Source organism: Rhinolophus ferrumequinum, chromosome 14 (genome assembly GCF_004115265.2).
Source record: "Rhinolophus ferrumequinum isolate MPI-CBG mRhiFer1 chromosome 14, mRhiFer1_v1.p, whole genome shotgun sequence".
In the NCBI taxonomy this organism is placed as follows: Eukaryota; Metazoa; Chordata; class Mammalia; order Chiroptera; family Rhinolophidae; genus Rhinolophus; species Rhinolophus ferrumequinum.
Window position 1 is genome coordinate 43,005,857 of NC_046297.1, and position 243,793 is coordinate 43,249,649.

The 243,793-nt window shown below is 40.9% G+C and overlaps 1 protein-coding gene across 3 annotated transcripts; it reads left to right on the forward strand.

Annotated features, from left to right (window-relative positions):
- Window positions 1–88,788: 88,788 nt before the first annotated feature.
- On the forward strand, window positions 88,789–243,354 carry GRHL2 (grainyhead like transcription factor 2). Of its 3 annotated transcripts, none has more exons than XM_033126706.1 (16): window positions 88,789–88,921; window positions 132,701–132,896; window positions 139,549–139,616; window positions 143,985–144,378; window positions 150,015–150,070; window positions 152,648–152,804; window positions 156,690–156,801; window positions 177,664–177,758; window positions 195,284–195,442; window positions 202,887–202,974; window positions 203,453–203,592; window positions 208,030–208,061; window positions 218,367–218,461; window positions 222,526–222,611; window positions 237,439–237,503; window positions 239,597–240,915. In XM_033126706.1, the coding sequence occupies exons 2-16, from the start codon at window positions 132,729–132,731 to the stop codon at window positions 239,709–239,711; spliced, it is 1,830 nt and encodes a 609-aa protein (XP_032982597.1). In that variant the 5' UTR covers window positions 88,789–88,921; window positions 132,701–132,728; the 3' UTR covers window positions 239,712–240,915. The 3 variants fall into 3 exon arrangements, with proteins under 3 accessions (XP_032982597.1, XP_032982595.1, XP_032982596.1); XM_033126704.1 differs by lacking the exon at window positions 88,789–88,921 and adding an exon at window positions 89,010–89,124 and having other exon boundaries at window positions 239,597–243,354; XM_033126705.1 differs by lacking the exon at window positions 88,789–88,921 and adding an exon at window positions 89,010–89,124 and having other exon boundaries at window positions 218,370–218,461; window positions 239,597–243,354.
- The last annotated feature ends 439 nt before the right edge of the window (window positions 243,355–243,793 follow it).

The following is a 243,793-nucleotide window of genomic DNA, read 5'->3' on the forward strand; positions in this document are numbered from 1 at the left end:
AATGTTTTGCAATCTGCTTCATTCTGTTACCAATATAGCATGCATAACTTTTCTTTTTGTTAAATTGTTTCCTATGTTATCATTTTTCATGGTTGAATTTTATTACTCCACTCAGTGTGGGTACTACGTTTTTTAAGGTAATTTTCTAATTTTCGGTGTTTACAACTTTCTTTTGCTATTATAGAATAGCGCTATAATAAACAAACATGTAAATAAAATTTTGCACACATACATGATTATTTCTCAAAGCCAATTCTAAGAAATTGATTTCCTGAGTTAAGTGGTATGCATTTACGTCTTTTGATACCTATTAATTTCCCTCCAGAAAAATATTGTACTTCTTTTTATTCCCCACGTTTAGTCCATCATCACTAATTATTGTTATTGTTTTTATCTTTGTAAGCATGAAAACGAAAATTCATATTTTAAAATTCTCTATTAGTGAGATCAGGCATTTCTCTAATTATTAACAAGATTAGGTACACTAATGTTTAAGGACCATTTATGTATCTTCTTTTGTCAAGTGCCAGTACATGTCCTATGGCTATTTTTTCTATTATAATATATTCCTTTTATGTATTACATAAAAATGATATTGACTCTTTGTCATATAATTTGTAAATAGTTTGCCTATGTCGTCACTTTTCTTTTAATGTAATTTGTAGTGATTTTGACATAGATTTTTTTAAAAAAATAAATGGTTAACTTGATCTATCTTTTCTTCTCATAGTTGGTACTATACTTAGAAAGGTCATTTGCACTCCTACACTTAAAAAAATACTCATTTATATTTTCTTTTTAGTACTTTGTGGTTTCTTCATTTTTTATTTTACATTTAACTTTTCTTTTCTTTTTTTTTTTTTTTTTTTTTTTTTTTTTACATTTAACTGTTCTGCTAACATGTCTTTCTTTGTGCTTTCTTTGGGTTTAATTGACCATACCTAGCCACTTTCTTGAAATGGATACTGAGAGTATTGATATTTAACCTTTCTTTTTTTCTAGTATGTATATGTAAGGCTATCTATTGTTCTTTAAGCATGGTTTTAGTTGTATCACAGAAGTTTTGGTATATGCTACTTTAATATTCAAAATATTTCCTGATTTTCATTGAAATTTCTTCTCTAATTGATGAATTATGTAGATTTATATTTTAACACTTCCAAACATGTAGAGAATTTCAAGTTAACTGAAAAAAAAAAGAAAAAAGATTTCTAGCCTAATTCCACTTCAAAGGCCAGATTTGATGTGACTTCCATCCTATAACATATGCATGCGGACAATTTTTGTTTCTATTCCACATGTGTTTAAAAATAGTACCTATCTGCAGTTAATTGGGTGCAATGTTCTATATGTGCTTACACAGTGGAAAGTTTGCATTATTAATTGTCCGACCTTGTATGTCAATTAGATTAAATGTATTAATCACCTTGTTCAAGTTTTTATTCCCCCGCCCCCCTGCTTCTATTAGATATCTAGGGAAATGTGTTAATATCTCCTAAAATGATTGTGGCTTTTTCTGTTTCAGTGCTCCTCAAAATGTGGTCTACTGGCCAGTGCTGCTCTGCAAACTATTTGTTAGCTACCCATTAGCACATACTTAGGAAACTGAAATAAGCATTTAGCAACTTTTATAGCAAATTGGCATTGCTGCAACATCCGTACATGTGATCAGTGGACTTGTATTTTGTGTGTTTTTTTAATTTATTGTTTTATTAACCTTTTTTATTGTAGCTTTACGGAAGTATTAATCTGCAACAGATTAGAAATTTTTAAAATGTTCTTTCAATTTTTGCTTTGTATGTTTTGCATCTATGTTATTAAAGACATACAATCTTAGAAATGCGAAATCTTCCCAGTAAATCAAACATTTTATTATTGTGAATTATCCCTCTTTATCTCTAGTAATACCTTTTGCCTGAAAAATCTACTTTGTGTGATAGTAGTATACTCACTTCAACTTTCTTTTTCCATCCATTTCCATATTTTTATACTTTAGATGAGTCTTTTATAAGCACCATATAGTTATATTTTTTAATCCTGCCTGATAAACTTTGTTTTTAATTGGAGCCTTTAGTTCACTTATATTAAATGTAATTACTGATTTAATTTGACATTTTATTATTTGCTTCCTCTTTACCTTCCTGGTCTATATTCCTTTCTTCTCCTTTCTTGCCCATTTTGGACTTAGTATATTTTGTTATTTCATTTCCTTTTCCATTAGGTTGGTAGTTTTATATAATTTTACTCTTCTGTTTGTGCTTACCCTATGGTTACAATACGCATCCTTCACTTATCGAAGTTCAATATTGCTTGGTATTGTTATTCTATTCCCAGAACTCTAATGCAAGAAACTTAGAACATTTTAACTCTATTTACCCGCTCATAACTTATGTGTCATGCTTGTTGTTTGGTTCTCTCTATATATTACACCCTGATACAGTAATATTATTGTTTTATACAGTCAATAGTCATTAAAATTAGACTCATATTTACCTTTTTTGTACTCTTTACTCCTTTGTGTCTCTATGACCATCATTATGAATAATTTTCGTACTGTGTGGAGAACACCCTACAGAATCCCTTTAGTGTTGGTCTGATAGTAACACAACATATCTCTTACTTCTGCTTGTCTACATTTAGAATTCTAGGCTGACAATTACTTTCTTTCAGCATTTTCTAGCCATTATTTTCTAGCCATTGTTTTGGTTAAGAAGTTGGCTGACAGTTTGTTGTGCCTTAAAAGATAATCTGTCATGGCTACTTTTAATTTTTTCTTTTAGTTTTTAGCTTTGAAAAGTTTTATTATGATAATTTTCATCTTCTTTATCTTGCTTTGGATTTATAGTGCTTCTCAATTTTGTGGCTTGATGTCTTTCATCAGTTTTGGAAAATTCTCAGCTAGTGTCTCTTCAAATATAGCTTCTGCCCCATTTAAACTTCCCTTCTCCTTTTGAAACTCCAATTATACATATTTTTAGAACTTTTCACAATATACTCTGTTTTTAATGGTCGTTTCTGTGTTTGTTTGTTTGTTTTATCTTTTTTCGTTCTTTGTGCTTTATTTTTCCCCTTGTGCTTTATTCTGAGCTAGCTTCCAGTTCACTCTCTTCAACTGTATCTAAATGATGGTTAAACTAATCCATTAAGTTCTTAATTTTTATCATTTTAGTTTTCAGTTTTAGAATTCCTCTTTGGTAAGTGTTTTTTATAATTTCTATTTCTCTACAAAATTTTCACTCTTGTATTTTATCTCCTTAGATAAAGCACACATATTTTGAAATCTGTCATAACTCTACTTTCTGTAACTCTTCTGCATCTGCTTCTATTATCTCATGTTTTTCATGGAATTTAGCAATATTATCTGGACTCACTGTGTTCTTGGTTATTTTTTGTTGCACTTCATACATAGTATATGCAAAATTATAGATTGATTTAAGGCCTACAAATATGCTATTTTCCCTCAGAGAGGATGTATATTTGCTTGTAGGGGATAGCACAGAATTCTAACAATCCAGGATCAACCTAACCCAATTTCAGGGTTAGAGACGATTGGAAGCTGTGTTCAATATGAAGGCTCATTTACTTCCACACTCACTGTCCGGGTGCATACCTTCAGTATCCGAAACTAATGTATTAAGAGTTTACTAGGGGCTTCTCTTTTCAATTATCTTAGTTCTCCAAATTTTCTTTCCTTAGCTCCTCAAGGTTCTCAAAAAAAGTGCTGTTTTCTAAAGCTTCTCAGCCACCTATTTTGGAATATGCTAACACCTCTAGGAGTAAAGCATTTCCAAATGTTGGGCTTATGCTCCTGAGTTTTCTTCTTTTAGATCTTGGCCATGCCATTCTTCACTGACTTTTTATCTCCCAGATGCCTTCAAGCAGAAGCATTTTAAACTTTGTTCAGATTTTCTAATTGTTTTCAGTAGGAGGGGTGATCTGAATTGCCTAGTACATTACTGCTGGAAAACTGAAGTTCTTTTTAAAAACATTTGTTAAAACGGAATCTGTTTAACTTTGGGGTGAGTTATTCTTTCATTCCCAGTATCATTCATTGAGTAATATTTTCATAATAAACTGAACAATCACCATTATCATCACTCTGAATGATTATGTAAGTACTTGGGTCTGCTTCCTAACTTTCCATTCTGCTCTATCCTGCTGTATATTCTGGACCAGACTATGTAATTCACTGGGTAGAGTCAATTATTATAATTTTATAATATATTTTAGTATCTGGTGAGAAAAGTTCTCATTAGTTTGTTGTTGTTTTTTTTTCCCCAAAAAAAAGTTTTTGGTTTTTCTCATGTCTTTGTTCTTTTGGGTGAATTTTAGAATTTTTAAATTACATCTCCCCTAAAACAATCCCACTGAAATTTTGGTAGGAATTTCATTAAATGTATATATTAATTTGAGAATTTATAACTTCTAATACTAAGTTTTAATGCAGAAACATGTCATAAATCTCTGTTTACACAAGTCTTTGAAAATTTATCCAAGTCTATGAGTAACTTATTTTATATTTCTGAGTTCTCAATACTTTTCCATTAATTTCCTGGGGTTTTTCAAATAACCAACATGTGCTAGTAGTTATTAATTTATCTCATCTTGCTCAATATTTACACCTCATTTCTTTTTCTTGTCTTATTGCATTAGGTAGACTATCCACCATACAGAACAATGTTAAAAGTAATATTGGACATTTTTGTATTCTTCCTGAGTTTTAATTAGATTGTTTCTAAGTTTGTTTCATTAAGTATGTTAACTATTGATTTGAGAGTGCTATTCCACTAAATGAATTTTTGAAAATATATGTTAAGGCTGCATGATCCCATGTAAAATATAAGATACAATATAGATTATAAGTTACATACTTCCTGTATCTTTTATTTGTGTCTTTGGTTGGTATATTAGCTTTCTAGGGATGCTGTAACAAAATGCCACAAACCAGGTGGCTTAAAAAAACCCAGAAATTTATTCTCTCCCAGTCCCAGAGTTAGAAGTCCAAAATCAAGGTGCTAGTAGGATCAATTCCTTTTGAAGATTCTGAGGGAGAATCTGCTCCATGCCTCTCTCCTTGCTTCTGGTGCTTTCCAGCAATCCATTAGCTTGTAGGCATTCCTTAGCTTGTAGATGCACCTCTTCAGTCTCTGCCTTGATCTTCACATGATCTTTTTCCCTATTTGTCCGTGTCTCTATGTCCATTTTTTTTCTCTGTTTACAAGGACATCAGTTATTTTGGATTTAAGGCTCACTCCAATCTAGTATACCTCATCTTAACTTGATTATATCTGCATATAAGGTCCCAGGTATACACGAATTTTTTCAGGATGTTATTCAACCCAGTACAACTGGGTTCTCCAAAAGCAGAGTCTGAGATGAGGACTCATGTGTAAGTCATTTATTTAAGAAATGTTCCCAGAAGAGGCCAGTAAGAGAGTGAGGAAGTGGAAGAAGCCAAATAGGGGTGTGATGACAGCAAAGTTTCTTGGAGGGGTGATGTTTCAATATGATCAGGGAAGTTCTAGATTAAAAATTGTGCCTCACATTTGTCTTCACCTGAGGCACAGGAGCTGGGCTTTATTCTCCCAAACCAGTTAATCATGGTATAAACGTTGCCTGGGGAGATATAATATCCAAGTTACTTCTCTCTCTGCATATGCAAGCAAAATGTTCCAGTAACTTGAGTATATTATTCCAAAGAAAAACCATAATTGCAAACTGCTAGAGGTAAAAGCTTACCAAAGCCAAGTAAAGGGCAGGCAGAAACAGTAAAGTGGTCCAGCAGGGTCTGGTGAAGAATTGACCGTGTCTGCTATAATGTATATGTCTATTTTTGGTGTGTGTTCATTTATCAGTCAAAAAATTTCATAAGTGTGTCCATTATTTTACCTGGAAATCTACTAAGCCTCCTCAGATTAGCTTCTATCATTCTTCCCTGGGTAAAACCTAGATGAATTCAGTTTCCTTCTTTCCTAATTTGGGTATCATCTACAAAGTATTATAAACCTGTTTTTACTGTACTCATCTGTAACTCTTTACATTTTACTACAACCCTGACTCTAGAAGTATCCAAAATAAAATTGAAATATGCAGTGACAAAAAATAGTCAAGTGGACATATTGGTAATAATAGGGGAGCACAAGGAGATAAGGGCAGACAGCTGAAGCAGCAGGGAAGGTAATGGAATCAGTGAGAGACAGACACTTTGTCATCAAAGTGACAGATAAGGGGATGTCTTTAGACAGAAGATATACAAGCAAGTTTTACACAAGTTCTGCAACACACCACACAAACATACACACATACACACACAGAGACATACCAAACATACAAAGAAATGAATTCACAAAACCCCAACTAGAGCAACCCAAAATATGATGCACCCAGTTTGGGCCTTTGTTATAATCACTATGGAATTTAGATATGTTTGAGGGATTCACAAGAAGATTCTTTTAATAAAGTACTAAGGAGTAAGAAGTCTTGTAGGAAAGCATTCATCTGAAGAGATAAGAAAGTCAGGTTCTTCCAGTGTCAGAAAGGAAGCACATTTTTATACATAGCACATCTATCATCAAGCTGGTCCTTTAGCTGAGGATTGAGTTAAAAGGGAAGAATACTGTGGGTAAAATGGAATACCAATACCTCTTCTCACAGAAGGTGAAATGTGACAATGGGAGCACCAGGCAGCTCTGCACAGGAACCTTTGTAATGAGCAAAGGTAAGGGACGCATCAGAGCAGATAGGCCTGGATGTATGTCTGCAGTAGGCATGACCTCAGGTCACCACAGGGTTCTGGTGTGTCATGGCTTCCATGGCATGAGCAGGAAGTAGGTGTCAGGGACCCCACCTACAGAAGAGGTGGCAGTAGCAATGGGGGAATTCATTAGGCTTTGGGAACATCAAAGACTGGGGTACAGGCATATCTCTGGGAAGCCTGGGCTAGAGTAGGAAAGGAGGAAGAGAGTGGGGGTTGTGTAGCCCATGTTCATGAACACATGTGAGACACTTCCTCGAAACAGCAGACTCTAAAGGACAGCATGCTACAGGGTCCTGTGTTAGTTCATGTCCTCCAAGAAGCAGACATCACATCAGGATTAAATGTGCAAAGAATTGATTGAGGGCCATGCCTGCGAAGGAAAAAAAGGGAATCAGGGAAGACAGAGATGTCTGACCCCTCTGAAAGAGGAGTAAGTAGGAAGAGTCTCAGATTTCAGGCCCATTCTCAGAGAGTTTCAGATGGGGAGTCCTTGAGCCAACATCTCCTGTCTGGGGAGTCCCATGCCCTGCCAGGCTCAGGAACTACATCATGCTCAGTCATTGGCGGGGAGCAAACCAAGGGAAATACGGTCATGGTACATATGTGACAGTAGATACAGAGGGGCAGCAGTTGGAGCCGTCAGAGTCATGCTCCCATGGCAAGAGATCTAAGCAGCTCATCTTTGTGGTCACCACAGTCCATACTAGTAGATGAGGCCAGCACAAAGAAATATCCTTTGGGCAGACCCAGTGGCTCAGGTGGTTAGAGCACTGTGCTCCTCCTAATGCCAAGGTTGCCGGTTCGATTCCCACATGGGCCAGTGAGCTGCACTCTATACCGCTAAGATTGTGAACAACAGCTCTCCCTGGGGAGAGCGCAAAGCTCATAATACCAGCATGGGCCGGGGAGCTGTGTCCACAAAACTAGACTGAGAAACAACAGATTGAACTGGAGGGGGGAAGAGGGATCAGGTGGGGGAGGAAGAAGAAAGGGAAAAAAACAAAAGATATATCATTTGTTATAGTCTGTGAAGCCACATTTTAAACCTCATGCCTGTGTTATCTACATGGGGAAACTTGGCTTGCAAATGGTTACAAATTTTAAAACTCTTGGAGGTTAAAGAGTTATATTCTTAGTTATCTGAGCTCTTTTATCCAGAACTATACCCTATTCCCTTGTAATACCCATTAACTGAGGTGCATCTATAGTATATAATTTTAGAAGGCATGAAAGAGGTTCTAGAATTACCAACAACTTGTGCAGAGATGGTCAGAATGAGATTTTCTAGCGTCAGAATATCGAAAGATAATCAATTGTTTGCCTTTCTCTAAATGTATGTCGGATTGGCTAGGATGACAAAGGTGAAGGTACGTGAAGGAACCGGGTAAAAGAGGGAAAATAATCAGCGGCCTTACTCCAGCTGCTCAGCTGTTTAAGGAATAGAAAAACAACTTTGCCTGCCCGAGACTTCAGAACATTAATGAGAGGAAGTGTTTTTAAGAGACTGAAAACCTGAGCCCATGTGCACTTGTAATGACACAATTTGTCAGGCCTGTCAGTTCAAGAATGATTTGTTCAACTGGTACTTCAGCCACATCAGGTTGAGCTTGTCTACCAACACACAGCACCTAGGGGTTACCCTCAGAAAGTGCGAGAGGTAAATATAGGACAGGGAAAAGGAAATGTATAGGTGGTGGCAACTTACTGAACTTGTTATGTCAAGAGGTGATGACAGCCAAGAACATAAATAGAATCGCTATTTGTTTTTGATTTTTATAAGAGTTCATTTGAGCCAAACTGACAATGTTGCCGGGAAGAAAGATCCCTAAGTAGCATCACTATTAAAAAAGTTTAGAAAAGTGGGTGCCTCTCAGATCACTAGCTGTGATTTAGGGGTGCCATTCTTTGGTCTTTTGAGAGTAACGTCGGAGAGACTTCCCTGTTTGTCCCACAACAGTATCTACTGGGGTCTCTGTGAAAGCCAGATTGCTGAACTAGATATATGGTAGTTCTAATTTAAATATTTTCAAGTGAACAAATTAATGTGAGGAAATTCTAAGGCAACTGTTAATCTCTATGGTTGTGTTAGCTTCAGATCATCAGAATTTTGTTGGTGTTTCAGAGGTCTTCCAACCAGAAGACAATTTCATGGGTACCACCCAGACATCTTCGTCTGCTAGCTCTAGTGGATTCTGGAGCCCACGTATCTTGTGAGTTCCCTTTCATGCAAGATGTTGAACCAGAATTGGGATCATCTAGAAGTAGAGAAATTGTTGAAACCTTTTTCAAACTCATGATCTCAACCCATAGAAATGGAGCAGCTCTGACTGAAGGGATGATGGGGAAAGGATTGGTAGTTGAGTACAGACAGCAGGTGACCTGTGCCATCCTCCTCTGTCCCCACCGAAGTCCCTGAGTCCCCTCTTCAACACATGATTTAAGTAACATTGTGACAAAGGAAATCAATGTATTTAGAGTTGGACCTGATGTTCAGTGACACCTGTCCAGTCCTAGGATTGCATGTTTAACTGCATGATTACAGAATGTCACACCACACATGGCAAATGTAGATGGACTTTTCTAAAAGGCAGCATGCTGACCTCGACAGAACATGTGCTTGGAGTCAAAAGACTTGGGATCTAATCTTGACTCTAACACTTACTAGCTTTGTGACTTTGGCAAGGAACTCTCCAAGTCTCCGCTTTCTGTCCTTCACAATGGGGAGAATAACATCTACCTCAAACAACTGTATGCAAAGTAAAATGAGCTACCCATGTTGTCTTGGCCAAGACAAGACAGTTCTGCTCACTCAAACATTCCCCAGGAGCTCTTGTCTCATTTTCTGACACCCTTTTTAATCCTGGCTCCTGTCTTTGGCCGTCCATTTTATACAAATCATTGCAGCCCAATATTAGTGTTTCCCGTGACACAATCCTGATATTCATCCCTTGACTCAACCTACCACAACCATGAGTAAAAGACATCTGGGAACTCTTCAGACTGGCCTTATAGGACTCTGGCAGCTGGAGAGAGAGGTAGGAAGTGGGCCTCAGGCCCTAAGACCTGCTTGGTTTCTGACCTCACTCACAGTCAGCCTTCCTATTGGGACTTGGGTTCTGGGTCCTATCTAAGCTGAAAGAATATGCAATGACTTCACCCTTCACGGCATAAAACCTACCAGTCAGATTCAGGCAGCCCAGTTCCTCACCCCAAATAAGCATCTGGCCTGACCACAAACTATTGGGGCAAATCTTCAGGTCTGCAGAGGATGGCATGCACACAGAAAAGACCAAACATTAACCAGGTCCCAAGGGAAAGAAGACAAGTTGGGCTCACCCCAAATGAGTCCTGGCTGTGTAGAATATGCAAAAAAGGTACCAAGGAGAATCCAGTCCAGTCACAATCATGGAAGGCAACAGGGTCTTGAGGAGGAAAGATTAGTAGTCTGAGAGTCAGGAGACCTGGGATCATATGTTGGCTTGGCTAGAATCCAGCTATCACTATACTTCTTGATTTCTTCATCAGTAAAATGAAAAGATTGGATGAAGTGATCCTATTGACCCCGTAGATTCACAGGCAAGAACCCATGGATACAGGGCTTGAGTTACATGTGTTATTTATTCCCTAGTGGCCCACCCATATGGGCAGATGGGAAAGCGGAAGGAAAGCCAACCTTCCAACCTGGTTTATTTGGGAGAAGAGACCCTCAGTTCTTTAGAAATGGAGCGGAAGCAACACTTCAGCCTTATCACAATTTATGCTCAATGATAAACCACTGATATCTATAACACATGTTCTTGTAATTTCTGATCTCAGCAGATAGGCTGCCTTCTGTTCATTGTGGAGGAGTTAGCAGAAGTGAAAGGGTATGGGTAGCAAGTAATAGGGAAAGCAGGTTTGTCAAGCCCCATCACTGTGAACACCCGGTAATTTAATCTGGGGAATATCAGATAAGCAAACAAATCTGTTAATGGTAGGAAATAGAGTCCAGCTCCACCAACTAAGAAGAGAGATTGGGCTAGATATCAAATAGCCCTTTCCTCTCCAGAGGCCATCGTCTTTCTCTTCTTGCTGATAAAGAAGAGGAGACAGGCATTTAAATTTTACCTGGAACATGAGGCGGTATTGTAGCTGCATGTTCCAAATGTTGAGAAGCCTGAGAGGAAACAAGAATAACAGAATTTGACCAAAAAGAGGTAGGAAAACAACCAGCAAGAATCCCAGTGATTCTGAAGGAGAGAATCAAAGAAGCCAGAACACATGTTACCACCTGGGTTCAGCACAGAGGGCTTTGGGGCAGGAGGAGGTCCCTGGCCCTATGGGAATGCCGACTGGGACCATTGTCCACCATCTTTCTTGAGCCTGCACCTTGTTTCTCTCACTTAGGAGAGGAATTTCATGACAACCCAAACTCATTTTACCACCATTTGATCAAAGCATGTATGTGAAATTTTTTTTTAAGTTTTTTTTATTGGGGAACAGTGTGTTTTTTCTTCCATGACCCATCAGCCCCAAGTCAAGTCGTCCTTCAATCCAGTTGTGGAGGGCGCAGTTCAGTTCCAAGCCCAGCTGCTGTTTTCAATCTAGTTGCGGCGGGGTGCAGGCCACCATCCCATGGGGGAATTGAACCAGCAATCTTGTTGTTAAGAGCTCCCACTCTAACCAACTGAGCCATCCATCCGCCCCTGAAAATTCTTTATATGCCAAGTATGTGTCTTATAAGAGGCTTATTGTATTTCAGCCTGTCTTCAGAATATTTTTGGCAATTGGCAAACCAATGAATAATAATAATAATAATAATAATAATAATAATAATAATAATAGCTAAGTGCTAGAAACTCTCCAAAGCACCTTAAGTATATTTTCTCACTAAGTCCTCACAATAGCTTGAGATAAGTACTATGATTATGACTATTTCACAGGTAAGAAAACTGAAATTCAAAGAACTGACAAAATTGACAAGGCTACTCAGTGGTGAAGTTGGAACTCCAACCCAGAACTAATTGCAGCCAAATCCATTTCTTGGTTCATACACTATGAAATGCCACTACGAACAAGTAGAGGCATTTAACAAGCATTCATTCATGCTCGGATCTCCCAAGATCTTTCCATCGATAATCTCATTTAAATACTCACACTAGCCCACACATAGGTACTATTACTACCATCCTTTTTAAAGTTATTGTTGTTATTACAGAAGAAGACAGTGAGGCTTGAGAGGGTCAGTAACTTGCCCAAGGAACGCATGCAATAGATTTGGGATGCAACCCTGGGTGGTCTGATGGGCAAGCTCACGCCACTAACCACTGAGTTAAACTTGGAGTTAAACCCACATACTCTGAATTTCAATAATCTGTACTTCCAGGGAAAATCGTATTTGTCAAGTTCAATTTTTTATTTTAACTGCTTGGAGCCCTTCCCACAGGAGTAATGTTTGGCACCTGGTTGATTGCCAACAGTTTGGATCTTCGGGTAGTTTCATCTCTCCCTCATTCATGCTTGGGCTTGAAATATTTATTGCACAGCACCAGTACTTTCCCAGGCAAAGGCAGCCCTCGCTGTGTACATCAAAGAATAATGAGCTTTCTCCTTTTCCCCCATGGAACTTGCTCTAACCCCCAAAATGGATATGTGGCCAATTCCGCACTTACTTTCCTCCTATTTATCATCCTGCCAGGTCGTGAGTCCTGTCACTAGGAAGCGCCAAGCTCTCAGAACAATACGGGCTATTCTAAGTCGGAGCCTCTGTATCATAAAGAGCTTTAGGATTTTCTAACACTAGATCTGCAATTGACTGAAAGTTCTAATCTGTTCCAGGCTTCCTTCCCCCAGTCACAGCATTGCCTTGCCCCTTCCAGACCTCCTACACGTTTGAAAAGGCCCACTAAAGCGTTTCTAATGTCCACCTCCATTTCCTGCAGTGAGTTGGGATGTAAGTTTCCTGGAGTCTTATCAGCATGAAGAATCTCAAGCCATTTCTGATGTAATCCGCCCACTTTCCAAATCATCCTCATCAATCCATCGTAATACGATTCCAGATTAAGAAAATATCACTTCCATACAAATTAATGCAGGGCGCTCCAAGCCTTTCATAATTTCTTCATCCTTATCTCTTGTATAACACATCATCCTTTGCCATTTGAGGAAGAAATTTCTTTTGTATCCTTAGTTTTTTATTTATTGTGAATTGTTTTTGTCTCTTTGAGTGCTTGAAAATGCCACTTGCATCTTCCTTTCTATATGTTTTGTCTTTTTAAAGCAGGACTTGGCCAAGCTTTAATTTGCTCATCTGTCAAGCAGTTGGACTAGATGAGAGCCAATAACCTTTTTCTGTAAAAGGCCAGATAGTAAGTATTTTAGATTTCTGGGCCATATGGTCTGTATTGCAGCTGCTCAACTCTTGAATTGTGATTCAAAAGCAGCATGTTCCAATAAAACTATATTTATGGACACTAAAATTTAAATTTCACATAATTTTCACCTTTCATGAAATACTATTTTTTTTACAAACCACATAAAAATGTAAATGCCATTCCTCGCTTGTGGGATGTACAAAGTGAAGCAGTGGGCCACATTTGGTCCCTGGATTAGATGATTCTAAATTTCCTCCTTATTCTAAGTATCATGACATCTCAGAACTAGGGAGGCTCTTAGTAGCCATCAAGTCCAGACGCCCTGTGTGCCAGTGAAGAAAAAAGTGACCGACCAAGGCAATGTGACTGAGCCCCGCTGACACAGTTGACATGTGAGTGGCAGTTCAGGACCATAGCACGAGTGTGTGGGCTCTCAGTCCGGGTCACCCCAATGCTGAGCCCCACCTCCAGCTCATAAACATATCCTGGGTTCCATTTATTAGCAGAATGAGATCATTTTAAAAAGTTACAAGTTTAGGGACCACTTTTTACTCTTGCCTGGAAATAACATTTTATATCCTTGTATTTAACTAAAACCATGACTGTGAATACTTTATTTGAAAGCATATAAACAACTCACTTCTATAAAAACTAAAGAATTTGTGTAGTATATATGCTTTTTGTTGTTGTTATGATTAAGGCCAAGTTAGACAATGGCTTGAAACAACTCAGAGCAATGTATATATACCCAATGTTTGTGATACTTGAACTAAAATAAAAAATAAATTTATTTAAAAATTTTTCTTGGGTGAGTTGGACCAAAGTACTTAGTAGCAGAATAAACACAAACACACAGACACACACACACACACACACACACACACACGGATAAATTTTGGTTTGTCCCCCCAAAGACTGGGAAAATTAGCACAAATAAATTTAAAACTACCTTTGACGAGCTGAGTACAGGACAGGCCCCCTCTACTGTCCAAGGAGCCCTACAAAGTATTAATGATGAAAGACTTGTTTTCGTAGCAAGACTGAATTAATCACAGTGCAGCCAACTTAAAAGATAAGGCACTATTTTAAAATCTATCAGTCACCCACCAAAGAGATTCGCTGGCAATAAGATAGATAATTACAAAGCCTGCATCTTCCCCCTTTTATCTGCTAAAAATGGATAGTTTTTTGGAGGGGTGTGTGTGTGTGTGTGTGTGTATTGGAGTGGAGGCTGGGCAACTGCTTTAAAAATTCAGTGCTTTCTCCCTTCCCTTTGACCAGGAAAGTGGGAAGCAGAAGTTGGGATAAGAAGGAATTTCATTAAAATATTTTAGGAGCGTAGTAGAGGGAGGAAGAGGAGGCCCAGAAAGAGAAGGCTGTTCCAGCAATTCCCATTTGGAACTTGGTTTATACTTCCTGAATCTTTGGACTATTTCTGCAGTTTCTTAACTTTCAGGAAAGTCTCTGCCTTAGCAGCCAACTCTGGCAAGTATTGTCTAGTGATTCAGGGAGAGACATTATTGCAAAGAGATATCGAGAAACCTCAACTAGTTTTGCAGATGGCCCACATCTTTTCATAGTCGCCTTGTTGTGACTAGCACGCTCAGTCACCTTTCTGAGCCCTTTCCTGAGCCCGTTTGCCCTCACACCTAGGAAGAACAATCGAAAGTTCTAGCAGAAACAGCCCCAAGTGAGGCACACCCAGAAACCTACCTACCAGACATGAAGCTGACATCGTAACTAGTCAGGCTATGGTGATTCAAGGATTCAGCAATCTGCACTGAAGCTCCCAGCCAAGAGGTTGGGGTCCACCATCATATGTGGAACGTGAACTTGCAGGTGCTAAACCCATTTCCCCCTTGTCGTGCGGGAGACCCTGCTCGCTGCGCCATTTGTCGTGCAGGGCGGCCTGCGGGGTCTCTAGTCCTGCTCCCCACATAAGAACGCAGGATACGGCAAGGCCAAAAAGGAACACCCACGGAGCCATAGGTAGGGGAGTCACACCACTATAGTCTCACTGGCGGCCGGGTTGGAGACACACGCAGTAGTAGCCACACCATCCGCAGTCCGCCATTCACTTCCCTGCCTGCCAACCAACCAACCAATCAACGCAGCCCCGCAGCTACATCAGTAGCCAATTGGCCAATCGGTTACAGCTGATGGTCATTCATTATCTGAGCCAGCACCTCCCCATGGGAGGCCAAGAGCCTGGAAACTGCTCTCTGGGACTCTGTCCCTACACCCCTCTTCCCCAGACCTTTGAGAAGCTCAAGTCTTCATCTCACAAAATGAAAGGATGCCAGCTTTATACTTTTCAGAGTAAGAAATAAATGACTCAGCTTTTCCTCTAGGGTAAAGAGGCCCTTGGCCTTGGTGTGTCATTTCAAATGTGGTGGCCCACCTTCCCTGTCCCCTTAAGTACATCACCCAGTCAGCACCTGGAAAAGAGAAACTGGGCATCCCACGTTCACTCAGTCAGAAGTCCTGTCCTGTCTCAGGTGCTGCTCACCTGGCTCCATCCTTGGGCATGTTTGACTCCTAACCTCTCAATGTGGTCTTCCTTTTCCTACCCATTCCTAGATCTTTATTCATGTTTGTTTATTCATTTATTGTTCATTCCTACATGTGGGGTGCCACCACGTGCAGGCATTGTGCTAATGCTGGTGGAGAACGAGATAAAAGAGGTTCCTGTGCACTTGGGGCTTAAAGTTTAGCAAAATGCACAAGACAGCTGAGAGACAATGAATCGCTCAAGTACTCACATCCTTCGACGTGTAGAGTGCTATGAAGGCTATCAGCTCACTAAACGTTAACAGAGAACCTTCTTCTGCTAGGCTGAGTTCAGAAGGGTGGTCATAAAGAGACCCCTCCCATCCCTATTTTCATGTAAACAGACCATTCATCAAACAATCATACTCACGAATGCTACAATTACAATCTGAGTAGGTAACTGGGGAACTTAGAGTCCTGGGAGTCAGGGGTGGTTTCCCAGAGGAAGTGGCACTGAAGCAGAGACCTGACTGGTGACTTTGGCTTCTCTGCATATACCTAGCAGTGTGCGTGATCCTGGGAAACACCTCCATGGTGCGATTTCTGCACTTGCCTTCTGCCTGTATCTAGACTTGCTAGGGAACTGCTCAGCCTAATTGAAACCCTCCACTAATATACCAAGGCATCAGCCCACGTGGCCAGCATCCCTGGTCCCTAACAATGGGTACCTGACACATGGTACATCCCACCACTTCAGCTTTGCCGTACCACCTAGCACAGGGCCCCATGTAGTAACTATTCACTAATATTAATATTTAATATCAAATAAATCATTTTCTTTGCTAACTAGCTCTGGTTTCCTGTGGTTGTGGGTCTCCCCTGACATTATTCTCATAGTCCTTTGCTCGCTAGGGAGAACTTATTGATTGCTAACATGCTTCCGTCTGCTTTAGCTAATTACTATTCAGACACAAGGTCAATCGCAAATTTATATTTTAGCCTCTGGGATGGGTGTCTCATTTCTTTGATGAACTTAAACCCATCGCAGCCATCCTTCCTTGGCCCCTGTTTGTACAGGCTGGAAGATTTAGCTGGAGGAGCACATATGGCTTGATGGGTTTGTAACCACAGGAAGCTCAGGAGTGAGGGGGTGCAGGGAAGGGTGGCTGTTAACTTAGGGCCAAGCTTGAGTCACAGTTCTCATTCCCCCGTCACTTTTTGTTTTCAGTTCTCACTCTCCTGAAGCTTTGGCTGGCTCAGGGAGCTACGAAACGTTCCGAGCCTAGGAACATAAAGTCCTTGTTCTAGGTCTTCTCCCAGGGGTCTCTGAGCAAGCCAGTTAAGAAAAGAAGAGTCACAGGACAGCCCTGAGCTGACCTCCCGAGGGGTGGAGGGGAGTCCTCACTAAGATAATTTGGAGGCACTTAGCAAAGATGACGTTCAGCGTCAGCGGGCCATGTGGTTCCTAATAAAACCTTTGGAGCTTTAAGGGGGAGAGTTGTTGAAGAAGGGCAAGATGCGAGGGAGGAGGCAAGGGAGGGCAGTGACCTGTGCTTATTGGGAGGACGTGGCCCAGCCTTTTCAGCCATTCCACAGCTATTTCTTGGCAGTATTTCTGCAATGGGAACAAGCTGCAAGATCTGATCGTGCTTGAGTGGTCACCCAGTTCTCTTGGGCTTTATTGAGGGACTGTAATTCATGTCCCCAGCCAGCAGGTGGGCGTCCCCTTTGATGCAAAACCACCATTTCCTCCAACAACCTTCTCAGGTCCCAATTCTCAAATTGACTCCTTCCTTTTAGGCATATGATCTGTGATGACTCCAGGGAGTCCCAGAAACTACCCGAACTGCTCAATTTGAGCTTTAGGAAGAAGAATTGTTTTAAATTGTCTCATAACATAGCCACATTTTCGGAATAAAGTAGAGAAAATTAGGGAGAAAACACACATAATCCCATTAACCTGACACATTACTACTGTTACCATTTTGGTGTACTTTCCCCCAGCTCTTTCAAATACATTTTTTTTTAAAGATTTTATTAGGGAAGGGGAACAGGACTTTATTAGGGAACAGTATGCACTTCCAGGACTTTTTTCCAAGTCAAGTTGTTGTCCTTTCAGTCTTAGTTGTGGAGGGTACAGGTCAGCTCCAGGTCTAGTTGCCATTGCTAGTTGCAGGGGGCACAGCCCACCATCCCTTGCAGGAGTCGAACCGGCAACCTTGTGGTTGAGAGGACGCGCTCCAACCAACTGAGCCATCCGGGAGGCAGCTCAGCTCAAGGTGCCGTGTTCAATCTTAGTTGCAGGGGGCAGAGCCCACCATCCCTTGCAGGACTCGAGGAATTGAACTGGCAACCTTGTGGTTGAGAGCCCACTGGCCCATGTGGGAATCGAACCGGCAGCCTTCGGAGTTAGGAGCATGGAGCTCCAACCACCTGAGCCACCGGGCCGGCCCCTCAAATACATTTTTTTATAACGTATAATAACATGCATTAAAATCAGTGTTCTATTTTGCTTTTTGTTTCTATCTAGTTTTCATAATCAATTTGAATGGCTAGATACTATTCACTCAAAGAATAAATAATATTTATCTTAACTGTTCCTATGGCTTTACATTTTCTTGCATCCAGTTTTTCCATTAGTAGAATGGTACTGAAAGGAACATTTTTGTACAAGATGCATTTTCTACTAGAAAAAGGCCTGAGTCACACTGCAGAGTAGCTTTCCGCTACATTAAATCAAGGCTGGATTAAATCAAGGATGCCTTCTGGGGTGTCTAGACTGAGGGTAACTGCATATCAATGAGGCAGTGATGCAATCGTAGATAAGACTCTGTCTTGGATGCTGGATTTGCAAAGTCACCTGTCTCATTTCTCACCTCTACAAGCCTCTGCTTCCTGCTGTCTCCACTTCTCTGAAGACATGGTAGATGGAAGGTGGCTACTCCTTAGCTCCTGGGTTCAAACCACTATTCAAAAGACATTCCCATTCCTCTGTCTCTTACTCCCTATTCCAAATTTCCAGAGAGAGGGAATCTGATGGGCCCATCTAGTCTGGCTATCTCTTTCCTCTCTTTTGTGCAGGCAGAGAGGTAAAATCACCTAGAACCCCCTGGAGGCCTGCTCTATTGCTGTTATGGATGATGTATTCCAGCCCCTATTCACGGCCACCTCCTCCAGTTGTGCCCTGTATCCTATTCCTCTCTCTTCTCAAGGACCAGACTCCTGCAACTATCCCCTCCCTCTAATTTCCCTCATCATTTTGTTTGTCAGCAAACAAATATGTTTTAATATCTTTCAACTTAAAACAAATAACAAACCTCTCTTTGGCCCCAATCTTTCTCCATGTAATTCCCAATCTCTCTGCTGTTATTGACTGATAAAATTATCAAAGGAATAATCTATGTTGTTGTCTGCATTTCCTCCTCTTTCATTCTCTTTTCAGTCCCTTCAATTGGATTTGCATTTCTCCAGTTCCACAAAAATTGCTCTGGTTAGAGTCACCAAGACTTCCATCTTGACACATCTCCATCCTCATCTAAGTCAAACTTTCAGGAATATTCCATACAGTTGACCACTCCTTTCTTGAAACATCCTCTTCTGGATGTGAGGATACCATATATAACGGATGCTCTGGTGTGCTACCCAGATTCCCCTGCCAGGGCCAAGGAACTCATTCCTTCCGTTGTCAGGTGCTTTGGTGGCTGAGAGCTCAGGGCTCAGTCCACTTCCAAGAATTGCCCTCAGATGGACAAACTGCCTAGCCCAAACTTACGCCCCTTGCCAGGGATAGCCCATATCCAAGGACTGGTTGAGGTGAGGGTGCAAAGCCCAACCCCCTTGCCTCAATTTGGGACAACTCAAAAGGACTATCTCCGCTCCGGAACTCTAAGTTGGACTGGACAGACTGAGGCTTCTGTTGCAACAGTATCACATTTGAATTTCTCCCTCTGTCTAATCCAGCTTCCTTCACTTCCTGAAAGGTGCTGTTTCCGAGATCTCCCAAATCTCCATTTGAGAATTTGTTTCCAGGGGACCTGACCTAGAATAACAAAATCTCCTGGTTTTTCTCTTATCTCGTTTTCTGCCACCTAGATTTCTTACAAGTTCATTCCTGTATATCTTCATTCCTGATTTCTTTTCTGCCTCAACAACTTTAAAATACCTTTTTAAAAATCTCTTCCCCTCACTTTTTCTGTTCTTTCTTTAGCCTTCTTCTTCTTCTTTTTTGTTTGTATTATCTGGTTGGTACACTGGTTCTAAATAGAGAACTGGTAAGATAGTGGTTGGTCCCACATAACAGTTTTCCTTAGAAATAATCACACTACACAATGGCTGTATTCAAGTTTTCTGAAATCTAAGGAAGAGATAAATTGCAAGATGGGTTTTGTCCACTGGCTCAATTGAAATAAATGTAGCATTATTTATTGTTCCATAATTGGTTTAGTAGATACTATTCACCCATGGGTGCAAACCTGAGGACCTGATACACAAATCAAACCAGTGATGGTGAAATTATGTGCTTAGCTGTTATTTTGTAAGTACATTTTATTCTTTCTCTTAACCCATCTCTGAAAATAAAGAAAAAGACCAAAAGATTGGATTTGCAACAGCTGCAAACTTTCCCGTGGAGAAATAGAACAGCTTTTTCACAAACAGCTTCACAAACTGAGGCATCAAGAGGAAATTGACTTCCTAGACTATTATGTACAAATGAGATCATCTAGAAAATCAGGAAATATTGGCTACATAATATAGTATTCACATCCTATAGCACATTAAAAGTACATAATCTCTTAGTGTTGACAAGTGTACCATGGTTATGTAAGATGTTAACATTAAGAGAAGCTGGGTGAAGAACATAGGGGAACTGTGCACTAGCTTTGCAACTTTTCTCTAAATCTAAAATTAAAAGTTTAAATAAAACACAGTTTAATATGTAAGCCCAATCTGATTAGTTGAGAGGAAGTAACTCAGTGAAGCTGAAATTAGGTGTTTGGTGACTCCAGCCATTCAGGGTATAGTTATAAATACTGACATCAGAGAAAAGGTCTTTGAGTAGTTAAAAGTTCTTGTGAACTCCTAGGAAAGGCGGAGTTATGGTCAGGCCTGCTCACAGCAGCCGTGCATGAAGATACTAAAAAGACTAGAAGCTGCTGAGAAACACAGGCTGCAATGAGCTGTACTAGGAGGAAAACTACCGATAAATGCACAATGGTTTGGGGACAATTGGTGTAGGGGCAGCCAGAACCACATACTTCATGGAGCGTGACTGAATTATAATGCATGTCAATGGAGGGCATTTGTAATGAAGTCCTTGGATGACAAAGAAAGGTGGAAGTTATTTTGGGCTTAGGCAGGACTGCTTCACAGAAGTTCCTGCTCATCAACCCTGGCGCACCCGCCCCCCTTCCCAGGGAAACATGGTGGGAAGGAAGCGCATGGGCTTTGGAACAAACATCCTATGTCGTCTGACCTCGGACAAATGCCTTCATTTTTTCAAGTCTTAGTTTCTCCCTATATAACAAGAGAATAATGATAGGTATCCTGCAAAAGTTGCAGTGAGGATTCTATTTTAGAATATTTATAAAACATTTAGCAAATGCCTGGTGCTCAGTGGGTACAAAGGCTTCAAGGAGGTAACAAATGTGCATCTGATTGTCTGAGATTTAGAAGCTTGCTGTTCAGATCACCTTTCCAGCTGTGGCACTTCAGGACTCCCTCTCTGTTCTGCCTCTGAGCACAAGATGGACTGATATGGGTCAGGCCAAAAACTTTCTTAAGTCCCAGGGATTAGGGTGAAACTTATGAGGTGAAGAGCAAAGAGGTTAGACGCTTTGGAATCTCTGTGGTCTTGGCTTGACTTTGTGTAGTCTTCTTTCCGTATTTTTTTCTTCCCCTTGAAGTTTCCATGCGGTTGGCAGAGCAGATGGCTCTGGGCGGCCATTACCCTGCAGTTCCACGATGGCGGTGGGCTGCTGAGGCCCGCGCTGCTCTGAATCTTAAGGAGAAGCACTCTTTCTGTAAATAGGCTTTCTTTTGGATTAATCATTCCTGAACTAATCGTTCACCATCAGAGTAATAAGATCCAAAGGGCCAAGGTCAGGGGCCAAGGAGGCCATTAGCCTAGTTTTAACCAAGGCCAATCGAACCTACCCACTCTGGGAAAAAGAGTCCTCCCAGCTTCATGAGGTCCATCCTTATTCATCAGGGCCAAAGGCTCCAGGCAAACACTTGGGACCAATGCCCGGAACAGGATCTCCTCTGCAGAGTTCCCACAGAATCCTCAGTGTAGGCAGCTAGTGGAGTGTTCTCTCATGATTAACATGGTCCCTTGAACCCCTCCAATCCACAAGCATGACTTGACTCCCAAGACGGGTGATCTTTTGCTTGCTCTGGCTTTTAAGACTAGTTCATATCCCTCGTCCAGATGGAGCCCTGACTTTTCAGCGCTCCCATAACACCCTCTGTGCCTTGCCACAAAGGACCTGATGCCAGCCTCTTGCTTTATGTCTATGGTCCAATGCCCTGGCAAGACATGCCTACCCTATGCCTTGGAAAGATACTAGTTCAAAATGGCTCAATACACAAGGATTGATAGTCAAAGAAGAAAGTGTCAGATATCCTGAAAATTCATACATGTGGATGTCTTATGGATACAAAATAAATGAACACACAGTTGCCAGGCATAATTTCTGACTGTCCTTGAACAAGATGACAATTTAGGAAGTGGAGCTGCTTGAGTTCAGCCTATTTCTTTGAAAGCACCAATTCTTCGCCCCTTCTCACTTTGCTGTCAGTTTCCTAAGTCCTTGCTCTTATATCCCTACCTCCCCTATCTCCTTCTGGAATATAGAACTGGGATACAGAACATACTTAAAACCAATTCTCAGCTGTCAGGCTCTCATTTCTGATCACAAATATACACCATCTTATCAGGTCTAAACACCTGATAATAATAACTCATAAGATTTTGTTGACAGCCAGTGTCCTGGTTTGAACTGCTTATAAAAAAGAGGGCAACATCTGAACAAACTGAGCCATGAAATTGTGTTTTGTCTCCTCTGGAACAGCTGACATTCAGCTCATCCCTTGTTTTTTAGGAGGGGGGACAGGTTCCCATTATTTTACCTCCTTCCCTCCCCCAGTCAGATCTATCCATTTCGGTTCCTACAGGTATTACCTTGTTAGGATAGCGGCTTCTTCACTCCCATCAGCTCCTTTCCCATCAGGCTCACCTCCATCGTGTGACCCTCACCTCCTCTCCGAGTGCAGTTGCTGAGACCTTTGGCCCCCAAAGATCCTTTTGCCAACACCCATCTCCCCTTGGTCAGTGGGTGCCATGATAATTAGTCTGGAAGAAGTGAGTGAATAGACTTGTTTTTCACTCTCTTATAGATAAGTGTGAATAGTGCTGCAGGGAGATGGGAATTCTACTTCAGCCAAGCACTGGGCAATTGTCAGTGCACAAAAATGAGAAGGTGAACCCAACAAAAGGTTTTAGAACATCAAGCCCCGCATGTGTAAAATGAATCTATGGGAGCTCATAACCAGAAACATGAAGAAATTGTTTGTTTGCTATTGCTAAGATGATAGAAATAGGGCAAAATGAGAGGAGAACACATTTGTCTTAAGCATTTCTTTCATCTTCCTGCATCCCTTCTTCCCCAGGTTCAGAGATCTAGCTCATCTCCATTCCACCCTCCTAAAAACTGGCCCCATAAGCTCTTTTTCACCATCAGGACAGAGAACCCCAAACACATGGTAGTGCTTTAAACAGAGAAATGGATTACTAAGTGAGAATTTGAAAGATCCTAAGTGTTTATTTGTTTGAATTAAATGTGGACAAAGGAAATGAGGACCAGGCTTTCCCAGCTACTTACTTGCTGCATGCTGACTGCTGCCAGTGTCTTCCATACATGGAGCTGGCCCAGAGAAAGGGAACAGCTTAGACACATGCAGAGACAGGCTGGGATACCAAATCACCAAGGTGGGACTTTCTGAATTCTTCCTCATTTTCATGGTACTTCCCCAAACTTCATATGCGTGGATGGCCAAATAAAGGCAAGGTTCTAGGTGCTGTGATAAATAGAACTAAGACACATCGCTGCAGGAAGTAACATATGAGTACGTGTTTATTTTTCTGTGAACAGTTTCAGCAGGAAGAGCTCAAGACAGGACAACCTCAGGAAGAGTAGGAAGGGGGACAACCGAAGAAATAGGTATGTATATAGGAGGATCCAAGCCATTTTGAGCCTGGCTCAGGGAGTCCTGTGTTCCACCCACCTAAGCCTCCAGGAGTCCACTGGGGTGAGAAAGTGGGTTTGGGTAGAGACCCAGCTGGTTTCTTCCACTTTTCTAGGGGGAGCATTCTCTCAGGAAGGTCACTTTCCCACAAGTCTAGCGCATTTTATATAGTGAATTCTTAGGCCTCTGGACCCTAAGATCTTCTGTAATTCCACTGGGGAACAACTGACCCTCTCAACACCTAAATTGGAGTTCTCTAGGAAAACACTAGGATATTTTTTTAATGTTCTATATGAAAGTCTAGCATCTCAGGAAAATGGCAACTCCATCTTTCCAGTTGCTTAAGCTAAAAAAACTTCGGGGTCATCTTTGACTCCTCTCCCTCTTTCACATCCCACTTTCAATCCATCACCAGATAATTTGGGTTCTACTTCCAAAATATGAGGTCTGACAATTATGTTCGCGAACTCATCCTAGAAAAAGTGCTACATAGCTCATTGCTGAATATCACTACGGTCACCTTCGAAGTACTCCCCTTGGGAAGCTATGCACTGAGGCCAGCACCTAGTCCACCCTTCAAAGCAATTTTGGAACTCTTTTTCTGGAATGGCCATCAGAGCTGTCACCATATTACCCTTGATGTCCTGAATGTCATCAAAATATCTTCCTTTCAATATTTCCTTTATCTTTGGGTAAAGAAAGAAGTCATTGGGGGCCAGATCAGGTGAGTAGGGAGGGTGTTTCAATACAGTTATTTGTTTACCGACTAAAAACTCCCTCACAGACAGTGCCGTGTGAGCTGGTGCATTGTTGTGATGCAAGAGCTCCTTTGGGACCATTTTTGCACACACAGTTCTCATGCGAAGATTTTCAGTTAAGATTTTCCTGTTTCTCTATTGATGTTTACTTGGTCTGCTATGCTTCTCACAGTCAGCCGACGATTTTGACACATAATTAGACAAATTTTTGTCATGTTTTCATCAGTTCCGCTTGTTACTGGCCACCCTGACCTCTATTCATCAGTGATGCATTCTCTCCCCTTAGAAAAACATTTAATCCATTTGCACACTGCCGTTTTCTTCATGGCATTAACCCCATAAACTTGGACTAACATGTCCCTGGTTTCACTTTCACTCTTGTCAAGTTTAACAAGAAATTTATTGTTTGTTCTTTGCTCCAATTCCAGTTCAGACATTCTAGTGACAGCACACAAAAACATGCAACAACAACGAACGCCACTCAGCAAGACACCGCCACATGTCGACAAGAACACAGCTGTGAGACACTGATATACCAAGGTTATGAAACCTTGCCGAGCTGTTTGTACAGTGCTGCCAATGTAAGCGCACGGTGGCAGGTTCGCAAACTTGACTGTCAGACCAATTAAGTTCGTATATACTGAATCTGACCACTTCTTTTCATAGATTTATTGTTACCACCTTGTCCAAGCCACCATTATCTCTCACTTGAATTTTTGCAGAAGCCTCCTAACTGGTCTCTTGACTTCCATTCTTGCCCTTCTACAATCTATTCTCAACACAGCTGTCAGAGGGATTCTGTCGCTCCTTTGCTACAAATGTCACGATGCCTTCCTGTTTCACTCAGAGTAGAAGTTAAAGTGCCACAAAGTCGTGACCAGCCCAACGCCATCTTGCTGACTACTCTCCTAGCATCCCTGCTTCATGGTCTCACCACCCTCCTTCCCGTATCTTGAAGACACCAGGCACACTTCTGCCTCATAGCTTCGTCCTCACTCTGCCCTCAGGGTAAGACACTGTTCCCTCAGGAACTGCCCCAGCTCCTCCCTCCCTTCCATCATCATGCCTCTACTCCAGGGTTACCTAATCAGCAAACCTGTCCTTATCATCCCCCTTCCCAGCCCTGAACCTGCTGTCCTTCTCCTTACCACTTACCATTATCTGACATACGTATTGATTGGTTTGGTTGTGGTGGTCTAACCCACAAGAATGCCAGTTTCATGAAGTCAGAGACGTTGTCTACGTGATTTACTGCTGTACCTCCAGGCTGTGGACAAGGAGCGCTCAGGAAATTTTTTTAAAACTTTTTTTATTTTTCAATTACAGTTGACATTCAATATTATTTTATGTTAGTTTCAGATGTAAAGCACAGTGGTTAGGCATTTATACAATTTATGCAGTGATTTCCCCTCTCGTCTAGTACCCACCTGGCACTATACATATTAAAATACTATTTTAATTATTAAATTAAACAGTTATTAAAATATTATTGACTATGTTCTCTATGCTGTACTGCACATCTCTGTGACTCTCCTGTAACTACCAATGTGTCCTTCTTAATCCCTTCGCCTTTGTCACCCAGCCCCACAACCGTCCCTCCCATCTAGCAACCATCAGTTTGTTCTCAGTTTGTAACTATGAATTTGTTTCTGTTTTGTTTGTTCACTTATTTTGTTATTTAGATTCCACATATAAGTGAGAGCATGCGCTATTTGTCTTTCTCTGTGTTATTTCATTTAGCCCTCTAGGTCTATCCATGTGGTCACAAATGGTAAGATTTCGTTCTTCATGTATGGCCAAGTAATACTCCATTGTATATATGTACCACTTTCTCTATATCCAATTGTCTATTGATGAGCACTTAGGTTGCTTCCATATCTTGGCTATTATAAATAACATTGCAATGAACATAGGGGTGCATATATTTTTTCAAATTAGTGTTTTGGTTTCTTCAGATAAATGCCAATAAGTGGAATTGCTGGGTCATAAGGTAGTTCTATTTTTAATTTTTTGAGGAAACTCCATATTATTAGGAAATCTCTTTGAATGGCTAAGTGAATGGAAATTTAATTGGGGCACTGTAAGGTGCAGTAAGGTGTGGTTGCAATTTAGATCTAGAACTCTGGTTTTCAAGCCTTCCTTATCCACGGAATCCTCCCTTTAAGTAAAACAAAAGCGTTGAAGGAGGGGGGAGAGTTGAGGGATTAGCGGTCTCTTCTCCTGCTCCCCAAAAGGAAGTCCCCAACATACCTTGACTGATCCTGCAGGGGTCTGAGGGGCCAAGTTTGAAGAACAGTGATCTAAGAGATAATTTTAATATTGTGACTGTTTTTAGTGGTTTAGAAGTTGTTCTGCCCTTTGACTACAATTTGGGCACATATATGGATTCTTTTAAGATTTTCTCTAATTAAATACCTTTACTTCAAAGAAGGTACCCTCCTTTTGTGAAAATAGAATTTTCTTTGTAGTGATCAACTTTATGATGCAGTTTTCTGGAACACGATGTGGTGAAAAGCAGGGACTCTTTGTGATGGCATTTTGGCAATCATTGAATTAGAACCCAGGAGAAATGTTTACATTTGACTTGTTAGGGAGAGGTGATGAATAAGAAACCAAAGTAGTCATTTTCCAACACATTTTTATGAAGTGACTATCTTGTGCCAGGCATCTCTTGGTGCTGGAGATTCAGTCAAGAACTAGACAGAGTCACTGCCCCATGGGGCTCGTGGAGAATATCAAGTGCTTGGTCAGAGTAGAGGCACTCTGGAATGTTCCTGGGTGTGGTGGCACCAGTCTGGGCAGATATAAAATCAGAACAGTGTAACTAGTAAGATTTGGAGTTTTAAAATGTGGTTTCAGTGGAGATGTCTGAGCCATGATGGGGAGTTGTTTCATCCTCTCCTCCACCATTGGACACCCACATCATAATCACTAACTTTTGAGTGCACACTAGGTGCCATTTGTTATATTCATTCACTCATGCAACTATTCTGCTAGGTGTGTACCATTACTATACCCATTTTGCAGATGCAGAAATTGAGGCTGAGTTGAATAACTTGGGCAATTTCACATATTAATAAGTGAAGGAGTTAGGATTCCAATGGAGGCAAGTAGCTCTAGAAGCTGCATTCATAAACACTGCATTACGAAGAACTCACTTTGATCTCATTGTATGTTGGCATTTATTATAAGATTTTGTTAAAAGGGAAAAAAAGAATTACGTTGTAAAACAAACCACACCATTCCCAAACCAGGTTTGAAGACCACTCACAGCAATCAGAACATCGCTACCTAGTGATCTGTACCTTGCAAAGAGAGGTAAATGGTAACTTCCACAAAGAGACTACATCTTTATCCTAAGAAAGGGGCTTAGAGCCTTCTCACTGAGGCCATACACCAGGGATAATAACAAGGAGGAGACGACGGCAACAATTAATAATAACAGCCATCAGTTATTGAGTGCTTGCTATGTGCTAGGCATTAAGGCATTATGCTAAGTAGTTACATGGATTATCTCACTTGATTCTTCCCAAACCTTCTGAGGTCAGCACCGGGTTGTTATTCTGAATTTTAAGAGGAGGAATTTTCAGACTCAAGCCACGTACCCTGCCGAAGGCTATGCAGGACTTCTAAGTGTCAGATATTTGAACCTTTATCTATCTGATTTGCAGAGTCTGAGTCCTTAACCATTACACTCTATACAGCCCAAGGTCAAACAAAACTGAATGTCACGAGGAGTTGGGGTCAGGTTAACTGGTTGAGCAGAAACAGAAAGATACGATCCTGCTAAGAAGAAAGTGGAGTAAGGGTACAGCTGTTTAGAATGTGTTCATCGGTTGATTCATTCTATTATTCACAAAATATCTCTTGCATGCTCACTATTGTTAAGCTAAGCTAGTTCCACTCATGAGCTCTTAAATTCATTCAGCAAACATTTACTGAGTACTTCATCCTGGGCAGATAAAGATAAGTAAGTCCCTGTCCCCAGAAGCTCCAGCCTAGCAGAAAAGTTCTGTTGATAAATCTCTAAGAAAAGAATCACTAACCCAAACAAACAAACCAAACCCTATCTACCCCGGGGCTTCCTCTCTCCCCCTATAGAGCCTGGTGGGAGAGGGAGCACAGGAAAGTGGTTTCAGAGCTCCTGCTGTTGATGAATGCTGCCAAGGGGTGCAGATATGTGGGAGACAGAGTTCCTGAGTGTTGGGTATCCAAAGGTAGACTAGACCTTAGTGAAGGGAGGGAATGAAATTGAAGCTGCTGTGCACACAAAATTGACAGCAATTAGAGCTGGTGGGTGGAAAGAAGACTGTGTGCCAAAGAGCTTCAGGGAGGGACAAACCCCATGACAGGGCAAGCATCTAAGAGGGCTCTCCCAGGGTGAGACCTGATGGCAGGGAATAGTTGGGACAATTTTAGGACATTGCTATTTAACACACACTTATAAATTGATGCCTGTATTTAAATTGCTGCCATCTAATCCAAAATTCTGATATGCTTGTGCTACCTGTGGGAAGGAGAGGGAAGAGCTGCCATAAAGACCCAGGAGATAGCAGAGAACCTGGGTGCAGACCAACTGTGGTACCTGCAGCTGCCAAGTAGACTCAGAAAATTTGAGGAGGGAGATCAACATACCAGGCTACAACAGACAAATGGGATGTAGTAGTGATGAAATAAGGCCCAAGCTGGAAAGGTGGACTCAGCTGCTGAAGCAGAAGCACTTCCAAAGTCTAGTTGACTGGGATAACTCTATAGACTCTACACTTGGGAGCAGAGGACACAAGGTGAGCTGTAAATTAAGGAGTTTGGGCACTATGATACAGTAAGAGCTAAAAAAGAGATTTGCTATGGAGCTATGGAGCACAGAGTATGTGGGGGCAGGAGAGGAGGAAGGGAGCTTCAACAACCAAGGGCTTCCTGGATGAGATCCTGCCTAGACTGGGCCTCGAAGGGTAAAAGCAGCTCAACAAAGAAAGGTGGCATGAGCATTCTGGGCAGAATGGAAGACCGAGAACAAAGCTCAGCAGCCAGGTCTGTGGGAGGAGCCAGAGCAGCTCTGCATTGTTGATTCCAGCCAGGCAGAGGTGGGTGAGAGGTGGGAGGAGGAGGTAGAAGAGGCCAGGGTGGGAAGGTCGGGTGCATCCTGGGAACGTTGGTTAGTTATCCATTCACAGGCTCATGGTTTCTAAATCATCCACCATGATGGAGTTTTCACAGACCCTGCTGACATGAGAAAAATATGGCCATCTGTCTAGTTTAAAGGACTTTTTTTCCTGAAATTATCTTTTTTTATTGTTTGGTTACAATGACCTTTCTTTTATGAACTCTTTTTTTCCCTTTCTTCCGCCTCTCCCCCTCTCCACTTCGGTTTAAGCCGTTGTTTCTCAGTCTAGTTGTGTAAGACCCAGCTCCCTGGCCCATGCTGGTATTATGAGCCTTGCGCTCCCCCGGCTGAGGCAGTCAGTCATCGGTCATTGGTCGGCTGCTCACAGCAGCTCTCGCTAGCTGCTGGCCACTCATGCTGGCCGCTGGTCACTCATGCTGGTCGCCGGCCACTCACACTGGCCACTGGCTGCTCATGGCAGCACACGGTAGCCCACAGCAGCACACAGCAGCCCGTGGCAGCTCATGGCAGCCCAGCTCCAGGGAGACCCGTTGTCACAATCTTAGCTGTAGAGGGTGCAGCTCACTGGCTCATGTGGGAATCGAACCAGCGACCTCAGCGTTAGGAGCACAGCGCTCCAACTGCCTGAGCCACCAGGCTGGCCCTGAAATCTTAAATAAAGATGAAAGCTTTCCAAAAGATGATAAGATATTTTAAATAATTAAATTTATACATCACGGGCTTTATCAGACACATAGTTTGAGCAGGTTAGAAAAATATATTCTGGGACTATCCTTTCCTCCCAAACTCAGACGCTGCAGGTTAAACCTGGTGTCTTCTTCTAGGTTGATGTGCTATTTATTCTAACCTCTGTTTTATTGCAAAAATTAGAGGGGAAAAATGCATGAATGAGTTAGCAAGTGGGATGGGGATGAGAAAGGACCGTACCCGATATTTGGCAGGCACTGTGCCGGGCACTTGAAATAGAATCTCATTTAATCTCCGCAGGGGCACTGCTGGGCAGCATGTTTAGCCCTTACACACAAGGGATCTGAGAAGCACAGAGGTTACAAAACGTGTCCTCAGTCATATGGTCAGTACAGTGGTACAGATGGGATTTGAACTGAACCCAAATCTGTGTTGCTCTAAAGCCCTTGGAAAGGCTCAGCATGTATCCTGATTTCTCATCTGCCATTTGCCCCAGGTCCTGTTAGGCAAGTTCCAAATCTAGAGAGAATTCTGCTCTTGGCTATTAGGGCTTGATTGGAGAGGTCACCTGGAAGGAATCCTCTCACCAAAATCCTCCACCATCAGATTATTCTACTGCAGTTGAGGAAAGAAGAGAGGGAGAAAGAGAGAGAGAGGAAAATCAATGAAACCCAACACATTTACTGCCTGATAGCTCTGAGGAAAGAAGACAACGCTCAGCCTATCAGGACACCGTGATTGTCTTCAGGCCAGAAGACAGAGTAGAGGTGACCTGTCCAGGCAGGTAACCTGCTAACAGAGGTCACTCTAGGAACTGGGAGGGACCAACGGTGGCTCTGCCACCACTCAACCTTGCAATCCAGCTGTCTGCACTCACTAGGCAGAGTGGGGGAGAGAAGGGGTTTTCAGAGGTGTTAAAATGAGGCATGTGGCCAGTATTTAGAGAAATACTGAAAACCTGGGGTCCAATACAATAGAACCTATTGCTGTGGGGCCTAGTCACTCATTTCTTTAACAAATATTTTTCGAGTGCTTATTTTATGACTGGTGCTGGGACCACTAGTGGCAAACAAAACAGACAGAGGCTTTTGCCTTTGTAAAGCTTATAATCTGGGGGAGGGGTCATAGATAAACAAATCCAAATTATGAAAGTAAGAATTATAATCATTGCTCTGTGGGGAGAGTGGCGTTGGACCTCTGGGAGTCGTCCATTGAAATCACAATCTTTGGGAAGCCGTGGGGTGGGGGGTGAGGTACCCTGCATGGCTTGCTTGGAAAGCACTCCCTCAGAACCAGCTTGCACTGCCTGAGCAATAACACGTGACAGTCTGTGCTAAGAGATACTGCCTTGGAGGAAACGGATCCTGGCCTGAGAAGACAGTATTTGGACCTCTTGGGAAGCAGCTCGGGATAGATGAAGTTGGTAAAGGTAACTTCTGTCTTCCTCTCATGCTGCTCTTGGGCAGGTGTATGGGAAGGAGGAATGTTCATGACTTTTAGGGTGGTAGAGGCCTGGTGGTTCAAGAAAATTCACTCCTTCCCTTCTACCTCCATGGTGAGAATGTATTTCCCTGCTCCGTGACTTTGGGCTCAGCTGTGTGACTTGCTTTGTCTATGGGTTGATAACAGATGTAACACAAACCCAGACAGTGGGGATTGCCAGCCAACTCCTCTGCCAGGGCCATGCAAAGAGCTTCCGTGAATAGCTGTGGCCCCTTTGGCCTGGGCCCCAGAGAGAACACACGGACTAAACCCAAGCCCCAGGTGCAGATGGGGCCAGCTGGAGCCGGGGCCCAACGCAATCACCGCTGACCCGCAGTAGACGCACAGACTCGTGAGCGTGAGAATAAATGCTCGCTGTGGTAAGCCATGAGTTTTGGGGTGGTTTGTTACACAACATTATGTGGCAATTGCTCCTTGATACAACCAATAACAATGCCAAGAGGTGCTTAGGACAATTAGCACCCTCTTGCTCAAGCTACCCCAAAATAAACAATCTGTGTGAAAACAACGGGTATGCTGTGTAAATGCAGCATCAAAACAATCTGTTAGCATTGCCTTCCTACCATATTCCAACCCTCAGCTTCCATGGGAATTCTGGAGCCACCACTGTGGAGAACATCTTCTGCCTTCGAAAGTGGGCCTTGCTGTGTGGCATGGCGATCTCCAGTGGCACAGGCGACTCTCTTCATGCCAGTCCTTGGCTTCACAGTGGATCTGACCTTCAGGGTTAAAGGCAGAAGCTTTCATTTCCACTGTGCCTTGATGTGTTTGAATCCCTGTGCAGGTGAAACCCAAGGCAAATCCAGTCCTTCCCCGGTCTCACCTGAAATCTGTCAACTAAGAGCTCCATGAGAAGAGCAGGGCAGAGCACATGGCTTATGGACACACAGCAGCGCCAGGCATTCAGCGTGGAGGGAGAAAGAATGGGAATCCTGCAGAAGGCTTTCAGTCCAAAGAGGCTGTCCCCTCCTGCCAGAGTAGACCGGCTGCTGACTTCCATCTCTCAAGCCCTGTTCTGAAACAGGACTGGGAATCTGCTGTCAGGAATGTTGGGGATTATTCCTGTTTCTCTGTGAGTGCCCATTACATCCTTCTCTCCCAGCCTATCTGCCTTCTCTCATATCCACTGCATGTAGGTAACAAAAGATTGTCATGTATATCTTTGTTCTTTTATCTGGTTTCTCTATCTGGCTCCTCCTCTTCCTCCTGTTCTTCCTCCTTGTTTTTCTTCCCCTCTCTCTCTCTCTCTCTCTCTCTCTCTCTCTCTCTCTCTCTCTCTCTCTCTCTCTCTTCCTTCTCTCCACCCCACTCCCACATCTACTGTGAATAGGCTCTGATTGGTTCTATGTGGGTCAAATGGACACCTGTGGTCCAATCAACTGGGCTCAGGGTATAAGATCATATTGAATAAGCATGACTCTGGGGAGCCAGCTTCCTGTGAATGAGAAGTTAAAGGGCAATCTAAGTTGGGCGAAAATCCCCAGAGCAGTCTATTCCAGGCAGGGCCATCTCTGTTATCCCTTTATATCTGCACAACATTTCATGCAATGCTGAGCATGCGTATGTGATTCACAGAAGCTGCAGGCTGTGACTGGTTGGTTGATTACAGTAGTGTTTTTACACGGGAAAGAAAACCTACCACAGCAACGATAATAAAGCCAGTTACAAAACAGTATTAGGGGACTGAGATTTCTCAGCATCCTCAGGGGACAGTGAATACATAGCCAGTTAATTGATGAACAGTCTCAACATTGCAGCCGCTGTGTTTTCTCTTCTCTCTTCTTTACTCCTCCTGTTCTCCTCCCCTTTTACTTACTGCACATTTCAGAGTCCAAACTTCCATTCTTCATTAGCACTTCTGCTTTCTCTCTCCCAATCTCCTCAAATCAGCTTGTAAAGGGAAAAAACAAAAGCAAAACGGTGCGCAGAGCACTGAAACCTAAATCATGCTTTGTCTCTTGCACAATCTAGTTGCGTGACCTTGGACAAATTACTTCATTTCTCAGGGCTTTTTTTTCCTCAACTATAATACAAAGAGGACATGGTAGTTTTCAGACTGTCTTCCCTGGAGTCTTAGAGATCTGCAGAAATGCATCATGGGTAGTCATAGGGTAGGAAGGCTGGTCCAACCCCAACTCCAACGAACAGAGCACCTAAGGTTTAATAGCAGGTGTAAGATTTAGAGTGCTGCTAAACAGGACTAGCAGCTGATCTCTAAGATTCTTTTCCATATCACTTAAGAATTTTGTTAGGTAGCAAGGAAAGTGTTTACAGGGACTTAAAAAGAGAGTGAGTGCTCTGCTTTTCTTTCATGTAAAGGAAGTCTGGAGTTCAGGGTCAGGCTGGTTGCTGCACAGATCAGCAATAACCCTGGCTTCCTTTCTTTTTGTTCCACCATTCTTAGCACTGGCTGTTGACTCCCACCCACACAGTTGCTAAATATTTACTGAGCATCTATCTATATGTGCTTTCATACCCAAATACATAAAAATCCAGAGATCTCCAGGAATTTGTCCAGGCACCTTGTCTGTGAAGTCTTCCATAGGCAGAGTTAGTAATTCCCACCACTGTTGCCCAAGTGTTCCGTTTACCACATTGTATCATGTACCGTCTTTCTATATGTCACATGATCTGGGCTCTTGACAATGGGCACCAGGACTTACTCCTCTTTTGGTTCCTGGTGCCTAATCCAGTACTTAGCATCCAGCAGGAGCACGGTACTTGTGGAAAGGATGGGTAGGTACATGAGTCAGTGCGTCATTCTGTCCTCACAGCTCATAGCTCGTCTCTAACAAATGAGAATTAGATTGTTTGCTCATGTTTGTTTCCCCAGGGGAAAGGACAGGAGAAAGAGGACACTACTGATTACCTACAGGTCTGGAACTCCAGGAGAGGGCAGAGCTGCAGGGAAATTTGGGGATCCTCGACATACATGTGGGAGTTAAATTTACAGGGTAGACTGAGATCACAGAGTAGACCAATGGATGAAAGATGAAGGGGACGCTAGAGAACACCCACATTTAAGAAGTGGGTAGAAAAAGGATGCAGCCAAGGAAACTGAGGAGTGAAGAGATGGGAAGAGAACTAAGTCAGGAAAGAGCTTCAGAAGGAAACCAGGGATAACAGTGTAAAAAGCTCGGTGAGGTCAATAGGTGTACATGCTTGGCCCTGCCTCTCTTGACCAGTCTCTAGAGTTACAGGTCTCTAGACTTATAGGTCACCAGCTGAACTTGAACTCTAATCTTCACTCTCAATATCCTCTGGAAGAAGCACATTTTCAAGAAGGTCAGAGGAATCTATTCCCCATACCCAGCCCCATCTAACCATCACAACTATACCTCCTTCACTATAAGGTTATTTTATCTATAGCAAAAGCCACTTACAACTCAAATGTGTATTTAAGGAAGGACAGCAGTTTTTGCTGCAGAGGTTTTATGGATGGATAGTCATAGCTTAGGCTCACCTGGGGTTAATAAGGCCAAAATCATACCATGAGTCAAGGGGGTAAGCAGAATCTGAGACTGATTCCCAGACTGAGATTGTAAGTAGAGCAGAATTTCCCAAAGCACGTGCCAAGAAGCACTGGATACAGGGAGATGATGAGAAAAACAACAACTACAAAAGAATCTATGGTTAAATAAGAACCAGGAAATCAGAACCATTCTGCTGAGCCAGAGACTGGACGATAGAATCAAGAGTAAGAGAAGAAGCTCCAGAATTCGGCCTCAGAGCGTGGAGCAGAATGACAGCCCAGAAGTGTGAAAACTATAAGAGACATAGAGACAAAGTGTGAAGAGGGCCCTGGGGAAAGATTGCTGACTCATACCAGGAAGACCTAGGACAATCTCCCAGATTGGGATGTGTCCCTAGCATGCAGTAACCATTCGTGTAGATTTAGATTTAGATAAGATTTAGACAGGATTTGAGCTGTTCTTGGAAGAATGGCAGATAGTGAGGTGGGAAGGTAATCATTTGGGGCAGAGGAAAACATTTGAACAAAGCCTGGAGTGTAGGGTGAGTTCTGCCAGCAGGTGGTTGGAAAGTGGGAGTTGTGAGGCGTTAGCTTTGTGCCTTCTCAGCATCTCCCCAGGGAAGGAAGAGCTACTTTCACCCTCGTGTTGTTTCAGGGCACAGCCCTGGAATGAAACAGGACCCACCACCATCATCAATGCCAGCTTTTGACTGAGAGTGGGCTGAGACTGGGCCAGGCAGTCTAAATTGCCACCTGGACAAAGCAGACACCCAAACTCGCCCGGCCTAGGCACCCGAATGGGGCCTGCTCAGCGGAGCTCAGTCCCCATGACTCTGAGCTACAGGCTCCCAGGCAGGGCCCCAGCTGCTTTGTTCATGGCTGCTCCTTTGAGCAAGGAGGATAGTGGTGCTGGTATCTCCTCCCAGCGGAGACACTCGCTTTGTTCTGCAGGACCGCCCCACTGCTGTGTACTGTCACCCGTCCCAAGGTCTTCCTCTCGGTCCACATCCCGGGTCGAGGGAATAGGAGATGCCATGTCCTCAGTTTAAAAGGCTTGAGAGCTCTTGGGTGGGAAAGGAATGGGGGAAAAGAGCTCCAGGCTGAGAATGTCTATGGAGAGTACTAACACCCAGCACTGAGCCTTCTGGAAAGACTTCAAATGAGTCTTCACATTCAAAATATGAAACAAAAGTTATAAGTCAGGGAGACTTTCTGGGCTGCAGTGTCAGCTCTACCATCTATCTGTGGTCATGCATCAAAGTACTTAACTTAGTCTCCTCTTCTGTCAAATGGAGGTAATCACATTGACTTTAAGAGTAGTTGTGAAACTTCATTGAAATAATGGGTATAAAACATTTGGCATAATGCCTGTCACCTGGTAAGTGCTTAATTAATGTTAGCCCCTCAGTGTGAAAACCACTGCCCTATTTGTCAAGTCTGTCCCTCTTATCCCAAATTGGTGGGTACGCACATTCATAACCTTTGATCCAGTAATTCTCCTCCCAGGCATTCACCTTAAGAAATTATACAACCAAGAGAAACAAGAAATAATAGGCATAAGGATATTCTTTGCAACGTTAATAGCAATAGAAAATAAAAAAAAACTGGAATAATGAAATGATAAAATACATTTATTATAAAACAATCCATTTTATAGACAAATTCTGCAACTATTAAAAATTGTTACAAAGAATTTTGAGAAAGAAGAACAAACAAAGTTGGAAGATTTACATAACCTGATTTCAAGACTTACTGTAAGGCTTCAGAAATCAAAACATAAGTAGACATGAATGAATAAAAATTGAAAGCCCCAAAATAAACTATTACATTTATGGTCAATTGATTTTTGACAAAGGTGTCAAGGCAATTTAATGGGGAAAGGATAGTAGGATATTGTTTTCAACAAAGAGTGGTTGGACAATTGGATATCCAAGTGCAAAAAACAAACAAAAAAACCTTAGACCCTGTATCACACCAGACACAAAAATTACCTCAAAATGGATCACAGGCCTAAACATAAGAACTAAAGCTATAAAACTGTAGGATTAAATCTTTGTGACCGTGGATTAGGCAAAGATTTCTTAGGTATGTTACCAAAAGCATGCTCTGCAAAAGAAAAACATTGACAAATTAGACTTCATCAAAATGAAAAACTTTTCCTCTTCAAAATATACCAGTAAGAAAATGAAAGGAAAAGCCATAGACTGGGAGAAAATGTTTCCAAATCATGTATCTACAAAGGACGTAAGTCCCGAATACATAAAAAACTCTTACAACTCAGTACCAAGAAGACAAACAACCAATTTAAAAACAGGCAAAAGAAATGAATAGTCATTTCACCAAAAAATATATATATAAAAGACTAATAATACACACGAAAAGATGTTCCACATAATTAGTTATTATGGAAATGCACATTGAAACTAACAAACGACCCTTTCCCACCCACTTTAAACACCACAATCAAAAAGAAAGACAATAACAAGTGCTGGCAAAAATGTGGAGCTACTGGAACCTTCATACACTGCTGTATATACAAGTTGAATGTAAAATGTTGTAACTTTGAAACAGTTTGGTAGTTTCTTTAAAAAGGTGAAACACAGAGTTGCCATATGACTCAGCAATTCCATTCTTAGTTAGCTGGCCAAGAAAAATGAAAACATATGTCCTTATAAAGGCATATATGTCCACAGCAGCAGTCTTCCTAACAACCAAAAACTGGAAGCAATCCAAGTGTCCATCACCCAGTGAGTGGATAAACAAAATGTGGTATATCTATGCAGTAGGATATTGGTCAGCAATATAAAGAAGCAGGCTACTGATACGTACTACAGTGTGGATGGGTCTCAAAAACTTTTTGGTAAGTGTAATAAGCCCTACACAAATTTACATAAAATTTTTAGGAAATACAAATCTAAGCCAGAAAGCAGATCAGTGGTTTTAGGGGGCAGGGGATGGAACCAGGACCTACAAATTGGCACGAGAACTGGTGAGCTATGGAGATGTTCTAGAAATGGATTTTAGCGATGGCTGCACAACTCTATAAATTTACTAAAAGCCCTTATATTATGCACTAAGGTGGGTGAATTTTATGGCATATAAATTATACATCAGCATAATACTTTAAAAAATGTTATGAAGATTATGTAGCAACATGAGCAAATTGCATGACATGTTAAGTAAAACCAAAAAAGCTAATGCAAAATACATAAGTATTTAAAATGCACACCTTAAAGAACTAGAAAAAAGAAGAACAAGTGAAACCCAAGGTCAACAGAAGAAAGGAAATAACAAAAATCAGAGCAGAACTAAATGAAATAGAGAACAAAAAGACAATAAAATACAAAGCACATAAATGATTACAAACATGGATGAATCAGAATAAAGATAAAGGAACTATGGAGCAATAAAAGTTGCCATATTAGTAAAATGAGGAATTCCTTTTTGTCTTTTAACAAAATGTTCTTTAATCATGTTTTGTTATATTAAAAAAGACAAAAGGCTGAGACAGACTGGTTCGTGTTTGCTATTTTAGCTTTGCAGGGGGTGGGGGAAGAGATAACATGTCCTAGTTTTGCAGTTCTTTTCTTCTACATTGCTAGAGAGCTTTACAGATATTAGCTCATTAATCCTCAACAATCCAAGAAGCGGGCAGAGAATATTACCTTCCCCACCTTGCTTATTCAAGTTCATTTAAAGGCATAATATTTTCCTGAATTTATGATGAAGTCTTTATGTGGAGCCCATTATAATCATATTTTTATATATCCTAAATCCCCACATCCCAACACACCAGAATAAATGGATTGCATTTTAACCACCTCCTCCGAATTAGGTTATTTGTCCCCCATTCTCATTGTCCTCTGATCCATTCTGAGTTAAAGCTGAGGTGTCATGTTACCTTAGCTCCTAAACAAAAAACACTAGGCCTGCTAAATAAATGCTCCTGGTGGGCCCAAACAGGAATTTCTCTTTTTGTGCTATCCTTAAGTGATCTGGACAGTAGACATGAATGTCCAGGCACCAGCTTATCCAGCTGATTTATATTGTCTCACTTTGTTTTGGTTAGGACTCACTTTCTCTCCATTACAAACAGGTGAGATCCCATGTTACAGAGCAAATGATTCCTAGATAACAAATCCTGAAGAACGTCCTTGTTACACAAATTCCACTGTATGAGTATGTGCTGTGCCCTTGCCTAAAATGCACTGTGCCACCTTATCTACCATGTGACCTTCCTTGATCTTTTCAGGGCTAGCATCCTTTATAATCTTTTCCCCTTTTCTCCTTTACTTCTCTCTAAATACCTCTCCGCTCCATATTGTAAACCATTTCTCTCCTGTGCTCTAATGGGCACAGGCCTCTATTTTTGTCTTTATCAGCCATATCATCCAGTATATTTGCCTATGTGCTTGTCTCCCTCTATGACACTGTGAATTCGTTGAAAAAGAGGTAAGGGTATGATCATCTTTGAATCCCTCACGTGGTGATGGTGAGGACGATTATATTAGTTTGCTAGGGCTGCTGTACCAAATACCACAGACTGTAGCTTAAACAACAGAAATTTGTTCGCTCACAGTTCTGGACGCTAAAAATCAAGGTGACGGCAGGGTTAGTTTCACTCTGAGGCCTCTCTCTTTGGTTTGTACACGGCTGTCTTCTCCCTATGTCTTCCACGGATCTTCCCTATGTGTGTCTGTGTCTTAATCTCCTCTTCTCATAAGGACGCTAGTCATAGTAGATCAGGGTTCACCCATCTGACCTCATTTTATCTCAGTTACCTCTTTAAAAGCTCTGTTTCCAAGTACAGTCACATTCTGAAGTACTGGGGGTTAGGACTTCAACATACGAATTTGGAAGGGGGACACAATTCAGCCCAGAACAATGGTGATGAACAGGATAATAACAGCACTCGATAATAATTTATCGAGTGTTTAATAACAGCACTCGATAATAATTTATCGAGTGCTTACTATATTCAGCGAACTTGACTTTCTATAAACTGTCTCTTTTAATCTTCAATATCCCTATAACTATGATCAATATAATGTCATTTCTGGCTTATAGATAAAAGAACCAAGGCTTTGAGCTAATGTGTAGTGGAAAGGGGATTCAATCCCAATTTATTTTGCCTCCAGAATTACACTCTTAATCACCACACTGCACTACCTGGTACATAACACTGTAGGTGTGTACGCACTGCATGTTTGAGGAAAGTGTGTCCAAGTAAATGACTGAAATAATGACCAACATGGACATGTGACATTTAGATTTAGTTGTACAACAGACCACATCATAGTTCCAAAACTTAACAAAAATTACACATATAAAAGTTTAATAGAGGATTATCCTAAAAAGTAACTTTATTCTTGTCTTCTAATGCTGGATATTTAAAGGATTCTATAAAATTTAAAATCTAGCACTTTCTTGGTGAAAAAAATAAAAGTTAAAGTTCTACAATCAAAGAACTTTAGAGCTTGGAGAAGTTTCATAAATCATCCAGTTCAAATTCCCTCTTTTACAAATGAGGAAATAAAGGCTCAGTGAGGTTAGCCGACTTACCATTATTTGTTAGACTGATAACATGTTATTAATTATGCATTATTGTTCCAATTATTCATCAGCACTGAGCTCTTAGGTGTGTAGTAATCAAATTAGGTTTTCCTTTTCCCCAAGATCATTTCAGAGTAGTTGGGGTGTTAGACATGTAAAGAGACAGTAGAAAGGGTTTAATCAGCAATCCTTCAAAAACACCTTCTAACTTCCTTTTTCCCTACTTGCCTGTTTTCCACTGTAACTCATTCCAACTAGAGAAAGGGGGCTGTTTCTTTCACACACTGCCTGGAACCATTGCTGATGAAAGGAAAAGCAAAATTCTGCAAAATTCTCAGGAAGATGAAGCACGTGTATGGAGTGGTGCCAAGGAATCGACTCATTGCTCTTGACAGTGTCTCCTGCTGGGGTGCTGGGTGCTTCAACAGAATCTTGGGAAACTGCAGAACCTTAGAGACAGAAAAGAACTCAGAGGCTATTTAGTCCAACTTCCTCAGATGAGGAAATGAAGTTGTAGGGAGTGAAGTGACTAACCAGGATGGATCATCCAATTAACGCGTGTTAAAACCAATCACTCTCTTCCATGGATGAATTGGGCAGATTTAATAGTTTTTCACTCACTTAGCATTCTCCTGTGGCTGGGCAGTATTTTCCAAAATGTGGTCTGCAACTCATGGTTACATAGATGTTTTTAGCTATTTTTTTAGCCAACATTTATTTCTTTCAATAGCTTAACATATTTATTTAAATTGATATTAGAAAAAAATAATTAGCCCATAAAAGCTATGAATTCATAGGTAAAACTGATTTGGAAGAGACTTAAGTTTTATTCAGAAATATTCTATTTAGGTTAAAAAAAGGGTGAGGTGGATCTAATTATTTAAATATCACGAAATAATATTAGAGGCCTTATGAAGGGATAGCAAAATCGTAACGTGGTATGCAAGTCATTGAGGTGTGGGACTTGCTGAACTAGGATAATTCTCTCCTTTTTATGGGTGTGTTAACTAGTGTGTGGGGAAAAGATGAAATCTGCACGTGAATAGGACAAAAGTATTTTTTTTATAGTTCAGGGATCTGGCCTTGCCCTGTCCTTACAATCAAGCACTAGGACAAGTCATGGGATTTCATTTATATTTAACAGGTCATGGGATTTCAATGGGTTGAAGGTTGTCATTAAACAGGGATTTTTTCCCCCTTTAGATGAATATTGTAAATACATTGTGAGAACAGCAGTTGTCTTGAATTTTTATTGATACACTTACATGTTTGGAGCTGAAATGATGAACCAGAAAAGATCCCGCTGCAAATGTTCTCATGGTAATCTGTCACTTATCAGGTCCTGGTCTTTTATCTGAAAATTGGCAGATTGGACAGCAACCAGTCTACACTTGTCCTATACAGCTGCTGTTCTGACATGTTTACTGCGAACAAATACACTTTGTTTTTATAGAGTGAATAATATCCTGAAAGGGTAACTTGAGTTTCTCATTGCCCAATTTAAGCTGGTCCCAGATATCCTTAGCCTTTAAGTAACTCCTTTCTTTCTTTAAAATGCCTCATTAAGTCCTCCAAGTTAGCAAAGCTGAGTAATGAGTTGAAGTAAGGCTTTCTGTAGAGTTTTCCTGTGGTTGTTTTTGCTGTTCGCAAAGTTCCCACCTTGAAGATTTGTATCTGGAACATTTATAATCAACCAGCAGAGGCTTAACCTTCCCCACACCACACACACACACACACACACACACAGAGACACACACCCTTAGAGGAGAATCAAGCTTTAATCCTCAGATTTGAAATGTGTGGGCTCCAAAGTCTGGGCCCAGAATCTTCTTCTTAGCCCAGTCCCTGGAGACACATGGGTAATCCATTAAACCTCTCACTCCTACGGAGAGACTGTGGTAATGTTTTGTTGGAGAGGCTTTGTTAAAGCAGTATCCCAAAGCAAATTGGAAAGATGCATTATGAGATCCAGCACTGGGGTTGGATCTCACAGGCATATGAATGGTATACAAGCCTACAACAAATGATAGGGCAATCCCTGCATTGGCTTTCAAATTTTCCCAGGGAATATTATGCCCACAGACCCTTCTAGAATGTTCCACTCTCCTTTGTGTTAAATATGGTTCAGGATATTTACGTGGTGTTAGGAATATATCCTCCTTCTTACTCCCTGAACTGCCCTTCAGTCAGAGGCCATGAGACCACTGTAGTGGGTGACAAAGACCACTGAACACAGGTTGGCAATTAAAGTCTCACAAAGTAAATACAGCTCCAAGTCTAGGAGAGATCTTATGTGCCTAGTACATAGCTGGCACTCAACACGATCACTGGCACTGAGCCCTCACCCAGCCCCGTTCTCTCATCAAACCTGACTCTACTCTTTTTCTACTTTCACTCTAGACATTCTGGGCTCCAAAGTGGAAGCAGCAGTTCATGTCCAGTTTCTCCGCTTTGCTGGCTTTTCTCTCACTCTGCAGCTCCCATGCAACCCCTCATTCCTACCCAGCTCTCTCATTCGACTCCCTTCACTTCTAACTGTCATTTTCTTTCCATTCCCATGGCCTCAGGTTGGATCTCACACCTTCCATCCTTCATTCAACTGGAAACCAGAGCCTTTCAGTTGAAACACTTTAGTGCTAGCTCAAGAATTCTACAAAACCCATCTGAAGATTCAGTTGCTTCAAGTCAAGATTCTTTATTCACCATGGAATGGAAATTTTCATGTTCTCATAGATCTCCAAGGGCAATCCTAAGAAATTTGAGTTGGAGATATAATCCTTGGAGATTCTCTTTAAAGACTAGAAGAAAATGGTGGGAAAATATACCTTGAAGGAGATGTTTAATATGTAAAAATATATCTTATATTTTGTACCATCACAGTTAAGACACTTTTTGCTAGGTATCGCTAATGTTTTCTGAGCAGTCCACATCTCCCACCAAGTGAACACAGACCAGGTGAGCCTACCTGATTGTACCTGGTGAGAACATGGGTCACAGGGATGGTTCATCCATACACAGCCTGTGATATAACCTGGCCATTTTGGGCCAAGTGTAGATAAATAAGCAGAACTGTCCAGTTGACAAGCAAGAGGATAAAAGAGGTAACATACAGAGACAGATTCTGCTGTGAGGGGAAGAGTTGAAAATGTGAAAAATGTATCACAGAGATGCTTTGATTCCTGCCTTTCCAGAGGCTGGGTTCCTTTGCTCTTTAGGGCTTCCATGCGTATGTGTCCTTTTAATAAACTACATTTTTTCTGGAAGAACTTGAGTGAATTTCTGCTCCCGATTAAGACAAAACCATGGTGGAAACTCTGGATGAGTTGGTCTTTATGGACACTCACCTGGGCGACAGTCAGAGCTCTCCCTGAGGTCAGGTTGGTTATTGATGCCTCGGTAGCTTGGACATCAGCCCAGGAATGCACCCAACCATGTTTAGTCCTCATTCCAAGGCCTCTTCCAGTTTGCTTTAAAGTAGCTATACAGCCTTCTAGACAATGCTAAATCTCCCTAATACAGAATCACAGACTCTCAGTGTAAGAAAGACATGAGGCCATTATGTACAGCCAACCATCCCCACGGTTGAATCACCACTTATTAAGCACCTACTATGTGCTAGGCACTATGCTAGCTACTTCACATATATTATCTTTATGCTTTAGAGGAGAAAGGGAAGAGGAGTATTTATTGAACACCTACTATATGTCTTTCTTTTCATAGACACTTTCTTATACTCTAAAACTACTGGGATTGTTTTCAAATGAAGAAACCAGGGCTCAGAGAGGTCAAATTGTTTCCCACGATCATAGTCATGTATCTAGTCAAGGGTTGTGTCAGTTATAACTTTTTGCTCACGTTAGAAAAACATTCTTATTAACTTAAGCAAAACTAGAATATATTGGGAAGATATAAGATATGAGAGAATTTTGAAGAACAGGATGAAAGATAGTAACAATTCAATTCTTCAATTGCAAACCACAGTATAAGGAAATTAGGTTGGTGATAAATTCCTTGACGATTCTCTTTAAAGCCTGGAATAAAATGGTGAGAAATTATAGCTTAAAGGACATCTTTAATATAGAAGTACATATCTTGTATTTTGGCATCCTTATGGGGAAGAAACCTCTTACTCGATATCGCTAATGTTTTCTAACCAGTGCACAGCTCCTACTGTGGGAAGTTCAGGGTCCAGGAATAGGAGCCAAAACTCAGGTAGGTCAGGGCACTGCTCAGGGACAAATCTGCTCCAGCCAGTGTTCGCTCTCATGTTACTCAGCTCAAGCTAGAGTGTCCTGGGAACATGAATCTTACTGGGCCAACTTGGGTCACATACTCAGCTCTTCGCCAGGGGTGATTAGTACAACCTGATTGATTGGCCCACTAAGACTGCTCTCAGTGAGGAACTGTTATTTCCCCCAAAGGAATTCAGGCCATTGCTTTTAGAATAGAGGGGAATGAATGGACGCTGGAAAGCAAAGACAACTAACGCTTACCATAGTGATGAAACTGGCTTTCTGCCACTTTCCAGTCTGAGGGATAACAAACTTGTTTTTATATACGATCAAAATCTGTTTCCCCCCAACTTCCTCTTATTGGTCCTCGTTTTCCAACTTGGTGCCACACAACTCGAGCCTGTTCTTTCTTGAATAGGACTATAAATATTCCTGGCCCCTTTAAGTCTTCCTCACGTGGCATGGTTTGAGTATCTTCTCCACTCTGGTTGTCTTCCTGAAAGCCTGCTTCAGACTGTTGATTTTTCCACTTTCAGCACGGTGATCAGAAGAACCCCAGAGTAGAGCAGAACATCTCAGAATCACGAAACCTTAAAACGCGAACAGTCATTTGTTTCTACATCCTGCCTGATGTAGGCTCTAATGTCTGATGGGCCTAGTTCTGCATCTTAGCATCTCCACTTCTGTGCTGTGTGACTTCAGAGAAGTTTATTCCCTGTGAGTGGGCTTCCTTCCTTGCTACTTGTAGTCACAATAACACATCTACAGTCACTGTAATTAGTAAACGAGACAACGCATGCAGTATGTTTGGCACAGTGCCTAGACCATACATAACAGGCCTCAGTATACTTATCACTATTGCCATTTATTACTATTACTCTACCACAAGTAAGTGGCCATTCAGCCTTTCCCCAGCTACTAACTGTGGATCATTGCCGGAAACGCCATGTCTTTCTTCCAAGTTTGCTCAAAAGCATATGAGGGATGGATTGGTCAAAGAGCACAAAGTTCAGGGTTTATATACACTAATAGAAGGAAATATCAGTTGTGAAATAAAAACGACCTTGTGGGTAAGGAAACCACTTTAAGGTGCTTCCCTTTGGGTAGGTAAAGCACAAGCTACTTTTGCTTTGTTTTTTTAAGAGTCCCAAGAAGCAGTCATTACGTCAGAATCTGTGAAGATCAAGTTCTAACTATGAAGGGGAGAAAAGCAACACGCAAATATTTGTTATTGATAAGATAACCTAGTAATCAAAGTGGCTTCTCACACCCATAGTGAGCTCTGCCTGCAGGACTTACAAAGTTGAATTTCCTGCTCCCACACTAATTAGGCACATAAAACAAAGCAGACCTGGAGTAGACATGTAGCGTATGCCAGAGAAAACGGCCATTGTCCTGCCGTGCTCAGACACCGCTACTGAGAGTGTATGAGCATGATTAGGAAATGGCAGAGGTAAAGGTCGTGGTCTCTGGGGATCGGTGGTTTCATAGACAACCACAGACTTTAAAGTGTGTGCACCACTGAGAAGCCACCTAGAGGATTGTTGAGAGAACGAGTACAGGAGTCAAAGAGAATAATTAGACTAATTTGTCCCTGAAGGACCAACTCTGAGTTCATCAGAGGCTTGTGAACCCCTGGTACTGTGCCTGTCTCAGAACAGGAGTTCAAAACTGTGAAAGGATGAATGAATTGCCTGGGTCAGAGCCTAGCTCTGCCACTTACCAACGGTACGACCTTAGGAGGCTCTGGGGCTTCTCTGTGCCTCCATAGCTTGTCTGTAAAATGGAGATCATGATAATACTTGTCTCAGGATTATTGTGGGGATTAAATGAGAACATGTAGACAGTTTAGCATAACACATAGCACACAGTAAGAGCTCAGTAACCGTAAGCTGTTAATATTCTGACTTTTCCTTATTATTATTATTACTGACTTTTGATCAATTCTGAGAACTGATCTGTAGACAATAATCTTCACATGACACAGATGCCGAAAGAGTTAAAATGCCACATTAGCATCTGTTTTACCATCAGCAATAGTCAACAATGAGACAGCTGAGTTTTTGTTTGCTTGTTTGTTTTTGCCAATTGAATTTTAAGATCCTCTGCTTCACTATAATTAACTCTTTGAACCGGCAAGGCGCTGTCAGTATAATCACCAGCTGCCAGTTCTTCCTTGCCTCCCAACTTCACCACCAGGACCTCAGTGATGTGCAACCTGGGACTATATCTTAGGACTTCAGAGCTCTGAGAGCACGCAGAAGAATGGGAAGCACCTATCATTTGTTTTGGAAGTGACTTAAATAATTTCTGCAAAGGAGAGAGACACTGTGAAAGAAAGGGAGAGTTTATTTTTTAGAAAACTGACTTGGTGAACTTTAAAAAAATTAATCACTTGAAATTTTTCAAAGAGTTTTGCGTTTGTTTTAGCAACGTTCCCTATAACATTGCAATTTTCAGGTCCCAATTTCCCTTGGCTTGATTTTCCCCCTTCTCATCAATGATGGATATGATACAGGGAAATTGCAGTGTTACTACCAAAAACCCTTTTGCATCAAAAGGAAGCCATGCTATGTATGCAGGTCTGTGTCTATGCAAACTCTACATTATACTGTATATTACACAAAATATTATCCTAATTTCCTATGATTTTAAATAGCAAATTACACACTCTAATTATTTTATTGAAACAGCATTTTGTAACTTTCAAAATATACAGATTATACGCAATTTATTAAGAGAAAACCCCCAGGTACTTTGCTTTTCTGGGTGTCACTACAGCTATGCTAAGAAAAATAGCAAACATTTCTAGACTGTCTTCAAGCCAAACACCATCCTTTAAGGAACCTATCTTTTGCTCTCAATAATATAACCTCTTTAAAAAGAAGAAGAAAAAAAAAAAGTCAGGGGACGCAGGAGTGACTTTTCAATTCTATTACCTTTGGCATTTTGTACCAGTCTGGGGTTTCTCAAGTCTTGAGACATGAAGCACATGTTCATTTTAGACATTAAAAAAGAACAAAAAAGTTCTGAATACCTTTGCAGTTTCTTCCTTGAGCAGTCTAGAGGGAACTATTTATTTTGCTTCTTTACCTTGCAAATAGCTAACGGCTTCCAGCCAGGGCTCAACCCAACCCTTTTGTGCCCTGCAGTCATCGCTGTGTCTTTAAAAGAAAACCGATTCTCTGGAATGCTGTGCGTGCAGATGCCTGTCGAACTCTGTAGGCCCCACCTGCCGAGCAGGTAAACCAGATCCTCCGTGCCGGCCTCTGCAGCCACATTCCAGCCAGGCAAGCTCCTACTTTCTAATTGTTACCTGTCAAACAGGTCAACCAGGCACTTGGGTCTGGTCCAAACACGCGCATGTTCCCACGAAACCCTAAACCTACAAACCTTTGACCTTTCCATAGTTCCTTAGTTCCCTTGATTATTTTAACCAAGGCTGATTTAAATCCAAATGATGACTTTTTTACAGGCATACGGGTTCTTTTTCTCCCTCACCATGGATGGTAAAGCTGATCGTGCACTGTTTGGGGTTTCTGGACTAGCACACTGTAGTCATTCAAGATGACCAGAGACACAGGTCAGGGTAGCAGGAGCTCCTGAAATGAAATCCACTAGCACTAAATCACTCATGGAAATCGCAGGCTGTCCATCCTGACCAACTGGAGAGTGAATCCCTCAGAGGGGATAAAAACAGGGGTGACTTACAGGTGAAAATTCCCTCCTCTCCGCGCAGGCACTGGGCTGGCAGTGGAGACTGGGGCCTAAACCTATTACAGGTAAGACTTTGAGCAAGTCATGTAAACGGTCTGGGCCTCAGCTTCCCCTCTCTAGTGAAAAGAAGAAAGGGGGCCACACAGGTCTAGGGGTCTCTTCCAGCACCGCTCTGTGTTCTTTCATTTCACTGATCACTCAAAATAAGGGGATCATGTCACAGGAATGCTATTCCCTCTTCAGCCTTGTTATCTGGGGCTGGGTGGGAGGCTTGGGCGCTGCTGTGGGGACTCTGGATCCACTGAGGGCCTGTTTTACCCCTCAGTTGTGGGGACTCCACTCAAGCCCTGGGCTTCTGGATAGAATACAGGATATCTACCTTGACCTCAGTTTTCCCTCAGTATCTCATCCAGTGAGTTCATTCTTTTTAATTGGGAGAGATGATTATTTCAATTGTTTTGGTAGCACTGACTATTCTTTTTATAATGAATTCAGAATCAAAACTATAGGCTCCCTGAATCCAAATACATTTTACAGTGAAAGCACCTGAGGCCTACCGGAGTATGAGCTGCTGGATGCCCCTCCACTACCTGGGCTCCTCAGGGACTGTGGCAGTTGGTGAACATCATGGGCTGGCAAAATCATTGCCAGAGAAGTGACACTGGAAGATGCTCCCAAGACTGCTTCAATGACGGAATCTCAAAACTCCAGGCAGAGAACAGGCGCTCTCCAGCAGGTTTCTGAGTTGGGCGGTGCTGTCAGGCCAGTTTGCTTGGGGCAAGGGGGTGGTTTCTCCTCTTGGGCTGGACAGGTTATTCCACAAAGAGCTCAGGATCACTGTGTGCAGAGCAGGAACTGGCACTTCCTGCTTGTTCATCCAGCTCAGACTTGTCTGCCAGAGCCAAACAGGTGGGGCTGGCTCTTGAGAGAAACTTCCTCAGAGCTCTGGGATGGTGGAGTCGGGCAGTCAGCAGGCCTGCTTAGCATCCTTCTCACTTTAGGGGAGAAATGTGTAGAGCTGGAGTGTCGAGTGCATGGGCTCAAGTTGGGGACTGCACCCAGAAGCCAGCCTGGTTTGTTCTCTGGGGAGCCTAACTCAGGAGGGCTAACTCTGTGCTATGGGTGCCATGATTCCCCCACAAAAGGATTAATATATACTGACAGGGCCTTCAGCAGTCAAATTGGAGGAAGGGGTACTTCATCTCCTTGTGAAGACCTCTGGGAACATGTAGACCACTGTGTGGTTGTTTTTAAATAAATATTAAACTGTATTTATACAACATGTCTGGTTAGCATTATTTTCTCATTACCAAACACAAAACTTTCCACAAATAATAAATTGTTAGCCATTGCTTCTATCAAACCCCAAATGTTCTACTTCTCGTGTTTTCCCCCTGGTTGACTCTACCATGTATTGGCAGTGGACCACGGAGCAAGTTACATCAGCTTTCTGAGCCCCAGCTTCCTTATCTGCACAATGGGAACAATTGTCCTACTCATCTAATAGCCTCATTGTGTGGAATAAAAGATAAAGTTCCCTGGCTGGTATGGAGCCTTGCACATAATATGCATTTAATGTCAGCTATTGCTGGTGCTGTTGTTGATATAAAACTTAGTAAAGCAGTGACCTACGTGACCTAGGTGCAGAATGGTATGTCTGATGATCAAAAAGTAACTTCAGAATAACCCAGAGTTCTCTACTTGTTGTTCCCCAGCGCTGTGGAGGGGGGCTCCGGTTTCCTAACACAGTTCTCTGTGCATTACCACCTTAAATTCTAATCTGTTCCCCCACCATCCCTCATACTTATCACTGCCTTTACTTGTCATTTGTTGGTAAGGGATTCAGGGTTTTAAACAGATTTTAGTATCAAAGAATCCAAAGCAGGGTTAGAAAAGGCACTCTGAAAGAGAGGGTATTTTGGGATCATGGCTTGGGGTCTTTCCCACCATGGCCCCCCTCCACCGGCTCAGCTCACTCAAAAGACTGCATGGCAGTAACTGTGTTGGGTGATTGTCCCTCTCCGACCCTTTCTTTAGGCCACCACCCTGATTACAAAGCAGGCTTTCAGAGAAAGGAGAGGAGTCTAAAGACTGAGAGAGTCCACTCACCAGGTAATCACCTCCCAAATCCTTAAGTGCTGACAGCTCTGTTAAAATCCTAGCTTTTCTTCAACAAGAAAGGCCCAGGGATACCCCAAGCACACTCTCATTCTGCCCCAGGCAAAAGCAATTTGGCCTCTGGGATGCATGAGGCTGGACGGTAGAGTGAGGTTTGCTAGATATTTGGCCTAGAGGTTGAAAGGCAGTAAATCAGTTAAAGTCCCACAAGGAAATAGTTGTTGAATACATGCTGATTGAACCCATTACAGTTATGGAATCACCAAATCCCATCAATCCTACTCAAATCCACTGACTGCTCATTGCTTTGTCTCCTGTTTAGAGTACCAAGATTTCACATTTGAGTTAATGTAATAGCCTCCTAACTAATCTTTTAAGAATGGCTTCTGTGGCTTTTGATGGTCTCACTGACATTTCTCTCTCCAGCCCCACTCCTAGCCTCTCCCTCTCTCTGCTCCAGGGCACACTGCCATATCGTTCCTTCTGTCTGGAACACCCTCCCTGCCTCACCCTACTCCGCCTTCAGGTGTCTGCTTAGACAATGCTTTCTAAGGAGGGAATGTTTACACCCTCTACGAAAACTGGCTGAAATCCCCTCCCGGACTCGAAGCCGCAGGATGGCAGGCACCGCTTCTCTCCTGGTCACCAGGGCAGACTCTGCCTCGTGCATTGCTTGACCTATCATAGCTGTTCAGTGTGTGTTTTCTCATTTAATCTGGATCACTGCCTGAGAACAAAGGTGTGACCATGTCCATAAGACAGATGAAGAAACTGAAGTTTAGAGACATGCAATAACTCGCCAAGGTCACCCAGCTAGGACAGGGACACAGTCTATATTTTAGTCCAGTCCTGTGCTTGTCATTTCTACAAGATGCCGCCCCAAGAATACTCAATTCACTCCATAATTAAACTAGGCAGGGATCAAATAGTTAATGAGGATCTAAGACAGTTGTAAAGGGGATCAAAAGATTTTGGCTCCCTCAAATTCAAATTCAAGCAAACATGTTTCCTTTCAGATAAAGGTGTGCAGGCCTTTTGGGAGCAGTTTCTGTTTGAGCCACATTAGATTAGCCATTTTTACTCCCATAGTATTTAAAAGATGATTTTAAGGCTACATTCTGAAAAAACTTTTTATAATGATTAAAAAAGAAGTTTGGACACAGGTGCACATTTTGCTTTTAGTTTAGACGCTAACAATCAAAAGTTTTGTAAGAGAATGAGGTCCAAGGGGACGGCCCTCAAATGCAGAAATGTATGGAGTGGCCAGAGTGGCCTTAGAGAAGAGGTTACCTGGAGACAGGGAGGTAGAGCCCAAGGGAGGTGTGACAAATGGAAGCGCTCTGGGCGGTGTGTAGGGACTGTGAGAATGCCAATACCCTACCCTTCCAGGGACCCCTGGAGCTCCTCAGCTCAGAGGAGAGAAACTACATTTGATACAAAAGAAGCAAGGCTATTCTGGGACTGGTGGTGGGTTAGAGATAGAGCAGAGGGAGCTGGAATCAGGGGGGTGGGGGGTGTATTTTAACCAGCTTGGAAAGGACATGGGAAAGAGTATGGACCAAAGGCTTTCTAAGGTCTCACCCAGGAAGCTGAGAAGGCTTCAGGATTAAATGTCTGTTAGAGCCAACAAGGACATGAGGACAACAATTGCGCTGACCTCCTGCCTTTGAAGAGAAAAAGTCAACCGTATTTAGCCAAGTGCTTTGGTTAGAAATAAGTACAAAAAGCAGCAGACAATTAAGACCTTAAGTGTAAAGGGAGTCACATCTGGGGTTTCACTCCTCGCCATCCTGTGTTCTCTTTGCCCTGTAGCCATTGCCCGGTGGACCTCTGGTTTCCGTTCAGGAGAGGATGGTATTCAAGATCCTAAGAGAATGAATAAGATCACTGATTAGAAACTTACAGAATGCAGCAGGATTTATTAAACAAATGATATGAGACAGGAACATTTTTCTTAAGTTACCCATCATGTCCTTTCCGAGACAAGTTAAAGTACAAAATAATGGAAAAAAATTAAATATAGAAATATGGAACCAAAATTCACCAAGTCCTCAGTAGCACCCTTTGGGTCAGCGAAAGAAAAAATCATGTTAGACAGGGAACTATTCGGTACAGAAAGAACAGTGAGGAACTACAGAAATCAGTTTGTGCTGTAAGAGCGAGTACCACGTTAGACTGTGCAGGCCACCGCCCTAAGTGGAAAGTATTTCTCCTGTTTATGGAAGCAATACGTTTAAACTTGAATGTCAGAGAACTACATGAATCAATTAGCGGCTGAGTGAAGCAATTGAAATGCATCCAACTTGCCACCTATAAAAGGTAATAATGTATCATCATAACGTATGATGATAACCTGTGATGATATATGAACACAGGGAGGCTGGAAAATTAGTGTAAAAGGAAAGCGTTTTTTTTTAATGCAAACACACATGTACACATACAGACACACACACACACAGGTTTGTGCTGCCGAATTATTAACACTTCAACAGGAAGCCCCTCCATGGAAAAAGTAATAGGACCAAAGATCCATCTCTGTTCAAAGCAAATCAACACCGAACCTAATGGGCACTTTGGAGAGAAAAGGACTACACCATAGAGTAATTGGAAAAGTTATACTGTTCAGGTTTTATTAATACATTTATAGACTATATTAAAAAGGAACAAATCTTACGCTAGCGAAACTTTGAAGGGACTTTGTAAATTCATACAAAAAGAAACATTCTACCAGTCTATTGTGTGACCTTGAACATGCCAAGGGTTTTCTGAGATGCCAAGGAAATAGAAGACACTGTCACTTCCCTCCAATTTAAATCTAATTGACAAAACAAACACACATTAAAGTACAGGAAGTGGGTAAGCAATGTGTGAGGGAAGGAAGTTCGCGTGGGTTAGTTCCCCAGCGACACAGGGAGTCACAGAGCAGAAGAGCATGGGCTTTGGGACTAACCAGAGGATAATCCCATAAAATAAATGAATCTAAAGAAATTACTTGGACTTGAAACGTCCCAGTTCTTATCAGGATACCCAAATAAGTCTTCACAAGGACATTTGCTGAGTATCTCCAGGGCGTATTACACCGTAGGGCTTCCTGTACGCACAGTACCTTACATGTGCCATCCCGTTTAATTTTCACACTTCCACGTAAAGGCAGGCCCTAACACATCCCTGTTTTACATATGAGGAAATTGAGGCACAGAGAGTATAATCATCTTGCCCTAAGTGACAGAACTAGTAAGTGGCCTACAGTATTAACCACTGCCCTCTACCAGCAAGAGAGCAAATGCTCCATGACTGTGGAGGCTCCTGGTCAAGCAGAAAAACCATCACAAGTCTCAGCATTAACCTACATATTTCTGCTCAAATAACAACTGCTTGAAAACAGAAATTTGGTTTGGAAATCTCATAGATATCAGTGTGTTAGGTAACATAGCTATTGTACTAAGGATTTTCAATGAATTTTTACCACTCGGAATATTTGCCAATTAAATGTTGAAGTCTTCTGTAAACATTCCATTCAGCCGATAATGCTGAATATAACAAGCAGAGTTTGGGGAAAGTTTCATTCTTTCCCAAATTAGAATGTCTGACTCTGCCTAGTTTTGACAGTAGAGGTTAGTTTTAATGCATATAACCTGAAATCTTGAACCGGATTTAGTCTTTGCCCCTTTTATACCAGAAAGAAGTCATCTAAGATGCATAAGAGTTAGACGTATTGCCCCATGGCATTTTGGGACAAGCCAAGAAATGGTTAAATGTCACTGAGATTTTGTTTGAGATGATCCAGTGGTCTGTGCTGGAGACCACCTCTTGTACTAAAATCCAGCCTGATAAACTATCAGGATTAAATGACACTAAGATCACAAGATTCCCAGCTTGTTCTGGGGCATTAAGAGTGTGTCAGGTCGTTTTCCTATAGCTACTCACAAATGGTGTTTGGGCACCAATATATGATACAAATCACTTGGATTTTTCTTTTTTGGTATGTATTGGTGTAAAAATATCTATTATGCAAAAGCACATAAGTAACGAGACCTAAAATATATATCTAACAGACCAGAGAGTACTTACCCCAGATAAGTTCTCAGACAGAGCATAAGGAGACACAGGCAAGGATGGCTTTTGCCGTGCTGTGGAATTGGGGAGCTGGAAACAACGTGGGTGAACATCGCTGGGGGTGTGGAACGGGAAAACGTGATGGAAGCACAGACTGGAATACTCGTAGCAATTAGGAACAACAGGCTGAATAGACCCAGAGCAACACAGATGGAGTGGAAAATTAACAATCACAATGAGTCTAGAGCACAACACATTCACATAAAATGAAAGTGAAGGCATAAAAAAAACAGCAAACCACTTTTGACAAGAATGCATATCAACACAAGTATATATTGTATTATATATACATCTAGTATATTCGGGTGGTTGCCTGTGATGGGGGAAGAAACTTGGAGGGAGAATGGGATAAAGGAGGATAAATAAAATAAGAAAGGGCCTTGCATGGACCGAAGAAGACAATACACTGTGAACTGATGAATGTGATGACAATCTGATGACAACCTGAACTCTCTGTATCTGAGGTCCAAAAACCAGAGAAGAAAGGCATTTAATCCAAAAGAGTTTTCATCTTGGCTGCTCAGCCCCATGGCTCCTGAACGAAGTGTTTAAGGGTGAGGTTAATGATTGCTGGGTGGGTTTCTTAAACTCCTTGGATGTGCTCGGGTGCTCTTTACGCCAGCGGCCCTCGTACTTGGCTGCACATTAGAGACACCTGGGGAGATGTGAAAACTCCTACTGCTGGGCCCCACCCCCAGAGATTCTGTTTAAGCACCTGTGATAAGGCCTGGGCATCAGTATTTTTCCAGAACTCCCAAGTGACGATAATGTGCTTTAGGTGTCTGCATTTTGTTTTTTTTCTAGTTGCAGTCTTTGGCATTTAAAAAGAGACTACTGAAATCAGATTATTTTCCTCTTGCCAAACATTAATTTCATTATTAACAGAGAGCACCAGTGATAACGTAATTCATTTATCCATTTGATCACACAATCAAAACTTCTGGCTGGGCCACCGTGTGAGTTGAGGGCAGGCACTGCACAATTCTGGGGGAGCGCTCCACAATACAGTCTATGCCAATGGGGCCCCTTGTAACTGATCAGTGCACGCCCTGCCTGTTGTACATAGCAGTGTGTTCACGTGCCCACTGTGTGCCAACAACTGGGCTAAGGGCTTGGGCTACATTGGTGAAGAAGATGACATGGTCACTGCCCCAGTGGAACTTCCAGCCTCCAGGAAGGCTGTCACATTTGTGATTTCCATGAAGTGTGGCTGTGCTATGGTGGGAGGGGCACATGCAGGAGCTCAGGTCAAGGCCCCTCACCCAGTCTAGGGTTCAGGAAGAGGCTTGCTGGAAGCATTGAAATTGGAACCGAAACAGAAGGCTAAGTAGTTCTTCTGTGGGAGAAGGACAGTGCTGTCCTAGAGGGAACGTCCTTGAAAGGGCAAAAAGATTTTACTGTGCTCAAAACAACGGAGCTGAAAGAAACTCAGAGTGAGTGATTGTGACAGACAGGGGACAGGTATGGGGACTTCAACGAAGGCAAGGTCTGGTTACAAAGGGTCTGAGGGCCACGTTAAGAAGTCTGGACTTTGTCACATGGGCAGTGGGGAAGGAAATAATCCAATATGAAACTTCAAAAGATTATTCTTGTAATAAGTGGGGTTGGAGCTACAGGGAGCCAGGAGTGGGCATGGAGGACTGATTATGGGGGTGTTGAGCAGATCTGGGTGATAGACGGTGGCAGCTTGGATGAGGTAGTGGCCTGGGGAAGAATAGAAATAGACACAGGTGAAAGATGTCTGGGAGAGACAGGATGTGGGGAGTGCCTGAGGGAGAGGGTTGATGCTAAACAGAGGTGGTGCCACTCCATGAGATAAGGCACAAAGAAGAGAAGAAGATGGGGAGGCAGGGCCGGGGGCAGGAGGACAGATGATGACTGTCTTTGAACATGTTGGTTTTGGGAGGCTAGTCTTACAGGTTGAGTTCCTGGGAGGTAGGCTCGGAGACACAGTGTGGTGAGCAGAGTATTCCTTAGTGTGTGCTCTAGAGGGTGACACCCATAGAAAGAAGAGGGTAAGAAATAGAAGCAGGAAAAGGGAAAGATCGAGCTGCAGGGCAGGTCCAGTGACAGCCTTGGCTGTGGCAGATTATATTTTCCAAAAATGGCCACACCAACTTGTGTCTCTCATCCTACATGTTCTTACAGTGTGATGGTGATGCTCTTCCATGGAGAGCTAGGGTCTGTGCTCCATATTCTTGAACTCAGGTGGACTTTTGTAACTGCTTGACCAGAGTGATGTTGCATGACTTCTGAGGCTAGGTCATAAAAGGCAGTATGGCTTCCGCCTGGCTTCTTCTCTTGGGTTATGCATTTTAGGAGTCCCGAGTTAACAAGTAAGAAGCCTGGTTACTCTGAAGCTTCCATGCTGGAGAGAGCACGTGGAGAGACCACACAGAGGTACAGAGAGATGCCTAAGGAACCCAGCAGTTCCAGCCCCCAGCAGTTTGAGTGTGCCCAATCCAGGTGCCAGACACGTGCGTGAGTGAGTGAACAAGCTTTTAAATGCATCCAGCTCCAACTCCCAAGAAACACCAGCAGACACTGAGTGGGACAGAGATAAACTATCTTCTTGCTCCTTCCCACACCTGGAGCCCAGCCCAGGCTGCAGATTCACAAGAAAAATAAATGCTGTCATTGTTTTAAGCCATTACATTTTGGGGTGGTTTGTTAGGCAGCCTTACATAAGCAGCATACCCCTTGGAGAGCTCTAGATGTAGCTAGCATGGTCTTTTAGAGCTTTTCCAAATTTAACTGAGATAGCTGAGCCTTTATATTCCTACCCTGACCAGTGATTGGACATGGGCTGCCCTGAGGAGACGCATGACCTTGGAGGAGGAGCTTCTCCACAACCCGGCAATCCAGGCAAGGGGCTGACAGCTGAAGGCTGGATACAGACAGCACTCCCTGCAGCTGGGGCAGAAAGGCCTTCCCTGAAGGGAGATCTGGTGGCACATTGCTGGACTGCTACAGCCAGGGAGACATCAAGCTAACCACACAGTCTAAAGCTTGGAAGGGCAAGGTGTTGGGAAATATTAGCCTGTGGCTCAGAGTGTTTTATCCTGTGGTCTGAGAACAAAGAGCAACCTGCCCTGAACCATGTGAATGCAGCACCCTTCCCTAACCTGACAAATCAACATTCAGGATTATTCCCAGGCTCCCTCAGATCTACCTTCTGCCCACTAATGTTGAGAATCTCTGCATAAAGATGATATTGAAGCCATGGGAGAGTAGATGTGGTACCCCAGGGAGACTACCGAGGATGACATGAGAACCCTGGAAGACTACCAACTGGGAAGAGGAGGCTGCAAAGGAGAAGAGGTAGGACAGGGGAACACAAGTACTTTCCAGTGGGAGTTGTCACTAGTAGCGAATGTAGATTGAGTGTAAGTAGGGTGAGAATGCTGAAGTACCCACTGGACTTGGCAACAAGGCAGTTATTGTTGGCTCTAGCCAGGGCAGTCAGGATGGCTGTTAATTACATGGCACAGCCCTGGTAATATTTATCCTGGCTTCTTGACTGGGATTCCTGGGGCAGAGGAATGGACTAGAGCTAAGAAAGAGGACTGTGTGGGGGTTGTCTTGGGAAGGGCTCTTTGCTTAGAGCAAAAAGAAAGGGACTGACTAAACAAAGGCAACACAAAGTAAGAGAGGAGAAAGGAAAGGAGTGAGAAACTAACAGGAAAGGAAACAATGTATCAGGGAGACTGAGAACTAGCTAAAGGAGTGAAACCCAGAAAAAATGTTTATTGAGCAAGTACCCTCAGGGTTTACATAACCCAAGAGAGGCAGCCCAGTGGAGGCTCTCACTCGCACAGTCCCTTTGGTAGCTGAGAGAGCAAATGTTAAAATCAACAGACTTGGCTTTGGTTCCCAGCACCACAAAGGTGCATCTCCTTGGCAAGCCATGTAACTTTTCCAAGCATCTAATCCCTTACCTGAAAAAGGGAGATAGTATTGCCTGACTTGCTACTTCACTGCAAGGACTGTGGCTCATTCATTCATTCAGTGAGCATTGCCATATGCTAGACACTGTGCTTAGGAGCAGGCGAAACGACAGCGAACAGCACAGACCTGGCCCTAATGAGACCTTGGTTTCTAGTGAGAGAGACACACACATAACAACGACAGCAGTACTATTGTGACACGTGCCACCAGGGAGAAGAAAGGCAAAGTTCGTTAGATGCCAAGTGGTGGCTGGAACATAGTAGGTGTTCAAGAAATGGGATTTACAACCATCTCCACCGTTGGGAAGATATTTAATGGGACCATGTTCAGCAAAAGTGTGAAAATATATATTTTATATTCAGTATCCACTGAATTCCTCTCTCTGCTGTTTTCCTCTCCTGGGGAACTGTGGTATTCATGCTTTTCTTATCAAAATTAGTACTTAATCAGCACCATTAAATACAGAGGGTGACAAAAAGAAAAAGGTATATATATATATATATATATATATATATATTTTTTTTTTTAAGAAAGGAAAAAACTGTATTAATTGTAATATTCATATATATATGTATATATATATACACAAAAATAACAAAAGATGAATACAAGTCACGTTTGACTTCTGCAATTACAAGAGGTGCTCAAAGTGGTTACCATCAGTGTCCAGACACTTCTGATTATGGCAAACTACTGCTTGAGCATAGATAACATCACTTAAAATGTGTATACGTTTTTTTGGCACCCCTGGTACTTTCAGGAAGAAGTGAGCAAACACACGGGGAGAGAGTGAACGGTTTCTGGGCCTTCAAAATCACACATGGAGACAGTTTTGTTTTTAATTAAAGTTTATTGGGGTGACAATTGTTAGTAAAGTTACATAGATTTCAGGTGTACAATTCTGTATTACATCATCTATAAATCCCATTGTGTGTTCACCACCCAGAGTCAGTTCTCCTTCCATCACCATATATTTGATCCCCTTTACCCTCATCTACCATCCTCCTCCCCCCTTACCCTCTGGTAACCACTAAACTATTGTCTGTGTCTATGAGTTTTTGTTTCTCATTTGTTTGTCTTGTTCTTTTGTTGTTTTCAGTTTTATATACCACATATCAGTGAAATCATATGGTTCTCGACTTTTTCTGTCTGACTTATTTCGCTCAACATAATAATCTCAAGATTTATCCATATTGTCGCAAATGGTACTATTTCATCTTTTCTTATGGCAGAATAGTATTCCATTGTGTACATATACCACAACTTCTTTATCCAATCATCTATCGAAGGACACTGGTTGTTTCCATGTCTTGGCCACCGTAAACAAAGCTGCAATGAACATTGGAGCACATACGCAACTCAACAACAACAACAAAACAAACAATCAATTAAAAAATGGGCACAGGACCTGAATAGACATTTCTCCAAAGACATACAAATGGCCAATAAACATGTGAAAAAATGCTCAACATCACTAATCATCAGAGAAATGAAAGTAAAAACCACAATCAGATATCACCTCACCCCAGTTAGAATGGCTATCATCAACAAGACAAATACTGTGTTACCCGAAAATAAGACCGGTCTTATATTAATTTTTGCTCCAAAAGACACATTAGGGCATATTTTCAGGGGCTGTCTTATTTTTTCATGTACAACAATCTACATTTATTCAAATATAGTCATGTCATCTTCTTCTGGAACATCATCGTAACATACCTAATGCGTCCATCTGACTGACGATCTTAACTGGGGCTTATTTTTGGGGCAGGTCTTATTTTCGGGGAAACATGGTAGTAACAAGTGTTGGAGAGGCTGTGGAGAAAAAGGAACCCTCACACGCTGTTGGTGGGAATGCAGACTGGTGCAGCCGCTATGGAAGGCAGTGTGGAGGTTTCTCGAAAAATTAAGAATAGAATTACCACATGACCCAGCAATCCCTCTCCTGGGTATCTACCCAAAAAAATCTGAAAACTTTTATCCATAAAAACAAAGGTTTTCAAAGCATTTTCTCCTCATGTATTATTTTATTAGGAAGAGCACAAAGGTACTTTCTTGTGATGATAATCCATGCAGTATATTGGCACCTTTTTCTTTTCTTTTTCTTTTTTTTTTTTTTTGATTTTTTTGGAGCAACATTCACACAAAGCTGAGTCATTTGGCAGGAAAGTTTGCCAGAACAAATCGGGAGTGAGTAGGAGAGGCATTTTACAACTTATCAGTCAGAAGACTCACTGATACGAACCCCCTGGGATGGCACGTTGCTATGAAGCATGGGGCGGGACACTCTCCACGAGGCCGTGACATGCCATCTCAGAGCAGAGGAAAGGAAGACTCAGAGGAGCTGACACAGCTCCCCCAAGGTCCCAGGACGGTGACTTGATCCAGGCCTTATGTTTCTCAAAGCCATGTCCACTGTACCAAGCTGTCTCCAGAAGAGGAAGAAGCCGGAAAGAGGCAAAGATGCCGGCGGTACCTGTGAGGGGTCAGCCAGGGGCTCCTGCGTTTTACCCCAACTATCACTCACTCCGACCTGCAGCAACCTCTCGTCTGTCTCACACACACATGAGTTAGAGTCAGGGGCTGTGAGAGCCAGGCTGTGAGGGAAAGGTGAAGACAGCAGGGCTGCAAAAATGAGCTTGGGCCTGGGACAATGCTGATTGGGGCTGGGCCCAGAAAGAAACTAGGGCAGGTTAGTACAGCTACAGCAGTTTTGCCAGAAGTATATTGTGCAGGTGAGAGAGACGCAGATTCTGAGAATGTCTCTCCCTGTGTGTGTGTGTGTGTGTGTGTGTGTGTGTGTGTAGGAATGTGTATGTATGTGAGAGAGAAAGTATGTGTGCATGGGAACATGTTGAGTGTTATGTGAGCTGGTGTGTGGATTTGTTGGAAAGCAGGCATGTATAAGACAGTGTGTGTTTGTGTGTGTGTCAGAGTATGCGACAGTGTGTGACTGTGGGTGTGAAACGGGGGTTGTGTGTGATATGTCTGAGAGTGTGTGTGTGTGTGACATGTTCGTGTGTGTGCATGTGTGTGAGAGAGACTGTGTGTATGAAGAGTCCACCTGATGATGTTCAGAGATAAAGCTGCTTTAGCGGCCCTGGGTTACTCTGAGGCCTACCCACTCCTGATTGACTAGGACGCTATTGTCCCTTTCAATTTTCTTTAAGGGAGAATCTGAAGGAACACAGTCCCGGAGTTACCTGAGCCACTAATCCCCCAGAGTGAAATTCCTACACACCAGCGGGTATCATTTAGAGACTTTCTCAATTAGCAATCATAACACCTGAAGCTTTGAACAGTTGTTACGTGTTTATCTTTCACTTTAAGTTCACTCTGTTGGATTTCTAACCAGCCAAGTTCAAACAACCTTCTGTCTGGCAGCCATGAAGACAACTACCCAACCTCCACCCCAAAGGCATTTAGTTATAACCAGACAGAGGAGGGAGCCGAGTTCCATGATCTCTGTGTGTGTTCTGTTGCTTTTTTATTTAATTGTGCTTTATGATGTACCTACTTCCATCAAGGATTTGTGGCGACCTACACTATTAAAAACACACACCCAACAGAAATGCTTCAGAAACTCAAAAACTCAGACCAAAACTCTAGCCAGAGGAAGAGAAAGATGCTGCAGGTGTGTGTGTTATGTTGCTGAATTTTCACTTATGGTAAAACAGAGCCTTTAGAAGTGCAATACTGGGTAATGGTTAAGAATTTATCTCTAGGAATTACTCTGTCTGGATTTAAATTCTTGTGCTATTTGCTTACATTCTCCACACCTTGCTTTCCACATCACTAAAAATGGGAACAACAACAGTACCTTCCTCATATGATTGAGAATAAAGTAAGATAATGTACACAAAGTGCTTAATACAGTGCCTGGCACACAAGAAGTGATCAATTTTGTTGTGTTATTGTTGTCATTTTCACACCCACTGTGGGATTTCAATTATCCCCACATTGCATCTCTTTTTGGTTATGTGCACAGATTTAGATGGGACTTCCCTCTCTGGACAGATGTGAAGAGAGGTGAAGGAACATATTACTGGAGTCCCATCATCCAATAGCCCAAGAGAAGATGCTGTGGCCTGCTCTTGTACATGGCAGTAAGACTGTGCAGGCTGCACAAGAGACTGCATGAATTGGGCATTCTTTAATTTTCTTTTTCAGTTTTGGTTTTCTTTGCAAGCTCTGTGGGACATTTGCTTGCATTGGTTTGGCTTGCGGGTTCTGTGATCACCAGGCGTGGAGCTGAGCTAAGTCAAGGTGATGCCATGTGCTCAGCTGCATGTCAGGCTGCAGTGAGACTATTTCAGGGGCATGATCCTGGAAGATCTATGAGCCTCCTTCCAAGGCCAAATTAAGTTCTGTTGATCTCTGAGAAACAACTGCTCTTTGGTGCAACAAATCTCAGAGAACACTCGTAGTTTATTTGATATATACACAGCCTATAACACAAACGCCTCCATGTGCGTTCTTTACTCAACCCAAAATACCTAGACACACAATTACCACATCCATTCTTTGCTTATGTTGGTATTGGGCAAGTGAGAAATGATCTATGATATCCTCAAATATAATGGAATACTCAGGATATAATACTCAGGATATAATAATAATGGAATACTCAGGATATAAATATATAAATAATGATAATGGAATACTCAGGATATAAATATAATGGAATTCCCACTGAGCCCCCCACGGCCCAGCTTCCCCTTGGCATTGCCTCAGTTTCCCAGGTTCCTGAGGCAAGCACCTCCTAGACAGGATGGGTATGGGAGTTACTCCAAGAGCTGGCAATCTAATCCTGCCCCATGTTTGCTCCATGTGGATGACTTCCCTTCTCTGCCTCCACCCAGCAAGATGGATTGAAGGGCTGCCATGTTTCAGTGTTTATCTCTGCATCACCATCCTCATCTCTCCCCCAGGTCTACTTGGTGCCTGGCCCTTACTAGGAGCTCTATAAATGTTTGTTGAATCAAAGAATGTGTGTATAAAAAGCAAGTAAGCAAAGAATGAAGTATTTCACAGAGAAGAATGTTAAGGCAGAAATAAACCCTCCATGCTGTTGGATCAAGCATCCACACATGACAGTTAAGGAGACAGAAGCCTCAGTGGTGGGAAGCCTCAGTGGCAGGACTAGAGTTCGGGTATCCTAGTCTTGCGGTGACTCTGTGCTGCTTTTTCTCTCTGTGTGTCTTCATCTATCAGTCTTCTCAGAGAGAGACTACAGGAGTCTGCCTGGGTATCTGTCAGTCCCACCCCTCACTGAAGTCACTAGTTCATTCACCAGGGTAACAACTTAACCTGGCCTCATAACAAAACCAAATCAATTAATATTGATTAAGTGCCTGCTTTGTCGACAGCCAGGTAAGAATGAGGGAAGGCAGCAAGCACAGGAGAGAGAAGCTCTGTGGAGCTTATTTGCCTTATTAATGGTCAGTCTGACACCCCCGTTCACATTCATAACACAGTCCCAAGAAAGTGGCAGGCATGCCTGAGGGCTTTCAGCTAGGAAAGATAAGGAAGGTAGGCCTCTACTGGCTCCAGAAAAAGCCCCTTTCTCCCTTAGGCAAGGAGAATGTTGAGTAAATAATGAGTCCAAAACTACACCCTGTTCATGTACGAGAATTCCAAGAATGATTAAACCTAACCATGGCTCCAGGATACATAGAAATTTAATGTCTCAATTCCCCAGTGCACTTTCTCTCTGTCTTTGTCTGTTGGTCTCTCAGATCTCTCTCTCTCTCTCTCTCACACACACACACACACACACAATGTGCGCATCTGCTACCTTGTATCTGGGCTACAAGGAAGGCAGTTTAGTCTGATGGAAAGGTAACAATTGGAGCATTTGGAGCATTAAGAAGACTTAACCATTGGCCCTGCTCAGACACTCATTCACTGTGGTCCTGGTTGTATCAGTTAATTGCTCCAGGCCTCTACTTGTCCATTTTTTAAAAGGATAGCACTAATATTGTTACTCCTGTACTTCACAGGTATGTTGCTGTTACACCTGTGCTTCGTAGATACAAACAATCCTTAGAAGTTAAACTCCTGTATGCTTCACACAGTCAAAGGATTCAAAAGTTGGCTACAGACTTTAATACCCCACAGAAGATCATAAGGAAGTAGAAGAGCTGAACAATGCTATAAACCAACTAGACCTAACAGAGCACTTCATCTAACAATAAGAGAAATACGTTAACTCCAGTGCACCGGGAACATTCTCCAAGATAAACTATGTGCTAAGCCACCGCTATGGACTGAATTGTGCAAACCACCCTCAATTTATATGCTGCAGCCCTAACCACCCAGTGTGACTGGATAACTATATTTGGAATAAGAAAGTAATTAAAGTTAAATGAGGTCCCAAGGGTGGGGCCTTGATCTGATAGGATTAGTACCCTTATAAGAGGAAGCATCAGAGAGCCTGCTCTCTCTCTCTCTCCCTCTTTTCTTCCCTCCCTCCCTCCCTCTCTCCTTCTCTCTCTCTCTCTTTCTCTCTCTCTCTGCCGTGTAAGGACAAAGTGAGAAGGCAGCCATCTGCAAGTGAGAAAGAGAGGTCTCACCAAAACTGAATGGGCTGGTCCCTGTGAGAAAAAAATTCCTGTTGTTTCAGCCACTCAAGCTATGATATTTTGTTATGACAGCCCCCCAAAAAATCATATAAAGTATGTTGTTTAACCACAATGGAATGAAATAGAAATCAATAGCAGGAAGAATTTTGGAAAACTCAGAAATATGTGGAATTAAACAACACAGTCCTAAATAACAAGTGGATCAATGAAGTCAAAAGGCAAATAAAAAACTACTTTGAGATGAATGAAAATGAACACACAATATATTAAAACCTGTGGCATTCAGCTAAAGCAATGTTTCCAGGGAAATTTATAGCTGTGAATGCTTATATTAAGAAGGAAAAAGACCTCAAATCAATAACCGGACCTTTCACCTTAAGACACTGGAAAAAGAACAAACTAAACCTAAAGCAAGCAGAAGGAAGGAACAGATAAAGATTAGAGAAGAAATTTAATGAAATAGAGACTAGAAGAACCATAGAGAATATCAATGAAACCAAAAGCTGGTTCTTTGAAAGGATCAACACAATGGACATTTAACTAGATTGACTAAAAGTCACCTATAAACAGACTTCACTGTGGATAGGGCCCTCAGACCACGACTCATCCTTTGCAACGGCCAAAGACGCTGAGGCTTTAAGAGCTGGTGGTGTGGCCAAGGCAGGGCAAGACTAGAAGCAAAGTATCCTAACCCCCATCTGGAGCTTCTGACACTCTACCCCCTCATTCATCTTATAACACCAAATCAGACGCTTGTATGTCAACTTGCACTTGAAAAACAATAGGAAAGCCAATGATGAGAATTCTGCTATGTTGTAAACTGAGAAATCCTGAGTGAGTCAAATCTTTGCCTCCTACTTTTTCTTCTGCATGAATCAAATCTCACTTGAAGTAGAGATTACTCCCTCAAGCATTTCTCTGGTTGCTTAAGAGCAACAAAAGCTATAATAGCTGTGGCAGGAGAGAATTTAAATCATGCTTCTGTAACTAGGTGTTGTCTTTCAGGGCCATGGTGACTCTTTCAAGATTATAATCCTGGGCAGGAAAGAGTCGGGCAGTAGAAGATCCAGGGGATGCACTGCACTAGGGAATATGGCCTGCTCTGGCCAATCAGAATCCTCAGAACTCCCCTGCGGCTTTCATAGTATTACAGAAGCCCTGGGTGTGTGGCTAAGCTGGGATGACCCCACTCCGTGTGATTTCAGTGAGAATGTCTGATTCTCTTCTGAGGAAAGGTGAGCTTGGTCTTACTTCTCAGAACAAAATCAAAATCTCAGAACAGTGTTCTGATGGGTGACCCTAAGTTGTTCTCCATCTTCAGCAGGCAGTTTAAGGCAGCTCTTCTTGTTCCATGGGGGGGCATGACCACTCTCAAATATCTAGATTTTGTCCCCTTGTAAGTAATATTTTATCGCAGGATTCCAGCAACAGATACACCTTCACAATACCAGTTGAGCTTGCTCTTCTCTTTGATATGGATTTTATTCAGCTAATGAGACAGTAGAACCTGAAGGCAGGGAGGGGTTTTCAGTTGTAGTTCAAGGAGCTTGAGTCAGGGAAAGGAGTCTCGGAGTCATAATAATAATAACAGATAATATTTATTGGGCACTTGCTATAGCCAAGTAGTGTTCAAAGTACTTTACATGGATTAACTCATTTAAATTGCTCAATAATTCTACGATGCAGGTGCTATTATTGACTCCATTTTAGAGACAAGAAAACTGAGGCAGAGAAGTTAATTAATCTGCCCAAGGTCACAAGAGGCTGCGCTCCAGTATGTTTGTGTTCTTAATCATGCCACATAGCCAGGCTTTGAGGGAGTGTAGTGCAATGGATCCTGCCGACTTCGCCAGGTGTCACGCGGGGCCTCCGGCGGGGTCTGTGGGGTCTCTGCTCCCGCTCCCCACATAAGAACGCAGGACATGGTGGGGCCAAAAAAGAACACCCACGGAGCCATAGGTAGGGGAGTCACACCACTATACTCTCACTGGCGGCTGGGTTGGAGACACAGGAACCAGGAGCAACACAATTCTCAACCCTCACTGTGCCGCCTGCAGACTCAGCCACCATCTTCTTGCTAGCTCCCCCTTTTTTTGCTACTAGCCTAGCCACGGCAGTTATATTCATGGCTAATGGCTCACTGGTTACAGCTGACGGCCAACTAGCCACAGCTGCTGGCCATTTGATCACAGTCGATGGCCATTTACTACCTGAGCCAGCACCTTTCTATGTGAGGCCGAGAGCCTGGAAACTGCTTTTTGGGGCTCTGTCCCCACAGGGAGTCAGCTTTAAGATTTGGCTCCACCAAGTACTGTCTATCTATCTATCTATCTATCTATCTATCTATCTATCTATCTATCTAACTGTCTATCTTCAAATTCCTACTTACTTCCCCCAGTTGTAATCCTCTTTAGGAATTTGAGTAATGACCAAATTAAGAATTACAATAGGCTAGAAAGTCAAAACTGGGAGGGACCTTCTAAACCATGTAAACTAAGCCTCTAATTTATGGTCGAGGAGTCTGAGGTCTAGAATGTTCACATAGACAGAAGAATTCTTTACATAAGGCACCATCACACAGCTCCAGTTTCAGAAGTTAGAGACCACCAAACAACAAAACTATTTTATGGATCCTTCTAAAATAATTCTGGATCTTTCTGAGAAAGAAGAGCGCCTTGTGCAAGAGTTTTAGACCCTGACTGCTCATTCAATTCACCTGAAGAACTTTTTAAAAATACTTAGGCCTAAGCCCGTTGAGTCAGAATCTCTGGGGCATAACTTGGACAACAGCATGTTTTTTTAACCACCTCTCGGTGAATCCCATGTATAGTTGTCGTGCAGGGGATCCTGCCGACTCCGCCAAGTGTCGTGAGGGGCGGCCTGCGGGGTCTCTGGTCCCGCCCCCCACACAAAAACGCAGGATATGGTGAGGCCAAAAAGGAACACCCACGGAGCCATAGGTAGGGGAGTCACACCACTATACTCTCGCTGGCATCTGGGTCGGAGACACAGGAAACAGGAGCCACACAATTCTCAACCCTCACTGCACCGCTTGCAGGCTCAGCCACCATCTTCTTGCTAGCTCCCCCCTTTCTCCTTTTCTTCTCTGCTAGCCTCTTCTCCTAGCCTAGCCACGGCAGTTATATTCATGGCTAATGGCTCACTGGTTACAGCTGACGGCCAACTAGCCACAGCTGCTGGCCATTTGATCACAGTCGATGGCCATTTACTACCTGAGCCAGCACCCTTCTATGTGAGGCCGAGAGCCTGGAAACTGCTTTTTGGGGCTCTGTCCCCACAATAGTGAAGGTTGAAACAATTTGCTTGGCCAATATTTGATATATTCTTGCTGCCTGGCCACAGCAACATTTTATTTTGTCAAGTACTCAACTGGTGATGGTAGAGTAGTTTTTCACTCCATAGGCAGTCCTTCCCAAACAGGGTCTGGGCATCTTAGAAAAGCAAAGTCACTATGGCTGTTGGTGTCTTGAATTCTTTCTGTGCATTGAAAAGCACTTTCATGGCATGCCACCACTTCCATGCACCCCATAAGCCTGACCCTAAGTTTAAGAAGATGAGTGGACTGGAGAGAACCAAGCTTTTGGAAGTAAATTGGCTTGTGTTGGTCTAATCCAGAAAGGTGACAGGAGACCTACCTGATATCCACACATATCTCAGCCTTGGCTGCACCCTCCCTCGGCATGCAAAGGCCTGGGGGTCCCAGACTGGCCAGCTGGCTTCAGAGCTGAAGTCAGGCTAAAAACCTAAAAGATACTTAGCTATTAAAATAAAGTACAGTGTTCACCAAATGAATGCAGGTATTTTCCCAACAGAAATAATCAGGCCACTTGCCCAGAGGGCAAGTGCTCATGCATAGGCGCAGAGGAATGAAGTGGGGCGGAAATAGAATGCCATCTTCCAGGCCCCTCCCCCCCCACATGCCCTCAAGCAATAAATAAACAAACAGCCATTTGAATCACTTTCCTTCTCTGTTTTTATCCTGCACAATGATAAAGACCATTCCCATAGTGTTTTCAGGGCTAGAGTTGTACAAAACTGCATTTTGAATAAGTCAATTTCAATAAGTCAAAAAACATTTTTCAAAGCCTGAGATCAGAGGTGAAGGAAAGTGAGGGGTGGGGTGCAATGGTCCATTTGAGATGTTTGCCTTGGGTACTATGAGAGGGAAGGCGGGCGTGCACCACTGCCAAGGCTGAGCTCTCCCAGCTTCCCGCGGCACCTTGCAGTAAGGAGTAGCACAGGGTTTAACAACAATGCCTGAAGGACTCAAGGAAGCATGGCGGAATCCAACCGGTCTGCTGAGGCAGAATTAGCCCGAAGATGTGGGTTACAAACTCTCCGATGAGCAAGGACGAATAGTGACTAAAGCATTATGGTCCAAAGAAAACAATCACAAATGGAAAAAACAGCTGAAATTGTTTCTTATACTTGTAAATGAAAAGCAAAGTGTATACTAAGAATGTTACACGTCTTGGTGAGTTGTTCCTGTGATCAGCTTGATACTGGTGAAAGAGGATGTCAGTAAAATGAATTACAGCAACATACTATCTTGCTCTTGCCTTGGATTCTGAAGAGCGCACCTTTGGATTCTGACACCTGTGGATTTTTATGAACTGTCCCCTTTTGCACAGTTCATAGCATGCAGGAAGACAGCTGCATCACCGCCATTCCCCTCATCCCCACCTCCCTTGACTTTCCTTTTAAGTTTTGGCCCAAGTACTAATGACAAAAGAAGCACCGGGAGGGAGGGCTTTGCACTCTAAGATCCTTTGGTGCCCAGCATGGGCTGGAGTCAGGGAAGGGGGGAGTTCACCCCTATTCGAGACAGAGCGTCTCGAACAGGAGCCTCCGCCTTTTTCTAAGGTGGAAAGCCCTTGTGATGAGGCTGATCCTAAGGAGAGATAGAAACACCGCTAGCCAAGGTTTCTTAACCTCTCTTTATTTTTGCTTTGCATATTCACCGACAAAGATCCTCATTGTTAAGAAGCTCTCGGAAACCTTTTTATATGCATGTAAGCAAAGTGAATTTGCTTTTTCTAATCCCTAGGAGGAGGGAAGAGATCAATATTTATTAAATTCTTAATGCGTGCCAGGTCCCTTACAAACACCCTCATTTTAAATCCTGTAACTACCCAATGTGGTCAACATTATTAGTTCCCTTTTATACAGAGAAGGAAACTAAGGTTCAGAGACAAGAGGTAAGTTTTCCAAGGTCACACCAGTGGTTGGAGCCAGGTTTCAAGCCTGAATGCGCTGGGCTCCAAGATCCTCACTCTTATTCTCTACACTAGGCAGCCGCTCCATCTCTGCCATATTTTCCTCCTGGCCCCTTATTATCTTCTGCCAATTTTCTTGCCTCCTGTCTTGAAGAATGGTTTAAACAAGGACAGCATCTTATGCCCCACACTCTCCTAATTCCTAGTGACAGGGCAGGTGCTCTGACTGAACCCCCCCACCCCCCGAGGGTTTTTACTAAGAACATGGGAATTTCTGGACAATTGCAACCTGATGACAGAAGGCTAAACGACAGCCTACTTTCCTATATTTCAATCATGCATTTCTTTAGCTATTCTTATGTTTTGTCTTGATAATATGATGACATTTCTGGTCCATCTTAGGTCATAAGGGTTAAAAGCTTGGGCTCTGGACTAAGAAAGAACTAAGTTAAAATAACGTGGCCTTGTGTAAGTGACTTCAGTTTGTAAAATGAGTATAATCATGGATTGTTGTGAGCAGTGCATGGAATAATACAAGCAAAGAGCTTAGGGAGGTGACTGGTACATAGAAGATGCCTCGGGAAATATTTCTTCTCCTCATCTTTATTGTCCTTCTCCTCTTTATTTTTATTTCTTCTGGAAATGGAGGCAGAGCAGGGGTACAGAATTGTATGTCTGCCAAGATGGCACAGTCTGGCCTGCCAGTTCTCAGCCATCAGCAGTTTCTCAGGGGCTCGTGGGTAAGCAGAGCAGGGGACAATGGTGCCACACCTTTGGCAAGTCTTCTTGTCTTTGCCCTTTTCTCTGGCTCAAGGAGCCTCACTGGTTACGTGACTAAGAATTGGAGGTAGAGGTTGGAGGATTGAGGGGAGCCAAGCAGAGGGGGCTGCCAAGATTGGACCATGTATAAAATACAACTGTATGAGCACAAAGAAAATAATGTGGGCTTTGAATTTAACCAAAAGTGCTCGAGTTTGCCTCCACTGTTTATCTTTGGGCACACTATTTCACTTCTCTCAGTCTCTCCATCCTAACGTTTACTGAGCTGCTACCATATGCCAGGCACCTGTTGGTCACTTTTCATATATATTTCATATATATGAGAGGGCATTCCTTCACAAGCATTCTGCGAGCTGTTATTAATATTTTAGTCTATTTATGCCACTGCTTTACATCTGCTGCTTTAGCAAATAACTACTGAGCCATCTACTGTGCTGAGAGGAGGGATACGATTGTCAGCAAGGCAAGCGTACGTTTTGCCCTCTGTGGCTTGTATTCTGGGGGGGTTTGAGGTGGGAATGGGTTATCATGGCTAGCCCATAGTGTGTCTTCAGTAAATATCACCTCCCTCCTCCTTGGCGCAAATTCACTCCATTGTGCTCCACACAGTTCAACTATTCAGTTGAATCTCATAAAATTGATACTTTGTTCGTCAAACATGGTCAGAGTAGCAATTGCATATGTCCAATACGACATGGAAGGGAGAAGGCTTACCTTGATTTAAAGCAATACTAGTAGCAACAACTTCCCAGGGGACCTTGAGTCAGGCGGTTTTTCTTGACTTCCTAGGAAGGCACTTCCATCCCTTGCTCTGTTAAACAGAGCTCTAAGAGCAAGGCATCCAAACAGGCTGTTGAATGCTCACCGAGGTAGAAAACCAGGGCCCGATAGCAACGTCCTGCATTGGGAGCCAACAGGTGGAAACGAGGGAATGTCAGTGAGAAGGCAAACAGAGGAAAGCTGGCTGGCATGCTGCCTACCTGGACAGACTGACCGCAGCCACCAGCCTCAGTCCGGGGCAGGGGAATGCTGTCAGCCTCTCCCTTTCCCTGAAACCAATCCATTAACCAAGAGATAAGCATCCAAGAGAAAATAGTGCCACTTTGAACCCAGGCAAAGCGCTGTCAAGGGGAACGCCCAGAAATGGGGCCCAAATGTACTGCTCCTTCCACAAAAATTGGGCAGCTCAAAAATTCAACTCTATAACCTCTAAATGCCTCCAAACAACCATTGGATTACCGTATCTCATCAATAGTTGCTCTCAAGGACAATTTTCTATCATTATCGAGGTATTGCCTTGCCCTTTTAGTTAGGATGATAATGGCCAGTGTAAATAAAGCCTTCTTTGCTAATTTCAGTTGTGTACAATGAAAAGCCTTTTTTCCTTTTCCCTTTTTTTTTTCCTTCCTTCAGCTTCTTTGGGCTGAATTTACCCAGGTTCCTGAAGTGTGGAAAAAGTAAACATGGTTTTGTTTGGATTCTACCCTTCAGTTTCCCTGGACTAAAAGTGCCAGAAAGTTAGAAGTTAGCCCAATGAAAATAATTGTCCTGGGGTATGAGAATAGTTTCAGAAAATGTTGTAGAACAAAAAAATCCAGAGGGTTTTATAATTTAAGAGATGGAAGGGGGGGTAGGTGTTTGACCTATTTCCAATTTCTTTGTGTTTCCACAGGAAAGTAAACAATTTAAAAATTCATGTTAAATTGTAGCTAAGTGGGTATTCAGTCCATTAAAAACAGGATGCCGGATGGTAGTTATATGATCACATCAAATTCTGACACAAAAACTTAAAGTAATTATTATAAAATTTCTGAAAGATAAGATGCAACAAATATCAGGGACTTAAAAACATACATGCAGAAAGAAACAAAAATCATCTAAATAAGTGACTTTGGGCTTTCTTTGAGGCCCTTAGTAATCTTCATAGAGGAGTCTAGTTAGTGAGAGTTGATTTATTGGTAAGGTTTCCAGTCAACAGGACTGGAACACTATTAGTAGTTCGGTTTTGGGGGAGTAAAAAGTTATATGTGGATTTTTGACTGTATGGGGGTTGGCACCCCTAACCCCCACGTTGTTCAAGGATCAACTGTATTTACAAATGTAGGGACCTGTTTTTATATGGAAGCTCATTACTCTCGAGAGACTTATAGAATTAGGTATTCCAATATTGCCATATTATGCTTCGGTTGCCACAAAGAACCTATTACCTCCACAGGGTAAGATTTGAAGCAAGTGTGACATTATACTGTTCGTCACAAGTGCACCGTCCGAATCACACTTAATGCATTCTACTAGCATAGGCTAACACTGCACAGGACATAAAACCAAATCTTTTCCTGACACAGTTTCCATGTCTAAGAATTCTTTGGTCCCAGCTAAATTCTCATTAACATTATTCATTAACACTCATTAATAGAGCTAACTAGAGAGTATTGTTCATACCAGTGCTGTTGCCAATGGAACACACCACTGATGATTTTAGAGTGACTTCCCTGATTTGAAAATGTGGGAAGATTAAACTGAATATGTTGTTTGGCTTTTTGCTGTCTTTCAGGCTCTTGACCAGAACGTGCCTGCAGAAAGCATGAGTTTTCCTTTGCTCTTTCATAACGTCAGTTTGCAGGCCTGGGACTGGGTGGGGACTGGAATTCTGGAGTTCAGGCTGCAGGTCCAATTTGGTTTTCCCATTAAGTCACGACCTCAAATGTGCCTCTCTGAATTGGAAAGATCCTTTTGGCCTCCATCTCATCTTATTTAGAACACAGGTGGGAAAAGGGAGTGCAATTATTGGAGGCCTCTTTGGAGACTCCAAACTGTTTCTCTAACTTTTCCAGTCCTACCGTGCACATGCTGGATTCCAGGGTTTCCCAGTTACTGGTTAGAAAAGATATATTTTGCGATGTTCCATAGGTACTTTTATAAACCCACCATCTGTAAGAGGTTTAAATGCCCTGGCATCAAATTCATAACTACATTTTGCAGCAACTTCATTGATTTTATTCACATGTATAAACAAACCCTTGAAATGTCTATATTCTTTTTCAGTTTGGTGATGTTTTCATTCTATATCGTCTCAATTATCTTAGTTCTTAGTATGGTTTCTTAGGACAATTATTAATTTCAGTTCTTTAGACGCAGTCATTCTTTACGTAATAAACATAACAATATTCTTTGTTTCCATAGAGAAGTACTCTCTTACAATTTTCTTAAAACAGGTGATCCTCTCAGTCTAAACATTTTTTCCCACTTATGGTAAAGGCATAAGAGCAGAAAAATGTCAGAGAAATAGAAGAGTGATTAAAATGGCAGCTGACAGCAGCCCGAGCACTGCAGGGTGTTAACAACAGGGTGTGGTAGAGGCTGAGCACAGGTGGCATCTATCTTCACTGAGGGCCGTGTGAACGCAGGGTTGTCAGATCATCTGATTATTTTTTTTAATAATTAAAGTTTATTGAGGTGACAATTGTTAGTGAAATTACATAGATTTCAGGTGCACAATTCTGTATTACATCATCTATAAATCCCATTGTGTGTTCACCACCCGGAGTCAGTTCTCCTTCCATCACCATATATTTGATCCCCCTTACCCTCATCTACCAACCCCGTGCCCCTTACTCTCTGGTATCATATGGTTTTTTAAAAAGAAGCTGAAACCATATTTTTGTGTGAAATTTCACTTAGAAGTTTTTTTAATTAAAAAAATACTGCCTCAATGAAAAAAATAGTCACTGAGCATATCAACAAAATATGTTCTTTGGCAGAATCCTTCCCAAGGATTGCCAGTTTACCTGTTATCACACAACAGGGAAGCTTCTGAGGTGGTTGGGCATAGATGTCTACCTATATCATGAAATCTGTTTGGGGGAGGGTTAGGGCCCCTCTTAGGGACAGGCTGTCTTCCTTTCAAAGAACTGAGGTGCCTGGAGCAGGGAACAGACCTGGGTGGGACAGTGGGCTGATCCTGGCTAAGGATCCATTTTGCATTTCGCCTGGGGCAACCCAGCCAGCTTGTGACTCATTAGAGCTTTCTCCCAGATTCCAAGCAGGCAAATTCCACTCTCAGACTTTTTCTTTCTTTCCCTTTGACTTTTCTTTCCCTCCTAAGCTGCCCATTCCTGCTACTTGTATTTTTAAGCCAGAGGAGTTCAGCTTCATTTCAGGTTCCATAGATTTGTAAATTCCGGGTAAATTCCTACCAACTGAGGGACACAGCTGAACGGCTAAAACAAAAACACAATTATTTAAACTAGAAAGGCAAACAGTCTATGATAAAATATAGCAGCCAGGAAAAACTATTATTGTGGAGAAAATATAATCATTAAAGAACCCCAAATGAAAACTACTTTTTATAAGAGACACGTAGAACACTTCAAGCTCCCCTGTAAATTGATTTGACATTCTGAGAGAATGCATATACACCTACATGTTACACCATATCCTCACATGTCTGTGTTACTTTTATAAACCTTTTGTCTTAAAGTGCATTAAAAACATGTTTTTGTTCTCGAGTACATTTTTATCTTCATTGATTACTTGGATATTCACATTTTGGAATGCTTGTTCAAGTTTATAGGCCCATTTTCCTTTGGATTGTCTTTTTCTTATGGATTTGTAGAATTTCTCTTTCTTTCTCCCTTTTCTCCCTTTCTTCCCTCCTTCCCTCTTTCTTTTCTTCTTTCTCGTTCTCTCCTTCCTTGTTTCTGCTTTGTTTAAAAATATACTCTAGGTATAAACTCTACCATTTGTATGTGTTGAAAATGTTTTCTCTGGTGTATCAATTTCTTTTTATTCTTTTAATGATATAGAAGTTTTAAATTTTAATGTAGTCCAACTTATGGATTAGTGCCTTTTTGTTCTGTTTAAGAAATTTTTGCCTAGTCCAAGGTCATGAAGTTATTTTTTTACAAGTTTTTTCTGCAAGTTTTATTGTTTTACTTTTAACATTTAATATTATAATCCACCTGGAATTAACTTGTTTTCTGTGAGGTAGAAGATCAAGTAACTTATTTCCTTCCTTCCTTCCTTCCTTCCTTCCTTCCTTCCTTCCTTCCTTCCTTCCCTCAATTTGGATATCCTATTGGCCCAAAGTCATTTATTAAAAATACTGTCATGTTCCTATTACCCTGCACATAGCTTTGTCATAAATGAAGATACGCGGGTCTACTTTGTCCATTAGTTTATTTATTTATTTTAATTTTATTTTTTAAGCTTTGAAAACTACCCTCATATGGTAGGTAACCCCCAAGATGCCTCCAATGATCTCACCTCCCGATATTCATACCCTGGTGTAGTTCCTTCCCACACTGCACCAAGATTGGTTTGTGTGACCAACAGAATACAGCAGAAGGAATGGAGTGTCACTTCCAAACTGAAAAGATGTTGAACTTCTGTTTTGCGCACTCTCTCTTTCTCTCGTTCTGGGGATGCCAGCTGTCATTTCTCGAGGATAGTCAGACATTCCTGTGGAGAGATTCACATGGCAAGTAATTGATCCCTCTGTCCAGCAGTCCATGGAACAACCATGTGAGTGAACTTGGAAAGAGATCCTCTCGCCTTCAGATGACTGACCCAGCTGATGGCTTGACCGCAGCCTCATGAGAGACCCTGAGCCAGAACGCTGCTCCCAGATTCCTGCCTTTCAGAAACCATGTGAGATAATAAATATTTGTTGTTTTAAGCTGCTAAATTTGGGGGTCATTTTTTTATGTAGCAAAAAAATAACTAAATAGACCATTGTTTCATTTTATAACTGCTTAAATATTCAAAAATACAAACAGAACTCCTAAAATTCTTACTTTTTATAAGTTGCTTTTGTTGAAATGTCAAAGGCACTTTTAAAGCAGAGGGTTACCTAATAATCAATGCTTTACATGTCATAAAATTATAGGCAGCTCTGACATTTAGCATACTATTGCTACAGAAAATATGTGGCAGCAACTGACAGAATGAGGAAAACAGCAAGATTAAATCTGGGATTCCAGGATTATTTCTGTGGGTCCTTCCTTCTGGGCAAGTCATGATTCTGGTAGAAGTCTAAGAAGTCTAGTTCTTTAAAATCCTTAGACTAAAGAGCAATCACCTTTCTTTTTCCTTCTTCCTGTCTCTCCATTCCTGCATCAGTCTGAAGATATTTAAGTTAAATGGTTTTAAATACCAGCCAGAAAATGCAGATACCACGTCCAGAGTGGTTTGCCTGGTGCAGAGTTGGGAGTGTTAGGAGGCACGACTGAGAAAAGCAAGCTGTTGTCCTTTCACTCATGGCCCATGGAGCTGGGAGGAGCAATGCATGATTCTCCATGTGCTGGCCTCAGTCTCCCCAAGAACTGTGTGCTCATTTTCTCCATCTCTGTCTCCAGGGCCTGACCATGAACATGCCCCTGATAATTCCTGAGGCTCCATTGTTTCTGGGGACCCCCCTGGCACTGGCACAACTGTTTTCTCATCTAGTTTCTGTTCCCTTTGTTTTCTTGGTTTGGGCATCATATATTTGGGGAAAGGAATTCCCTGTCGCAAACCTGGTCTTTAGGGACTTCATCCTGAGCTTAGTCCTCACTAGCTCCCAGGGCAGAGTTGCATCATTTGGCTTAAATATCATATTTTCACCTGAGTATCCCACAACACACACACACACACACACACACACACACATTTCCCAAGCTGTCATCTACCCACGGGCCAATGAAGGTTGGTCTCGAGACCCCACACTCCACATTCTTAAAGGCTGGTCTAAAGCCCTCCCACACCACCTCCACTGTCCACTCCCTTGCCCGCAGCCTAATGGCTAGATAAATATAAACAGTGAGCTCTCGATTTTGTTGCTTTTCAAAACAAAAATTTTGCTTATGAAAATAATAAACTCACACAGCAAGTAGGGAGAACAGCATAACGAATCCTCATACACCCATTCACCCAAATTCAATAATTATGAGAGATTTTACCACATTTGCTTTATCTATACCTTTTCCCTCTTTTGTTGAATTATTTTAAAGCAAATTTCAGATGTCATGTCATTGCACCTCTACATAATTCCATGTACATTCCTTAAAAATGTGGACATTTTCATATATAACCACCGTTCTATTACCACATCCAACAAAATCAAGAATAGACCTTTGGCACTACCTAATACCCAGTCCATAATTAAATTTCCCCAATTGTCTCAAAAATGTCTTTTAATAGTTATCTAAATCAAGATCTAAGCCAGGTCCACAAATTACATTTAGTTGTATGTCTTTTAAGTCTATTTTAATGTAGATTTCTTCCCTCCCCACAGCAGGGTTTTTTTTGTTTTGTTTTGTTTTTATTGTCATTGATTTGTTGCAGTAACTAAACCTGTTTCCTATAAGCTTCCCAATATTCTAGATTTGTCTGTTTGGCTTCTCGGAGCATATTCAACTTGTTTACCTGTCTTTCTTATTTACAGAGGCTTGATCAGATTTAGCTTCACTTGTAGGCAATAACACCTCAAGGGTGATGCCACAGGCTTTGTCGTGCCATTCCTCAGACAGCGTACAGCGTCTGGCTGGTCTACTTTTAGTGATGCTAAGATTCATCAGTGGGTTTAGGTGGTGATCACCTGACAGTCATCCTAAAGTTTCCCATTAACTGGTCATCATGTCAGTTTCATCCACTGATAATCCCAAGTGAGTTTTGAAGAGGAATCTCTGATACAACAACAGACCTGGTCCACGGCTCACAATATACCCACAGCAATCCATTATACTGCTTTACCTTGAATCCCTAGGAGATATGGCTTCCACTCACAGCTCTACCTTCAAGCCTTAGACAAGTGCTTCTCAAACCTTAATGAGCTTATACATCTTGTTAATATGTAGATTCAATTCAGGAGGCCTGAGATTCTGTATTCCTAACAAGCGCCCAGGTTATTCCAATATTACTGGTCTGTGGCTACACTTTATGGAGCAAGGCCCTAGTGCATTTCTAACATCTAACATCTCACAGAAGCCAGAAGGAGCTATAAGCCATTCAGAGATTTTCAAGAAACTTTCTGATGACTTATGCCACCCAGCCCTAAAAATCAGGGGGGCACATGTGAATTGGGCAACAGTATAGGGCCCTCTTCCCTATAAATTTGCCTCCCTCCAACATGGAAAACTACTATTTGGGGACCAGTCATGGGCTCGGAAGCCCTCCTTCATATGCCTTCTGCCTCCACTGCCTGAGCTCGCGACAATCTCCTTCCTGCTGGGCGACCACCTAGCCTTAGCCACGTCCTTCTCCTCCCCTCCTGCGCATTACTGCCTGAAGCTCTACAACTGGAGATCGGGAATGTACAGTAATAAATGTGCTATGCTCTAGTTGTGTCCAAAACCTACTAGACCGAGAAGGCCATGGACCACTATGTGCCACACACACCTGCCTACTATCTCCAGAGTACCCTGGAAAAGGTCAGGACTTTCTGCCAGGACCACCCAGGAAGAACTGAGATCACATGATGCAGGGGAGGGAAGGGGCTGTACCACGACCAGGGTAGATAATACAAGCAAATCATCCCCATCAGTGAATGCCACAGACAATTGCTCTAGATTTTTTGCTGTTTGAATCTCAGTGCTCCCAACTGGCTTATATTCACTCACATCTCTTGGCTTGATATCCTAGATCCATGGCCCAGTTTTAATATCTGCTTTTGGCCCACTTAAGCTTTAAGGTCCCTCCAAATATCCTTTCTGGGATTTTTTATCTACCTCCCAATTTTCATTTATGGTTTATGGCTCTGCTTATACTTGAGATGGGACGGGAGTGGTGGTGGTGGTGGTGTCTCTCGCCTTGGACAAGGACAGTTCACTCCAGTCGATAGCCCTGCAGGCTCCACATCAAACACAAACAACTCAGGTGTCCTTATGCAGAAGACCAGTCGGGATGGATTCAGGCAGTTGGACTTAGATTGAAGAACATCTCGATCGGTAGATTAGGTTACCCAATGTGTACTTAGGAATTGCTGAAGGTTTTCAAACAAGGAAGAGGCAGTTACACGATATTAGTTTATTTGAATATGTTTCTCCAGGCTGAGACATTTTCAAAAGTATATTGAGGCATCAACAATGAGTATGCCTCATTAAAAATCTTAGAGAGAACATTCTGTTCTGCTGTATCCCCAGCTATGGTCTCTGGGTTCTCATTGTGCCATTTTCCCTTGGGTAAATGTCATTTCTTCTCAGTCTATTTATAGTCATTTAGATCATCAAAGCAACAATAAATCCCCAAAATAGGGAGAGATGCTCTGATGATCAATGGGATACATGACAAGGATTTTTATACAAGAATAAAAATGAAGAGGGTGCTATTAATATAATGTCCCACAATCACCCTCATTCTCTCCATCAACCCAATTTGTGTTTTTTCCCTCAAGACCTTGCCTGAAGTATTTTTCTTTTGTGAATTCCTGACTAAACCTACTACATCTGGATAAAGGAAGATCTTCTAATTCAAGGCTAGGAGGTAGCATTGTACAGGCTATGGAATAAAACAGATCAAGATTTGAATCCCAGGTCAGCTATTTACATGATCTAAAATGAAGATCAAATTTACATGTATTATAAAGCATTCAACACTTTGGTGTCATTGTTGACTTTTTTGGTTTTATCCAAATGCCAATCTCCCACTACTTTCTTCTTAAAATTTCCTTGATTTGTTCAAATTTTGAGTGGATATTCCTTAATCTCATGGAAGGTGGATCCAGCTCCTGATCCATACTAGTCATGTGACCAATTCCGGCCAATAAAAGAAAGTCTGATGAGGGCTTCTGGGAAAGATTTTTAATCCCTGAGATGAGTATCCTGTCTACCTTCTTCCTGCTTTTGAACTTGATTGTGTAAGGACATGATACTTTTTACGGTGAGAGGCCAACAAGTACAAAGGCAATGATCCAGAGCTCCCAGTTACGGAGCTGCCAACCTAATGCCAGCAATTGCCTCCCTCTGTTCCAGTCCCCAGACTTCTTATCTTACAAAAGAAATTAACCAGCCTTGGGTATAGTCTCTACTAGCTGGCTGCTCTTCAGCTTGCTGCTGAAAGCATTCTTAACTACTATTACCTTTCTCATAGAGTATTATTAAAGCTTAAATGAGGAATCCAGTTGAGCACCTTGAACATAGAAGGTGCCCCATTAATACTTATGGAATTCATTTATTTACTCAACATTGTTGATGAAGGTGCTCGATTTCATGTCTCAATCAAAGTTCCTGAAGTTGTAGAATGGGGGGGATGCTCATGATTCAGAGTAGTCAGACCGTTTTTTTTTAAAGTGAGAAAAACTGAATCCTATTTTTCTAAATGGCTGTTAATCAGCCTTGATGTTACAGCAGCCCAAAGCATTCCCAGCTGATGTTTATGTTGCTAATTCTTGATTTATAGGTTTTAGGCAACAACTATTGACTTTTCTTTCTGTTACAGGTGAGGATTTAACACTTTCAAAACCTTTTACTTCTTTTCCTCTTCACTCACAAAACACCATTATCTTCCTCCTTCCACCTTCCCAATTGAGTTTTATCACTAGTTTTAGTAAATTATTATTCAGTAATTCCATTATTATGATCATATGACTATTATTTACTGTTGAGCCAAGTATGTACTAAGATTAATATATTTCCATTGTCGTACAATCCCCCTACCCCTAGAATTACTGACCACTAAATATTTGCTTAGTTTTCTCTGTACCTGCTGTTAATACTTCGTACACCCTCAAAAAATTTCTCAATATAATTTTTCACAATGTTAAATTTAACAGTTGGATTCTACCTCCCCACTCCCACCCAGAGACCTCCATTGAGTTTAGTTGTTCTCTAAGCCTGCTATGAAGCAGGCATTCTGACTTCCCTCGAACATTCTCCTCTGTTGAGTCCTGTTTTGTTAGCCTTAGGACCATCTCTTTCTTGATTCTTTCTTGTTCTTCCATGTCTTAATGGAGTGCATCATCCAATATCTTTCAGAGAAAGGGTGAACGAAGGCAATTTTTGAGATCCTGCATATCTGAAATTGAACTTTATTCTACTGTTATGCTTCATTGATAAGCTATCTAGGCATAGGATTCAGTATTCAAAAGCACTGCTTTCTAACCTCTTCAAGCTGGCTGGCAGTGTTGTTGAGAAAGCGAATACATTCTGATTCTTGGTCCTTTGTGTCTGAACTGCTTCTCTTTGCTCATTTTATTTTATTCTTACTCTCAGGGAAGGTCAGACCAAAAATGTGATGATAATGGCTTTGGCCTATGTCATTTAGAATTCACTGTGCTGAGCACTAGGTGGGTCTGTCAATCAGAAGACTTGTAACACTTCAGTTTTTAAAAATTGTATTTTATCTTTTCTTTAATAATTCTCTCCCCATCATTTTTTTTTCATTCTCTCTTTCTGAAACATCTGCTAGTTACATATTAGACTTTCTTGACCGATCCTGCAATTTTGCCATCTTTTCTCTTTTATTGTCTATTTTGCTGTCCTTTTGTTCAATTTTTTGGGAGATTTCTTTGATTCTATCTTCAAATATACCATGAAAAGCTCTTTCTCGGCTTTTATATTTTAATGTCCACAAGCACTTTTTGATTCTCTGGTGGTTATTTAATTGCTTTTAAATAGTATGCTGTTCTTGTTTCATGGATGCAGTATCTTCTCACATCTTAATTATGTAGTCTTTATCCCATCTCTGTACTATATGTTTTCCTCAAAAATCACTCTTAGTGACACTTTTGTTCTGGTCTTTGTACTTTATTTGGGAGGTTTTCTCAAATATCTGGTGATTCTTAACCTCATGTTTATATTTAAGAGTGTGGCATAAAAAGCTTATTAGAAGCTCTCTGTGTAAGGGTGGAACTTGTCCACTGATGGACTTTATTGAAAGGAGATCTGGTAGAGAGTAAGTCCTCCCTCTCTTCTCTCTCTCCTCTCTCTCTCCCTCTCTCTCTCTCTCTCTCTCTCTCTCTCTCTCTGATTGGGGAACACCCACATGTTAGTATCTGTAGATCTCTTTTCTAGGACCTTATGATTTATTTAAAGAAAGATTCTCTAATCTCCTATTATGGGGGAGGTGGTAAAAGCTTAGCTCCTCGCTCACCAAGCTGGGTGGAGGAAGATAGGAGATGGTATCTCACAGATTAGCATATGGCTTTTTACTTTTTTCCTTGCGATGGTCCATTGCCTCACTCCTGATGGTTTTCTTGGTGTATTTCAGCCTGAATTCTTCTTCATTCAGTTTGACTAGAAAACACTTCTGTTTCCTGCCAGCATGGAGGGATAGTATTATGGGCTGAACTGTGTCCCCTAAATTCACATGTTGAAGTCTTAACACCCAGTACCTCAGAATGTGACTAGATTTGGAGATAGGGCTTTTAAAGATGCAATTAATGTAAAATGAGGTCATATGGGTCGGCCCTAAGCCAACAGGACTAGCGTCCTTATCAGAAGAGGGCATTGGCACAGAGGCACACAGATAACCATGCAGCACAGTAAAAACACCTCACAGTGAAAACAGTGAGAAGACAGCTACCTGCAAGCGAAAAAGAGAGAGGCTTAAAAGAAAGAAACCTTGATCTTGGACTTCTATCTTTCAGAATTGTGAGAAAATAAATTTCTGTTGTTTGAACCACTCAGTCTAGGGTGGTTTGTTATGGCAGCCCTAGCAAACTAATACAGATGGGAACTTGATTATGCTGGCTGGAGGTGGGGACCTTTGAATCAAGATTTTGGATCCATCTCTCTGGTTTCAGCCCTACTACTCACTCCCACCTCCAATGACAACTGGAAACTTGATTTTTTATGTCTTTATGAGGTTCTACAGGCTAAATACAAGGTAGGCTTGATCCTCAGAGTCTACAGACGCTCATGTTCATCTTTCTTAGCTTAGCTAAATCAGTTCCTACTCCTTTAGTTACTTTCCACTTTTCAAATTTTGTTATCGTCGTTAAACTTCTCATTTCTCTTATTCTTTGATCTGTGGGACTTCAGAAAGAAGTAGAGATAAAGACATATATTCAATGCATCTGTCTATGCATTGATATGTGAAATATATGACATATATTTTAACAGGACCATGCTTCCTATCGAAGAGTTACTAATGGCTAGCCCAAGCAACAGAACCGTGTGCTATCCTGAAGGAAATATGCAAGCTTCAGCTGGATGCTGGCTGAATTTCACACTGCTATGTCAAGAGCCATCATGAAATCTGTAAGTGTCCATGGAAATACGCATGTCCATGCAACCACAAAAAAAGAAGTGGCCCCAAACTGCAAGGGAACTACCATTGAATGCTCAGTTGGTTAAGTTATGTCTCTATTTTGATTTCAAATTCAGGCATCCAGGTAATTTTCATTCTTCCCAAAGCGTCTTCTTGTGGGTAATAGCCAACTGAACAACTCAGTGCTTCTACAGTGCAAAACAACCTAGGATATATCACATCATTGGCTCCACAGTAAATTCAATGACAGACCCATTGGAATGGCCTGTGTATGACAACATGTAGTGGGTGTACAAGCAGCAGGCAGCTTCATTTGACTAGATCTGTAGCCTTTAAAACTCGATGATTCTGCCCAGATGCTGCAGAAGTGTCTGTCATTCTTCTCCCCAAGTCTCACTCTAAGAGACTTGCCATGATACAATGACAATTTAGCATCAAATACTAAACTTCTTATTTTAGGAAAACGGATTAGCCATCATAATAGATACAATGAAAAACAGAATTAAATAATACTATTTTTCTTCCCTGGGAATTTATCTAAAACTTTAACCTCATAAATGAAATAATTTAGTCTAAAAACAGTACTCTCTTGTTACTAGCTTTTTATGTGAAAATTTACTTTGTTGCTGCCACCTAAAATGACCGTCAAACTAAACTATGCTAAAACTCTTAAGTCTATGATGAGTACGGTGGCAGATTCCAGGCTTATTTTTATTTTATTTTTTTGATGTGCTAACTGTTCCAATTAAGAACAATGGTCAGCCATTATACAATCACTGGGTTGGAAATGCTAATTTTACCAGATAGGTAGAATATACTTCTTCACACTTGGTTATTGAAAGCTGTTGGAAAATTCTGCATCCCGCATAATTTAGAATGATGCCCTTCAGAGGTTAAGGATGTGCTACTTCCTCCTGTCAAGATAAAGTAGTGGTGCGTTTCAAACTCTAACATTTATCAGAACCACCTGGAGGACTCGTTAGACATACAGACTGCTACCCACCTTCTTGAGTTTCTGCTTCAGTAGGTGTGGGGGGAGTTGGTGAATCTGCATTTCTAACAAGTTCCCAGGTGATCTGGGATGTTGATGGTCCATCCAGAGATCAAACTTTGGGAACCACTGCTGTACTAAATATTTATGGATAATGATGTTTGGAGAGAGAGAAGTACTTTCTCATGATGGGTGTGGCAGGAACTTTCATAGTCATTTACAATTCTTCTGCCAAAAGAATAAAAAAAAATTGGGTAAGGAAGGTAATTTCAAGGTTGACAATTTAATATGGTCCACAAGGACCTTCTCCTTCACTAATCTAACCAATCAATATAGCAGTAGATAGTCAATCGGGGGTACTAAGCTATATAAACAAAGTTGAGTTGTCAGATGATGGAGAGGAAGAAAGGAATCTTGGCTATCATTGACACTAAGAGGAAAGGGTTGGCCATAAATGTTGGTTTTGTTTGCACAAACAAGGTTGGGACAGTTTGATAAAGGCTTCTGGATAATTTTGGAAATTGCCTCATATTGAAGATGACAGATTGACCCACACTTGTTTGTCTTCATTGTCTCCTGAAAAGAATAATAAAGGAAGATAAACGGATAAATCCATGGGGACAAAGAGGATGGAGGAGAGGTCAAAAGATAAATTTCAGCACAATTCTGGAAGATGGGGTGAATTGAAGAGTGGAAACTGATTTAACAGAGCAGCAGAAGCTACACTGTAATGTAGAGGTCAGTACAGAAACAGCTCAATTCGCGCAGAACTCTGCAGATAATGTGATATATGATATATAATATATACAAATGTCAGACAGTTAAGTTCACAAACTTTCCACTATGCACCTACACTCTGGAAAGTTCGTGAACTTAATTGTCCGACCTTTTTGTATTATATTATTATAGACAAGGATAAGTGACTTGCCCGAGGTCATGTAGTAGAGGTATGATTTGGACTTAGGCAAATCTTTGCCATCGAGTGCACAATACATAATTATAAAATTTCAGAATGTTAGAGATAAAGGGATTATACTACAAGTTTCCAGAAAGAAAAATTCTGGGTCACAAAAAGATGGAATCAAGGTGACACTGGAATTCTCAATAACACTGGATGCTAGAAGACAAAAGAACAATTTCTATAACTCATGAATGAAAAATTTCAACTTAGAATTCTCATCTCCGTTGGAATAGGGGGATAGAAGACTTTTGGAGGGCTGTTTCCACTGGGGAAAAATGGAATTGTTTGATCATTTGAAAAATAAATTTGATCTCTGACAGATCAGGATGAGTGCATAACAAAGTAAACAGATAAATGATTTTATATGAAAGAAAACAACCGTAGTATACAGTTATCTCTGTTGACTGGTATCTGCATAGTCACCAACTACTTACTGCCCCTAAACTGTGAAAGAGCTATGTTGGGAGAATGGTAGAAGGGGAAACTGGGTGGGGTATGAAAGAGCTAGATCCTTATCTGATGCAACAGGCAGTCAAAGCACATCTAAACTGATAACTCAAGAGATAGCAGTATAAATTATTTAGAAATCGGGAGACAGAAGAGACCGCTAAAAGTGGAATGTGGTTGCCTCTAAAAAGGAGGTTAAGAAGGTAGAGGAGAGGCGGGTATTGTATTATCTTAAAATATTATATTATCTTTAAAAAAGTGTGTATACTTATGCTGTCTTTAAAAAGCAAGAATAAAATTTTGAAATTCATTTGCTGAGAGTGAAAACATGGAACAACCAAAACTTGCTTCATAATGTAATTTTCAGGAAATATCTGATCCATAAAGATTAAAATAGAAGTTGTATCAACTCGGGCAATGTAGTATTAACATGAAATAAAATACGGCAAACTTTTCATGCCCTCCTTCAGTCCCACAATTCTTATGTGTGGGGCTAGATCCCTGTCAGAACTTCCACAAATACTCTTTGGGAGCAGCGGTTATAAACTACACCTTTGCTAATTCGCGTCATTTCCAACCAGGTGAAACAGAACTACAAAAAAGTCCGTTTCATCCTGAATTGTTTCCGTAGCAACCACATTAAGCTGGAAGGATAAAGCACCTTTTTAGTCACTGCTTTTATTGAATTACAATGTAAATGTTGATATCTGCCTGGAAACGTCAAATGACAGGTTTATGGAACAAATTCAGTGGTTGTTTGCTGCTCTGGAATCCCAGGCTGCAGAGTTGAGATGGAAGAGGTGAGATCTTAGTATCTATTCAACCAGGTCTCCTCACTTCACCAAAACCACTCTACTACCCATCTGCCCAGTTCAGGAAAGGATGCTCACCTTTTTGAAAATCTAACCTACCTGATATCTTTTACACATCGGGGCACGAAAAGTGTTTGTTGTGGGTAAGAATGTTAAAAATGCAATTACGCAACAGACTCAGCAATCATTGGTTCCCCACCCCCCCTCTGAGCACAAAATAAACTTCAGTCCCGTACTCTTCGGACACTGTCAAATAGTCCTCTTAATGTGGGTATTAAAAGCCTGTGGTTGTGCTGCGCATTTGATTCCGGTTGGCTTGGGATACCTGAGTTCAGCTCTCCTTAGTCCTTCCGTTCGACCCACAATCCCTAGTGGCTGCAGGTGTTGCTTTTTTCCTGGTTCCTTCTCTCCTCGAAGCCCCCTCCCCCACCCCCACCCCGGGGCCGGCTAACGGGAAGAACGAAAGCGTAGCGTGAAGTCTCCTCGAAGCACTGACCCTCAGCTCCCACGGGCTGCCCCAGAGCTGCAAGCGTGCCGCCGCTCCGCTCAGGTAAACTTCGGAGTGAGTTACCTGCACTTGGAGAAGGGCCTTACCTGAGCGCGCCTCTGCCAATGGCAGCTCACCTGAGGGAGCCTCGCAGCCAATCACTGCGCAGCTCGTCCCTCGGGTTGTACCCTTTAGTGAAAGAATTCAGCTCCTTGCGAGAAAGTTACCTGTGGCCGACCAAGTCCGCCACTTTCTGCTCTGTGGCTGCCCACTGCTACGATCCAGGAGGACTCCGCGCTGCCCGGCCGCCTCCGAGCTCGGGCCCCATGTGAGGGGCCCCTCCTTATCCCACCTTTCCGGCTAGGTGAGGGCGCGAGCGGGCGAGCGAGCGAGAGTGGTGAGGGGGGACGGAAAAGCAGAATTACCTGTAGCTCTTGTTCTGCCATCTCGGGCGCTCTCACACACCTTCACCTGCACAGACTTGAAAGTCCAGTTTCACCAGAGGCTGAGGCTCCAGGAAAAGGGGAGCGAGTTCATTGGATCAAACATGTCACAAGAGTCGGACAAGTAAGTGGATCACACGCGCCGGCTGCTGCTACTACCACTTTGGGCTGATGGCAACTGGTTTGTTATGTTTTTTTTTTTTTTTTTTTAAGTTGCTATTGTTGGTATTTTTTTTTCTTTCTTTTTGGTGTATCCAAACTTTTTACAGATTATGTTTCTACCCTGGTTAAGGGGAGAAACCCTACAAGAATGTGAATGTTTAATACCCCCTTTGGGCCTTGATAGTAAAAGTAGGTTTTCCTCTTTCCTTCCTCCCTTACGAAGTATCTCAGGTCCAGCCTCCCAGGACCAATACTTGCCTATTGACAGAGGTTTTGGTAGATGAGGGCGGGAAGGCCTGTTAGTCCCCTCTGTTTTAGTTGTTCCCACCGCTTCAGGCTTCTAGGGCCATTTGGAAATTCAGCTGAGTTCCTTCGATTTGTCCAAAGGGCTGCTGGAAAAGCGGGTCTTGGCGGCTTTTGTGTGAGCGCAACAAAGAGCCTTTATACTGAAGTCGAAACGGCCATCTTCCCGCACTTGAGCAAGAGAGTGAGCGTGTGCGCGCCCCGGACGGGAGGCGAGGCGAGGGGGCGCCCGGGGCCTCCCGGGTCGTCCCGCGCCGCCCCGCGGCACCCCCACTTCCTCCTACCCCAGCCTGCCTGTCCGCCCCCGCGTTGTTGGGCCACCTTAGGCAGGTGCGCGAGTGCAGGACCTTTGGGAAACGAGGGGAACTGATTTGAGGCACCGAGTTTGCACTTCGGTGGGGCGCAAAGAGGCGCCTGTAGCTTCTCGACTCATCCACGTCCGAACGGTTTCTGCGCGCCCTGCGAGCCCATAACCAATGCCGCGGCCCGGCCGGCCCAGGCGCTACACGCGGGAGGCGGCCACCTCGGGCGTGGCTAGCCGGCCTGCGTGGGTCGCGCCAGGCCTTCTCCGGGAACTCTTGGATGGAAAGGCTGGGGGCCCCGGGCGGCCGAGCCGGCTTCCCGCGCCTTGAAGGACGAGCGAGGAAGCGCGTCCTTCCCGTCCGGGACGGGAACTGAGACTCGCCGGCGATCGGTGGCTTGCGCGGCCTGAGCCGCGCGGGTCGCCAGGCCCAGGTCCACTCACGTCCAGGCGGCCTCCCTGCAGGCCTGGCTCCCGGCTTCGGGACGGCTTTGTGCTGGCAGGGGGAGGTGGGGCCGAGGGCGGGAGCTGGAGGGAGCCGGAGGTGGGTCCCGCGGCCTTTCTTGGGATTCGATGGCGACACTCCCATCCCCCCACCGTCAGGCGCGTCTCTGGCTGGGAATTGGCAGCGTCCTAGTCGTAGAGCTTAGTGGCCACCTTTTTGCTTTCCTTGGTAACTTTACCCTGGTGGTGTGGCTACCCCAAGGAGACCTTCCTGAGGGTGTCTCCGCCAGGGCAGGGAGCGGGCGCCCGGAGGCCGCGGGCCGCCGGCGCCTCTCCTTGGAGAAGTGGCCCGGGACATTCCCAAGCTGAGGGACCCTGAGGGGGCAATGGGAATGCCCTGCGGACCTGTCCTGGGGTGGAAGGGAGGGACTGCCCTTCAAGTAAAGCCGTCGGTAGGGTAGGCATATTTAACAACACATGCTGTCATACTTAAAAAGACAAAATTCTACCAGGTACATATCAGTACCACTTTACACGACAACGAAAAATTAACTGCGTATTACACAGCGGAGGGGAAGAACTGGTGTTACCATACAGGAAGAGGGCAGGAGTAGGCGTAGGGATAGGAAAGTGTATGATTGTCTGAATACCCCATGCTCATCCCAAATTCTCTCTGTAGCTTTTAAGAAATCACAACTTGATTTTGAAAAGTTCGGTAGCCAAAGCCGAAATGACAGGGTTTTTGGGTTTGTTTTGATCTTAGTGTCAAAAATGGTTGCAACACTAGTGAATATCTGATAAGATATATTGTAATTCCTTAATTAAATCACTATTAACATTCGGTTGCACTGCTTAGTTTTGTGATACAACACGATTCAAACGAATTCAGAATGAAACGATGGGTTTTTATTTTAACCTGTTATACTTAGCACCACGAGGGCAATTTCTTTAATATTGAAAGTAAGTTCTGAACACTAGCAATCTGGTTTCAGTACGATGCATTATTTAATTTTTATAGGTAATAACTATCTAGGATTACATACACTTACACTTAATGAAAGTAACTTTTATCTAGTCATGGTTTCCAAGACTTAATTTGGTATCCTGGGAAAAAGCAATACTGACACTATGCCGCAAAGAGAAACTCTTGGCCCCTACTTGCATCTCTGCTTGAACTATTGAGAAATGCTGGAAATTAATAAATGAGTTTTAGATCATGTTTTCAAATATCCTAGTTTTCTTCGTATTTCTTCAAATAGCCTAGTTTTCTTCATGTTCTAATGGAGGAGGGGCAGGACTGGGTCCAGGTGTTATGTCCCTGAAGCTTATGCAATTCTGTATGTTCCGTGGGGTGGGGGTGTGGGCTGTAAGAAAATACTTGAGCCGGGTTCCCGGGGCTTCCTGCCAGGGCCAGCCAGGGGTCCTGAAGGTTGAGCTTTGTCAGCTTCATGGTAAATCTACTTCGGAGGCCTGTCTGTGTTTTCTGGAAGTGACCTAAAAATACACAGGGGATATTTTCCCATTAACCTATCAAAGTGTAGCTTATCTTTTGAATAGCATACGAAAAAAATTCCAGTTAGGGAGCCTAGACCGAAGCGGTAGCATCACCTTTTTTACAGTTGTGGACTTTTCATATTGAAATGTCCTGCTTTTTACGTTCTGCAATGTTGATACTATTGCTAATTAAAGCAAAGTAATTTTAGGACAGTTCGTACACATTTTAAAATTCTCTGTTCCTCCTTTTTTCAATTTTATGAAGATTTATCTTTGTCAATAAGCACGTGTATTCTAGCAAGGCAATGATAGATTTAAAAACACTTACTGCCATCTATATTCAGAGAGTGTATATATAATTTTACTAGAAGCACATATGTAGTTTTCATTACGTAAGTATTTTTTGAATACCTACTATTTGGAACAATTTAAATAGGCATTATAGGAGAATAAAAAGATGTATAAGATGGGTCATGTCCTCAAGAAGTTCACTCTCTAGTGGGAAGTAAGACATGAACAGACATAATTTAAAAAAAATTTCAATTACAGTTGACATACGATATTACATGTGTTTTAGGTGTACAAAATAGTGATTAGCTATCTACATAACTGACAAAGTGGTCACCCTGATAAGTCTAGTACCCATTTGATACCTATTTGATACATATTTACTATAGTATTATTGACTATATTCCCTATTCTGTACTTTACATCTCCATGACTGTTTTTATAACTGGCAATTTATACATCTTAATCCCTTCTCTTTTTTCACCCATCCCCCTAACCCCTGCCATCTGGCAACCAACTATCAATTTGTTTCTGTTTTGTTTATTTTGTTTTTTTGGATTCCACATATAAGTGAAATCATATGGCATCTTGTCTTTCTCTGTTTGACTTATTTATCATAATACCCTCTAGGTCCATCCATATTATCGTAAACGGCAAGGTTTCATTCTTACAGCTGAGTACTATTCCACTGTATATATGTACCACTTCTGCTTTATCCATTTGTCTATCAATGGGCACTTAGGTTATTTCCATAGCTTGACTATTGTGAATAACGCTGTGTTGAACATAGGGGTACATATGTCTTTTCAAAATAGGGTTTTAGATCTCTTTGGATAAATGCCCAGAAGTGGAATTCCTGGGTCATATGGTAGTTCTATTTTTAATTTTTTGAGGAACCTCCATATAATTTTACATAGTGGCTGCGCTAATTTATAGTCCCATCGACAGTGCATGAGGGTTCCCTTTTCTCCACGTCCTCGCCAACACTTGTTTGTTGATTTACTGATGAGAGCCATTCTGACAGGTGTGAGGTGATACCTTATCGTGGTTTCAATTTGCATTTCCCTGATGATTAGTGACGTTGCATTGAACTGACATAATTTTAATCAAGACAATATCTGGTAAGTGACTAAAAGTTACAAAGAAAACAATAGTGTATTTATCAGGTCAAGGTATATCAATCCCCCTTCTCCCTATCTGCCCCTCTTTTATCTAGGACAATTACTTTTAGTCATTCTGCATGCTTTACCTTGAGTAAATTATTCTAGAAAGGAAACAGAAAATGCCTGAAGTTGTAGGTATTTTATGTGGATAACCTTTGAAAGAAGGGATGAAACCTTTTAAATTTTCACTCCTTAGCTTTACAAATTTGAAGTTTGCAAATGTTTCCACTTGGCTATAAAATATCTTTTAAGATCACAAATATTAAGAGTTAATTATATCTTTCTCAAGCCACAAAAATATCCACTCATTTATTCAACAAGTATGTCCTGAGTGGCACTATATACCTAGCATTGATCCTGGCATTGATCCTGGCATTGAGGTTCACTAGTGACTAGAACAAAGTCCCTGCCCTTGTGCTGCTTATATTCTAGTTGGGGAAAACAAATAGTAAATCAGTCAAGAAGTAAATGCATAATAAATTAGATGGGGATATGTAGTATAAAGGAAAGTAAAGCAGGTTAATGGGATTGAGAATAACAGGGAGATATTTATATAAGGTGGTCAGGGTTGTCCTCTCTGATGAGAAGACTTTTGAGCAGAGACCTGGAGGAAGTGAGGGATCAAGCAGTGCAGATACCTGGGATAAGAGTGTTTCTTAAAGGCAGATGGGAGGGCAAGTGCAAAGGCCCTGAGCTGGGAGAGTGCTTGGCATGCTGTAGGATCAGAAAGGACCCCAGTGTGGGTGAAGCAGAGAGGTACAGAGATAATGGTCCCAGGAAGTAAATTAACATAATCAGTTCTCTACTTAACTAGTACACTCGAAAACAGACAAAGTTATACTTATAAATGGTCAAGGCAGGCAAGAGGTGAATGATAAAGAATCAACTAATAGCCTCAGTCTTGTCTTTCTCCAAATTTCACCAGTTTAATGTTTAGGGTCTAGTGTTCTCTTTCCTACCATAGATTAACTCCTGCACTCTCCTTAATTTAGAGATGAATACATGCACACATTCTAGAAGACCCCTGGGAATCAGAACTGAGGAAGTATGGGACCAAGTACAGATGGTGTTTGCTCTGACACTCTGGCCTCCCCAAGACTCTTAATTTAACCTGCCACTCTTCAGAGACTATCTCAATCCTTTTAACATTAGCCTCCAGCAAAATAAGGCTTGCATTTCTTGCCTTCCTCTTGCCCTCATTCAATTTCTGCAAACTTCTGTCCATCCCAGAAAACACAGGCTTGTCCACTGTGCTTGGAAATGAGACACTGCAAACAGTGTGCTCTGGTTAGTTTCACATCTTCAGTGAAGTAAACTAATATACAGGCAAAGTTAACCTACCAGAAAAATAAGAAAATGCTAGCCAACAACATGAAAATCTGGATTAATTTTTTTCAAAAGGTTGAAGATAATTATGTATGTGCTTAATAATAGAAAGCTCCATAGGACTCCTTTAAATGACTGCTTCTTAACCTCATCTGATTACAAAAATATCACCGGAGGCACTTGGTAAAACTACATATCCCTAGGCCCCACTCCAGAACTGTAGAATCAGATTCTCCCATCAGAGAGGGGCCAGGGCATCTGCATTTAAACCATGTCCTGGTACCTTTTATGATTGGGTTAGTCAGTGAAATACTTTAAGTGATACTTAACATTTACATAATAAATTCAATTTATGTGCAACTCCTCAAGTGTGTATCAGTGTATAAGTGAATTTAAACCTGTGGCTTTATTTTATGTTTGTTAGGCTATTTCTGGAGGAGCAGCTTCTGATCTAATTTTTAACTTGGATTTAAGAATTCTTAGGCCTTTTCTTAAACTCATTTGCTTTCATTGTTTTGCTGAACTGCCCCTTCTGGAAGAATGGGGTCATTTTGACAGATCATATGTTTCCAGAGCTGCAAAAGACTTGATTTGGAGTGATGTCACTCGTGTGAGCCTCTGCCAGGCACGTAGCAAAGTGTTATGCTCAGATTTTAGACTGTATCCCACTCATTAGAGAGCTGGGTTGGAGTTAGAAGGCCAACCTTGTCTTTCTACAGTTTCTCACTAGAATCTAAAACTAGTGTTCATTTTTCTGAGAACACTCATTTTATTGAAGCTAGATTCTACTTTTTAGCACAAAGTCAAAGATAACGAATGAGTTCTGATCTGATGTTGGTCACTGTGAAATAATTTCACAGTGCAGTTTAATTTCTAGGGCTAATAGTAGCTTGAAGTATTACCCTGATAAGATGGTACTAGACCTTCTGTTGGCCTGTAATTGGTCCTCTTTTAAACTGACGGCAGATTTCAGGCCACCCAAATGGGCCCAGTGCCAGGAGGATTAAAAGTAAGTTCTGGAGCAGCTGATGAAGAGCTTTATCTAGCAAAGCTTTATCTAGCAATTTCTACTAGACTCTGCAAAATCAAAAGGAGAATTTAGACAAGCATCCAGGTAAATCAAACATACATAGAAATAATCAAACAACAACAACACCCAATAACGCCAAGAAGTATTTGAAATATATAGATAATTTAAACAAAATTATTATTTTGATTTTAGGGTATTAAATCTACTTTTCAAAAGTCTTAGATAATTCAAGCAAATCCTTCGGTTCATTTTTGTGACTTTTTATATAACTAGGCATACATTTGTGGTTAAAAAATGAACCATTTGGTTAAACAATATTTTCAATTCCTGATTTTCCCCCCTCCTATGTTACTTCGTAGGAATTGACACATGCACAGCTTCTATGCAAAGAGATAAATGGGAATCTGATTTTAGTCGTTATTTTAGTCAATGAACTTTGCTGCTTTCTCTTAGTATTTACAGCATCAGCAACCCTTACTTATTACCTGAGCCAAGAGTGAATATGATGAATATGATGGCAGCAGATGATGTCGCTCTAATTATTCAAGTCAACTAAGTTTAACCTTGTAAAATGTTTAATTTTAAGTTCTTTTTAGCGCAAGGAAAGCCTTATCCTAAATTAATTACAGTCTTCATTCATGATTCCTGGCATTCACATTGGGGTGCAGACACTCTCTTCCTTTTCAAAAGGTATTCAAGGATTCCTGCTCAATTATTAACAACTAGGTCTAAGCTGAAATAGAGGAGTGATTAGTTTGGCAAACGTGTCCATGAAAAATTCCTTAACGAGCAGCAACAGGCTGAATAGGAATTTTTGCTTTGGTGCAGGAGGACTAGTGGGTTGCTTAGTAACAACAGCCCATACCAGGGAGTCCCTCAGACAGTTTCATGGGTCTTCAAATTTAGGCTCCCCAAATTCAGATTCACCCTACCCTCCACCTGCCCTGTGTATTTCTATCCTTTAGAGTACCCCAGCTCCTTGGTTTAGATCCATCCATCCATCCATCCAACTATCCATAACCAGGAAACTACATTTCATGCTGTAAGTCTTTTAATGGTAAATGGTTAAAATGGGATAGAAGCAAGAAAATACCTCTTTGGGCATCTACCTCCATCCTTCCCTCCAGTTTTTTTGATGAGAAGGTTAAGAAGTATTTTAGTTTTAGTTTGATGTGTTTTGGTGACTAACAGGATTAAAGTAATATTATTTCTAAAAACAGCATAATTTGATGTGCCACATACAATACCAACCAAGTACACATTTTTAGAGTTCTATGGAAAATACTGGAAAAGCTGTTACATTTCAGTGTACATTTTGGCGGTACGTTGGGGTTATGGAGATTGTGTGTATGTGTATCCAGTAGAAAGCAATCGCTGCCTATGGTCACTGAAGAATCTTGTTTTTACTTAGTAATGAACATGGCAATGAGCTTTGTGGGGAGCACTTTTAAAGTGACTTGGCTTCACTTTCACTTCTAAGGTAATGCTTCTTTTACAAGTGTGACTCATGGTGCTGCCCAGAGCAGAACAGGAAAGCAAGAGTCTCTCGTTGCTTCTTTTTATTTCGGTGCCCGCCTTCCATCCAAACCCTGAACCTACAAGAACAACTGACCCCTCAGGGCCAGAGTCGCTTGTTTTTTAAGGCCCTTGAATTTAGATTGGGGTTTTAGAGAAGGGGGGAAGGTTGAAGTGAAGGGGTGAAGGGAGAAAGGAGAGGAAGAGGAGGAGCAGGAAGAAACTGCTTTAGCCTTTTTCTCGTAGTAGAGTCATTGTGCAAGGCCTGCAGGGCTGGGGTCTAGGGTGCGGTGACATGTGGCTATTTGTCGTCCTGGGGAATTGATTCTAATTTGAAGCCCAGAACCCTAGATCTAGGACACAAGCCTTAGAAATTACATAGGGCATGTGAGTAACCAAGTGAAGGATTTGGAGCTAAAAGTTTGGTTTAAGGACACCAGTGCCTTACATTCTTATTTCTGTGTTGCATGTTGGGGTTGTAAGAATGAGTTGAAAATTTGAAGTTTTGATTAATTTGGAAAAAATGCTGTCTTTTTATTTTGTAGGGAGATTGAAAACAGAGGAGGCATTGCCTATTTCCTTGTTAAAATATAAGCATGAGTATATGAAATACCTGGTTAAGATTCTGATTGCATTACTGTGAGTTAGAGTGGACTTTTCTTTCTAGACTCACTCTAAATCATTGTTTTTAGTTCTCAGTTCAGTGAGTCCCATAAAATAACTGCTTTCTGTACTTTTTGGATCTTACTTTTCAAAGAAGCTAGGAACAAAGGTAGCTTTTGCCTCTTTCCTGTATTGCCAATAAAATAATTAACATAAGATCAGAGGATTCTTCTTCCATTATTTTTCATCTGTAAAATGAAGTTGAACTAAATGATCTCTGAGGAGAATCACAGGCACCAGCATTCTGTGGGTCTCATGTTCTCCCTCCAGAGGGACCCTGGGGAGGAGTGGGGTTCACAGAGAGTGATGGATGTTAGCAAGATAGGAGAGTACAAGGCACAGGGGGACCTGCTTCTGCTTCCATGCCCCCCTTTTCCTCCCACACACACACCTCTTTACCAAAATGAAAGGTGTCTGACTAAGATGACAAAGAAAGAGACTTTGGCAGGTGGGAAGATTTCAGAGTGCCACATGGAATTCAGAAAGGCAACAAGGCTGTAAAACCAAGGGTTTACCTAGAGGACCACTCACTGTGCAGCCTCACTGGGCAGGCAGATAAAGGGTACAAGAAAATCAGATAGAAAGGCTAGGCAGGTAGTCTCTTGCCAGAGACAGCTCAGCAAGTGGTCTACTCTATCTAGGCAGACTCATGGCGTGAGAGTGAGGCAATATCAGAATGGATGGAACATTTAATGAAATTCACTAAGCCAAAAACCTTGGGCAAATGGGACAACTTCCTCTTCCTCTCCCCTCCTCTTCCTCTCCCCTCTTCCTTCTCCTCCTCCCATCTTCATCTTCCCTCTGTCTCCTCCTTCTTCCCACCCCTCTTCTCTTCCCTTTTCTCCTTCTCTTTCCTTTTTTTTTCCTCTTCTCTCTTCTCCTCCTCCTCTTAATAAAACATAATTCAGGGACACCGACTGTCAGACAACATCGCCAAGCCAGTGGTTTAATAAGTGATCAGAAAAGGTATTAAACAATATAAGGATAAGAATAGCACCTGCAGTTTCACATCAGAGCACACAATTACCATTCATTTAGGTCAGGAATAAAATCTTCTCTGGTATCCTATTGTGTCGTAGGATTCAAGTCTCTGCAGTTGATTTTCTCTGCAATCAATACTGTATCAGGACAAAACAGACTGTAGCCCCTGGAAGGTTCTCATGTTGGAGGACTTTTGATGGGTTACAGGACCCCTTAAGTCCATTTGTGCTTACTCTGCAGACCACGACTTTTTAGCTACTTTGGTGTCTATTTGAAAAAATAAGTATACCTTACATATTTTTGAAAACTTTAAAAATGACAAATGTTTCAATAGAAATATGGTTCAAGGTCAAAAGTAGACAATTCATGAAAGCTATACAAGGGGTTAATAAACATATGAAATAATATTTAGCTTTATGAGTAATCCAAGAAATACAGATTATAGAACAGGGAAGTTCCAAGTTTCCCTGTCAAATTGGCCAAGGTTAACAAAACTGGATTTGGAGAAAACACATTTCTTGGAGGACTGTAAATTATTACAAACTTTCTGGAAAGCAGTTTGGCAAAACTGGTTGAAATGGGCCCACCTATTGACGCCTGATTTTCAGTTTTAGGGGTTTATTTTAAGGAAATAATCAGGATGTTAATGGTAGCATTATTTTTGAAAGTGAAATATCCGAAAGACAAGGGCCCAGCTACACAGGATTGGTTTAGTAAATCAGTTTAGTGAGATGATGGGATACTACACAAGTATTATCAATCATATTATGGAAAAATACTGACAGGAGAAAATGTTCATGGTGTATTAGAATGTGTATAGGCATAAAAAAATAAAGACTAAAAATAGTAAAACCACCATAGGTTAAAAGTAGTTTTCACTCTACATAGAGAAATTATAGGTGCTTTTGTCTCTTATTTGTACCTCTGTGTTTTTCTAGTTTGTTGAAGTGAACACTGCTTTTGTATTTAGGGAGGAAAATTTAAAGGTTATTTTTTAAAGTAGTCATTCTGCGCTGGAGACATTTAGAAATCACACACACATACCCTAAATAAAATGGAAAAGCCTGCCTGCTTTCTGGCTTCAGGTGGAAGTTATCTGATGCCCGCAGAAGTCCCTGCCCCCCTCCTTCTGGTCCAGGCACGCCACCCTGCCTGCCCTTCACTGCCGCTGTGCCACGTGTGCCCTCTGCACTGTGTCTCACACACCTGCAGATTGGTTGGGTTTTTGTGTCTCAACAACCCTGTCTTTTTGGATTTGCCCAGTGATCCCATCCAACTAGTTTTCAATACAGCACGAATAGGTGTAGGACTTTCCAACATTTGTATACCCTGAAGCTGGGGAACAGCTGAGGAGAGAAACTCTTTCTTTTACTCAGCAAGCTGCATGGGCCTATGTAGTTTCCCTTTGAGAAGCTTCTCTGTGGGCGAGGCTGCCTTCCATGTCATCTCAGACACCACCTGAATGTTCTTGGGACAGACGAGGTGGTGGGTCCAGCTGCATTTAATCTTTTGGAGGAATAGGGAGAACCTGGAATATGACTTCTGTAAAAACGAAAAGTAGTTGTAGGCAAAGTTGAGATTTTATTATTATTTTTTTTGAACAGCAATTTATGTTTTCCGTAACATAGACTTGCTTTTCCCCTGAGGGCTGTGTGTGTGACTCATCTACCTGCTTCTACAAGCTGCTACATAGATCATGCCAGACTCGAGTTGGAGTCTGTTGGTTAGGCTGTGTGAGATTGCATCACTGCATTTCCTGCAGGCAGTCTTTAATGGAGGCTTTGTCGCAAATGTGAAATTATTTGCTTATCAACATATCCAAGGAGCATCCACAGCAGGGAACAGAAAGTACACAATGTGAATTTGAGGGAGAAAATGGCCTCACAGGATCACTGAAGTTGCCAAAATTATACCAAGAAGAAAATAAAGGTTTCAAAAGAAAAACAGAAATGAACTTTGTAAATGTGAGCAAAACCAAAGCAACGTTTCGTTGTGGGAATCAACAGGAACTCCTGTTTGTGAAACAGGAACTCATAGATATACTGTTTGGTTGTGGACTCAGCAGTGAAATTCGCAATTGCCCCTTTTTCTGATTACGAAGGTAATATCTCCTCCCTTCACCATACTTTTCTTCTCATTGTGCAGGCATTCACCAGATCTCAAATACTGTATCTTACATTTTCAATAATTGTTATCTTCTTTGGGTGTTTAAAGTCTAAATAAAGATACACATCCTTATAGGGCTTTTGGTAGGGAGATGAGCGAAAGACTACAGTGTATCTTTTTATCCCATATGTATCTTCAATTTGAGTAAACAACCCAAAAGGTGTGGTTTGTATTCTATTCAGCCACACAAAATCACAAATTTGCTTTTTGAATTTGCCCTCAAATCTTGGGACACAATTCATCGATGTCATCTAGTATCCTGAAGTTGAAATGAACTGGGGTAGCAGTTACTTCCTTAAAAGACTCACATGCTTTTTTTTGTCTTCCTGATCCTTCCTAAACAATGAAATACCTATAAGGTCTCTACCTGGGGAAACATTTAATTATAAGTTGCAAGTTTTTGTCCAGGTGAACTGAATTGAACATGCTATTCAGAGTTTTCAAGACTAACTAGATTTTGTTGTACCAAATTTTTCTGGAATATAGAAGAAATTGAAAATGTTTTTACAATTCTGAGATTCCTATTGTACTGAGTATTTGATGTATTATTTAATAAATCATTCTTTTGAAGCATTTCTAAATCCTCATTGCTTTCAATGCTATAGCGCAAGCTGACTTTTATTGTAACTATTTTGTCATACAGTTTTACCTTTGTATGTGTTTTCTTTTTTAAGTACCATTTCTTGAGGAGGCTTTTTTTTTCTTTTCTGATTATAAAGGTAATATCCGCTCATGAGGAAAAAAAAGGAAACTAGAAAAAAACCCATAGAAGAAAAATCACTCATAATTCCAGGGCCCTAACATTTATATATTTTTCTTACAGTTTCTAATATGTGCATGCATATGAATGTGGTTACAAAAGAGTATACAGATTATGGTCCCCCCATTTTTACATCATTCATACCATTCTGCATTTTCCACTTAATGTTATATTAGCATTTTCTAGTCTCTACTTAAGTATTCTTCTACTTAACACTTAACGAGGAACTCTTCCATCTCCTATTTTATATATTTATGTTGTTTTGCTTTTTCTTTAGTATGAATCATGCTTATATATAAATCTTTGTATTTACTTTAGAATAGGTTTCTGGAAAAACAAGAACAAAAGACATACATATCTTTAGGTTCTTGATTCATAATTTGAAAATGACTTCTAAAAGGACTGTAAAAATTTGTTTTCTGCCAACAGTATTTGAGTGTCTTTCTCATGTTGTGTCACCAGTAAATGAGAGTTAAAATTCTTTGTCAATTTGAAAGGCAAAAAATATGTATTTTTGTTTTATTTTGCAGTTTGATAATTATGAGGGTAAACATTTTCTCAGAAGTTTATTGGTCATTTTTGTTTCCTTTTCACTGAAGATCTTGCTCTTGCCATAGCTACGACATACGGTTGTGTTGTTGTGTCCTGGATGAAGGGACCTTGAGGCTGAGATCCAGCTATGCTTCCCTTTGGCCTCTGCCCAGGGAAAAGGGCACCTTCCAACACCTGCACCACATGGGTTGCAGTGGCCTGCTCTTATTTTTCACTCCAATTTAAAAAATTGGGGTGCTGCTATTTTAATTATTGATTTGTAAGAGCTTTTTAATTATTAACATGTTTGTCAAAATTCTGGCTATCATTTCCCCAACTTCTTGTTTATCATTTGATTTCAAGATTAAAAGATATTCAGAGCTTTAAATTTTTTGATGTCAAACATATTGCTTTTGTGTGTGTAAGGACTTTCATTGTTTTCAAATGTGAAAAGTTGGAGATCAACCTTTATGGATTTAACTCATGAAAATTTTTTCCTTTACTTTAGCCTTATTTTTAAGGTTATTTAAAAGGGCCTTTAAAAGGTAATTAATTCATACTTAATTGTAAAAACATTAGGAAATACAATTACTCTCAAAACCACCACTCAGAGATGTTAACACTGCTAACAATGCTCACACTTTGACATCTATATTTTTACTCTTTTCTAAAGTTACATGCAAATATTCTAGGTATAGAGATGAGATAGTAATTTACATACTCTTTAGTAACTTATTATTTTAATTAATATTGATTACAGATAACTTTCTATGGCGATAAGTATTTTTAATGTCCCTATCATTTGATATTGAATGGAAATGTTGGATTAACCAGTTCCCTGTTGTGGTACTGGTAGCTTTTCCTCAGTTTTTACTATTAAAGTAATTATTTGAATGATTATTCTTACAGCTATAAAGTAACTATTTGAATGATTATTCTTACAGCTATATCTTCACATATTTCTTAGTTATTTCCTTGTAATATGTTCCAATGAATAGACATTTTTGATCATAAGGTTGCTCTCTTTAAAAACATTTGGTTCATATTTCCAAATTGTCATCCAGGTATTTTCTCCTTCTTAACACTCCTACTGATAGTGTAGCCGAAGGAGAAGATTCCACTTCCTTCTCCAACAATGCCAATTTGATGGGGTTAAAATGGTAACTTGTTTTGAATTGAATTTTTTTCCATTTACTCAAATTATATTTTCTATCTCGAAAGAGCTTTATGTTTTGGTTTTAATACATATAGTATTTTGATACCTTTCAAGCTCTTTGGGGTGTTTTGTAGAGAGTTCAGCATCAGCAATAAGAGTTTATTAGCAGAAGGTCCAGCAGCCATGGTCTCTTCCCTCACTATAAGTCGTTGGGTCTGGGAACTGTCCCTAATTCACAGCCCCCATCCTTCGTCAATGAAAGCAATGACCCAGGTCTGCACTCAAGTTCCCTAATCAAAGACCACAAGTTCAGGGAACTTAGTCAAGAGATAGGGAGCCCATATCTCTAAGCCAACTAACCTGATGATGACCGAGTTCAGGATGAATATGTCCAAACAGCAGCTAATGAGTGGGCACCACACACATCTATTCCACTTTGTAATTTATCGAGTACCTATAAGCCAGGCATAGAGCTGGGCAACATGCCAGGCTCTGAGACCACAAAGATGAAACAGACTATACTAGTGTAAGGTCTGACAACCTGAACCAATATAATTAGAAAAAACATAATTTAGAAAAAAATGCACATTTGCCTTTAATTCTTGAGGTAATTGGTTGTGGGGAAAGTGGAGGCAGGCAGGTCCAAAACAGAAAAAAAGGGTGAGTCTTCAAATTGTCTTCTTTATTGTGTTTGAAAATACCTGCCACTATTTTTCATTTCTCAGTTTGGTCAAGCTTTCATCCACTCACTTTATCTACTACTTATTAATTTTGGTCTATTAGCAGCTAAGAAACACTTAGGTTTTTTATCTCAATAGTAGGGATATTTAAAATGGAGTCACTTTTCAGAGGTAAATCTCTAGGACTCTGTAATTAAACTTTATATTAAAAATATTTTCTAGAGTTATGGGGTTGAAACATCTCTTTGTGTTTCTTGTCATATGCATGTTGCTTGTAGCGTTAAAGGTAACATCTGGCAATTTATGGAAGTAATTTGGTACTTTTCTAAACTGAGATACAACATGAAAACATGTAGGACAATTAGGAGTTAATTTTTAAAGTGTTGGTGGCATTAGAGCCAGCTGCATTAATCAAGGACTCATTATCTGGTCTGTGAATTATCGAGGCTGTTTTCTTCAGTCTCCCTCTTATGGTTAACCTTTTGGATATATAATTTTTTTCTCCCTACAGATCTAACAGAGAGGGCACAAAAAGGAAAATTCAGCTTAATTAGTGTGGCTACTGCTTAAGGGAAAAAATATTTAATTCCATTAAAAGGTTGTATTTTAAATACATTCTTTGAATATCTAGGATTTCATATGATGCATGTTACACTTTCTCCTGTTGTTTTTTTTTTTTTAATATTCTTGAAGCTGTAAATTTAAGGATTGTTTGATTAGGAAGTCTACCACTTGCAAGATACAAATAATGGCCTTCCCCCATAAAACTTATAAAGCACTATGTCGAAGAAAGCCAGTTTTAAGTAATTAGTCATATTGCATATTTTTCTATTTTTTTCCCACCTAACTCTATAAGTATTTGTCCATGATTTTGTTTTTTTTCCTAAATATTTTAATGGCTGAAGAGCATTATGTGCTGTGGATTTACTATCATTGACTTACATTTAGTGTACGTGGAGATTGTTGCCATAGTTTTCACTATTATGAAATAAGACTTTTATAAAAATCCTCAGATATAAAACCTTTCAAGATTTTTGGATCATTTCCTAGAATGAATTTCTACGAGTGGAATTTACTAAATTAAAATTCACAAATATTTAAAAAATATGTCATTACACAGTAACTGTAAATTTAGGGAGAAAGAAGATAATATAATTCTTTTATAATTCTCCCCTACCATTTTCAATAGAATTTTTTTTAAATTAAAATTTATTGGGGTGACAATTGTTAATACAGTTACATAGATTTCAGGTGTACAATTCTGTAATACATCATCAATAAATCCCATTGTGTGTTCACCACCCAGAGTCATTTCTCCTTCCATCACCGCATATTTGATTCAATAGAATTTTGACAGTTTCTTGGACAACCTTTTAAATGTGTTAATTATATTACATATAAATATGTATGTTTGAGAGTTTTAAAATTTTTCACTTTTTTTACATAAGTGATTTTATACATACTGTTTTATGATTTTGATTGTTCCATGTCAATAATACAGAATCACCTCCTTTTTTCTATGGGTGCCCAATATTCCACAGTATGACTATATGAGTGACTAAAAGAAAAATTCATAGAAGTGGAACTTCTGGAACAAGGGCTACATATATTGAAATCTTAGATTGTTCTCTAAAAATTCTACTTTAATTTATGCTTCAATCAATAATGTTTGAATATGCCCATTTCTGCCTACCCTCGAGCAATGGATCTTATCAGTCTTTAAAATTTTTGCTAACATAAAAAAATCATATCTTTTAGTCTCTTAAGTTACATTTCTTTAATTCTTTTTATTAATTTGGAAGCCATTTGTATTTTTATTCCTGCGAACTGTCTGTTGATGTTCTTTGCCAATTTTTCGTTTTTATTGTTGGTCTTCTAAAAAATAGCTTTGAGATATAATTGATATACAGAGAATTGCACATATTTAATGTGTACAATTTGATGGTTTTGGACATATGCATACATCTGTCGTATCATCACCACAATCAAGATAGTAGACATACCCAACACCTCCCGAGTTTCCTTGTCCCTGTGTGTGTGTGTAACAACACTTAACATGAGATTTACCTTCTTAAATTTTGACGTACCTAATACCTTATTAACTGTGCTGTACAGGCACTATGCTGTACAGCAGATCTCTAGAACTTATGCATCTAGCATAACTGAAACTAAACCCATTGTATAACAACTCCCATTACCGCTGCCGCCAACTGCCAGCAGTCACTACTGTACTCTCTCCTCTGAGTTTGACTGTTTTAGATGACTCATGTAAGTGGAGCCATGTAGCATTTGTCTTTCTGTATCTGGATTATTTCACTTGGCACAGTTCATCCATATTGTCAAAATGGCAGGATTTCCTTCTTTTCTAAGGCAGAATAATATTCCATTGCATGCATATATCACACTTTTTTCTATCCATTCATCTGTCTCTGGACACTTGAGCTGTTTTCATATCTTGGTTATTATGAATAGCGCTGCAATGAAGATGGCAGTGCAGATATCTCTTCAAGATCTTGATTTCAATTCTTTTGGATATAAGTATATCTTGGTCTTTTACTGATGACTCTTAAGAGCTATGTTTGTACTGAGAGCCCATTGTCTACCAGTTTGTTTTTTGTCTTTTGACTATGTTACATTTTGCTCTGTGGAGATTTTTAATTTTTAGGTAGCCAGGTTCATCTGTTTTCTTAAATACCTTCCAGGTTGTATGCATTGCTTAGGAAGGGCTTCTCTGTTTTGAAGTTACAAGCAAACAAACAAACAATTTCTTAACTCTTTATTCTGTTCTATTGATCTACCTATTTATGTTTCAAAAGCAACTATCTTTCTATCTATTTATTTATTTTCATAAAATGTTTTAATATCTGAAAGTGCTATGCCATCTCAATACTCTTCTTTTTAAAAATCTACCTGGTTATATTTGTGTTTTTTAATAGGAACTTTAGAATCAGCTTCTGCAGTTCTCAAGAAATCTTGATTTGAGGGTGGGGAAGGAGGGAGGAAACACATTAAATTTCATGGTACCTTTGATATAGAGTTGATGTCTTACTAACATCGTATCTTCCTACTTAAGAACAGAATATTTTTGTTCCATTTATTTAATCTTCTTTGATGTTTCTCAGTATTATTTAAACATTTTCTTTATATAGATCTTGCACTTTTACTGTCGAGTTTATTCAAAAAGTTTAAGTTTACCCAAAAGTATGTTATCATGTTGCTAATATTTTAAGTGGGGCCTCTTATATGTTTTAGCTGGTTGTTTTTATATAGGAAAGGTATTGATTTTTAAATGTTATTTTTGTATGCAGCCACCTTACATTATTGTCTTTTGTTTGTAATAGTTGTTCAGCTGATTCTTTTGGGTATCAGTCATGCTGTCGTGTTGTGTACAGATGATTTTTATTCATCTCTTCCAATTTGTATACCTTTTATTTCATTCTCATCTCTAAGTGTATCAACCTGTCAGTATAGCACAAAGTTAGCTAATCCTAACTAATAGGTGTGAGAGTGGACATCCTTATTTAATGTCTTTAGGGTTTTAAATATGATCTGGACTTTGAAAGTTTTTGGTTTTCTATGATCTTATACCTGACCACCCAACTGGAGTCCTCTCTGTTCTAACATCTATCTATCTATCTATCCATCCATCTCCCTTCCCCCTCTCTTTTACTAAATCTCAAAAATTGTCCATTAAGTAATTATGTTATCTATGAATAATGATTATTTTTTTTCTCCTTTCCAGTAATTAGATTTCTTAAAACTTTCTCTTTTATTACATTGCTCAGGATGTCAAGTACAATGTTGAACAGTAGGATGGCAGAGGAGGTTCTGTAAAGGAAGTGGTTTTAATGTCTGACTTTTAAGCATGATGGTACTGTAGGTGTCTTGGCTATCAAGAATGATTGTCATATTGTTTTTTTTGTTATTCTCTTAAGATAGTGATATCCATAAATAAATTTCTTTCTTTTTTTTTTTTTTGAGCAGTCTTTTATTCCTGGGATAAGCCTTGTGTGGTCATGAGAGATTTAGTTCACCAATATTATTCTGAGGATTTTATATTTATATTCATCTCAGCCCCACTGCTCCCTGGCTTTGTGGCTTTGGGTAAGTTACTTAATCTCTCCATGCCTCAGTTTCTCCTCTATAAAACAGTGTTAGTAGTAAGAGGTCTCGACTTTCAGCATTGGGGTGAGGTATGTAACCTTTAGAATAGTCCGTGGTACATAGTAAATACTCAATAAATGTTAGCTATTGTTATTATTATTGCTTTAGCTATATTATGATTGTAAATATTATCATTATTATTACTGGTCTCTTGTTTCCTCTCTCTCTCTTTCTCTCTCTGTGTGTGTGTGTGTGTGTGTGTGTGTGTATGTGTGTGTGCGCGTGCTTCTTTGTGTTTTGATACCCATGTTATGCTATCTGATTAGAATGAGTTGGGAAACTTTCCATGTCTTATTATTTTCTGCAATAATTCAAACAATGTTGGCATAATCAATTCCTTGAAAGTTGCCTGAGCCTGGTGAAGCTCCTTGACTAACCTTTTAATTTCTCTATCTTCCTTTGTCTAGTCAGGCTTCCTACTTGAGGCCGAATTTTATCATTTATATTTTCCAGGAAATCATCACTTTTGGATCTCCTTTGTATCAGTGGTTATGTCTTCTCATCACATTTTACCTCCTCTACCATCACCTTCACTCCAGCCCCACCCTTACACACACAGACACACACACATACCTATTCACACACATACGCACACACACAGAGGACAGCTCATCACTGCCTTTATGGATATTTGACCAGAAAAATTGGTGTCGCAGTAGAATAGACTTGGGCAGTGATTCCTGTGACTAAAACTGGGACCAATAGGTAAAAATAAGGTTCTGTCTCTGTTGGAGTAAAATATACATACGATTATCTATTAGTTCAAATCCTCCAAGGAGCAGTCACCAAGATGAGATTAAACAAGTGAGGATTTTGTTAAGGGAATTCCTGTGTGGGGAGGTATAAGGAGGGTTCTGCGTAAGTTGAACCCCAGGCCCAGAGGCCAGTCTGAGCCTGAGGGCAGGAGAGAGGAAGGGACGGTTGGGTGGAAGCATCTTGCTTGCCCAGCAGTCTAAGGAAGCTTCCTCAGAGTCTTGGAAGTCCACTCCTCTGTGCCATCAGAGGAGTTCTGGGCCTGCCCCCTGCGCTGAGTTCAGTCAGTGGCTGGGGCCAGTCTGGGGGCGGACTTACCTGAACGGCAGCTGGGCCTTTGTCAGTTCTCTCCTTGCTGCTGGAGATCCATAAGGTGCACTCCAGTGACTGCCACAAAGTAAAGTCTTCCTACAGTAAGAACCTTCTATCAGGGGAAAGAATAACTTGGTAAGATGTTTAGGCAGAAGGATGTTGGGTGCAGGGGTGGAGCTATGGGTCACATTTGAGGGAGTCTCAACCTTCTTTCCCCCTAATCCCCAATTCTTTCTTTTTTCTCTTGTCCTGCTCCTTTCCTTCCTCTTCTCCTCCCCCTCTCATCCTCATCCTCCTTTCCTCTTTCCCTTCTCTCTTCTCCGTGTTTCTCTATCTTTTTGTCTCTCTCTATACACACCCATATACACTTTCATATATGGTTGGTGTGTGTGTAATCACTCTTCCTACTTCATGAGACTTGTTTACAAATAAAAATCTCCTTTAATATTGAAATTAAACAATTCAGCACCCTCTACGCTCCTTGTCCCCTCAGACGCTTTCCTCCCTGTTCCCTCTCCCAGGGTCCTGTCTCTTCATAAAGTTCAAGAATCTAACAGCTTACGTAGGTCAAGGTTTTAGTCCTGGTTCCAATAGTCAGGAAAATAATATTGTGAAATGGGGCCAGGGAGCCTGGATCTCTCCTGCCCTTTCCGCTTTTGCGGTCCTTTGGAGTCACTGTTGAAAACCGAGGCAATTTTGTTTGTTGGTCACTAAATTTTCAGATTTCATGAGAGACAGTTTAAGTGTTCTCACACACTATCCTCTCCCTGACCCCCAGGCATGCCCATAGTGCTGGAGGCTGGAGCAGGAGAGATTTCCAGCTTCAAGCAGATAGGGTGCCCAGGAAAACCTGGGGATTGCACCTAAGGCATTAGTCCTCTCTCCTATAGGTGAGGCTCCAATGAGACACTCCGGGTATCTCTTGCCAGCTGACTGGTATTGGGACACTTTTGTCTACTAGAGATGGCTTAATAATATGGAATTTTAAAATGATGGTAACAGCTAATATATAGTGCTTATTGTGCCACAGGTACTAGTCTAAGTACTTTATATGTATTAATGCAATTATTTCTCATATCAAGGCTCTGAGGGTTGATGAGAAAATGGGGACACAGAGAAGTTAATTAATTTGCCCAGGGTCCCAGAGCTAACAGGCAGCAGAGCTGGGAATGGAACCCTTGTGGTCTGACCCTACCATCTGAATTCATGGTTCCTGGCCTGTTGACGGGGAACAGGTAGAGTCCTGATCTCCTCAGGAGATTCCTGCGCCCATTCGCCTTTCTCTTGCCAGAAACATGGTAAGTTCAGTGGTGAAAACTGGCAATCACAGGCTGCTGCCTCTGGGCTGCAGACGTATTTCATATGATCCACAGAGTATTTTAACATATATTTTTTATTTTTATCACAGAAATGTATTTAGTTAAAATGTCAAATAATGTTAAAAAGATTCATGAAAAATAGCAGTTTCCTGAGACCAGCTCTGCTTCCTGGATTCTGGTCTCCAGAGGCAGCTAGCTATGCCTGACTTTTTGTGCTCTTCCCCTTCTAGCTTACTTCCATACATCTCAATAAAAAATACTACTACTTCTTGATCTATCTGTTTTAGGTATTATCTATTGACTTCCAACCATGAAGTTCTTATTATTGATTGACTTCTTTTTTTGGCCAACCAAAATAAAAAACATAGTGTTATTATTTCTGGTGTCTCTGAAGCACAGGACAAAAAAAAAGAAAGAAGAAAAGAAACCATCGTTCCCACATTTCAGCCCCAGATGCAGGTCAAGGGTTTGCGCTTGCAGGCAGTGCAGGCCCAGAGACCAAGTCAGTGCTGGCCAGTGGCTTAAAGTAGGACCAACCCATGGGTTTAGCGCTTAGGGCGTGGAGGAGGCTTCCTGCCTCAGTTTGATGATGGGAAGAGAGATCAGGGGTGGAAGTCAGAGGTCTGGATCACTCAGTTCTGGTTCAGCTTTGGCTAAGGGAGCCAGAGGTCAGGGTTCCGATGTAGGAGCCAAAGCCACTCAGTTTTGTGGTCCAGCAGAAAGGGCTAGAGGCTGGGTTCCAGGTGATAAAAGTTAACTGGCACTTTAAGAAAACTGCCCCAAGAGCTGGGAGGTGTGTGGACAGAGCTGGGCTTCCTGTTACTCTGTAGTCCTCACTTCCTGCTAAAACTTTAGGTTCTAACATCCTGGGGGAGATATATATATATATGAGCCATCTTGGGAGGGGAGAGAACATTGTACGTGGGTGCCCACGGGAGGTGTGTATTTTCACACTGCTGCGGTGGTTTTGCCGCCCGCCCCCTCCGCCACTCCCCCCCATTAAGCCCTCCTTTTGGTGGACTACCTGGAAAATTATTTTGTCCAGTTCGCACGAGTTAACCCTGGGCTGGGATCCTGCGGCCTCCATGACCATCAGTACCGGCTGCTCCAGCAGGGGCTGGGCGGGCTGCGCAGCCTGCTTGCGCGCTCCGCAGCAGGGGCAGGCCACTCTCCCGGGGCCCCGGTGGGCATCCCATTCTCAGGAGCACTGCTGTCCAAGGAAGGAATGTACTGGATGGCTCTGGGAGGGGCCGTGTGAGGACTTGGTGCTGGTATCTGGGCTGAGCATGAAGCCTAGAGGCGCCTGCGATTTGGGGTTGCCTCCTTGGGGGCTCCATGAAGCTGGCTCCCTGTAGGATCCCCCCGAGCCCTTATTATCCCCAGACTCCACTTTCCACTGGTACCCTCAGAACTGAGGAGACCAGAGCCAACTGGCCGTGAGGGCTGGAAACCCTCAGTGAGGGTGGGCGAAGTGGGGGGCGGTCCAGGGAGCTAAAGGGGTGGCCACTGCAGCAGACGGGGTGCCCATCACCAGAGCCGCTGTAGGAAGCCAGTGGAGCCCCAGCCTTGCCTGGTGGGAGGGGTTGGTCTCCGCAGGCTGAGTTCTCAGTCATGGGTGTGCCAAGGTGGGATTAAAGCTGAGGGAGGTCTAGCCACCACAGCCCGTGAGAAGCCCCTCCTGCTGTGCAGATGCCAGCGGTGATGGCCTCAGGCTTCCGGGCCACTGCGCCGGGAGTGGCTGCCCACAGGCCGCGCACACGGTTCTTCGGGATGACCGGGACCTGAGGTGGCGCCTTTGATTGAGCATTACCGTCTTCGACTCCTCCGAGGCCGTGTCCAGCATGGCCTCCAGTAGCTGCCCGAGAAAGCGCAAAGGCATGGGAGGTAGAGTTTTGGGTTCTTGCATATCCTAAGATGTACTTTTTCTTTGGTTAGATATGGAATTCTAAGTTGAAAATAACTTTTCCTCAGAATTTCAGAGGCCCTGCTTGCTGTTTCTAAATTCCAAAGGGGCTGAACCTTGGTGTGTGACTTTTTCTCCCTGGGAGCTTTAAAAATTATATCCATAACCTTGGTTTTCTGAAATTTCATGATAATATGCCTTAGTCTCTCCCCCACCCATTTTTTGTACTGGGTACTCCATGGGTTGTTTGATCTAGACATTCAGGTCCTTTTTTTCCTGGGGCATTTTCTAATATTATTTCTGTAATAATTCCCATTAAAGTCTTTCTTCTCATTACAGAATTCATATTCTCATGTTGGGCTTCTTTGACTGATTCTCTGATTTGCTCATATTTCCCCCCTATTGGCTACCTCTTTGTTTTTTATTGTATTTTCTGGAGCTGTCCTTGCCTTTATCATCCAAACTTTCCATAGAATTTTTGTCATTGCAGTCATACTTTTTATAAGTTACAATATTCTACCTCTCACTTTCTTTTTACAGCCTATTTTTACTACATAGGTGCAATAACTTCTTTTTCTTTCTCTGAGGATATTACATTTTTTCTCCTGTTCTCTGCATTGTCTATATTACCTTGTTTGTGTTTTTGTTAATAGTTTGTTTTTGTTTATCTTTGTGATTCTTTCCTCTACATTGGACTATTCCATAACTCAATGTATTTAATCACTGAATGTAACAGCTACTCAGTAACTGACTGGAAGCTTTGTGTGGGGGGTGGCAGAGAGAAGAGCAATGGGTGTGTTGATCAGCTCATCTCTCTGAATGATGATTAGGCAGTGAGTCTTTTCTCTGTGGCCAGTGATTGTTTCCAAAGAAGGACCCTCTGGTCATAAGTACAGGGATGGCATTTTGAAACTGGTGAGGAAAGGGGAGCCTCATGGTTTATTACATTGTTCTTTCACTCAGTTCCTCATTTTCAGTCAAGGGCTCTACCTTTTTCTACTGTGCTTGATGCTCCCAAACCCCTCGGCCTTTTGGATTCAATATTCAGAGAATTAAGCTTCCATTCATGCTAGAATGTGGGAGAGGTAGATGCCTGGCTATTTGTGGTGGGAAATAAGATCTGGAGGTGGGGGTATTTATTCTTTTATGTTCTCTTAACCGGTCCTGTTTTCAGCCACTCCTACATGCCAAGATTCCTAATGGTTCCAATTCCTCAGACTTTCATATTTGGTGGTACTGTTGACTTTCTTTTTGCATATGCTTCTGCATGCCAGTAAGCTTTATCTTACTCCACTATGCTGGGGCAGTTGCCACCCTTCTAATATACATCTCCCCTATTTAATTGATATGTCTGATAGGCTTTTGTCTCCTCTCTCAATCCTTTGACCTCTTTATCATTTTAATGGAGTTTCAGGTAATGTGTTCAACCTGACATATTTAACTAGCAGTCTCTTGGTACTATAACTTTGAATAATTGTTTCTGTTTTCTTCGTTTAGTGTTCTACTTCTGGGAACATTTATTATTTCCACAGCTGTTTGTCCCTGATTATCTATTATCTAATGAGTCTAATTTCTCTGTTTCTCTTCTTCATTCACTGTGATTATCTCAAGCCTTTCCTCCGTCATTAATTCCATTTTCAGTTTCCTTGGTATTATTTGCTCTAAAAGCTGTTGTTTTAGTCTTCTCTTTTCTTAGCTCTGCAGTTTTCCTTTTTACTTACTTCGATTGTGCTATCAACTTTGCATTTTTGTTTATTGAATTCATGTTCTTGTTATGTTTTATAGTATGAAGCAATTTCTGGGAATTCTTTTTTTTTTTTCAGGGGGAGTTTAATTCCATTTTCTTATGCATGCTATGTTCTTTCATTATTTGTCTGATTTCCTGTAGTGTTTTTTGCCCTGTTGCTATGCCATTTCTTTTTGACTTGTTCATGTTTAATATGTTCTATTCAAACCTTCTTTTGTTATGATATAGTCAAAATGAATTATTTCTTTACTGTCTTTCCTCTATCTGAGACATGTTTGCATGCCGTTTCCAGGCCAGCTTACAGCCTGGGCATTTGAAGATGTGGCAGGGTGGGAAAGCTCAGCTTGGCCTTGTGTAGCCTGTGAGTGACTTGGCTGAACACGCTGTATGAGTTCACTCCACATCTGCAGGAAGTGTGTGTGTGGGGGGTTCCTTTGGGTTTTAGGTCTGTCCCTTACTTGACCGCTGAGTACTGGGGCTTCTGCTTTTGCTGGAGATAGTTACATTGGTTGTTCGTATCTGTCATTTCCATTCTTGCTCCCATCAGTCACCAAGGTTAAAAGAAAGGGGTACCTGAGAGTGTTGGTGCCATTGTTAATAGTTCGCAGTGGAAAGTTGTCATGAAACTTCACCTGAAGCTTTCAAATGTCTTCTCTCTACCCCTTCCCCAGTTTTCCCTCCTTCAAAGGGTCTTATTGCATTTATCTACCATTTTGTTTTCAGTTCTGCTAAGTTCCTCTTCACCACTGGGGTTATTTAGTGCTAGCTTCTTCTTCCACTCAATCTAAACCCACTAGCTGGACCAGAGCCCCTGGACAACAAAGAGGGCAGGGAAAGTGTGCAGACAGCTGCCACAATAACCCCAAGTCACAAAAGCCACTGGTACAAAGGACTATGCTGACTGTCACTCCAGTGGGCTCTTTGTTTAAAAAAACAAAAAAAATACGGCTGCTCACAATTTGACTGAGCTTTGCAGGTCACTATTATTGGGACATATTCTAACATTTGTTGGGGAGTCTGTGTAATTTTAAAAAATGCTCACTTTTTTTAAAGACAAGACGAGGTTCACATAGAGGGTCAAATAATACAAAAAGTACAACACTGACATTTGTCTTTTCTTTAGACTTCCAAGTATGTTTAAAGTAGTCAGATACAAGCATCACAAGCATTGCTACAATTCCTGGAAAGCTTTATGTCTCTTGCAACCCCACCTCTCTTTCTAACAGGCTTAGCACAAATTTGGTGAGCATCCGCTTGATATGACTGAGGTTGGGAAATAGAGCTGCACGTTTTCATGCAGCGATGATACCAGGTAGAAGATGCAAGACAACCCGGATTCATCAACACCTTGCTTATTCACACTGACCCCGTCAAAGGGCTAGCAGGAGAGTCGATGTGTCTGCAGAGTCTTAGACGTTCTAGAGCTTCCAGGCTAAAGATGGTTGCCTTTATTCATAACGCAGACTCGTCTACTGTGGTTTTGTGCTTTGTCGAGAGTATAGCACAGCCTTTCTGAACTTTCCTGCACATCTTCCCCCAAGGTTGAGACACCCACATCACATACTACCCTGCTTCTAATTTCAGTTATTTTACCTATATGTGACCTTTCTCGTTATAAAACCATTAATATGGGGAAAGGGACCAATTGCTAGTGTGCCCAGAGGTGGTGCCCACGCAGAATCTCTTTTTCACTTGGTGCAGTTCCACCTGAGTTCTGGTCTTTCCTGTGTGTTTGGTCACAAGAACATTCTGCAGGCTCTTAATCCTTGTCTTAGACATTTCTACTAGCGCCTCCCTGCTAGTCACTGATACAATATATCCTGCTACACGCTCACTAATCAATGTCCCTTCAATACAGAGCGATTCACTCTTATCTAACAACAGTTACCTCTGTGTGGCTGAGATCATTCTGCATTTCTTCTCTTTCCTCTCAGACTACACAGATCTCAAGTTCTTCTCATCTCTACTAAAGTCTGATGGTGGAGGTAATGATTTATCTCAAAGGGTTTTCCCAACCTGTTATTCATCTGTCTTTGGGTTTCTCTTCATAATTTGTTGATTTAACTGTCTCCTGTGCTGCTCTGGATGAGGCACCCTGGTACGAGAACCTTCTGTTTCTCCCCCTTTGCACCATCTGTTGTACTGTATGGTAGGGTTCTGCACCTTCACTGTGCAGTTGGTCAATTTTTGAGACACACACACACACACACACACACACAATTTTTCATTAATTTTTGTTAGGTCTTATGGGAGAAAGAGTTTGTAATGCAGCCTCACTCTAATGTCTTTAACCTGAAATCCCTGGACATTTTTAATGTTTAAAATGCTCAAAGTTATCTATTTTTTTGGTCGATTCCTCCATTGTTATTATGCTTAACAAAATCTTCCCAAATCCAAGAGCAGATTAAGATTCTACATATTCTTCTACTAAACAATTGTCTGGAATTTATTGTAATGGTTTCAAGTAAGGGTTTAATTTAAATAAGTAAACACACAAATAAAATAAAACCCCTCGACTGCTTGCCCCAGCATTGCTTATTGGAAGAGAAGGTCTTTCATTTCTCTTCCTTCCTTCTTCTCTCCATTCCTCTCTCCCTTCCTTATATCCTTTCTTCCATGTTTACTTTTAAAAAAATTCTTTATATATATTTATATAATTTTACACACACATAATTTATATATATGATCATATTACACACAGTCTGTTTTTTGTGCCTTCTTCCCTTTTGTTGCTTCTTTCTACCCTATTCCCCTTCACCTGCATCACACACATCCCACCCCAACCCTAAGTAAGTATACATAAAGATATAAGAGGTGTGATAGAAAAATATGCTGAATGTTTACATTAAAAAATTTATTACAGTAAAAGACACATTGCCACTAATCCCCCTCAAAATACACCCCCTTGCTTCGAACATACTTATCCCATCCTTTTTGCCACTTTCTGAAGCAGTTCCGGAAGTCCTTTCATGAGTGTCTTTAGTTTAGTTGTCATGGTTGCCTCTATGTCCTGAATCATTTTGACTTTGGGGAAGAGCCAGAAGTGACATGGTGCCAGATGAGGTGAACAAGGTGGATGAGGACACACCGTAATGTTTTTATTGAACAGAAATTGCTGTACCAGAAGTGATGTGTAACATGGAACATTGTCATGATGTAGGATGATTTATAGCACACTTTAAAACACACCTTCTCTCAACCGTAGCTCACATCCGACTGACTGCACCGAACAAGTTGAAACTTGTCACACACAGTTACTAAGGTACAACGCACCGCTTCCCGTATTGAAGATCCCTGCTTTTCCATTGGATGGCACTCGGCAGCAGCATTCACCGTATTTTTTTTATCACAATGGAAAGGCTCCGTATCACACATTGCTTCTGGCATATGCCAGTTTCTGTCAATAAAAACATTACGGTGTGTCCTCATCCACCTTATTCACCAGATCTGGCACTGTGCGACTTCTGGCTGTTCCCGAAAGTCAAAATGATTCAGGACGTTGAGGCAGCCACAACAGTGCAACTAAAGACACTCAGGAAAGAGGACTTCCAGAACTGCTTCAGAAAGTGGCAAGAACTATGGGATAAGTGTGTTCAAAGAGAGGGGGAGTATTTTGATGGAGATTAATGGCAATCTGTCTTTTATTGTAAAAAACTTTTTTTATTGTAAACATTCACCGTAGTTTGTGACCCCACCTCATATGTGTACATATGCATATTCACATGCATTTACATAATATATACAATTTTTAATTTTTAACTTCAAGCGCAGATCAAAGGCAAGAGGAAAAATGGAGCGCTTTTGATTGTTCAGAAAAAGAAAAACAAATAATTGGTTCTTATTTTTCTCATAGTGTTCTCAGAAATCCATCATAATTCTAATAAGGCAAACCAGCGTTAATGGTTTTTATTGGTTCCAGCATTATTTGTTATAAGTTAAGTTTATTATATAGTAAAGCCCATTTATTTGCCCTATTTTGTTTTATAGAAGGAATATTTTGTATAATCAGTGTATTTAATATGGCTTTTTTATGGAGTTTCCCATTATTTCCTTATGTAACCTTTGTGGGTCTCTAGTCTATTTCTTTACGAAAGATGGAGATGGATTCTAATGTTTTTACCATTGAATATTTCTGTTAATTTTGGAGAATATAGACTAATTGACTTGCTATGTAGGATTACAAATTAAGTAAGACATAATACCCGCTTGCACAAAGATAGTGAAAGTTAAGACTTGTACCTAAATAAAGAATAAAGCATAAAATATTGAATGTCTTGAGATAAAGAAAAAGGCTATATACTCCTAAGGTAGATCTTATGAAACTTATTAGTTTTTTCATTAGGTAGAAAATAATCCTTAATTTATCTGTTTCTGGACCATTTCAGTAGCCTCTCTTTTCTTTTCAACCCATTCACTGCAGCCGGAGTGATCTTTTTGATCAAGTTGTTCTGTTGCTAAAGACTGTGCATATCTACCTCATGCACTTACAATAAATTTTAAAATCCTTAAAGTGAATTACAAATCCTTGCATAATCTGGTCTCTGCCTATCTCTTAAGCTTCATCAGACCCTATTCTCTTCTTTCTTAGCATTATGGTCCAGCTACACTGCCCTTCATTTAGTTCCTTGATTGGAATAAGATCCATTCATCCTCAGGTATCTCACACAGGCTGTTCCTGTCATGCCCTCCTTTACCTCTCCTTTTCTTTTTCTTCCATCTAGTCCTTCCTCTTTCAAGTCTCAGCTTAAGTGTCACTTCCCCAGGAATCGATTTTCTCAGTCTAAATTAGATCTGTGTTAGTCTGGGTTCTCAGAGATGAAGACTCCAAGATGGGATTAAACATGTAGGATTTTATTAGGGGAACCACCCATGAGAAAAAGTGGAGAAAAATCTGGCAAAGGTGAGAATGGCTATTAGACCACCACCATGCAAATCTGACCTGGAGTGAAGGAGTGAGGGAAGAAATGTTGAGTGGAGGCCTCCAAGACTGCCCTGCAGTTTAAGGAAGGTTTGCAAGGCCATTGGGAGTCTTCAGGCTAGAGTCAGCCATCATAGGAGTCCCCTTCCTTGCAAGATTGGGCTTGTACTAGTAGTCCTACTATGCACAATCCTTGCTTGGAGCAATGAGTGTGGTCTCCACACAAATGTCATCGATTTCAGAGCTAGGCAGCAGGATCCTTCATCAGTTATGCTTTCCGTAGTTAGAGGATTGTTGGTGAATATATACCACCACATATTCAGTGTTCATGGTCACCACAGATACCCAGGGCATATTCTCTCATAGCACCCTGTTCTTTTTCTTCATTAACACTTTTATGTATTCATGTGTAAAAGCTTCACCAAGGTAGAGATTGTTTTTTTCTTTTTCATCACTGTATCCCAGGACTCAGAACAGTACCAGCCCATAGTAGGCATTCAATTAAGACCTGTTGAATCAATGTGATCTTAATTTCCAAGGTTTATAACTACAAATGCCTCTAGTATTTGAACATACATGCCTTCTATGATACAATTTTCTATTACATCTTTATACCTGGACTCATATATCTAAGGATCAGAGCCTCTTATGAAAAGAAGACCTCAACGTGTGCACACAGCATATGGATGAGATTTTTGTTAGCTTCTAGAGGAAGCTCTGGTGATAAGATTACCTGAATGAACGAACAAATAGCATTTGTCTCACTTGGTCAACACTGTGTCCTCTGCACCTGGATTAATACCTGTTACACAGTAGGAGATCAATAAAGGGTTTGTTCAATGAATTGAGGGGGAAATTAAAGACGGGATGTGGGTGGAGGAGGGAACTTTTTGCTCGAAGATGCATGTAATTTTCGCTTTAGTCTCAAATAGAAGAGTACTTATGGGTCTGCAAAGCACTACAAATTAGCCAGTAGTGTATGTGTCTTCCAGCAACTTGTGCTCTAATCATTTGGTGTTAACAGAGATACTGTGTAGTCCTAGGGAAATGGTATGGTTTCTCTGGACCTCAATTTCCACATTTGTAAAATGAGAAGTTTGCAATGGGTATCATGCAAATTTTTTTTAGCACTTGCATGCTACAGTTCAATTCATAAACACAAGAACAAGTTGTACCTCAGGCCACTGACAAGTCTCATAAGTACATAGATATATAGATTATGTTTAGCTCTGAATAGTTATAGAATTTCAGTTGCATAAAATATGAGATGCTTTTTTTTTGAGTTTCATTTCTTTTCTAAGTAGTCCTTTTGGTCATAAACTGGTAGGTTCATAAAGTAGAAATCTGTTCTTACAAGGAATCAAAAGGAGCTTTTCCATATAGGTGAAGAGAGAGGTACACAGTAGAAACCTCATGCTTTGGAGTGGGGAATTGCATAAAGGTTGCTGTGACCAGCTTTTATGTATGGAGCAGAGAAAGGGAAATCAAGAATTCTAGATGCCACAGAGAGGAAAATGCTCAAACCTATTAGTTCTGCCAAGCTTATTCCTTTAGTCCAATACTTCTCTATCAGCTGGATGGTTCTTGCTTCCATTTATATTCAGTTACATAAGCAATATTAAAGAAAAATTACTAAATAAAGACAATTCAGTCATGGTTCTAACTCCAAAAGTTGTTTTTAATTTTTCTTTGTTTTTCTGGTTCATAACTTTATTTGCTTATTTATTTACTCACGCACTTATTTGTTTCAACACAATTGCTGTGATAGTCATCAGCAGTCAGATATTTAGTAAAATGTCCCTCCATTTGGGTTTATGTGATGTATACACACGCACACACGCACACACGTATTTACCACATTTGAAATTAAAGATGAGAAATTAAAAATATATGAGTCAATTAAAGTAGTAATTATAAACCCATTGCATAGTAACAACATTTTAAAAATGAAAAATAACTAATTTTTCCCAAACAAAAGAATTTAGTGAGAAGAGTAGTATTGCTTTATATTTGTGCAATGCTCTTTAATGTCTGACTTAATAGTTGACTGATGGATTCTCATGTGAGCTTTATTCAATCTGTTACAAATGTTATTTTGGTTGAAGTATGTGGAAAAACTTCTGCTTCTGTTGATAGTTGGAAAAGAAAGACGTATTTTCATAACCTTTTCAAGTAATTGTAGATATTCTTTGAAACTGCACCAAAATTCAACAAGTGATAGTTTCGTAAACGTTAGTTTTAATGTGGCAACTGAAATCATACAGTGAACTTTCTGTGCTATGTTACATTAAATACCTAGGTCTGTCTTGTACTTTGAATGGACCTTTTACCTGTGTGTGATTTTGTAATGTTATGCATTGGCAGTTGGAAATATTGATTGACTGAGTTATTCAGATCGTCCAAATATTAACATGTTTCATTATACATTAGCAAAGAAACCAGATCCATTAATATCTCCATCGATCTCATCAGAAAATCTTTATGCATTAGAAAGTTGTCAATAGTGGTCAATGCAAGTTTTAAAAATTTCAATTTTTGCTTAAAATACTCATTATCATTGGCAACAAATACTGTCAATTGTTTTCCTTAAAATGATAGACTCACACCTGGATTATATTTGAGCAAGTGTTGGCCAAACACCTGCGTCTGAAAACATAGTTTATTGATCTGTCATTCTTTCATGAAGTTCTATGAATAAAGCAGCTAGTTCAGTTTCAACTCAAACAAGTGCTTTCCTCTGGGCAATCATTATATTTCAGTACGTAGTAGAAGTGCTTTATATATACTGTCTGCTTTGTCACACAGAATATTCAAAAAATGTGTTCCCAAAGTTTGAGGTTAATAAAATTAATATTTTATATTGCTTCGTCAAGGATGTTCTCAAGTGAAACTAGCATTTATAGTGAGTGTGTGTTGATGAGAATGCAATGGCTCGGGACAATTTGATGTTACTGCCTTGCTTTACATCAGGAACCAAAACTTTTACCCACTGTTAGTTTTGTTCCATCAGTGCAAATGCCAACATAGTGAATAAACTGAATAACGTTTTTGTATCATTATGAAGATAGTTTTGACCTCACAGACCTCTGAAAATATCTAAGAGATCATATTATGAGAAATGGTGCTCTACTGTTTCTACATCCTATCTTTATCCTAGTAATTGTTACCACTGAATTTTTAATAAACACATTTAAACTTACATTTTCTGTCAATATCAGGAATTCACCACTATCCATTACTTCCTCTGTACAAAGCAAAATCTTAAGTATACTTTTTTTTTTTAATTTATTGGGGTGACAATTGTTAGTAAAATTACATAGATTTCAGGTGTGCAATTCTGTATCACATCATCCATAAATCACACTGTGTGTTCACCACCCAGAGTCAGCTCCCCTTCCATCACCATACATTTGATCCCCCTCACTCTCATCCCCCACCCCCCAACCCCCTTACCCTCTGGTAACCACCAAATTACGCTCCCCAGATTAATTTTCAAACCCGTGGCCATCCTGTGGTCACCAACTGCCCTCCAATCCCCCCCCCCCCCCCCCCCACCCCCCACCCCTCCCGCCCATCTAGCAACCCTCAGTTTTTCCTCTTTGTCTCCAAAACTGTTTCTGATTAGTTCATTCACTTATTCTTTTCTTTAGAATCCGCAAATAAGTGAGATCATATGGAACTTATCTTTCTCTGTCTGACTTATTTCGCTTAACGACTGGATGACTGGATTAAGTATACTTTTTAAAGAACTACTCTCCTATCACCTCTCAGATATTTTATTCTAGTTTGGTATTATCTTTAAGAATCCTTTCTTAGTGGTATAAATTTTATTTTCATGATCAGAAATTAGTTACAATTAATTTAACATTTTATTGGTTTATTTGATACTCTGATTGCTATATCACTTATCTTCCCTACCCATGAATGTCTCTTTTCACTTTGAATTGAGGAATAATTCTTTCCAAAGGGAAATGTATAGAATAGTTTTTGAATTTTTTCATGACCAAACATGTCTTTCTTTATTTTGCCATCACACTAGTTGATCTTTTGCTGTGTTCAGAATTCTACGTTCAAATCTCTTTTCTCGTTTTGCAGCATTTAGTGACACAGATGAGAAGTTTACTGGCTGACTGTTTCTTGTTTTGTTGAAAGTTACTTTGTTCTTTTGCAAGTATTTATTTATTTTTTTTTGTAGCACTTTCTATTTAATCTTTAATATAGAAATTTTTCAGGGATGTGGCTCAATGTGGTTTTCTTTATGATTCTTTTCAGCACTTTGGAGCCTTTCATACTCAAGACTCAAGTTTTTCTTCAGCTGCAGGACATTTTCTTCTATTATTTCTTTGATTATTTCTCTTCCCTTTAATCCTTTTCATTGCTTTCTTCTATAACTGTTGTTTGTTGAACATTATGTTTCTGAATTTATTCTGCATGCTTTTTAACTATGTCTCTTAATTTTTTTTCCCTCTAAAAACGGAAAATTCCTTGCTTAGATCTCTCAGATCATTAATTTTTTTTTTTTGGTCTTTTCAATTCAACCCTTATACAAAATATTATTTTTATTTCAGAAATTATATGTGTTGTTTTGTGATTATTTCTTTTTCGTAATAACCTGACCTTGCTTTGTAGATGCAGTATCTTTTTAACATTATTATCTGTATCCAACATTAATTATTTTCCTAACCAATAAGCTGTTTTGATCATCTTGAGGCTTCTCTTTCATGTTAAGTTTCCTTAAATATCTGGTGATTCTTAGTTCTTTTATTAAAAATCAAGAGTTTGATCATCTTTCAGAGCTGGCAGGTTAGTGAGAGTGGAGCTTACTCCAGGGCCGGCTGTTCTCTTATGTGGAAGGAATGGCCACAGGTGCTGGAAGATTCCTTTGCATAGCACAAGTGAGGTCCCAGGGGGTAGCGGGTGACTGGACACATTGGAGGGTTTTCCTGTTGTTTTAAGCTAATTTTTTTCTTGGTTTCCATTTGATAGTTTAAAGTTACTGTAGGTATTTTACCAGCTTATTTTTCTCTCTGATCCTAGGGCCCCCCAAAGGCCAACTCATTTTGTATTTAAGAAGTGAGTGCTACAGCTAGTTCCTTTGGGTACACTGTACCAAAGGAACAGCCTATGACTGGCTTGGTCATAGTCCCTGAAGACGCTGAGTTAGAGTTTTCCAGGCTCAGTAGGCAAATTGGTGCTCACTTACGCATTAATCCCACCTGCACCAGAACTGGGGTGTAGCTTTCTTCACTTTGGTTTCTCATCTATTCCAATCTCTTCTGCTTTCTATCTTCTAGAATTGCACAGAATTTCTGTTTCCACATTGACTATCCACATTATTACTTATCTCACTTCAGGGAAATCTTTGAGAGAGAAATGCACACATGAAATGATCTTGAGATGAAAATCTGTCATGTAGCCTTTTAAGAGATATTTGTGTTAGTTTTCTCTGCTAGAGATTTGATCATGAGAAATTCCTCTGAAGAATTGATTCTCTTTTTAATTTTTAAAGCTAATTTGATTTAAAAAGGATTCTTTCCTTTAAAAATTGTATTTTTATTCAATATCTAAAATATAATGTTTTCAATATTTCATAATTATTTCATTTATATTTCTATCATGTCAATTGTATAACATTTTTCCACAGGACATTTAAAAAAGATGGCCTCCAGCTATGTCTAACTAAAGATGAATAAGGAGAAGTTGCTACCCCTCATCCCACACGATTTATTTGTGTTGCTTGATATGATACATACCCTGCAGAATGTTTCAGCACCTTGGAATTCTATAGATAATCTGAACACATTATCTTTGTCTTCAAGGAGTTTATAGACTTCTTCTTTGCACAATTTCTCTAGAACTCTGAATTTGGAAATCCTCTCATTTAAGAAACCCCCTGTTACATTGGTCTCTTGTAGTCAGTTTAGTTACCTCTTTTCAAGTAACTTTTTTTCTGATTACGAAAATAGAGCACAATCAAGAATTGGCAACAGAGAAGGATGTTTAAGAACTGAGACTCTGGTATGCAATCCTGGTTTAAGCTGAGGGCTACGTGACCCTGGGCAAGTTACTTAGCACTCGCTGCTCAGTGTCCTCATCTGCGTAAAGGGCATGCTTGCCGTACCTGATGTTAAGGCTACTATAAGAAATAAATGCATTTATTCAGGGGCTTAGAACACTATCTGGCTTATGGTAAGTGCTCAATAAATATGTGTGACTTATTATTATTGAAGACTGTTTGAAAAGTAGAAAGAAGCAAATCAAAATTCACCTATAATCACTGTAAATATTTTGGATTTTGATTAATATACACACACATGCACACAATTTTTTCATAGATTGTGATCTCTACAAATTTTGTACATTTTTACATTCTTTTCTTGTCCTCTTCCTTCCACTTTCCGTTGTGATGTCTTTCTCCTATAGTTGTTTCTAGTGCTTGATGGTGTGTCTTTCCTGCAGCTTCTTTTCCTTATCCTCTCGATTGTTTAATTAAATTAAATTCCTAATCCTCTCAATCTCAGTTTTGAATTGTTTAATATATGGACTAAGAGTATGCTTAAGGCACTAGCAAAGTGGGGGCAACAATGAGAGAGGGAGGGAGGCAGTGAAAAAGGGAGAGAGAGAAAGAGATTATGCTTCAATCAATGGATCAGCATATTTTGCTATTAGTATACAGTGGAATTGTCTTAATTTCTATACATATAAATTTTGTTTTACAGTTATTATTTTTTAAAACAGCATTTTATGTGGTGGAGGGTATCATAGTATCTTCGTTGAATTAATTGAATTCTCTCTCAAGCATAACAGTCTTCAGCATGAAGATTGTCAATATCGTCACAGGTTTGGGCATTCATTTCACTTCCATTGAATCTTATGTGGATTAGGTCAACAGCAAAGGGTTAGAATCATCAAGGACAAGTGCTCAGGGTAGAAAGTTCCTAATACATTTCAATCCTTGTTCTAACATGGAAGGTATCTGTTATCTCTTGTGATTTGCCTCTAGCAAGCACCAAAAGGAGGGATATTTCTGAAGGTAGCCAGCAGTGAAATGACTAACATTGTTGGCATTTAAATTGTGACATTAACCCTGGCTAGGATGATTGGTTCATTAGTTTCGATTTGAAAGTCTTATGCTGGTAATGGAGAAAATACCAAGCTTCCAAAAGAAATAATAATTGTCACTTCTTGAAACTTTGCTCTTGAGTTTAGTTTCTGAATATGGTCATTTTTTTTTTGCCGGGAAGCTGAAGTGATTATATGTCAGTAATCAGCTACAGTAGATCAACTGCAAGAAATTGAAGCGGATGAAGACTGAACCCCAAGTTCTGAACACTCAAGAGTGTGAGATAAGATATTCTATTGATCTGAGATGTTTGTTTTGAAATAAATTAGACTATTTTCCTTGTTTAGAAAAAGATAAGATATTCTATTTGGGGACTAGAATTCATACTATCTTAAGATAAAAGGCTGTGTGTGTGTGTGAGAGAGAGAGAGAGAGAAAATAAGATGGGGGAGGGGGAGACTGAGGTAGAGGACCTAGCATAAAATCCTGAGAATTATATAAACGCTTGACTTCTTCTTAAAGTGAGGGTAGTGGCTTGTTCTGGTTGGAAAAAATTCTTCTTTGCTTAAGTCAATGCTGGGATAATGGACAAGAGGTGGGAGAAAGAGTCATGAGTATCAGATCTTTGCTGGTTGAATTTTAGCCTTCCCCTTTGTTTTGCCTCTGGTCTGCATGTAGGTCTGCTTGGCTTCTTAGTGCTGTAGCTCACATTTAAAGAGTTGAAGAATGAATCATCATTTGTTTAATTTAAAGGCGAGAATTAGAAGATGAAAAAAAATAGTTTAAATAGGATCAGTGCTTGTTAAGTTAAATGTACAATTATGCTTCCTAAAATTAAGACAACTTACATTTGTGTAGCACTTTATAACTCACGATCAACTTTATAAATATGCTACAAATTGATTTTATGAAAACATGAAAAATATAGCTCCCTCATCCCTATCATAGTACTTGAAACTCCAACTTATGCTTTAATTTCTCAAAGAATTTCTGTTCACTCATTCAACAAATGTTAATTGAATACCACATATGTGGCAGGAGCAGTTCAAAGTGTTTGTGATATATCTATGAACAAAACAAAGAATGCCAGCTCTTATGGAATGCACATCCTCATGAGGGTAGACAAACAGTGAACACCAAACATAATAAGTAAGAAAACTACAGTGAATGTTAGAAGATGGTGACTGCTAGGAAAGAAAAGATACATTAGAGAGCTGGATAATGGACATCGAAAGTTCTAGAGGGATTGAAAACTCCAGGGTGGGTAGAGCCAGGTCACTGCGTTAAATGGGGCAGTCAGTGTAAGTCTCATTGTGGTGAGATTTGGCTTAGAGGAGATAAGAATTAGCCTTGGGCATTTGGGGAAAGAACATTCCAAGAAGATGAAACAGCTGGAGCCAAGGCCCTAAGGTGGAGACATGGTGACCAGTGTAGCAGGATCAGAATGAGTAACACGGAGAGTATCAGGAGAGGAGGTCGGAGAAGTAAGGGAGGTGAGATCCTGTAGGGCCTGGTAGACTATTGGAAAGTTTTTGACTTCTATTCTGAGGGAAATGGGGGTTGAGCATGGAGTGACATGATCTGATTTATGTTGTAATGGGATTTCTCTGGATGCTGTTTTGTTGAGAATAGACTGGAGGGGAGACGGAGCAATGGTAAAAGCAGGGAGTCTTAGCAGGACTATAAGTTATCTACTGTTGTGTAATTTATTATTGCAAAACTTAGCAGCTTAAATCAGAAAATACTGTCTCACAGTTGCTGATGGTCAGGAATCTCAGAGTAGTTTAGCTGATTGGTTCTGGCTTAGGGTTTCTCATAAGGTTGTAGTTAAGTTCTCATGTGGGGCTATTAATGGATTTAAGCCTTGACTCTGGAGAATCTACTGAGCTCACTCACATGGTTGTTGGTGGTCCTCAGTGCCTCATTAGCTGTTGGTCAAAGCTTCATTTCCTCTCCACAATAGGTCAGTTTGCTTTCCCTGGAGCAATCGAGGGGAGCAGGGGGACGGGGGCGGGGCAGAAAGAGAGAGACAGAGAGAGAGAGAGAGAGAGAGAGAGAGAGAGAGAGAGATTTACCAAGATGGTAGCTTCAGACTTTTATTATGTAATTCTGAAAGTCACTTTTGCCTTGTGCTTTGGTCATATAAAGCAATTCTGCTACAATGTGGGTGGGAACTTGAGGAGGTAAGGATCATTGGGGGCCTCCTAGGACAGAAATTAGGACTGAGGTTTATTCATCTCCAAAACCATCCTCCCCTCAGATTAAGACAAAAATAAAAAGCTCCAAAATAAACAAAACTAAAAAACAACTAGTGCCCTCTTAGGAGTTATGAAAGAAATGGATGATGAGAAACGTATTGAAAGTGGTAATTTGTATGAACACTTCAATGTACTCATTTTTGTTTTGTGGTCCCAAGTGAAATGGACTTATGTCTGGATTTGTTGACTATTACTACACTTAATTTTAGGAGGTGAAGACGTTGTGTGCTAAGTATTATATGCTTCTTTTTAGCAAAGCATTCCTCCATTAGACTCTTGTTAGCGCTGGGGGTGGGGGTATGGTAGCTTGTCTCTGGCAGAGTGATCTGGAGCTTCTCTTGACTTGTTGGTTATGATCTCAGTTGCATGACTGCTCCACCTCTTTCACTACTAAAACTGATGACTCATTTCTCAACTGTTCTCCCAACACCCACAAAATGAAGTAGTGGATTAAAGAAAACAAATGAGGAAAAAAAATTATCTGTGTGATCTAACCCAGCCTTAGCCTTGCTGTGAAATCTTGGGTGCTAATCTAGACTTTTTTCCAAAAAAGGACCAGGAATCTGGTTTATAGTTGTTTGGTTCTGTGTTCGAGGCTACCCAGAATAACATACCTAAAACTACACAAAAGATATTTTAAAAGTCGACCAGAACAGAATTGGAATCACCATTACAAAAGAACCATGATGAAATCAACTTCAGAAAGTGTTCCAAACTTTGGTAAAAGCTGTTATGTAAAAGTTTCCTTTTTTTTCCCCCAAGTCTACATTTTGCTTAGTGGACCAAAGAGACTATTCTGGTTTTATAAAACCAAGCTTTATTGAACAGTGCTTTGTACCAAAGAGATTATAATCTGTGAAGAAAAAATTCAAAGTCATTACAAAGTTAAAGGGAAGAGCATCAAAAGCTCCTATGGCCATCAAAAATGTTAAAAGAAACGATAAGTAAAGTTGTGCTTTTCTAGAATATTTCTTTCCATCGATCATGTAAGGGTTCATCAGCCATTTCATCATAAGGGAAGGGCTGATGAACCTAAATTTATGAGAGAACACTTGTGCTGGGAACAGATGAAATCAGTAATTCAGGAAGCTCAGCAGGAGGGAGTAGGGACTTGAAGAAGGAAGATTCAAGGAAAAATCTCTCCAGTGAATCGGGACACTTCGTAGTGTAAATCAAGAGTTGGCTCTCATCCTTTAGCCTGGCACTTCCTGCTAAACTTTTGGAAAGTAGCCAGTGTTGTAATTAACACCCCCCAGCCCCCAGCAGTATGAGCTTCTCTTAGGCATAAAAGAGAATAAAATCCTCATCTTTTTCGATGATGAGGTCACTGCAAACAATATGAAGCTTCTCATTCCTTCATGTAAGACTGAGCATGTTTAGGAAGTGTACATGATGCCTGAACACTCGTGGGCAATGATTAGTGTTTAGAATGTTCTATCTCACCCTTTAAGCGAAGGCTGTAAACCAGGCATCCAGGGTGGCCCCAAATAAACCGCTGTGGCAGGGGAGGTGGTGGCCCTGCCATAGCATAGGCCCACCCCCTCTGCCTTCTTGGTTGTCTCCAGAGGCCTTACTCTTCCACTTGTAGACTTTTAGGAGTCCACCAACATTTCTGTCTCCAAATCCAACCTTATCCTATATGATTAGAAATTTTTACAACATGAAAATGCTATGTTACTGTTAGACCAAAGTATGTACATTTTTCTAGATGTCTCTCCAAAATGAATACAAATGTGCTCTTTTTGTCAGAAAATTGTTATTCTACGTTACCGAAATATTCTCCACCTTAAAAAATATTTCCCACATCTGCCCATTTCAACATTGAGCAGCACAGCACATTCCTCGCTTCCTTCAAATCTTTGTAGAAACTGGCTCCTCCTTGATCCTCTGCTTAGGGCAGTCCCCTCTCATGTACCCTCAGGACACCATCCATTTCCCTTTCTCACATTCATTGCTCTTGCGGTCCTATCTCTGTCCCACTGGAGAGCAAGCTACGTGGGCTATGGGACAATACCTGTATCCTCAACAATTAGCGTGTGTCTCGTACCTATTGGGCCCTCAAATACTTACGGAATATTGCTAAATGAAAAACTTCATTTTCCCTTTAATTGATAATTGTCTTTAGCACTGGTAAATTATAATCAACTTTACTTGAAACTGGTATATCCACAAACTTTACAGGAACATAGAACAGTGCAGTGATAATAATACCTGTTATTTGTATAGCATGTGTGATTTATAGAACTCTATTTTATCCATTATTTTATTTGATTCTCACAATCACATTGTGAGGTAAGTAGGGAGGGCATTACTATTCTTACTCAAGTCAGGATGCACAAAAAAGCTGAAGCTCAGTGTCCCATCACTTAAGTGTCACCACCTGCTGAATGGTTAGTAAATCCCTTCACCAGGATATTTCTCATTTACTTCCAGAAACTTGATTATACCCCTTTTTTTTTTTTAAATTTTATTGGGGGAAGGGGAACAGGACTTTATCGGGGAACAGTGTGTACTTCCAGGCCTTTTTTCCAAGTCAAGTTGTTGTTGTTTCAATCTTAGTTGTGGAGGGCGCAGCTCAGCTCCAGGTCCAGTTGCCGTTGCTAGTTGCAGGGGGCACAGCCCACCTCCCTTGCGGGAGTTGAACTGGCAACCTTGTGGTTGAGAGGATGCACTCCAACTGAGCCATCTGGGAGCTCAGCGGCAGCTCAGCTCAAGGTGCCGTGTTCAGTCTTAGTTGCCGGGGGCGCTGCCCACTATCCCTTGCGGGACTCGAGGAATTGAACTGGCAACCTTGTGGTTGAGAGCCCACTGGCCCATGTGGGAATCGAACCGGCAGCCTTTGGAATTAGAGCATGGAGCTCTAACCGCCTGAGCCACCGGGCCGGCCCTGATTATACCCTTTTAATCCAATTCATTTGCTATTGGGTTAATATTCTCTTTTTCTTCCTAATCAGTTCTACCACACCACTGGCACAAAGAGTCCAAATCAGGGGCCTGGAGACCATCTAGCCTAGAATTCCAACCTGCTAATTGTGAATTTCTTGCCCCCATTCCCAAATATATCTTACCAATGTCAGCGTCATTTTTCTGACCTTATGCCATGCTTGGCACCATGCCGGCTCATAATGAACCCTCAATTATGGAGACATCACAAAGTGAGCTGTGAGACTATCTACCATTGGAAAGTCCTGTAGGAATGTCAACAAAAAGGGACCTCTCATAGAATGGAATTATCATTGAAGGCCCTTGGTGGCTGAATTTCCATTGATTAACGTAGGTGTTGCATTCACCAGTCCTGTCACTTGTCCATGTCATGTTACTATGAGTGGACAAAGGTGTTACTGAAATACAGAGTCTCATTGTTCCGTCTTGTTTCCATTTCAACGAACAAGTGAAAGAGGGCCAGGAGATGAGTGCCAAAGCCTCTCCATCTCCAGGCTCCTTGACTTCACAGCTGGGGTCCTGACTGGGCAGCTGCTGAGAACTGTCATGGTCTTAGGATATTTGAATCATCACATCCTCCTTAAGAAATTGCAGATTTACCCAAGTTTGGCTTTGTTAGGATTGATAAATGATTCCTCTAGCCCGTTTCTGTCAATGCTCTACTGAAACGTCTACTAAAAATTCTCCAGACACGTTCCTCACTCTCCATGATGATTTTTATAACCTGTAGCTTCTGTGTCATTTAAATATATGTAGTAGGATCCTGTGGCAACATGGATTCATACATTGAGTCTGTCTCATCTCTGTTGTTTCGTACCCTTATTATGCAGCATATCGGCAATATGTCTTGTTTACAAAGTAGCTTATATTGTCTTTTTTAATTAAGAGAGTTTTGGATTGGCCTATAATTCACTAGCCATTTCAAATGTAGAATAAACTTGATAAGATAATTTTTAATAATCATTAATGTATGATTATATTTAATATATTGCACATATTTATCATTAGAACTCAGAGTTAAATGAAACCTACTTCCCCACAAGGTTTAATTCTAGTACTCATTAATGAAGAATAATCAAATAAAATGACTTGGCTCCTAGAATGATTGGATATGGAAAACCAAGTGTGAAGGGGACCAACTTACACTTATACAACCTTTAAAAGGTCATTGTTACTTCTCAGAGAGAGTGAGAAAATAACTCAGTGGCTTTATCAATGCAACGTGGCAGGCACTTTAGTTTTAATCTCCCCTTGTCCTCTGTTCTGGGGAAGTACAAATTCACCGTATCATGTGTGTATGAGTGGGATTAACAACATTTCTCTGATAAGGAACCTCACATATCTCTTGCTTTCACAGTAATAAACGACTGGTGGCCTTAGTGCCCATGCCCAGTGACCCTCCATTCAATACCCGAAGAGCCTACACCAGTGAGGATGAAGCCTGGAAGTCGTACTTGGAGAATCCCCTGACGGCGGCCACCAAGGCAATGATGAGCATCAATGGTGACGAGGACAGCGCCGCTGCCCTTGGCCTGCTGTACGACTACTACAAGGTACATCTGCAGCCCCTCTTCCCTCCTCCTCCTGCCTCCCGGCCCCCCTTGATGGTTGGAAGAAGGGATAGATTCTTTATCCCAGGCCAGAGAGTGAGTAGTATTCGCACTGTCCCTGTGGAATCCAGCCTCTTCCTGTCCTCATTGCCTCCCTGCTCTCCCACTGATGACGCACAACTTCACCACCCACCCAGAGGAAGTCGCTCTCCGTTCACATGCACACGTATTATCTACATATAATTCCTACTTCATGTCATACTGCAAATACTTTCTTGCTGCCATTTTTGCTTTACGATTATTATTTTTGGTGAATATGAAGAATATTATATTGTGTAGCTGTACTATAGTTTAGTCATTGCTCAGTTGTTCGGCATTTAGGTTGCTTTTAGATTTCCATTTCATAAGGAACATTCAGGGTTTCTAGACATTTCAGTTTTGTAAGGAATATTCCAATGAATGCTTTTGAGGTAGACTTTTGCAGCAATTCCAAAACCTAATTTTATTACAACCCAACTGTCTCCATTTGTTTTGATGAGTGCTAAATATTTTGAAAAACCTTTAAGATAAAATGAATGTACTTCACTTATATTACAAAAATACCGACCATATACAGTACCATCAGAATAGGAGTATTTTAGGAAATCAAGCAACAAACAATGGTCTGTCTCAATTACAAAGGATTCTACTTGGTATGACCTGCTCCCTTAGAACCTGTGAAGTGTAAAATATCAACAAGTATTTCCTAAATGAGGAGATTTATTGCCTGCTTTGATTATAAACACCATTGGCTTATGCTGGGAATTGGTATAAAAGAGAGAATGGCGGTGTTTATTTTGCTGGTTGGACACAGAAAACTCTTTATTTTAGAATATGAACTAATCCCCACATCCCCCTCTTCTCCTATCATGAGAAAATCACCCAAGAGGAATAATTTTTCTTTTAGTAAGCTCCAGTCTTGGTTTCCTATTTCCTTCCTGCTTCCTACTTCCTGTTTCCTTCTAGCAGTCTCTACTTTCGCAAGTTGTATTATTCCTTCTCTGTCCTCTAAACCAGTTTTCATGCTTTCCAAAGATCTCCCACCACCACTAACTTTAGGCCTACTCTTTTGCCAGAGTTCCCTACAATTACTCATTCCTTTCCCAGCTTCTTCTCATTTTTCCCATTCAGTCACCCAGGAGGGCTCCCTCTGTGGGAAGATGAATGAAAGCCAAGCCAAGTTGGCCTTATATAAGGTGAAAACAAGGTATGAGTAACTGACAGGGCAGCCCATCCAGGGTGTATTAAATGAGGATATTATTAACTCAAATAAACACATTTTTTATTGTCCTAGAGTGGTAGAGAAATATATGAAAGACATTCCACTGGCACCCTCGCCAGTCTACGCTGACTTTTCCCCCTTACCAAGAAGAGTGCAGTGGGAAGATGAAGGTTTAAAACTCCCAACATGACTCCTGGCATAGTGGCATAGCAAGAGGGACTTTAATGGTGGGGGACTTGGGCTCTAGATGAAAGAATGTTTTAGAGGCTAAACTACATTTCATATAAGTAGGCCAGTTTCCTCCAATGAACAGGCAGGTAGCACCTAAAAAAATGAGTTTGAAAAACAAAGATGGTTTCATGGTAGGCTTTCTTTCTCCTTTTCTTTGTGGTTGTTTTATATTTTTAATTCTTTTCTGACTTAGGAGCTCATTTGAAAAACATGGGGTGAATTCTACATGTTTTGGAGTGAAAAATTTCAAGGTTTGTTGAGGATCGTACAGAACTACAGAATTTATCAAATTAGACTGCTTTGTGTTCTAGGCCATTTGTTGAAAGTTCAGCTTTATTAGACTTTTGTGTTAGTATATAATGTTCAGAAATGGTTTCATCCTTAGGAAGATATCGCAAAGCAATTTTCTTTTATGATTAAAAAAATAGTTAAAATTTGATAGATTTATCAATCTTTAAAATCTAATAGCACACTAAAGTGACCCTGATTCAATCACTTGAGTCATTACAACTTCATTTATAGCTATATTAAAATAATACATTACTTAATAATTTTATGAGGCTTGGAGGAAATATATTAAGATATATTTTGAAGAAATATATTGTTCTATTTTTTAAATAGATTTTATTCCATCCCTGGACATAATTCCATATATCTGTATTAGATGGCAATTATTTTGTACTAATGAAAAAGATGAACATACATCAAAACAAAAATCATTAGTAATTTGTGAAAGCAATATATTTTATTTCCTATAGGCTCAGAGGATAGTTAAGTATTAGTAAATCTGGTACCTGGATTACTTTCCCTCTTGTACATTTTTAATATTTAAAGGAGTTGAAATTACTGCTTTCTGTAAATATTTTGAGATGCAGAGTAGGGAGTTTACATAAAACTCAATTTGTAGCCAAGTTTATAATTCTTTCTGTTGAATCAATATTTTCTGGGACTAATTTATTAATTTAGGTAATAAAATATTTTTCTAAGACTGTGTGAATTAGGCAGTTATATGGCTTCCTTTATTTCATGTAAGTTTTCCTACATTTTTTGCTTAAAACATTAAATATTAAAGAATTAGTCTTGTTTCCAAAAACTCTGTGTCCATATTTTTAAGCCTTAGTTAGCCCTTTGGGTGTTCAGAGTTTATATATGCTGGTGTTAAAGTTATAACAAAGTCAAATTTATTTTGAGGGTAGATCTTTTTTCTGTAGTAAAGTAAAATGTTAATGAGAAGAGATCCTATTTTATGAGGGTGAAGTTTGGGAAGTCATATTATTGTAACAATTCCTGCCACATTATTATTTAAATTCCATAGACTTTTTATACCTCTTTGGAATGCTATTTGATTCTTTTTGTAATATACACACACCATTTTTCCTTACTCCTAAGGTTGGAGTACATCACTCCTCAGGGGACTGTAGTGGGTTTTGTTAGAGAGGAGTGTGTATGACAAAGCCCTCGAGAAATGCTGTTTCCTGTCCTTGGAATCTGGCAAAGGCATGTCTTGGTATAATACTTTATACATTTCGAAGTCTTTTCACCTGTATTTTAAAATTGTCACTATAGGATCATTGCAGTGAAGCCCATCGTGTTTAGTATTTTATAGTTTAGGCAACGGGATTTACTCAAGGTCACAGGTCAATCTTGTACATTTCCTAGTATCTATTTCATTACATTGTCTATATTGGTTTGTAACAGATTACCACAGACTGGGTGGCTTAAACAACAGAAATTTATTTTCTCAGAGTTCTGGAGGCTGGAAGTCTGAGATCAGGGTGCTGGTAGGGTTGGTTTCTGATGAGACCTCTCTTCCTTCCTGGCTTGCAGATGGCCATCTTCTTGCTGTGTCCTCACATGACCTTTTCTCTGTGTGTGTGTGTGTGTGTGTGTGTGTGTGTGTGTGTGTGTGAGTGTGTGTACTCCTGATGTCTTTTCCTCTTGTAAGAACCTCGATCCTGCTGAATTAGGGTCCCACCCTTATGACTTCATTTAACCTTAATTATCACCTAAAGATCCTATCTGCAAATATGGTCATATTGGGGATGAGAACTTCAACATATGAACTTTGGGGTCACACAATTTCGTCTATAACTCTATCCACCTCTAAAGCATGCCTTTTTTTGAACTCATTTGAAATGGGTTCAAATTTTTAAAATATACATTTAAAGCTACTTAGATGATATTTATTGTAAAAATAACCAAATTGCTAGAATCTTTCATAATTTAGGGACTCAAATACTACTAGGCCAGTTTTCTATCCAGTTCAAGCGACTTACCAAGAGCAGCTCGAAAGTCAAGTGCGACCTTTTGATGAATTTTGAGTATGACAGAAAAACATGACAGATTCCATTAGTTAGTTATTTTTCAAAGTGGTTTGACTTACTTTATCTCACTTTATTTTCCCCCAGTGGAGCTGGTGGTTCATAATTATGATTCCAGCTCTAGTGAAAATATGCTTTCCCGGCCAATTATTTTCCATCTCTTCTGTTGACCTGGTACTGCTGGAAATCAGTTTGTTGGTTTGTTTGTCCATCCATAAAGCCATCCATCCATCCATCCATCCATCCACAGATATTCACTAATTAGCTGTGACCTTCCAACAATGGTAATAGATATCATGGGGGTGGATTGAATATCCAAAGACAGATGGGACCCAACTCAACACCTCAGGGTGGTCACACTCCTACAAACCTATAACCACAATGAGAGGTAGTAAGTGTTGTAAAAGGTATATGCTCCAGGAGCTGTGAGGAAAGTGTGACATTTTCCTAGAGAGTACAGGTTTTCCAGAGGAAGCAGTTCCTACTCCATTGGGAAGCAGAGGAGGGTTTGTCAGGTAGACCGATGAAGAGAGAGCATTTCCAGCAAAGGGAACAGGAGATGAGAAAACATGAGGTCTGAATTCCAGGTTGTTTTCAGTGGAAACCAAGTAGTCAGTGTTGCTGAGCTGTGGGAGGTGAGCTGTGGGAGGTGACTGAAGCAGATAGGTAAAGATTGGTCAGGGAGGGGGTAGCTCACTCTGCAAGAGGGCAGGCTGGTGGGCTGGGCTGTATTCTCTGAAAAAGGTGCCCAGGGCTAGGTGCGTGCCTTGCTTTTTGCTGGATGAATGAGCGAATAAATGATTTAATACATATTCATAAGCTATTTAATTTTTCAAAAGTGTTTATTTCAGATGTGGACATTTAGATAGGACTTGAAGTATGCTCACAAATTAGCCTGGAGAAGGCATAGGTAGGGTGGAGCAGGGGAGAGGGGGATGCTGCAGGCAGAGAGGGCTTTGTGTGCTGGCCATGCTTTGAGAAGGAGCGTTGCATGGTCAGAGATGCAGTGTGGCTGTACTCATGCATGGCAGTGATGGGGCCACCCAAGCTGAGGTGGGAGACTTTCTGGAGGCCATGTTCCTGAGAATAATGGGAAGCATTGAAGAGTTTTATGTAACAGTATAATGGGACCAGACTTGCATTTTTAAGATCACTCTGGATCTTAATGAATCTAGAATTGATTTGCAGGGACTAAGTGAAGGAGTGACCATTAGGAGGTTGATGCAGCAGCCCAGGAAGAGATGTTAGAGGCGGAACCAGGAGGTAGGCATCCAGAGAGAAGTAGATGGATTTAAGTCACATGGGATTTAATGTAATGTCATTAAGTCTCATTCCTATTATAGCATGGATCAAAATTTCATTTTTAAGGCTGAATAATCTATGTGTGTATGTGTGTGTATCTATATCGATCTATATCTATATAATCTCTATCTCTATCTCTATCTCTATCTCTATATATTTCTCTCTACATATTACATTTTGTTTATCTGTTCATCAGTACATGGACATTGGGGTTCTTTTCACCTATTGGCTATTGTGAATAATGCTGTTATGAACAGGGGTGTGCTGGGTACTGAAATTTTCTATCTTCAATAGATGATAGGAAGTATGTTTTATTCATCTCATTCTATCTGGAGCTTACCCGGTGCATTGTAGACTGACATGTGAATGAAGGACTTACAATTGATTTATTTTTGTTTAACAAATATTTATAAAGTATCAAACAATCTAAATGCTTAAAAAATTTATTCATTTAACTTTACTAAAAACCCTGTGAGGTATAAAACTACCAGTAAGCCTGTTTTATACATGAGGGAAGTGAGGCAGAGTTTAGTTAGAGCTGGAGATTTGAACCCAGACAATCTGGTCTAGGTCTCGACTCTTAGCCACCCGGCTATGTTGCCTCCCTGGTCCAGCGACTTGGCCTGTATATATATTCAGATGAGTGGAAACCATGAGAGTTGCTAGGGGAATTCAGAAGAGGGATGCTTCTCATAAATGTTCTTTTTTGTCAAAATAGTGGTACAAGGGAATTTGGCTGGAAGAACAAAACAGAACAAACCTCCCCAAATTATATAAGCAACCAAACAAATCCAAACCTATTATTCCCATGTTTGAAACTATGGCAAAGATATGCAAAAAATTCAAGCTGCAGTAGGGTGATTAGATGATGGTCAGAAATGCAGCTGATGGGGGTCCCCCTTCTCTCAAGTAGTACTTTTTCAGTAGTCTTTCAGGCCATGTGTTGGCATTGTGGCTGTGAAGACAATAATGAAAGTGTATTGGAAGAGAAATTGTGGAAGCAAGTCTTTGAGCTATGGAGGGAGAGTGAGTAAAGGGTGGTCCAGGTATATCAGAGGCTGCTCTCTCACTGGACAGTGCAGCCCCATGCTCCCCTTCATGTCAGTGCCCGAGGTCCCTCATCACAGTGGAGGGTCAGTCCCTGTTCCTTAACAGGATGCTTGTTGTAACTCCAGGATGTTTTCTGTTTGCTCCAGGGCACAGATGTTTGGATTCACCCCCCACTCATAGTGTTCCATTCCTCCATCTACTCCCAAGGTGGGGAGGGCTCAGGAGTCGCCCAGGGCCAGGGAGAGTGGGCCGTGTCCGCAGTGCACAGCAGAATCACGACTGTTGTGGTCCTTTGTTTAGCATCACCCCTTTTGTCTGATGAACTGTTATTGCCACCTATTTAACCTTTGACCATCTTCTGGCTATAGCAAATCTGCCACCTTCTGGAGAACATTCCATCTTGGTTTCTTTGCTTATGCTGGTATCTAGCTCTGCACATTGTCATGGTTACATCTATGTAAGTCTGACTGATTGTTGCTGATGTTTCCAGGTTCCTCGAGACAAGAGATTGCTGTCTGTAAGCAAATCAAGTGACAGCCAAGAAGACCAGGACAAAAGGTAGGTACAGTGTTACGTACAGTATTATGCCTGGCTCCCAAAATAACTCTTGTTCCATGTTTTTTGAAAACAACAGTATTAAACTATAATTTTTGTTGAGAGGAGGTGGGGTCAAGAAACTGTCCTTTGGAGTTTGGACCCAAACTGGATCTCTTAGTAGGGAGAGCAAATTGCAGTTTTTGGTTGTTATCCAAAGGGTCTTCCAGCAGGCTCTTGATACACTACACTCTTCCAAGGAGTCTGAAAATGCCCCTAGTTAGAGGTGGTATGTTGGCGACAGTGCCCTGCTGGGGTGAGCTTTTCTGTCAATCCCATGGCTGGATAACTGGGATCAGGTCCTTGAGTGGATGAGACACTTGAGACTGCTTTTGATGAGGGGAGAGGAAGGAAGCAGGGCCCTTTCTCAGCCCAGGGAGGAAGCCCTGGGTAGTAGTCAAAACTGTTAGGGTACAGGGGCAGGAGATCATTATGTAACACCCCTTTACTGCAATCCTGAAATAAGAACCAATTGGAAAACAAGACATAGTCAGACAGATTGAAATTAAAAAGGAAAAAAAAAATCAGTTTTATATCTCATGAAGCCAATTAGATAATTTGATTTTGAATCCACAATTTGTAACATTTTAGTCCTGCCTCGGATTCGCTTGCTTAGTCATGTAATCCCAGGTAGGACTTCAGGCCTCCCTGAAGGGACAGACCACTTGTGACATGGCAGGGGTGACTAGAGTGTCCCCACTCTTTGGCCAAGGTGATCCAGACATAAAGAGGAAACCAGAAGGGACTGAATCACCTTGCTCAGCTACTTCTCCCAAACTCACCAATCAAATATACCTCTTCCCCTTCAGAGGGATGGAGATGCCGCAGTGCTTTTCTATGGAAGGCTTTTTTTTGGTTTCTGTTTTTTCAAATTTGGAAATATGAAGCCAAGAGAAATGAAATCCCCTGCTAAGCACATATGTCAGAATCTCACGTGGCCTTGATAAGAACTGCTTATGACATTATGATCTTGTTATATGACTAGCAGTAGGGGCCATGCCACCAACCAGCAGCTCTGGGCTACGTGTATCACCTCCAAGGCACACCCCAGCAGAAGATTAAGCCTGTCTGCATCTGATTTGCAGTTCCACAGGGATCTTCTGATGCTCCATACTGCCCTGGGGCCCTGGGCCCTCATTGGTCGCAGTGATGACAGGGAGAAGGAGGCTGATACTCTTCAGGTCCTGTAACTTTTCTTCCACCTAGCCAGTATTTATTAAGCTAAGCATATGCTGTCTGCTGAGTCCTATACCAGCAATCATAGAGGGGTCAGGGAAAAACAAATCTAAGATGTGTACTCTGTCTGCATTCTAATAGACAAAAGAGGCCATGTTTTCTTAAAGCATCTTTTAGAACACCATGAAAGAGTGACAGCCGCTCATGGTTATTTTTGTGATTTCAATGGAGCATCTTTTAAAACAGCCAGCTGAGGTGTAGGCAAAACCACCTTGTATAGACTAATTATGACCTAGTTGAGTCTGATTCAGTGTAATTTGGAAGGATGTCGTTAGCTCTGCAGTGCATTCATAAATTAAAGTGCCGTGTGCTAACATGATATTACAACTGTATACAGAAATTGCTACTTTGAAAAGTAGAATCTCAAAGACATGATCCAAAAATTTTAAAAATGTATATTTAATGCACCGTTCTTAGCATTGCAATTTTTCTCATTTTATAATATTTTGTTCAATTTTAAATTCTATTGCAGGTGAGTCAGTATCTCACAATTCTTATTTTGTTCTAATTATCTATTTTTTGAATGTCTTTCTGAAGTTCTCTAGCATCAGCTTCGAAAGCCTGTTCTACAGAGGCATAGTTACACATTATGGTGCTCAGTCAGTTATCTCCTTGTCATATAGTAATAACGAATCAATAGATTTATATAACTCTATAATTTGCTTATTTATTTGTTTATAAGAACACCCCAAGTCTTTTGACTTGTGTTTCTTATTTCGAATTCGGGTCTTTTTGCATGAATTAAAGAATTAAGAAATTTGGACTAAGCAGGACTCTAACTAAAGCGCAGTTGGTTAACTTTGAACATTTTGGCAAAGACAATAAGACTGCTTGTGCAAAAAGCCCAGAAGCTTGGAAACTGGGTAATTGCTTTGGTAGCTAATCAATGTAGACTAATCCTTCTACACCCAATTTGCAGGACATTATCTACAAGTAATAGTTAATTCTCCACAAAAGGGCCTGAGGTAAAATGAGTTTCAGAAATTCTGGGTTCCAATTGAACAGGTGAAAGAACACTTGGGGGGCCTTTACCCTATTCATGATGTTTGTGACCCATCAGGGTGGTCTTGTTATGGCAATGTTTTTTTGTTTTCTTTTAATGCTGATTTTATCGGGCACTCCTTTCTTTGAGGAACATCTATTAACATTCCATGCAATGTTCTAAATAATGGGGTTTAGGAAATGCAGATATAAATGGGTGGTCTGGGTTTTGGCATCCTACAGATAACTGGATACAGATTAAACATCGTTTGTAAATTTTCGCTGTGTCTTATATACAGATTCACTGATTGATTTGGCCCTGAAAGCAGGTTATTACTTAAAGCCAGAATGTTTGTAGACTTGAGATTTTATTCTTTAAAGGATTATTTTCTAGAATGATTCCTACAGATATGTGACAGACCCACAGAAGTTTAGATATTTTTCTGTTGGCTTTGTTCATGTGGAGCCATTCTTTCCTCAAGCTTCACTTTGAAGTTTTATCTGAAAAAAAATCAAAGTTGAAATGCCAAGTTCTGCTTGAGAGTTAGGCAACCTCTGAGGCTAATGGACTTCCTTTACAGAGAGGAGCCAGGAGAACGCAATTCTTGGAAGAACCAATTTTATTAGAATATTTCTCTCCATGAGAGATGCCGATAAACTCTAGAAGGAACATGCTAGTTTAAGAAAAGCAGACATTCGAGACAGGGCTCCATGCAAAACATATATTTTCTCTATATCCATCAGAATAATCCATAAATAAGTGAGAGGTGGCCCCAAATTTTATTGACCACAGGGACTTCGCTAGTAAAATCATTTTGTTATCAATACTAATCTTCCATTAATGAGTCTCTTTGCTTCTGCTCTCTCCCAGAATTCCTTATTATAAGTGAAAATATTTCACCCTAGCCGAACAAGAATTACTTTTCTAAATCCTCTCCTTGTGTTTTGTACCAGCTAGGATGTCTGCGAGCTGAAAGATCTTGTTTACCCAGTTACAGTACTTCTTCAAGCCCCCAAAGTAATTCAATGCTAAGGATGCCAATAAGCTTATGTTATTTCTTAATTTAGTGAAAATATTTTAATGATAAATTTTTATTGTGTTATTTTTCCTAGAATTTCTAAATTTTGAGTTTAGCGTACATAACAGTGAAAAATATCCTTCCCACCCCCTTCAAATTGCCATGTTAGTTTTCCTCCCTCATTTTTAAAAAAGCTGTTTTAAAATGTTTTCTTTTAAAAGTTTTCAAACATATACTGAAGTAAAGAGGATAGTATAGTGAACCTCCAAATACCCATCCCGTCCTCCAGGTTCAGCAGTGAACCTTTTTGTTACACCTGCTTAATCTCTACCTTTTCCCTCTTTCTCTTTTTTTTTCTTTATTGTGATGGTATTTAAAGTAGGTCCCTGGCATCATGTCATTTTACCTCTAACCACTTATGATTTGGATCTCTAAAAAAATAGGACATTTTATTACATAATCAAACTCCTGATCACACCTAACTAAATTACAGTAATATATTTCCTTAATATCACTTAACTCCCAGTTCACATTCAATTGCCTCAAAAATCTCTTTGCTGCATAATGCCTCTTTGGTTTGCTCAGATCAGGATCCAAACAAGATCTACTCATCATATTTAATTGTTATGCCTTTTAAATCTTTTTAAATCTAGAACGAGTCTCCTGCCCTTCTTTTTTTCATGCCTCTGACTTATTGAAGAAACCAGGTCAGTAAGATGTGTTACATTCTGGTTTGTCTGATTGCTTCTTTTTGATATTGTCTAAGTCTTTCTTCTAGCTCGTGTATTTCCTGAGAGCTGGAAGTTAGATATAAAAGGCTTGCTTAGATTTAAGGTCTTTTTTTTTTTTTTTTTTGTAATAGCACTTTATAGGCGGGGCTGATTGCATGATACCATGAGGTACACATGTGTATTATAGTTGTCTTCTAGTGATGCAAAGATCTGTTGCATCCCATTGTCAAGTTCACCATCAATCTTTTCTCTAATAACAGCATTCACATTCACTGATTATTGCCTGCATCAGTTATTTTATGAAGAGTCGCAAAATGGTGATTTTTCTAATTCTACCGTGTTGCGGGGTGGGTTTCAACACACAGAAACTGTCTCGGCACCGGTGAAGCCCAGAGTAATGTGAGTGGAGGAGAAAACCGAGTGCAGGTCCTAAAGACCGTTCCAGTGAACCTTTCCCTAAATCAAGACCATCTTGAGAATTCAAAACGGGAACAGTATGGCACAAGCATCCCCGAGAGCCCTGCCATCATCCCTGTGTCAGGAATCACGGTTGTGAAAGCTGAAGATTTCACCCCGGTTTTCATGGCGCCGCCTGTGCACTACCCGCGGGAAGATGGTCAGGAGCAGCGTGTGGTTATCTTTGAACAGACTCAGTACGGCGTGCCATCCATGGCCAGCCACAGCTCCTACCTCAAGGATGACCAGCGTAGCACCCCGGACAGCACTTACAGCGAGAGCTTCAAAGACGGAACCACAGAGGTGAGTCGGAACCCAAACCCAGAACCACCAGCTATTTTTTTCTTCTTCTTCTTCTCTATTTGCTTCTTAAGTGGGGTGAATGAATTCAACTGTGAGTTTAGAGTTATTTTAAAAATTGTGTTTGTTGGTATCTTTCATTATAAACAGGTTTTAGTAAACCATTGGTCTAGGTGTGTGGAGGAATATTTCTTTTTTTTTTTTTGGCTCTTAGATGAGAGATTCTTTTGTTTTAATTTTAGTCTTAAAATTAAATGTTTATGAGGAATGAAGAGACGTTTGTGTGGAAAATTCCTACTTTGTAAAGTTTTCACCTTGATCTCATCTAGTTTGTAACCTTCCAGTGGTAGCTAAAGATGTTGCTGGCCCATTCTTTTTTAAAACAATACTACTCTTTGTGACCTTGTCTGATTGAATACTCAGGAAAGAATATGTATTTTCAATAATCAAGTGTGTATGTGTGTATATATATGTATATGTATACTTTATACCTTATAGAGACAACATATTCTTCTCATGTGCCCATAGAATTTACAGAAATAATGATCTCTTCTTGCTTTTTGTTTTGAAATCACATGTTTTAAGTGCACAGTTTGAAATTGTAGGTATTGTATACAATTGTGTAGCCAACACCAGAATCAATAGAAAGTGCCGTCACCCTACAAGTTCCCTTGACTCCCCTGAACTTGAAGCCCTCTCCCCCCCTGCTCTTGCAAGCACTAATCTGCCTTCTGTCAGTCTAGTTTTGCTTTTTCTAAAATTTCATACAAATGGAATGATAGAAAGTATAGTTGTCTGTGTTGTCTTCTTTCACTTAGTATAATATTTTTGAGATTCATCTGAGTTGTTGCTTGTATTAATAGTTTATTTTTTTTATATTGCTAAGTAGTATTCCATGGAAAGTATGTATCACAATTTATGATATATAATTATCAGTTGCTATATATTGTGGATCATCTCTCCAATTTTTGACTTAAAATTCAGGTCAGCTTCTTCAACGTTGAGGTGCAGTGTCTCTGCCTTTGAGATGATTGTCTTTGGCTTCCCATGTTTTTCAGTCCTGCACCAATACAACGGCAGCAGGGGCAAACCTGTGGTTTCTAATTTCCTAAAGAGGAGGGAGGGTTGATGGCAGCATGCCAAATTTTTGCAGCCTCCTGTTCATTTAGTTGCCACTGGGACAAAATGCAGCTCCCTGAGGTTGAGATTGCATCCCTAAAGAATAATATTTAAAAATAATAAACATTTAATGGTCACATACTATGTGCTGCGCATCATTCTAAATGACATATACTCGTTTGATCCTTACAAAACTCCTCTGAGGGCGTTACTGTTATCGTCATCTCCATTTCCCAAATGAGGAAACTAAGGTGCAGAGAGCATCAGTATAGCCACGGACTACCGCAGTTAGTGGGAGAGCTAGGGCTCGTTATGAGCTGTGTCCTCCAGGCCCCACGTACAGAACCAACGCCTCTACTCTCTCGGAGAAACTGTCTGGGGTCTTCTAGTCTCAGTAGTTCCATGCTTCAAACAGTGATTCACCCACTTGTGTTTTTTTTTCATCTGAGCGTCCTTTATGTCATTAGGTATTTCTTACCTTTCAGATGGGGAGAAGAGAAACAAAAAGGACTAGCTTTCTGAAGCGTTGGTACAAAGTCAGGGTTGACAACTTACACTAGCAGCCCTTCCGTTGCTGGCACCAATCGTTCCTGAGTACTTGCTGTATTCTATGAAATCAGGAAATGGGCAGAGCGAGACATGATAAATTCCCGACTGTTAAGAGGACATTGTATTTCTTGGGCTCTGTTAGCTTTATAATCAAACTTTCAATGTCCTTGTTAAAAAAGAAAAGAAAAGAAAAGAAAATGTTCTTAAGGTTAGTGCCCATAGCTTTCTGTGCTGTATTCCTTAACATAGTTAGCAAACCTTTTTTTTTTTTTTTTTTGAACCAAGCAAGGGATTTGTAGGGTCTTTGGTATTGAATATTTGATTTGCCCTCAAGCAGCCAGGGGTAGGTACTTCCTTAGGAAAAGCAAATCACTCCACATGGGAATGTGAAGTGCATGCTTTTTCATTAAAGGGTTGCCACTGATATTTTTCTCCCATGGTGTAGAAATACTCCATTAGTCACAGAAGAGTCCATGGATGTGGTCCAATGTCAACGGAACCATCATGCTATTTGAGGGATGTGTTATCAGTTGTGTCGTGTTGTAGATAAAGAGTCTTGTGAAAGGAAGCTATTGTATAATATTTGGGTTTTATTTTGAGATGCATGAGAAAGTAACTTACCAGAAACTAAATGTGAAGATTATTCCCACTGAATTTGGAATATTTGGATATTTTAGCTGCTCTGGAAATCAGTGTTTACATTTCATGTTATATTTCAATTTGATGTGAATTAAATGGAATGCTTTCTTATGATCTTTAGCTATGGCATTGCCTACAGGTTATAAGATTAGGTGAGCTCAGAGTAATTTCACTAAGGAAAATTTGTCTACGATCTAGTACTTCTTTTAGACAAACTCTTAAAATGTCCAGGACCCACATTGAATTAGAAAGTTTCATTTGCTATCAGGGACTGATTCATTTCTCTCTCTCTCTCTCTGTGTGTGTGTGTGTGTGTGTGTATGTGTAGTGGTATCAGGAATGGAGTAGTTTGGTCCAAATGATTAAGAAGTGTGCATCCAATCACAGTAAGATGATGTTGGCTGTCTGCCTGCCTTTTGGCATCCTACAAATTATATTAAAAGGTTTCCAAACACTTGTGGAAACTTGGTAACTGTAAGCAGATGGCCCAAACATTTTGGTTCTAATTCTTTCTTTCTTTCTTTTTTTTTTCAATTGGGGAGTATTGGGGAACAGTGTGTTTTTCCAGGACCCATCAGCTCCAAGTCAAGTGGTTGTTTTCAATCTACTTGTGGAGTGCACAGCTTACTGGCCCATGTGGGAATCGAACTGGCAACCTTGGTGTGATGAGCACGACGTTCTAACCCACTGAGCCAACCTGCCGCCCCGGTTCTAACATTTAATACTAAATTATTTAAGGCCATGTGACCCATCAATGTGATCAGGTCTCATAAAGGATCGTGATATTTTCCAAGTGGACTCTACATTTATTTTTTTTTAAATTACAAAAATTGTAACAGAATTAAGGAAAAAAAATTAAACTTGAAAACAGTAATTCTGTTTCTGTAACATATCAACTATTTTTTTCCACAGTTCTTGTTCATATACAATCATATATATTTTTCACAGTTTTTGTTCACATACAATCATAGTTATTGGAGTAAGATTCTTTATTTCGATCAGCCTACAGTGGACAGTCTCTTAGTGTCTCAACAGCTGAGTATATCACACCTTTTCATATCACCTGGGGGATTAGAACTATAGGATTTATAAGCCCAGTATGTTTTAGTAGGCCAGCCTGTCCTCAGGCTGCAGAGCTCTATGTCATGGACAATAAATTCATTCAAGGCCATCTTTATTAATACTGTTCCACCATGTGTTTTTAAGGGTCAGTGCATATTCCTTCAAAGAAGACCTTGGAAACGTATCTCCTCTATCTTTAAGTCACTTCCTTAAATTCCTTTTTCATCATGTTACCCTCCTACTCCAACATTTCCTAATTCTTAACAAACTAAGTGTAAATACTTTTTCATAGATCAGCCCTATACAGTAGAACTTTCTGTAACAATGGAAATTTTCTTTCAGGTTATCCAATATGGTAGCTACTAGCTGCATGTGTCAAGTTACTATTTGAAATGTGGCTGGTTGACTGCGGAACTGAACAAAAATGTTTAATTTAATTCTAATCGACTTCAGCACATGTGGCTAGAGGTTACTGTATTACACAGTGAAGACCTAGATTTTCAGGTCCTCCCTTCATGATTAGGTGAGGCCTGTGTCCTTGGCTCTATCGTGTACCACATTTTTACCTATCATTTTGTCTTTAATCATGGTGGTCCTCTCTCACCTGGATTACTTCCTCTCATTTCTTCAATTAATCCAGGTTCTCTTTAGCTTCCAGGGGTCGGAGCAAAGTTCACAATCTCCCTGAAGTCTTACTATAATTTTGCTCATCTTTCCTTCCTGGTAATGCCCATTCTGTACTTTTCCAGTGAGAACACCTGAATGAATGAATAAATGAATGAATGATTCAACAAAGACTTTCATATGTAGTCATTTGCGGTATTTTAGTTTCTTTTGTTGTTGTTGTTTTTCATGTAAATGTATCTATCCCCTCAACCAGTTTTTGTCATTCTCAGGAAAGGACAGTGTCTTACATATTTTCTGTATTTCTCCTGGCATCAAGTAGATGGTGAGGTCCCAGAAAAATTCCTATTAAGTGCTTTGCTGATAGATTGATTATAAAAGAAACATAAATCTGACTCTTTGATCCTCTGTCATGATTACCGAACCAATCAACAGTATTTGTGAAATGTTCCTAGGATGCATTTGGGTAAACTTTGAAGGGCAAACAAACTATCTTCTTGGATTCAAGACTGGATAGAAATAAGGATCATATAAACTGTGATCTAAGGGTGTACTGAATTCTAGAGATGGTGGCTAAGGAATGTGAAACAAGTTTGGAAAATAACTATGAGCAACCCTTTCCTGAGAAGGAAACCTTTGAACTGCTGGCCAAAGAATAGAAGTTTATGGCAGAGAAATGAGAAGCAGGAACATTGCTTTTTGGAAAGAGACACTTGAAAAAATGTTGCAGTGGAAGAAGGACCAGGTGTTGTGTGGTCAATCAAGTGTTTTTTCATCAATATTCTCTTATATTCATTTTAGGATCAAGAGCTAGGGCTTTTGTGCACATCTTTTAAAAAAGTTCTAAAATGTAGCAATGGGCATTTTACTAAATATACTAAATATACAACAACTCAACGTCTCTGGACTCAAGCTTTTTCACATGTAATACTAAGACTTAGAGTTTCCCCCAAAAACTTACAGTGTTGTGACAATGAAGATCTTAGAGAAGGGCATGGAATATGGTCAAGCTATTACCATATAATAGAATTCAATACACATATATAGTGCTGACTATGTCCCAGGCGCTGTTCCAGTACTTTACCTCTATTAGCACATTCAATCCTATTCATAATAGATAGGCATGTTACAAATGGAGAAAATATGGCACTTCTGTCAGTTTTGACAGGTAGCGGGCAAAAGAGCTAGAACTTGACCCCACACAGTCTCACTCTAGAAACTCTGCTCCTAACCACTCTGCTGTACTGCTTGTGCTATGATGTGTGGTTTCTCTATAATTAGTGTTCCATTAACTCAGAATTTGTTACTTTGGAATAATTGTTAGAGATAATGGAAGAGGAGTCTTACATGTTTGAAGAAACAGTTTCAGTACCTACACACACTTTAAGAACACCTGCAGACATGTGAATAATGTACAAAATACAAATGCATTTTCTGTTGAGTGTAGTTCTTGTTGTGGAGGTGACCTGCATGTTCTATGCACAAATGGCAACTATTTTCACTGTAGTTGGAAACATAATACCAAAAGTGTATAATTTTCTTTTCTAAAGTGAGGATAAAGCAGTTTGGATACATTTATCGCTTTTTTTATTTGTCACAATGACTCACCTATTTGTTTTAATTTCGATCACTTTAAAATTTTGCAGAAATTTCGGAGTGCTTCAGTTGGGGCTGAGGAGTACATGTATGACCAGACATCGAGGTAGGTTATCAGATGCTCCTGGAAAATGATGAACTGATGACCCTTTAAATGTACTCCCAAGTTATACTTTTAAACCTTTTTTCTCTTTATACTTTTGCTGAACAATTTTATTTGCTTCTGTCTTCAATTCTTTCCTTTGCACAAATGATTTCTGAAAAATTACTATTTCCAGTCTTGACCAATTTCCTGAGGCCTCTACCCTGTCTTTGTCCTTCTGTTGACCAGACATCCCTTCTTAGGTGTTCTTCTGAACCTCAACATTGTGCCCCTCCACCCAACATGTACATAATGGAACTCTTTATCTTTCTTTTCCTCTTCTTTCCTTCCTTCTCCACTTCTTTCTCATCTTGTCTTCTGCTTTTATTTTCTATTGTGGCAAATGATGTAACCACCCTCCTAGTCACCCGCTCAAGAGGTGGAAGGGTCTGCCTGCCTTCCTGTAGTACTTTCGCATCACTTGCCCAGTGCTGAGTGTCCTGTTCTACCTGTTTTGTCCCTTCCAACGTACTCTTGTCATTTTCTCCTGAACTGTTGCCATATAACTGATCTCCCCGCCAACACTTCCTCTCTCCTTCTGTTCCACTTTGCACATATCTAACTACCAGGTAGCCCACACGCCAGTGCCTTCCATGTGTCAGCAATGTGATAGGGATTAGGGATAAAAGGTAACCTCTCCTTGCAAAAGACCCTTACACTTTTGGAGGAGACAAATGTGATGACAGACAAATTGCAGTACATTTGCTCAGTGATGAGTCCTGCTACAGAAGTACACAAACAGAAAGCTGATAGGACCTGCAAACCTGGGTAAGGCTGAGGGTGGGTGGCAAAGCTTCACAGGAAATGGCACTAGAGCTGGCTCTTGAAGGATTAGCAGCAGCAGTAGTTTTCCAGGGAAAGAGAATTAAGAACATTCTAGGTAGAGGGGCCAGATGTTCAAAGGCCTTGGTTTGTGACCATGCCTGAAGATAGGAGAGAATGGCAAGAAGTTTATCCCTCTCTCCCACTTCCAAAACTTACCAGCGATTTCACCATTTCAGAGAGAATTAAACACACGTTCTCTATGGAGGTGGTCAGGACCCTCTATTTGCTGGTTCTTCTTTACTTTAACCCTTGTCTCTCACCGTATTTCTTGCCCCTTTGCTTTCACATGTGTGGCCCTCTTCTAGTCTCTGTTTCCACTTGAAGTCCTCCTGCTCCTTCAGGGTTTTTCTTCTGGCTCAGGCTCCTCGGTCGTCCTCCCGAGGTCGTCCTAGTCAGAATTTGGGTGTGTGGAGAGGCAGGAAGGCTAGAGTTCCAAATCGCCTTTTAAAATGTGGAAATACATGTATAATCTGCGTGCTGTAGATCCAGTTCACTATATAATCAGCTGTCAGGTTAGTGAGAAGAGCATCAACCTACCAGTCCCTTGCCCTGGGTTCTCTCTCTGCTGCCATCATTGTCCAGTGGACTGAGCAAGTTTCTCAGCCTCTTCTCAGCTGTGAAATGAGGAAGGTGTTTCTCATCCTTTGTTATGGTAGGCTTAGGGTATGCAAACCCCCTGAAATTATATTCGAAACCATTTATGTTCATCTGTGCTTTTGTTCTGGGACAGGGGTTCACAGCTTCCTTCTTGTTTTTGAAGGAATCTGTGCCCCAGACAAATTGCAAGCTACCCGTCTGGGCGATTCCTAATATCTTGTCCAGGGCTCAGATTTTATGATTCAATGACTATATTGAAATTGCTTCTTCCAGGCAAAATGACAGTGGAATTGATTCTGTCTTGAATGATTTCTTTCCCACCCTGTTCTAAGACACATATTCTGGCACTTGCTTAAGTTTATCAGCTTAAGCCTAAGATTTTTATCATAGAAGAGGAATATTATTTTGTCCTTCAAATTTTTTCTCATTATAAAAGTTAAAAAATCAAATATTGCGTAAATATTTATCATAGAGAGGTATGTTAATAGTCTTGTAAGCAGGCCATATTAATAAAGAGGCAAACTTTGAGAGTTATTTTTGCCCCCACCCTTTTAAAGACTATGAAATTAAAGAGCTGATAAAAAGGTAGACACAATGAAGAGATTATGATGATTCAGAAAATACACAAAGCATTTGTCACTGGATCATTACTGTATGCCATCCTGCAGTGTAGCAGGAACAAATATTTCTGAATGAACATGTACATGAACAAAAGCGTTCGCCCCCTTGGTTTATTGCTAGGGTAAAAGTGGCAAATTCTATCAGTTCTTAAGCTTCAGTCATTGCTGATTGCCAGGTGAGACCTAACAGAGGTTCTCCTGGCACGGCCTCGCACAACTGGCCAGGAGCTTCATGGACTTTCTCCCCTTCTAAACCACCTGGTTTATGGGCCACTGTTAGGAATGTTGTATACATTGTACCAGCAGTGACCTTCGGTCTGGTTTCATCTTTTCTTTTTCTTTCTTTCTTTTTTTTTTTTTAACCATATTCTGTGCTTTGTCTCTGAAATAGAGTAAATATTGGTTAATATTCATTCAAATGATATTGATGTGAAATTGATCAGGAAGGCAGAAAAGTCCAAATGAGTGAATCTGACCACTGTTTGTTTTCTGTTCACAGTGGCACGTTTCAGTACACCCTGGAAGCCACCAAATCTCTCCGTCAGAAGCAGGGGGAAGGCCCCATGACCTACCTCAACAAGGGACAGTTTTATGCCATAACACTCAGTGAGACTGGAGACAACAAATGCTTCCGACACCCAATCAGCAAAGTCAGGGTATGGGCCACCTTTCTCCAGTAATGCACAGAGGGATCAGATGAATGTATTTGCTACCTCATAGCCTTGTGGGAAGGGCGTGGAAAAAATTCCAAAATAAATAATTCTAGAACAAATGTCAGAGAGTTGGGGCAAGAGAACTTATTGACTTGTAGTTTATCATTTTAATCAGTAACCAATAAACCCCAGGGAAGGGACATGGTTGGAACATACTTTCTGACTGTATCCAAGGAATTTTCCCAGCTTCATTCATTGCCTGTGTGCTACCTAGTTGTTGTTTCAATCAATTGATCTTAATTTTTCAGGGAAGTAGCTATAAACCAGAATGTACTTGAATATATTTGTTCCTGTTCTCCTCTGTAAAGGAGGGGGCGATTCATGCTGTGTCCCGGACTAGTTGCAGCTTTGTTTAAAAGTCTTGTGCAGCCCAGTGCTTCCTCACCAAGGGGTGAGTGAGGCATGATATGATCCCAACCAGGAGTGACCTGGAGGAATTTTCACGTTCATTGGTGTTAGTTCTATCTGTGGGAAATGAAAGTGCCCTGGAAGCCTGCCAGCCTCTGGCATTCCTGCTACTGCCAAGAAGGGAAAGAAATGGTAATCCCGCTCTACCGAAAAGGATAATTATAGCAGAGCTCTGAAAAGAGGTTGAAGGACTTTCCTGCCCTGTTGTAAAATGATTTATGCTGCTGTGTGCGTGGTGCCCACCCCACCTTATTTCACCCGTAGCTAGTTCCTCCTTAGCTCTTCAGCACACTAAGGGAGGAATGCTGTGCTACCCAGAGCGCAGAACAGCTGAGTTTGTCCCCATTCCTGATTTCATGCAAAGATAACAAATGAGGTAAAAGAGAAAGAAGGGTCTTTGGGCACCTACTGGTAAAATCGGTAAAATCACTGCAGTGGTAATGTCTGGATCAGCTGGATTTTCTGGCTTGGTTTCAATGTGAAAGACAGGAAAAAACTACTGCTCATTTCTCCATCCAACAGGCCTTCCTCCCACCAAGGCTGTCCCAGTCTCAGATCGGAGCTATAGGAGGCAGGGCACTTGAGAGTGAGGGGAAGATATAGAACTGATGTCCCACTAAAGGCCGAGCATATCACAGGTAGAAAGGAGCTCATTGTGCTGTGTGCCCGTCAAGGGGATTAGCATGTTCCCACCCTGAGGTCAAGGCTATGGTGAAGGGATGCCATCATAATAAGGAGAACAGTGGTCAAGGCTGTGATGGAGGGATGCAATAATAATAACAGGTGAAGGGATGTCATAACAGCAACAACAATAAGAGCCACAAAATAATAGCTGATATTTATTGATTCTGTCTTCTGTGTGCTGACACTACGTTAAACATCATACATCTAATTTGAGCTAACAACTCTATGAAATAGACACTATTGTTTCTTTATTACAATGAGGAAACTCGGCCTTTTAGAAGCTAGTAACTGGCCTAGATTACATAGCTAAAATATGATGGAACCAGGATATATTCCAGACAGTTAGACACCCGAAACTATGAACCACAATGGTGCACTGAGTAGAATGGAGGGCTGAAAGGCATGGGCGTTTCATTTCAGCCTGGGATCCACCTCTGAATGTATATCCTAGAGGTCACATGCAGCACCCTCACATGTGGACGCCTGGTAAAAAGACACTAGCTAATTTTTCTTTTTGTCTAACCTTGTAAATTGCGAGTAAGTGTGTAACTCATATACATCTCCTAACGCCATTAGCATCGTCCTGAAAAGATGGTGGATGGTAGGTATTCTAAGGCCATGACAACAGTTTGGAGTACAGGGACTTTTCCAAGAATTCCACTTCACTGAAATCATGGAGATAATTTAATATGGAAATTTTATTTCCATCTGTTCCATTTTGGTTAAAACGAGGAGCACGCCTCCCGTTAAGCTCTTCACTCTAACACCCTTGGAAAGTAGGATGGCACCTCTCACAGTGAATCTGGTTTGCTACTCAGCTCTGGGAGGGAAAGCAGTCTGGAGGAAAGAGGGATGCTCTTGGAACCTACCAGCATTAATTTCTGAGAACAGTGTTTGATTCTAAGTTGCAGCACATAGGCTTGGTTTCAATCGCAGTTGAAATTCTCTTTTTCTTTATCACTTAAGAAATTGATTTCCATACCAAAAATATGCCATTATTTATGCTAATTTATTCATGTGCTATAAACAGTTACCTTAAATGTTATTTTTATTTGGAACAGACAGAAATAAACAATAGGAGGCCTTCACATGTAAATGGAAAAGTTTGAGGTGGGAGGGAGAAAAATGAAGAGCTGGCTGGGCTCTTAGTTCCACCAGACCAGTCAATGGTTCCCTGTCTTGTTATCTCCATGCCTTTGAAGGTCATGTGAATTCGAATAACACAGATACACATTTCCAAACTAGTTTTTCTAACAAACATCTGCTTTCTTGTGTAACAAGTGTTCACAATTCATTGGGAATAAGCCAGATTTTGACTTGACTGTACAGGCACAAGCTTGTATTTGGTGTCTCTCATTTGTCAGGCATGAGAGCCACTGTGAGGAGTGACACTGGTGCTGTCCTCGTTGCGTTCATAGACAATGGGAAGACATTGCCATCGACTGAATTATTGTAAATAGTTAAGTAGATGACTACAAGTGTGTAAAATACTATGAAGAAGAAATTATTAAGGAATAAGAGTCAATGAAATATGTTTCTGGAACAGTAGGAAAATATCTAAGAAGTATTGTGGATATAGAGTGAGAACGGGAGAGCCATATCTGATACTGTAATTAAAAGATTCTTTGGGTTTGTTTGTTTGTTTTTGGTACCTTCTCTATCTCATAAATGACAGTGAATTAACGTGTATTTAGGTTAACGAGACTGTTTATAATTTAGAACTGAAAGGGGTTTTGAATTCTTATTTCTATAAGATATAATTAGTTTTTAAAGCTCTTTTTTTTTTTTAATTTTATTGTGGAATATTGGGGAACAGTGTGTTTTTCCAGGGCCCGTCAGCTCCAAGTCATTGTCCTTCAATCTAGTTGTGGAGGGAGCAGCTCAGCTCCAAGTCCAGTTGTCATTTTCAATTTTAGTTACAGGGGGTGCAGCCCACCATCCCATGCAGGAATTGAACCGGCAACCTTGTTGTTAAGAGTTCGCACTCTAACCAACTGAGCCATCTGGCCGCCCCCCCAGATAGCTCAGCAGTAGCTCATTGTCTTCAATCTAGTTGTGGAGAGTGTGGCTCACTGGCCCATATGGGAATCCAACCGGCAACCCTGTTAGAGCTCATGCTCTAACCAACTGAGCCATCTGGCTGCCCTCAAGCTCATTTTTAAAGCACATCACATTATATTGAAATAAATAACATAGTTGACATTGTATCGTTTGGTTTGTAGCTTAGATCTGTGTTCATCAATTTGAACTTACCTTTTAGTATTCCTCTCATTACTTTGGTATTTCTCTCATTAATCCAGTATTCCATCCTGAGGCACTTAATTAGTCCAGAAACATATTTGTTCCTTCAATCTAGTTGAATGATGCCAGATTTTATGTTTAAGGATACAACATTTCAAAAATATGCTTGTTCTCAGTACAAGAAAAAACAAATTTGGTATTTCCATTTACCTCACAAAATAATTAATTTGCTGGTAATTGGTTAATCTGGTTGTTTATGACTCAGGGTAAAAATGATGTAGGCTTCTTTTTTTCCATGTGCTGTTCTCATTTCCCAATCATTTTTTTAAGTAGGCCCCTTTTAAAACAAAACAAATCATATAACTGAGCTTGTCTGGCCTCCTGTAAAGCAAGAAAAGCAACATTACAGAAACACACCTCTGGCAGAACTAGAGACGGTGTGAAGCAACTGAGGCACTGAACACAAAGTAAGTTCCATGATTCTCCCCTCTGCAGAGCGTGGTGATGGTGGTCTTCAGTGAAGACAAAAACCGAGATGAACAGCTGAAATACTGGAAGTACTGGCACTCTCGGCAGCATACGGCAAAGCAGAGGGTCCTCGACATTGGTAAGTTGACCCTGACCTCCCTGCGTGGTCTTTGGTAAGCTGCCAAGTTGTCATGATGCAAAGGAGGGCCCAGCACAGAAACCACAGCTAGGACCCACACAGCACTTGGGATGTGCCAGGCACTAGTCTATGCCCTTTTCTTTTGTTAGTACATTTAGTGTAAATTAGGCTGAGAAATCAAAATCGGGCTAAGTTGATTGCAAAGCACTTTTTGTTCTACGAAAGTCAACTGTGTCCCATATAATAATAGTAATATATTTAGGTTTGCAAGGACCATGTCAGTTTATAAAACAATCTCCATGCCCTCCCGTGTTTGAGCCTAACAGGTCAGTTGAACTCTGATCCCTCTGTGACATGAATGACCTCAGGGTCATTTGGCTCTAGGGTATTTGTGAAGGTCACATGACTGGACAGTGAGTTCGAGTTCTCTAATTCTCTGACCAGTGTTCTTTCCATGCTAAAATACATCTAGCGCAAATAGTACTAGGTGGTCAGGGAAATGAAAACTTTGAGAGACCTTCCCTGACAGCAAAGAAGGAATGAATCTGCCAAGTACATTTTCTGGAGTCTGTATACTCCTAAACCGATGTCTGTTCTTTGGAGACCTACAGTCTCCTCAGTGGGACTCAAGGTCCAGTCGGGAAAGCAGAGCTCATGCCAGGTGGTGCCAAGGAGGGAATTCATTGCAAATGTTGTTGGGAAGGCTGAAGGCACTGTGTGAGGCAATCCAGAGATGCGCCACTGCTATTACCTGCGGGGTGGAAGATCAAAGGGAGGAGGTAGTGGGTGTTGAAAGAGCCACCCAGCAAGAGCTGGAACCATGGTGGGGCTGCCTCAGCAGGAGCTGGCACCACAGAGAGACAGGCTTTCTAGGAGAAAGTAGAACCACAGAGGAATCGCGGCCAGAGACACCTCTCAATGCCAAGAGCGTTGAGGAGGAGGAGTGTCCTGGCTTCTCCTTGCCTCCTAATCTCCCGCCAGTGCTTCCCATTGGCTAAATGTACCCAAAAGCCACTGGGCACATGACCCTAACAAATGCAGTTTGCAGGAATCAACCTCATACACAGAGCAAAGCAGGGGAAGTCAGGGATTGGATCTTAAAGTTTCTAGAAATACTTAAAAACAGAGAGTACTATATGTGTTTCTAAATAATTTTTAACACTTTACATGCTGTTTCCCTAAGCAATAAGTAATTTCTCATTTGTAGGCTATGTTACCCCATTTTATAGACCAAGAGGCTGCAATCCCAGTGAGTGCAGGCAAAGTGAAGGGTTCCATCATGCTGAGTCTCAGAAGGTATTACTGAGCCATTAGAAGGATGTTTGTTTTGATTTCTCGCACTACAGTGATGGATTTTTCAGACCTTCTGTCTCACCCTTGTGAGAACTCCTTGACTAATGACAGAGAGGTTAGGGACTAGGTTAGGGTTAGAGACTCACCATAGAACATGTTGAAACTAAATACTGGTTTATCCTGCAAAATGTTTATGCCATTCCTTACCTCACACCACACACACACACACACACACACACACACACACACACGTGCACATACACATGCACAAACATATTTTCTATTAACTAGTTCAACGTATTTGTCTAATAACCCAGGAAACTGAGGCCTAGAAAGCCTCATCCCAAGTGACTTCTCAGATAATTAGTGCAAGAGCTGGGATAAACAATCTTCCTCGCCCAGGTCATACACTGAACGTCTAAGACCAACTGACTTAGGACAAGGCTTTGGGGTACTTGCCTTAACCTGCTCTGTAGCCAGTCTGCATAGAGCAGAGGAACAATTTTATTTTATTTGAAAAGTTAGCCTTATAATTATTACCCAAGAAAATGAGAGGAGCAATTAAATAGAAATGTGGACTAGGTCCAAATAAGGCAAATAATAAAAGCATTTTACTGGCATACCTGTTGGTTCAACTTTGATATTATTACAAGGTTTACTTTTCTTAGGCCAGAATGATTTCTCGGCTCTCAGAGGACTTCAAATCTTATCTCTCTCCTTTATCATCTCCTACCTGCCTTCAGACTTTTCTCTCGTATAACCTTATATACATACGCACGCACACACATGCACACACACACATGCTTTATCTTTGAGATCTGTGACTTTTACTCAGTAGCTTTATGGCTGCCCAGGCTCCTTGCTCTGAACCTGAGACCAAGGCATTAAATCAGCCCCTTAGCTTCAGATGGAAAATCGATTTTCTGACCACAGTCTCTACCCCTAACCTCAACCTGACAGCTACTCACACAGGATGAAGAAAAAGGCAAAAAAACTCATATAATTCATTCTTCTACTAGATTAAAAAATCAAACTGTGTGTTCCTCTGCCAGTGGGTGGTTAAGACCATTTCTAATATAAAGGGGGGCTTTGAGAATGTTTAGGAGGCTACACCATGGCTCAACCAGGCTTATCAATGCTTGCTGAGGGTGAAGGCAGGCCAGAGAGCACATGTGCCATACATTTGCCAGTTTGAGTTGAGACCCTTCTAGTAGCCTGCAAAAGAAAAGGAAGAATCCAAAATTATTTAATGAAGTCCTTTTTTTAACCTCCGTGAAGCTGGAGGTTAAAGTCAGTGCTTCGACTTTGCAGTTCCCAAATCTTCACCAGCCAAGTTCATCTAAATTGTCCAGATAGTAACCGATGGCCCTTGGGAATCTGTGGGCCATATGGAACCTCAAACTCCTCAAATTACACACAACACAATTCTGTGACTGTGGGTATGGACATTGTTTCATCTCATTTTGCAGGGGATAACCAGCTGTCGCTCTGGTGCTCTGCCTCTCTGCTTCCACTCCAAGCAAAGCCCAGTGGAGCTTTCACCTCTCTGTCTTTCCTTATTGGGCACCTCCTCAGCTCAAGGATTGTTCTGTCGTCTCTTGTACCCTGTAAAAATGATGTTTGGCAAACACCCTACATCTTTCCTTACATAATTTATCTCACTTGGATTAGATTATTGATTGTTCTTTGAGGTTCTTTGATTTGCCCCTCAGTGTCCCTGATGGAGTCCTTTAGGTGGGTCCACGCAAAGGAGAGTGGCAGCCTGAGGACCCAGGGCTCAGGGAAGGAGACTGCTCCTCAGAGCACGTGGAGCCTCGGTTCCCAGGTGCCTTGTGTCCCGAGCAGGGTTTCCAATGAGGCTGTACTGCGTCACACCAGGCACAGCCCTCCTGGGCTGGATACTTGCACCTTGTACAGCTTGTTCCCTCACTTCTTACAGGCCTTTACTTGTCACCTTATCAGAGAGACCTTCCCTATCAACTTACCGAAATGTCATGCCCTCATTACCTTTGAGCTCCCTTACCTTGATTTTGCTGCAGAGTGCTTCTTACTACCCAACATGCTATCTATGCATATATGTTTCTATTTATTGTTGTTTCCCTTTCCTACTAGAAGGTAAGTCTCAAGAGGGCAGACATTTGTCTGTTTTATTCCCTGATTTAGCCCCAATGCTTAGCACAGGGCCTGAGACATAGTGAGCATTCAATAAATGTTTCCTGAATGAAAGAATGAATGGATGAACAAATGAACAAACAAGTGTATAAAACTCTGACTACACTGACAGAAGGTAGGCCTTTGAAGGAACTGTGTCTCAATAACAGCTCCCATGTGTTCATTTCCTTCTATGTTTCAGACTCTTTTTTTTACATCATGCATACACATTTTGTCCTTCATCCTCAAAACAACTCATTTTTTTTTTGTTTAAAAACTGATGGTGAGGGGTTCAGAATTTTACCCAAGGTCATGCACTTGGTTAAGTGGTGTCGGTGGGATGGAAACCCAAGAATGCCAAAGTTTGCATTCTTTGTTATTTGTTTGTTTGTTTCCATTATCCAATGTCCTTACTCCACTGTGTATTGTCTTTGTATCCCAACCGTGGATAGTTCTTGGCTCCCACCTGGCACCGATTACATGCAGACTGACTGGAGACATGCGTTAATTGACCTTGCCCCGATGTCCTGCTTCTCCCCTCTGTGTCTTCCTCTCCAGACACTGAGAGCATTTTGCAGTCTGGGTTACGGGACTCGTGGCCGCTGTTAGTTCTGACATTTCTGAAAGTCAGTTTACATGTGTGGTTCTTGTACGTTAGACCATAAACTGTTTTTTTCATTTTTTTTTTGTTGTTTGTTTTTTTTGGTGGGGGGGAACGTTAGCAATTAGCTCTTACTTAGTGAAGTAAAACAAACAACTCCTGGCCCAAGTAGATTTTGCTGCTTTTCAAAGCACACAGCTGGGGAGCTTGTTGAATAACAACCATTTTTCCAGGTCATAAATACATTTCCCTCCTGCAGCCCAAGGAGCATTCCTGTGCCAATTATACCTCCTGACTGGATAGCCACTTAGATTTTATCTGCCATTCCGCTTGTCTCTGAGTGTGAAAACCCCTTTATAATGGGACATGGAGTGAGTGCTGGTCCCATATCAGAGACCGTAAGCTTGCAGAAAGGCAAGCTTATCCCACATTCATTCAGCAAACATGTCAAACCCTTTGTGAGGGACTGGCGATTCAGAGCTAATGAAGGCAGAGTCTCTGTCCTCAAACTGCTCAATGGCTAAGATGCCACGGGAGGAGGGGCACGCACCTCAGAGGCATGCTCCCCAGAGATGTTTTTGAGACCTCTCTGAAAGGATAATAAGAACATCTGAGATGAAAAATGTGGGTGAGGGTGCTACAAGCGAAGGGAAAAACACATGCATAGGTCCAGGAGCCAAGACAGAAAAACCAAAACGAGATTGGCCAATTATTTCATTAAGTCTGAGAAACTGTTAGCACTGATGGAAGGGGTAGAAACTCTCACACTTGCTAGTGGGAATGTTAATCGATTCAGCCAATACAGGGAGGGTGAAGGAAGGAAGTCCGGAGTCAAGGGGGTTGAGAAAGTGAGAAAGGATTTGGTAGTTGAGGAAAGGTTTGCTTTTTCAGGGGGAATCCTAGGGAGGCAGGGATGTGAAACTCAAGATCTAGAAGGAGCCTCTGGGTCTCCAGAGGAGGCTGATTGAGCCCAGCATGGTGTCTAAGGACTTCCGGTGGTAGAGGGCCATTGACTCCTGCCACCTGTGTGCCCTGGTGGCAAACCTCAGAGCTGCAGGTAGAATATTGGGCAAACGCTGTTTCAGTTCCTCTGCAAAGACCCACCACTAGGGTCTTCGGCACACCAGATGTGGAGGGTAATTAGGCTCTTTAAAGCTTTGAAACTATCTTGAGTCTACAAAGTCCTCTTTTGTAGTTTTGTTGGGGAGATATTGAAGTGTGTGTGTGTGTGTGTGTGTGTGTGTGTGTGTGTGTGTGTACTTTTTTTTATGTCAAAGTGTAACATGCATACCTTGTGTGTAATCCATGTTTTTCTGTGGTTGAATGGAGTAGATTTTAGAGATCCAGGAATACGTAAGAGAGAGATAATAAAAGTTGTATCTACCTGTTGTCATTCATCCAAGAGGATGAGTTCCATTTGCACGTCAGTACCCCAAGAACTCTGATAAGGACAGACAGAAGGGAATATGTAGAAATAATAGGCCAGTGGATTATTGTGATGAATGGACATTCCTCTTTAATGAATTGCAGTACTTGATTTCAGGCGCTTTGATAATCATTGAGGATTTTTAGCAGGACCGTAATGGGATGATGTCTGTATTTCAGGGAGGTAATTTTGGGCCAGCTTGGGGAGTGGGATAAAGTGACGCAATGGGGAGATCAGTTATAGCCCGTGAAAGACTAGTACCCAGAGGAATGAAGTGTGTAAAGGGGAGATACAAAGGTAACTCAGGAACGAGAGACAAATTCTAGAAGTGATAGACTCTCCATGGTGCCTGCCTGTGGGGATAAAGGAGAAGAAAAGGATCACAGAAAAAAAAGTGCGGCTTTGTCACCAGGTGGATGCCTTGCCCTGAGGCAGCGGAGTCAGGAGACACGGAGTGGCCAGGGAGCGTAGGCTGGCCTGGCGCTGAGTTCAGCCAGGGGCATGATGCATTTGAGTCACTGTCTACACAGAGAGCAGGGTAGCAGTTCCCTGGGACTTATTTGCATAGGGGAGTTACCCAGTTTTGCATAGCGTGAGCCATTTAAAAAATATTTGAAATGAATCACAAATCACACAATGAACTGGACTACCTGTCAAGTCTACTGAAACGGTAGAGAATTCTAAAGCTGCTTTCTGGGGAAGGCAGAGTTTTTCATTTGTTCCCTTTCAAGCAGGGAAGGAAAATTAGAAGAGGTTCAATGACTAATATTCACTTTATAGAAAGAGAGAGCCAGAAGCCACAACAGATCAATTGAGGCACATTCACATAGGCTTTCTCTCTCTCGACCAGAATTAAGAATTACTTTACTATTGTACAACGCACATGGTCTAAAATAATGAACTTTATGGGGTTGGCATTTTCAGAATGGGTGGTCTGGATTGTAACGTAATGAGACTGATTCCAAAAGCACATCCAAATAAGCGTCATTACTTTACAGTTACATCCAATGTAACCATTTTGACATAATTTTATAGTTAATTGTGAAACTAACCATTTGCTCTTTATTTAATCTCTGTCTTTAAGTTTGGTTCCCAGTAGTCTTTCCCAGTAGGGGATTATAATACATCAGGATGTATTAGTTATATCATTGATATTAATCCTGTAGTTTCCCATGGTAATTAGCAGGCAATTATAGTACATCTTTGGTTATTAACATGTGATTATAGGATTTTCATCTCTGCTTTCATACAGATCTATTTCTTAAGAGCCAGTTTTTAAATTGTGCTCTGTTGATAGCAGCTTTATATTAAGGGAAAGCTTTCCATGAAAACTTAAGTTCCAATTAAGTCAAAACGTTTCTTCAAGTTTAGTTCTAAATAGTTTTCCTGGAGGGTTCAAAGAGAAGCCTATCAGAAGATTCTCAAACCCAGAATTTCGCTGACCACTGTGAATTATTCAGTTTGGCGTATCTGTCCAGGGTAGTAGCTCTCTTCGATCTGGAGTTACACTTTACTTTCAAACAGGAATTGTGATTAAAATTAACACTGTTTTTTTCTTTGAGTTTTCTAGAGGAGGCTGGCTTGGACGTGCCTCACAAGTAGGCTTTCTTGCATTTTTTATAGCCAAACCTGGACTGAGCTACTCAGAAGTGTGCAGAAGTGGGAGGGTGGAGACTGGAGAGAGGGTTGGGGAGAAAGCTGCCGCATATCCAAAGGTCAGATAGTCCACGTGAATTTGTGGGCCAAACAGGCTAAGAGACAATGCATTGCAACTCACCTCTCTCTTCACCCGGGTTTTTCACCCACCCATTTAGTTTTGTTCTCTGGAGGGCTCTCCTCTCCCAGGATTATACAGACCTGCTCTCTCCCTGCAGTGGGGAATGTGTTGGTCTACCTTCCTTTAAATATAACTCAAGTAAATGGAATTTCGATTTTTAATGTTTTCCTAGACTGTTTCCACACTTCTGAATAGACATGAAAAATACATTTGATTCAAAACCAAACCAAACCAAACCTGTTGAGAGCACCCAACTTAAACAAAACAAAAAATAAAAACCCTTCCCGCTGGTGAGAGCCTAGGCAGTGAGAGCTAAGTTAGAAGAGCGACCTTGATCCCTGCTTCCTCCATAGGGTCTTGCTCTCTTTCCTTGGCTCGAGCTGCCTTCGCAAGCACGCTCAGTGAGAGGCACCCTGTTTTACAGACAAGTGCTGTAGCCACAGTTGCTGAAAATTCCTTTTCATCTTCAACTTTGGTTAGGAAATATGTATATGATAAAAGTGTGGTAGGCTATTAGGTTATATTTTAAAACATTATAAAATGCAAGTATTTAAACTTAATCTCAGTTCAGGCAGAATATATTAATTTTCAATAATAATCGAGCCACTGTGACTTTTCATTTATTGCATTCATGTCTCCGTGTGACTCCTAGAAGATCATTTTGTTGGGGACAACAGCCCTGGAGAGAAACACTTCCTGTCGGCGTGTTTGCCTGGGGCGATCCAGGGGTCTCAGTAGAATTTTTCTAGACCCCCAGGGAAGGTTCCAGGACAGCTCCAGAGTTCACAAACTGCCCGTTTGTCCAGGTTCTGATCTTCTCAGACTTCCTTTCAAGCTGTTGCTGGGTCTTCCTCTTCCCTTCCGCTCCATGTTTCTTAAAAGGAACTCCATGTGCCTACCCCACATCCTAGATGACTATTTGTGTCTCAATCCAGCATAACCTGTCTTTTATTAAAAATTTCTTAATGCCAAATCTATAGATCTATTTTTGCCCCTTACTAGTTTTCCTGGTTACTTCCAGCCTCTCCTTTGTTCCTTCTCGGAGGCTCTCCTTGCCTAGAATAGCCCTCCCTCCGTCCTTCACCTGGTAGATATTTCCCCTTAGGGCCTTGTCTGTCTGTCCCCACTTGATCGTCCAAATCCTTCCCAGCAAAGTCAGCTGCTCCCTCCATAGCTTTTGGTTTCTATCTAGACAATAGCCCTTTGCCATGTTTCACTTGGTCTATCAGTTTGTATTCTGTACATCCCACTAGATGCTGAGCTTCTTGAGTAGAGAGAGTATGTTTTTCTGTGTTTTTTTTTTTTTAAACCTTTGTATACCCAACACTCAGTACAGAGCCCGGCACAGAAGAGATGCTCAACTGGTGTCAACTAGTTAATGACCAAAACCTCATGTATGGTTTTGTGTATTTAGGTAACACAGTAAGCAGGCACACGTTTAGCTAACTGGGAAATCAGGCTGGGGTCTTGCATTCTCTTCCATGCTGAATCCATTTTGGTCATATTTTTCTAGATGCGAGGGGACTAAATGTGTATTTGGTACTTTGCTTTGTTATATTTTAAATATTATTTTATTATCCTATAGCCCTTTTGATGAAACTTGTTTAACAACTCTTAAGACTTAATTGCTTGTATAGAAATATTATATTACACTAGTAAACTGGGAGATATGACTCATTTTTAATTTAACTAGAAATTATTATGATCTCCCTGAAGTAAGCATTAGGAAATTGTTTAAAAGCAAATTTTCCAAAACAAAAAAAAGGCAGCTGGGTTTGAAAATTAAATATTACAATTAATGTGGTCCTTTACCATTTTTCTTCTTTGCTCCTAGGAAGTGTGTTTATCTGGTTCCAGGACATTATTGTTTAATAAACCTTTTCTGGTTAAAGAGTTTTCCTCCTGCTAACAATTTTAAACCTTGAGTGGTTAACCAGAAGGAATGTTACAGAGAGAATAGTGGAAGACCCCTCTGAGAATCTGTTTTAATGAGAAGGTAAAACGGTCCCATAAACAGATACTGGTTTAGATTATGAGCTTTCAAAATTAACACACACCCACACACACACACACACACACACACACAAACGCGCGCGCGAGAGAGAGAGAGAGAGAGAGAGAGAGAGAGAGAGAGAGAGAGAGAGAGAGAGAGAGAGAGAGAGAGAGAGAGAACGAGAGGGAACTAAAATCACTTCATAGCGCCATCATATTTAATACTGTAAAATTCTTTATTTCTTGTATTCCATTTTTTTTTTTCCCCACATTACAGGTACCACATTGTTTTTCCTCTACTTGGTTGGTTGGTAGGACCTTTTCTATATCTTTAGCTACACAAGAACATGCTTTCATCTCAAACACATAATCTATGCTTTTGTTTGATTTCATGTTTTTTGCTTGGGGCCTAATTGTTTTCTTTCTTCAGAGATGCATTTAATGAAACCTCAAATAACCCAATGGTCTCACATTTTTAAATATTATTTGATTAGCTTAAAATATTAGAAAATATCTGGAGATGCAGTCTGAGAGTTTCATGAGACTCATCTATTTACTGAACAAAACTACAGAGCTGGTCTTTTTCAGCCATCCTCCAGCATTTATGAGAAGCCTCTCTCTCACTGTGCCTTTCAACAGAAAGAAATTTATGGTCTTCTCAGTACCTCCAAGTGTGAAATTAGGCAAATCTAAAGTTTTTCTTCTTTGTTTACAAAACCTAAAACTTGCCAAGGGAAAGTTTTTCCAAAATTAAATCAAGCTCTTTGAGGTTGCAGAAGCCAAAATATGGTGAAGCTAATCTGACGAAAGTTCTTTGAACAGGCTCCAGGAATGTGGAGCCGCCACTAGTTTTTCTGCTCTTGAAAAGACAAGTATTGAAATAACTGAGTGCTAAATAAATGGGCAGCTCGTCATTGTTTGACAATCCTGTGAGGTAGGTGCTGGTTTTCTCTCCATTTCACAGATCAGGAAACCAGCTTAGAGAGCTTATGCAGCTTTTCTGAGGTGGCTGCTGATTCAGTTGAACTCTCATCAACAGTCCCCAGATTCTGCGGTCAGCATTACAAAGAAAAATAGTGACAGCAGCAGCAGCTTCCCTCCTTTGAAGGACAAATTTACCCTCTTGAAGAAGTATACCATATTTCCCCAAAAATAAGACCCAGCCAGACAATCAACTCTAATGCGTCTTTTGTAGCAAAAATTAATGTAAGACCCTGTCTTATTTTACTATAATGCTTTACTATAAGACCCGTGTCTTATATAAGATCCGGTTCTTCTATTAATTTTTTCTCCAAAAGACGCATTAGAGCTGATTGTCCAGCTAGGTCTTATTTTCGGGGAAACGTGGTAGTTAACAGAATTAGAATTTCAATTTTTTAAATAATATGTACATCCTCTAATAATTGATTGAAAATAAACAGGAATAGCACAGTGAGTAATTCAAATAGCAGTTATTGCCAAAATCATTCATGTGACAAACTAGAAGAGCCAATGCAGTCTCCCCCCACCCCAGCCCCCGCCCCAGCACACACTTAACAGACTTACCTTCCTATGTGTGTTAACCAGTTTTCTGTGTGATTGATTGGGTGGCCAGGGGCAACTAGGGAGGTTGAAAATAGAGGTTAATCTGAATGGAACTTGAGCAGCTGAAGGGATTGTGCTTGTGGTTCAAATTAAGTAAAAGATAATCCATGTGAGGATTTACAGTTCTTGTAACGTGTCTGTGACCTGCACCTCCAATTACTTAAAAGCCATTTCTTTTGTTTGAATCTGTTCAGTCTGCAACTCAAAGTACAGTTATATGTGTTTGAAAATCATTTCTGACACTAGACTTGGTCTTTGAGAGACTATTGAATGTTTTATCATAGAACAGCAATTCTTAAGACTTACTACTACTAATAAAGGAACATCATTTGAGAAAGAGTTCAATTTTTTTTTTATAAATTAGAGTTGGTTTAACTGGGAAGTATTACAGTTTCTGGAAATATTATCTGGGGTGGGAAGATGTTAGGAACTGTTGTTCTAGAAAGAGGGAGCCCTGTTTGTAGGTCTGAGATGATTACAGCTTATTAGCCACTTTAGGCAGTAACTTCTATCCCTAAGTGCCTATAACTTCTCGTCCCCACACCTTCTCTTAAGATGGTTAGTATATTAAATAACGAGAGAAAGAATGGAGAATTAAAATAAAACATGACTAGTTCATGCAGTGTACAAGAATAAGTTATTTACCAAAGTACTAGCCATGTTTTCATTCATTCAACAAACTGTCAGAAAGTTATCAGGCACTATTTATTTGTTTGTTTATTTATTTATTTATTTATTTATTTATTTAAATTATTTCTTTTATTTTTATTGGGGAATATTGGGGAACAGTGTGTTTCTCCAGGGCCCATCAGCTCCAAGTCATTGTCCTTTAATCTAGTTGTGGAGGGCGCAGCTCAGCTCCAAGTCCAGTAGCTGTTTTCAATTGCAGGGGGCACAGCCCACCATCCCATGAGGGAATTGAACCGGCAACCTTGTTTTGAGAGCTCGCGCTCTAACCAACTGAGCCATCCTGCTGCCCCTCTAGAAGCTCAGCGGCAGCTCATTGTCTTCAGTCTAGTTGTGGAGGGCGCAGCTCACTGGCCCATGTGGGAATCGAACCAGCAACCCTGTTGTTTGTCCAGAACTGTCTGTTCAGCCATCCGGCCACCCAGGCACTATTTTTTCAGAGACCAAATAGTTTGAAGAGACAAAATAAATTGAAGGTAAATCTCAGTGAGTAACATAGATGAATGAGAAGAGCTTAATTTTAAGCCCATCAAGTTGATTTAAATTCAGAGCTAGAAGCCATCCATGGTGCATATATAGTCACACAAGCATGTGTGCTTATGTGTCTACACATGTGTCTAAACTATTGTGAGTTTGAAATCAAGTTTACAGGTCAGGACCAGCATTCTTAAAAAAATGAAATCAAATAGAATTAAAAATACTAACATACATGGAGCACAGTAACGGGTTGCAATGTAAAATGCTTTTCTTACTCTAAGTTTATGCTTAATACAGTGGAAAGCTATAACATTGGCCTATACAATTCCTTCTCTAGAAACAGAAAGGTGAATCAAACACAAATAAAATGCCAACTTTAGCCTAAAGGGAAAATTCCAAGAAAGATCCCATCTTAAATGATATCTGTGAGGGTAGGTATGATAATAAACCATGGAGAGTAAATACTAAAGATATTATTAATTCCTGCTTTGATATTCAAGAGTCACATTCTGAGTCACAAATTATGTCGTCATAATTTCAGCCATCATTGTTCCAGATTATGTGTGGAAAGGTGCTCATTTGAAAGGTTGTATATCACAGAAATCAAAGGGCTCTGGCTTTGTATACAGACAGAACTCCTTAGGTTCCAGCTTGACCCCTTAAAAACTAAGTGACTGTCAGGGAGGGGAGGTACTTAACACATTTGCTTGTTTCCTATTCTACAAAGTAGGATTAATAAAAAAGCTACTGATCAGAATTGTCCAAGGTAACATTTGTGAAGTATATATATTTAGCACACACTTGGCTCTCAAAAACTGGTGCTGTTCCTATTATTTGCTCAGGGGCCAGGACTAAATGATGGAAATACATTTAGTGCCTCTAAAAATCAGCTCAAGTGTTAATATACTTGAGGAAACCCAGGTTACCTCGGACTTGGGAAAAGCATTATAAAGGAAATAACTCATTAGAGTTCTTGTGAGTCATTCAGGTTTTACCGTAAGAAGCTGCTGCTTTGATTTTGAAAAACAGAAAAAAAATCTCAGAACTTACTTGGACTAAGGTTTATTTATTCTACCCATTTCAAGTCAGAGCGAATCCTCCTCGAATGGCCCTTGATGGTTTCCTGACTTTGAGCTGATCCTCTTTGACCTTTGCAGACAGAGGGGAACAGAGGTTTGAGGACAGGTGAGATGGGGGAGGTAGGGACCAGTGTTGTTCCCAACATGCCCTGGGGGACTAGCAGGGTCTGTTGTCTTAGATATTGTCTGTCTTTTGTAGATGAGGAAATATAACTTCAGAGAGGTTCCATAACTCACTGAAGGTCACAGGGCTTGGTGAGAGGAGGACGGAAATTAAATTCAGGTCTGTGTGTCTCCACCACCAGTGTCCTTTCTTCCTGTTTTTTGGGTGCTGCCCTATAAATGGATTCCTTGTATATCCTGACCCCAAATATACAAACTACACTGAGTTCTTAGCTTTAAAAACAAAAATCTTTGGCGGCCATGTACGCACACAGAATTAGCAGTGGTGCCCTGAGCTATTTTCAGCATTCCAGGTTCATTATTTCACTAGTCCAGACAGAATCTACACCTTTTAGAAGAGAAGCAATTTTTATATTAATTATACCACTCCTTTTAATCTCCAACAATATATACAAAAATAATTAAAAGGGGGTAGTTATAATTTACCAAGCATGTGAAACTTAATTAAGGTAAAAGAATTCAAAGTTCCTTTGATGGCAGTCCAGAATCACACTTACACATTCAACCAGATTGAAGAAAACTCAATCTACAAAAGTCTATTAATAGACTACTGATTATATGCAAAAAATAAAAAAGATAACAAAACAATTTACCATCCTCCTGTCCATGACAGTTAAAATAGAGTCCAGTCCCGTCATTTCTGTGCAGAATGTAACTTGCCAGAAACACGCACGAAAACATTGTACACTCACCTATGCTCAGCTGCCCTTTGCTGAAACACTGTAAAATTTATCCTCACCCCCTTCCCCGTTTCCTCAGAAGGGCTAACTTTGGAACTTTTCTTTCAGTCCTCATGGTGCCTACAAGCTATGGAGATATTTTCTCTGCTCCTCTCCAGTGCAGCAACCCAGCCTTGCCCTCCTTTGTCAAAGAATTTGCAACCATCCTAAAATGTCTCGTCTCTCTGCCTCATTGAACTTTCCTCAGCACTTCTCTACCAGCTAGTTGCCATGCAGGGTGTGCTGATTTTTCTCTGTGAGGTGTTAATATCTGGTGACAATTTATTGTTTGATTTGCAAGATAAATACAGGTAGTGGTTAAAAATTTGGCTTTGGGCACCAGACAGACCCGGATTCAAATCACAGGTTGGCCTGTTACCAGCCATGTGATTTTCTACAAGCAGCAACTTCTCTATAGGAGGAATCCATCTTACAGAGTTGTTGTGAGGGTTAGATTTGGTAACCTTGGTAAAAGGTCTGGTACTTAGTAAGTTCTCGGTTTGTGGCTGTTATTAATATCCCAAGAATATCTGCATTTTAATATGAGGAGATGACAATGCCCTTCACTCAAAGGGATGAGTGTTTTAGGATGGTATTCTAGACTTGAGAACAAGCAGACTTCTTGGAGCAGGTGGTACTCAGGTTTCACCATATAGGTAACTGCCTGATGCTCGTATATGTGGTGTTTGTGTCCACCCAATAGGGGTAATCTTTTAGGATGAAGAACAATCTGTCACATGGACTTCACTGATGGTGTAGGACCTCAACGACAGACATAGTGCTTTCTAAGACCATGTGTGGAGTGAAACAAATGCACCCAAAGGATTCAATCATTTCAGTTCGCCATAGAACAGTGCTACCCAAAGTGTGGTCTGCAAAAGGGCAGCATCACCCCACCTGGGAGCTTAGAAGGCAAATTCTTTGCCTCATCCAAGACCTACTGACTCTCTGGAAGTGGACCTAGACAGCTGCATTTTGCCAAAGCCCCACAGATGATTCTGATGCACCCCAACATTTGAGAAGCACTGTTATAAAACATGCACTCAGGCACATAAGGTACAGGAATCCAGAGTCATTCTACCTCTTTAGGAGGCACCCTAAGATGCCCTAGAGGATGTGTATGGCTGTGCATTCCTGTACTCCTCCCTCTGACACTCCAAGGACACATGCGGTCTTAGAGAGGATCCTGGAAAGTTTAGTTATATCACTGGCACATTAACGATGAGATTGTTAAATAAAAACTTTGTTTTTATTTCATTAGACAGACTCCCATTTCTTCTTCCTATGGTTTCATTCTTCCTGATGCTTTAAACGAGTTTATGTAATGTTGTAATATTACATAATATGAAATATATAATATGAAATATGTAATATGAAAATGTAATATTTTCGCAATGTTCTTTAGGGTTGTCCCTTTCGGTACAAATTACTAATATTAATAAGAACTACCTTTAACTCAGATTCAATTGGCATACAGTTTTTAGAGACCCATTTCAGCCAATTATAATTTTGTTCCATCGTGCTGTTTTTTGGAAACATTTCAGCCATTTTCCTATTTATCTCCTCTGCCTCACCAAGTAGATGTTAGTGTCATATAGATGTTTACAAACCAGTGTACGACACATGTAGCTTTTATGGTGTCTCATCATGTTTTAAGGAAAAACAATCCCAACCAAAATGTAATATTTTCACAATTAATGTCCTTTCTAATTCTTTTAAAGTGGGGTGATTATTTTTCAGCTATGGTGCTATCGTGTAAAAACAAGCCATTCACTAAAAGCCCATGACTTCCGATCATAAGGGGGAATCCCAGATGCAGGGGATTAAATGGTGACCCTCCAGAATGATACGTCTATATTCTAACTTCCCGAACCTGTATATATGACCTTATTTGGGAAAAATGTCTTTGAATATGTAATTAAGGATCTCAGGGTGAGATTATCCTGGACTAGGGTGGACCCTAAATTCAATGACAAGTTCTTAGCAGGGAACGGAGAAATAGACACAGAGACACAGAAGAGAGCAGCATCTAAACACAGAGGCAGAGATCATAGTGAGGCATCTCCAAGCCCAGGGACATCACGGATCGCTAGCAGCCACTGGACGCTAGGAGACGGGCACAGAACCTATTATTCCTCAGAGCCTCTAGAAGGAACGAACTAACCGTACAAATATCTTGGTTGAGAATTTTTGGCTATAGAGCTGTGAGAGAATAAATTTCTGTTGTTTTAAGCCTCCAAGATTGTGGCAGCTCTAGGAAACCAAGTTCACTACACCAGCTCATTACAATACCTCTTACTGGTTGCAAATGTCAACATTTACAAAATTTGGGTTTGAGACACTTGCTTGAGGAACTAAGTGAAGGAAGGCTTAAAACCAGGTTGTTGAATTTCTATTTTTACACCACAGGTCATAAGCCCTCAAGCAAACAACACTTATCAAAGGGCATTAACACAGTTTTCAGAACAGGAGACACATCTATTAGCATTTTATTCATTAGACAAGTATGCCTGTGGACCAGGCAACATCAGTATGCATAAGCTGTTTAGTCTTTTAGGAAACTCACTCATGAAGAGGTAGTAGAGCTATTTTACCATCTGTAGGTAAATGGCTTAGAGACTAAAAACAAAGGATAGAGATGAATAGGCATTTCTTGTATTGCAGAAGGTTAGAGAACAGTGTGACATCAGTCTTTTAGTTATATTTTTTGTTTAGAATGTCTGTGGATTCGTTCATTCACTTATTCATTTATTCAGCTACCTTGTGGAGTGCATCTTGTCTGTATGATGGTAAGCACTGAGAGAGCAGCAGTATTTAAGATAAACTCCTTGCCTTTCTATAGCATATATAGCTAATGGGAAATGCTGGTGATAAATAAGTAAATATATAAAATATTGGTACGTGCTATGAAGGCAATAAACAGGTAATGTAGCCACCCAATAAAAAGTAGCCTCATCAATCTTTTTGTGTTTTGTATTTGGCATGAAAAAGTAGATTAAGCATAACCTGTTGTTTATATAAATAAGTAGACAAATAGTGTTGTTTATTTACTTGTCAATTTATTTATATTCTGTCTCCTTCTGGACTGTAAGATTCACAAGACCAGGGACCTAGTCTTATTCTATGCTGTTTCCCGAGTGTGAGGACACTTATCTGGCACCTAGCAGGCATACAGTAAATACTAGTTTAATACATTTTTTGATTGAGTAAGTGAATATGATAGAGAGAAAATGACGAGACCCTGTGCAAGATTAGGGCATCCAGAAAGCATTTTATTTATATTGGTATTGCATTTGTTTTAAAAAATCCTTTTTTCTGAGCTAGTACATTTTTTTCAGGTGAGAAAATCTTCAGGTGCAGAAGCTATGGAAAAAATAAAACCTTATAATTTAGGACATCAAGGATAAGTGTTGGACCAAACCACTTTGGTTTGTCTTTATTTCTAGATATATTTGCTTTCTTAATTTATGATTGACCTAAAGGGTTTTTTGTTTGTTTGTTTTTAAGTCTTATTAAAGACTTAAAAACAAAATTGCAAGACTATCTTTTAAAACAAATACAAATGAAGAATCAGGGAACTCAATTTCTTTAAATTCAGTGGTCTGCTTTGCTCTTCAGATTTTTTATAGATTGGATGGCCTGCTGGTTTGCATTTAAAAGCATGCACTGGTTTGCATTTAAAATCGTCCCCAATACAGTCATAAAGCCTTATTCTAAATTTGTAGATTATAAAATGGTTTTCTTTTGCTTTCTATTTTATCTCTTAGCTTTAAATATTTACTTTAAAATCAATAAGAAAATTTGAACACCTTAAGATAAAAATGAGCAAAGGACAAAACAAGAAATTTGTTGGATAAATCAATAAAAATAAAAACTAAAGAGAAAGAGTATAAAGAAACACCAAGAGCCAGAAAGCAAGCAAAAGAGGGTTCTACCTCTTTAGCAATCAAAGAATTGCAAATTCAAATACGTTAGCATGTTTTGCATATCAATTTGGAAAGAAATAGGAACTCATACACTTTTATTGTGAATATAAATGGTTTCAACCTTTCCAAGGACAATTTGACAAAACGAATGAAAAGCCTTAAGAATATGTTTGCTGTTGACCTATAAATTTCACTTCTGAGAATATATCTTAATGAAATAATTAAGTAATTAAATGAAGTGATATTTGAGGTAGGAGAGTATTGGACATCATTTAAGTGATCAACAAGAGCAAAATAAAGTTATGGCATTTTATTTTAATTCAATATAATAGCATTTGGCCATTAAAAGTATTTTTCACAAGTTTATTGACATAGTAGGAGAAAAAAGCAAATTAAAAATAATTGGTACAGCACTGTGTAAAAATATTGACATATTTTGGAAAAAGAGAGAGAGATAGATAGGAAAAATGAAGTATATACAGATGTGTTTTAGTGGTTGTGGTAAGTAGATTGTGGCTGCTTTTAAACATTTTTCTTGCTTGTTCATGGTTCTGATTTTCCTATGGTATACACACTAGATTTTATAGTAAAGTGTGTTTGCTTTATTTAAAATGTAAAGGTATATAGTTTTGCTTTAAAGTTTCCCTGGGGAAACCAACAGATACATGGACAAAGGGCATGAACAGGCAGTTTATATAAGGAGACATCTGGTTGGCTATACTGGATGTGAAAAGATGCTTGAACTCATAAGCGATAGAAGAAACGCAAAAATAACATCATTAGGATACCACTTTGTACTCATGGGATTGGCCAAAAAAGTAGAAATTTGATGAGAAAGGGGAAATAGAATTCTGGTTGGAGTCTAGAATGACATGACCTACTGTGAGTCTGGAGGACCATTCTGGAGAATACATCTAAGTAGGTTTTCCTGTGACCAACCATCAATCAGGGCCCAGTAATAAGGAGTTTTATTAAAACACAAAATCAAACTGGCTTTGTTTTATTATGGATTATTATGAAATTATTATTATTATTATTGAATTTGTTTTATTATATTATGGACAGAAAAAGCAAATAGGAGTACTACTTCTTTCAACCTAATTCTCATAAACAGGAGAAGTTCTATTAATAAGAGAAAGTAGTTAAAATCTTGGTAAAGGACCACATGAACTTAGATTTTGTGATAAATGAGGAGGGAATGGCTAAAAACGATTAGATGTGTGAACTTTAGGAAAGCAGACTTCAAAATTTCATGGCATTAACATAGAAAACTTGGTAAAGCCTCGAGAAGCCACCAGCCCTGGAGTGATAGGTCAACTTAGCCGAACACGGGATGAGGAAACAAGCATTTGGCCAGAAACATGTCAGACTTTGTAGACAATGCACACTTTATAATATACCGTGAAAGTCAGTCATAGTAACTAACTCCTAACTCAGAAAGAAAAATATTTAAAAAGATTTTGTAAACAAATAGACCGCCAATGCTGTTAGAATCAAGCCTTCCTCGGACCGCCATTGTGAGGTGGGGTGTGATGGCACAGAGAAGTGTGTAGGGCCTACAGGATAGGTCATGGTGTAAGATTTAGCCTTATAAAAAATGATAAAAAGCACGTGATCAGAGGTTCAGTTTAGAAAAATAATCATGGAAGCTTACAGAGAAAGAACATATATGATTAGGTGATCAATTTGTGAATAAACCAGGCCTCAAAGGAAAGCAGGTGGGGGAGGGGAGTGGCTGGTTAGTTCAGTTGGTTAGAGCGTGGTGCTGGTAGCACCAAGGTTGCCGGTTCAATCCCCGCATGGGCCACTGTGAGCTGCACCCTCCTTAAAAAAAAAAAAAGAAAGAAAGAAAAGAAAAGCAGATGGGCCTTAGCATGATGCTACACAAGCAGGACATGACCAATGTTTATTTAGTACACAAGGGACAGAATTAAGGTAGTAGGATGTCATATCTAAGGAGGCCGAGAGTAGGGAGAAAAATCCAGGTGGTAAGCATACTGGAAACCACAGGAAACAGTGAGCATTAAGACAAGGAATATTGTGACCAGACCTAAAGACCAACTAAGGCAGGGACAGTGGAGACAGTGAGTAATAAAGATTTTTATGGCAGGTCTTCTTGTGGTCCCAGAGAGCTAGAGACCACCACAGGCTTCACCTCTGGGGAGAGGGGATAATTTGCGGTTGATGATCACCATGGAGTTCTGTGCAGCTGCAGTTAGAAATAGGCGTGTGGTTAGACTCGAAAAGGTCCAGAGCTAGGCTTGCCAGATAAAATACAGATGCCCTGTTAAATTTCAATTTCTGATATACAGCAAATACTTTTGTAGGATAAGTATGTCCCAAATATTTGTTAAATCTAGCAATCCTAGCCATAGCACAACACAATTTGTGAAAATGAAAGCTGTGTACACAGGCAAATTAACACAACTCATAAGACTACATCTCAGACACGTTAATAGCTATTGTGTTTATGGAGGCAGATAATGGGGATAAAAAGAATAAATAAATATTACATAAATAGAGAAATGAAGAAGAAAGGGCCTTAAATGGACAGGTGGTGATGGTGAGCTGAGTATGATTATCTCAACTTTCTGTAGCCAAGTCCAAAAAGAAGTAAAAAATAAGTTTTGCAGCACTCTCCTGGAATTTCTTCACCGAAGTCCTGATGACACTACATAGCTGTTACACAATGTTCTGTTCTACAAAACAATCCCTATGGGATATTTTGGTACTTCCAGCAAAACTAAGTGGCAGGAAAGTGAATAGGAGAGGAATGAGGGACTCAGGAAGAAAAGAAAATGATAATTTTGGAAACCTAGTTAAAAATGAAACTAGTGAACAAACCATAGAGAAAGCCAGAAGAAGAGGCTTTCCCCATTGGAAAATCCCATTGGAAAATGATAGTTCAATACATGTCACCGAGTAACTCGTACTCTTTTAAAACCTTGTTCTTTCTTAATGTTACAGCTGATTACAAGGAGAGCTTCAATACCATTGGAAACATTGAAGAGATTGCATATAATGCTGTTTCCTTCACTTGGGACGTGAATGAAGAGGCAAAGGTGAGTGGAAAAGGAGCATTGATTCATTGTTCAGACCTTTTAAATAATGTCCTTTCTCTGTGGATGATTTTTTACAAAGCATTTATAGGTAGGAAAAGATCTGTTAACTTGAGGACAATAGGAAATGAACCTATTATCTTTCTCTAGAAGTTGCTCACATTCAATTATAAGCAGCTAAATTGCCTTTTGGGGTGTAAAGAAGAAAAGGGAGTGTACCTGTTCCTCTCTGGCCTCCTGCAGAATGTCCCAAGCTACATGTCCTTCCCAAACCTTCCAGACTCCATTTTAGTCTTTGGTGCTGGTATGACTAGGCCAGAAACCCTTTTCTACCTGCACTGCAGATTTTTTCCAGTCTTTCTCTAACGCCTGCCTTCCTTAAAGGCAAGAAAATTAAGAGCTAATGTCTTCATAGGTATGTGACTGGGGATGCCTCCTGACCCCAGGACTCCTTGGGGTATAACCTGGAGGGAGGGGGTAGGAAGCAGGGCTGCAGGTCTCTTAACTTCTGTGACCTTGAGCCATGTTTTTCTTGTTGACAGGCCTAAGCTTTTTCTCTTTCTCTCTGATGCCAGTATAGTTAAGAAGGGCAACGGTAAAATCACCAGTGAGGTGTGTGCCCTGAGGATAGATGTCCACTGTTGCACTGGTTTGGGTAAAAAAGTGAGACTCATTGATACTTGATTTGCCTTCCAGCCACGAGTCTCTGAGTTTATGATAACTCCAAACTTTTCTGCTCTGCCCAGTTTTCTTTCTTTTTTTTTTTAGGCATGCTGCCTTATTGGTTTTTAGACAGCTTGCTTTCTTTTATTTTTTTATTATTGTTATTTTTAACATTTTTAAAATTAGTTTCAGGTGTACAAAACAATGTACTAGTTAAACATTTATCATTTATATCCCTCACACAATGATAACCGCGTCTGCCATCTTCTAACCCTCTGACATACACTCTTCTTTTTGTGTTCCATATTTCTGATTCTTGATCCTTATTTTGCTCTAAAGAGGAAGTTCCAGATGAAACCTAAGCTTGTTTTCTACTTTAGTTATGTACCATTTAGCAAGGGAGGGTGTTACAAACCTTTGTCTTTAAACTAATGAAAAGGTCAATGTAAACAACTCCTTTCAATGCTTTATTGTCTGAGAGCTGGGGGAAGGCTGGGTGAGAAAGGAAACTGGATGGGAGTTTGTGGGCATGACTTTTAGAAGAAGATGAATTGCTCAGTGTCTCATTTCACTCATGTATAAAACAATGTTCATGAAATTGGCTTTAGGCCCAAGAAAGGTGACCTAAACGGGCAAGCAGCAACAGAGTGCCAGAGCAGCCTGGAGAATGTTCCAGTGGCTCAGTGCATCCGAGGGAAGGAGTAGGCCTTGGAATAGGTGGGAGCTCAGGTCCCACCCAATAAGGAAAGTGTGTCTTCTAGGGTCTACTCTGCCTCCATTTAAAGTTCCTCACCCAAGCCCCATGCTTTGTCTTCATGGCCCCTCCTCTCCGAGGCGAGGTTACTGGGCTAGAGAAAGGAAAGGCAGTCTGTGCGAGGGCACAGCGGGCCAGGGTTAGAATCCCTAGCAAGTCATCTCACCTCTCTGGGCCTCAGTTCCCTCACTCAAAACAAAATAAAACAATACAAACTTTTCCAATTGTCTCTGCTATACCAAGTATTGTACTGGTGGTATGATGTGTAAAGATCCAGTGATCCAGGGGAGGGAGGTGGGGGTACCAATAACCATACAGCAGTGTGAGCAGTGAGAGCAGGTCTGCAGCAGTCATTGGGGAGATAGTGGGATCCTATCATTGGAAGAGCCTTGTCAGTGTAAAGCAAGCTGTGATCCTAGCCCTAATTTTCATTATCATGCAATCTGAGATAATAAGTGCTAGTGGGTGAATGTATTCACTGTTAGTGTCAATAGGGACCTTTTAAAGAAAATGTCTAAAACGGAAGGAACAGATTGAATGAGGGAGGCTCTGTGGGAAACCAGTGAGGTAGTTAATTTGGGTTGAGTTCATTTTTCATCCCAGGTAAGACGATGTCACTCATTTCTCGTAGATAGAAGCTCACTTTTCTTGTTTAGATGTGTGTCTGTGTATGTGTGTTGTTCCAGCTGACAAATTTAAGCACAAATTTGCTTTGACAAATGGCAGTGTTTGCTTGTTGTAGCAAAATTTGTTTGTTCCTGTAATATATATTTTTAGTGACTATTACTTGGTTGCTGCAATTGTATGCAGTCTGGATTAACCAATAAGTGATAAAAGGCAGTTCTATATAATTTTCCTCAAACTACTAGAAAGGCTTTAAAAAGAAAAACAAAACGAAAAAAAACACCATAAAAGCTAAATCCATATCGTATGTAGTAGGCCAAGAAGATTTCTTTTTTCTAACTGACAGAGCCTAAGGCATTTCTTTAAAATACTGATTTTATAATAAGGAGACTGCAAAAACCAAAATCACGTGATTGAGAAAAAGGTTTTCAACAAAACAAAAAGTAAAAGGCATCTCTCTCACAGTGGAATTGTTTGTGATTTTCATATTATGGACTTCTTCTCAGGAGTAGTTACATTTGAGTTCCTGTTGGTAACGTCCAGACAGAAATCTTTTGTAGGCTTCAGGGCTGCGGCCCCCTTCAATGTCACGTGATGTTTTGGTTTATGTGGCCAAAGGACAAAAATTTGTGACCTACAGCCCTCGTTTGGTCCACAGAATGTATATGTGTGTATCATGCTTACATTTAAAATTTTAAATTTTTTGCCCACGTTTAATAACTAGGAGATTATTATTTTTTTAAAAAAAATTTAGGTTTCCAGATTCTTTTGGATAATTAAAGAATCTGGCAACCATGAACCCAAGTGTTTGCAAGGTAACAAGTGGCTCTTGTGAGGTACTGGCTGTTCTCTTTAATGCTCTCTCTAGGCTTCTCTCTTCTGGAACTTTCCCTGCCTGGCCCTAGTGGGCATATGAGTTTTCATGCCCTAACCTCACCCCCTCAGACAACTGAATATGCAGTTTGCATCTCATTGGCTTTCAGTGTTGGGGAAAGGAGGTTGACACAGTATGGCTGGTAGACATGGGACCAGGATCCCGCCAGCATTCCCTGATTCTTTGGCCAGGCCTTTGGCAGCAGACCAAAGGATGACTTGGGTTCGTACTGTTAAAGAGTGGCTATGCCATCCTTTTGAATGCCCGCAATAGTGGTCTTTGAAAATGTTTCAAAAATCACCAGAAATCACTTGGGTCCCCATGTAAATCCATATCAACAAGCTGGATAATACCACTTTAGGGTTAAAAATGAGATTTCTCTTGCACAAGACCAGCTTTGAAGAGGACAATGTCAGAAGAGACTCCACGAATACACCTTGAGCCACAGCAGCCTCATTTGAGGAAACCATATGCCTTCCCAAGATGGCGATGATACCGGCAGCTTCTATTTGTGTATTTAAGTGTCGGTGCATTTATTACAAAAAACAAAACAAAACACAACAGTCCAGTATTTGGTCATCTTACCACATTTGTATAAGAGAGCTGATGATAAGGTAGATAGATTTTTTCCAGAGCACATTCCTCCGTTTTCCTTTTGTTGCTGACCTACATTTTACTTCTACTTTTCACTTAGCATTAACAGAAGGAAGGAAAGGACGGGAAATTCTAATCGTTCAGTTTAATTATAGGAAAAAGTTTGACTCGGGAACGTGTTAAAACTATTATTTAAAATGAGGTTTGGGAATGAAGTCCTGATTTCCAGTATCAATTGCAGCACGATTCTGGCAGAGCTGTTACCGAGTTCTTCCACCCAGAACTGGTTTTGCTGGTTGTGCCAGTGTCTTTCTGCACAATGACACAAGCAGCAGACATTGGTCTTCAACAGGACCTTTTATTCCCCCCTCAGGGTCTGTGCAGTCTGGAAGCTCATATAATGTGAACAGTTGTCCCTGGGTCCCCGGGAATGACTCCGATGACATCGAGGTGTGGGAGGTTGTGAGTGTCCACCGTGTCACAGACGGGAAATTGGTGGGGGATGGGGCACCAGGTCGTACAGAAGGAAAAGCCCTAATGTGGGGTTGGGGCATCCAGATGCTAGCCGTGGCACCGGAATAGCTGGCTTTGTGACTTTCCCCTTCTGAGCGTCACTTTCTTCAGCTGGAAAATGGTGGGGAGGGGAGCCAGGGTCATTTAAATAGGTCATTAAAACCGGCAAATTAAGATCCCATCCATGTGATTCTAATGGGAGGACTGCAGTGCTACGTTCTTCACATAACTCCCATTTACAAGGTTATTTCAGTTTTTGTTTCTTCCCTTCGCCAAACCCTGGTACCTACAAAGTACATTTGTTGTTCACTAATCCCCCAGATGAGGAATTCCCATGCAAGACGCTATTGAATTATTGAAGAGCCGTGAGCTCAGATTCCTGGCACTGCGTGCTGCCTTTCTCTGGGGGATGACATCACCCCCAGAGCAGGAACACAGCAAACCCTAATTACAGGCTCCCCTTTCTCCCAGATTTCTAAGGAGACTCTTGAAACTGGGCCCCTTATTTTTGTCCAGTGCTGTTTTCTCTGTTTACAATGATTTGAAGATTAAACCGAGCTCGGTGTGGCTACAAAGGCCTCTCTCGTGTGACCACAGAGAATTACTAGAGCATAAAGGTGATCCTTAGGGCTTTGAGGAACAGTTTCCTTTTTGTATCTTTTCCCTGGAACACTGTACCAATTGCCCCCCTATTTCTATGCTTCACCCCTCTAGTGGTTTATAAACTACCTAAGACGAACGAGACTTCTTTCCGTGAACCCTTTTTAATCCCTCGGCAGCCAAGCCTTTTGGAATGATCACAATGAAATCAGTATTATTTAACCAGCACTGTTAAATAATCAAGCAAACAAGGAAATCCACTACTCGTCCATCCCCCTGTCTCTATGATTTAAAAAAAAAAAAAAAGTCTATTATAATTCAGTAATATGAAAGGCTGTCTCCCCGGGCTACTCTTTGCTGCCTTCTAGCCTAACACCTCTGCTGCAGAAGTAGAGCAATTACCCTCTGGGAGGAGGCCTATCCTGCCCCTTCTCCCACCCTCTGTGTTTAGTTTCAGGAGGGGCTCTGGGGATTGGCTATTCCAGTCCTCTGCTTTGCAAGATCAGTGGTGGACCTTCTTCCTGCATTTTGGGGTTCAGCAGAAGCTTTCAGACAGGAAGTTCCAATTTTAGAGAGGGCCAAGCACACAGATAAAGATATGTTTTAATCCCCTGTTAACAAAGTTTTGTGGTAAGATTGGGGGTGGGCAAGACTGAGACCTGATTGGGGTGGGGTGGGGAACAGAGAGGCTGAGAGACATCATGGATCTATGCATCTCAGATTCTGATTTCACTAAATATCAGCTTGCTACATACCAGGGACTGCAAGATTAGGCAAGTGCAAAGGTGGACTCTGAACCCAGGTCCCTCTGAATTCAGAGTCCATGCTCTTAACCATCCCAATAAAGGGAAATCTGCTTTTTTTTTTTTTTTTTAAGACAAAGCATGCTATGATTTTCTTTCTCAAAGAAATCTATAGGGTACAAAATATGGAGGTCCAGAAAGAAATGAAATAAATAATCAGCTTCATTTCCTTGAGCAAAGCAGTTTAATCAAGTTACCCTGCTTTTGCTACCCTCTGTCTACCCTCTCCCCACCAACAAAGGTGGTCTCGCTGGTCCAACACTCCTAGCACACAGGTCTCTCGCTATCCATGTCTTTGGTTGCTCTGCTACATTACCTGTTGACGTCATACGTATCCTTGACCAGAATGGATATGGGAGTGAGGACTATTTGGATTCCTTGCCCTCTTCATCTGAGAGAGAGAGAGAGAGAGAGAGAGAGAGAGAGAGAGAGAGAGAGGGAATTAGCTTAACATTAGTGATCTCATCATTTGCATAATTTCTACCTCTGTATGAATTGAAGATCAGTGAATGCCTTCAAATATTACAACTCTGAGACATATTAGTGTTTTCTGCTCCATACCTTTACACGTTTATTCTCCACTTTCCCTACTTATCTAGCTCCTTTCCCTGTTGTCCAGAATACTCATTTACATTATTTCTTTACACTTTTCTTTTATGCATTTTTTTCCTCTTTTGAACAGACTATTCCTTACTCTTTTTTTTAATTTATTTTTTGCAACACCATACAGGAAGCACAGCATAAAAAAAAAATTCAAAACAAGAACGACGATTATAATCAGAGAAAATGAAGGTTGCCAAAGGGACACAATGGTTATGTGCTTTATGTTTGCAACTTAACAAATCAAATAAACTAAAACCCATATTTACCAACCTGGTAAATAGGAAATAAATATTTACACATAAGCAACATTTATTTTATAGACTCCTCTATCTTTGAGTCTCTTTGGATGCTTTAAATGAATTGGATTTACGGAAGGGATTTCCATGTAATTTTTGACGTTGTGAGAAATTCAAGGTGAGGGGATGCATGTTGATATTTCCTTGGGGCTCTATTTCCCTTTATTTTTGTCTTATTTATTTTTTGCTCTGATTTTGCTCTAATACCTAAGAGGTATCATATAACAACTGGGACCCAGTCTGAAGGGTGAAAACATGGATGAGCTAAGATGAGTCAGCTGGCTGAGCAGGAAAATAAAAGTGAAAGTTGGGAGTGAAACGTCCTCTTCTATATTTGTAAATCCATCGTTAAGGAACAAAATGAAGTTGATGTAATGCCACAGCAGTGCCCTGCAGCTGCCCTGCACATATGAGGGCATTTGATGGCTCATGTCGTGACTTGTTTTGTTGTGAGACATAATGAGAGCTATCATATAGGATGATTTACTTTTTCCATATGAAGTGGAAGTTTTCTTCTCTCACTCTGTGGGTCAACCCTTTCTCTTCCCACTGCTGTCTTTTCAAGGTACAGCTAGTGGTGAGCAAGCCAGCCTAGCTTTGCTCAATCAGTTGCTAATGGATAGGGAAAACAGTCTATCCGCCCTCATTATCTTAATTTAAATAGCTCAAATGACAGGAAATGGCAGTGCTTTGTGATAGCCTATGAAAGGTAGTAAATTGGAGAAAACATAGATGTTCTAACCTTCTTGCACACTGCAAATTATTCAGTCTCTTTGGGTGGAAAATAAGGTTATGCTAATTGAAAGGCTGACTTGAAATTCAGTATCACATCATGGCAAATCCATTAAGTTGTTCCAAATTATTATTTTGCTCCCTCCTTCCTTCCCTCTCTCTTTCATCATTTCTTTTTGATCTAAAATATTTAATCAGTTTTTATTGGGCTCCCACTGTATGTCAAGCATAGCACCTTAGAAAATTACAGTTCTGTGGTCTTGATGCATCACGCCTTCCAAGGGGATGTTTGCAAATGAACTGTGTTCCCTTTCTGCCAAACTCCAGTGCTGGACACCAGGGAGAAGAGAAGATATGTAAATATTGATTTTCAGGATGAAAAGAGAAACCAAAGGACTGGCCAAAGGAGACCATTCTCCTGATGCCCTGTGGGTTCACGACCTAGTTTCATCCCCGAAACGATCGCCACCTCCTGCCAGCAGTCTGGGGAGCTCTCTTTCTGCTTACAAGACAGTCTAGGATGCAATGGGGTTCTTAGGTATTACTGGTTAAAAAAAAAAAATTACGTCCCAGTATTTTGCCTAAGTAGAGCCCAGTTTTAAACAAGTTCTTTTATGGAAGGTTAGAGAATATTAAAAGGTATCTTCCATGATCTCAAAAGGAAAGAAAAGGTTGGGGGAAGCTCCTGGGAGGGGTCTTGAAAGGTCGAGATACACACTGTAAAGCAGGGCAAATGGCGTTTTTATGTATTTGCTGGGGCGTGGTGTGGGTGATGGAAGCTTTAAAAGGGAAAGGTAAACATTTGCTGGAGTCTTTGGAATTGAACTTAAACAAAGCCATGCCTTTGTTCCAGTTTTATAAGGTAATGGATGGCAGGGAAAGCTATAAACCTGGAGTTAATTCATATATAGAAGGAATAATCTTTGGAAGTCATCTCACTGAAGATATCAACAGCTTGATCTTTTGTTAGAATGAGAGTATCCATGGTTTCTGACCTGAATTCTGCTTGGGGCTCTGTAACTTAACATGCATGAACTCGAGTGTGTGTGTGTGTGTGTGTGTGTGTGTGTGTGTGTGTACGTGCACCATGGCTAATATTTGTTCAGTGATTACCATATGCCAGGCATTCTTCCAGGTTCTTTTTTATACATCATGCAGTATTCATATTTTTAAGTGGATATAATTTTTCATTTAAGTAATGAAGAATTTGAAGCCCAGAGAGGTTTGCTAGCTTACTTAAGGTTGTACAACTAATGCTCAGCAGAGCTGGAATTCCTACCCTGGGCTGTTTGAAGCATGTGCTCTTTCCATAATGCCTTTTCATATTGGGAGGATCTAGCAGTAATACCTTATGCATTTTCTCTGGCAAGAGGGCAGTCGTTCCTTCGAAGCATTTTACCTGCTGCAAATCATGTGTTAGGCCAGGCAGTGGGAATTCATGGACAGGTAAGCCAAGCAGAGTATCTGCTGTCAGAGAACATTTTGACTAGGTAGGAAGCTGAGACATACCTGTAAATAACTGTAATATGAGGTAGAAAATGACAATGACTCTGATGAAGATAGAGCTAAAGTGCTAGAAGAGTTCTACAGAGAGAGATAACTATGCTGTTTATTTAAAAATTTATTCCCAGCTTTTTATTTTTTAAATTTTCAAGTGAAAAATTGAAAAACTAATACAATTAACACCATATATCCTTCACCTAGATTGACTCAGTGTTAATATTTTGCCACACACACACACACACACACACGCACCCTATACTTCACTTCTAAATCCTTCAGCCTGTAGTGAGATCACCTTTCTGTGGGACCAGGGAAGACCTGAGGGAGGATGTGGCAGACGGGCTGTGTCTTAGGGGTCAGGTGGAATTTAGACATTTTGAAGCTGGAAAGAAGAGCATGCCAGGTGGAAGAATGGGTGCTCAGTGAAAAGTGGAAAGCTCAAAAAAAAGCAGGGGACTGTGGAGGGTAGGACAGAAGTTAGAGTGTTCTCAAAAGAGGGGATGATAGAATTCACAAGAAAGGATGACCTTGCCAGGCAGAGTTGGGGGGATGGGCAAAACAGGGCCTCATTAGGACTTTAGACCCACCCCATTTAGGGATGTGAGAAAGAGGAACGAGAAAAGGAAGGGGTGGTGAGTAAGGAGAGTACAGAGGAAGGCAGGGGGGAGAGGGGGAGGAGAAGGAATAACTGGCCAATGAAGTCAATGCAGTCGGCAGTGGCTTCTCATAGCCTAGGTCTCCACATGCCCTGTCAGCCGTAACTGGTAAATTGTTAGAAATGCAAAGACTTGGACCTCCCACCTCAGACCTACTGAATTGGAAGCTCTGGTGGTGGGGCCCTGTAATCCATATTTTAACAAGACCCGCTGGATGCATACTGAATTTGAGAAGCCCTGCTAATAAGGATGCTATTGAGAAGGCTGACCTTGAAGAAAGCAATTGCTGTAGAACAATGAAGACAAAAGTCAGATTAAAAATAAGTCAGTGACACGGCCTATATACCACCAGTGATTTATATGTTCACATGTGTACAAAAGCCACGTTGAAAGACAGGCATTGCATCATTGTTTATAAGATGAAATATAAAAATATATATGAAAAGACTGGAAGCAACCTAACGTTAACGAAATTGTTACTCCATATTTCATGGCTCTTTACAAAAGAAAAAGAAAGAGCTATCTTCAAATTTTATTGTCAAAGCAAGATGCATAACTATGTTTACTATGCTACCATTTGTACACAAAAGAAAAGGATATGTATTGCATAGCATATTTCTGGAAGGATACTAAGGAAACTGTTGGTTGATTGGGGAACAATGTAGGGCGGGGTGTGTTTTCAGTTTACCCATTTGTGCCTTTTGAATTTTGTGCCACATTCAGGTATTACAAACTCAAAACAAGCTTTATGTATTAAACACGAACAGAAAAGGTTTAAAATAACAACAAGTGATCAGAAAACTGAGTGAGTGAATCTTTTAGTCTTTGCTTAAATTCCTCCTCTGACTAGGAGCTCATTATTTATGAAACAGCCCAACCCATTGTTACGCAACATCCAAATTCTTCCTTCTCCTGAGGTGCTCTTTCACAAGATCTGTTCAGGTGACAGAGTGGAATGGCAGAATCCCACAATCTAAGAAGTAATAAACGTTCTGCCTGAGACATTTCTCCCTTGCTCTCTCCTCCACAAAGCCTGTGATTCTACCCCTCTGAAAATGTCAGGAAGAGATAGTTTTTTTGTTTTTTTTTTTAAAGTATCATTTTTTTTTTTTTTTTAAGATTTTTTTGGGGAAGGGGAACAGGACTTTATTGGGGAACAGTGTGTACTTCCAGGCCTTTTTTCCAAGTCAAGTTGTTGTCCTTTCAATCTTAGCTGTGGAGGGTGCAGCTCAGCTCCAGGTCCAGTTGTCATTTCTACTTGCAGGGGGCACAGCCCACCATCCCCTGCGGGAGTCGGACTGGCAACCTTGTGGTTGAGAGGACGCACTCCGACCAACTGAGCCATTAAGGTGCCCTGTTCAATTTTAGTTGCAGGGGACGCCGCCCACCATCCCTTGTGGGACTCGAGGAGCTGAACCGGCAACCTTGTGGTTGAGAGCCCACTGGCCCATGTGGGAATAGAACCGGCAGCCTTTGGAGTTAGGAGCATGGAGCTCCAACCACCTGAGCCACCGGGTGTTTTCACCTTAATTAAATATCTGTTTGCTCAGATTAATGTGAATCATAACCAATCTACCTTTGAATCCTTTGGAGATAGTGTCACAAAATGCCTCGAGAGAGAATCCAGACCGGAAGCTATTGTAGCAGTCCCATAAGAAGAAGGGCTTCAACCAGGGGACCAGGGGACATGAAGGAAGCAGCCCTTGCAGGAGCAGTTGGGGAGATAAAAGGCATGGTGCTTTGTTGACTGTGCCAAGGGGGTGAGGAAGAACATGGAGCTAGAGAACAGGAGCACCTGGATGACTAGATATCTGAGAAGACAGAGACCATGGTGACGATAGTCAACTCCCTTAGATTTTCATGGCACTTTATAGTTTAAAACATGATCTCCTTTTAAAGTTTCATGGTACCAAGGTAGGGATTACTATCTATTTAAAGTTGAGGCAAATGAGACCCAGAAAGGTTAAATAATTAATCCAAGTCTGTAGTGCTGGGATTTGCATGAGGTACAAATTTTTTTGAGCCTCATACACATTTTTTTTCTTGCTGTGCTTTCCTGTCATTTCACCTTCTAGCTTCATTGAAAGCGCTGTCTTTCTTCTTGCAAAACTTCACTTGTGAGTTGATCTCATTTAATCTGTGCTTCTGAAGCTCTTAGCTCTCACACTCCTGTTACGTTCGCCCTCTCTTATTGTGTGAACACCTCCTCCATCTTGGGAGAACACCTCTGGGGGGCCCTGCTGCCCACTGCCCACGTTCCTGTCCATCCTTCCTTCCTCTGCTCAGCTTCTCAGCTGAGATGCTTCCTCTCCATCTTCATGTCCTGTCTCACTTGCCCCAGTAATTTAGTTTCCCATCCTTCCCTTCATTAGTCTAGCCTCTGGAAGGGGTACAGACCCTCTTTACTTCTGAACCTGGTGGCCTATTCTCAGCCCTCACTCTCATTGTTCTCTCTTTTAACTTGGATGTTGTATACTCTGGCCAAAATTCTATCTGCCCTTGGCCTCAATGATACACACTTGACCTCATCAAATGTTCATTACTTAATCACAGCGATACAAGAATCTTGGTTGGCCTTTTCCCTCACCAACCTCATTTTTCAGGCTCTTTCTTAAGCTTCTGACACAGACCCTTCTCTCTCATTAGGCTGGCCTCTTTCTTCCATCTCAGGACTGCTGCAGGAAATCTCCTCTGGCTAACTTATTGAGATTTCTCCTTTTCATTAAGTTCTGACAGCATGCGTAGTCTGGGATATTCAACTTGTATCTAATAATGTACAATACAACGGTGAAAACTGTTATCTCCTCCCTTGTCCTTGAGGGCAGGACCCTGCTATAGACTTCTGCATCTCTTATAGCAGCTATATGTGACATATTCCATAGCATTTGTATGTGTATGTGCACACACACATATCGAATATGTAGTTGGTGATTATTTTATGTTTGTTGGTATATGGACAGATAACATTTTTGGAGGATAAATCTGGTCAGAGCAGCTAACTCTGCTGTATTATCTTTACAACTTTGGCTACTCAAAGCAACTTCAGCTCTTAGAGGTTTTGCATATGAAAGGAAGAGCATAGATAAAGAAGGAAATGCATATTTAGAAAAGTAATTTAATCTTAATTCATTGGACAAATATTTGTTGAGTATCTACCATGGGCCTGGCACTGAGACTAGAGTGAGCTTGAGGAGACAAGGGCCTTCCTCTGACGGGATTACAGCCTCATGGAGCAGACAGATAATTAGGCACCACACAGACAAACAACGAGATAGATCCATATAATGTCAAGTCATATGAAGAAAAGAGAAAAGAGCAGGATGATAGAGTGTGCTGTTGCTCATGGGCTGAGGGCGGAGGACGAGGAGGAAGACAGCTCTAATGGGATGGGCAAGGCAGGTGTTTCTGAAGACTTGACATTGGACTGAACTCTGAACAAGAAGAAGGAGCTGGCAATGTGGTCATCTGTGGGGACAGCACTGGAGGTAGAGGGCAGAGCAAATAGCAAAGGCTGTCAACTGGGAACATGCTTAGTATGTTCTGGAAATGGAAAAAATTGAGTACTAAAAGAATATAGAAAACCAGAGTAGAATATGTGAGTAAACCAAACGTATGTGTGTATAGAGATATACCCATAGTATCTGTAGCATAAAATAAAGAAATGTATTATCAGGTTAAATCATTCCCTGAAAGTGCTGTATAAATGGAAGTGTCAGGAAATCTAAAAGTTTTTAGATCCTCAGCAAAATAGCAACTTCTTTGAGTCAGGGAATCTGCCTCGTCATTCTTGTGTCTCACCTTCTAACATAATGCCAGGCACTTGATAAATATTTGATGAAGTATTGCATGAAGAAATGAATGAATGCCCAAGACTGAGATTTCACATGGTAATATTATCTACTTTTAGTCTATGTTTCCATATTATTTGGCATTGCATCTGCACCCAAATACAATCATAAAATAGAAGAGAAATGCTGAAATGTAAGAATACCACCTATACGGTCTTTAATAATTCCAAGATCCAAGAGAAAACAGTGTAGGGAAATTGGCAAGAGCACATTATATATTTATATATTGTTTGTGTTTTAGAGTGCAAATGCTGATTTCTTGATGTATGCCATGACCCTGTAATTTGGAGGCTAATGCATGTGCCATTTCTTGGAAAAGCTCCTCAGAGTCTCAACCGTAGGAAATAAGTAGCTTTCATAGTCTTTAATGAGGAGGATCTTCTTGAAAATGCACAATACACTTGTTTAAAGAGGAAAATAAATACATCAAATCATGAACATTATGATTTTTTAAATCCCCAATTGCTTTGTAAATCAAAGGTAGGTTCATTTATTTTAATGGCAGCTCTGAGAAAATTCTTGGAAGGTAATAATTAATGTAGCATTTCTAAAGCCCATCATTGATCTGCATTTATTTTAATAAATATTACTACACCTAGTGCACAACTGAGAGGGCTTATAACCTGGGAAAAGTCACTTGTCTTGTGTAGGAACTACAAAATGGGAATTGTAATTCATATATAAAAAAAACAACTTTATTAAAAAACATCGATTGTCATGAGACTGCCTGCATTTCTGGAAAGGTCTTGGTGCATTTAAAAACAATCTTTCTACCTGAATCAATCTTTGAACCAGTGACAAAATTAAAGTTGTATCTATTATCTGCCTGGGTACATCTGATTTAATGAATATTTTTCTAAAAAAAATAAGTTATTTTTTAGGAAATAAGAATTAAAGGAAAACAAATAACTGAAGTTTTGAAAATATATGAACATATATGTAACATTCATAGCTCTTGGGTGACAGACCAATTGTTTATGGCATTTATATGCTCTTTACATAATAAGTGCTCCTACTAAAGTTGGAAAGAACTTTCAGTGCTTGACATTTGGATGAACATTAATTGGAGGAAAGCATATCTTTCCCTAAGTTTCTGTAATACACATTTACAAACGGTGCTTTGTAGATAAACTTTCAAGAAATTTGATCTCACATATGCCTGCTGTGCACGGAGCTGGGACATGGTTAGGTTTGCAAGATGAAACAAATTAATGCTTAGCAGTTAGCAAGCCAAGGTTTTAGTTAATGTCCTTCCATGCCTGCCCCCCTCCTCCAACTGCAGTTAAAGTTCAACCATTTGGGTTTTGAGTGCAGCACAGCGAGACTATGATTGATATCATCAGGTCCTGAAACTATGCTTTGCAATTGGGTCAGGCAGCCAGGCGAGAGGAAAGCAGTGCCGACTCTACTATAAATCCGTGCCTATTAGGATACGCGTAACTCGGGGAGGCCAATAGCATGTAGCAAAGAAGGCAAATTTTTGTGTTGTTTATTTTTTTTATAGAATCAAGATGCCATGAGTTAAAGAGAGACCATTGGACCTTCTACTAAAGACCATTTTCTATTAAGAGGATATAGTCTAAGTGTCTCCTTGTAGAGTCTAGTGTATTATAGCTCATCTGACCTTTGAAGACCTTGTCTGCTGGGTGGCTGAGTGTTACTGCTCCTCCAAGGAGGATTTAGTCTATCTATTGTAGTATATGGCCCGTAAACATCTGGTATTTTAGTGGCTCTGTTCCATTCACGTGGCCTTTGTAAATATACATATTCCATTAGCCCAGTTCTCTTAGTTGAGACTTAGAGCTGACAAGGCCACAATTAATACTGCTTCCTGCCTGTCTGAGTATATGTCTGCTGTGAGTGGTATATCGATAAATCAGTGAGCCGACCATGAATCCTAATAGCTTAGGAAATATTCATCAGGACTTTTCTCTCCTGGCTTCTGCAGTGCTAGGCAGGCTATAATGAGGGAGTGGAAAATAACCAGTATGGTTGAGGCCTCTGTGGATTACAGCATCAACTGGCAAATTTGTATATGAAATACATGGCCAAAGATATGGACAACTGCATAGCTCACAAGAGTGATCATTCGATTTGCTGACATAACATTGTGTTTATACATACTGGCCAAGATAACCCCACTGTCAGTAATAACTATAAGTCAAGTGTTCCTAGGAAAGTATGCTTTTATTTGTTGACCTCTCAAGATCAGCATTTGATGAAGTTATCATAATCTTTAGGGCACCACCATGTAATCTCTCTCCCTCTAGCCTCTGACTTCTCTGATAGCCAGAATCATAATTAGAGTATTTGTGCTAGTATCTTGCACAGTCTCAGGGACGTGGGAGGTATTTGTGGCATGGATGACAGTTAGTACATCACTAGGAACGATGGACAGAAATTCCTGTCTACTTTTATGTTGGGCGTTCAGGAGGAGAGTCAGACATGGCATATTCTTTCTCAGTAGTTAGCAGTCAGGTCCTGTGAATCACTCAACATTTGCGTTTTTAGTCGCTCTTTGCCTTCATCGCTGGGTTACTCATCTGTCTGCCCTTTGGGCTGTCTGCTCCGTGAGGCAGGGGTCTGGATTTCTCCGCAGGGTCTAACGTTGTGTTTGACCCTGTGTGGGCTTGTGTTGATGTTTGTAGGATGAATGAATGAGTGAACCAATAAAAGGAAGGAATGAATGAAATGAATGTATCTGTGGTAAGGTCACCTTTAGGCACCTGTTTTCGGATGTTGGCTGGAAAAAATTAGAGCCTGTGGCACAAGACATAAGGTTGTAATTAACACGTCACTAAGACCTGTCATCTGGCCTTGACTTTTATTAATCTGTGTTTCTTATTGCCAAATAAGGAGTTCAAAAAAAAAAATTAACAACGATCTTTATATAGATACAGCACTCAAAAGGAGATACCTGGTTTTGTAAATTACCAAAAGCCGACAGGCATAGAGATTGAAATGAACTAGGTCAGGCCTGGTAGCTAAATAAAAAATGTAAATGGCTTTTAAAATGCAGCTCATGGCAGTGACTCCTTGTTTTCAGCAGAGCTATTCTCTCTGGTGTTGCTGTGATGTGAAAGACTTCAGGTCAAAGGTTTGAAGGTTAATGAAAAATTTAGGGGGACCAAAAAAAATTTAGGGGAAACAAAAAAATTTATGGGTCATATAATACATTTGATGAAATGCCTTTCACAATCCATAAATGTACAATTTTAAAACAATGAGTGATTTAAAGTTTTATGTTAGGTAAAAATAATACATATGGTATCAAACGAAAATAGTATCAAGTGTATAATACAGTACTCCTGGTTTTCCCCAGAGACTATCCCTTACTATTCATGTAGTTACCACATAAATCTAGGTGCTATACTCATACCTCTATTCTATGATGAGTCGACATGAAGTGGTATATAGATATTGAGGTCCCCCCACTATGTAAAATGGGAATAAATTTAGTCATTTATACTCCTCCCTCTAGTGATCCCAGTATTTTATAATAAAACTATTATTTTTAGTTCTGTTGGTCAGTGCTATACTCTTTAATAACTTTCTTGAGTTTCATTTTTTTTTTTTTTGATGCATGTCATTTTTGTTGTATCTCTTGATGCCCCGTGTCGTAAGCTGAGAATGCTGGTGCCTTTACTACATTTCCTTTCTTCTGTTTTTTTTTTTTCCACTTTTTGCATAATAGCATTTACATTCTGTCCTGCAGGGAAAGTTTTAAAAAGTCATTTCAAGGGAAAATTGAAAACCAAAGATAATAAAGGATTTGTCTGAGGTCTCTTAGCTGGTTAATGTTAGAGCTAGGACTAAAACTTGGAGCTTTGACTCCCAAACTAATGGATTTTCTACAGATAAACTCAACGATTCATTCATCAAATGTTTACTGACTGCCTGTTCTCCACCATGCACTACATTAAGTACCAATAATACAAAAATAGTAAGAAATGTTCTCAAATTTTATACTTACTAATCAAGTAAGAAAAGCAGATATATAAAGAAATAACTGTTTCAAATGTAATAATGCTCAAAGGATGCTGTTATCTAGTTTGGGTTTGTTTGTTTGTTTTTTGAAAATCCCAACGGTCAGATATTAGAGAAATTAATATCACTATTAGAAGTGACAGCTTTAATATGTTGAGGAGACAAAGTGTTTTACCCAGCTAACTTGTGCATGTTTGAAAAATAAGACTTTGCTGATATACTCTAAGGAAAGTAATTTTAATTGTTTGTTTTAAGAGTAAATATGAAAACAAAAATTTTTATATATTTATAATTATAAAGTATGTAATTTACCATGTTTTATGTGCTCAACATGTTTTTATGTCAGTATCCAAATATTCTTCAGCGGTACTTATAGATTTGTTTAGTATTTTGATTTAAAGTCTAAGGCTTATGCAGTTTTTATAGATTCTTTTTATGGTGACTTATGAACTTTTTCCTTTCTTTCTCCCTCCCTCAGATTTTCATCACTGTGAATTGCCTGAGTACAGATTTCTCCTCTCAAAAAGGGGTGAAAGGACTTCCTTTGATGATTCAGATTGATACATACAGTTATAATAATCGTAGCAATAAACCTATTCATAGAGCTTATTGCCAGATCAAGGTCTTCTGCGACAAAGTGAGTAGATGACAGTTTGTCATAAAGGTATCTTTGTTATTAGGTATTACTTTTAATGACATTTCCTCCTTGTCACCTTCTGTTGTCTAATGATGTCAAAATAATCACCTTATCAATCACAGTGGGAGTGGTAATCTTTTATCCTCAATTCCTATTAGATAAGTAGGGAGTCATCAGTCAACTGTATATATTTTTTTTTTTGTCAATCATTTTCCCCACTAATTTAATGACTGATTGACATTATACTGTGCTATGAGTCTGATTCACTTAGATAACTGAAATAATAGATTAGGATTTTACTGGGTATAGGTCCTATCCCAGAACACATCAATGTAAGCTTTATTATTCTTTGGGTTAAATGGGGTCTCATGTAAAGCTTTTTGGAATGGAAGTGGCACCTATAAAATAAGTTCATTTGTAAGCATGCACTGAGGCGGAGATAGAGTTTTTGAATCTCTCTGAATCCCACCATAAGAGGCAAAGCAGTTAGAATAGCAAAAACTAAAATCAATGATTATGTGAGAAGAGATCCTTCAAATTCCAAATGTGAGTGGGACTAAGCATCAACAATTTCAAGACTTGTATGTTATCAGCATCTTTAGAAAAAGCAATGGGGCCACTTGATTATCAAAGAATAGGACACCTACAAAGCTGCCCCAAGGAGAATGGAGAATGAAGTGTGCCATCTGAGGACAGTATGTAAAACTGGAATGGGAGGGTATGGATTTTGCAGTCTCCAATTTGCGGGTTGGTGCAAGGGGACAGAACACTGAAGTGTTCTGGGCTCTATGAACTCTGGAAAGTAAAACCTCTCTAGGACAAAAACCCTGCTCTGACAAAAAGCTGCTGGGAGTATAATCCACATTGAATTGGAAAAAAGAAAGGTGCAAAGGAAAGAGAAGTTATAAATAAAAAGGAATGGGAAATACACAGAGTAGTCAGATTTCAGGAAACATAAAACTATTCTTTTTTTTTTTTTTTAAAGTGTGTGTTTCCAGGACACATCAGCTCCAAGTCATGTAGTTGTTTCAATCTAGTTGTGGAGGGCAGCTCACAGTGGCACATGTGGGGATAGAACTGGCAACCTTGTTGTTAAGAGCACATGCTCTAACCAACTGACCTAACCGGCCACCCCTAAAAGTATTCTTTTTTTAATCATTTTATGAACACACCAGAACAGGAGCGTGAGCGCCATGGAGCTAGAAGAACTACCTGGCCCACTCATTTCATTTAAGAATGACTAATAGAAAAGAAAAATACTTGTATCCCCTATGATGTCTCCTTAAAAAGGAGATTAAGATCAGACTGATTTCCCTGTAGACAGTGGATGCATACCAGAAAGACATGCCCACAAAACAGGTGAAAATTGTAGCCTAATGTTCCAAAATTAGGTAAATGAAATTAAGAAAATTATAGAAGTTATGAAGATCAACATAAATAATACTTTGAAAAACTCAAGACATGAGATGTTTGGCGAATAGAATGATTTGAATAGAAATGTGATAGAATTCAGGAAAGAATTTAGAAATAAAAGATCAAAATACTTCAGAAGTAAAGATTACACTAGAAGCAACACAAGAATGAATAAATATAACAGATAATGTCTTAAGAGGAATACAAGTTGGAAAAGAACACAATTTTTTAAATTAGCAGAAATGAAGACAGAGATGTGAGAGAAAATAATAGATATAGAAGAGAGATAAAGAAGATTCAATATACATAAATAGGAATCTTTGAGGAAGAACACCTAAACAATGAAATGGAACAAATGCTAAAAATGATAAATCAGGAAAACTTAAAATAGAAAGTATACATATTTAAATTACCTTCTGCACACATAGGAAAATTGACTCAGGATAGCCAATACCAAACAGTTAAGCTATTGGACTTTAGGAACAAAGGAAAATATTCTTTGGGCACCTAAGAAAATAAGATAAGTATTAAATCACTTATAAGGAAACTTTTATCATCCAACTTTCAAAAGTAGCACCTTGTCAGAAGACAATGGTATTTAAGGTAATCAAGTAAACAAAATGTGAGTCAAGGAATTTATACCCAGCTAAACTGACTTTTAAGTGTAATGATTACAGGCAAATCAAAAGTGAAGAAACAAAAACAAAAAAAATAAGACCACAAAACAAACAAGCAAAAATCTAGAAAATATTCCTTCTTGGGAATCTAGTAGAGAACAAACTTTAAACAAACAATATGATTGTAAAGACATTAATAAAAGGGACTGATAGGGAGCATTAAGTATTTATTTACCTATAGATCTCATTCTAAATGATGAGAGAGACAGTAATGACAATATCATATGTTCTAACAATGTAGACATAGTACTATTATTTAAAAATCGGGGAGGATGGGGAAAGAATGTGAATAATACAATAAGCTGGCAAACTGCATTATAGGTATTAACTGGGCGTAAAAGGATATGACTTCAGATTAGATCCTGAGCAGAGGAAGGGGAAAAATAATTGAGTAACTAATTCAATATTGCCCAGCACTCTTAAAGGTGCTGCAGTCAGTTGTATCAAAGGCCTACCGTGCCGTTAAAATGTTTGAAAGTTCTGGTTTAGCAGTGATAGAGTATAGAGAGAAGTGGGCTTCTGTGAACAGAGATCAGAGATGGTCAGGAGAAGAGAGAGAGAGAGACACATTGACTAGAACTCCACTGGGTCAGGGACATGCAGCATTGTGGTAAATACTTCTAAAATCTCAAAGCCTTTCTTGTCATGACGGTTTCAGTTAGTGCCAGTCATCCAGCCATCAGAGCAGCAGAACCCTCTCAGGGACATTTAGGCAGCCTTCTTGATACAGAGGCCAGTTAAGTCAATAAACACAGTTATTTTATAGATGAGAAAACCGTAGGTCAACAAGCATAAGTAACTTGTTCAGAGTTACACAATGAAAAAGTAGAGGAGCTGGATGCAAATACAGGTTTGATTCTAAACTCATATGCCTTGAATTTGTAAATACCTTTATACATAAAGTACCAAAATTCAAAACCTCAACAAGGAGCCAATGTAGACTGTAAAAACAAAACAAAACAAAATTCATTTATATTTTTAATTCAGCATATTAAACATTCAGAAAACATTTTCAAATGATGTACAACATGGAATTTTTAAAGTACAACTGGGAGAGTATTTAAATAATTTGAATTCCCTTACTTTATTCCACATATTTCAAGGGAGACTGTGGAATCCCCTTCCATGAATCTCCTTTTTAGAAGTGAGGAGTAAAATTAGGGGCAAAGAGAAAGCAGGGGAAGGATGGACGGAAGAACTGAGTGATCCATTTACCTTCATTTCGGTAGTTAGAATTGAAAGTGGCAAAGAGAGGGCTTATAGGGTGCTCATATAATATTTTTTTTCCACAGTGTTGATGTAATAACTACTAAAAAATAAAGCAAAAATGTGGAATGAATAAGGAGTGTTATATTGTTGTTCACTTAGTCTGTAGACAGTGTAAGTGAACAATATAACACTGCTTAGGACATAAGAAACTAAGACTGTAAATAAATAAAATCATTGATTATACCTTTTGTTTGAAAATATTTTTTAAAAATAAATTTTCATTCATAGTTGTTTTACCTCTAGAAGGGAGAGGGTGGAAAAGGATTGTGTAGGTTTATCCAAAGCATTTGTTTCCAAAAGTCATAAAAGGGTAATCTGCAGCAAGGAAATGGGTGAAAGAACCACTCATTTATGTGTGCTTGGTTGTATATATGTATATAAAAACTGGAAATAATTGTATTGTCAAACACTTTGCTAGTCAGAAAATAGGCATGTTTTCCATAGCTCCTACTTTAAATTCAGCCTAATACATATCGGTGCTAAGTAGAAGAAAATGATTAGAGAATATTGGGTGAATGTTGGCATGTATTCTAAGTTGCTAGTGATGTTAAGAATTTCTAGTGGATAGTTTTCAGTTTACATATCCCAATGTCAAAGGTCAGGAAACTTATAAGAGAAATCTCATGGGGCAAGCAGGGTGTATGAACCTTAACCACTACTAATTTTTCCTAATAAGCTAGATACAAAACCTTTTGCTGTAACTTGCCATTGTATTTGCTGCTCTAATTTCAAAACCCAGGCCAAACTCACTCCTAGGAGATTAAAAAGAGAAAAAGCTTAATTTTTGCACTTTTCAAATAGTTGTATAAAGGCAAATGATTAATTTGAATTATCCTCTAAAGCAAAAGAATTAAGAGCTCTTCTATTTTAAAACTGTAAGGTTCCCAGTCACAGTCTAGAATCTTAAACAGGTGGAATTCTGCACTATTTATAGTTCTCCAGCTTGAATTCTAATTAATACACCTGTGTGATTACAGATGAAAATAGGGCTTTCTCTAATTTTTTTGGCATTATGATACTTCTATTGAAATGTATCTGATTATGCATTAAAAATTCAGGATCTGTATATATCTACCTATAATTGATACCTATGTCTATGTCTTTACATTTAATTACTTTCATTATCTTTGATAAAAAACAAGAATTATAAACAGTAACTATAGTGCAAAACTTGAGAAATTAAGCCACATTCTTTTCTTTTTTTAAAATATGTTTGTTTTCTTTATTAATTCTCATTTGGAATGATCTTGGAGGCAATGTCTATTGAAAGTTGTGAAAAGCTAAATCTACTTCTCCAAACCATCTTCTCGGTACCTTAACCAACTTTAAATAGGTTAAAGCCACATTTAAAAAATAAATTTAAGAGAAACAATTTAAGTGGCAAATAAAAACCAAAGATAGCCATTATCTTTCAAGAAGTAACAAAAGTGATCACAATATAATTAGGATATCTTCAGGCATATTTCTAAAAATTTAATACTCCATGGTGAACATTTAGGTCGAGGAAATTATTTTCAAATGACAAATGTTATATTTTTACCAAATTATGCAAATTATACTCTTCTGGAAGAACTATATATATGTATATTTTTGTACTTTAATAAGAGTAGAAAGAATATTTTCTAGAAGCTCCAGGTCACAAATAATCAACGGAAGGAAAAGGAATTTTTGGAAGGTCATATTCAGGGAAGCTTTCTCCATCTAAACTGAATGTATCAAAGCTTCCCTGGGTCATTGTGGAGTCAAAGCTTTATTTTATAAATGAGAACTGTGGTTCTACCAAGAGTGTTTGGACACTATCAGAATTGTTTTCTCATGCTTATATCGTGTTATTCTAGGCAGGAATTTTTTTTATATAGACCAGGCACCAAGACTAGGCTCTATGGAGAACTACTGTATGTTTTATGTTAGTCTCTTGGGTTTGACATATCAAAGAATGCCTGTAAAATAATTAGCAGGTGACTTTATTTTCTAAAAATTTACAATGAACATATATAAGTCCTGAAAAAGTTCAATTCCAGACCTTTTCCTCATAGAAACAAGTACAAAATAAAACACTAATTTAGAAATAAAATTGCTTAACAAACTTGGATGTGTCTTGGGTGAGTTGTAATTTATATAGGTAGGTAAAGCACTACCTTTCTATTTATATTAAATGCAATATCATACAGAGCTCCAAATACATAGAAAAATACTATATGAACACAACAAAAAATGAATAATAGGAGCCTTTTGCTTTTATTTCACACCCATTTGAACAAGGTGACACATGTATATTTAACACTTTTTTTTCTGAAAATATTATATGTTAGCTAAACATCAAAACTCTATATATAATCTTAATATATCTTGAAGAGACTACAAAAGCAAATATTTCTATATTTTATCTCCCTTTTGCTATGAATTTCCCCAGTTTATATATACCAATGACAACTCAAAACTTAAAAGTGAAGCACTATAAAATAATTACCCCCATTGGTAATAAGAAGTTTTTTGACATAAAAATGCATATTTAAAATATCTGATTAAAATATCATAATTGTCCAAATCTTATCTATGTAAAGCTCTTAGACTTAACTGGCACAGATAAGTGCCACTTAAGTATTAGCTATAATTACTCTTTTTTCAAGAATTAGCACTAACGCCGTCTTCTTTATAATGCCTTCATTGACCACAAATCCCCACTGTGTTATGGCCTTACTTTGGCCAAAATTAGAAATCTGCTTTATTTATTTATTTTTTTAAGCCAGTGTGATAAGCAAAAATATATCTCCTTGTTTTAATTCAAACCATTTGTGTCTTTTTCTGTGAATTGCCTAGTTCATGACTCTTGTCCACTTTTCTATTGATATGTTAGTTGTTTTTTTAATTTGAGTCATTATATATTAAGGATTTAACACTTTATGATATTTCATTGCACATATTTTTACCAATTTGTCCTTTGCCTTTTAACAAGATTTTTTTGCATAGTGGAAGGATTACATTTTAATATTATCAAACCTCTCTTGTGTGTGATGATTTGGGGGGCACTTTCCAAAGAGTTAGAAGTTACTGGCCACTTCGTGCTTCAGTGCTCCTTAAATATGCAGCCACAAAGGGCAGGAACTATAAATGTGGATCTGAAACCTGGGGGAGGAGTTTAGGCTTAGACGAGTCAATCTGGTTGTCACCTGTCTAGAGCATCATGAAAACACTGGTGCAGATGAATTCTTCTGCAGCAAGAAAGGCAATGGAGAAAGGAAAAGGGAACTGTTGGAACAGCTCTATTAGAGGGGTGAGAAGGGGAGACTGAGTTAGCAAAGCTGACATGGAAGACTGACCAAAGAGAGGAGAGGATAATCAAGAAATCCTCGAAGGCCGAGAAGGAAAGAGATAGAAGGTCAACTGGTTAAGTAAGATGGGGCCTGGCAAGAAAAGCCAATGAAAAAGTCAGATTACAAGGAACAGAGGAGCAGAAAGGAGGTGAATAGACCAAACTTTTTTCTATTTGATTCATTTCCAAGACCATACAAACATATTAAAACAGAACACAAAATCATACCTATATGTACAAAGTGATCTTACATCCTGTATAGTTGTGTTACGCCCTCCCTCATTTACACTACTGTAATGGTTTGAAAAGTTCCATAACAATGAGCAAAGGAAAAGTTTTGTAGGGAATTCACACTCAACTTTAATACCCTCTGTGTGCCTAGGAATGATGTTAACGGGCCAATGCTTCACCTTAGGACATTTTATCATCATCAATAAAAATTACCTAACCAGCTTCACTGGGATAGGGAAATGGGAAATGGGTGTGCTCTTTCTGTATGGATTCAAAATTGAGTTGTGTAAATAGCCAAGATAACAAAGAGGGGGGAAATCTGGGAGAAGTGGGGTCACTTGGAAGTCAGAAATGTGGTGTAGACTAATGAGTGATCTGAGACTTTCAGAACTGAGAACAACCTCGCCAGAGGGATGGAAATGGGGCTGCCTGCTCTCCTCCCCTTGTTTTGTTTCTTATCCCTGTGATTTATGTGCGGACAGTATTTGTGCATGCTCTGATAACATACCTAGCACTGTCTGTATTTGTTTTTCCCTGTCAGGGAGCAGAAAGAAAAATCCGAGATGAAGAGAGGAAGCAGAACAGGAAGAAGGGGAAAGGCCAGGCCTCCCAAACCCAGTGCAACAACTGTGAGTATCTTGGAGAAGGAGTGGGCTCCACTGGGTCCATTGGGGAACAAATGGAAAGTGGTGGGCTGCAGGTAAAACTAGAGAGATGCGAAGGATAGCATGCTTTTCCCTAGCAGTGGAGACAGGTTGACTTGTCTCTGTGAAAAGCACATAGAATCAGTGGTCGTAGAGTGTTTGAGCAAGGAGAGACTTTGTAATATCATGGAGACCAACGCTTTCCTTCTATAGGCAAGGAGTCTAGGACACAGAGAGGGACAGAAGAATGTGAGGGGACCTGAGCTCTGCCTCAGGAGGACTCACTCAAAGTGAGCTTTTTCTGTTGGTTTAACAGTGGGAGAGGGGGTCTTTTAGAGTGTGTTCACATCTGTGGCATTTGGAAAGCTTCAGAGGAGAAAGTCATGAAGTTTAGCTGAGACTAGACCTTACAGTTCTTAATTATGCATAACCCTCTCATTTTGGGGTTTTTGATCATGTCCAGCCTCAGATGGAAAATTGGCGGCAATACCTTTACAGAAGAAGAGTGACATCACCTATTTCAAAACGATGCCTGATCTGCACTCGCAGCCGGTCCTCTTCATACCTGATGTTCACTTTGCAAACCTGCAGAGGACAGGACAGGTATGACCTACCTGCTAAAAGCCATTCACGTGTGGGGCTGGTAGAGCCTTAAGACAGAATCACTTCAGGCAGTGTTGACCTTAAAAATAAAACCCACACTTCATGCCTTCAACAAAGAATCAGTCATTTTCTACAGAAAGTGGATTTTTATAGAAAGGAATGCCTCAGAAAAAGAAACTGACTTACTAAGGGGAAGAAGAGAATGAGCTGATATTTGTGAAGTGTTGACAAAGCAATGAAAGAGGAAGAAAGTAAGGCTGATAACCTACCTGTAAGTTTTGTTGTTTTAGTTTTGTCATGTGGGATTAGCCTGATGAAATAGAACTCCACCTAATGGTGGGAAATTGAACTGCGCCTATAACTTCAGAAAGTTGCACAAGAAGAAAAATTCTATGGTTAAACCCTATTAATAGTTTTTGCTGTAGTAAATTAACAGTTTCCATTGAGTTGGTAAGTAATTTCATACTAAAAGAAAAATGGGATTGTAGGCAAGCCTTTTTTTAAAAAAAACCATTCCTGTTTTCTAAGTATGTCTACAAGTGAAATGAAAGAGCTAATACTAAAATGACATAATAATTAACTCATTATGGTAGCTCAAGTTGATGAAATATTATGGGGTCACCAAAGTTATAATTATGAAAACTATGTAGCAGCATGGGAAATAGTTATGACAATGTTTAGTGAGAAAAAAGTGTTCTATACAGTGATTCCAAATATATATTTGAACTTGAAGGAAACAAGAAAAATTATAACACTTTATGAGTAGGGTTATGATATATGGATGATTTTTTTCTTTTAATAGTATCTTTAGTATTGTTTATTTTATATGATAAATATGTGTGAAAAAAATAATAATTGCTTCCCTAGCATTAGCCAGAATTGTCTTTCACCAAACCAGTTGAGTTTTAGTGAATTTTGCATTGGTTAGTTTTCTTTTAAACCCAAAGTCCTCTGAGGAAAGGTCTGTGTTGAGAAATAGGAGCATACTGATGCACTCAGATGTTTCCTCCATTCTAACTGTTTAGACACTCATTGGAATTGACCTTAGGCTGGGAGAAGTCAAAATTGGCATCACTTTCTCTTTTTAAGAATATTTTGTTCCCTAGTGTTGGTTTTTGATATATACGAGACAAAGCGGTTACATAAGCAGGGCTTCTTGTTGCTGTTATGACACAACATGGGAACAAAATACCCCTGGCTTTTTCTTAGAGCACATTCCTCTAAAAACAAATTTAGCCTTCCCATCTTCTCTTATTTGATAGGAATAAGGACACAAAAGGAAAAGAAGAATGTTATGATTCATCCAAGAGATGAGGGCCAGCACCACATTTTATTTTATTTTTTAATTCCCAAGAACATGGTGGTGATTTGTATGTTTATAGTCTTTGCTGCATGTGATTTTATGGAGCTAGGTTTTCACACCTAAGAAAAGAGGACAATTGAGTTAAATTGTTCTTATTGTTTACTGTCATGATTCTGGCTTCAGCTCCATGACAGCCTGGCCTATTACTCTCTTGGCAACATTTCTCTGAAATATAAAAAGCTGTAAATGAATCTTAATAGAAAAAGTGACCCAACCTGGCTTCTCAGGACTGTCAGTCTTCTGGCCTTACTTGGCCCTCTGTGTCCTGGGCTGTGCTCCTAGCCTGTGACTAAAACAGAAGGAAAGTGCAGCCGCTATAGTTTGCGGGTTTCAGCAGTTGCAAAGCAGCCAAATCAGCACACCCCTCGCAGGCCATTGGTGATGCTGGGATCCACCCTTGCAGAGCCCCTAGGCTTTCCCTGTGCCCTTGGAATCAGAATTAAGGAGTCAGCGAGGGAGCCTGCCTGAGCTTTAGGCAGCAAAGGAACACATTCAGCTGTGCCCTGGAACAATGCGTGAATATTCTGTGGTTGGTCAACCTGCTTGGCCAAGGAAAGGAGCACCCACTATGGCTGGTTGGGACTTTAAAGGCTGCTTTTTCTTAGAAGAGCTAGAAACCTAGGAGATGGGTTCACAGACAGGAGGGAAGACGGGAGTGCCATAGGATGAGAAGCGGACATGGGGCAGGAGTTGGCAGATTTTGAAACGTAAAAAAGCCAGCAGTGGCAGGTCGAAAGATGGCCCAGTTTTACCAAGGGGGTGGGGGCAGGGAGGCAGGTGAGAGTATGCAGCTCAGTAGTCACTGCAGGCGTGAGCCTTGTTAGAACCAACCACATTGCAGCTCTGCCCAGCCTCAGAACGGGCATCCCTCTAAGTTACAGTCAGTGAGATACACTCAAGCCACGCTGATGGCTCAGCAGCCATGGTACAGTGATTCCTAGTCACCCAAAGACTCAGACTGGGGAGTGGGGATTTTCCCTGTCAGCTCACACGTACCCTCCTCCCCCCTGATCTCACTGATTCACATGTGGGTGGGAATATTCATCAGACAATTATCAAAAACTAATATGAGGCAGTGAACCCACTGTGCAAGCACTGTGGAGATCTCTGTTCTCCTCACACTAAAGCTCTGCTATTCATTGCAGCTTTTGTCTGGAATTCCTTTAAAAACAAGTGATAAGGGAGCTTGGGGAGAAATTGTGGGATGCAGAGCCATCCTCTTTCTGGATAATACTCTGCAGGTGTCTGCCTTCCTCAAAGCACTTGAACCCAAAGAGGGCTCCACCGCTCCTTTCTCCCACCATCAGAACAGTCTCCCCAGTGTTGTTTTGGAAGCAACCGTCCTCCAAATCACAGGAGTTCTTAGTAAGAATTCAGGTTCCCAAGTTCCATTCCAGGTCTTTGGAATTAAACTCTCTGACGCGTGTTCCAGGAATTTGCATTTATGGCAGGTTCTCCAGATATTTTTTATGTACTCTAAAGTTTGAGGAACACTCTTTAAAATTACATTAGTGCAGTGAAGCCTACAACTGACAAGGAAGAAACAGTGCATCATTATGCGAGAGGAGGAGCTATGACGATGCAAGAACAGTGATAGGGACCCTGTAGTGGAGGCATTCAGGAGGGCCAGAGAACACCTACGAGAAGGCTGCTTCCGTCTTTGGGTCACCAGCCAACTTTGCAGAGAGCTGTCCTTTACTCTGCCGTATAGCCACGCAGGGCAGCTGCATTATGCCACATTTAGAGAATCCAGCAAAACACAGGCCAACGTCAGGAACATTTCCCCCCAAAATCCAGTTGTGTGGTCCGTACTGTGACTCAGGCTCCCTCACTTATGTGGATCATTGTTATTCCATATGCATCTGGAATGGATGGATGGTCTCATTTCTAGTACATCACAATGACAGATGCTCCACACTGAATCTCGAGCTATTGGGGAGGACACATCTTACCTTCATTGTTTTCTGTTTAAGAAGAAACAAAGTATACAATGCAACAATAGACATAAAAAATTTAAGAGGGAAAAGTTCCCTGTGGAAATCTGAGCTAATGACTAGAATGACTCATTCTCAAAGAGTTCCAGGTAACCAGCTCTGTTATATAACTCAGTCTAGGCTTGGCGGGATCCCAGGAACAGCCAAGAGCCTTTGAGAATGTTTGTAGGGAAGGTGTCTATATAAGCACAGCTCTTTCTCTCCCATGTGACTGGGGTAGGGATACTGACAAAATGTACTGGAGCTAGAGGCGACTTTTGAAGTTAATATGTAAGTGTCCAGTACTAATGTGGGTATTGTTCTTTACTCAAATGAAAATGTTCCTGAAGCACACCGATAAAGCTCATGAAAGATCCACAATTAATTTTTATAAATAATTGGGTTAAGAGGACCTACGTACACAGTGGATCCCCTCTGGCTTTCTCTCATTGCTTCATAAAATAATAAGAATGCTTTATAATTGCTTTCATTCTGATTCTGCTTGCTGCCATGCTGACCACCTAGTGTCTTTTCTCAAAGATCTCTCTCTGGCCATTTGGAACACTGATGCTGGATGCCAGGGTAACTCAGGCCCCTCTGGGGAACACATAGAGGCCTGGGGTGAATGCAGCACCGCCATGGGACCTCTTGCTCCCCTCCCATCACCTAAGCACCGTGTCTAGTGTCAGCTCACCTGTGGACCAGATGGGACTGCCTAGTCACAGGCCCTGCTCTAGGGCCCTTCTAAACAATGGTTTTTAGATCCTGCTAAAATATTTCCTTATCATCAAAAGCAAGATTTGGCTTAGGGCTATAGGTAATCTTACCAGACTTACTTGAACTGAAAATAATCAGATTTCCAATTTTGTTTTATTAAAATATAAGAACTAATCCTAGGAAGACTGTGAGGACGTTAAATTTGTATTTCCTTACACACACACACACACACACACACACACACACACACACCCCCACAGTATCGTTAAATAGATTTGTCTTTTTTACGAGACAGTATAATGCCCTAGGAAAGTCTGTGCATCACGTAGTATATTTCCATTTCTTGTCTGGGACCTACAGTAAACCTATTGTTTTGTTCCACAGGTGTATTACAACACAGATGATGAACGAGAAGGGTAAGACACTCAGTTCTTTCACTTCAACACTCAAAGTCAGTTCGCATCAGTAGAAATGGCTCTTTGAGCAGTGGGTAACCGCGGGTGAGGTGTGGGCCCCTCCTCTCAGCTCTAGACTCAGAGCTGAGACATGTTTGATTCTGGGCAGTGTCTAAGGAAGGCTGGGGGAATACTGTTCTCCTTCCAAACCTCTCTTTCCCCCCTCTCTCCTTCCTATATCTGCCTTTTTAATAACTACTTTTCTAAGTGGCACAGCTCTTCAACTCCACTTTTTACCTATAATCCAGTTACTGAAAATTGTGTTTGGCCCCAACACAAGATCAAGGTGAGCTTGAGGCAAGAGCCCAGAAGGCAGCCTGCCCTGTTTCACTGTTACCCGGGCCACCTGCACACACTGCCTGAAGTCCTCATGCTGGGGAGTGAGCCGGCTGGGCTAGTGGTGAGGCTGGTTTCAGTGGGAGTTGGGAAGGCTGAGAAACTTTGCCCTGTCCTTAGGACTGTAGGTAAGAGAGGGTTTACTTAGGGTCACCGAAGGCTCTCTGTGTCTTGCACGTCAAGTCTCTGCATAGTGCTTTCTATCCAGAACTCATTTTGTAGACACCTAGAATTTTAGATCCGAAAAGGAACTGTCAAGGTCATTTAGGTGACCCGCTTTCCTAAGTAATGTAACATCTTATACCACGTCCTCAAGAGGCCAGCTTCTCCGTGAATATTCTCACTCTGTGTGAGGTAGCTCATTAGCTGCATAATGCCAGCCCTCAGAAAGTTAGTTTGTTGAAATGATGCCTGTCTTCTTTTGGCTTCTACCCATTGGCTCTAGTTCTGTTCTCTGGATCAGTCTTATCCTTTCCTTGTCATTCGAATGTAATTTTACCTCTCAGCATCTTAATTTCCCCTCCAGGGGATACTACCAAATTTCTTAATAATCTCCTTAAAATTGGCTCTCAGACATAAACATCTGTTCTTAACCACATGAGTTGGAGATTATCTTGGCATAATTTCTTCTTAGGACCCAGAGATGCTGTTTTTCTCTTAAAACGATCTATAACTACATTCATTTTTCAGTATCTCCGTTACACTTCATATGTGTAATAAAATGTTGGTTTGCATTATGTGTATAATAACTGAAATCAAGATCACTTTTTTATCAAACTTTAGTCAAAGCAAGGCTTCCCTATTCTTATGTAAGTAATATATTTACTTCTGAAACATTTCAAGGTGAAGCAAGTGGAGCAGATGTGACTGAGTTCATTTCCTAGAGCAGAGGTAGCCAATGGGCAGCCCGAGGACCGAACCAGGCCCACCACCTGTGGTTTGGTTAGAACTCAGCCACGTGAATTCCTTTATAGCTGGTCTGTGGCTGCATTGCTACTACCACAGCAGAGCGGAGTAATTGCAGCAGAGACCCTGTCGCTGGGAAAGCCTAAATATTTACTCTTCTGGCCCTTTACTGAGAAAGTGTGCCACTTTTTATCCTAAAGGATAGAGAATCTCAAAGGAGTCAAATATCTCCCCAGCTAGTTAGGAGCAGAAGAACTGTGTCCAGGATCTGACCTCTAACTTCTGAGTTCTAAATTATCTAAATACCTAATTAGATTGTTCTTTTTATCTTGGCACATGGTAATACGTTTCCAGTGGCTGGAATGAGCAGAAGTGATTAGCAGTATCAATGCTAATCTGTTATGCACATAGTTTACAAGGGACAGTGTGGCGTCATGGAAAGAAGGTTGAGTCTGGGCGTAAGAAGCCCACGTTCCCCTCCTGGGCTGCCGTGTACTGATAGGAGGACTCGGGCTGGCTCCTTGACCTCTGGGCTTCAGTTTCCTCAAAGGCAAAATGAGGATTTTGTATGAGACGATCCCTAAGATCCCATCTAGTACTAACATGTCATCCTCATGGGAAAAGTTAGCTCTATGAGTGAGAAGTGCCTGAGACCTGACGCTGCTTCATGTACAGACCTCCCTTAATCCACCTGAGCCGAAATGATCCTTCCTGGCAAGTTGGCAACATTTAGGTGGCCAATTGACCTACTTCTAACTCTTTTGGCTTGGCCTCTCTGTAAGAATTCCCCTCTGTTTTAACATACTCTTGAGGTCCAAGTCTGAACCTCTTATTCTTACCTTGTCTCATTAGACATCAGTTGAGCAATATGGGTGACTCGGGAGCCTCAGTGTTAACATACAGTAGGTCCTTGGCTATAGTTACATGTAAAAGTAAATTAACATTCACTGGATACCGTGGCTAGGCACTGTACTAAGTGCTTTATATGCATTATTTCACTGAATTCTCCCAAAATATTAGGTTGGTGCAAAAGGAATTGCGGTGTTTGCAATCACCCATGGGGGAGAAGCTGTAATTACCTCCACTTTATAACAAGGAAACTGAAACTTCAAGAGATTAGGAAACTTGTTCTGGTCACACAGCTGGTAAGTGACAGAGGCAGGATTTGAACCCAGGTCTAGCTGTACCCCCATATCACCTGCTTTTAGCCGTCATACCCTGTCACCTAGCCCTCTTAATTTTTGATCTGTGGCTGCCAAGGGAGTATCAAGAGACAGGCCCTCATTGTGATGACAAAGGCACACCCTTGGCTCATCCTTTGGAGTGTAGGACCCAGATTGTGACGAGCCCAGATGAGTGTACCTGGCAGAGGGGATCAGTTCACCTAGCCCCGGGGACTGCTACCTTCACTGGCATTTGCATCGCCTCCATCAGAACTGTCTGTGGCCAGCTCTTCACTCTCCCTGCCAGGCAGTCACATTAGCAGTAAAGCATCTAATTGAGTGTTTGAGAGCAGCATTCACACAACCACCAGGTGGGGGAGACAGCCTCCCATGGCACACAAGAGCCCTTCTCCCTGCGACTCCAAAGCCAGAGTGGTGGTCAGACAAAGACTTGTTCCCAAGTAGGAGAGCTTTGCAGCCTGAAGTGCCGGCAAACCCTAAAGCAATTAAAGAGAGAAACTAGAGAAAATTAATGTGAGGTGCAATGCGGGGAGCAGTCATCAGCCTGAACCGAAACTTAGGTTCAGTTTGTTCCTGCCTTCTTGTCTAATGATATAGTGAATATTTGGGGTGACTTGAGGTGCTGCACTGGGGATCAAGAGATCCCATGCAGGTTTATTTTGTAGGCAGGAGCTACAACAGTTAGATACAGAGGTTTTTGGACACCAGGGCTCAGCAGCAGGCCTCTTGCTGCCCTTGGGAATTGCCTGGAGAGTTAAAAGATTTTCGTGTACAGGTACCACCCGCAGGAATTTTGATTTAATTGGTGTGCCATGCAGCTCAGGCATGGGAGCTTTAAATAGTTCCTAGATGATTCTAACGCACAGCAATGTTTAAGAACCACTCCTCTAGAGCCAGTCAGCCATGATTTGAATCTGGCCTTGACCTTAAAAGCTCTGTGACTTCATATAACAACCTATGTACCCTTAGTTTTCTCATCTAAAAATAGCAAATAGTAATACCTACCTGCTAGAGTTATTATAAGCATTAATCCGTAAAATGTCCAGATACATGGAAGGTGCTTTAAAAAAAAAAAAATCAAAGTTATTTTTATTAAGATTCCTTTTCAGACCCTGAATAATTGATATTTAATTGAGAAATGGAAGAGAGGGATGTGAAGAAGAATGGAAAGAATAAGCCAAACAGAAAAAATTTTCTGTAGAGCATGGGCCCTTAACCAGAGATTCATGAATGGCTCTTACGGGGAAGAGAGAAGGGCTTTAAACATCCTGAAACAGTATGTAAATTGCCAGGCAAATGTCATGCACAGTGAGAAATTCTATTTCCATTATTTCTGGGGGTCTGGTCTCCTTCTATATCTAACCTCTAGTTCCTAGGAAACCCTTCCTGTCTTGATCCTCTGTCCACAGTGATCCTCACTGAGGTGCCCCCCTGGCCAGCCTACTGTGAGGTCACTTTAAGCTCTGTGGCTTCTGCAATACATTTGGGGCATGAGAATCCTTGGTGAGTTTGGGCGTCCATCCCTGTGTTTGGAGGGCAGTGGTTTCCGTCCAAGATCCTGCCATCACCATGGGATGCTGCTTGCGACCCTCAGACCTCTCTCCAAGAGCTACTCTTATCTCCTTGCTTCTTCTCAAAGGCACACCTTGGAGCCACCTTGTGTAACTTCCTCAAAGGCTGAGACTTTAGGAAAACAAATGCCAGAAGAAGGCAAAGTTGGGAAGGGCAACCCCATAGACTGGTTCCATCCCAGTTCAGAGTCAGCTCTCCAAAGTGACTTCACTCATCAGGCTGAGTGACTCCAGCAGAAACCCTGCCTTTGCTCTTACAGTAGAGAGGATCCTATAGATGCTGCCAAACCAAACCATGAACTTGGTTACTGTGTTGCTGAGAAAAAGAGGCAGTTCTTGATGTTCATCTTCCATGGAAGCCAACACTGCGGCTAGAATTCAATACCCTTTGGTGAAGTTAGAAATTATTAACCAATCACCAGTGAGTGCATTCAATCAACCTATTATTAAACCTAAAAAGTCATCATCCTATGTTCATAGCACAAAACAAAATGTTTCTAGAATTCTGCGCTATTTCTCTTAAAGGAGCAATTTCCCAGAGAACCAAGCACTTTTCTTTGGTTCTCAGGGATGCTAGGCAAACCATGAAATGTAGGTATGGTGGGCTATGTTTTACCACATATACTTGAATATAAGATGATTACAAATATAGTGAGATATCCCCAGTTTCCCAAAGAGAAGTTGAAAATATAAATTAAAGCTTTAGGCCAACTTGAATACATAAATCTTTATGGATATAGCCAAAAGTGTCACTGGTCTACTGATACTTGCTTTGTTAATTTATTTACACACACATTTAAAGAAGAACATATCATTTAGAAATACCTGTTTTACGACACACTTTTATTCAAATTCTTCACAATTCATCTCAGCGTCTTTCTCATCACTAAAGTTTATTTTTGTTGTCTCGCACTGTTTGTTAGGACAATTCTTCACTACCATCAAAGTTGCAATATATCACTTTTAAAATTCATATATATGAGATTGTCCTCAGAAATTTATCCAAAGCCACAAATATTGATTCTGATAATATTAGAAATAGTTCCATAAGTGACTGCCATAATGTTGCCTTCCATTTTTTTCTTTTTTTTTTAAAGATTTTATTGGGGAAGGGGAACAGGACTTTATTGGGGAACAGTGTGTACTTCCAGGACTTTTTTCCAAGTCAAGATGTTTGTCCTTTCACAGTCTTAGTTGTGGAGGGCGCCACTCAGCTCCAGGTCCAGTTGCCGTTATTAGTTGCAGGGGGCGCAGCCCACCATCCCTTGCAGGAGTCGAGGAATTGAACTGGCAACCCTGTGGTTGAGAGGACCGCTCCAACCAACTGAGCCATCCAGGAGCTCAGCGGCAGCTCAGCTCAAGGTGCCGTGTTCTAATCTTAGTTGCTGGGGGCGGAGCCCACCATCCCTTGAGGGAGTCGAGGAATTGAACCGGCAACCTTGTGGTTGAGAGCCCACTGGCCCATGTGGGAATCGAACCGACAGCCTTTGGAGTTAGGAGCACGGAGCTCCAACCGCCTGAGCCACTGGCCGGCCCCTTTCCTTCTATTTTTAAATTTTGTTTTTAATTAAACTTTTTATTTTGAGATAACATGCACACCTTCTTTTCAATTGATATATTTTTATGTTTTACATTCGATATTGCATTTAAAAACCCACCCCATAATATCCAAATCTGTACCACATATGCAAGGGAAGTTTTAAAAATATGTAAGGAAATGAAAATCATTTATACCATTTCTCATAGTCATAGATTTTCATCAGTTTCTTCCATTAGTACCAATTATTCTTGCTTGCATACTAGTTTGCCATTTTGCAAATTGGAAGATATAAACTTAAGGTTTTTAAAACCGAGCTTTACCTCCTTTTATAAATTTAACGTATATTTACCCCTTCTTTTGCTCTTCATTCCTTTCTTTATTTCTGTTTCTCTTTGGAATCTTTTTCTTACTGTCTGAAGAACTTTGCTTAGTATTTCTTTTGTTTTGGAACTTTTTGGCAGAGAATTTTCTCATTGTTGTAAATATTTTTATTTTGTGATCACTTTTGTAGGATGTTTTTGCTAGCAATTTCAGGTTGGCAGTTACTTTCTTTCAGTTTTGGTTTTCATCATTTCTGTTGAGAAGTCAGCTGTCTTATTTTTGCTACTTTAAATCCCTTCCTTCCTTTTTTCCTTTCTTCCTTCCTTCCTTCTTTCCTTTTTAGTTTTTGGAGAGGCTGCTTTTTAAAATTTCTCTTTCTCTTAGGTTTTCAGAATTTTTACTATATGTTCCTATATCTGGGTTTTATTTGCATTTTTTTCTCTATGTGGTATTTTATAGCATTTATTGAATCTCTGGGTTGATCTTTTATCAGTTTTAGAACATTCTTGGCTGTTATCTCTTCAAATAGGGCTTCTCTCCTCTCTTTTTTACTACTTTTAGAGTTTAAATGTATATTCAACCTTTTTATTGTGCTCCTATGTTTTTTTATGTTCTTTTCTGAAATTTCCATCCCCTTTGTTCACCAGGCTTCAATCTGGATATTTCCTATTGATCCAACTTTCAAATTCTTCTGCTGGATCCAATCTACTGTTAAACTCATCTATTAATTTCTTAATTTAAATTATTTCACTTTTTAGTTCTAGGCTAGATTTCCACTTAATTGATCTATTTATTTTATAGATTCTAGTTCTTACATGTCTTATTATTTACATGAACACAGTAATCACAATTATTTTTAAGTTAAAATCTGATAACTCAAATAATTGTGCTATAACTGTGTTATCTGTGGGTCTGTGTCTATTGTGTATTTTCCCCTTGGTCCTGTTTATTAGTGTATTTGATAAACATTGATTGAATGATGAACAATGATGAGACAATTAAGGAGACTCTGGATGACCATCTTTTTCTCTTGTGAACGTTTTCCTCGTCTTCTGGAGTGAGTGCAGATGACTAGAACTGAATCAGGGCAGAACTGACCCAAAGCTGGGCTGCAGTTTGTTTTAGCCATAGACTACCTCTACCGTGTTTTCCCGAAAATAAGACCTAGCTGGACAATCAGCTCTAATGCGTCTTTTGGAGCAAAAATTAATATAAGACCGGGTCTTATATAATGTAATGTAATGTAATATAATACAATACCGGGCCTTAATTTTTGCTCCAAAAGACTCATTAGAGCTGATTGTCCGGCTAGGTCTTATTTTCGAGGAAACACGGTAGTTTATCCTAACTCCTAGACTATAGCTCTGAGGGATTTTCTATGGTCCTTCTTCCTTGTTGAGGCCTGAGATGTTATTTTTGTTTTCTTAGCATGGGAAGACTCCAAAACCTCCTCTATGATTTTCAAGGGCTTTCTGCTTAACTTCTCATTCTTTTGTTCTGTGCAGCGTAAGAACTTCACAAATACCTCAGAAGGAATACTGCAGAGTGCCTGGCTCACTTCTCCGTGCTTCCTTACTCTATGGAAGTTTGACCTTAAGTCCTGGATCCCTTTGTAGCTCTAAACACCGTTTTCTCTTCCTCTAGCACCATGAGATTGCCCAAACCTAATGCAAAGTTTTTTGCCCTTGGGTATGTGCCTGTGTGGGATTATCATCCTCTACTGCCAGTCAAGAATTGGCAAATGCTTTGAGAGGAAAAGTGGCTCACTGATTATCAGCTCATCTTTCTACAATTCTCTTTTCTGAAATCTCAACTCCTCAAGTTCTGGCTGACTCTTCAGCTGTCTCCAAAATACCTTCATTTAGATTTTTTTTTAATTACATGCAATTTTTCACATTATTCCTGTCCAAAACATTGATTTACCACAAGCTACAACATCTTAGCCAAGAATAAAAATATCTGTATTTCCTCTTAAAATAATCCGTCTGGGGCCTACAGACCTAGTCATTTCTTACTTACAATTTTGAGCTCTTAACGATAGTAATCATTACTAAATCTATATATGAGTTTTGTTTGTTGCTTAGGTTTTTGTTTCTTTGTTTTTTACTGAACTAGTATTGATTAAAGTCATTTGGGGATGATGGGTTCTTCCCCCAAAGAGCAATTTGTTATTAGAAATAAATTAATTAAGATCCTACTCCATAAAGTGAGAGATTTCGTGAGGACTTGACTGTAAGAGGACCTTCTCTTTTCTGAGGCAAACGGGAGAGGGACGTCAGTTTATTTAGGACATACATGGTACTTAGCCTACATAAGCCATCAGCAGAGTTATGAGAGATAAACTATGTCTCCATGGTGCCTGCAACTAACTTCTGTCTGCACTTTATTTAGGCACCTCCTCCCTCAGCCTCGTGCGGTTCAGCCTGGGAGACAGGGTGCAGCATTACCGCTCCCAGATCTGGCCAGAGACCCAGGCTTCAGACCTGAATACTTGCCCACTTTGTTTTCTGGTGAAACAGCTAAACTTTGAAACTTTTGAAACTGGTGAAACTTTTTTCTAAGCAGCAGCTCTTTGTTTATGCTTCAGGCACTTGCTTTCCCTGAGATTGATCCTTCAGCACATGATTTCATGTGCTGCTGGGCCTGGAGTCACTCCACATACACGTATTGTCACACATTGTGCCAGAGGGATGGAGATTGATATCAGAAAAAGCACCTTCTCCTTGTTCTTTAGTTCCTTTCTGGTATAATCAAATTAGTTGGACAAGGCATCCGGAGACTTGAAATTCATGCTCTTTTCATCTGTCAAATGAGGCGGTGGTATCTGCTCCTCCTTTCTTGCCTTTGTTTTGAAAATAAATGTTTTAACAGTTGAATTAAGACCACACAAACTTATTGACTTCCTACTGGGAGTCAATTTATACATTTGAAAGAGTGAAAAAGCATTTTGGAACTCCCAAGAGAAATGTGGTTTATCCGAGATGTTATTTTAATGCCACATTTTGTCACGGCTCAGAATGGGGTGCCATCAAAAGTCAACAGAATTGGAAAAATGTAAATAAAACTTGCTTGGTGAGAAAAAGAAAATCACTGATTTAGGAACCCTCACACCGCATGAAAGAGTGTCTGGTGATATTTCAGGCTGTTTACCCGTTGCTAACCTGCCGGTCACTGATGGCTGTGTGAAGGTGTTTTTATCTTCTGCTCCTAAGGAAGGTCATGGTCACCCCAGTTCCGAGACATGACAGAATAGCCTGACCTCCTTTTACTGTAAGGTAGTGAGGGGAAGACAGAGGGAACAGTGACCTAGAAACTTATTACCACTTTCACCTGGGACTTTGGTTTGAGTTTTCCCTTTAGTTATTTACATAGTTTGACGTACTGAGGAATAAAGTAAGAGAATGCTGACTCTTAATGTCGTTTCTTATATCCTCACTCATCTCAGATTTAGTGGTACCTTTATCATGAGGTTGTCCCACAAAGTTGGGTTCTCTGAAAAGGCTGTTTCACTGATGAGCTGTATCACCCTGCATAAGACAGTACACTGAGCTTTAGTTTGATCATCACTGAAATTGGGGTAAGATTGGTCCTTGCCCTGGCTGGATCACAGAGTCTGTAACACTCAACATCCATGATTTTTCTTTGAAGACAGTCTATTTTCCCATATTTTGTTCCTGTTGAACAGTCCTCCACATCCTTAGAGTGCCCAGAAACAATGGGAACTTTGGGAGGAAATGCAGAACCATCAGAAGTGGCTGACCTGGGGACATGCAGGGCCTCTGCGTCATGGGCTCCCAGGAAGGGGGCCTGAAACCTTCTCCCAATGGGGAGGAAAGGCTGGGCAGCTGAGGTCTGGGTCTCTAGGGAACTTCCACCACTACAGTCTCATCTGCTCCAACCAGATAGAGCCATAGAACAGCCGGAAGTCCAGCCAACCTCATAATTGAGAACCAATGAGGCAGACCCACGCCATTTCCACAGGTCCCCACTGTGCCCTCAGGGCTGGCAAGAGAGCGCTGGACCCCCAGGCCATAGCTAGATGGGAGGGGCTGATGTAATTTGGAGATCACACAGACACCAGGGCTCACTCCTGCTACTCCCCACACCTCATCTTCTGAGTAGGAAGAGGGTTTGGATGCAGGACACAGTGAGTAAAACCCAGAGGCTTTGCCTGTGTGGATCCATATTTAGCGATGAGCAGTACGTCTTCAGGTCCATGCTCTGAAGAGACTGCCTGTGTGTTCTGCCCCAGACAGCAATGACTTGGGACCTGCAGGGGGTCAGAAGGAGGTTGTGGAGAACCAGGGATGGTATAAACGAAGGAAAAAGATAGGGACTGATCCACACAAGAAGCTTTGTTCTGGCAGCCTGCCTGCTTTGCTTAATTCTTTCTGCTCATCTTTTCCAGCAGCAGTGTCCTTGTGAAGCGGATGTTCAGGCCCATGGAAGAGGAGTTTGGTCCAGCACCTTCCAAGCAGATGAAAGAAGAAGGGATGAAGCGAGGTATCTCCCGTTGGGGCACCCCACTTGCATTGCTGAAGTAACCCAGCCCCCCATCAGCGTGGTAGGGGAGGGTGTTTCACCAAGAAGAGCACACAGCCCAGTCCAGTCCCCTGTGCTTTCGTGTTGGCCTGGGGATGTTTTATGGACACAGGAAGTTCGCAGTCTTTTCCTTTACTTTAAACCCGGTCTTTTAAAACACGGTTAGCAAACGTTTATCCTTTCTGGGCACTGGTTCTTTCCTTTGTCTTGGGAGAAATGTAATGAATATACTGACTCATCAGCAGTGAGATATAAGGTTAAAAAACTCTTGCTGTGTGTGTCTGACAATAACATCTCATAACCACCAGCAATTGAGACTCGTTCAATAGAGGCACGCGATTAGTCTCACACAAATAAGTGAACCAGCTTTCTGTGACATCACAATTTACTCATTTTCTCTCAGTAGGGGTCTTATTCCACATCACCAAGAGAATAGGAAACAAAGTGTGAGCGTGTCAGTGTCTTCTCAGCATTGAATGCTGTACACGACCCGCTGTCCTTCCTCAGAATAAGAGGAAAGTGTGGAGGGATGGCAGTCCCCCCCATATCCTGCTGTAGCCAACACCGAAAGCTTACAGAGATCTTCGATTTATACAATACTAGACTTTTAATGAATCAGGTTACCATGCTAGATACATTCACCGTCTGCACAGGCTTGAGATTTTTGTTATTGAGAAACTTTAGTTTTTGTTGAAATGGGATTTACATAATGATCAAGAGGTCACCTCTGTAGCCTCCCTCAGCCATGTAGAGTTGAATGACCTTGGAAAGGTCATCTGCTCCTTGGAGTCCTCATTTGTAGAGTGGGGGTGACAAGAGTACCTACTTAACAGAGTCTGGTGAGTGATTGTGAAACACTTAACTCGTGCCTGGTACATAGTAAGCACTTGTGTTCCCTATCATAATTACCAGTTTTATTATTAGACCTAAATCTACTTATGTAGATTATCATAATTGTGAATAATTAATTAGTGTTTCAGAATGCAGACATCATGAATGTTTGGGTAGTGTTAATTACATTAGCAACATTTAAACCTTTAAAAGACTTTCTGACATCACAGGCTCACCATCAAATATTAGACTGCATTTTGATCTCCATTCCTGCATGGCTTTGCATCTCATAGTTCAAAATGAGAGCAGAGCTATGGAAATCAAAGAATCACACAAGCAAAATTAATTGTAGCTTTCATCCATATTTAGTGTGTGCTGGCTCGTCCAAAGGTTGTGTTTTTCAGATTATTTTGAGATGGTGAAGTCGGCACAAAAATTGCCACTAGGAATTCTATTGAGCTGTGATGAAAAGCAAGTCTATGGCCTTTGAAAGATCTAAAGCCTAGAGACACACGAGGGCGCTGCAACCTCCCAGCAATAGAGAAAAATGTTTTCCCGGGAGTGGCTTTTCTTTGGAAAAAGACAGTGGTGTGTCTGAGCCCCTTGCCTAGAGCTCCCGGTCTGAGCTGGCCTTTGACAGGCAAGAAGAACCAGGGTCAGTGACGGTTCCTATTGTTGATTTGTTAGAAGTTTCTCTAGGAGAGAAAATAAGCATAATTATCACCAGTGCCATTATGTGTTGTTTTGCTTCGTAGCCACTCTCAGGGCAGCTCCCTCGGAGCCCCTTGGGGCTGCCCCTCTGGCTGCCGGCCTTTGCCTAGAGGATGTCTGGAATGCAGCACGGTTGTGATACCAGCTGTGACTGCTACCGGCAGGCAGCGGAGTGATGCTTGTGAGAAGTGATTCTTAGTGAGTGCTCGGCCACAGACACACAGTTAACCGAAGCCGACTCCCTGGGCACGAGGTGGGGCTGTGCTGTGAGCCTAGCATGCCCGGTGTGGCTGCCAACAAGCCCAGCAGGAGAAGGGTGGCACTGGCTTGTGGGGGTTTCTCCCACAGCCCATCAACGTGCCACCAAACACCTTTAACCCTTTCCAGTGACACCGCAGCTAGAGGAGCAGCCGTACTATTTCAAAGAAATAATTTTAAAAGGATATTTGTAAATCCCATGGAATCAGTACTCTTTTTAATAGGACAAGGTTGGAGGTTTCCTTAGGATCAGACTGCTGGAAGTTACATTTTTCTGCTGAGGGCTGTGTTACAGAGTGTCCATCTGTAACAGCCACTAGTGAGGGTTCTTTCTTTTTTCTTTATTTTTTTAACTTTAATTATTCTCGTCTAGTTGTAATCGAGGTCCTATGGTTTAATTGTCCTCATTGTACTCTTAACATTGAGTCCTTTTATAATGCCATTAGGTCACTAGATCATTTTAGCTGAAATGGAGGCTATAAAACATTCTCCTCCAAGGACTAAATTTGGCAATGTTTGGAGACACATTCAGTCTATTATTTAATTGGTATTTTGTTTTTATACTGGGTAAAGAGAAGGAACTGCAATACGTGTGTGCGTGTCTCTGTGTGTGTGTATTACACAAACTGAGCATCTGCTGGCTGCAGAAAGAAAATACAGGCAGAACCCGTGTGCACCCACGTAGACTTCGCCTTTATAAAGCAGCAGCTTTAATGAATTCCTTGGGGTTTGAGGAGGAGGGGGAGAAGATGTGGGAGTTGGGGTTAGAGCTGATTTCGTTTCCCAGCTCCAGCTTCATTCCTTCAGCTTGGTGGTGATTGTAGCTCCATTGGTATCTGACTGTAGTCGGGATCCAGGCTCACCAGGCCTTTTGCCCTGTGCATGTTGTCTGTAGTGACCAGGTGCACGGGCTTCAGTCTTGGTCCCCTTCCTTCCCTCTGAAGGAAGAACCAGAAGCCATGTCACTGGGAGAGAGAAAGGGCGGTCAGCTCCCTGGGGCCAGAGGATTACATCTGAATGGCAGTTCCCAGTTCTTTCTGGGAGCTAAGCCCCAGTGCAGTTGCTATAAGGAAGGGTGTGCAATGGCGGAGTGTCTTCACCTCTCTAATGACACCTGGGGTGCCCGCCATCTCTCATTTTCTGCGCATTGTCAAATTCAGAAAGTTATGTTCCGGGGAAATGAACCAAAAGCTGCATTCACCCTCACTGAGGGCACTAGAACCACAATTGCTTCAGAATCGCATCCACTGATTGAGGAATGGGTGCCTGGTGCGCACCAGGCCCTGAGCTAAGCATCCCACGTGGCAGTTATTTCGTTTAACCCTCACAGCAGCCCTATGATGCAGATAGTATGTTTACCCCTGTTTCACAGAGAAAATCAGAGCTTGGAGAAGTTAAATGACCAGGGTCCCGCAGCAGGCTGAACTGAGGTCAAAGCCAGACTTGTTGTAGTCTTATCACCTTGCCTCTGAAATGCCCCGTCTCCCTCCCGGGCCTTTGCACATGTTGCTCTGTCTACTGGACTTTGCTCTCCCTGTCGTCTGTCTCCCTGCCCTCTCCACCTCCCTGGCCTGCGCTGATGCCAATGCACCCTTTCTTTGTAACTCAGATCTCTCCTTCAAGGTAACTTCTGGAAGCCCCACCCTCCCCACCCCTCTGAAAAGCCCAAGCTCCTACAAGCACTCTCTCCTGTCTTTTTCCTTTATAGCTCTTATGACTCTGTCTAGTTGTCTGCTTATGTGATGAACGCCTGCCTTTCTAAGTGGACTTTGCACTCCTTAAGGGTAGACTGTGTCATCACCCATGGCTGCAACCTCAGCTCCCACCCACAGCGTGGGACCTAGGGGCCCAGATGGGCATTCCGTAATACTTGTTGAATGATCAAATAAATAAATAGAAGACAGAGGTCACAGAAAGAGATGTCATAAAGAGATCCTATACCCACTTTGAGAAATTCAAATGTGAACAATGTGTGAAAGCATTTTACACATTTAGGTGTTACCCAATTGTCAGTTGATGTCGTTGAAGTGTTCCTTAACAGTCCCTAGCCACAGGTCGTCTGTGGAGGTGCTTCATCACCCTTGTAGGGTGGCGTCAGGGCCAGGGGTCCAAGGCTTATTAGTAGATGTTGTCAGTCTTCCTGTGTGACAGGAAGCAGTCTCCCATGGCAGCCGCTGGGTTGTGTGGGCTCCTCAGTCACTGCTTTCCACCCCTTTGTCTTTCAGTGCTTTTGTATGTGAGGAAGGAGACTGACGATGTGTTTGACGCCTTGATGTTGAAATCTCCCACAGTGAAGGGCCTAATGGAAGCGGTAAGCTATGAACCCCTTTCAACCTCCAGGAACCTGCTTCTGTTCTCCTGAGCTGGAATCCATTTACTAAAATGCAGCCTTTGAGATGGCTCCGGAATGAGCTTTACAAAGAAAAAGCGAAGATTACGGAGATACTGATCTCCATACTGTCAGGGCTTATTAGCATTTTAAGGAGAAGAAAACTTTGAAAACCTGCCAATTCCCTGTCAGTTTAAGGCTAATCAGAGTAAAACGCCATAGAGGAAGGTTAAATTGTGAGTTTCCAGCTGTCTTTTTGCATGGAACCAAATTAGATATGTTTAATTTCCAAATATGCATGGAACAAAAACAATTAGGAAGTGCCTTGCTAACTATGATAGTGTAATCCAAAATAAAAATATTATCTCTTTTGGTTAAGAAAAAAACAATACTGCAGAATTCTGAAGTAGGATTGTAAATTCCTTTCTCCCTTCTCATCCCCAATTTAATCTAGCATTACCCTACCTGGGCTCAGGAAAAGTTACTTTATATTTTATCCATATATTATTGAACTGAATATGATTTTAATATAACTCTATTTTAAATATAATTTCTAACTCCCTCCCACTTTTTCTTTCTTTTTTTTTCTGTACATGTGTGTTGTAGAAGATCCAGGGTTTTTTTAATAATGATAGAGACAACAGGTCTGCAAACGACTTCATTAAAAACAGCATCTTGGGTTATGTAGTAAAATGTTAAAATGTATTATATATAGTGCCTATAAGTGGAACCATTGTCTTTTGTGGCTGGTTTCTATCAGACACATTTCAGCATGTTTTTGAGTTTCATCCATGTGTGGCACAGTCAGTATTTTATTCTTTTTTTATGGTTGAGTAATACCCCGTTATGTGTATAGACCGCATTTTGTTTTTCCATTCATCAGTTGATAGACATTTGGATTTGCCCACCATCTGCTATTGTCAACAGTATTGCTGTGAACATTCACATTCAAGTTTTTGTTTGAACAGTTTTCAATTCTTTTGGGTGTATACCAAGGAGTGGAATTGCTAGCCAGACACCAAACATCACATATTGTTTGATTCAATTGATATGAAATATCAAGAATGGGCAAACCACAGAGATAGAAAGCAGAGGAACTGGGTGAAGGGGTAAGGAGAAGTGACTGCATTTCTATTTAGGGTGATGAAATGTTCTGGAACTAGATAGTCCTGGTGGTTGCACAACACTGCGAATGTACTAAATGCCACTGAAGTGTACACTTTAAAATGGTAAAAATGGCAAATAGTATGATATGTAAAAAATAATTATTCATTGTTCATCTAAAATTTAAAAACGAAACAGACGTGTGAGCTTGTTACCAGTGCAGCTTCCCCGTTTCCCCCGGTGGCAGCATCATTACCAAGTCCCTAGGCAGCTCTGAGTATGGCATCGAGGACCGAGCCCCCCCTCCAACCCTGACGGAGGCCATGGGAATCCTTTCTATCCTACAGGATTCTGCATTGCAATGGAGTTAATTGTTCCTGGATCTACTGTGCCTGGAGGAAAGACAAAATAGAAATGAACACAACAAAAACATGATCCATATCTCTTCAAGTGAACCAGGATTTTTTAAATGACCCTAAAATTGCCAGAGGTAGATTTATGAGCTAAAGAAGCCTATAAAATATGTAGACCTCTCTGGGGTCCTTTATTTCATAACCTCAACCTGGCCTCTGAGATCATGTTTCTGAAACTGAGGTACCTAGGACAGTGGTGAATATGAAAGTTAACTAAGCAGTTGTTTGAAATGCATCTTCAACTCCAGATTCTGGTTCTGCTGAATTAGAGCTGGCGTGGTGGTAGAGGATCAGGATTCTGTGTTTTTAACAAGCTCCTCAAGTACTCTGAGATCAGTCAAGTATGAGAACCACTGATCTAGACCAATTCTGAACTGATGCATGAAGCTGTGAATCAGACCCTAACACCAGTTCCCAGCCAAGGTACACACCAGGTAGTGGCCCCCAAACTTTAGCATGCTTCAAGGTCCACCAAGGAGCTTGTTACCAGTGCTGATTCCTGGGCCTACCCCAGGAATTACATCCTTTTCCTCGGTGTCTTTCCCTTCTGTGACTTCTGGCCATTTCTACCAGGGTTCTGTAGCTGGACCATCGTGGGGTTAAATCACCGTCACTCCCACCCAAGCAACTGCAAGTAACCTCTGCCTACACTCCCCACCACAGCAGGACCGGGCTTTTGATTCCTCTCAGTAGAGCTCATTACACCTTCCTTGCTCTGCTTCGCTGGGGCCAAGGGTAAAGTAATGCATCCTGTCTTTTGACCTTGTAAGCCATGGAAAGATCAGGTTCCCCACGCTGGCTCTAGTCAGATTCCTTAGAGCAATTGTGACTTCATCACTCCTTCATTAAACCTGGAAAGAAAAGTTTTATTAAAGCACTAACACAGGCTATCTCCTTGTTGTGCAGACGGGAAAGCAGGGCCAGAAAAGTTTTTTGGGATTTCCAGGTGATGTGGTCTGGTGAATTCCGAAGGACTGACACTACCAGCCCTTGGAATTTGGGGGCAGCCATGAAAGACAACAGGTTCTATGGTACTTCAGTGAAGACTTAAGTACACTGTGAAGTGAGAAGGCAGAATTGTGAAGAACATTGTTAATTGTACCCTAAGTTTATTGGGGACCTGAGTGGGGTTAGAAAGGGCTCTCTCTGGGGAGTGGGTTCTCTGAGGACCAGCACCTCACCAGTGTCTGACATTTTACCATCCCGACACCAATGCACACAGGTAGAGACAGTGTAGCCTAGAAAGTCAGCATTTGGAGTCAGGGCTCAGAAACCTGTGTTCATTTACTGACCGTGCCTCGTACCAGCTGGACAAGCTTCTCAATCTCTTTTTCATTCTTAAAATGGAAATAACAATAATACCTACCTCACAGGGTTGTTGTGGGGATAAAATGAGACACTACAGATGTAAAACTCTCTGCTTGATTCCTAAGTACCAGATAAAGTTGAGCTTTTGTTACTTAAACCATTATTTTGAGTAGGAATTAGAGTTTGAAAAGTCACAGAGTGAAGATTTCCTTTTTTTTCTTCAGATTTTGAATATGTAAATAATCAGCTTCTTATAGACATTGTCCAAAAGATGAAAAGTTATTTTAGCTCATGATCCATTATCTAATTTCCCTCTAACTTGGCATTTCAGAGGAGACACGGAGCTGTGGAAGCTGTGTAGGTAACTGGGTCTGCAGCTCTGGAGGTTGTATGGGGAGTTCCCCTCCGGAGCCCAGACACAGAAAGCTGCTCCCAAAAAATGATCTTTACGCTCCATAGTCCCCAAGGTCCCACTTTAAACAAAGCCTCAAAACAAGAAGGCAGTGTGACCCTAACCTCCATGCTTTGTTATCACTTCTATTTTAAAAGTCGTATCATCGCGTGTGGGGTTTTATATTTTTTAACAACCAAAAGGTACATTAAAAAAAAAAATCCCTAACCTTTAAGGAAATCCGTTTAATCAAGGGAAATTGTACTTAACCTCGAGCCATCGCTTTGAACCCTGTCACTGGTTGAAAATGGCTTCCTGTAAAAACACAATGCCCCACTCATCGTGGACCCGGCATGTACTGTGGCCCTGGGATGTTGTTTCTCTAAGTGGGCGATGACACTGGACTCTCCTAAGGTACTTTTCAATGGTGCCATCCCAGAGCCCCACACTTGACCTTCCGAGTCAGGCTCTCTGGGGTAGGCCCAGGAGTCAGCACTGGTAACAAGCTCCTTGGTTGACCTCAAAGCACGCTAAAGTTTGGGGGCCACTACCTGGTGTGTACCCTGGCTGGGAACTGGTATTTAGGGTCTGATTTTGCCCTAAGGTCCTATGTGCATATTCACACAGAATGGGATAGCCCCCCCCGAGTATACATTTTTCGGGCCACAGTTCCTACAAAAATAGTTTTGAGCAGGGGAATGGCCCTGTAGGCCATTCTGTGTGCACAGCCCCAACCCTGTGGGTTTCGGAATTGGCCTGCGTCTAGGCTACCTCCCGTATCCTTCATCGGTGGTGTGGGAAGGCCAAATGCTCTCTTCGCCGAGGAAGGCACCCATAGTCTTCCAAGGACAGCAGACCTCACAACTCCAAGTATAAAAGTGTGCCTTGTGCAAAGTGTGTGTGTGTGGTGTCTTGCAGTTGTTTTAAATAGAAACACCTACTTCATATCAATGTATAAAATCCTTCACATGGTTTTATTCCCTTCCTGAACTAGTTATGGAACGGTTGGTTGTGCCTCAACTTCCTCATTTGTAAAAGGGAGTCATCGAAAGCATTCAGTGAGCCAACACAAGCCCTCAGGAGGCATTAGCAGAGATGATGGCAATGGCGTTGATGCTGCAGCTACTTCCACAGCAAGACGGTTCGGATTGCTTTCCAATGGAGAACCTTCTCTTGTTTCTCCTGTTAAACTCCAAATTCCTTATCCTCAGTCAGGCATTATTTTGATATAAGAGAAAATCTGTACTGGAGGAAAAAACTTAAAAAAAAAAGTTTTGTACTTCTTTTCCTTTTTTAAAATAATTATTATTGGCAATCGGTGGTGAAATGTCCATCTGTCATGGAGACAGAATAGAACAGTGTCACCACCTTTCCTTCAGTTGGAAACTGAAGTCTGAGTCAGAAGGTGCTACATCAGTCAGATGCGTTGAACAGTTTTGAGATGGTCACAGTGTTCCCACAGCCTACACAAATTTCCTTAAGTCTGTAAGTCAGGTCACTTAATAAGATGAAATAGTTCTGTTATCTTGAAATTGGGTTGACTCTATACTCAGCAGACATCCTTTGAGATAATATTACTGCGTTGTCCTTAATTAGAGAAGTCGCCTGTAAGACCAGGGTCCCGGGCCCTGCCATAAGCACACACGCAGCAGCATGCAGAAGGAAAAAGACTGGGGAACTTGATTGAATTGGGTTCAAATCATGACTGCAGTCTTGAGCAGGTCAATCTCAGAATCTTTGGTTTCCTTCCTTGCAAATTGTGGAACATGCCTACATGGAAGAATGGTTTTATTTGTACTACGCTTGACCTCTCATTGGCTTAGAAAGAACTCTTGAAAACAACAAAGAGGAATGGAATTATTGTTTAATCTGTGCTGAACTGGGCCACTTTCTATAGAACAGACTAGATAATTCTTCTTATTTACTGGTCCTGAACCTCACAGACCTTCATTTCACATGCCAAGAAATCGTTATCCATGCAGATCTAGACACCTGGATAGAAAAGGTGTTACTGAATATTCCCATACTTGGTGTCATAAATACGTTGGATAAACTAGAATGTTTCTCATTTCACCTACATGTTTGGTATTATGTCAAGCAATCCATGCACCTGTGATGATTCACTTTGGATCCTTTATTCTTATAATTAGGTTTTAAACTTGATGACAGCCAAGGATTTGGTGATGATGGTGGTAGTGGAGATGACATGCGTTTTCAGGGTTGTTGGTTTTTTGTTTTTTGTTTTGGCATTTCTGAGTGAGCTTACCTAGTAATCCTACAAATAATCTTCGGGCACTACAGCCTTCTTGTAGTCCTGGAGCCCACCCAGGCCACTCATACCTCAGGGCCTTCGCATTTGTTGTTCCTTCTTTCAGGAGTGCTCTTCTGCCATATCTACAGCTCATTCTCTCACTTCCTTCAGGTCTCTGCTCACATGTCCCTGTCTCAGGTGGGCCTTCCCACACCACCGACAGAGATAACATCTCTATTATTATTGCTTTACTTTGCTTTGTTTTACTTCACAGTGTTTATCATGACCTGACATAGTTACCATTTGCTAGATGTTTATTATTTCTCATTTCCCTAATAGAATGTAAAGTTCATGAGTACAGGGGCGTTGTCTCTTGTTTTCTGTGTATGCCTACGTCCTTGAGCTTCTATGTGCCATCATGCTGAGTGCTGTGGGTGGCACAATTTCACATGCACTGCTTCATTTGATTGTCAAAATATTCCTGTGAAGTTGGCAGGGTAAATAGCACCGCCATTTTACAGATGTGAAGAGTGAGGCCCAAAGAGGGCCTTCCCAAGGTCTGAGAGCTCCACAGAATGGTGGAGCCAACGTAAGCCCTCGAGCAGCTGAAGTCCGACATAGGGAGATGTCCAACAGACGTATATTGAAAGTTGTTACAAGAATAACATTCCACGTCCCAGCTCACAACAACTACAGGAAACAAGCTTAGGCCATAATAAGCCATCGGGCAAGAAGTAGTATGTGTAGTGGTTGACCCCCTACAGTCAGAGTTCAAATCCTGGCTGTGACCCTTGGGAGTGGCGCGACCTTGGACAAGTTACTCAACCCCAGTTTCATCATTTCTGAAATGAGAGTAATAATAATGTGGGATATTCTGAGGATAATGATAAAATGAGCGATAGGGTTGTGTGAGTATTAAATTAGTTCCTACACAAGGTACTTAAAGAAACGCACAGAAATACTCTGTAAATGAATGTATATGACTGTAAATGCGATGGGGTGGGGCGGCAGATTGAGATTCCTGCAAGCCAAAGGGGCCAGAGAAAGGAGCTCTCCTGGTGAAGCTAGCTGATGTGTACATGGAACAGGTGGCGCATGGACCCAGTACCACTCTTCTGTCCACATGAGTCATGCGTGGAGGTGAAGGCCTACTAGAAATGCAACCACCTAGGAAATATTTGCAAACAAGAGTCCATTCTTTTTAAATGTACATTTTAGAGCCCACACTGAACAATTTCTAACTCCAGATAAAAATCATTGGCTTCCAGAGCAGGCAGTTTTGTTGGATGCCTCTAGACACGACAGACTGAGTCCCACATTGGGAATCTCTAAGTGCCACCATCACATACATAAGGTTTCTGGGCAAAGAGAACTCTCCACACAAAGTTAAAAGTCTAACAATTACAGGTCATCAAACAGCCATTGATGAGATATGTCTAAGACCTAGGATCCTCCTAGATGTCAAGGAAGTCTTTAAAAACATTAATAATGAGCTTTAAAAGTTATGAAGGTGTATGCTTCAGGTTCAGTTGTCTGAACTTTCAAGTTCAGACAACTTGAAAAGCACACACACACATACACACACACACACACACACGCAAGAACAAAGACCAAGCACTCCGAATCCTCCTGCTCTGAGAACTCTCACGTCACATGTGCTTTCCAAGCACAGAAGGGAGGGTTGTATGGTGATATCACCCAACGTCGTTCCAGGCAGAAGGAATCCTGTAATCTACCCTCACTCCCACAGACGGCCGCTTTCCCCCACATGATATCCTGCAGTCTCCTATCTCCAGGGTTCTGAATTGGCAAAGCACATTTCCTTGCCTCGCCATGTCAATGTGGCATATTATTATCAAGCTGCCTTTGCCATTGACAGTCGTTTGGGGGCAAGACTTTGCCCTCCTGGAGACTGTTGCCCTCGGCTGCTTGGTGCACATGTGTCAACATTGCTGGTTGCTTCTTGGTACGGGGTGGGGGCCCGTGAGCCCAGGTCCACACAGTCTCAACATATGCCCATTTTCTCTGAGAGTTCAATCTGAAACCAGAGTGCTAGGTTGTTACCTTTTACATCCTGTCACTGCTACTTACTAGCTGTAGGACCCTGGGCAAGTTACTTAATGACTGTAAGCCTGTTTTCTCACCTGAGAAACAGGGCTTGTAAAAGTCCACCCCCTCCCCATTGTAATGGCGTGAGGATTGAGCAAGTTATGAGGTGTGATAAAAAAATGTGGTGAATGTTTAAATTTTAAAAAAAATTATTACGGTAAAAGACACATTGCCATTAATCCCCCTCAAAATACTCCCCCTCGCTTCCAACACACTTATCCCACTGTTCTTGCCACTTTCTAAAGCAGTTCTGGAAGTCCTCTTTTGTGAGTGTCTTTAGTTGTGCTGTCGTGGCTGCTTGGATGTCCTGAATCGATTAAAAATGTTTACCTTTCTTGGTCATTTTGACTTTGGGGAAGAGCCGGAAGTTGCATGGTGCCAGATCCGGTGAATAAGGTGGATGAGGACACACCGTAATATTTTGATTTGACAGAAATTGCGGTACCGGAAGTGATGTGTAACACGGAGACTTTCCGTTGTGATCACAAAATATGGTAAATGCTAATGCCGAGTGCCATCCAACAGAAAGGCAGGGATCTTCAATACAGGAAGCGGCATGTCGAACCTTAGTAACAGTGTGTGACAAGTTTCAACTTGTTCAGTGTAGTCAATCAGGTGTGAGCTATGGTCGAGAGAAGGTGTGTTTTAAAGTGTGCCGTAAATCACCCTCCATCATAACAATGCTCTGTGTCACATATGCTTCTGGTACAGCAATTTCTGTCAAATAAAAACATTACGGTGTATCCTCACCCACCTTATTCACCAGATCTGACTCATGTGATTTTTGGCTCTTCCCCGAAGTCAAAATGATTCAGGACATGGAGGCAGCTACAACAGCACAACTAAAGAGGACTTCAGAAAGTGGCAAGAATGATGGGATGAGTGTGTTCGAAACAAGGGGGAGTATTTTGAGGGGGATTAATGGCAATGTGTCCTTAACTGTAATAAGTTTTATTTAAACATTCACTGTATTGTTTGGTCCCACCTTATAACAGATGTAGAGCTCTTATCATCTATACTCTAGGCGCTTAATGAGCGCTCAGTAAGTGCTAGCTACTGCTGCTGCTACTTGCAGGAGGCCCAAGTCAAAACTGGAATTGTGCAGGTTTTATGCAAATCTCCTAGTTCTGACTGTGATCAGTTGATTTGTGAGCCCAGGTCTATGCATTCATGCTTTGGGAAACTGGGAGTCAGACCTCTGAAAAGAGAAGATCCACCAATCTGATTCACTTCCACAAAAGGGCAACTAACAGATTTGAGCCTGCTGATGTGGAGTAGAAAAAGGCTTCTATTTTATTCTATTTTATTTTTAATTTAATTTTTATTTTATTTTATTTGTGCCAAGTAACACTAACCAAAGTTCAAAAAACCAATTCTTGCAGGCCAAGCGACTCACGATGATAATTAGGCACAAGTCACAGGGACCCCAGGACTATAAACAGACAACGAGCACTTGTGTACAGCAAAGGATGCTTATCAGGGGTGCCGGGGGTCTTGCCTTTTTACGTTACAGACTCCTCTGGCAGCCTGGTGAAATCTATGGACCTTTTCAGAATAATGTTTTTAAATGTATTAAATAAAATATGTAGGATTACAAAGGAAACCAATTATATTGAAATGTAGTCTTCAAAATGACATGAACATGTTTGTGATATAGGAATATATATGTTCTTTACTCATGGTTTACATATGATCTCTGGGTATGATTAAAATCTACTGCAGTTTGGAAGTATAAAGGATGAGTATACTCAATATTTTGAAATACCTACAGAATTCTAATATAACATGAAAATATCAGTGATTTCCACTGGTAATAAAAGACAGGTACTGCTAATACTACTGTATGCTCATAATTGCAGGAAATGCTAAATTCCAGTTCAAGGTTAGTGAAAATACAGATGTCTGTTTTCCCCCATACATGTTCATGTATGTACTCTTTGGGCATCTGTAAACCCAGTTAAGGAGGCCTGGCTTTGACCAGGTAGGCTGAGGAAATAGCTGCTCCAGAAATGACGCTGAAGCAAGTTGCTCCTCAAGCATTTTGTCTATGCACCCGCTGTGTTAACTGAGCAGTTCTAGAACCCCAGCGAGTGGGGAAGGTGGTGAGCTCATCCCTGAGAAATGCCACAGCGAGTGCATCCTTCCTTTGTCCCTTCAGCAAGGCTTCATTAGAGCCTTCAGATCGGCATTTCTCCTTTGATTCACACGTGCAGGTATGGACACTGGGAGTCCTGACAAACAGTGTGGGTGCCAGGCTTAGGAGGAAGAGAGAGGAAGTAGAAATTCTTCCAAAGAGAGATGGTGTCAAGCTTTGTGGAGGAGTGACAAAAGCTAATTGTCAACCCTACATTATCAGAGTGTCTCACCAGATTTGGGAACATCAATAAGGTGCTCAAAGAAACTTGCTAGTATTAGAGTTTATTTAGACAGATATAACCAAGCATCTTCCCAAACAGCTTAAAGGAATTTAATTTCTGAGGAAGGGATGCTGAGCTGCTGTACAGCCAGGGTTCTGTAGGAATACTTCCCAATAATTAAGCATTTCTAGAAACGTTAAATTTTGTATTTCTAGTTTTATTGAATTAGGAACTAATTTGACTTATCTTTGTGGCCCAGTAGGAATTGTAATGTGTGTGCGTGTGTATGTGTGTGTGTTTGTGTAAATACATGTCTGTAATCTAGTATGTTGATGATAGTATTCAGCTGTTCTTATTTGTCTATTAGATTTGTCCAGTTACAAAAGGCATATTGAAGTGTCCTACTCCAGTGGTTTTCAAGTTTTCCCCTCCATCTGTAATAATTTTTGCTGAAGTGCCGTGTTGGATGTATAAAGCTTTGTGATTGCTTTACCATTTTCATACATTGTGGTGTTTTTTTTTTTTTATCATTACTACATCCTGCCCATTCTTACCTCATCAATCTTAACTTCTACCTTCTCTAATTTATATTAATCTCATCACTCCTGTTTTCTTTCTGTTTGCGTGTTTGGTGTGGTCATCGCCCATCCCGTCATTCATCGCATGTGTTAAGTGTTTTTCTTTTAAACAACACACAGTTGTTTTTCTCTCCTCATCATTTTTTTTTAATCATTTTCCTCCCTCCTTCCCTCGCTCCCTCCCTCGCTCCCTCCTTCCCTCCCTCCCTCCCTCCCTCCCTCCCTCCATCCCTCCCTTCCTTCTCTCCCACCCACACTCTGTCTTTCAATGGAGAAATTCATTTCATTCTCATTTGGTGTAATGACTAATACACTTAATTTTATTTCTTCCATCTTCCTTTTTGTTTATAGTTTTTTTCAATTTGTGGTTCCCTCTTACTTTGTCTCTCGTTTTGCAGTTGGATTAAGTTGCTCTTTTCTACCTTTTCTTAAAAGTTATTTACTTTTCCTAAATTGTTTCAACCCTTCCTCCCCCTTATTTCTCTATGATTTCAAAATAAAATTCCAACTGTTTTTCCCATAATACTCTATAGCTCCCTCAATTACCTCAGTAAGATGAGACTTCTACAGCTTTCATTTCTCCCCTTGCTAGGATGAGTCCATTGAAATGTTTACCCCATACTGTCCCCACAAACTCCTGATTTATTGATGTTGCTGAAATACCTTAACACTTTCTTTCTAGGAAACGATTAGATTTTTCCTTCTACTATGTTTTTTTTTTTTACTTCTACTTATTTAGCACTTATTTCATATGTGCAGTGTATGCACCTGGAAATTGATAGATGATTATACGTAGATAGATAGATACTCATATAGATATGTAACTGTAGTTATATATACACGTATATATATATGAGGTTGGACAATTAAGTTCGTGAAATCATCCTAGAAAAAGTGCTACACACCTCATTGCTGAATATCACTATGGTCACCTTCAAAGTACTCCACTTGGGAAGCTATGCACTGATGCCAGTGCCTAGTCCACCCTTCAAAGCAATTTTGGAACTCTTTTTCTGGAATGGCCATCAGAGCTGTCGTCGTATTACCCTTGATGTCCTGAATGTCATCAAAATGTCTTCCTTTCGATATTTCCTTTATCTTTGGGTAAAGAAAGAAGTCACTGGGGGCCACATCAGGTGAGTACGGAGGGTGTTCCAATACAGTTATTTGTTTACTGGCTAAAAACTCCCTCACAGACAGTGCTGTGGGAGCTGGTGCATTGTTGTGATGCAAGAGCCATGAATTGTTAGTGAAAAGTTCAGGTCGTCTGACTTTTTCATGCAGTCTTTTCAGCGCTTCCAAACAGTAAACTTGGTTAACTATTTGTCCAGTTGGTACAAATTCATAATGAATAATCCCTCTGATATCCAAAAAGGTTAGCAACATCGTTGCAACAAGTTCACGAACTTGGTATATATATGGTGTATATATAGATATTATATATATAAACGTATATGGCACATACATAGATATTAATATATACATATAAAGAGTATATACGTACATATATAGAGAGAGTCTATCTATCTATCTATCTATCTATCTATCTATCTATCTATCTATCTATCTATCTATCTATCTATCATCTATCTACCTTTATGGCACAGCACTGGTTGCTTTCGTTTTGCTCCCCCGTTGGCCTAGATGAACTCTCTGTTCTGATGCATTTTCTGTTTAGATAGGGTTCTTTTGTATTTTTCTCAAATGGGATATTTGGGTGAAATGCTCTCTGAATCCTTGCATTTCTTAGAATCTGTTCTTTCACCCTGAGGAGTGAGGGATAGCTTGTTGGTGTATAGGATTCTGGTGAAGTCTTTTTTTCAGTAGTCTGTAAGGGTTATTCCACTGTCCTTTGGTTTGTAGTGTTGCAGATGAGAGGAGTGAATTAGGTTTCTTCTTCTTCTCCTTCTCTTTCTGCTCCTCCTCCTCCTCCTCCCTTTTTTGTTTTGTTTTGTTTTGTAACTCTTTCTGTCTGGGAGCTTCCAGAATGTTTTTGTTACCCTTGGAGATCTGGCACTTTTCAGTATGGCCAGATGCATAACATGTCTTTTCTCATTGATCTCTCTTGGGATTCAGAATACTCCCCTCCTACCCCAAAACACGGTCATTCTTCTATTATTTGTTTAACGATTTCCTCTTCTTCATTGTTCCTTTTTCTCTGTCTGGGACTTCAGGTATTCCCATCTTAAATGGCCTGCTTCCATTCTTCAAATCTCTTTTTCTTCATGATTTTCATCTAGCTATGTGTTTTTACTTTGTACTTTGAAACTGTTTTTCTAATTGATCTTTCCTAATACTTACTGGTTTGCATGTATCTTTCAGTTCATTTACTGAACTTTTAATTTTTTTTTCATTCAGTAATGGTAATTTTAGATCAGAATTTTGTACATGTGTGCTATACAGCAATCTTCACAAGCGTTCTTTTATGATCTTCATAAATGCTCTTTTATCTTCTGCCGAAGTGGATGCCTCCAGCAGGAGTTCTGTACACAGAGAATAAGCTCTTCCCAGGATCCAAAGCTATCCTGCATTGGCCTTAGAGCTCTTTAGCCTCTTTTCTTAGCCCCTGCTAGACTGCCCAGTAGTCTAAATTCAAGCCTCACCTGTCTCAGCTGTTAGGGAGCCCCCTCATCCACTGGGCTCAGAAGAGGCCGGCGGAGTGGATTTGGGAGGGGGAAGGCATGAGAGGCATTTAGGGTCAGTCACCCCAGACTTCATCTCTAAACCACCGGTATTATTACTTTATAGTTATAAAAGTGAATCATAATCATTGTGAAAATAAAATAAACAGCACAGGATTGAACAAAGTAAAAAGTAAAAGAATCTTCTTATTTCTGTCCATTCTTCCAAGGTAGCTAACTGTTAGTAGATTGCTGGGTCCCTGATATGTTTTCAATTCACTTACATATATATTTTTTAAAATGCAAATGAGATCACATTATATATATATATATATATATATATATATATATATATATACTGTTTTGCAACTTGTTTTTCCCCCCCCTTAGTATGTTAAGAACATTTTTTTTTTCATATACAAAAGGTCGGACAATTAAGTTCGCAAACTTTCCCCTGTTCATTTACACAGTGGAAAGTTTGTGAACTTAATTGTCCAATCTTCGTAGGCTTCCCACATTTCTTTTAACTATTGAATGACTGCATGGTTTTCAACTGTGAAAATATCAAGATGTGCTTGTGGTTTTAGCAGTTTCTTTATTTTGAACAGTGATGCTTTGAAGAGCTTTGCATACTTCTGAGTGTTTTTCTGTAGACCAGATAACTAGATGTGGAATGTACGGGTCAAAGGGTATATGCACTTTAAATTTCAATAGCTTCTGCCAAATTTCCCTCCAAAAAGGTTGAGCTTATTGCTTTCCCATCTATGGAATGTAAGAGCTGTTTCTCATATTCTGGCTGACACTGTATTATCAATTTTTTAGTTTTTGTTAATCTGATAGATTAAAAGTAGTATCCTACTGTTGCTGTAATTTGAACTTTTAAATTATGTATGAAGTAGTGCATTTTTCATATGCTTATTGTCCTATTGTATTTTTCTTGTGAATTACTTCATGATGTTTTCTTCCTTTTCCCATTGAATTGTTGTATTATGATGATGATGGTGGTGGTGGTGGTGGTGGTGATTATTACTATTTGCAGGGGTTCTTTCCAACTTAAGGAAGTTAGTTCAACGCAAATGAATGTCTGTCATTTGCGTTGCAAAAATGTTTCCCAGTGTATTATTTGTCCTCCGCTGTTTATGGTGGTTTTTGCTCTACTGGTCTTTTAAATTCTATGTTGTTTTATCAAACTTTTGACCTTTTTTCTTCAGGTTTCATACCTTGCTTGGAAAGCTCTTCCTTACTTGAAGATGCTATCTATACAAAGAATTGACTCGTCATTTCTTCTTAAATGGTTTTATCTTTCACATGTAAATCTTTGATCTGATTTATTTTGATATAAGGAATGGAGAAGGGATCTAGCTTAACTTGTTAAATTTTTTCTATATGGCTACCTGTTTAATTCAATATAATGATTAGAGTCCATCTTTTTCTGACTTATCTGAAATGACACCTTCATCATCGATTAAATTTCATGTGGCTGAATCTACTGTTGAATGATTTAAAGTTTGTCTAAAGGGAGAGCCTTGCAAGTGAGACATTTTGAGAGTTTGACTCATGAGTGAAGGTCACTGGCACTCAGGAAAATCTCCAAGAGAGTGAAGTTGGAACTTTCTCTCTGCCTCTGCTTGGGCACCCCTTCTGTGTTCATCTGCCTTTTTATTATTGGTGTTACAGATATCTGAGAAATACGGGCTGCCTGTGGAGAAGATAGCAAAGCTGTACAAGAAAAGCAAAAAAGGGTAAGAAGAAACTGAACTTAAATTGATTTCCAAATCAGATAAGTCAACATAGTGCTTAAAAAAAAAAAAAAAAAAAAAGATGCCTCTTTTTGTTAGGTCTGTTGTCCACCTTTTATAAAAATTGTTTGTCATCCATCCAAGTAAGCAGCTTGTGAGTGCAATACATTTTGAAGACCTTTAATGAGAGAGAGAGGGAGGGTGATAGTGCATTGTCAGCATGCCAGCTGAGATGCCCTAATCCAGTGACAGGATTAGTGGGTGGAATAGAGGGGTCAAGAAATGGGGAGATGGCGAAGTCACCCTTCTGTAGAAAGTGGAGTTTATAGAGAATCCCGTGCTGCTCTTGGGGTTGGTTTCAGGGTGGGACAGGAGGAACAAAAAGGATTCATTCTTCTGAGATAATTATTAACAAAATGATTTAAATGACCATTGGACCTGCTTGTTCTCAATGTTAAGAGCAATAAGTCTCATTTATTGGGTGTTCAGAGATTCTGGGTCCCTTGCTACGTGCTTTATGCGCATTGCTCCATAATTCCTCACCACTCTATGAGGTAGACTCTTATCCCTAACATACTGATGAGGAAACTGAGCCAGATGGAGGTTAAGCATCTTGCCCAAGGTCTCATATTCAGTAGGTGGGACAGAGGTGAACCCAGGTCTGTGGCTCCAAAGCTGAAGTCCTTGTCTCCTCATTGCTCTGTACCACCTCCAGTTCTCCTGGGGCTTCTTGTGTGTGAGGCCCCAAGGGCAGAGGCTGCAGGAGCTGGATCTAGTGCCAGGAGAGTGTCTCCACTGAATCAGTTTCTGGAGCCATTTTCCTACAAAAAGCAGAAAATAGGTCTTTAAACCCTTCTCTGGGCGTCTTTCATAAAGGAAATTGATTATCTGGGAAGCTCAGGCTTTCGGAGTGACGGAATCTTTTGGTTGATTGGGAGTCAAGGAAGAAACGCTTTCTGCTTGAGCCCTTGTCGGAAAGGTCACTAGCATGCATATTACAGTTTTTTCCAAGGTCAATGAAGTGGGCTGTGTTTATTCTCTGATAGTGAGATTTGAGTGGTGTCTCCTGGTCTTGCTGTTGATTAGAACCTCAGTGCCGACGTATATGCCAATGGTGATAACATTTCACTTTCACTGAGCACTGAATCAGGCCCTGTGCTAAATGCTTTAATTCTAACAACAAGCCTTTAAAGCAGGGTTGTTATTTTCAGTTTTGCAGAAGAATAAACTGAAGCTCTGAAAGTCTAAACAACTTGCCTGATGACAGAGAGCCGTAAATGAGAGTCACTTCTTCATTCTCAAGCTAAGATCTGTTTGACTTTGATGAAAGGGATTAAATCATGGACAGACCCTGAATGTTGCTGGTTTTCTTAAAACTAAATCCACTGGGGATGGTTAACTGAGGAGTAGTTCACATGTGGGAAAGTATGAGCTTCAGACTGAGGCAAATCTAGTTTCAAAACCTAGCTCAGTCATGATCTAGCTGAACTTGGGGAAATGATTTAACCTCACTGAGCTCAGTTTTTCATGTGCAAAATGGCAGTGGTCACGCCTTCTGTCTAGAATGCTATGAGGATGAAATGCAAGGTCCCTGAAACACTGGGACATATTACATGCTCAGAAAGGATAGTTGAGCTATCCTTGTTTATTTTTCAAATTCTTGTTTATTTTCCTCTTCCTTCTTACTTTTTAAGATGCATTTTCAAGAATCAGTATTGTTTAATGAAAATAAGGGACCTAACTGTTTAGGTCCTGGCTCTGTCAATAGCTAAATCTGTGGGTTCAGGAGGCTCTGTTCACTTCCGTTTACCAGTTGGTAGAGCAAGACGGTTGGATTGAATGAGCTCTGAAGCCCTGTTTAGTAAGCAGTCTTGAGGTTAGTTCTGAGACGTCGAGGCTTTGCTTTCCTCAAACTGCTTTCTGGAGAAAGAAAATATAATGCGTGTCTTCTTTCCCTGCCTTGTCTCCTCTCTTCCACCCCTCCTAGCCTCTCTTGCAAAGAATAGCAAAGGGAACCCCAGCCTGGAGCCTGCTGAGCGCACAGTTCATGGCATTTTTGTTTCTTATCTTCCATCCCCCTCCCCCCACCCCGGCAGCATCTTGGTGAACATGGACGACAACATCATTGAGCACTACTCGAATGAGGACACCTTCATCCTCAACATGGAGAGCATGGTGGAAGGCTTCAAGATCACACTCATGGAAATCTGAGCCCCGGTCTCGGCTTGCCCTCGGCAGGAGCCCTCAGTGCGTTCCTCTGCGGAGAGATGGAGGCCCTGGCCCCAGAGCCTGCAGACTCACCTCACCCATCTCACAACTGCTGTTACACGACTGCGCTCGGGGGCGGGGCAAGGCACCAAGCCCCATTCCTTGTCAGTGTGTTTGGCCCGTCCACCAGCTCCTGCTGTGCAGCTGAGGCCCAAGCCCCTTGGGAAGGGGCTTTGGGCCTGTCAGACCCTTATTTATTGTCCACCCTGTTCCAGAGCCCAGGGCCAGGCCCGCCAGGACTCTGCAGGTCCCTGCTGGCTCCAGAGGACACCATCCAGAGCCCACCCCTTCAAGGGAAACACCGCCAATCTATTCATCTCGAGTAGCCTTAGAAGGTCTCATCCCGTTGGTCTTACCTCTCCACTTCTCCCGAGTGGCTGGACAAAATGAGCTGCTGCTTGGGGCAGTAGTCAGAGGTGGGGAAAGAGATGGATGCTCCCTTACTGGTCAACCCTTCAGGTTGCTCTGGAGAAGGTCATCTTGCTAGATACCTCCAGGGGTCCCCAGTGAGTGGCCACCAGGCCTTGTACAGGAGGACATTCAGCTACCATGTAATTAGTAAGTGACACAGAAGATATGCCTGGCTATCATGTACATAGTGTTCATAATATTGCAATAATATATTTTATCTGTGGTATGTGGGCATGTTTACTGCCACTGGCCTAGGGGAGGCACATACCTGGAGACTGCTTCCTACAAGAGGTTTCTGCCTCTGTGCTGTTCAGGAGACTCTCTGGGCTAGGGAAGTGGCCTTCAGGGTGTCAGGTGATTGCAGCGGGTGCCAAGATGGATGCTCCTGTAGGCATGCCAGGGGCTCGAGCCTGTCCACAGAAGGAGCCCCATCTCCTCTCCAAGGGCACAACCCATCCTGGAGGCCACCACCTTTATCACATGGTGACGTGCTTTGCTTGAGTCTCACTCTAAGTGGTCTTGTGGGAAACGTCACATTGTCTGAGGCCCCAGCTCCTCCGCTTTGGTGTCAGCACTGCCTGAGCTTTCTGGAGAGACTTCAGGGGGGTGCCACCAGGGCCCTGTCGCTTGGGCCTGCTGCAAAACTCCTTGGCTGTCGTCAGGAGCCTGGCCACTGTGCAGTACCGCGCAGCTTACAAGCACGTCCTTCATCTCAAGTGGCCCCCTTAAAAGCCCGACTGCAGTTCTGAGAACGTTGCCAACAGCTCAGCTCTGAATGGGCAGGCCGGGGGCTGCCTCTTGGGCCTCACCAGAGAGGGAGGGACCAGCCACCTCTGCTCCTGGCTGCTGGATTTGGAGGGAGGGAGGGAAGGACCGTGCCCCCACGGGCCCTGGCTCTTCTGAAACCAGCCTCTGGAGGAGAACCCCATCTCCTGCTACATGCCCTGGGAGACCAAGAGGAGAAAAACTGCTTCCCTAAATAATCATGAACCGTCCTGGACTGCTGTTCTCTTTGAGGGACTAGTGGTTTGCCTTCACCCTTGTAGGTGGAAGCACTAGTTTTTTGGTAGTTAGACACATCCGCCAGCCAAGGTCCAGGATCTAGGACAGGTTCTATGTAAAGGCCCAAATTTGTTTGTAAAGCACTTTGACATCTTACCTGGGGGCTCTCCAAGGGCTCCCTGCCCTCCCACCCCATCTGCCCCAGGGGCCCAGAGCAGGATGGAAGGGCTGCTTCCAGCTCAGCTGTTTCTCCTTGAGGCTGCAGAGGATTTGAATTGAAATGGAGGGCAGGTGCCGTGCCTGGGGAAACCTCTGGGTGCTGGTGAGGGGGCACCTTTCTGTGTGTCTTCTGGACACCTTACCCCTCCCCATGATGCCAAAGGTTTGCAACCTGGATTCAGCTCTGCTTCAGTCTGTCCCATCCTCCTCCACTCTGTGACTTCCATGCCCTGGACCAGCAGCTGGGAGAACCTCCTGGGAACTAATGGAGCTCTGTTCTAAGATGGGCACATTCAGTGTCGGAAATACCTGATGTACTATGCACTTCCCGTGCTCCTTGCCTTAGGAGTGGTTTCAAACATGATTGGCAGGTGGAATGGCAAATACTTTTGGGCTGGGGCTTAGGACTCTAGGGCAGGGAAAAGATCAAATTGTGGGCAGTTTGACACAGGTTACCTACCCTTCTCTCTTTAGCCTCTGTGGAAAAAAATGTTTGCAGGTCCTGCCCTAGGCAGAGGATGAATAAGAGATGCTTTTGCATTTGTCCCAGGCCCCTGAGCAATCACTGTGGTGACCTCTGCCAGAACAAAGAACATGAGGTCAGTGCCACCAAAGGGTGGTGCAGAGTGTCACCTCCCACCTGTCCCACCCCCTCTGCATTCTCAGAGTGCTCATGGCTTAGCCATGATGTGTCTTTCACTGTGTATGTTATCAGAGCTTTGTGAAGAACATTTCCTGAGCAAAAACACTCCAAAAAGAGGAAAATTTGCCCTCCTCGTCGTCTTCTTTTTTTTTTTTTTTGTCCCTTAAATGAATCACACTCAAATAAATTAGATTTTTAAAAAAATCCATGTAAAATAAGGGACATGTGAAACAAGTGTTTTTTTTAAAGACATACGCAAACTGCTTAGACTTTACAGGTGTTTGGAAATTGGGCCAACAGAAAAATGCAATCACACGTCATCTTGGAATTGGATCCTAAAAGACTAAGGTGTGTCCCGGGCCAGAAATTTAGGAAGCATTAAATGAATCAAACATTTATTTCCTTCTTATTTAAAATTGTGAAAAGGCAGCAGAAACAGAGGGTTTGTGCCAAATTCTATGAACAGCCCTTTCTTAAAGATAAGCAAGGGAGATTGATAGATGAACAATGTGCTCTCGTGTTTAAGAAAAAAAGCAGATGTAACTTAATAGTTTTGTAAATGGGAGAAGGGGAATCTATAAACTATAAATACAGTTATTTTATTTTTTGTACATTTTTAAGAAGAAAAAAATAAATATTCATAAAGTAAGAGTAAACGACAGTGTCTGGTACTTTCCATGAGATTGGTGTGAGGGTTCTTTGCCTGAATGGAAAGGAACCTCTGTGTAAGCTTGGAAGTACCCTTTGAGTACCTTTGAGCACTAGGCTTCAACACAGTGAGTATTTCCTCTTCTGGGTGACTTGTTGGGTCCTACCCCAAGGTTAAGTGAGAAGAAGGCTGAAGAAGCCCAAGAGACTTACAGTGCGACCGTGACAGGCCAACAGGGTGGCTATTCTTGGCCAGTTCCTCAGGGCAGGGAGGAGGTTCTGTCCGTTCACTGCGACCTTCCTCACTCCCAGCTCACTCACCCCCACTGACTAACCACAGAGCTTTCCTGTTCTGTAGTTCATCTGTACCAATCTCTACACGGGCTAAGACCACATGGCTGAAACTCCAGTTTCATCACAACAGTCTCTTGCCCTGGAACCCACGGGCTTGCTAGTATCTGTCAGCTCAGATGTGAACACCTCGACTTATTATCCCAGTACCTACTGGTGTTTCCTCAGTGAACACCACCTATACTCCTTCAACCATCGTCCCGAGAGACTCTCTGTTCCAAACAAGTAACATTTCTATATTCTACATCTCACCTCTCTGTCTCTCCATGTCCGCAGCTTTCAAATCTTGGCTAAAAAGTTGCCTTCAGAAAGCCTTCCCTATCTTCATCCCCAGCAGCTTCTATGCTGGGCCAGAGTGCAGGGAAGAGGAGGCTGGGAGAAGTGCTTATTGAAGGGGCTTCTGGAGAGATCGGTGGATGAGAAATGGGCCATGGGGCCTTTTGCCAGGCTCCATGTTCCACCCTCAGTAGAGGGTCTGAAGCCATTGCCCACAGGTCCTGCTGAGGCTGCAGCTGGTCTCCGCACCTCCCCTGAGGCACCCACTCCCTGGATGCATGGCAGTCGTCCTGCTGTCCCGTGAACTCTGTTTACCATGTGTGCCACCCCTCCTCCCACCTCCCTGTACTGGGACTCTAGGTGGGTAGGCCAGGAGGACCAATCGCCAGGGCCAGAGGTTCCAGTTCCACCTTCTGCTCTATGCCAGTTCAGTTACTGTGGACCAGGTGCTGTGCCCCTTGCTGGGGACAAAGAG

Excerpts from the sequence above, each read along its gene's own strand:
- GRHL2 (XM_033126704.1), top strand. The coding sequence starts at position 89,105 with ATGTCACAAGAGTCGGACAA. Across the intron at positions 152,805-156,689 it reads ACCCAATCAGCAAAGTCAGG|AGCGTGGTGATGGTGGTCTT; the intron begins GTATGGGCCACC and ends TCCCCTCTGCAG. Across the intron at positions 177,759-195,283 it reads ACGTGAATGAAGAGGCAAAG|ATTTTCATCACTGTGAATTG; the intron begins GTGAGTGGAAAA and ends TCCCTCCCTCAG.